The sequence below is a fragment of the Lagopus muta genome, chromosome 3 (assembly GCF_023343835.1).
Source record: "Lagopus muta isolate bLagMut1 chromosome 3, bLagMut1 primary, whole genome shotgun sequence".
Lineage (NCBI taxonomy): Eukaryota > Metazoa > Chordata > Aves > Galliformes > Phasianidae > Lagopus > Lagopus muta.
The window spans coordinates 49,306,397-49,594,754 of NC_064435.1; the positions used below are offsets into that span (position 1 = coordinate 49,306,397).

Genomic DNA, 288,358 nt, shown 5'->3' on the forward strand with positions numbered 1-288,358 from the left:
AAAACCTTCCCAAGAAATGAAATACGTTTGCCTGTTCAAAAAGTTAAAAAAATCCAAATATGAAATCACTTATGATTGTGACAAGAGTTAAGAAATCTGCTTTCTTAAAAGATTTGTCTTCAGATATTCTACTAAAGAAATGCTGTAACAGCAAATGCAAATACAAAAATCATCACTGTTCATAACATTTAAAAAACACTAATTGAACACTGACTAGAAGAGATATTCACGTTCATTTTCTTGGCAAATCTGTTTATATCCATATGCATATGGACTGCTTAAGAATTTGATTGGCCTTGGAAAACTTTAGTTCTTAAATAATAGTTGATGTTATAAAACTCTATCAGGATGTTTTTTTATATATAAGAAACTTTTTTTACATATATATATATATATATTTCATTTTAACTCTAATTGCATGATGTGGAATATATAAACATTTATAAATACATATATAATTCTAAGCCTTATTTTCCCATACCAAATGAAAATACTCCAGTTCTGCATTTTAAGAAGGATCAGGATGGTCACACACGTAGTGAAAATTCTCACTGCTGCTCAACTCTGAGGATTCTTCTCCTTCCATCCTGCAGAGACCAATTCCCATTTTCATCTTGTGTTAGAGAAGTATTTCAGAGAAGCAGCCAGCCTCTCCCATTGCCACTTTTCTTAACTTGACCACATCACCACTCCTTCATGTAATTTTAACTTACAGCCTCAGAGCATAAAAACAGACCACAGCATTCAGCTGTGGATACTCCTTCATGTAATTTTAACTCACAGCCTCCGAACAACAAAAAAAAAACAGACCACAGAATTCAGCTATGGCTATCAGCTGTCCCAGCCGATGCATTTAGATCAATATAGCATGAAGGAAACTGAATCTAATGGACAAATAAAAGGATATGATCTTTTTCTTATAGCAAACCTCCAGAAAGTCCTATTGCGACAGACAGAATGAGGAAGTTTTCTTTTCTGTATGTAACAAGTAGGGCAGCAGTGTATGGGCAGTCTAATCTGTGCTAAGGAGGAGCATTTTTTGAACTCATGAAACATAAGCAAGGATCATTATGAAGAGAGCAGATACGCAAAGATGTCTGACAATTTTTTTTCTATGCTTTTGTGTCTTTTTTTAGGGTGAAAGAATCCGCAATAAATCACTAAATGAAAAAAAAATTACCATTTTAAACTTCAGCAAATTATGAGGTGTAGTTAAGTAGGGCCTGGGACTGAAATACATGAAGTCATATTTAACAAATGTGGATGTTTACTTTCATGCTGTACTTAAAAGCCTTCGAAGCACCAAGAATTGACACAATGCTTGGTTTCTCATCTCTTCACGTAAATAGCCTTGCTATTGAACAGATCCATAAGTGACAAGTAAATGTGTTTCAATGTTATTTTTCACCCCCTTTTGAAAAGCTGAAGAAAGAAGAACGCAGATTTTCCTACAATTTTGTTAACTTTTTGGCTTTCGAATTTTTAAATATTCAAAAAGCAGTGTTCGTGTTACAATGCTCCTGATGAATCTCACATCTCATTCCAGTTGCCCACATAGACACATACAAACACCTCACCTTTGTAGTAGATAAAAGACTGTAATCCTTCCAGCACCACAGGAATACAAAGCATGGAGACTAATCAAGCAAGAGACTACTGAGGACTGTTTTTCATGATGCATGAAAAGCATTCATTTTAAGCACAGACCTCAAGTCCCAGTGAAAATCTTCCTGACATATTAGCCAGCCTTTTCTAAGAGATTTTTCAAGAAAGGGTTTGGTACTGAATAGAGAAACTTAAGCAATGTCCTCGATTTTCTTCTGACTTTGTGGCACTTCTTGTTTTCAGTCCAGGTGTTTTTTACATGCACCAGTTCTTTGATGCGATGAGCCTCTCTACTCACCACTGCCCCCGCATCTTTTCATCCAAAAATGAAACTGAAGACAAGTAAGAAATGATTTTTTTTCCCAAAAGAAGTGTAGAGAAATAGAGTGGTTCTGTTTTTGCTTTCTTTCACACAGTTACAAAATTTATTGCATGCTACTGCTTAAGCAAGAGGGATGAGGAAATCTAGATACAGTGCTAGGATTACATTTTTCTGTATACTGCTCCATCCTATTTCCTCTGATTTAATCAGGGAAGAATGCTGTGCTTAACACAGCTTCCTTTTAAAACTTAATCTAACCCAAGTTCACATTAAATTGGTCCAAAATTAACTTCAAAGTTTTACAGATTCTGTCCAACTTTGTCCTGGCTAATTTAAGCTGGAAGCTAGCAGTGAAATTCAATATCAGGAAAGTTTTCTATGATTAGTAGTTCCAAGGGGAATTTTGCACTTTCCACCATGCTGTGGTTCTGCTCTTATGCTATAATGGTGTATGCCCTCACCATCTCAGGACAAGAACTCCTAGTTGATAAAACCCATTCTTTCCAGTGACACAAAAATCCTCCATTGGATGTGGCCAAAAAAGGTTGTTTTAAATTTATGTGAAGTTGTATTAGTTCCTTTCTATGCAATAGCCATTGGATTTGCCATGTCAAGTTTCCTGTTATGTTAATGACACAATTATTACTAATTAATATTATGCAACTGCATATTAAAATTATTAACAATAATAAATTCATCTTTTTCATATCAGCAAGCATTACTAGTGATTGTAGATTTATACTTCTTGAATATGGCAGTCACTAATACATTTGTGCGATCAGTATAGCCAATCAATCGATATAACCACTGATTATGCTTCTGAACCAATAAGTTAATAAAGACTTTCCTTCCTAGTTCTCAAATTCTGGGCCTACTGACCTATATGTAAACAACTCTTGTGCCAAATCTGGGAAAGTTCAATGCACGCTTCTTGGCATGAGCACAGTCTAAAAAACGAAAGCACAATGTTCTTGACTATATTGTGTAGACCAACATGGCCCTACCAAACCTAAGTAGACATCTCGCAAGTTCCCTGACTGCAGACTCCCTACAGCTCTTCTTCTTCTAACTTCACTTTACAGATTTAAAAATAAAAATTAAAAAAAAAAAAATCCTACAAGCATAATTTCACAGCAAACTGGCTTTTCCAGAGCACTTGGAAGCTCTATGGAGCTACCTGTTACCCAAAAAAACAAGTAGATGTACTATAGTCCTAAGTACACCAAGACCAATTATGAAATGACATACTGTAGAAACACAAGCATTTTGGACTAAAATATTTTCCTAATTGCTTCTCTAAAAGACAAGAGTGTAAACTCTCCTTTAACTTCCAAAATTACACAGACAATACTGAAGGAGGAATCTTGCCCACCCAGCCTTAAACACATTTCTTATGGCTGTATTACTAGTCTGGTTAAACTTTTGTTCAGTGGCTGATATCTATCTCTGCTTAATTTAGTATCATTTTCAGTTTTCAGTAATATGCAGACATCTAACCCCAAGAGCCATTATGCATATAAATATTTTCAGTTCTCAGTTTGACATATGTATTTTGGCTGATGAATTTAAAAAATACCTATTTGTAGTTATGCCAAACAGCCTGCCATTCACATACAAACATCTAGTTTGTGCACCATCGCTTTATAAATATCAAAATAAAATCTTCCATGTCTATTTTTCTTGGAGAGAAAATCCCGCTTAACAAATGTGGGCCTCTTTATATATATGTACTCTATTATTGGGAGGGTAACTATACTCTCTAAGAGTATTGATTTATTTCTTTTGTATTTTGGGATGTAGTTAAAACAGTACAAAAAATACCTGATATTTTGAGTGTGGGTTTTATCTACCCTTAGCTTAAAACTGTCCAGACATCATTTTGTTGTCTGATGATACTGAAGAAAGCCTATTGTTATGATGATAGGAAAAGGAGAAAAAAAGACAGTTCCCTGGAGTTGTAGCCAGTACTTTGTCCTAATCTCCTAAAAGTTGCTTACCTCATTCCTGATGGTGTTTGGTGAATGTTTTTCTTTAGATGTTTAGTTTCTTGGTGTGAATTGTAGAGAATGACTCTTGAGGTTGCATGCAGACAAGTTGAGTAAATGACACACAAATTTGTTAAGTGTTCCACATTTTTTTTAAGCTGGATGTTAAGAAAATTTTCTTCTCTGAAAGCGTGGTGAGACATTGGAATGGGCTGCACAGGGAGGTGGTGTACTCACAGTCCCTGGAGATGTTCAAGAGTCATGAGCATGAGGCACTGAGGGACACAATTAGTGGGCATGGTGGCAGTGGGCTGAAGGTTGGAATAAGTGATCTTAGTGGTCTTTTCTAACTTTAATGATTGCATGATTCTATGATTCAGACAACATTTACTCCCCTTCTATCCAAGAAGTGGGATTCTTACTTCCTCATCCAGGAAGGAAACATATTCACTGCAGAGAGGGAATAAATGACATTGGCAGCAGCCTCACTAGTCATTTAGCAGCAAGACAGCATCCTCATATTTGGTCAGTGCTCCACAGAGTTCAAACACATGAAGACACCCTAATTTTATCATTTTCTCCCTCCTATTAGTGAGCACCTTGAGCTCTTCTCTGGTTTGTGCATTCATTGCAGTCCTCAGTGGTGACACTTCAGGATATGGTCATGATGCCATTGGTGGAAGGCAACACTTCAGAAGTTAGTTCAGATCCTTCCCTTTCCACATATTTATATGGCCACCCAAGGGCTCTGAGAGGGCCTCTGTGCTGCCACAGAAGCAGCCTTGATTTTATGCCGTGCAATCTGACTTCATAATATTTAATCCAGGACACATTAACAGTGCAGCAAGAGCAAGCCTAGAGGCTCTGAATGTTCAAATATTTATGCTTCCTGGGTGAGTCTGGCAAGAAATGCTGCCAAGCATACTGCTATCAGTGTCCTGTGCTGGCTAATTGAAAATTAACTTGGGCACTGCCTACATGAATTGTGGCAGTCTATTTTACCAAAACGGTCATGCTCCTCCAGATAGGATAAAAAGCACATGGGGAAGGTGGAGGTGAGATGAATCATTTTTGTGCCTTTCAAAATCTGTCTACTTTACCTTACCATCTGGAGAGACTGCTAGTGAAATCTGGGTAGCTTTTCAGCAGTGCACTCCTTCATAAGTGGAGGTGTGAAAGAAGACCCCAACTGGTGTTTTGCACTGTATGTGTGCTGGGGATGCCATTCGCAGCTGTGGGGCTGTTGTCTCACCCACATCCTCACAAGCTGCCCTAAGAGCTTTCGCTGTAAAGCAGTATGTGGAGTTCTAGAGTAAAATTAGGAGCATCCTTCCTATGGTTTTGTAAGCAGGACAATACTTTTCAGGAACAGACTTTTATTTTTTTAAAAAAAAAAAAGAAAAAAAAAAAACACTAAAGAAGCAAGCTGGGAAAATAAAGGGCTGTGTAAGTTTCCTCATTTTATCTACACCGTTCTTTCTGGGTGTTAATTCCTGTCCCCTGATATTTTTGTTTGTTTGTTTCCTTTCATACAAAAACATTTAATTATCATTTCAAAGATCACAAGTAAGCCTGAAAAAAAACCCAAGAGTCTTAGAGTGTATTTATTTATGGACTTGCTCCAGATGAACACAAGCTATTGTAAAACAGATTCTCTCATTTCCCGATGCCCTTCTAATTACGCACACAGCGGTATTCAGGCAAAAATGAGAGCTTCGTTGTTGTTCAGAACGCAAATGCAGTCCCCTGCTACAGGAATTATCTGCCATATAGGAAATCAAGGTTACTCTTTTGTGATTATTTAAATAGAGCGCTCACGAGCCTCTCGTGTTTGTGGTTCTAATGTCAGTCCTGGCAAACCATGTTTTATGTTTGAGTAACACTCGCCACTCAAACAACTTCCTTTCTCCGTGCCTATTTTGGGAGCACGAGGCATATTAAGAAATGAGTTCTGAAACAAAAAGGAACAAAGCAAGAAGCTCCCCCCCACACTCCGCTCGCACAGAGCCGTGTTAGGATTATCTCAGGTTTCTGGTTTCCTAGGGACGCAGTAACTTCCCTGTGGGTTGTTTTGTGGGCGGTGTTTTTGAATATATGCTAATTCAGCTTTCCTGACAGGGAGACTTGCTCGGCCAGGCTACTCCGCTCTCCTGACAGCAAACAGTGGTGAGAGGCAGTAGTGGGGTCAGGGCACACGCTGCTTTCCTGACAGGAGCCCTCACCGGCCGCCTTTGTCACCGACATGAACCTATGACCATGGAGATGAAGGACTCGGGCAGCGTGGTCCTGACAGCCTACCACCCCCACAGCCCCGCCAGGATCCCGGGTATGGAGCAGAGCTTCGTGCAGGACATCCCCTCTAGCCGCTCGCCTGGCAGCAGGTAAAGGCCAAGGGTCGGGAGTGGTGCAGTGGCCTGACGTGGTACCCAGGTGGGCTGCGGGCTCTACTGATTGCGCAGAGGCAGCCCAAGAGCACTGCTTGGCCACTTGGTTGGCACTTTGCTCTCACACATTGCTTGCCTCCAGACGGGGAAGTGATTCAGCCCAGCACTGCTGGTCATGGCTGGAAGTGGAAAATTCAAGTGCTTGCTTTAAACAGTGGAAGTGACAGATTGAGCCAGTTTCCCGCCTGGGAATCCCAAGACTGGCACGTGAGCCAGGCATCTACTCAGGTCCTTTAGGAAAGCTAGGAGGCTGCAGTGACTGAGGCTGGGTCCCAGAAAATTCATCCTGGTTTGGCTTAGGTGATTATTTGATTCCTTCCTTATTCACTCACCAGCTCCAGCTCACGCCTTTATGTGGGGCTGCAGTTGCTGCTTTGCACACCCCCATACACACAATGGGAGACTGCATCATTAGAGACCTAGTCTAAATAAGAAAATTCCTTTGTGTTGCAGGAAACTAAGTATTGTCTTAATTAACTTTATTTTGTGTGTATGCTTCCCTTCTCTGTATGAGTGCAAGCATTTGTACAGTTGAAGTAAGAGTTTGGGCAACATTATTGCCCCAAGTCTGACCTTTCTCCTAAACATAAGTGGTTGTTCTGTGCAGTTTGCTCCAGTAGAAGTGATGTGGAAGTTCATACTGTAAAAAGCTGAAGAAAGTAGAAAACTTTATTCAGTGACGAGACTGAAAGAAACCAGAACTGAAATCTGAGAAAAAAATAGACGTGTCTCCAGGGCTTAAGTTTATGTCTCCTGTTAACAAAAATAATGATATTTACTTCATGCTGCTTATTTATAGCCCGATGGCTATTTTATTTTCATTGTCATTATTTAGGTTAGCTGCATCTTCCTGTTCTTTGTGTATTTCCCTGGCTGTCTCATAAAGATAAGTCCTTTGTTCTGTTAAACTGTTGTTTGAGAGCAGTACCAAAACACACAATTTCATGTTAAGAAAAGAAACAGAGTCTGGGCTTTTAGAAGCAGACAGAATGGCATTTGTTACTCAAATCAGAAAGCAGTGGTTTGGCATTGAGTTAGTGGGGAACATGTCATTTCTTCCCCAAGGAAGAATGCTAAACTGAGCCTCCTTTAAGTCTGCAAGCAATGGAAATGTGGTGTTTTGCAGTGTTTCTGGTAGGTGTGCTCATTGTTTCAGAATGCCTTTGAAACTTAAGCCCAGAGCGTTTGAGAATTTAAATCACATAAGTATCACTTAAGAAAAGCAGAAGTGAAAATTATTCTTCCTGAAAGAAAAAAAAGAGGATGCTGGCATTCTGATGAGAAACATATTTTGGAACCTCCTGTTGAAAAGCAAAGCCGTGTGTCTCTCTCTGTATATGTATATGTTCATAACATTTTGGTGCTGTCCCCACTTTCTTGTCCTTGGCTTCCTGCAGCTGTCTAACAGCATAGCCAAATTCTGCCATATGAGCAGTCGGTGACCATTTGAGTTTCCAAAGGCTGTTCAGGAGGGGGATTTTATTAACCCAGCATGCAGTCCACTGGAATGCAGAGTCCACGAAGGCAAATGCACCGGGTATTTTAGCAAATGGTAAAATAGGCTCTCATTTAATCCCTACTTCATCTTCAAAGAAGTCTTTCCTGGACTGCATTTTCTGTATAGTTTTGCCTGCTGCCATCCTAATGCAAGAAGCTTTTCTGTAGACTGTTCCTTGATCCCCAGGGCAGCCACTCAAACTATAGCATGGAGTTCCTCAACTGCAGCAGAATCATTTGAAAAATCATGCAGCAAATAGAGGTGCTGTCCATTTTTTGTTTGATAACAAAAAAAGTTAGGACCCAAAGCCTGTTGGTTTTAGTTGGATGTATTTCTAATGAAGTCTATACTTCAGATACGGATCTGTAAGAACAAAACCAGCCTTGAATTTTAGCCTTTTATTTGAGAAGCCACCCATCGGTTCTTTCCCAGTTTAAGTATCAAAATTTTTCATCTCCCCACTACATATCTCTAACTTTGGAGCAATGTTCCACTCATATCAGAAGAACAACTCCACTTAGCAGGCCCAGGCTTTGATGTGAGATTCTTCCAGTTATTTTTTCTCTTGAAAACACTTTCAGTTTGGGAACTCTCTAAGCAGAGGTTTCTCACAGAAGGGGAAGCTAATGCATCCTCTGTCGGCATTAAACTGTTCTGCTTCCTACTATTTAAAGATTTAAAAAAAAAAAAAAAAAAAAAAAAAGGAAATATTTAGGTACCTATCATGAACCTCAAAATAAATCAGTGACTTAAACGTTCATGCCAACTGAAGTATGCAGCTGAGAAACCCATGGACACCAGAATTTACACTAATAAAGTAACAACACTTCAGACCACTTGGCTTCATATTCATCAGCAATTCTTGGAGGGCCAATCAGGGAGACATCCTGTGTGCATGTCAAAACATACCTGTACATCATTAGTAACAGTACAAAATACAGCAACTACAAGTATTTTCATTCACAAACCCAGCAAAAGGGGAGTGTATCTGCCTAGTTACATATTAGGTGATATTGACAGTGGACTGTAATGAGGATAGAAGATGTGCTCGAGTTACTTTGAGTGGAAGATACACCAGTATGCAAAGAAAGATGGATAATAACTTCATAGGTGTAACAAATATGAGAGAAGAATGAAAACTTGACAACATGGTGATGCCATTACTGATCTGCAAAGGGAGAACTTTAGCTTTCAAATTTACTGTTTTGTAACATTAATAAAGGGGTTAAGGAGAGATACCACCAATTCCATGCATTCTCCAGAATGAAGGAGTGTTGGGGGACCAAAGATAGCTATATTTACCTATCTCCTCCACAGCTATTTATATCATTCATTTGTATAGACCTTTATTTTCCACCCACAGACTTCACCAGTTCCACAAATGGGGCAATCTCTGAAAACAGCACTGCTGACATTGTCAGATGTCCAGGATAATTCTCCATCAAAATCTTTCTTTCATTCTGTTTACGTTAAATTGCAAATGCATTTATCCACTTTTCTCATGGAACATTTTGGTCCCTTCGCTTGTTTTGTCAGCTGCTTTATATGGTTGCAGTTGTCTACAGAGTCCATATTATTATTATTATTATTATTATTATTATTATTATTTTATTTATTTATTTATTGCTTTTGAGAAGTAGATATTGAGCAATCTCTGTTCTCTTTCACAGTTAGCAGTTAGTCTAATTCTACAGCATGTGAATACAGTGGGGAAGGCTCCTGTGCTTGTAACCTTCTCCTCACTTCTTTTGATCCCCATTGTTAGAACTCAGAAGCCACAGTACCCGTACCAAATACTTCAGAATATCACACTACTCCTTTCAATGCAGACACTGTCCCAGTGCAACGGTGCCAGTATTTCTTTATGTTTATCACTGCTCATTTTTCCAACCTCACTTCAAAGATTGAAGTACTTAGTAGCTGTGTACAAATATTGCACCTGAATTACACAGAGAAGTGGTGCCATAGCCGTATGTCTTTGTCACATCTCTTTCTGTCCTGCTTGCTAGAAGTGAGAAGCTAGGAGGAGTTATTCCTGTGCTCAAAGGAAACAGGAATGACCTCTATGCCAAATGGCCAGTGAGCCCTCTAAAGTAATTATGCAATTAGGGTAGAACAAAGCATTCCTGAGTGAATCATCCTCAAGCTTTCCTTGACTCAAATATGAGTTAGTGAGTTCCTCAGCCCATTTGTTACTGGTATATCTATCAGCAAAGAACTCATCCGGCACTGATAATCACAAATATTTCTACTGCAATGAGTGGCTTAAGCTTGGATATGCACGAGGTCAGAATCAGAGGAAAGAAAAGGCACACTGTTAACAGGCTTTGTTCCTGCAGAATAGGTTTAGATCAGATTTAAAGGGTACACCAAGCTGCTTATGCATGTAGTAAACATTCTTTATAATAAAAAAATAATTCAAGGAGAGTTTACATGCACAAACAAATTTTTGCACATGCTACACAGATAAAGGACAGAATGGATTTCAGCACCACTAAGCAATGCAGCCAGAAGCTCTGCTTAGCTTTTCTCCTAGTCAAGGGAAAGTCTGGCACAAGCATTTGTTTCTGGGAAGTGCCTGTCCAAACCCTTCATGTTCAGCATGCATGGAGTGGCTTTCTAGGCATCTCTAAACTGGAGACTCAAATAAGAACAGGAAAAAATTCTGAAATTTCTGTAGCACCTTGAATTACTTGCTGACAGCTTCAAGGGTCCCTGCTCTGTAAGTCTAGGACTTCCAGACTTTGGGTCAATAGCAAAGTCATTATGCCAGACAAGCATGGCACCAGATCCTTCTGCAGTGTTCATTCCCTCTTGATAGCCCCAAGATGCTACAGAGATGTCAGTGTGAGGTAAAGTGCCCTGAAATAATGACTGTATTTCTGAAAGGAATAAAACTAGAAGAGAAGCCCTTCTGCACAAAAATTTGGCTTGCAACAAGAGGAACTGAAAGAGCAGTTCAGGTTTCATCCCGACAGCAGTAGAATTTATCACACTGTAGTAAGGTCTGTATGCCCTAAGGCTGGGAGATCTGGGTTTAATTTATGTCAGACTGATTGAGCAGCTCCCCTGCTCAGTTGTATACAAACGATGTCAAGAATGTCTTCTAAGTGATGCAGGATAAACAACCTTAACTATTTTGGATGTTTATCTCACTCTACCATAAACTTCCCCAGAAGACAAAAATAAAAAGCTGGCCCCTTTTCTACAGTAAATATTGAAATGGCTTGGGCCTCTTGCAGCGACTTGGACTCAAAACTTACCAAATTAAAATTTAAAATGTACTAAAAGTGGTAAAAGAAAACTGCGTAACAGTAGTCTAGGAAAATATTGTACTGGCACAGACTGCGCAAGAAGTATGTTTTGTGGAAAAATGAAGAGTTTTTATAATTTTCAGCAGCTTCCTAAAATATGGTTTTAATACTATACTTTTTTAGATGTCAGGAATGATAATTCTTAATGAAACATTTAGTGGGAGGATGCGTATAAATAAGTCAGACAATAGTAGACACACTTTTCCTGTAGGTTTTTTGAAATACCTACAGAATGTCCTCTGGGAGCCTCACTGAGGAATGTAGTATTTATAGCCTGTTCCTCATGTTATGGATGAAACTAAAGTTGGCTTCTCTGGTTACTTTTTAGTTTGGTGCTCCTGCTGCTCTCCCTGGTACCTCCATATGCAGAGCTGATGGGAAACATCTGGTACTGTCCCTTTGATCATTTTGTTTGGTCGAGCATTCAGCCAGCTGCCCCATTCATTTCTAAGTCACTTATCTCTGATTTTTGCAGGGCTGGAGCTGCCTGCAAAAAGCATAAGACCTAAGAGCCCCATGTGCCCTACTCAGACATCTTCAGATTGCATCTGGCATATTGACAGTACTGGCACAGCAAATAGCCAGGAATCAAGAGCTGTAAAGTAGTTCTTTTGCTCAGGAGATCAAAATAATTCTGTGTTAATATGCAGAAAACTGCAAAACACAGTTATGCATTACTAGTAAAAGTCCTAGGTAGGATGGAATCTGAAAAGCATCTGGTTAGCACTGTACAAATTTAGAAACACATCCTGAAGTAGTGCTGAGTATCCATAGCAAGTGATCAAGTTAACATCCTGGATTTGGCTAACCACGGTATTAGCAGCCACTCTGTGGTGCTTTGCTCCAGCTGGCAGGCAGTGTATCTGCTGTTGGGGAGGGCCTGTGCTCTGTGCAAGCTTCAGATCACACTTGGAGGGGGGGAGTCTGAAAGAACTGGGAGAAGAGGGTCAGGGTCATGTCTCAAGGCACTGACTGAAGCCAGGCATCCATCCTCTTTAGGTGGCCCCTTTGCTGGCCTCCTCCTTTTTCTCCCTGTGGCAACAGTTCCCATTGTGGTCCTTCACATCCTCCTGTGTTTGCCAGAGACTCTGAAGAGAGAGTCAAAAAGAGAAAAGAGGAGCAGAAGGAAGAGGGGAGAAAGGGAAAGATGAAGAAGTGTCTGATTCTCCTCTTATGTGCATAGAAAAGTAGTAAGAAAAGAAACCTCTACCAAAGGATGCTGTCTTGTGGGACCATTTACAGTTGACCCTGAAGTCCCACCAGAGACATACAGCAGAGGGTTTCTAAATGATATTTAAGGTGGTGATTTTTAAGTCAAAAGCTGAGATGATTTAAATCAGTTTGTTTGAAAAAGAGTCCCCATTACCCTGAAGGACTGCTTTAGCTGAGGTCAGCATAAGTGCTTGAGTTGGCATCCCTTGTAATTAATGCAGGGAAAGACTGATGTTCTGTGAAGGAACCCTCAGCTCTGTAATTCATTTCTTCCTCCCCTGCCTGTATCTGTTAACTTTCCAGACACCGCCAGAGCCTCTGGTCTCTGAGGAAAGAGAGCGGAACAAACACTGAAGCAGAGAGCCCATTATCAGCTTGTTTGTTCGAAGGCGGCTGTTTTCTGATTTAGGATGCTATGTGTAATGCTCAGCTACTGTGAGCCTGTGGGATTTTCAGATGTGTGAAATCATCCAGTGTAGGATGGACATATGCTGAAGGTTTAAACAGAGGAAGGCATAACAAAGGAGAGATAGAAGTCTCTCCTTGTCATTAATATATTTCCACCTGAACACTAGACAAGACATTTTTAACTTTTCTTACTGCAGGAGTTGCTCTGAGCATATTATGAGCAAGGTAATGATGATAAATCTTTCTGTAGAGAGTAGAATAGCCCCTGCCTGTGCAAAGAAAAAGAAGGGAGTGTATACTGAAAAATTATATTGGATGGTGAAGTCCAACTGTGTTAACATCATTTACCAGATGAAAGACAAGTAGAGCAAGAGGCAAGCTGGGGAACTGTGTTTCCAACATCGGTTGGCCCAGCCTCAGGGCATCAGTCAGCAGGTCACTCTCACAGCTTGTCACCACAGATGGAAGAAGCTGTAAGTCCTCATATATTACTGCAGCTAATTGGAAAAATACTAGCATCCCAATAGACAGACTAAAAAAGACTAAAAATATTAGCATCCCAATTGGAGAAGGAATAACAAATTTCTGCAAGGGCTGAATTTGGCTAAGTACTATGTTGCTTACTAAATGCTGCAAATTAGTGAATCTACCCAGACACTGGTTTAGTCTGTGCAAACTAGCAGAAGTAATAGAGAACCTCCTCCACATCAGATTTTCTTCCTCTGGCTAATAAAACCTCAGAACAAAATATCATTTAGGCTTACTTTCTGTTCCAGTGATGATCATACCTAGTGGTCAAGAGGGAATTTAACAGTGAGAATGTCAGATCCTTTTTAATGTTAACTGCGCATGAGAGCAAGACCTGGAGAGTTGTAGCATTCACCCTTACTTGAAATCATCTGGATTTTTTATTCTCCTCTAATAAAAGGTCAAAAATAAACCCTACTGTGAAACCTAGCTTGGGATAAAAGCTCTATTTATTCCCAATGATTTAGTTAATGTCTACTAAGGAGAGGTACAGTCAATGGAAACTTTATCTTTGAATTCACTGCAGAAGGGATCAAGCCAACAGAACTCATATATCTTGTCTATAATTTTGCTTACAAACAATGACTGATTTCATTACACCTCTTCTGTCAGCTCAAGCTGATGATCTATTTAATAGCATTCTTGCTAAAGAAGAAAAGACGAATCTATTTAAAGGTATTAAAAAAAAATAGCATCTAGGTCTGTCTTTTTTTTTTTTTAAATACTTCCCTCTGTTACTGAAATATATTGAAAACTTGAGTTCTAAACATTACTCTGGATGTAATGGAGGTAAATGTAAAATCTGTGCTGTAGCTATAGGTGAAACATGAAGCAAGGGAGCTTAGGGCATTCTCTGAAGATGTTTTGCAGACTTGGCTGTCCTTGACCATTTCTAGGCCAGATGGTGCCCAGATCATGCATGTGCAAGGAAGTGAAAGGAAAACAGCAAGCTTATCCTGATGAACAGAGACAAGGGAAGCCTTTGTACTCAGACAACAGCAGGATTTCACATTGAAAGTTTTCGCTTTTGGAGAGACGGTAGGCAGAAGGAAGCCAGGACAGCTGGTCAAGCAGAGGAGAGAGTACTTTTAAATGTGTGGCAGTCCTTAGTCTCCTGCTGGAACAATCACACCCACCTTGTGTAAGGCAACTTTCACTCAGAGGATGCATTTCTTCACCATCCCTGATGATTGCAGCAATCCTTTTCTCCTACCTTGCTTACATTCTTTCTTCCCTCCTCACTTTCAATCAGAAAAAGCAATTAAACAATGTGATTTTAATGAGAACATTACTGAAAACATGAGGTTTCTGGAAGTGTTAATTTATACTTACAGTATTCACAAGTCTATATAAGGAGCATGAAAATTTAGGTAACCCATGCGTCACTGGCAATTCACAAAATATACAGCAAGCATTAAAACTATATTGACCACAAGACAAAAACTCACTTGAGTCTTCTTCAGTTGTATTTCTTCAAGCCATCTGTTGCCTCTGACAGACTGGAAATTAAAAATAAACAAACAAATGAAACTACTGTGTCTCTTTCTGAAAAGCTGTCTTCAGCATCCAAAAACTTCATGTTCTGTATTTAGGAAGCACACCACAGATTTTTGGGAGGGACACTGACTCTCCAGCTGTTTCTTGTGGTCAAGATGCGTTGCAGCCTTAATTTACTCCAGCAGTGCTAGCTTTTTTTAGTTAGGATTTTTTTTTAAGGGCTAGCTATGCCAGGATTGAAGTTAACTCTGCCACTCTCCGAAATTCAGTAAGACCATGCAAACCAAACCAGTTTGCCTCAGTCTATACTAAGCATTAGTAAATCTGCAGTTAATTATTGCTATATGTCATGCAACAATGAGTCACGTATGCAGTGTACATTGTCATAGGATATCCTTCAAGGCCCATTTTCTCTTTTCAGATTCAAACAAGGGGTATGGTATTCATGTGGGTAGTGAGAATGCCTCTAATTGAAAGTGTTAGTGATATCAAGAATTCTAGAAGATACAGCAAATTTTGCTTTTCAGGGTTAAACTTCTACTTAAATAGAGACTTACTGAAGCAAGCAGGAAGCATAGCATTTTTTATTGAATTCACAGTTCTTTCTGGTTGGTCTCAGATACAAGACACTTAAATCTGTGCTCTCTGAGTACGTAAAGCCCAGATATGATGCCTGCATTCTGATACTGAAAGTCCCTATCACAGGCAAAAAGGAAACACGTAAAAGAGTGAAAAAGTCAAAAAGTTGCCTGACACCATAACATTTATTAGCAAGGCAGTATATCCATAGACAGTGAATTACCACATAATGATTACACCATAGGAATCTGGGACATCTTTTTATGAGGTGGCTGCAAGCAAACCCAGCCTCTTTTGTCTCCATCCAGGTTCTATCTGCATTAGCACGTCTTTGTGCCCAAGCCAGTGAATGGGTGTAGCACTGCACTGCCACAATGGCTTCTGACCCCCTTCTCCAGCTCCTGGCACAGCACTGGAGGCTGGAATTCAAAGTGTTTAGACTAATGCTCCTGGACTGATAAGAAAAATAGAGTATGTTTTTCTGAACAGGCCAGTCTGCTGATTAATAGGTTAGGCTGGCTATTTTCAGGGCTAAACGCTTAAAGTAAATAGGTGAAAAACACCGCTGCATTTTTCTCAAATATTTTGCAGACTGGAGGGGAAACTTTATCTTACTTACTCAAATCATAACAGAATATCTCATTCATTTGTGCAAATCAGAGTCCTACCACAGCAAAACACCGTGGGGGGGAAAGAAAAAAAAAAAAGAAGAAAAAAAAAAAAGCAGGTTATACTTTACTTTAGGTTGTACTTTTTTTCCCCCAGTTTATCCAATCTGTGTGGATGAGGTGATCTGATTTTCCAAGGGAATAAGGCTTGAAATATCATTTATTTCTTAAGCAATAGATAGGCCAGTCAGCATCTGACTATCCATTAGAATCTCTTTCCTGATTAAATCTCATCTGCTGGATCAGGAGTATGGTGATGTTTGCAAGCTGAATTGAGACATATTCAAACACGGTAAATAAGGTTCATAACCTTTATTCGTGAGTGGTCAATGCAGCCTTTGGTTTCTGATTCATTTCAAGGCACTAATCCAGGGCTGCAGCTATGCTAAAACAGACACTGACTACTGCATAAGTGGGTGGAAAAACATCATTCACCAGTTAGCTGGATATATCTGCTGAAAGTATGTCTGTAATTCTGTGGAGGCAATGGTATTACTAAGAACAGATTGGTTTCTGAGACTGCCTCAAACCCAGCCAGCTGTAGTTAAAGCCTCAAAGGCTGACAAAGTGCATTCCTAATTATATCAGTGGAGTGGACAGCCAGATTAAGTTACCTCCTTTGAGAGTACTGGTGATGAGTCTCTATCACTGTGATGGATCTTACATTTTATCCAACCGAAAGAGGACCTCGGGCTGTGCAACTGTTTTAATAGAAATAGGATAAACACTAAGGTGATATATGCATATCTATAGAACTCCCATAAAGTCTACAGAGGGCCACATCTCACAACTTCACTTGATGTAGCAGTACCAGTTAATATTAAATAGGCATTCTCTGAAGAGTTTGAATTCATTAATTATCGGATTCATCTTTGAAATTAATGAACAGAACTTGCATCAGGTACTAGAAACAACCAGGAGGACAAGAGATAGTGGAAAGAGTTTTGATATCTTTACAGAAAACTGATATTTATGGCTTTGGCCATCTTCACAGAGTCTTACACCATTCTCTGACACCAATATACTTAAGCAACTGGTATAATTGAAGATGATAAGCTCAGTGGTTTTTTTGGGGTATATGTTTTTCTGTGATCTATATTTAGCTAAAAACTGATTTTTATACCACTTTTCCATCACTATTGACAGTCTATACAATGAGTAATTCCCCATAATGTGGTTATAGCAAAGCAAATTCAGCATCCTCTGAATAAAATTTGAAGGCAAAGAATACACCTTAAGGATAAACAATGAACAGCACGTGATTGCATATTCTGGGAGGAGTGACATATTCATACCAAAGGGGAGGAAACTTCTTGATCTTCAACATCAATTTTACATGTGAGGAAAAGAATTCACTCTCTTTGCAAGACTACTGCTATGTATTTTGTTTGGGAAAAATCCTGTTTGCTTAAGCAAATATTTCTGCCACCATTGGCCTTTCCAACATTTAAACATTTAAAATGGCTATCCAAAGCAAGAGAGTTGATACAGTTCTCTGTATGTACCAATTGGAAAATCCTGTTTAGAACTACATGGTGTGCTCAGCCAATCAGATAAGCCATGCCTGCAGAGAGAACATTTGATTTAACAGTTGAAGTGCGAAGGATACAGAGAGTTGAATCTGTGGCTTATTAATAAGGTAGTTGACATCTCACAGTATTTGAGGCTAGATCCGAAACTCCTCTTGGCTGCAGCAGGCTTTGGGATTGTCTCTAAAGATATAAGTGTTAGTATTCTGTAGTCAGCTCTATTTTCCTGATACTCTTTGCAGTCCTCGTTGGTCATTGGTGCTATTCATTCTATTCTCCTATTTAAAAACTCCTAAATTCATTCTCTGAGATCACATTTCTACTGGATCCACTTTTTGCAGCTATAGGACATTTTGATAAAAAACAATAAACTTCAGCCAAAACCTACTGAACTACACAGGAAAGATAATAGAGTGGGCAATTCTGTAATGGTCATTCATGATGGAAAAAGTGAGTAAGTTCAATGGGATTTTTCTCTTTTAGATTCATAATAGACCCTTTTTTGGATTGCCCTCAGAACAACATACTTACAAATGGAAATACTGTCACCAGTTAATACTGGACCCCAAAATCCAAACAAAACAATGAAGCAACACAGACTTTCCTTCCTCTTCTGATTGCATCACTGGAACTGCTGTCTAATGCAGGAATTTTGTTTGAAAAAACTTCCTTCTGTGTTTTTTACCGTGCTGTGTGCCTGCATTCCTGTTCACTTGTGTGCTTGATTAGCTGAAATCAAATACAATGATGTGAATCTCCAAGCAGCTATAAAAGCTCAAACTGGGCAAAGCTAACAGTAGCAAATACTCCGCATTGCCATCTTCGTGGGAATTGTTCTTCAGAAAGCAAAAGAGCTGATGCAAAATCATGTATGTGTTTTTCCATCATGTTGTTTTGTCATTATATAACTGTTCAGAAGTTTGCTCTTTAGCAGGCTTCAAATAGACATGCGGACAGGTAACAAAGAATGTATTGTTTGTGTCTGTGCCTCATATGCAGCTATCCTTTGGAAAGAAGTGACTAGAATTTTAAGATTTCTGTGAGTATCAAACTGTGGAATTTTCCCTCTACCTGCAGTATTCTCTATGCTTTTTCTATCACTGTTGATTTCTGCTGACTTGCTCTTCTGTGGTTTTGCAGTAAGTTCTGTAGAATTTTTAGAACTAGGAAGGTATTTTGGTTTTTTGTAGTTGATGTTTTATCTCCTAGGGATGATTCACTGAATTGATTCTGACCATAATTATCTATTTAAATGGACAGAAATCTGATTTTTAGGGGGCTAAGTTGAGAAGATTGGTAGAGATTTATATCCTCCTATTTATAATTTTGAACTGTGTGCTTTATGAAAAGAAGAATTAGCACAACAAATCAGCAACTTAACCAAGGAATCCTCTAATCACTAGAAAAATCTAAAAGAACTGAAAACTTTAAAATGAAGGATACAGTGACTACTAGTTAATGAAATAACAAATGCATGAGTCAGACTAAAAACATCTAAAATCTACTTTTATGCCAACCATGCATTCATTTTAGTGCTTCTGCTGTGAGAATAAATTTTATGTTGTGCATTTCTGTTATCAACAAAAATTTGATTAATAAATCTCTGAAATAGAGCCATGTCTGACATCATAGGAAAAGATCTTGGTGAGTACAATCTGCCATTACCAAGCAATGAAGTAGCGGATAAAGAAACATGCTGAAAATGGATGGAAGATCATGAAAATTTCTTTCATTGAAGAACATTTTAAATAAAAACTCAACATGTTGATTTGATGTGGTTCTTTACTTAAAATACTGATTTGATCATACAATTATTGGAAACAAAGCTGTTGAAAAGTTTTATTATTGGTTATTATTTATTATATGGAAAATCTGATTATTGAAAATCAGAGCAGTTACTCAGAAGACTAACCATGTACTGAAAACACATTGATGTCATCAGGCATTTCAACAAAGAAAGCATTAAGAATATAAATTTTCAATATGCTGGATTTGATGGGAATTATTTTTTTTTAAAGTTAAGCATGTAAACTTCTTTTATGTAATTCTTTAAATGCCTAAGATTGAGTAATTTCTTACACTGTGTTTGAGTTCTTACTATTATCCTATACAGTATGTAAATAGGAAAGTCCTGCTTCACTGGAAATTATGATAAGAAAGCAGCTTCTTGGTTAGCTGCAACCTCATGCTACAATGTTTGTCTAACAAAAATGAAATCAGTTTATTTTGCATCAAGAAGTCAATCAGATAATATCTTTGGAGGAAATTCCTTACTTGCACACTTGTACCTATACTGTAGAAAACCTTCTGACAAGGAAGGAACACTTTGAACACCTTTTGATAGATGAGCTCTCTTTAACCCTAATAGAAGAAAAATAATGAGCAAATTTGTGACTCCATTTAGTAGCTGTTGTTTTGTTTTCATTGGATATAAACTTTCTCATGAGCTTATTCTTAGTGGCATTCATCCCATTTCCTGTAGTGTTTGCTGAGTCCATTTCATATATTCTTTATTCATATTCTTTAGTATATGAGGCAGAATTGTCCCTTTGTAATGGATGGACAACTGGGGGAATCAGTCATGTAGTTCATGAAGGACAGACCCAAATGACACGTAAGCTTGACTGTGGATATGACCTTGGGAGTGACCTGGGATCCTTCTGATCCATCTCCCAGTCCAGATCACTGCATCAAAATGTTACAGTGAGACCAGAAAACTTCCTCTGGCTGTCCTAAGAACTGTAGCTCAGCCTATGACAGACATAAAAGTGTAGCAAAAAACCAAACAAAATAGCTGCCTACAGACTTGTAAACCTCCTGGAGCTATGATAACTACATTTATGTTAGTGTTTTCTAGAGAAAACTTTAGAGAAATAAGCAAATCATGAATAGAAAATGGTTTAGTTTCTACTTGTTCGTTATTTGATAAAACATATGTTGCCAAATTCCCTGCAATGCAACAGATGCTATCTGGTGCTCAGATAACTCTGAACTACTTCATCTATTAGGACTCAGAAATACAAGCAAGTTATGGTGATTTAATAAACTGAAACTTATCTATGTGAGATTTTGTAACCATCCAGAGACCTGCTCTTAAGATGGAGCAAACAAGAAAATATTTTAACTAACCTTTTACCCCTCTCATGGCAGAATAATTTTGAATAATGTCACATTTGCTGTGGTCTGAACTTATACCTGATAGCTAAAGTGGCTCAGATGACACACAGGAGCTTTTCTTGTAGTAACAATATTATTATTTCTCAAAGTTCTTACAATTAGGTGCATCTGAAAATCTTTCCTCTGGACCAAAATAACTCCATAATTACTACCAAGGAAATCATTTCTGGGGGTGATACATGAGTATGGAAAAAGGGATGCATTAATGCTTTCTTTATGTCTCCACCACAACCTTTTGAGACAGGAAAAAAAATTTCATCCACATATCTCAGAAGTTCTAGGCCTCAGTAATCACTCTTAACTTAAGTAATAACACAGCATCAGGCATCTTCACTCAAATGAGTATGTTACGCCATCTTCAAAATATGTTTGATTTATATTAGCTTTTCACTGGCATAATTGCTGAATCTGCAGTACAAACTACTTGGAGAAAGAAAGCTGTTTGAGAACATGTGCTAAGTTCATTTAGGATTTCTCTCCAAGACAGGGAAAAGATTAATACAGCCATGAAAACAAAGGCCATACAGCCTCTGCCAGCTCCTTTTCCAATTGCCTGAATGCTAAAATGTTCACTGAAGTTTCCTCAGGAATCTCACTCTTCAGCCCACACATGTCCACAGCTCCAGCAGAAGTGATGTCTGCAAGCCTGTGCAAAAGAAATACTCCAAACCTGACTGGCAGCTGACCAACTGGCTGTGATCAGTCTCCAGAGCTGAGTCTTGAGCTTGAATGACCGTGTCTTGCTAGTGTTGGCAGTGCAGAAGCAGAGCATGTCACGTGCTGGCTGCCTGTGGAAGAGTGGCTCCAGCTCCAGCAAAGGCTGCATCCAGTTGGGCAACACTCAATTTCAAAAACATCCACATAAAAGCTGGCCACTGCACAAATTCAGGTCTGAGGAAGTTCTGCAGATAGCTGTCATTGTGCTGGAAAGGAAAAAGTAGAACGCCAGGAGCTTGGGAAAAGAAGAAGGAGAGGAGAGGAGAGGAGAGGAGAGGAGAGGAGAGGAGAGGAGAGGAGAGGAGAGGAGAGGAGAGGAGAGGAGAGGAGAGGAGAGGAGAGGAGAGGAGAGGAGAGGAGAGGAGAGGAGAGGAGAGGAGAGGAGAGGAGAGGAGAGGAGAGGAGAGGAGAGGGAATAGCAGCTAGTATTTACCTTTCTTCTCACTGCCTACTGGCAGTTGGCCTCAGTGGGTGCAGGAGTCTTACTCCAGTTTATGAACTGGCACACAGCTGTCTCCTTTTCTCCCCTCTCAGTCTCCCTACCTCCACATCCCCCAGAAAAGCCACAAGGCATCACAATAAACTCTGCCACAGACACCAGTGCTCTCAGAGGTGGTGGTACACTCACTATACACAAGCTTCATGTACTTGGGGAACTCACTAGATGACACAGTCAGTGTTTTTCTCCCTTCATCAGCCATTCTGTACTCCTGATGGTCCTTGTCCAAGCACTGCTGATGAAGCCAGATCTGTGTGACAAAAAAGCATCCATTTTCCCAGTGCCTGCTTTCACTCCATGCTCATGAAAAGGGGACATGGAGAATGACTGGTACATTGCCCTGCTCTCTTAGTGTATGTATGGATCATTATATTAAAAGGGAAAAACAAGGAAGGTGAAAATAAGATAAAGAGATTAAAATGCAAACTAATCAGCTTATTAACACAGTGAAGCTAACAATGCCATCTGCTTTATGTCTGCTCCTCTTTTGTAGGTTGATCCTGCAGGGTATGTAGCGCTCTGACTATTCCCTGTAGCATACTCCAGAGCATACATAAAGTTAAGTGCTTCACAGGATAGTGGACAGAGTGCCAAGCACTCTAGGAATCACCCCTTGCTTAGTTTTTCTGCTTTCTTAAAAGTCCCTCTTCATCTTTGGGGCCTAGCTTCTGACTTCCATTTTCCTTCCATCCTATCCCCCGCTTTTTTGCTTTTTTAAGCTTAGCAGTCATCTCCAGGCAGGGTTAGACCGAAGGTTTTCCATTCAAGAAACTCCAGTATAGACCCCACCGAGGACAATATTTTATACTGAACAATTGTCCTACCTGGAGTTATTCAAAACTCCTTTCACTCTGTCTGTGAAAAATGACAACTTCAGCTGCAAAGGAGAAAGGAGACTGTAATAAATCCTTACGCACTGTCATCATATATTCCACAGGGGCAATTGGCTGTTAAATCAAATCAAAGGAAACCTTTAGAGCAGTAGGCTCTGTGACGTGCCTAACAGAGTACCCTGCATGAAATACTTCAGTTCCATAACTACAACCCAGCTGTCACCACAGCAAGCACTTCAGGCACTCACCCTCCTTTTCTTTCCAGTAACACTGAATCATCGTGAAGAATAGTTATAAGTTACTATTACTAAGCAAATTCTCAAACTGTAGAGCCAGATGTGTAGCTTGCTTTAAAATTATAATTAGACAGGGATGACAAAGCAAGCAGATACATTTCTTGCTGCCACGGCAACTTGCTCAAGTCTTTTGTTTTAGGGTTAAGTTTCCTCGGTTTCCCTAGGAGAAGATCATTATGTAGTGCTTTAGAAATCAATACTTGGTGCTTTAATAACATCATTTTCCACAGTATGGTCTCTCCATGCTTCGTACTCATTTGCGTCTATACATGTATGTGTGCATGTGTTACGCATCTCTGCTCACTCTCCACGTCCCTCACAACAAAATGTTACCAGGTAGATTTTGTATGCAGCCTGCCAGAAATAAAAATACAAATAAAGGAAATATTCACCTCTTTTCTCCAGTTATAAAATTGGCCTAGGGCCTGGGAAAGACAAATCACAGTCTTCAATTGTTGATTAAATTAAAGGCTTAGATATCCCCACATACATCCATAGCCTATAGGGCTAGAAATAATTCTGGATCAGAGCACTAGTTTTATGCCTAGCAGGACATGAGATAACAGCTTTAAAATTGCCATGTACTTGAATATGAGAAAGGCACTGGTTTTTTGTTGTTATTATTGTTATATATAAGAGTTGTTCTTATATCACTACATTTCTGAGTTTATGTAGTGAGAAAGAATTCCATCTCTGAAATGCTGCTGTCTTAGGGGCACAAACTTTTATGCCTGACATGGCCAGAGAACACAGCGCATTGTACTTACGGTAAACAGCTTTTTTCAGTGTGGCTGTACAAAGCAACAGCATTCAGGAGGCTTTTTCTTCAGATCTCCAGTGCATGATAACAACAACAACAATAACAGTATTTTCACTGCACAGAGAAATGAAACAAATGCCATGAGCAGAGGTGGTGTAAGCAGTAAAAATTTTATGACTTATACGAACAAGTCTCTACGTACCTTGGAATTGAGCCAGCACACTAGAATATCAGCCCTACCACAACATGGCCCTAAATTTTAGACATCCTGAGATCCTCAAATAAAATCTTTTCCTCAGATCCAACATTTTCTGTAAGTCACAATTAGCATTTCTATTGCAAGAAAGCCCAGCGGGGGCAACCACCGGCACTTGGGCGGTGATATTGATTACATGGACCTTGGGCTTTTCAGCTGCATTTAAGCAAGTGTGGCAGGTGACTGCAGACCTGTATAGGCTGTGCTGTGCACTGCAATTTTAGAATGAGATATAATGGCCTTAGGTTGTGCATGGGAAGGTTCAGGTTGGGTATTAGAAAAAATGTCTTCTCAGAAAGATTGGTGAGGCACTGGAATAGACTGCCCAGGGAGTTGGAGTCATTGATCCTGGAGGTGTTCAGGAAAGGGGTAGATGTGGGACTGAAGGACATGGGTCAGTGGTTTCATGTGATCATGGGTTGATGGCAGGACTGTATGATCTTAGCGGTCTTTTCCAACCTTACTGATTCTATGAATCTATGATAGAATTGTTGTCTCTGTGTATAATTGGTGTGAGCACTGCTATTGAAACCAGGCTATGCTGGGTGTTTCAAGTCCTGTCCCTCATGGATCTGTTAGGTCTCCAGACTGAAATCAAGTGAGGGAGATCTGTGTCTCCTGTCACTCTTAATGTCACTGAATTGCGACAATGGTAAACAATAGTAGTATGTTGAATTTTGAGTGGCTCCTTTTCATGTATTGTTTTTTATTTCGTACTAATGTTTTTTAGTCTCTTCTATTTTATTCATTATGTTGAAATGGCTGTGATGGTTCTCAGTGAAGAATGATTAACAATGATTCCTTCATTACACTCGCTAATTAAATTTTATTTTCTTCTGCTCTCTTTTTTGATGTATTGTACAAGACTGGCCTCTCAAATTCTGCCTGACTGCCAAGCCTAGTTTGCTTTTTTTGTCAAATACTTAATAAAACCTTAGAGTAACTCAATATTTATGTTATACATGGTAATTAGATATGGCTTTGCCTTGTGTATGTTTCTGTTTGAAGAAATGAACTTTGGAGATTGAACATTTGCTATTGATTGAACTTTTTCAGAGCCATAATAATGTATACAAAGTAAAACAAATTTTTTTCTATTAGTATCCAGCAGAATTTTCAGACTGTTTAGTTAAGGATTTTTTCAAAGCCCTTTTACTGGAACACATATCTTGATTTACAGTCTCCTTCAAGTAAAATGCAATAAAAGTGCTGATTAAATTAGCATTACCTAATGGGTGAAACTAGTAAGACATTTTATTTAAATTAAATCCTCACTTCCACAAAGATGTGAACTAGTTGATGGACTGTTAGATGCTCACAAGAAACTCATCTCAGTTCTTAAAATGATGGTAACTGGCCAAATAGTAATTTGGCAGTTACAGTTACTTTTAAAGTCACATTAGTGAAGAACATCTGTTAACATAAAAATATCCCAAATATATTACAGTGGTTTAAATGTAGTTAGTTTAGCAGTGCTTGGTTAACATCTAAAGATTGAAGGGAGAACAAATGTCTTATATTTGGCAATTGTAAGCTAGAACTTTTATCCATTGCTTGGCTTTGTTTGGCTTTAGACAAAGTTCCTCTGTTTCTCTTCAAACTGTAGTAATCCTTCAGCCCTTGATGTCATGAATTCTAGTTTTCCATACCCTTTATAACACTCTTTGAACCCTTAGCCCATATCATATGTTATGAATATTCTTTTTTTGGCCAAGAGATGCTGGCAATCATTTTAGACTGCAGGAACCCTACCTCTGACATTTCCTTACGTGCCAAAGCCATGGAGCAACAGCAGAAGTGACAGAAAGATCAGCTTGGAAAGATTGTTTGGGGTGAGAAAAAGTAAAGAAGGGAAGGATCAATGAAAGATATGACTTTTAAGGGTCGGAACATCACTGCCCAATTCAAACTGTATCTAGAAAAGCCTCTTCATGGTCAACCTTGGTTAAAAGGTGGAACATAGTGATGCTGTGGCTGCAGAAGGAGCAAAAGCCAAAGACTGGTCCTGATGAGCAATGGCAGTTTTGCAGACTATCAGCTTGGATCCTTCTTTCTCAGTAACAATATATTGCAATTCAGGTATACTGTTAAGCAATGATTTTCCTTATCTTCTTGCCATGTGACTGTTACAGCTTCTTACTCATCATTTCTCCCTCACTCAGTAATTTAGTGACTCTTTCAACAGACTGTTGTCCTTTTACTCTTTCACTTCTGGTCCTTCTTGTTCTGTTTTTGATGTGCAGAAATAGCACAAAGGTGCACGAGGGGAGGGTCAGACTGGGCACTGGGAAAAATATCTTCACTGTGGTGATCATTAAGTGCTGGAACAGGCTTCCTTGAAAGGTAGTTGATGCCCGATGTTTTGGTTAGCTCTGAAGGAGTCTTGCAGTTGGACTCAGTTCAACTGTTCTTCGAAGGTCACTTCCAACGGAATTCTTCAGCTTTGAAAGAAACAATGGCTAAAGGACAGTAAGTCACTTCTTTTGGGAAGTGTCTTGTAAATCCTTGGGTTTAGGAAAAATAGCATCCTCTCTATGATTCAGTAATGAAAGCAGAAAGAGGCTTTTCTCATAGGACAGAAGGACATCACTAGCTGGCTGAAAATTAAGGTGCAAAATCAGAGACTCACTTGAAAAAAATCCAATGTTTGTAAATTCATCACAAAAAATTACTCCCCAATCACATGGCTCCACATACTGTTTCCAGTATACATATGGCCCTGGCTTGTGGCTTTTGCAGCAGGCACTGGAAAACAAGCTCAGGATCTTCCTGTTAATTTACTCATGGAGGAGGTTTTTTCCACTGGGCAAGTTCATTTGTCAAGGTGACCTTCACAGCCGACACTAAGCTTTAGTGTAGATAAAGAATGCCATGTCAGCTAATTTCTGAAAATCAGCTCAGTGCCAGCAGTGCAGGCACACTGCAAAACAAAACTCTTCTTTCCTACAGGCACTGGGAGGATTTTTCTGTTCCACAGCTTTCGTGTATCAGCATTGTGCATTTTACAATCTTTCTTCTGTCATGCTCTGTAAACCCTCTTCTCTTGCATGGCTGATTTTACGTTTAAATGGTCTTGAGGTTAAATAGTTTCTTTTGAAAAATCCCTACTTCATAAATTAACGTCCTCCTAGTCACGGCTAAGATCACAATTAAATCTTAATCGATCACGGTTACAGGTAAGAGATTTTACAGATCCCCTGTCAAAGTCCAGACAGAAGCAGATCTTCAGAGATCTCCTCCAAGATCCTTTAATCTTTCATGGCTTCTAAGGAGCTGAGGTCAAGTCTGGACTGCCAGGCCATGAATATCTTCTTCCTATCTGAATTGCTGCTTTAAAATACATCACTTATTAAGTCTTAGGACATTGCCATTCTTCTATCATGAAAAACAAGCCAGATTTGGAGCATGTGTATTTAATGCAGCTCAGTGTTAATGTAAAAGCCTGGAGAAGAGCCTCTGATTTTTGCACACTAGCAGCTGGAATAGATCAATATGTAGAGACCCTGGAAATAGAAGTCATGTTTCAGAGGAAACCACTACACGATTAGGATCATGCCAGTTTAATTTCTGTAGAATAATTAATCCAACAATATTTCTTCCAGTTCCTTTCTTGTAGTTTTATTTTCATGCTTGCCATATGACATCAGTTAGACAAGTCCTCAAAGCAATTCCCCAGCAGCGGTGACCTGTTAAAACAGAAGACTGTATTTAGAAGCAGGATCAAAAAAAGAAAGGAATATTTTTTCTCAGGGAGAAAGAAGTTTGGGTTGGGTTGATCAGAATAACCTACAGAGCATTTTTTAAGCCAAGAAAAAAAGAAGCCAAAATCAGAAAAAGCTGAAACATACCATTGCAACATCTTCTAAATGAACTGTTTTGTTTCTAATTTATGTAGATTTAATTTTGAACAGAGAAGTAAAACAAAGTCAAAATCATTGAGATCAAACTGTTTATTGTTCTTCTGAATTTCTACGTGAGAAGAAAATGGCTTTGTTTCAGATGAACTTTAGATGAAGATTTTTTTCAATTACTCATTTGGCCAAAACCCTGACACTTTTAATAGTTTTGGACTGGCTTTTACATCCAGATGTAACAATGAGGTTAGGCATTTGTCTCATTGTAAGGACAACCTATATATTTCTGCAGTCATAAAATGGAGTCAACAGGAGGTCTATTTTATTTCTTAGCATTTAATTTTTGAATAAAGAATAGAATGAAGCCACATCAAGAACTGTCAGTTGTATGACATTCAGTATGTTTGCTGAAATATTTCATCCTTTTATCCGTATGTACAACGAATAGCGCAGAACTAATTCTTAACTGATCATGAAACAGAGTCAAATCAAAACGTATAGATGTGGTACTTGAGGACATGGTTTAGTGCACAATATTAGTGGCAGGTGGATGGTTGGACTAAATGAACTTAGAGTTCTTTTCCAACCTTAATGTTTTTATGAATTAAGATACCAGTGCAGGCAGAACTTTGTGTAATTCAGATCCCTGCCAGCTTCAGTAGAACACCTGTGTATATGAGTTCACCACTGTTTATTTTTCATATACAGCTGCGATTAGAACTCACCCTTGTGCTGATCCAGAAACAGTCAGAAAATAAATAAATAAATAAAATATTTTAAAGCATATTTAAATTGTTAATGGCAAGACTTTTAACTTAAAGATTTATTTAAATTGTAGTTCAGTAAAACAATGTATTTTGGAGGTATGTTAAATGGAGGGGCATGGCAGAGAGATGCTCACTGTTCCCTTGCTTTCAAGTATACAAAATGCCCAGTGAGCAATTAACCACCTCCAGATTTTAACAGTTCTTTGTGAGAACCTCACTATCCTCTCCTCTTATGGACAGCAAGGCAGATATCCACAGCTGAGCTGAATTTCTCTTTGGAGGTGGTTTCTTTTCCACTGGCTGCTGCTAGGAACCTATGGCTCATAGTGCCTTAACCCACACATCCCAGCTCAGTATCTAGTGTTAGATGAGATGACCTGGTGCTTACTGTGACACAGGAAGAGTTTTAATTGCTGACAGCAGCCTGAGAGAGGATAAGCTTAATGCGTATTGCTGCAGGTGACCTGGTCTTGCTTCTTCCCCTCCCTCCTGGCCTGCATTTTTCTGCACCACACAGGCAGCAAGCTGCTATGGATTTGGATTGCTTTCACATTTACCACATGCAACCAAATCTCACCTTAATTTCTAGGAAAACACAGGGCACTGTTAACAAGGCTTTTGTAAATCTCATTAGAGAGCAACTTTGGGAAAAGGTAATCCTCTATTTATGTTTATATATTTTTAATTTCTAGTTATTTAAACTATATGTATCTGTTTATACAATGCTTAGAATTAAGTATAAAATGACTTTAATTTCCTCCACAGTAGCAGTTTAAAGAGAGTAACTGAAGGAGCAGTGAATTACTTTTAAAAAGAGGGAAAAGACATCCTTGAAGGAAGGAGAGGCACTCTTGTGAATATTCAGCTTCTGATGCAATGCCTGTGGGAGGTGACACTGTAGATGTGTTTAGCTGGGAGGATTGGACAAGCATCACACTGCTGTTTCCAACAAAGCAATATTAGATGCCAGGCAGCTAATAGTCCCATTTTTTCTGCTGAAGATCTTTAGCTATATATTTAGAGGAAGTGAAGAATAACAGAAAGCTTATAACCATAAAGCCAGATTTCCTTTTGAGAGATCAGTTTAAGTATTTCAGTGGATAAGTAAGCTTGGTGGAGGGAATTTAGTTGGACCATCTCAAATGATTTTCATGTTTCTTGGGCCTCTTGTTACTGCAGTAACCTCCAGTGGTAAGAAACAGTCAGCACATGGGCCATCCCCAGCTTGCAACTTCTGTCATCCCTGAATTTCAAGAACTTACCTAACATGGCAAACAAACAATTGTGGGCCAGTCCCACACCTCCCACTGTATAAAAAAAAAAAAAAAAAAAAGAAAAAAAAAAAGCAAGAAAGGCTTCCACATAAATGTTTGATCTTAATAGCTGTACTCTGGCTCGCTTCTCTTTCTTAGCTGGCACTGTGCACTGGAGAGAGCTCCTCGTTAATTTTCATCTGGTCATTTACAATTTTGGAGTTACGTTAATGGCCGTGTCTTATATCCCTTTAGCAGAAAACACATAAATTGGCTCTGTCTTTTTCTGTGCCACCCCACACAGACTCTCCTGAATTACAGTGCAGCTAACACTGATTGCTTTTTTATTTCTCCTCTTAGGAAATGGATAAAAGGCTTAAGTTCTGACACAAACAGGAAAACACACTAAGAGGATTTATCCTGAAGGCATCTACTCTTTAAATAGTGATGGAGCAGTGTCAGTCCATTTCCCACAAGGGCCAGAAGCTCCACCGCTCTTTGTTCTCATAGCCCTTGTATGACTAGAGGCAGAATATCCTATCACAGGCTGTCAGATAGCTCCCAGAATAAGCAACTTTGTGATCATAGGCTGAGAAAGAACTTACTGCCGCTAGGAGCATGAAGAAGTTGAGTTTCAGAAGAACTCTGCCCTGCTCCCTTAAGGATAGCACCAAGGATTTGTTCTGCTGCGAGGTAAGATTTGCAGAATTTACTAAATCAATAACTTAGCCTCACAGACCCTGTTCCCTCCCTCTTGTTTTCTTAAATAAGGAGTGACAGGAGAGGGAGTAAGCTGACAGAGTTATCACTAATGGAATTTTCCAGCTTTTCCAGGCAGGAAAGGGGGGACAAAAAAAAAAAGATCCACTGCAGAAAAACAACTAGACAAAGTGCAAGTGAAAGAGACTGCAAGATAGGCATAGGACATTGTTTTTTTGTTGTTGTTCAAGTTGAAATAGCATGAAAATAACAAAAAACCTAATAATACACCCCTGTTTATGATTTTATTGACAAAGTGTGTTTCTGGATTATTATACTCTGTTGTAGTACAACTTTTTCCTTACTGTTTATGCTGTTTTAAAATGTATGTCAATGGAATAATTTCCAGAGGGAGAAAAACCTTTACTTCAAATCAAATTAATCACATTTTTCCCCCTTTTTTGCTTTCATTTGGCCTGGCATTCAAAAATTTGCCCTCTTTTAGCCTTTATCTTTTGAATGTCATACAGATGTTTGTGATATTGCTGTGTGTTTCAATTCAGTGTTGTGTCTGTAATTTAACTTGCACACAAGTAGAGGATTATAGAAACCTGGCTTTTGTGGTATATCATTCAGTGGCAGGAAAATGAGGTCTGACAGTTTAAGTGATACACTCATATAGATTACATAGCTAAATGAGTTAGAGTGTTTCTACAGTCACAAATACTTTATCTAAACCCCCATTTTTCAAGTTGTGCTCAAATCTGTCTTGGTTCTGTACAGCTAGCAGGCAGGGATTTGTTGGCTTTTTCTCATGGATGCTTTCCATTTGAAGGTGCTTCTGTCTGGTACAGTGAAACAAGGTCTGGTGGTGAGCAGTAGTTAAAACAATTGAAAACTGTCATGAAAACTGGAAAAAAATCAAGGGAGCTGAAAACAAGGACATGTCCATATTGTTTTAATCAAACTGGAAGTTTATTTATGGAGCCTACATAAATGAAAATACAGACAATAGGCCATCAGTCCAGCATTCGGGCAGGATTTCTCATCCCACATGTAGGAATTCCAGGGATTTTCTCTGCTGCCAGCTGTTCAGTGTGGTGTTTACATCTCCACATCTCCAGAGTAAAGATAAGGAGTGTTAGAGGAATTGCATTTAAGTAACTCCTGTTCCCTCAGAGTTAGCCAACACTGAAATGGCCAACACAATGTTTCCAGTTCCAAAGTCTCCCTGCAGTAAAATGTGGTGAGCCAGGGTCATGACCTCTGACTGAAATAATTCTCCTTGCCTTGGGGAAAACTTTTCAAGGATTTCTTTCCCGGTTGTATCCTCTGTAGAAGCATCATAAGACATATACTCAGTATCAAAGGGAATTCTCGAGTGGCATGAGATGATGCAGAGCAGCACAGTATAATGATCATGATCCAATATGATGAGTACAGAATAGATTTTAGTTGATTTTGATCAGAAGGAAAGAACAAGTACTTCCTTGTCACACACAAAGTTTCACTGAAAGGAAATCCAGGCAGCTATTGTCCCAGGTGATCTGAGTTATACTAGCTAAGTTATTGATTTAGAATATTTAGAATAAAAGAATTAGATCACTGAGTTCATTCTGAAATTTTTACTGGACAGTTAAAATTCTAGCACTAAGAGATTTTTCTTCAGCAAATAATGTGTCATTACAGGACCCAATAGAGTTCAGTCAGGATGATAGAGCTTACTGGCATCAGTGGCACTGCCCAAACTACCTTCTGTGATTTTCGCAACTTCTTTTTCATATTAATAGAATTCTGAGGGGTCTTAATTGCTGGTTTTTCTCCTGATTGGTCCCAATGAAGGTGATCTGGTCCATGCAATGAAAACATAATGCATTCCTAAACGCTAGGGTTTTTCCAGGAAGGGCTTTGCAATGCCCTTCAAAAGTGATTCCTAATTCTTAACATTTCTGAGACATAGAAATGCAGATGTTTCTAAATAGCTAGAATTTATCTACTGTTAATGCTGTTTCAAGGAAATCATCAAATTTTGATAAAGATGAACAAAAGGTTATCAAAATTTCTTCAAGTTTTAATTACTCTTTAGGAGAAAGCCTTTTAAAATGCATTGTTTTGGAAAACTGTTGATGGTGAACTATGCATAAGTGATCACAGTGATATGGCAGCTTCTTAATTTGATACATCTTTCTCCTACACAAATCGACTTTGAATAAAGTCTATTCCATTTTTATCTCAACTTAATCTTCCGTTTAGCAACAAATTAATGATGATCTCTTGGTTCATGACTTAGGAAACGTTCCGTTACATATGTTAAATGGATTTTTCAGAAAGGATTCATCTTCTTCTAGATTACCAAAATATTCCTTCCCTTTGTTTGAATCTTTGCTGTGTATTCATATATATATGTATGTATGAAATGATGCATAATGATCTTTCCCTTAGGGTATTGTGTGTATTTCATAAAGGAAAAAGAGATTAACAGTACATTACAATACAAACAGACTGACTTTATGGCAATCTTGCAGAAACTCGTGCCAAACAAAAGAATAAATAACAGCTGGTTCAATCACAGCCAAATTTAAAAGATAAGGCTTGAATTTAGGTGGTCAAAATTCCAGGAAGCTGGGCAAGCTTAATGTCTGCAGAAAAAGACAATGAGTGTAACAGCATGTAACAAAATTGAAGCAAAATTTTCAAATGTCTCTGTGACTTAAAAGCCTCAGTATCACCTTCAAAACCAAGTTTGCATTCAGGAGCATTTACCCTTCCTGTAGCTGAATAGAGCTTGTGCCTTAAACTCTTCAATTGCTTCTGAAACTGAGTTAGGTGACTGTCCTTCTTGGTCCTTTTTGAATTCATAACCTGTGCCTGGAGGGACAGAAAAAACACTAGACCAAGCAGTGGCTGAATACCAACATAGGATAGCAACTGTAACCAAAGAACTAGAGATTTAATCATGATTATTCCTTTGTTTTACTGCAAAGCTATCTAGTGGCTCTGTTTTTGATTAAACATGTGAAGATGTCTGTTAAAAATCTTGTGGAAGCATTTTGAATCAATTGTAACTGATGTAAATATAGCCCTTGACTGGAAATCTGCCAGAGTTAGTGAGCTGCAACAGTTCAGTCAAGATGCACTTTATCAAAAGCATGGATAAGTAATTTGATGTCCTCATGGAAAGGATAATATTACAGCTTCACGATATTCATAAGGTGCCTGTGTAGTGAAAGATCTAACATGATCATTAAAAAATGGATGGATGCCCTGTGAATCTTCATCCCCTAGCATAGATAATGGCTTTTATCTAGGCAGAAGTGGGAAGAGGTGCATGTATTCACCATGACAAAGGGCACAGAAACAGCTTAGTTGTACCCATTTGACATGAGCATGTGAGCTTTCAGACATGATTTACTGTGTTTGCATAGCAATACTAATTGCTTTTTAGAGGCTATCCAGTCAAAAAAATATGCGTGGGGTTGACAAAGCTCAGCTACAAACTTCAGCTATGCTCTGCAGGAGTTAGAGATTAGCATTCTATTACTCACAATGTACCTGACTTTAAAATCACAAACTGCCTCTTGTATCAGAGCTGGTATATCTTTAAGGACTCTTTCTTCAGTGCACAAGAGCTCTCCATCCCCAGGTGTAGCAAATCAGAAAAGGAAGGCTAGAGACCAGCATGGCTGAACTGGGACCTGCTGGTCAAACTGAAGAGCAAGAAGACAATGCACAGGCAGTGGAAAAAGTGACAGGTACCAGGGAAGAGTATTAGGAAGCTGCTAGGCTGTGTAAGAATGGGGTCAGGAAAGCCAAGGCCAAGCTTGAACTAAACTTGGCTTGGGATACCAGAAAGAACAAGAAAGGCTTCTACATGTGCTGGGGCTAATTAATATTCTTTAATATCTTCATCAGTAATATCAACAGTGGAGTCAAGTGCACCCTCTGCAAGTTTGCTGATGACACCAAGCTGTAGGGTGTGGTTGACACACCAGAGAGATAGGATGCCCTCCAGAGGGACCTAGACAGGCTTGAGCAGCAGGTTCAGATGATTGTCATGAGGTTCATGACAAATCTAAAAGCAAGATCTTGCACCTGCATCAAGGCAACCCCTATTGCCAATACAAACTGTTGCCAGCTATGTGCCCTCACAGCCCAGAAAGTCAACCATATCCTAGACTGCATCAAAAGAAGCATGGTCATCAGGTCAAGGGAGGTGATCCTGCTCCTCTGCACTGTTGAGGCCTCACCTGGAGTACTGTATATACAGGTGCGGGGTCCTGAGTGCAGAAGAGACACAGACCTGTTGGAGTGTATCCAGAGTGGGGCCACAAAAATGATTCATGGGATGGAACACCTCTCCTATGAGGACAGGCTGAGAGAGCTGGGGCTCTTCAGCTTGGAGGAGAGAAGGCTGTGAAGTGACTTGATAGCCTTTCAGTATATAAAGGAGAGCTACAGGAACAGCTTAGAAAAAGCCAGAATAAACCAGTAACTCAAAATAGTCAAAAGTAATACCTTCCTGCAATACACTATGCTTATGAAAAGTAATACTTCCTGGCATAGTTCTGGGCCATCCAGTGTTTGTACTTCCCAGGATAACACTAAAAGGCATTTTATACCTTTGTTAATATGGCTGAAGCTAATACTGTCCAGATATAACTTCTGTGTTGAAGACTTTCCTCCAGTGAGATTTCTTTTGAGATTTCCTCAGAGATTTCCAAGAACTATGTTTTACTCTCTCAGTGTCAGTATTAAAAGACATTAATTTTCAAACTTATGCGCAAAAATCATTTGTCTGGCTTCAGTGAAGCTGCTTATAGACTTCAGAATTACTCATATCACTGAGGAACTGCAAATGATGGCATCATGTTTTGTAAATATTAGTGGTCTCTGGCTTCAACAGTTTCAAGAGCTGCAATGTGTTTGAATATCTAGCTTTGAAATACCTGGCACGTTGCAACTTCTCTCAGAATGTTTATGGATGAAATAGTTCAGATAAGTCTCTAAAATAAAATAAGTAAGAGAAAAAAAAATGTAGTTGAGGAAACTAGGAATCTGCTGGTTACTCTCTATAGGTGTTGCCTGGTTTTTCTTATTCTAATATCTGCCTTTTTATAGACATTGCAAAGAAATGTAACTTAGTCAAATATTTCCAACTCTCACCGGTGTCCAGCTTGGAAGCATTACTGATGTGTTGGCTCCTGACATAGAAAGATCTTTTTTTTCATAGACAGATAATACAAACATTCAAACACAAATTAGAAAAATGCCACTCAAAGTTTAAGGTGTTGCTTTGATAATCCCTATGAAAATGTTCCTTCTATCACCTTATAATGAACATAGAAATCATTTTAAGTTCACAGAATGTCTTTTATAATTAATTGATAGGAACTTTATAGCAGTTTTTTTGTTTTGCTCTTTGTTCCTCTGTTGAAAAGTGGAGAATATAAGTAAATTTTATCTTTTGGTCCTCTGCAAATGTCTGTTCTTTGGAGATCTGTGATCTTCTACTTGGTGTACCCTGGCTGTTGGCTTTGTCTCCTTCAACTCTAAGCTTCTACTCTTCAGCTTTGTTCTGTCTTCAGTTTTGGTTATATCTCCCATCCTCTGAACAGGCCTTTCATAGGCTTATCTGACAAAATAGTTTCTTGCCAACACATTTCTGCGCTTATATTATAAATGAAAATTGTCTAAATGAATTTCCAAATGGAGTCAACTGCACCTTTTTTAAAAAAATTCAGCTTTGTCTTTATGCTTACGTAGCTATGCTTCTAGTTACTGATGTCCTGACTGAGAGAAGTTACCAAATAATACTTTATTATCTAATTTTAAAATGAATGAAATGAAGATGAATTTATTAGTAAGAAATTAGTTCAGTTTCCCTCAAAAACGTTAGTCAAATCCTGTTTTAATGTAGCTTGCTTTTTATGACCTAAAGGTTCGAAAGGAAAATTCCACTTCAGCAAAGCCAAGAAGGTTGGTTTACCTCTGTTAATATGACCTATCTGCTTGGGATGCTCTGATAATTTATTTTTTTTTTTTTTTAGAATTTGAAGTATGTTTTGGCCCTGAACTTTTTGTAAATATTTATAACAGGTTGAAAAGAGAGGCTGGTGTGTGACTGTTTCTGATAAGGAAATATGACTGTCAAATGCCATTGAAGAAACACACCCATCAGCTGCAATCCTCATCCCTTCCTAGTGTTCGTAGTCCCACTGTGTTGTACTGGTGTCTCCTCATGGAGACACTGGTGTCTCACTCATGACTCTGTGCAGAAAGCCCTCTGAAATGCCTTCACTTCTACTCGAGGCTCTCGCTCAACACAGCAACATTTGCCTTCTGGGAAATTGAAGAGGTAGGAGAAAAGGAACAATTTGGGAATGGTTGCAGATGGACTGAAAGGAAGATAGTGTAGAGATGCTCAAATCATTCAGGATAAAGTCACAGACTTTTCTTGACATTCCTAAGAGTAATCAACGGACAACTTGCTGAAAAACTTTTTTTCTGTCCTTTCCATATTAGATGACGTGAACATTTTTCTTCTGGTAAAAATAAGAACATAGTTCTTCGAGATACCTCGATAACTACACTGAGTTATTAAGCAGTCTCACTAACAAAAGTAGAGTCTACTCAGCAAATGTGGGACCCTTTACAAATTCATACAATCTTTACAAATGTGCTTGAGTGGCAAAAAATAGAATTATACACACATCTTGGTTTTTGTGTGGCTACAACATTTTCCAGCAGATTTTTCATTCCTTCTCCCTGATTCAATATGCCACAAAGTACAATGCACCATGGAAAATACAAGCTGAGGGTTCAGAATTTCCTGACAGCCAATCCAGAACTGCAGAGAAAAATTGAGATGGTGAGAAGTAATGTTTTTCATGCAATTCTTGTAATTTGTAATAACTTCAGAATTAGCAATACCACAAAGAAGGATGTTCTGAATTTAAACATAAGGGATAAATTAAGCCAGTGAGGCTGTAACAGTTTATAACTAGCTGAGAATCTGATCCAGGATTTTAATAACGACAGTGTGAAGCTACTCCCCACTCAGTCAAAAGATTTTAAAGAATCTTCCCCTCATAAGTTTTTTGTTTTTTTTTTTCAGTAAAATAAATATTGAATGTGTTGCTCAGCTTTAAAAAATTAATGTACATTTCAACATCATTTAAATCCAGTGCCGAGAATACTTTTAAGCATCATGTTCAAAATTATTTTATGTGGATCGCAGGGTAACTGTTAAAATTTATGACTAAGATAAAAATGAATTCTTCGGAGAGTCAACACTCATATTTTGTAGCCCAGTCATTGCCTCTTGTATACATTAAAACACATTTAAGGAAAACATTGTCTTAGGAAAATAAGTATGGCTATTTTGCTTTGGTCTTGAAGCCTTCAAAAAAAAGTATTTACTTAAAAGTGTGTATTGATTATAGGGCAGGAGACAGTAACATCTGGAGTTCACTTAAAGCTAAGCACAGAGAAAACTTCAAAGCATATTGCATGACTTCATGCTCCCATTTAGTTTACATGTTCACTCTCAGGAAGTATATGCCCTCTTTCTTTGCTTATGTCAAGGACTTAAAGAGCTTGCATTTGTGATATGTGTAATTGCATTAGAAGCCTTCCAGGAGACAGTATGGTCCATTTCTTTATGATGCTTCCTTAAGCCAAAATGACTCTATTTGTCTCTTGAAGTGCTTCAGAGAAACAAAGTTCTATAAACAATATGAGCTCATTAATGATAATATGTATGTTACTTGAAGGGACAACTTATTTAGAAGGCTCTAAAATAAAAATAATTAGATATTCTTCCACAAATATGACATAAATGGAGGCAAAAATAGAAGGTGTACTGAGAACTATAGCAAGTTTGACCCCTTATGTTTCAGTACTTACTTCAAGTCTGACGAGTGTTTCCATATTTCTTTCTCTTTAAAAAAATCTTGTTTGTAGCTCTAGTCCCAAAATTCCTGTAACACTGTCCTGTTTACCTTCCCTATGGATTTTGCTTGGTTTGCTTCTTTGCTTGTTGAATGATTTAATCTTCATTTGAGCACCAGTGCTGGTGCAGTCCCAGAATTTAGACAGGATCTAATGCAATTGTGCTCCCCTATTTCTTTCTCATTCATATGATTGCTTCAGTTTTGCTTGCTACTTCAAGTGACACCCTAGGTAGCTGCCTGCACTCAGCTGCAGAATGAAATGTGTCTGCTTCGTGCTTTCTGTACAGCTTAACCAAGTAACTCATGCCAAGGACCTGCAATCTTACAGTAGTATGTCCAGGGTCATCATATATCTCGATTTTAAATTATGTCTATGTGGAATCTGAAGGTTTTACACTGGATTTTGGGATGCTCAGCTATCCAGCAATATCTCTGGATGTCTGCCAGACAACTAGAACTTTTCTGAGACGTCTGCTCAGAATGAGTAGATAAACAGTGCACAAGCAGTGAGCCCAATGCTCCTGAAGGGCTTGATCAGCATGGGGTGTACGTACAGTGAACTATCAGATTCCCTGGGTTCAGTGCTCAGGCGTGAAGCATTTATACTGTACATGCAAAATAGATCAAACATTTCCTGGAAGAATGGAGTTTCCTCTGGTACAGTGCTTGCTCCATGTGCCTATGTTTCTTCCTGGAAATACTTGGTCCTCCTAAGATGTGCGGATGTGTTGCATACAAAATTAATTGGACTTAGGCAAGCACTAACAGAACAGAGCATTTGTCAACTCTAATAACAAAATATGTTTAAGATGTGGCTACTCACAGACATAACTTTTGCCTGCTGCAGGCCATGTCTAGTGTTTTTTATTCTGTCCATAGCCACTGTGATTTGCATCTATCATATTCTGCCATGATTGCTGATCCTTAAGTCTTTGCTGCATGTTTTGCTGCCTCTCAATGTATGAGAAAAGAATTCTCTTCCAATTTACTTGGGAAAAAAAAAAAAAAAAGAGATAACAACATACTCTTGTTAGTGTTAATCATTTGGGAATCCCTGCTGCCCTTTGGGAACAGCTTTGTTAGGACAATGAAGACAAAATAGAGTCCCTTTCAGATTTTGACAGATGCATTGAAGCCATATAGTGCACTGTCTCTGTTGTATCAGGACAGCACTGAAGTGATGTGATTGCCAGCATGGAGGAGAGGTCTGGGTCGTGTCCCCAGAGGTCATCATTGCCAGCAGGCAATACCTAGAGAGCATATTCCCTGCTCTCCACTAGCTCAAAGGGTCTGATTGTGAGAGCCCCCACACTGACACACACAAACAGAGAGATTATTCTGCAATCTCCATGCTCAGCTTCAGGGCAGCCACAATGTGGTCATTGTTGTAGATGGGGGTCTTCCGTGCCATTGACGAAAACATTGCATCAGAGAGCTGAAGGAGACAAGGTGAAATGCATTTTTAGATAGTGCAGGTAGCACTGACATACAGGCTTCATAGCTGAATGTCCTGACTGCTACTAGCACAACTGAAGATTAGTTATGAATAAATAAATGAAACTCTTTTAAACCTTGCAAGGCCTTTAAATTTTACAAGCTTTTTCTCTATTAAATCTTTAAATCCTAAGACTCGTTAATCAAGTCTTTTTGGTCTAAAAAAAAAAAAAAAAAAAGTACTTTAAAGATAAAAAGGATCTTTGGAAATAAAATTAATTATTTACAGAAGTATCAATTGCAGAATGTTTGTGGAAGGACTGAATATAGCTGATACAGTAATGTGATAGCTCAGCTTATTTTCAAACCAACAGACCAGTGAGATTAATATGATTTTTAATATGAGTTTCAGTAGGCAAGAGAATGAAAAAAAGACTGCTGAAGTTAAGTTGCATTTTGCATCTCACTCAAATACTCTGTTGTTAGAGAAGCTTGTGACACCTCGGTGCAATTAATGAGCACGATAGGTCAAATGCTAGATGTTAGAGAAAGAAAAATGAAACTTTAGAGTCCACTGCCTACATTTTTTCTAATATCTGCAAGATAATCAGAATGAGAAGCAAGCAGAAGGAGTTGGGAAATGTTGCCTGAGATATACTCCTCTCTGTGATTAAAAGCCACTGAGAACAGAGCAAAGGAAGCAAGCAGACAGCAAACTGGGTCACCAGGAAGGAAGCAGAAGACGAGAGATTTGGGGGAAGAGTATTGGCTGAAAACAAGCTGTGAACTGTGCACAGAGGTAGTATTTCCAGTTGCTGGACTCTGCCTGAAGCTTTTACATATTTGAGGAAAAAAGAAAAAGGAAACATTGGTACATGACTGCTTCCTAAAAATTCAAAACAAAAACATAGTTCTTAGCTAAGAGGTAGAAACGTACCTTGCCAATACAAGGTACTATCTCCTTTTCTACATCCAAGAAAAGTTAAGCAGAATGAGAGTAATTGTTTATTTTGTCAGAAGTTGAGTAATAGTTATGATAAACTGTAAGAAAGATTGAGGACAGACAACAACAAAGTACTCTGCTGCTGTTGCATTATTCAAGTGCTATCAACTTCACTGGAATGAGTGAGTACACTGATAGAATGATTGCAATAAGCAAAGGTGGCCTCTGGTGCTCAGAAGAACACCAAAAATGGCCAGGATAATTTGTTCCCTGCTTCTTCCCCTTTCTTGTAAATGTGACTAACTGTGATGGACTTAATTTAGGACTCACTGAATTAAATCAAACGTAATGATCCACAAGAATAAGATGTTTTGTCTCTGTGTAAACAAGGATTGAATGCTGTTTTTAACTACAAGGTGGCTTTATTGCTCCCTGTCTGTTTTATGGATTCTTTACCACCCATTATTTAATTAGACTGAAAACACAAGCCTAGCTTTCTCATTAGTCAGCCCATGAGCAATCATTAGGTGTCACTGAACCAGTTCTTCATGCAGTGTGACTAACCTCTGCTTTGGGGATAGGATAAGAAGTGCTACTGGATCTACCATGGCTATCCTGAAATCAGTGTATGCTGGCAGACCCCCAACAGCTTACTACTGCTCGATATACAAAACATAAATCATAGGTTCAGTGGGCCTACTTTGCTATTGCATTTTGTCAGCATTACAAACACAACAAAGTTGCTAACTAGAGTCACACGCAGACGAATCAACCTCCTTGTGTCCCATGGAAATACCCCTCTTCTTTGCAAATATTGCTCTCTACATGATACCATCATGGTTCTCCTTACTGGCACTCTTCAACCCTTTCTTGTGTGACTGATGCCCAGCAACAGAAGGGTTCTCTGATAACATTAACCACTGTAGTATAGTTTTCCCTTCTTTCATTTTCTTTTGTTTTCAAGTATTTTGGTTTGTATCTGCGTGGGTTTTTGTTTTGTTTTGTTTATAATTGCATCCTGAAAACAGTTTCAGCTCACTCACTGAAGTCACTGTAATTTTTTTTGGTACTTCATCATCCTTTTCTACCAGTGTTTTCCATCTAGGAAGCCAGATCTGAGACCCGTGCTGCATTAAGTTTCAGTCAGCCTTTTGGATTAGCTCACCACTGCTGTACATGTAAGTTACCAGAGGAAATGGAGCATGAAGTTTGTGATTAGTCCTTGTCTAACCAGACTGCTGTTCAAATTTTCTGTAAGAACAATGGACTTGGCTTAGAAGAAAATAAAAACATCCTCATAAACTTCTTTGTAGACACCGAGGAAAAGGGCAAACAAACCAGAAAGACTTAAGGGTGAGAAAGGTATGAGGAATGTAGGTTTCCGGCTATCAGAGTTCCCAAGTGACAGGCAACTTGGGCTTGTTGAGCTATTTCTGAGACAGGCATGCTGAGTCAGTACTCATGTCCTCCAAGACATTAAAAGCAGTGAGGAATATGCTTTGCTTCCTCAGTGGGAATTCTCTCCTTTTTCCTGAAACTGTTTTCAAGAGCTTTGAGTAGAGGAAGTGGAGACAACTGCCATTATTACATAAAACAAGACCACTTCCTCCAGGACAGAAGCTCCAGGTATATGGGTCAAAATGGCAGCCAGAGAACTTTTCCAGCACATGAGACTGAGAATAATTGGAGAAGATTAATACCAGACCACTTGGAAGTAAGCTTCAGTTGTTTACCAATAAGGATAAAGCATCTCTGCCTAATCTTTCTTGTTACAGGAATTTTACACAGTGGGATTTAATCTGTGCTCAAGTTTCAGATATGAGATTCTCAGCAGACTTTGTTCAGTTGATTTTCAAAAAAGCTCCATACTTTTAATATTGTTGTAAATGCACGCTAATTACTCAGTAACCTTTGACGTATTTGGTAAAGCTGGTTGTCACAGCAGTTGTTGCCATGTTACGTGATCTGTTTTCATTTAGCTTTTCGGTATGGTAATATTACAGAACTCACTGTGAGGAGAAAAGAAACAACCCACCAAGCCTCTTTCTTCCTAATATGGTGAAATGAAAAGCCCTGGTTTGAGTTAGCTGTTAGAAGTGCTGATGGAGTCAAAGCCCAGGGATCAGTCTGGTGTGGTGCCCGAAGAGCACAAGGGTCATGGTCAAGACTCACACTGGGAGGGCAGGAAGTGTTTAAATTCCCTGACCATGACTAAGTGATGGAAGGCAGCAAAGTGAAAAAAAAAAAAAGGGGAAAAAAAAAAAAGGAAAAACTCCTCTGCTTATCCCAGCATGCCTTTGACTCCAGCATAGCGAGAGTGTTATTTCTGCAAGTGCTGCTCTGGGCAGTGCTCTAGAGCAGATGTGGAGACTTATTTTTTAACAAAACTTTAACAATACTGGTATCAATATGTAGTGAGCAGCAATGTGGGGGGCTCAGGCAGAACTCCAAGCTACAGAGGAAGTTGGGGAGGGACACAAGCCCTTGGCATAGGCTCTCTCCTTGCACAGTGCTGAGTGGAAAGGGGCCCCAAAGGCCTTGAGAGTGCCAGGAAGCTTTGCCTTTTTCCTTATTTGTGTTCGCTATCACCTCTCAAACAAAGGAGCAAAACTTCTCATAGCAGTGAGCAATTGGCTAGCAGGGACTGCTTCCCCATCCCAGCCCTCTCCCCACTGACTGCACAGTTTTCCTGGCTGTTTCTCAGGGGTTCAGCTTCTCCTTGTTAACATCTCTGCTTCAGGACACTTTGCACAATTCTTGTGATATCTGTGAGGCCCACAGTTTTGTTTCCTTGCTGGTGCTGAAGGAAAAGAGAAAGGCAAATCCAAACAAAAAGATCCCAGGCCCTATACCCACTGCAGTGATGGTTTGTTGGCAGGTACCTCAGTCACCTGAGTTGTGTTGAACAAACACTAAAAGCTCACATCCCCTCAGCAGAAGACTGTGTGGTGAGCATCCAATAGCTTTAACCACATGTGTCACAAGTTCTTCTCACGTTCCATAACTGGAGCTTATCCTAATTAATAACAGTTTCAGCATTATGCTTAAAAACAGTCATTTGCCATCTGTGAGAAGGGAAGAAAAGATAAAAGCACTGAAAGTGACACCTCTTTTCCTGGAGGATATTTGTTTCTATAGCACAACAGCACATTTTGGCCCGCTGAAGTTTGGTCATCCATCTGAAAGCTTTGCTTCTGGGCAGCTAGCTAGTAGCATGTAGGCAGGTTTGCATCCAAATTGTCCACGTTACACACTGCTGTTTTGAGCTCAGAGCTAGAGTGGAAGGAACTGCTCGAGCCCACCCAAGTGGTGGGAGCAGGCCCCAGGACTATAGATCCAGTCAGCTTCATTATATACTGCAATGTTTTTACATCCATTAGGAGACCTTAGAAAAGGAGGGAAATACTGAAAAGGAAGCATCTTTTTTTTAATGGAGTAAAAGTGATGTTTGTGGTTTTAAACAAAGGGCTGTTGGCAGGATGATGCCATAAAGGAAAGGAAGAGAAAGGGAAACTGCATTTGAATTAATTCAGATAAGTGAAGGCCAGAAGACCTTATGACATAATTTTCCATTAATTCCTGCAGTCTAGCTCTCTAGTCATAATTGTGCTACCTCTTGACTCCTTTGTACAAATATTGTGCTGGTTTGTATTACTTTCTACTGTAATTACTGTAATTACAGTTGCAAAAGCTGTTTAAAGTATCGCAGCTGTAATAATGTGACAGAACAAAGTTAGATAAGACTTTTGCAGTGGGTATTTCATAAAATTTTCTGTGAAATTATACAACTGTCTTCACCTGTATGAGTTCACAGTGGGAAAAGAAAAGAACAAAGGAACAAGGGACAAGTTTGTTAGTTTACTAAAAATCCAAAAATTAATTTAAGAGAAGAAATCTTTGTATTGAATTGTAACTTGAAATTTGATTTTTAGTGAATCAATTTTTTTAAACAGTGATCAAAATCTTCTGTTTGTCCTAAAATATATGATTTCACTTTTAAGATTTTTTAAAAAGATTTTATTTATTTTAAAGTTCTTTTTTAAAAATACTTTAAACAGAATTTTCAAATGGAGAAAGTAATTATTCTTCTGATCTAAATCATCTCATATTTTTCTTTATAATATGCACAGTTAGTGGGGACAAGATGATACATTTCAGTGTTCCCAACTCTGATTATTTTTCCTCAAAAGTATTTCAGCGCGTAAACAAAATAGAAAGAGACAGAAAGAAAAGCTGAGGCACAAAGAAGTTAAAATCCTTTTTTATTGTCTCATTAGAAGAGTAGCAGTATTAGATATAAAAATTGTATCTCCTGAGTTCCCCTCTTGGATGTAAAACATTAAAAGTCTTTAAAGAGATAAACTGTTAGAAGAAAACAAATCTCCAGTCATGACTTCTCTGAGCAAGAGAAATCATGAAGACCACCAGAACTGTGCACTTTGCTTCCAATGTCTTGTTCCTGGTCTTCCTGGTACAGCCACATTTGAAACCCTGGTTGCACGTCCAGTCTGCATATTAGAAAAGTAAAATATTTTTAGTTTTCATCTCTGTCTCTTTTCAGAAAATCTCTTCCTCGCTGCCGAAGAATTAACAGGATGCTTTCCAATGAGTCAATGCCAACAAGTCCTCCAGTATTCACTCGCTCCAACTCTCAGGCCTCTGTGGACAGCACCTCCATGGAGGACTTCTGGTGCGAAGTGGAGAGCATCAAGGAGAGCAGTGAAGATGGGCCTGAAGAAGCATCACTCTTGGAGTTCAAACCTGCTGATGGTAAGCACATAAACACCACTTCTTCTCCACACCTTAGCATTTCCTGATCTCTTTGGTGATGCTTTTCTCTCTTTCCCTATTATGAGCAAGATTAAAATACGGATTTCTTTGAGTCAGGAAAGAGAAGCACTAAAAGAAAACTTTATCTCCAGCATTTAATAATCTAAACCAAAATCCATTAAAGGACAGAAAAGTTCAATTAATATATTGGAATTTTCCACTTTCTGGCTTTTATGAAGTAGAATTATGAAAGTCTTGAAGAAGTTTTTAGCTAGATATCACTTTGTGTTATCAAGTTTGGTGGCTGCCTGTTTCTCTGAAATTGACTTGAGGAGATATTATAGATGAGTCCAAGTATATAGATGACTACATTCTTCAGCTTCCTTACTTATTAAAACTTACTGATCTCTTCCATGAATTACATCTGGAACAAGTCCTCTAACTTTTCCCAGTTATGATTCCACTTACAAATGTATTTTATTATACAATACAAAATACCAGGTGTTAACGTAAGACAAAACTGAAATTTTTCTGAGGCCAAGGCCCACTGATTGTTGCAGCCACTTTGAGGATCAAGGCCACTAGCCTGGGAATAGCTGATCTAAAGATAGATTTTGAAAGAATGGTGTATTCTCTTCACGCTGTTGTTAATATGAGTGAAGTGTGCTTTTCTTACCTTTACATGCAATAGGATATCATTAATTTTGCTACCAGGAAAAGCGTTGAAAAGGGTAAAGGATGTTACTTTATTTTGTAATCAAATAAGTAATCATTCATGATAAGTATCCAACAGAGAGGTATCTAGCTCTAACTACATGCTGTTTCCATGGGGAATGACATCCACTGACTAGCTCTAGTCTCCTCTCTTGGGAATAAAAGTAGAAGACCTCCATTTACCAGAAATCTGTATTCAGTAAGGGACAAGATCTGCCAGCTTAAAACCAAGCTGCCCTTTTTTTTGTTGGCCTGTGATCTCAAATAAAGATAGGTGGAAGTGTAACTGAAAAATTATGGTTATTGTTACAGAAAAGCAATCTGCCTCAGTTTGCCCTTATTGGGAAAGCGTGCTGTTGCCACTAAGGCTATCAGCGTTCTTGGTTATGTTAGGAAAAACACCACCAGCAGATCAAGGGATGTGACTCTTCTGTTCCACTCAGCACTGGTGGGGACGCGTTTGGAGTACTGTATTCAGTTCTGGGTTCCCCAGCACAAGATGAGATCGTGAACATCATGGTATTTCCCTCATGCAATTATCAGTGTGAATGATATGTCCATGACTTTTCCCCAACATTAGGGGAAGGTTGCAAGCCAGTTAAATTAATAGGACAAGGAAATGCAGGAGCCTATTTTACCAGTTCTCAAAAACTTTTCTGTTGCTCTCATGACTGCTCAGCTAACTCTTCACACCAATGCAAAGTGTAGTGTAGTTCCATACTATCCTTCATCTGATTTCTCCTCATTACATTGCATTGATTTTTTTCCTCTCTGTCCCAAATTAAAAATGTGACTGCAGTGTAAAATGCAATACATCTCCACACTTCATTTACCTTTATATTGTTGTTTTACACACTTATGTAGTACATACACCCACACACAACCACGGAGTTCTTCTAGCTATTAACTTCAGTAATATATTCAGTCTAAGATTATAAATCTTGGAAATAATTATGAGTTCTATTAAAATACTAATAGGTTAATACCCCTTGACGAGGATCAAAACACTGAAAATCAATGTGGAAGTCCCCAGTGTAAAATAAAAACAAATATTCATCATCTTGTCAAGATCTCTTTGAGAAGAAAAGGTGCAGAATCCTTAAGAAACCAAAAGGACTATAGCAGCCAGACACTAGTGATATTGTCAAAGACACAATTCTGCATTTGCCACTCAGATGTGTAATAAGAAGACTTACTCTGCTGATATGTAACTAAGGACAAGAAAAAGTAGATCATAATAAATGGCATGAGATGAAAATGTAGGGAAAGTGAAAGTCAGGGTGTTTAAAATCACTGTGACATGCAGAACTGCTATTAATACTTAGTTTTAGAAGTTTGAGATGAGATATTTGGGCTTATATCTGAAATTCAAAAAAGGCACATACCTATTCTAGCAGTCTCTGAGAGCCAAAGAAAACTTTTGCCAATGGGCCCTCTCTATTATCTGTTTATCTTCTGATGGATTAGGATTAACAACAATGACCCTGCCGAATGAGTAGCTACTACTGTAAAAAATAATATTTTTTAAAACAATATAGGTTTGTTAGCTCTTACTTAAACTTATTTTCATAAACTTTTTGAGAGTTTTTCTGTCTTAAGCCTACATTTGTAAGCAGCTGAAACAGAAAAAGGGAAAAGGCCAGAGAAAACAGTCACAAGGGTGCCTGGTAAACAGACAGAATTACATGTCTACTTTACTATTTTTCATTGCATCATAAAAACCATGTTTGATTAAAAACAAAATTCTTAGAAATAATGTCAGGACAAAAGCCAAAATGAATATAATTTGGAAAATGAAACATGAATGGTTGTGGGTAGGACAGCAACACTCAGAAATGGAAAGAAGTCTTGTTAGGAAGAAGAGTGAGGATGGCAGAACAACCTCAGCATCAAAACTAATGGAGGAGGAATGGAAATCCTGTCATCCTGTCTCCATTGTGATCCTTTCAGCATCTACGATCCGTTTTGTGGCATACAAGACCCCAGCCTAATGCAGAGCTGAGTTTTTAAAGGCAGTTATTTTTGTAGAGCTTTGTGAAGAGACTAGGCAGTTAGCCGTGAAGCCAGTGATGGCACATGTGTATGCTCTTTCATTTGCCCCCACCAATCAAGACTCTAGTTCTCTTTTTTTGTGTGTCAAACAGTCAAAGTGAAGTAAACTGGTGTTTGTCAATCTACCTGCAGTCCAATTTTACCAAGAGGAGGCAATAAAGAAAGAATGAGAAGATGAGCATATCATTAACAGCAGTGCTGCAAGAGGGACAATGAGTATATAGACTAGTTACTTTACAGAACAGTCTGAAAATTAGTCAATTTCCTCTTTGGTGTGTTTATTTGTAATATCTTTCCTGCAGTCAAAGCTGAAATCCAATTATTGTTTTGATTGCTTTGTTTCAAGCAGCATATTGCTGAGGCAGGATTGGTCACAGGCAGAATAAAAATGAAGGCTCTTAAAATCTTCTCTGTGATAAGACATCTAAAAAGACTATAATTATTTGCTTTAGAAAGCAGATAAATGAAAAGGCAGTGACAACAAAACTTAAAACTACAAAGTGAGCCAGAAAAGGTAGATTGGAAGCATCTCCCTGTTCTACAGTGACAGGGAATATTCATCTAAGGTAGCAGGTAGCAGTACAAGCCGAAACTCAAAGAAAGAAAACACTGTTTCACACTGTGTATAATCTCACTGCGGAGCTGGTTCATAAGTTGGCATTAAGCAGGGCAAAAGGAGGTATTAGTTATTGATCTGGGTGTCCAGAACCCCTGGGAAGTAGATTATTAGCCAGTCTTTAACTAGTAGAAATCAGGATGACATCTAAAAGTTAGCTATTTCTGCACCTTGCACCTCTACCTGACTTCTTTGATACCTACTCCTACTTGCTTTTTAGTGAGTGGCTCTGGCTCTTACTTATCTTGTCCGAGTGACTATTGGACTGTCTGAACTCTGAACATCAAACTTTTCTCCACTGGTCACCTTTCCAAAGTGTTTGATTACCAGCTGATGGAGGGTTTTTAAAGCATCTTTAATCTTCTCATCATTTGTGTGCAAACACACTGCTGTAATGTATACATTACTTCAGTATTTTTGTTTACTTAGAATACCAATTTAATTTCTACCTACATGGCTTCATCTGACAGGACATGGTCTAAGTGGGAACTGAGGATTTATTAACTTGCATGAGGAGTTGGCCTTCAGCAAACTTGCTGCATCAGGCTGCCGTCTTCACATGAAGACGTTATTGTACAGGTTAAAAATACCTCCTCTGATCTAAACCTCCCTTGTGCAGACAGTGTTAAACTGAGAGTTGGTAGTATGGTTACAAAAGCTGAATTAACTTAGAATCTTGGCCTAAGAAAGATTGGAAGTGGAGCCTTCCGGAGGTAAAGGCAGACACAGCAGTCCTCCATGCTACCTCCCTTCCTTCCTGCCCTTCTCTACTTCTCCATTAAGACCACGTTATGCTCTCTTCCTCCACAGAAGGGGAACTGGAGGCCGAGTGGCTGCAGGATGTAGGCTTATCTACCCTGATCTCAGGAACTGAGGAGGAGGATGGCCAAGCCCTGCTGTCCACTCTGACTCGAACACAAGCTGCTGCCGTACAGAAGAGGTACAACACATACACTCAGACCCTGAGGAAGAAGAACAAGCATACGGTCCGGGATGTGCGAGACATCTTTGGCACCAATGACTCTTCTGTAAGTAGCTAATGAGTTTGAAAGAATGGTTTTGAGCTTTTTTTTTTATTTTTAATTTTTAAGTGTTTTACAAGTAGTACATGAATGCTTCTACTAGACAGAAATCTTTTCTGCTGATGGTCCACAGCCAGCCAATACAAGTTCCTAACACTAAGTCCAGGCTTGTAGTGCTGTATTTGCTACATTTTGAGAGGAAAGGAAGAAACCAAATAAAATAGATGGCAGACAATTTTGTAGTTAACCTTCAGCACAATGTCGTATCTATTGCCAGCCCTTCTCCTGAAACCTCCTTCCAAGACTAACATTTACTCCCTTATTTTTTGGAACTTGATGAGTTACTCTTGGCAGTTGTTCAAATTTTTTCTAACTTCTGGGGATGCTTGCTATTTTCTCAACAGTCCCAGCAGTGAAGTAAAGCTTCTCTAATGAAGCAACTGGGGTTCAAATATGCATAAGCAATTAAACACCTGCCAGCACAATTGCAACTGGTATGCTGGCAGTTACATTTCACTTACATAGCCAACAAAAATCTATTAACTATTCATTTATTTCACAGCATCAGAAACAAGTATTGCCCCTAGTGAATTCATCCATTTTTCCCTGAGGATAGCTTTAAGACTACCAATTCTGATCCCTTCACTGTTTGATTTAGGTGAATGCAGTCAGCCATGAAAATTCAGCCCAAAGCAACATTTGATTTTGGATGAGTGACTCGTGATACCTTATTAGGGGACCACCAATAAGCTCATGAATTCACCTTTAAAATCAAACTTCTTATTATTACAAAAATCTAGGAAACTTCTTATATGAAATTGTTTTATCCTTTTCTATTTGTCCTACCTTTTCTTCAAGAACTGGTATCCTGAATGAATTTAAAAAAAAAAAGGGGGGGGGGATGACAGGGGAGAAGGAAGAAATAAAATTGTAGCTGCATAATTATTTTAAGATAACAAAAATATAGTGTCTAGTGGATTAATTTTTTTGTCTCCACTTAAAATTACCTGGGATCCTTATTGCCTTACCTCTGTGTGATAGACAAATCCCACAGATATTTCTAGAAGCACCTAGTAGTTTCCTGTCGGCAGACTTTCTTGCATGAGAAATGCTTAGCATGTTTGCATGAACATTAAAAAGCTGTGGCATTTCTTATTAGATTAGCATACTTCTTTTGCTTCAAGTATCTGTATGCGTTAAAGCACTTATAATTTTTAATAATGCTATCAAAGCTTAAGTTTTCTAACAAATTTAAATCTGGCAAACAGTGATTGTAACTCAGATGGGCACACTACTGATCTTTTCCTGACCTGCTTATTTTTCTCTGCTATTTTTCACTTGCTAAAGGAATAAGAAATTTCCCATTCATTGTCCTTTAATTCATTGTTTTACATCCTCCAAAATTCAGCTCTCTCATTTGTTTTGCATTGTGATAACCTGAAAAAAAAAGACCGAAAAAGTAATTAAGACCTTTATTTCTTCCCCCAAAAATATGCAGTTCTACAGGGTGCTTGCCTAAGAGTTAAACACAGATATACAAACACAGCTGCAGAAAACACCATCACCACCCTCCAAGAGATTACAAAGCAGATTGTATTTCCAAAAGCCTGCAAGGTTCCCAACACCCTTTAAATATTCCCATTAACCATTGCTCCTATCTCTTCTGCTTCTTATGGGATTTAGAAAACCCATCCTAATTATCAGCTTTTCTGGGATGGATGGATGGATGAGTGCATTTGCAGAATGCAGCAGATCAGCATTTTAGGGGGTGTTAGCTGAGGTTTCCATATCCTGAACAGCTCTGTGTGAGGCAGTGGCAGCTAAAACAGGTCCTCACGCTCAGCTGAGTCTTTGAGCATGGCACTGCAGCTGTCAGAGAATCTTTGTGATGAATTGGTTTGGGAAAGTGATCTGGATTTTAAAAAAAGCTCCAAAAAAAAAAACAAGAGCAGCAGGGGACAGCGAGGAGCAAGTCTTTTCAGCATGGCTGCTGAAGAGATACTGATATAAAGACTATGCAGGAAGTTCTTTGCTCTCCCATCTGGTTTTGTTGTTTGTTTTTTTTTTATTTTTTGATAGGAAGTGAGAGCAGGTGGGGCAGAAATGAATATGTTGCAAATAGCCAAACAGCTCTAATTGCTTCAGGTAACTCTATAATCCTCCCCTGTAGGAGGATAGATTTCCACCTTCTTCCCAACAACCTGAGCATTACAGAAAGGGACACAAGATGGATTACTCTTTTCAGTGCCTAATGATGAGAGGTGATTAGCTCACTAAGGTCACCTGAGATGAGATTTACAAGACCATTGAAGCTGTATAAATAGTTGACATCCCAGGGTAAAGAAAGAAGGAAGAGAAAGATTTGCCTTATTTTCTTTTGTCTGTTCTCAAAATCTTTGCTTGCTTGATTTTTATTTTTATTTTTTTAATTTTTTTTCCTGTTACTGTCTGGCAGCCAGCTCCTGTGTGGATCAACACTAAGCAAAGGGTACTAGGGCAGGAGCATTCCCTGAACAGCCCAAAGGGCCTGAAGTGAAAGGAAATGAAGCTACATTTCCCTACTTTTTCTTCTAGCAGGATGGTGCAGTGAATGCTGAAGGCAAAATCCATTGCTTGTGACACTTTGTCCCTGTGAAAGAACTTTGGGGAAGCACTTTATTCCAGATAAGGTGCTCTACTTCAGGAAGGCTGGTATCAACAGGCTCCGCTAGCAGCCACATTGTAAGGATTCAAATTGGATGGTTTATTAATCATAGTGGCCTGATTTTCCTTGCTGTTGATTCCCTGCTGCTTCCATCAGAAGCCATCAGCACTGCTAGTGCCCAAAGCTTAAAGAAATCAGCAGCAGAATATAAATTCATGGAGAAACATAGATTTATTATTGGAGGAAGGAGATGTAGTATCATGCTCATCAGTAGCCCTAACCCTGTCTGTTGGGGTCTACTAAAACTTCTCAAGAGTTTTCTGAGAATTTTACTTGAGCAATACAGGAAAAAATAATGTCCTAATTAAGAAAGAATTGCTAACTAACCCAGAACTATTTGCATGAAAAGGCAGTTGTAATGGCACCACTTGGAAATATGAATTTAACTAAAGCACTGGCAATTTGTATCCTGACTAGAGGTATAGGTCTACCTCTTTTATTTTCCTTTGCAGTAGGGCTGGCAACAGAACTGTGTTGGTTTGGTGCTCCAACAATTTATTTTTATGTCTTCTACAATGAGGTTAACTACAAAAGAAATGACTATCTCATCTCCATCTTCTTCTTGCCCTTCTGGTTTCTTCTCCCCATTGGAAATTCCTGTGTATGTTATGCAGTAAACACTGGGCTCATTTTTAGTATCAGGAACTGAGAACTTTCTATTGAATCACTTTCAGTAAGAAATGAGAGTATATGAAGTCTAGCACTGATTGGACCTCCAGCCAAATGAATAACGCTGTCCTAATTTGGGTAAGGATACAATTTGACCCTCAGCCTTTGGCATTCATTAAGACATAAGATTCCAAAGTTTTTAAATCTTTTTACAATACGGAACCAAAAAAAATCATTTGTTGAAAAGATTTTATCCCTATTGCCCTAAGATTCAAAACAAGATAATAAATCAAAAGCTCCTATTGGTTGCATTTGGAAATTTCTACTCTTTAACTGCCAATGCATTACACGATGTTATGATGTGGAATACCGATAACAAAAACCCTAAAACTACGAAAAAAGGAAAAAGAGATTTTTTTTCTTTATATACTCTCCCTGTGAAGGCTGGGAAATGAGAGGAAGGATATGGTTTGTTTGTTTGCTTTTTAAATGTTTTCTTGCTATCCAGCTGCCACAAGCACTAGCAGTCTTCAGGCTGAGTGAAAGGCAGAGCTGTGCTCTCAGCTCCATTTTCCAATCCAGCTGTGCTTAGTAGAAGCTGCTGGCAGCAGCATCTTCACTGTTGATTTCACTTGTGTATCAATGGAGCAAGACTTTTCCTCAATAAGCCAGAATCACAGTGAATTTATTCTGATTCTGATTGTAAGGTCAGACATTTTGAGTAGCAAAAGTAGATGAGCCAGTTGCTTGTTTACCATTAATTCCTCCATCTGGAAGATGAATGATTATGCTTATGTTTGATTTTCTGAAATCATAGAGGCAAGTTTTTCAGACCTCTAAATTTCCATATTCCCACCTGAAATTTACATTCCTTTTTTATGTCTGAAAAACATCTGTAGACATGTTATGTGATTTTATGATGACAGCATCACACAGTTCTCCATGAAAAAAAATCTGTGGTTTGTATGGTGTACTGGCAAAGGAAGTCTGTGTGACTCAAATCCTGTTTGCTATCAAGTTCTCAGCCCGTTAAATGGACTCTCTCAGGAGCGATTGTATTCGTGTTACATTTGACTTTGTTACCCAGGTAACTTAGTGGATAAAACCGATTGAAACAACTGTACTCTTGTTTCAGGTGTGCAACTGGAAAAGCTGCCTGCCTCTTAAACATGTGACATTTTTCATTAGGAAAAGACAATAAATACTGCCATGAGGCACTGCAACTTTTTGATAAACAGCTGATGTAGCAATTTAGAGAGCAAGTTAAGAGCTGCTGCTCCAGCTTTATAGGGGCTCTTAGCTGTGTGTTCAGTGAGACAGGGGCTGCCCCTTAAGACTCAGGGTTGGGATGCAGCAGGTTTCAGGCAGGGGTCCCTAAGCAGGAAACAAAGGACAGCCAAAAAACATATATATAAGACTGGCTGGGAGAATTGTAGTGGTTTTCACTTGATACCATTCAGAGCATTTTTAAATTATTGCCTTTTGTTTACCAAAAAAGTGTAGGTGTGGTGCTACTCTCCATATACACACACAGATGCTTGGATTTGTCTTTATCAGGCCCAAACCTGTCAAGTACAAGGGCAAATCCAAGAGGACAGGGGGAGGTGATTGTGCCTGGATGTCACCTCGGACTTCAGTCCTTTCTCCACAATGCTGCACATACTTCTCCTATTTTCATACACTGCAGAATGATTTCTGCAGCAGAAAGATGGAATTAATGTTTTTTATTCTCCTCGAAACAATATTTTCAGTTCTCTGATAAAGTGTTAGAATATAATCTATTGGTGGAGAACAGTCCAGTATCTGCCAGGTGCTTGGGATGTTCAGGATGTGTCAGTGTCCACAAGATTTGTGAGCAAAGTGACTAAAACCAGGATGGATTACAATTTGAAAAGGATCTTTCACTTAGTACAATTACATACAGCAATTTATTTAGCTAATTTCAGTCATCATGCAGGGCAGGACTCATTAGCTACAGTGAGCTGCAATATCGCCACATCAACGTGATCCAAATCTGTGCAGCCTGGCGAAGATTAATTCTGAGGCTCAGTTATGAAAAATGTACTCAGTTATGAAAAATCACAACAGGTTGTTTAAACTTGGCAAAGAGTGTAAGCTGAGAATGATTCACTGTTTCTTAAACTGTAGCAGTTTCTGTCCATAGACATTGACTTTCACTGTAGTCTGATCATTTTTCCTTGCCTATCAGCCCACATTTGAGACAGTTCCAGTGTCATCAGTTCCTTCTAATGGTATCCAGCTTCCTGGGCAGAAGCCAGTTTGGAAATCAGTTAGCTGTGAGTATGCCAACGTGTAATCAGTGTTCACTTCCTCCTAGAAAAATGATAGACAGAGAGATCCTTTGTGGTTCTGAGCTCAGACCCCTCCTTCATGTTAGGGTTATGCTGCATATATTTTGTTAGAATGTTTTCAGCTTATTGTCATGTAGGAACCAAAGTTTTCCATTCAAGACTGGTGTTGTAAAGACACAGACTGCTGCCTCTGAGGTGTCTATATCTAAAACTTACCAATCATTGCAAGGCTGGGATTGTGAATGTAACCTTCAAACAATATGGTGCAGAATTTGCCCAAAATATGTCAACAGTATATTTTCTTGCTAAGAATTATAACAAGATGCATGTATTCTCCATATTTCTTCTCCAGTACTGCAGATATTGTAAAGATAGAAATTATCACTTTTCTGACTCTCCCCTATTATTCTAGTTTACTGATAGTGTCAGTTTGGACATCCCTTAAACACTTTGCCCTAACAGTTATTAACAGCATTAGTGGACATGATTAGCTCTTTTTTACTTATTTTTTTTTTCTTTTTTTCAGTTAGCTGTCAGCGGCCTTCCAAGGCAATGTCCATCTTTTGTTTTGGATGCACTTTCCATCATCATTATTCAGGGCTTAACTAAAGGATAATTAAAAGTGTTAATTTATTACTAGTATAATTATATTAAATTTTATGTGTGTATATATATATATATATATGTGTATACATACATATAAAGAGCTTCTAAAATAGTTTCATAGATATTCACCTTTTTGTATAGTGCCACAGACATTTATCTTGATTGCACAGCCTGATCATTTCCCTGCTGGTACCTCTGCCCTGCAAATAGTTGTATTAGAACAGACAGGGGAAAAAACACTCAGGGCTATGGGAGAGAGAGGGTCTGTGGTCTGGGAATGCTTCTTAAAATCCCTTGCCCATTGAGTAACATCTATGACCACAGATCAGAAGCCATCTAATAATCTACCCCACTTTTTCATGCCAGAATTTCCAAACAAAGTTTCCCACAACAAAATGTGTTAAGAAGGTGATTAAGTACCTTCACCTGTAAATCCAATTATTCAAAAATCATGGGGCATGAACAAGTTTATAACATGTGTAATGCTTTTGAGTTCAACTTCTGATTTCCACGGCTTTTGAACGCAGTTGTGTCACATTAGTAAAATCTTCTCTGCAGTCCTGGGGGCTGAAATTTGATATCTCCTTTAATGAAAACCATTATACTGTACAAATTGTGACAGTCCAGGAGCTGGACTTCAATAAAAAATGTTAAATTGCCCTCAAATATGACAGATGAGTCATAAAAGTTGACAACACTGGAACTCAAGCCTGTTACCACACTTTGGATTCCATGACAATAGGATATTTCTGGACTTGACTGTACTGATTTCAGAAATTTTCCTTTGGCATCTACTAATTTCAGGAATCAATTGAAGTTTAAAGTAGAGCAGTAAGTAGAAATAGCATTTTTCAAATGGTAAGAAGATTGTACAGTGAGCCCTGCTGTGATGCTATGCACCTGAAAGAGCAACTATAAGAAATCTGTGCATGTGTGTATGTGGTCACGTAAAATATATGCATGTCGCTGATTGTAAATAAGTCAACAGTGACCTGAAAATCTATGTCGACAGCTTTTTTTTTTTTTTTCTGCCAGGAACTTTTGGATTTAATTGTTCATTACGCAAGTGCCAGCAGAATTTGCTGGCCTAGATAGACAGGGATAGAGTACAAAAGCTTGGTAATTCCTGATAAACAGGAAGTTACAACTTGACTATCTTTCTCACGAAAAGCAACAAGTAAAATAATCTAACATGAAAATAGGGATTTCACTTCTAAGGGGTTATTTCCTCCAGACAAAACAGGAATGTACTGTGTTTTACACTGAAATTCCTCTTTGAAGCACTTCCTTTATTATTTTCTTAAGACTTCTGTCATCATGGTTCAATTTTTTTGTGTCTTTGTCCTGAATGCAAGCATACGTTCAGGGTTTATATGTGGTTTCCCTTATTTTCAGCTAATAGCTGTCTAGACTGTGGACTAGATAAAGGCAGTTCATCTATAACAGAAGAGCTCTCCTATGAGGTCTCTTTCTCAGAATCCATTACAGTCCTTCCAAAAACCCGAGAGTGGACAAAGAGCCAGAGGTTCAGAAAGGAAGACTCCGCTTTGCCAGTAAGTTTGTTTTCTATGTATTTACTCAGTTGTTTCTGTTGGGTTTTTGTTGTTGTTCTCAGTTGTTTCTGTTGGGTTTTTGTTGTTGTTGCTGTTGCTTTGTATTTTTCACCTACTAATTTCCTGCTTTATATCTTCGGCACCTTGGAGGCTGTTAAGGCACATTAGCTGTACTTTGCTGTTTGTGCTTTATATAGAGCTCCCACCATTCTGCCATACGACTGATTCCCAGATGGGCATAAAGGTAAACAGGATATTCAAGCCTCATTTTCAGTTGTACCCATCACAAATGAGCATGGGTAACTGAATCCACAAATAATGCATCGCCTGCACATCAAAAATGAAGACCAGTTACTGGCACTAATACTAGCAATCATTTTCATTACTGATCAGCTCTCCTATTTTTTTCCCGGACTGATTATCTGCTTTTATTAACACGTGGCTTTAAAATTGGTTCACAGATAAAGGGGGGGGGGGGGGAAGCAAGGCTTAGTCCTGTATCAGTACTGATTGCCTCCTATCATTATTCAGTGCAGTTCCACTATAGGAGATAACACATGAATGAAATGAAGTTTACCATGTTGTATCATCCAACAAGACTACATAAGCGTCCATGCCATTTTCCAGAATTATCCCTTGAATTCAATAGATAATTTCTTATTTCTGTCTGTCCTTAGAGCTTCCTGGAAATTTGAATTCATGCCCGAGATACCACCTTTTTAGGGAAATGTATGAAATAGCTGTAGATTACTTGGAAACATCTGAACATCATGATTTCCTGAGGTCCTGAATTGTTACTGTCCGCACAGGCACTGAATTCTCTAAGAATGATCAGTGTATCCATCTCAGGCACCACCAAGGAAGAAGCAGAAATGCAGAAGCAAACTTCCTTGTTGAAAGGAGAGATAGGAACTAAACAGGCTGCAACTAGTGTGAAATCCATTTGCTTTAGTGTGTCTCTTTTTCTTGTGTTGGAGATAATTTGGCATCCATTGAAGAATAAAGTTATCTCTACGTTCATGGTAATTCTCAAAAGCCAAAAGTTCCTCCTTGGTCCTTGTAATAGTAAATGTAAGACTCCCACCCTAACAGGTAAGAGGTGTTGCACTGAATATTTTGGACTTATGGATGCATCATTGCTAAGTTTTAAAATGCTAGTATTATGCTTGAGGTGGACTATTGTGCATGTAGGACAACATTCTGATTACTTGGAAGAGTACGCAAGAAATATGGCAGCTCATCAGAGACAGAGACTTTCTAAATGAAGTCAGTAATCATATCTGTTGGTGTTGGCATTTTTCTTGGTTCATGGTATATGTTTTTTTTCCCCATAGTTGCCCAGACTGTAAAATATATTTGCACGAAATTGCCTCTTGCTCACTCTGTGTCACAACTCAGCATGTCCTCTGCAGCTTCCAAAAAAGCGAGCTCAACGTAATTTTCTGCATTGGGTTACATGTTATTTCCTAAACAAAGAACCATAATTAATGTGATGTAGTTAAAGATATCATAGAACAAAAATTCAGTAAGCAATTCATACACATGTAAATACACTGTGTAGTTCCCACACAGAGACAACATGTCAAACCATTTCAGACATGATCCTTAGTCAAAATGGTAGTTATTTAATTTTCTACTGTAATTTTCTGTCATGAATAGTACGACTCCATTATTAGTAAGAAATATCACTGGAAAAATATGACAGAAGACACAACAAAGAGGCAGAGCCCCAAACCTTGATCTGTACTGCATCACATCATTATGACACTAGAAGTCAACAAACCAATATGAAAAATCATTGTAGCTACCTTTTGTAATTGGTTATGGAGAGTTTGTCTTTTTCTCTTGACAGGCATATTTGCAAACAGACTTTGTTATTCCCTATGTATATTTTATTTTCCTTCCCCTCGGAAAACGTGTATACTGTGTAATTTTTTCTCCCAAGATGGTTTACTATTCTTTGACTGCTTTGGAATGCTTTGCATCAATGGAGCTAAAAAGGAGTCGAAATACTTAAGTTTCTACATCTTCCACATAAATTTTGTTGCATTATTAAGTCTCAGCATAAGAGAAACAATAGCATTATTGCATCCTGGGGAGGGAGTAATCTGACCTAAAATGCCTCAGAAATCCTGCAAATACATTATTCCATCTCCTGCGCTCTTTCTCCCCCAGCTGAAAAGCCATGTGCAATGCAGTTTAGGAAGCCTAAATCTATGTGATCTATGTGTTCTTTGTCTTCTCTTACTTTTGAAATCTAGTGCAATTTTTTTTCTTCTCTTTTCCTTAATATATTTGATTAGCTTCATCTAAAGATACATTAAGTCCAAATTTGTTCAAAAGTGAAAGGACTGGAATGAAATCTCCAGGAGCAAAACCCTCTTAAAAGTTGGGTTTCTACTCAGTCCCCCAAAGGAAGGAGATGATTTGTAATGGTATTTATTTGTATTTCTGACTAATAAATTCTTGTTTGAATTACAACTAAAGTAAAACAAACAAACAAACAAAAAAAAAAAACCTCATGAAATACCAAAGATCCACAATGCTTTAAAATGCATGCTTTATATTGTATTTTGTTACTATTTCTAGCAATCAAGTAAAAAACTCATGAATGCTTTTTCTTTCTGACATTTGTACAAATGTTTATGGCATGATGCAATGCTTCTGGCTCTGGTTCATGACAATTCATTTTCTAAAATATGTAGACATCTTCACATATCCCAGTATTACTAAGTATCTTTTAGTTTAAGCCTGTTCAAATAAATTATTTCTTAGCTGATGGAAATCCTATTTCTATGCCAAAACAATTTTTAAGTACCGAAGGCTACCAGAAAAGAGGCATGTTGGCATAAGAACTAAGTGGTTTTACTTCTGGGTTTTTCTTCATATCTTTAGTCTGAACTCCCCTTTAAAAAATCATAAATTAATAGAAACATGCAGAACATAAACGTATTCATCCATCCCTATCACCACTGGATATACAACCATATCCATGATGAAATGTGTCAACTCTCTCAGCAGAGTTCAAAGACAGTGTGGGAGAGGAGGAAGCAAAGCAATGTTATATTCTCCTGAAACTGGACAGAAATTTAGTTAGCATGTAGCTTGTTCTTCAAGACTGGAGTACAGGCAGGGCACTGAAGTTAAGAACTCTGCCACAGTGATACCAGCTGAACTATAAGGGAACATGATAAACAAGAAGGTTGATTATAATTCAGATGGATGCAAGCTATTTCAACCTAACAGGCTAAAATATGGAGTTGCAGTTCAGCTCTTTGGTATTAGCTGACTTCTTCTAAAATATGGGCATCTCTTTCAAAACAAAAAGTTGCACATAATTCTAGTGCAAATTAAGATGCAATTCATCTCTACTGTAGAAATTCATTGTTCGGAAAAGCCGATTTGGATTGACAGAGATTGGAGATCTCTCTCCTGAAGACATGAAGAAGATCCGCTACCTCTCCCTAATTGAGCTAACAGCCTTCTACGATGCCCTGGGTGTAGAGCTGAAGAGGAATCGTGCGGAGAGGGTACGGAGACGAGGTACTGTACCATGGCATCTGCATGGCGGCCACTTGGGCACTGCTCAGCATTGATAAGAAGACACATATTAAGCTGTATTTGCTCACTTTCTCATCTGTTGTTGTTGTTTTTAAGAAAATGGTCTTTTTGGAGTCCCCCTCACAGTGCTGCTGGAGAATGATCAGAAGAAGATTCCTGGTATAAAAGTTCCTCTCATCTTCCAAAAAGTGAGTATAATACAGTTTGCTCAGTCATTTAGATTGTCATTTCCATCATTCACGTTGGCACCCAGAACACAGACCAGATAAGAAAAGATGCAAGCTTTACAATTTTCAGGATGTTTTCTATAGATCTCTGCATGTGTTTTCTACAGATTTCTGCTTTTTTGTGTGTGTGTTTTATCTACAGTGGGAACCTCTTTCCATTTTTGTAATTATATGGTACCATACAGGAAATCTTGGAAACCAATATCAGGCTTACTGTTTCTCTTTCTTATTAAATGAAACAGCCATGCAAAATTGTGTGTGTGTGCAAAAGCAGCAGAAATGAGTTCTCTCAAGAGTTTTAATTTCATGTGAATTTAAACTAAACATGTTATTAGCTGTTATTTCTAGATTGGATGCGGTTGTGGTATCTTTTCCTTTGAGGCAATATCATTTATATAGGACTTTTGACAAAGCAGTAACATCCAGCAGATGTCTTGGAGATGTATACACAGACACAAGCACACATGCAATAACAAGGACTTAAAAGTCCAAAAAATGTTGTAAATGCTGAGAAAAGAGGAATGTCAGAGGAAAGACCGACAGAACTTGAATTTTTACATGACTTTGCAGTGCTTGGCTTCTCTGTCAACATTATTGGAAACTGAAAGATAGAAAGTGCAGCTGGTACTGAAAATCCAGAGCTATGTGAATAAATGCTAATATATTATTTTTGGTTGTTGTTTATTCTAAATCTTGTCCAACCAAAACATTATTTTTTAATAACAAGTTAGAGTGCAAATCATATTTCTATATTCACAAAAATTTCAAAACAAAAATATCCTGTGATCATTTGCTAATCTGAGTTCTTAGGTCACAGGAACATATGTTATCTATAATCCATTCCACTGTGCTTCTCAGGGAGAAACTTAAGCATTTCTCAGAGGTTGAGTTTTCCTCAAAACACCACTGACTCTTACCCAGTGTAATTTAATATATAGTACATAAATGTATTAATAAAAGAGCATATGCATGTATATGTTACTCGTTCTGTAGCAGTGTCAAGTGTCACATCAAGGACAGAGACGCCTATTGTGTTATCAGTTTTCTGTACTCTCTATACATCAGATTTCAGAGTCAGGAATACAGAGATTGAATTATGAAGGCTTATTTACCTAAGCTTTTTTTCATTAGCAGATTATGTTGAAAGGCTTGTTGTGTTTTTTTTTTTCAGGTTTGTTTCAAGTAGACTTATATTAAAAATAGTTAATGGCATTTTTAAATACTTCTGAGTATTTTTCTGGGTTTGCCTCTTTTTCAGTTGCTGCTCAAGCTTGAGGAAACTGGTTTAGAAACTGAAGGAATTCTTCGAGTGCCTGGATCTGCCTCCAGGGTTAAGGTAGATGTCTGTGCCAGTTTCCTGTCTCATGGAACACAGCTTCGATGTCAAATAACACAGCACACACAAATGCACACTGCACAGAAATAGTGATGTGTGTAGATCGACATTTCCAGCTCTATCAGCAAAAGGTTAAATTGGTTCCTGGGAACCAATAAATCACAGAGCATGTGGTCTGTTGCTTTGCATTTGGTAATGTTCTATATAAAGCAGTCTTGATGCTGAAATGAGCTGAACACTGAGTGATCTTTTCAGTTTATCTTTGTCATCCAAAATTGCTGTGATCTTATCTCCTTAATTTATTTCAGAATACAGAGTTGCCAACTGAGCTAACTTAAGATAAAGAACTTATTCTATGTCACTTTAACAATTTTTTGTGCCATTTTATTTCTCATTTGTCTTCTATGATCTTAAAATTTCATCTTCCAAGTGAGAGAAATTTGGCCTGTGATCGCTGTTTGGCAGCCTAGAATGCTGTATTTTCACAGGCTATTTACAGGCCATGAACACAGGCTATCTGGTGCCCAGTAACCTTGGCTCTGCCACTGCAATACAGTAACACTTGGAAATGTTTCTATTGACTAACTAAATTCTAGGAGCTGGAAGCCTGTGCCAGAGGAAAGATAAGAAATTAAGTTAGGAAATTAATTTGGTTTTTATTTTTATGGGTTTAGTAGTAGTGTCTACCTTTTATCCATTTTCTTTTTTTCTTTATCTTGATGGTGTTTTCTTGCATGTTTTTGCTTTTTTTTTTTTTTTTTTTTTTAATATGATTCTAGCAATTTATAATGATAACTTCCCATTTTCACTTTCTCATCTTCAAGATAACTAGTCTTGATTTTCTAAATGTAGCAGGAAGGCTCAAAATCTCCAAATGGTAGTAAAAACACAGCTAATAAGGTTAGAGATTACTAAACATCAATGGGTAGAGGTCATCAGGAAGAAGCAGCATGTGAAAAGCACCAAAGATAGGCAGCAGCATCCCAACTCCCTTTCACATTGTAGATTTATAAAAGAAGACAGCTCCTAATTCCCTGTAACCCTGTACTTTTTGGATTCCTCATTTTTTTTTCACAAAAATTCTTAAAGTATTATTTCACACAATCTTAAATTTCTCTGACATTACTGGGGAGATCTCACAGCAGAGCTCTGCCCTACCTAATTAAGGACTTTCTTATTTTTCTGTATATATTGTTTTTTGTCTTATTCACTTTTTATTCACTGCCTTTACCCAAGGAGACTGTCTGAGGTATGATTTTATCTATATCTTTCTGGTAATGGATGTCCACCTAAACATTTTAAATTATTTGGGTTTTGTCTTCACTTAAGTCCGTCCAGCAACCCAACCAGCAAAAGGAAATTTTCTTCAAAGCAGATCCAGATTTCATTCTTCAAAGCCTTCATATGTTATTATGACATTAGGATTTGAGGGCATTCCAGTTTTATTTCGGTCTTATTTTGAGAAAGAGAAGGCATATGGAAGTGATTTCAGGTCACTCTTCTATAAAACAAAGGATAGAAGAAATAAATACAACTTTTCCTCTGTGTCTAATCTAATTTGTAATGAAAGCTCCAGTGAGCTGTAATCTACCGTTCTATCAGCCATAGTGAAAAAGTGGCCAAAAAGTTTTTTTAAAAGCACTTAGGTATGTGTGTGTATAAATATATCTATACATAAGTACCCGTGTAGATATATGTGTACACATATGTGTTTGTGTTTCAAAAATCTTGCTTTTAACTTTTACCTCTTTCTCAGAAGAAAAAATGTTGAGTAGTTCTCCTTTCTTTCTGTGATTTTGATGAGGTGAAGAGTTCTATTCCACATTTCCCAGTAAGTTACCAAAAGAAAAGTTAGTTCAGGTGTTTGTGTAGATTACGTGCAAAGGATGTGAATGGAGGAAGCTGAGGTCATTTAGATTTTAACCTGTAAAATGCCCTAGCAAAAATGAGATTGTAACATTGTATACCAAATCCTGAATGACCCTCTATTTCTGTTTCTGCCAGCCATTTCACTTCATTGACCATATTTGATATGTAATTTCCTTCTATTTATGTGAGGCATGGTAAAGAGAATTCATTTTTCAAAGCTTTTCTGTCCAATTGGATTATTTTTATGTATTTATTTATTTATTTTTGCATTGTAGTAATGTACATTTGACAAAAACATGACCTGAAACCTGAATATCAGCAACAGATACGTTTTGTCAAAAATAGTCTCACAAAGAAACATTAACAGACTTCTTATGGATAAGGCAGTGTTTGGCCAGTAATAATTGTGAAAGCTGTATTATTCATGGTTAGCTTTACGTTAGAAAAAAAAATACTTCATTCTTAGTTAGCCAACAATTTTTTTTATGGAGCTTTCGTTTTCCAAACAGTGATCTGTATCTGAAATCAAATTCTGCTTCTTCTATGAACCTTATCAAATATTTCCCACTCATACACATGTGAAACGTCAATTTGTTACCCTCCAGAGCTTTGTTATAGAGCAAAATGGTAACACTGGACAACAGGAATGACTGGGCACCCAAAATAATACAATCAATTTTATCTATCTGAGCTTTCTCTTATGTTTTTGAGGGTTGGTTGTTTTTTGGTTTTTTGGTTGGGTTTTTTTTTGTTTGTTTGTTTTATTTTGTTTTTGGCATGCTTCAAGTGCAGGCTTTCTCAAAGTAAGGAGATCACTACAAAGTGATCAAAATTAATTGTGGCTATCCTAAGACAAAGCATCCTTCTGAAGAAAAGAAAACCTAATTTCAAACCATTCACTCAAAGCCCCTGGGTTGAAGTGTCAACAGGTTGTCTAGCAGTTTCACTGATGGTGAAGCCAGACATGCAAATCCTTTGTGATTTAAAGGCCAAAACCTCTGGAGGAGTGCTTTAAATAAAAAGAAATTATTGTGCTAAAAATCTCACTAAACAATGCACAAAGTTGTCTTGCTTTAAAGTAGTTCAAATGTGTCACTGGTGGTAATCTAGCTATGGGAAACCAAATTTAACCTGCATTTCAAAGTATTTCCTGGAGTCTCACTTGTTAACCATCTCTGAACTCCATGTGGCTGTACCTGGATCACAACTGGTTTAGAGCTATTTTAATTCAACTGTGGTTGTCTTATATGTCTGTGGTTTGTAAAAGATTTTCTGAAGTGATATAAAACTACCAGGCCAGAAGCAATATCTGAAAATCAGGTGTTCCTTTTATCTTTCAGAATCTCCATCAAGAACTTGAGACAAAATTTTATGAAGACACATTTGACTGGGATCAAGTACGAAACAATGATGCAGCAGGACTGCTTAAAATGTTTATAAGAGAACTCCCAAGTCCACTATTCACAGTGGAATATCTGCCTGCTTTTATCACCTTAGTGGAAAGTAGGTAAAAAAAAAAAAAAAAAAGAGCTCATATAAACTGAAGTAGAAAGACAAAAATCCTACTGCTTCACCTAAGCATTTAATTTGTCTGCATGGTTTCCTTTTTAAAGAGAAAAAAATATGCAGATAATGATACCTATAGTACTGTGTGAGTGACACAACTGTTTAACATGAGATTGAAACCTGTGAGCAAACAATGATTGAGCAATGTCTTTTATATGCAATCTGATAGACACAAAATACAGATTTCACGAATGAAATTTTCTGCAAGGTAAGATCAAGTCACTTCCTTTTGTTTAATATACTATTAACTCCATTTTACTTTTCTTGAAGTTTATGCTGAGGTCAGAATATTCATACAAGATGAATATGATCACAAATGACCTCAGGCAACTTCATTTTGTTTCCAGCATACACACCCTGAAAATACACTCTGTGACATTTACAGTACATTTTGCTGATTTCTCTTCCAGGAAGAATGCAGTAGTACCTTGCAATACCTATTCATTATACTGTAAATTCACTTGAGCAAGGACAGTATGAGAGTATCAGTCAGGATAGTGAATTTATTAGGCAAATTAGTGAAGAAAATTCTGAACTTTTATATAAGATTGCAGCCAAATTTTCTTTGTCTCCATTGAGGTAGTTTTAAAGGTCACAGAGAGGTGATGATCCCTTGCTGCAACATTAACATACCTGAGTAGGCTTCTTATGAGTCCCAGAGTGCATGCAGTAAAGAGCATTTTCTCTCTATTTTGCTATTAGAAAATGCGGAGAAACAGGAAGTATCTGAACAAAATAGAGTTACTGTATTCCCTCTGACAATATCAACATGACACTTATTTTTCCCACAGCCTCATTCATCCGCCTAGAATGGAAGTAAAGGATAGATGTAGTATGCATCGTCTCCATCCCAGCTCTAGTGGACACTGCACTGGATGAATATATACCAACTGTTGAAAATATGATAGGATTTTGTAACAAGCATTCACTTAAAAATATTAGTATGAAAAAATTCTGAAAATAAATATCCATTTCCACTTGAAAGAGCAGAAGAGCTTCATCCATGTACAACACATTTTGACTAGGACGTCAGAGAGAAACTGACTAACACTGAAAAATATTGGCTATTTTTTGTTTAGAAAGAGTTTTATATAGTCTTTGTCTCCCTCTCTGTCAAAGATCCAGGATGATGAAGAGGAAAAAAAAACCACTGTGCTGATTTTACATTTTAGAAAGAATCAGTTCTAATTACTAGCTAAACATGCTAGACTGAACTGGCCAGCAGCTGCTGGGTATCTAGAAAGTCTGGGCAACTAGGTTTTTAGAACAAAGTGATTGTAAATGAGATTTCAAAATTATTAATTATTCATGTTCTTAGAAATCCCCAAGATCAAGTTACAGCTTCAAGCTTTGCATCTGTTGATCATGCTTCTGCCTGAAGCCAACAGGGACACAGCTAAGGTGAGTCTGTTGTTCACTATCACCTGCCATCTGTGGTGTCTATGACTTTTAAATGAGAGACGCTTTTTTTTCTTAACAGTCAGTGTTCAGATGCTGCACTGTTATAGCTCTCATCTGTGTTTCTTATAATTTCCTTGAAGAGCCATTCCTATTCCCTGGCTGAAATTTCCTTTACAAGACATTAGAAACAGTTACTGAAAGTGTCTAATTCCTTGTGTTAGCTCCCAGACACCATTTAGTCTGAAGCTTTCAAAAGAAGATACTTGGATAGTTAGGATGAAGAAAATTCAGTTTCTGCGGTTTTTGTATAACTGAAATTCACTGGGCTGAAACCAAAAGAGAAGCAGCTCCCCCAGGAACTCATCTGGGGCACCCCAAGGGCTGTAAGACTTCCAGTTCACTGAACTAGACTGTAGGAGTTAGTCCAAAGTAAAACTCCCTGAAATGTATATCTACAGCATGGATATCAGGGACTCAGCCTCAGCTGTTTTGCTTCACAGTACCCACATCCATTTACCATTCACACTTACAATCACAGAGGCTACAAGCATTTTGGGTTCTTTGCAGCTCCCAGATCTACTTGTAGCTGTGTCCTGACCCTAAGAGGTTCTGGTTGGATCTTTGGATTTGTTTCCACTTAAAAAAAAAAATCTGGGTGGATTTGCTGCCTGGGAACCACAGGTGTTCCCTCAGGTCTTCTGCTCATCAAGATTCTGGAAGTCCCCAGTTCCAGAAGATCTCTCATTGGCCAGTTTGGATATAGATTTATGAAACTAGGTACCTTCTTTGTCAGTAGTAATGAATGCATATAGGACATGAATAATAGTTCAATTTAAAGTGCTTGAAGGTCTTTTAAGTCCACTGTGAACAATGAGGATTATTTCTTATACCAAAGTATGGAGAAGTATATATAAAACATGCTGGGAGATTAGCTTTAATTATTACTAGACTTTTAAGCAAAAATAGAAATGTTTATAGAAATGAAGTAGTGTTTCTTCTTGCAAACTATGATAATCGTAGTTATATTTTTTCTTACAAAACAAATGATAATTTAGAAATTTCTCCAGCATATTTTCTGTTTTGTAGTTATTTAGTATGTAAAAATGTTTCAATTGAAACATTGGGGTACAAAGATAATGGTTTTAATGGTGTTTCAAAAGGACTCATTGGCAGACCCCAATTCTAACCACAAATGCAATCCGTCCTATTTAGTCAGTCATGTAAAATTCTGAATTAATTGCCCAAAAGTGAAACATTTCCTTTTATTCTTTACCCAGAGAGTGGTGAGGTACTGGAACAGGCTGCCCAGAGAGGTTGTGGATGCCCTGTCCTTGGAGGTGGTCAAGGCCAGTTTGGATGGGGCCCTGGGCAGCCTGGTTCAGCATTAAACGTGGAGGTTGGTGGCCCTGAATGTGGCAGGGGGGTTGGAGATTCATGATCCTTGAGGTCCCTTCCAACCCTGGCCATTCTGTGATTCTGTGATTCTGTCATGCATGGGTAAAAGTGGCATTAACGAACAACCACAAAGCATTTCTTTCTTTCATTATCCCAGAACAAAAGTCTGAGTATTGCTGGCAGAAATACCTCGGATTGTATCACATATAGCACTGGTGTATGTATGAGGAGAGGCCCATCACCCTGATGATTGAATCCTAAGAGCCTTGACCAGATACATCAAAAATGACACATTGAAATCTGTGAAGGAATTAGATATTTCCTTGCAATAATGCTATATCTTTCCTGTATTACAGAGTTCAGAGTCTTGCTGCAGACACACTACTTGACTTTCATTGGTTTTGATATGTGCCTAAGTGGCACAGAATTTATTATAGTGTATTTTAATGGACTGTATGTCTGTGGTTGATGGGTGGCTGTGCCAGCAAATATCACAGTAATTCAAATTGTAATCCAAAATCTCCTGAATTTCACCTCCAAGTGCAAGCCTGGCAGCTTTGTCATGTGTTTGAAAATACTGCAATTAGGTAAAATATTTTGTGAGACTGAGCATAATAACTGCTATTTTTCCAGGCTTTCCTTCAGTTCCTGAAGAAGGTGGTTGCTAATGAAGGAAAAAATAAAATGAATTTGTGGAATGTTTCTATGATTGTTGCACCAAACCTCTTCATCTACAAAGGGAAACGTGCAAACCAACAAGAAATGCAAGCAGCTGCCACCACTGCACACATTGTGCGGCTTTTAATTCGGTACCAGGATATCCTGTGGACAGTAAGTAATACTGTAATGCTGGTTCCCTCTTTATGGCTCCAGTATGGGAAAGGATTTTGCTACACATCTAAATGTGTAGAAATCAGAGTGAACTGGCCTTCCTAGAAGAAATTTAGCTGTTCTTTAGAAACTAGCTGAAGTCTCACATACTTGGAATGAAATAAAGTGGCAGATGCCTCTGGAAGATTCACCTTGCCTAAGGCATTCTCTTTATCATAAATTACCCTCAAGAGGTACTTATCCAACACCAATATTTATATTTATAAATATATATATTTTTTGTTGGACTTGATGATCTTTAAGCTCTTTTCCAACCTGAGCAATTCTATGATTCTATAGGAAAATGTGTAAGAGTAAGATCTCATCTAGATGCCTAGGTGAGACTTGAAAGAAATGAGACTAAGAAGACTTCTTAAAGTCTAGTCCATAATAACATGGGCCAAAAGTACATACTACTTGCTGTCTTCCGAAAGTTGGCGCAGTACTGACACACTCAACTCTTTTCTGCATGCCAGAATCTTTGAGGATTATAAAAACAGCCAATTAATAAAGTTCCTCCAACAGCATATATAGCTAAAAAATTGATATGATATGAAAGATAACTAGTTTCACTGAAGGTGGATTGTTAGAGAGAGCTGCTAATTCTACGTATTTTTCTGGGAACAGAACTTCTGATGAATTCCAATTGGCAAACTTTTAAAAACCAAACACAGTTTTAGGAGGGGGAAAAATCTACTGCCTATTCTCAGCTTTGGTTTTCTTCCTTTAGGTTCCATCCTTTCTGATTTCCCAGGTGAGGAAAATGAATGAGGCAGCAATAAACAACAGCAAGAGGCAGCTGATGTTTGACAAAGGAGTGAGAAAACTTCTAAGGAGAAAGACCATGGAGAGAGAAAGACCTGAAAGACCAGAGGTATGATAGAAGTATAACATCTTCAAATGGCAGCCTTAATTAATTTTCCTCCTCTCCTATCTCATAAAAGCATCTGGGAAGTGGGGAGGAAATTCCTATAGACGTGTATAAAGCTATTGCTTCTTTAAATATTTCCTCAAATTTTATTTCTATTTTAAGTGCCCTCACCCACAGTTAGTTAGACCAATGTCAGACCTTCATTCTAGTTTTCTCCTTAACTCTGCTCAGTCTGCCATACAAGCCATCTTCTAACCCTTTTTAAGTGGTTGACCTAAGTTTGCTTATTGCATCTCATTTACCATAGAGGCTTCTTCCTCACAGCAGTGACTGTCAACATGATTTACTTGTGCAGTCCCTCATACAGCAAGGAACTTGCTCTCAAGTAATTATGGTTCATGTAGATAAATTCTTCAACTGTATTTAAATCAAATACATTTTAGCAGGGAAAAGCAGTATGAGTGAATGTGTTTAGAACAGTGGCTTTAATATAAATCTTTAAAACAGAAAATCCCTTGACTCTGCAGTCAGACAGCAGCTTGTGTATTTTCCTATAGAAAATAAGCTTATTTGGGAGCTGTCTTAAGAGACATGCTTCTTAGTCTAATATTTTGATAAGACAAAGCATGGGGGACTGACAGAAAAAGTGATGCCGGCAGAAAGGTTTATAGGAGCCCAAGCTATAAACTGTTACACACACATGTTGTTTTTATACCTGTTTTATAAGAAGATGATCATACATGGACTGTACTTTATGGCAATAATCTGCAGGTGTTCTAAAAGTACATGGATCTGCGGCTGGGTAGAAGGATGGTCCATATTAGGAGAAGATACACTTATCCGTGCCCCAGTCCCGAACACTTAATAATTTTCTCCTTGCAAATTTTGGTTTCATAGTTCTGCACTAACTTCCTAAGCAGAAAGAGAATAGTTTCCCTAACACAGGCACCAAAACTGGTTCTAAATTCTAAGCATCTGACAAAGTAGTTGGCCTCAGGTCTTTGTTGGTGCTCACCACAGTCAGTGGTGAGAGAGGGACACAGTGGAGGATTTTCAGATCTCTAAATCCAGCTCAGGCTTAGGAAAGTCTGATATAAAGATCTTCTGGACGTCTTAAAGCCACCAGCTTTTCTCCATTGACTGCATATGGAGTTTAATTTGATGAATGCTACTTGAATAGACAGGACCTGAGACGAACATACAGGTTAGGTGTAACTTATAAATCAGGCAACACAGCAACTTGTGCACACAGAAAACCTTTATGTCTTTTCATGGTCATTTGAAAGAATGGAGATTGGTGAATTAGAAGAGTAATCAAGGGACTAGTAGAGGTGCCTATAGATATTGAAGAATAGGGTGGAAGAAAGAAAGAAGGAAAAACAGAGTAGGAAGTAGTGATGATAAGAAACGGCAAGAAATAAAGAAACCTAACACAGAAAAAAGATAAACTGCAGAAGAAAATGTGTGAGTAAAATCGAAAAAGATATGTTATGAGTGGTGTATCCATGCTAAATCAACTTTTTGAAGAACTCATTTGCCAGCATTGACTGAAATTTACTTTGGGAAGGAAATATATTTATGACACAGATGCAGATGTAGGTATTTGTTTAAAATGTTGGTATAGGCTGCTCTGTGTCAAAAACTATCCTCAGTTTGGAGCAAGAACAGGGAGAGCTTCTAAGGAGCATCCATTACTGCAGCCCTGAACGTTCAGAAACATAAGTCCATTGATCACAGTAATTGACTTTGCATCTAATAAAAAGGAAACTAACCATGTCAGGTAGCTGAATTATGAAAGGTAAATTGGAGGAAAACTCTGTTTGCATAACTGAGTTGAATTTGGAGAGCACTTAACACAAACCCTGGGTCTCAGATGTCCTAAATTACAGAGACTGGAGAGACAATTGTGCTCTCTCAGCTTGGTATTAACTGGATTAGGACTGGAATGCAAACCTTGCTAATTGATTTATCTGCCATTAATCATAGAAGAGTGCATAAACTTCATAGATGATTGTTTGAACCCTACACAAGGTCAAATTGCAAATTAACAGAAACCATATGCTACTTCAATATTTTACTGTACATAAACTTTGATCTAGCTGAAGTTCTAGAATGGGGAAAAACTGTGGTTTTTTCATGCCTAAGAGAATTCCATCTTCAAATGGAAGTGCAGGCAGTCCTAAATACATTTTTAGGTATTTTTAATTAAGCTGTTAGCCCACTGCCAGCATTAACAGAACAACTTTAAAAAATCTCAGATAACAACTTGACTCAAAATATTATTGAAAATAACTACAATTAATGGGATTAAGTGATGCTTACTAAGTCATTTTTGTCTTTCTATTCTAGCTTACTATACTGTTCCTATAAATGTACAATTGTATGTTTGTAAATGTATTTTTTTAAATAACTGAGTGAATCCCTGCCAGTGATTTTTGTAAGCAGTATCTAAAGAGTTGCAGAACTGCTTCTGAATGGAGTTACAGTAATATGTGCCTCAGACTTACTCTACTGAATGTTGACTTTAGGGAGCTGTCACTTTTCCCCCATACCTGCAGTCTGACATACCGGAGGGGGTGATAAGAGTTTATGCACCACTGCATTCAAAAGTCTCTATGGCAATTCAACTCAACAGCCAAACAAAAGCCAAAGACATCCTGGCTCGATTCCACTGTGAAAACAGGTGGGTAAAACGGAACATTTTGTTTTTCCTGAATAATAATGCCAGAACCATTAACGAATAGATTGTCCTCAGAGATTCGTTGTGTTACAAGAATTCTTTTTAGAATCCAAAATCGCTAATTTATGGTTACATCAGTCAAAGAAATTTTAACCGTTGATTTTCTTCTTTATATTCTACTTAATAATTGGCTCTCACACAGAATTAGTCTGTCCTCTGTTATGATGCCACTACCAGAAACATACATTTTATAGGCATACCACTTAAAGAATACAAAAATGTCTTATATCTGCCCATAAAACATTCATGGTGTTACTTATGTAGAGTGATAATTATTAACTGCTATGGGAAATGGCAAATTGCATTTGAAAGTCTTTCTTGCAGAGTCTTTTGACATTATTGCATTAATTCTGTTCTGTAAATAAACAATAGTGTAATAGAAAGCTTAGTTAACTCTGCATGGTAAAATACCTCTACAGCACATATATTCTGCTCATTTGATTGAAGTCCTTGCTTTTGATAAGTAAGTTTGTGAGAAGAGGGAAAAAATATCAATTTCTGCTTAATATAAGTGGCAATTGATAGGCAGTAGCTATAACACACACACACACACAAACACACACACACAAAAAAAAAAACAAAAAAAAAACCCACAACTTTTTTTCTCTCCTAGCCATGGATTGTCACAGAATGTGAGAAGCCAGATCCAAAGTTTACATGAAGTTGGAGGAAATATAGGTAGGTCTATTTGAAAATTTGACTCAGAATGTCCTTAGGCTTTTAAAACACTCCAGATCAGTGCTATTTTCACACAGCTGGTTTTCTCCTGCCCATCTGCAAGAAAGCTGATCCAAAGTCTCATAAAATTGATGTAACAATGCCTGCTGGCTGGAGAGGCACCCCGCGGATTGGGGTGACATGGTGGCAAGATCCCAGCAGGACCCCCCGTGGCTGCTGCAGCCCTGCCAATCTCATCTGACCTTTCATTTACCTCTCTCGCACTCATAACTGAGCATTTTCCATGGTTAAGAGCTTCTTGGTCTTTCTCTTAAAAATACATTTTCCCCCTCTCACTGGTCTTTTCCTTTTTTCTCACTGCATTTAAGTGTTAACTTCTTACAGATAAAAATACAAATATATTAATATTTGTGTTCATACATGTACGTTATTTATATTGTAAATTCCTCACAGTAGCGAGCTGTTCTTCTTCGGTGTTGCATGCAGTGACATTTCTGTAATAACAACAGTGACTTGCCACATAGGTTCCTGGCCTAAAAAATGAAAAAAAAATTTTATTTTTATATTGAACAGTCCTGACCCTCCCCTTTGTCTTTTCATACTGAAATTCTGGATTCTCTCAGTCTTTAATCAGCTGTTTGATGAAGCTCAGTTCTTCTAGGTTCCCAGAATCACAGAACCATGGAATTGCAGTGGTTGGAAGGACCTCTGGAAATCACTGAGCCAAGCCCATACTAAAGCAGTCCCCTACAGCAGGCTGTACAGGAAAATGGCCAGGCAGATCTTGAATACTTCCAGGGAGAGAGATTCCACAACCTCTCTGGGCCGTTATTCCAGTGCTCTGTCATTCTCACAGTAGTTTTTCCTCATGTTCAAATGGAACTTCCTGTGTTCCAGTTTGTGCCCGTTTCCCTTTGGTCTGTCACTGAGCATCACAGTAAAAAAACCTGGCTCCATCCGCTGAATATATCCCTTTAGGCATTTATAAGCACTGATAAAATCCCTCCTCAGCTTACTCTTTTCTGGACAGAACAGTCCCAGGTGTCTCAGCCTTTTCTCAGAAGGAGATGCTCCAGCCCCCTAAATCATCTCTGTGACCCTTTGCTAGCTTGAAATTATCTTGTCCTTCTTGAACTGAACAGCCCAGAACTGGACACAGTACTCCAGATGTGGCCTCAGCAGGGCAGAGCAAAGAGGGAGGATCACCACCCTTGACCTGTTGGCCACACTCTTAACACCCCAGGATACCATTGCTGTTCTTGGCCACAAAGGCACACTGCTGGCTCACGGCCAACCCGTCATTCACCAGCACACCCAGTTCCTTTTCTGCAGAGCTCCTTTCCTTTCCGTTTTAAGTCAGCCTCCAGTCTGAACTGATGCATGCAGTTACTCCTCTCCAGGTATAGAACACTGATTTTGCCTTTGTTGAACCTCATAAGGTTCCTATGTGCCCAATCTACAACCTGTCATTTCTAAATAATCTCTGTAAAATTATTACAGAATGTATGCTACAGACTTATTCAAAAGCAGTCAAGAACCAAAGTCTTTATTATTGAAGATATGCTCATCCAGTGGTTCACCTGGTTATTGATTTGTTTTGGCTCACTAAACAGGATGGCCAAGAGATGTTAATGCAGAAGAGGATCATAAGACCTTTTGAAGCAACCTCAAGTATTCCTAAGATGCTCTTGCAGAAAAAGAAATCTGAACATTTAATTTATATGCCAGTTTAAAATGATTTTTATAATCCTAGATGTTCCAAGATACCTTATAAAACTGATGATGAATTAACTCCTTTATGAAGTTTTACTTTATAAATCATTAGGACCCTAATGACATTTTAAGTAACTGGACAAAAATTTTACTATAATCCTTTGTGTCACAGCAGCATAACCTCACCAGTTAAATGGCTGCATCACCCAGCATAAATCCAATATAATCCAACAAATCAACTTAACTCAAGTTTTTATTCCCTTATTATCCAATTAACAAGCACCAAATGCTTCTTTCTATGTGATAAGCAAATTGTGGGAAACACAGCAAAGACAATTCCTGTTTTCCTATGATTTTCCACCTGCTGAAACCCTCAATCTTCCAGACTTTGAAACTTTGTTATAGTCTGCATTTATCTTGCAAGTTCCTGTGTGGCTAAGAACACAGTTTGCAGAACATTTTGAGCATCTAAAAACAGGGCAGAAGCTAAGTCAGAGTTCTAATTCGAGCCCAGTAGCATTAACAGTGTTGTTAATGGTTATAGAGAAACTGTAATAATTTGTTTAACATTTGACTAAATGCCACATCCAGAACTCAGTAATGCAAAGCATCCTGCCTGGAAGTGGAAGTGAATTATGAATCACATCAAGTAAAATCACTGGCACATTTACCTAGGCTGCTCTCTGTAGCCAGGCAAGACACTAGCTGGGTACTCTAAATGCACTTTTTGCACAGTGGAGGTGCACTCAAGGATATTTTAACATAGCTCTATCCTATTCACCAAGTGCACTCAAAACATGATATGATTTGTGGCTTTCAATTTTTGTTTCAGGTCAGCATTGTTTGGATCCAGATGCATACATTTTAGATGTTTACCGTGCGAATCCTCAGGCAGAATGGGTGATAAAACCAAAAGCAAGCTGAAGCACAAGGCTGCAGCATACTGGACAAAGGCCAAATGGACAGCTGTGATGCCTGTCATTTGAAGAAGCTCTCGCCTCTTGTCAGTGATGAAAACAAAACGGTAGCTACCTACAGGATATCATTCCTTTCTATCATACTGTCCTACAGATGTTCATCATGTACTACTTTTGATATTAAAAATGATCACTCCAATTTCTGGACCATTCGAATGCTGCACATCAGTTATGCTTTCCTATGGATTGTGCTTGTGCTAGAGTTGGCCCAGGAGTTGAGGAGGACAGACCAAGGTACGGAGGCACAGAAAATAACCCATCGCATATGGAGTTCTTTGTTTCCTGACCTGGCATTGGAGTATGGATTCTGCGGGAGGAAATAATCCAGTGGCATCCATGGATGCATGAAACACTACCGACCACAATGTACACAGAGGCATCACAAAGACATTCAAGGAGAAGTATCTGTCAAGCGCAAAACAGAGGATCTCAACCTGCAGCAGTGCCAAGAAGGAGCCACGTGACAATATCAAACATTTCTGCTGAAAGTCAACCAGTGCAGAGTGCGTTACTGCAGTATTTATATCTCTCAATCACTCCTCATCAGTACCTGGTGCTGGGGGAGGGAGGGAAGCAAGGGAAGCAAGGGAAAGAACTACTGTGTAGACAGCTGTATACCGCTTTATGTATGCACCACTGTATATATCATTATCAGTCTTCTGGAACCATGTGTCTGGATCTTGTTACTGTGTGCATTTGTAGCACCACAAACCATTTTCTCCGTCCTTCCCCTGTCTTACATGCAAGCTTCAGGAGATGAATGGTAGGTGAGAAGGCATATTTTCTGGCTCCATCTTTTACCTTATATACTCAGATTTAAGTCTGTGTAATGCCACACTATGAGTTATGTGTTAATGGTGCCACTTAGGACATCATCTTTTTCATTAAATGTTATAGTTTCTTAATTTGTAACCTAATTATTTTTCTTATATTTTAGCTTCAATATGTAAGCAATTTTTATACTATTCAGCTGCATTGAGAAAAAAGATCTTCATCCAGATCTTGCATGACACAGCACAGAGAAAAAGCTTCCAATGAGCGCAGGAGTTTAATAGTTTTATTTTAATTTTTCACAATGGGGGCCTTTAGGCCACAGTCAAACCAGGCCCAGTTGTTTTAGGGTTTCTACAAATACATAGTAAACTGCAGCTACTTTTGCTGGTTGCGTGCAGTTCATGAAAACTTGTAGAGTGACAAGAGAACAGTGGGTTCTAACTGCATTGACAGTATAGAGTAGCAAATATAAGAATGCCTAGTTGGCAGCCAGTCACTAGGGTGAGCACCGTTCTTCACCCAACCATCTGGTTCTGGGCTATACTTCATGTAAATAAAGTAAGTTTGTTGAATATGAAACACACAGGTCTCTGTAAAACAGCAAATAATTTTTCATCTCTGTCTTACCAAAAGAATGGGAACACCTTCAAATGCACTTCAGTGTTACCATCATCACACAGATGTGTTGCACAGTGAATTCACCCACTGTGCTCAGCTAGTAATGTTCACAATCTGGACATACAGATGAGGCTGAAGCTGATGCTTTAGGTACCAACTAGCAATGTAAAAGCCTTCTGAACCAAGTCTTCTAGGTGAACATAGAGTACTGTGTCATAGAGAAACCCTGGAGGTTGTGACGAGCTGCTGACACTGTATGATGACGACGATTTTCACATTTGAGAAAATATTTCTGGTTCAAAGCACATTGGGATCTGCAGTGATTAATTTTCTTAGTGTTCAGTCAAAGAAATCAACATCTAATCTGCACTCTTACCAGCAACAACATCTACAAAGGGCAAATCCTGCCTTTCTGTTTTTCCTTCTTTAGATAAAATATGAAATTTAGAAGTGTTGTTGGGTTTTTTGTTTACTTTAAAATATGTATAATTTTTAACTTCCCGTCATTTTCTTTTTCTTTTTCATAACACTAATGGGTGCATAGTTGCAGCCAGGCTAAGTCTAGGACAGTTTTGTTATAAAATGCACTACTTATTTTGACAACTATTTATTTTAAGTATATGAGAGAGAGAGTAGAACCGTGGTTTGCTCATAGGCCTAGAAATTAATGTTTTGTCATGTGCTTTTTTCCTGATTCCAGTTAGTTCCCTCTGCGATGACGGACAATCCTTTCTGCTGTGCTGCCCTCCTTTTTTTAGCTTTACTACAGGATGAGTACTTTTCCTTATAAAGGTAACATGAGAATTAGTTGGAGTCAAATTCTGCTCTCAGACACAGCCAAACAGCTTCACTAGCAGAGCAGGAATTATAAATACTCGTATAGGAACGACAAACGCAGCAAACGGATTTTATATGGAAAGTACTTTGAAAACAAAGAGCATAACATAAATGCTAAGCATCATTGTATTTATAACCAACAAAAAAAGCTTTGATGACTATATGGAAAGTCTGAACATTAGGTAAAGAATTTGTAATGGCAAACAAGGCAACTCTTTCTATAGTACCATCTTCAGACAAACACATTGACTTTCAGCATCTTCCCATTCAGCCCATGTTCTTAGTTCTGTACACGGGAAGAAAAAGGAGAGTACCTGTGCATTCTAGACCCTGAAATGAGGTCTTCATCAAAATGTATCTTAAATATCATTGTTCTCTGCACTGAATACAAGGGGTTATTAGAGAACTTTCACCTTTTACCACTTTGCAACTTAGGAAAGATAAATCTGAGGGAATGAAATAAAATACATTCCATGAACCCTTGTTTTACACTAAGGTTGCCTGTAACTTCCTAAGATATGCACATTAGCAGATAACCTCGACTCTCCAAGCAGTACCCCAAGTACTACAGCATGGCCAAACACCTGCAGTCCCTGAAACAGAATGGCACAATTCTTGTTTGATACGAATGAACCTAATGATCCATGTGTACTGTGGTTAATATTGTTAAACATTAAGTTGTGTCATGTTGGTGTGGTACGCTAACTCGAATTAATATGCAGCAAAGCAAACAATCTCACCAGTATTTTTAAATGTGAAGTTTCAACTTTTGGCCTTAGATTTCAAGATGTTGACAGGGAAGCCTGAAATTTTGCTCCTCCTAGCAGTAGTTAAATTAAAAACAAAGATGTGATAATATTGTCACCTAAAAAAAGCAACGTATGTGAAAGCTATTAATCAGAATGTGGCAGCAAGGAGGAAGAAACTTATTCAACAAATTCCAAAGATGCCTCAAACATCTATATACTCCACTTTATGTATTCCATGGTTCTAGAAAGACAGCATTTCATCTGTCCACACATACAGAGTACTGCAAGAAATACGTATTGAAAGCAAACTGAAATGCTCTCACCTGTTCATGCAGCTAGGTTCACGTGTGCAAATGTGTTTGCATCTGCATCTAATAAAAACTACCTCACTTTCCATTTTCCAGGAACAATATTTTGGCTTAATGGTTTAATATTCCAAAGCTTTCTAGTATTAATTATACCTCTGTATTAGTCTTTTACATAGATAAAATGTTTCTTGCTATAGGGGGCAAGAGTTGGAAATAACCTCTATTAAAAAGAATATTTGAAGGTATGGACAAAAATATCTAAACCATGCTGCCTCGATGAGTGCTTGTAATGTGAACCTTGTTAGATCACATATTGGGGTTAACAGGCAGCAAACACAAGCAGTGTTTCAGTTTTTATTTTTCAGTGGCTTTCCATTAATGTCTGTCTCCTCTGGAAAACAATACAATGCCACTAAGCAAAGCAAAATGTCTGCATGTACGTTTTCCTTACAGTCCTTTTTATAATGTTACATGTTTTGTTGATGTAAGCCTACATATTAGTGTACTTGTACAGCAGAATGTGTCCATTGTATTTGTATTCATGTCAAAAATAAAAACAGTACCAACAAAAAAATCTCTTTGAAGTTAAAACACATGATTTTTTGACAGAAGCAAGCAACAGAGATTGCAAAAATGGCAGGAAAATCTGTCCCGAGGGCAATGGTGTTGTTACAGTGCCTGAACACTACACCCATAGCTGCTTAAGCAGCGCACTTCTTCGTACCAGGGGCTCCTTCTTTTGTCTATGCAAAAGCAGGGAACAAGATGACACTGCTGGGAATTCTGCCTCACTGAAATCATTGATAACTCAGGTTTATTTGAACCAGTATTTTTTTAAATGACTATGATATAAGTAGATCAAAATTCACTAGAGAAGGAATTGTAAAAATGCTTACTAAAAGCTTCAAGTTGTGAGCAAAAATCCTGCTGGTTCAAAAACAAAAATGGAGAGGGAAGTGACACATAAGGAATTATACTTATTACAGATCCATCCTCAAATACCAGACATGTTCCAGCGCCACTCAGTGGTCCAGTCAGTCAATGAAAAGATGTTGTTACTTGAGTCAGGCTAAGTGTGTATCCCCCAAAACTGGCTCAAGCACAACTTCTGGAAGCCTCATGTTTGAAATAGAGGCAGACACAACAGGAAAATTCAGACCTGCTTGCTGGCCTGCAAAATAGGAATCACAGGGAATCAAAGATGTTTCCCTCTGCCTTGTAAGAAATACTGTTTTCCCAGAATATGTGTTAGTTCTCATTGCCAAAATACACAGTTGTTGCCAAACCAGACCCCATCAGTTTTTTCACCAACACATTATTTCACATTCTCCGTGCTATAGAAATGCCACTCAAATGAAAGCATAAACAGGAATATATTCCACCTCAACAACGCAGCTACTGAGGGCAGGAGGACTGGAGCAGAAGGAAAAGGGATCAGAGCTACTACAGAAATTATAAATAAGAAAATTCTCTTCACTGGACTCTGAATCTGATACCTTCAAAATTATCCTTTGTCTCCTGCTCCCTCTGCTGGACTCAATCCACTTGTACTTTTTACTTCACAATCTTATGACTCTTTTTCTTCTAAATAAAATATATGGACAGCTGAATTTATATGAAATAATGCAGTTTATTGCAGTTTTATCATGTGGCTCAACATTATTACCTGTTTATAAAATGACCAACACACAATAAAATGAAATACTGACAAGTAATCAAGAGAACACATATTGTAAACACCGATTAATAAAAATTCCCAAAAGAGAAATATCCAATTAATGTCACTAAATATTGTAGTAGAGGTATTTGTTATTTCGAAAAATTCTAGTTCAATACAGACATAGAGTTTCTGACTAAAAAAAAAGATGACCTGAGTTGAAAAACAATCAGAAGATCAAAGAGATGCAGACTCTCACAAAAAAAAAAAAAAAAAAAAAAAAAAAGGGGGGGGGGGGGAATTCTTTCCATTATGAAATGAGAATGATAAACAACTGATAAACAAAAAAAAACCCTGACAGGCCTTGTTCAGTTCATTTCTGAGCTCCGGGGCAGGAATGAGGAAAGACTCCACGCAGGTCAAAAGCTCTGCTGAAGTCAAACAAGTCAGCCTGTTGGCCCTTGGTTAGCATGAGGTTCCTCAGACAGCCATGGAATGAGGTCTTGCTTGTGAGACAGTTCTGTTTCACATCACCTGAAAAACAAACATGAACTATGTAGAATCTACTTCCAGAGAACTGAAACAACACAAAGATCCAGGTTATTATCTAATTGCTTCCCCTCTCAAATGAGATAGAAAAATAATAACAGCTGAGCTCCAAGTTCTAATCACATTTGAATGATCTAGGGTATCCTGCCATGGATGGGTACTGGTTCAAGCACGAGCCATACACTGGCATAACTTACGCAGAGTTCGCAGGACTATTTTGCCTCAAGGGAAAATGGAAAATGAGCAGGGAAAAGAGAGGGGAAAGCCATTTTACATAGATGCTTTTCAAGTAAAAATTGAAGCCATCAGCAATAGCTGAGTTATACATAGCCATGACTCTCCTGGCAAATCAAACATGAGATCGGTATAGAGTCCAACTCTTTATTATACAACCTGTGAAACATTTCACTCTACACTCCTGCAGCACATAACTAAAGAATTTCTCTCTTCTCAGTGAACTTTATTCTTTTGGGATGAAGTACTGAAAGAATAATTATCATCATGTTACCCTATTTTACAAAAAGGTTCACAAAATGCTGATAGGACTACTTTGGTATTCAAGCAAGACCTACGCTAATCAAGTTCCACTTAATTAGCATTAATTCATTTTTCATAAACCTTGTCCAACAGAAGGCTCTGTACCATTTTAAGCTATTGTCCCTGAAGCTTTCCAAACATTTAAAAGTGAGTTCACCCTTCAGACTTCATCTCTTTCTTTTCACATAAATGGAAATATCCAAATCGAAAAAAATGGTAACAGCTGTTTCAAAGACAAATTTACGAGGGTATGTGATGATATGTTTAAAGGTACAGGATATTCAAAACCATACAAAGCCTACTCAGTGATGCAATTCTTAAAAGGCTATAAATAAATACATTTGTGTGTGAGTACAGAAAGATTAAGCTCATGATGATGCAAATTTAGCTGCCCTAATAAATAAATTGTTTTAGCTCAAATTACTGGCAAATGAATTATAAAATTTAAAAGTATTCCAGTTATATAATTTCTGTGTCACTATTTTTTTCTATTACCATCATTGTATGATACTTAAATAGTTAACTAGAAGAAAACATGCAAGGGGGATGTATGTGCCTCTGCTGCGATGTGACCTCTGCCAGCATAGCCCTGACATGAAAAATTAGCAAAAATAAAGCAGAAAATTGTAGTTAGGGAAAAGTATTATTGCTGAAAATTTTCTAAGATGAATGGAAAACATCACTCCCATATTCAAGAAAGGGAGAAACAGACACGGAGAACTACAGGCCAATGAGCCTATTCCATGCCTAGGAACTTCATGGAACAGGTCCTCTTGGAAGAGATGTCAAGGAATACACAAGATGGGGAGGTGATCCAAGGCAGTCAGCATGGCTTCATCAAGGGCAGATCATGTCTGAACAGTCTGGAGACCTTCTACAGTGGAGTGATGACATCTGTAGACCTAGGAAGGGCAACTGGTTACCTGCCTGAATATGTGCAAGATCTTTGACATGGTCCAGCACCACATTCTTATTTCTAAATTGGAGAGATGTAGATTTGAAGGCTGTGCTACTAGATGGATAAATAACTGGTTTTATGATCATAGCCAGAGGTTTGTTGTCAAGAGCTTTATGTTCAGGTGCAGATCTGCCCCTGGGGCCCATCATGGGACCAGTGCTCTTCAGCATCTTTATTGATGACATAGACAGTGGGATTGAGCATACTTTTAGCAAGTTTGCTGATGACACCATGCTAAGTGGTGCAGTTGACAAAATAGAATGGAGAGACACCATCCAGCTGGACCTAGACATGCTCAAAAAGAAGGCACATGAGAACCTAATGAGGTTTAGCAAGTCCAAATATGAGGTATGAATACACAGTAGGAGAAGAAACTCACTGAGAAAAGGACTTGGAGAATCCTGATACACAAAAAGCTGGGTATGAGCCAACAAAAAGCTGCAAGGCCAACTGCATCCTGAGCTGCATCAAAAGAGTGGTGGCCAGCAGGGAGAGGGAGGGGATTGACCCTCTCTGCTCTGCCCTTGTGAGGCTTCATCCGGAGTACTGTGTCTAAGCTGGGGACCACAGAAAGGATGTGGAGCTGCTGGAGTGGGTCCAGAGGAAAGCTACAAAGATGATCAGAGGGCTGGTGTACCTCTACTGTGAAGAAAGGTTGAGGGAGTTGGGCTTGTTTAGCTTGGAGAAGAGAAGGCTTTGGGGAGACTTCACTGTGATCTTCCAGTACCTGAGGAGACTTACAAGAAGGAGGGAGATCAACTTTTTACAGTCTGATACTGGTAGAACAAGGGGGAAACATCTTTAAACTTTCTGCTTAGAGGTTAAGAAGAAATTTTTTATTCAGAGAGTGGTGAGGCACTGGATCAGGTTGCAAGGCATTTAAGGCCAGGTTGGATGGAGCCCTGGGCAGCCTGATCTAGAGGGTAGCAGGGAGGCTGGAACTAGATGATCTCTGAGGTCCCTTCCAACATAAGCCATTCTATGATTCTATGAATGCAAAGGGAAAAATGAATTGCACCTGAACATATACAGGTAGGGATGTTGTGAACCCTCAGGGATACTATGAAAGACAAATCATATGGAAGCACAGAAGCAGTCCTTCTCAGAAATTAAGGAGCAGGTTAGTGTAGGAAAGTGAAAGCCTTCAGCTCATCTCTGCAACCCATTCAACAGCTGAATGAACTCCTACATCATGATAGAATGCAACCATTAATGTGTTGTGGTCTCAGTAAAAACATGGAAAATGGTAACTAAGATCTATCACTCAGTCATGAACTCATAATATGGAGGAAAGAGGGATGATTCTTAGGAAAGAAAGAAAGTACACAGAAAGGAGAAAAGAAAAAAGAAATATTATTGTACCTACCAGGATAACCTCCAACATAAATGGGATTGTTTGTATCTGCAGATGTTGACTGAATGTGGGGATTATCAGTTTGAACCAAATTCCCATCAATTATCAGTGAGATACGATATTTGCTTGTGTTTGCTTGAAGCTTGTGCCATTTTCCATCACATAAACTGTTTGCAACTCCTGGTTCATACATAGCTGTTATTCTGCCAGCTCCATTGTTGACATGGAATAAAACCTGCATAAACAGCCAGATGACAATAAAGATATGAAGTAAGAATAGATGAACTAATTTATCTAGATGAAAGCACAATCATGGTGCAGATATTTCCATTTTATAAATGTTTGCTAATTACGCATAGCTAATGTTTACTTTGATAGAGTGTGAGTCCTTAATTGAATTATATTTAAAATCTAAAAGACTTAGATCCGTCCATGCAATGATCTGTGGCTAGGTTTGTGCACATAGGATTTCAATGTTTCCAACAAATACAATAATGTAATTTTCTCATAGAAACAGAGACATAAGTTTTGAAAGAAGATCTGCTGTATCTATCTGAAGGGAATGAACCATAAGCAATTACTACTATCAATAGGTGTGTTTATTTCATCCCTTTATTTTTCAAAGCAGTAGCCATTTCTACAATTCTGTGATAAGGATTAATATGTAAATATGAACAGAAAATCTTCTATAGAGATAGCCATATTTAACACCATCTCTAACTAGGAAGTGTTGAATAAAAAATGAGCTTTTTCTGAGGAAAGCAAATACTTAAGAGCAATCAAATATATTTTTTTTTCCTGCAGGAAATGAGTGGTGCACTATGTATTGATTGTTAAAATGCTTATGGAGCATAATGAATGGATTTACAGAGAGAGAGTTAATTGTCCAGGATACTGCTCATGAATATTGGAGAAGAGACTACAAAGTAGGGTGTTTTGTACATGAGACAATATGCTTAACAAGGGCAAGTTCAGCTCTATGGCAGAAAAAGCATTACACATCAAGAAAGGAATATATTCAGTCTAACATACAAGATACCTGGTATAGGAGGTCACAGTGGCTTCACACTAACATGAATTACAACAATTACAAAGGCAGAAATTTCCAGTGAGTTCTGCTAAACCCGCATTCTATCATACTATGATGACAAGCTTTGATACTTACAGTCTGTCCCATACTAGTTCTACAGGGATTTGGTTACATTTTGCCTCCATCACCTCCATTTCAGTGATGACTCTTTAGTGGTACCCAACCATTCAATCCTTCCACCTTTAACAAGCCTTGTGAAATAAGTATGCCATCACAGGGCAGCCTACCTTGCCATTTACAATCTCCAATCCAATGGCATCAACTTTAGCGCTGCTGATTCCAAGGAGAACTCCATGCATGGCTGTAGTACGAAACTCAAGCGTGATGTTCACATCAGTCCGGACTTTGTAACCTTCTCTGACTGAAAAGAAGTTATAAGCTCCTAATGAAGAAACTCTAACTCACAATTCAAAGAAGCATTCGTATGTGGTCATTAAAAGATCTAAAAGGCACACTAATTACTTTGCTGGAAAAGGGTTTTGCAGAAACTCTTTAAAGTTTTTCCAAAGTAAATTATCCAAAATCAAAATTCACATTTTACACTGGAAAATTAACATTCCCAAATATGTTTCATTACTTTCATTTAGATTTAAAGCATTTTATCTCATTTGCTGGAGAAAGAGTCAAGAGTTTAAATGAATGTAGCCCTTCATGTTACTTTACAATTACTGCATCTTTTGTCTCCATACACTTTAACAGAACTCAGCCTAATTCTATGAACACGACATGAGCATCAGCTGCAAAGAGGTCTCTTTCTTTCCCCAGAGTCATCAGCTCTTTGAACATATGCAAAAATGGCCACTTTGGGGCACATGGATTGAAAGGACTCTGAAATACATACACAGGGCATGTTAACTATGTATACCTCCAACAAGGACTAAACGTTTTCACTGACACTAATTCACTAAGATACTGCTTCCATCTAATGACACTTACCAAGAGCAGCAAAACCACTTCCATCAAAGAATGTGCCATCCTGCACTGTTGCATAGCATTTATTCACAGCAAAGATGGAGACAGGGCTCTCCTTATCCAGTTGCTTGCTGTTAATCGTCATACTGCCAATGCAGGCAGGAATGCTGTGAGTCACCTAGCCATACCAAAATGCAGGAATTAATGCATAATAAAAACTGCTGCTATGGTCTTTACTGATTCACCTGAGCTTACTGTAAATTAACAACGAAACACGGACGTATCTAAAATATTTACATAATTACATTTTTATTTATTACATTTACTTTTATAAGGTTGAAAATGCACACAGTATCTTACGAAGGAACATAGTATATGCTCTCCATAATGTACAGAAACAATTGCATTTTCTTGAATTTGAGAAGGGATATACCCAACACTTAGACACTTCAAATACATTTTAGCAAATTCATATGTAAATCATGACTTTCTAAGGCTCTTTCCAAGTATGGATCAACAGAGTTCCATCCAGCAATAAGATTAATTAAAATTTCTCACTATCCTTTTTAGTAATTACATATTCAAAATTATCCCTACTATGCAATTAAAAAGCAAGGGTGAAGAAAGCATAATCAGAATTGAGAAACACACAGCTATCAACACCAGAATCCTCCCTAGAATAATGGATAGCACAAGGAGGAAGGTGACAAAAAACGCCTTCTAAAAGCATGCTTAAAAATATGCTTTAATCTCAAACAGCTAAAGGCAGCCTTTTGGAGATATTTAAGGCATTGAATTCCTATGTGAATCCAACAGGATTTAGGTTATAAAATTTCTGAGGTTTTAAGTCATATTTTTCTCTTCTACTGAGCATGAGAATTTATACTGTTTATCTGTTTTCAACAAAGAGGTTGATAGAAAAAAAGAAAAGCCATTAAGGGCTATTAATAAAACACAAAGTTCCAGCTCTAGCTAAAATCACTATACCATAGAAAGCCAGAAAGATTTATTTAGTGAAGTGTCATTATGCTCTTTGTTGTTTCTTTCTTTGTTGCTTTTTTGCCCCTGTCAGAGACAGGATACTGAACCAGATGTGTTTGATGTAATATATACCCATTCTAATATTTCATACTGTCAGACAGTAACCCTCCTCACCCCTCCCCAGACCTTACATTTCCAAGATTCTTCGCCACATAGTCTAAGGGGAGTCCTCCCACATACAGCTTGCCCTCCACATCCAAAGTGCTGCCATCTCCCAGGGCACTGACTGATACCAATTCCTGTCCGTCCACAATGATGATACCTTTTCTTTTAACATATTCTGTCCTTATCTGGAAAAAAATGAGAGGGTGCAAACATAAGCAGAGTCAGTTACCTAGTCATCATTTGTGAAGGAAGAAATACGATTATTAAAGGTTAGATTGCTTGCATGCACTGTAATACTAAGTCAATCCCACGAAACTCACAGAGGCTGAGGCCATTTCAGAATGCAAGTGAGCAGCCTAAACTGCTTTCCTGCTTCCCCAGGGGCATATAATGATTATGTTTTGCCCTATCCCAGTTTTTTTTGATGTTTTAACAACTACTATTTAAATCACTAGCTTACTGCTTTAGGATGTGAGTAAGTTACTGAGTTGGAAAAGTAGAGATCTGTGCTTGCCTGCAACACTTGCTGCCCACCAGCAGAGCCATCTCAGCTCTCTGGAGTACACGCTCCTACAGTACAGTTTCATGATGGGTAGTGCTGAGTTTGTTATGACCAAAATCTTTCCAGATCTACCTTGTTCATTCGTAGTCCTGAGCCTTCTCTGCATGAAAATGATTATTCACTTGCAGCTGAGATAATAACTGATCTCAAGTCAGCTAACTATTTATTCTTCTCCAGTTACTTGCAGCCACACTCAGAATCCTAATCAGGTTCCACATGAGATTTCATAAACATTTGGATTGGTAAGGGGATAAAGAAGTACAGTAGAGCAATACGAGCATAAGAGGAAAGAAAGGTGTTTCTTTTGGCAGGAAAGCATGCTCGTTTCAACTGATGGTACAGTAATCATCCTCAGCTGTGAAGAGGTGTGACTCAGCCTTGATTTCAGAAAAAGGGTTTAAAGTTCTTTTTTTTTTTTTTGCCATTTGTCGTAAAGAAAGATCAGCTTTCATACAGAATGTTTTCATCTCTTATAAAGTTGATAGTGTGAGTATGAGTTTTTATGTAGCTATACTTAATTTTAAACACACAGCTTTAAATCCTGAAGTGTTCTTCCCTTCAGAGTAGGCAGCAGAGTTTATTGTTGTTATCACTCTCTAACAGAGATTCACGTTTGCTTTCTCTGGTAGCTCTTGTTGTTTATTATTCTACTTGTTATATATGAAAACCAAAAATAACTCTGCTGATTCCCCAGCCGCCGAGGAAAAGTGGCAGCTCTTAGTCATCAATCACCTTCTCCCACAGAAGCCACTTCCTGGAGGTAAGGCTTAACATATGAACAAGTGAAGGGAAGCTTAGCAGGATGAATGCTGTCAGCCTCACCTGCCCAAAAGATAACTAATGTGGTGAGCTGCTTTTAAAACTTAAGCAGACATCACAGATGTTTCTTGCAAAGAAAGCCAGAGCCAACAGTCACTGAGTTGCTCAGAGGAACGGGACTGATGGAGTCTCACACAGAGCCTCTGTACAGAAGAGCCTGCATGCTACATGCTATTTGAAATCTACAGCCGTAATTCCTCCCAGAACTTGCCTTATGCCAAACACTCTCCCCCTCCAGCCTCCACTGATTCAAAATATTTACCTTTCTCTTTTTGCGCAATCCAGGGCAATACCCTGTTAGCATTAGCACTGTTAGCACTCAAGCATTAAGTGGTAAGTGGGAGAAAGGAGAAACTCTACAGCCACACTCAGTTGCAAGTCTTTGGTAGCATAGCGCATGGAAAGCTGTATGTGAAAAAGATCACAACTTTTAGACCTCTCAATTTCTTCTCCAGTGAAGATGACTATTATGCATTATTATCACAGTGGGTGAACTATTTTACTCCTAAATAATCTCAGAATCTTGGAGGGTGGAATCAATTCATCACTGATGATAATTTTTAAAGGAATTAATTATGCATTGATCTGAATGGTTTCATGACTGAGTTAAAACCTGTTTGCCCTTGCAACACTGAAATTATACAAGAAAGGCAGTGAAAAGACATCCCAGTAACATCAGAGTACAAAATTGGTGACTACCTACCGTATGCCATTTTCCATCATTGATAATAGCAGGGTGAGAAGCTACTGCTCTTCCTTTGCCTAAATCAAATGAAAAATAGAGCTGTCCCCCAAGAAGCTGTAAGGCTGCATAATCAATTTGGTTCTGGTGAGCCATGTAGTAAATCAGGCCACTGGAGGCAAAGGTTCTAAGATTCAGCTGGACAGAAAGCCTAGACAATAAAAACTCAGTGTTAATAATACATATTTTATTCTGCACTCACAAAAAGATGCTCAGGAGGTAGAGAACAGCCTCAACCAATTTAACATTATGAAAGCATTTTTTTATTACAAAGGGCAGAAAAGTAGAATTTGCATCATGTTCTGTGAAGGCATGACCTATACTATATTTCATAATACAAGTCAGTGTTGTACCTGTTAGAAATTTGAAAAGTATATAGTGAGCCAGGTTTTAAGAGGGACAGGCTCAGCTGTTTATGACTGCAGGCTTGCCTACTGCCCCAAGGAAGGAACAGATCCCATTATTTTAGCCAGGCTTGATGGAATATAAATAGGCAGACTGAGAACAGACGACAGCCTTCAGACAGAGGAGTAGTTTCTGCACTCTGGAACCCCAAAAGTTATTCATATAAAAGCTATTTATATATTATAGAAATGCTAGGTTAGGACTGCATAGCATCAAACTTCTGCAATGTTCTTATATTCTGTAGTTAAAACGTAAGGGCTAAGGAAAGGAAAGGGTTCTTTTCCCTATGCTTGCAAAGGCTATGTAAGCTGAAAGAACTTAGGCTTGCAGGCTTTGCTTTGATGGCCTCAAAAAAAATGAGACTGGCAAAGACCATGTCACAGATTAGTCTCTACAGAGCGATTCTTCCCAGTAGTCTTGGCTCCTGTGGTGACCTTGGGAATGGAGCAGATGTGGAAGGTACAATTGCAGAAATCCAGTGAGGGTAAGATGTTATCTGTCTCACCCAAAGAAGCAGAGACCAGTAAGGACTCGGGGGGAGGGAGGGGGGAGAATGTAAAGTTCTGATAAACTCATGACCACAAACCTGCGGGAGACATTTCGTTTTGATGCAGTGGATGTGATACTTTCTTCCATGAGGAAATAACAGGAATTGAGGTAAAAGCTGTTTTCAAAGCTCATAATGATTCTGCTTGAAAGCCACCCTCACACTTCTTGTAGTTCATTAGAGAATAACACACTATACGCATGTCCAATTAAAGTATACTCACTTTTTTCTGACAGTAGTCTGATTGAAGAGCAGCATCAAGTGGCTGCCTTTGGCAAGTCCAAACTGATGGGCACCTTGAACATGACCAGGCAGCTCATCTTTTGCACAAGCTACCTGTTAATGAAGGAACTTTATTAAGAAGTACAGTATCAGCTGCTTGCCAGCAGTGCTGAATGGCAAAATATTTATTCTGATCTTTGTAAGAAGAAAAACTGAGCCCCACTATAACCACAAAATATATGGTAATACCAATTTGCTAAACTCCTAACCCTTTCAAGCCACCATTTTGCTCAGAGAGGACTAGTTGTAATGATTAAGCATTAAGCTATTTCTCCTAGACAGTACCAATCTTTTCTTCTAAGAAATGTTTATAGTTCAAGATATATTCGTTAACCATTTCTCCTAATTGATAGTCCTTTTTCTAACGAATGTTAGAAGACAGTAAGATCCCAGTTAAAATCTTATGGACTTAGCAGAAATATTTTCCCATTTAGTGGAGATGTACATTTTTGTTACGATTTAGGAAATGAAGAGCTGAGTAACAGAGTATGAGCCAAAGCCATACTTTAGCTCTAAGGACAGCTTATTTCTTTTTATAGCCACAGTTGTATGAAACGTATAAAGTCCTGCTTTCTTTTGCTACATAAAAATGATTTCAAGATGCTCTGGAAACACTTCATCATGAAGATGTGCAGCTGCAGGAGGAAAATGTGATGCTGCCTTGGGAACTGGAACTGTGTGAGAGGAAACAGGTGCCATACAAGCTGCATTCAGGTGCTGTGTCTCACTATGATGGCTTGAGCCTCCCCTTTGATACAGACCAGAGACTGTATCTGTGTGACCAGGAAAATGGAAATGCTAAATTGCTCAGCCAGTGCAAATCTCAGCATGGAATTATACTTTGGCAAGAACTTACTGAAGATAATAGTTAATGTCAAGTCCTTCTGCTGAAAGATTTTCACTCCACTTCTCTTTTCAGTGTTACTGCCTGAACCATGATAAACCTAGCTAAATTTCCCTTTCAGAAGGCCAATTGACTGCTTCACAAGTTTATCTCATATTTTTTTTCCCCACAGGAAATAATTCAAATCAGCATTTACTAGACTACTCCTACTACATACCACAGAAGAAGAAAATACGTACAGTCCTTGTTTTGAAAATTTTCCACAAAGCTAAAAATGCAACTTTCACCTGAGTACTTTCCTAGAAGAAGCAACAGAGCTTTGTTGAAATACATACTTTTTTTGTATCTGTAGGAGGCCTCACGGGAATTGGTAGTTCAGCCTGAATCTCCATGTCTTCTAGCTGCATGGCTGTTTTAGGCTTTTCTGACAAAAAGCAGCTGCCCATATCCACATGTTCATACTTCATGGAAGTGGTGAAATCCAAAAGTCTGTGTTTTACAAAAACCTACGTATTAAGAGCTGAAATCCCAAGAGCATGGAAAGTACTTCACAAGGTCTTTCACAACAGAAAGATTCACAGTACTGTAGCATTATTCAGATTGGAAAAACATCTCTAAAGTCATCAAGTCCAACAACAACAACAAAGAAAAAACAAAAAACAGGCAAATGACTGCCCATCTAACAATATTAATAGAAAATATTCTTGGAAGGACCTGTAAGTACAGATGAAACTATAACAGAGAGCAGTACTTTGCACAGCATCCATATACACATTAAGGACATGTTTACTGTTATTTGTAAATGTAGCTATTAATAATCAGTATTCATTTTCTCCATGTTATGATGCCAGGTCATTAGTATAACACTTGCCTTATGTTAAAAAAAAAAAAAAAAAAAAGACAAATTAACAGTGTCAGGAGAGCAATTTCAAAATATAATTACTAATTACTGTTCAGTTTTCCAGAACATGGAAGTTACCACTCTGACTTACTCCTTGTTAAAAATAAGATTGCTGATACAGCCATAAAAGGAACCAGCCATTTTTAGCCCAAAGAAGCCCTCTCCTGCAGGGATGCCACCAGCATAGAAGTTGGAAATGTTCATAGGGCTCATTTCTGCTGATGAACCAAGCCTCAGTTCTGAGGGGTTACTTTCATCCACCTGTATAGTTATGATTCTAAAAAGATAGAGAAAACATTCAACAAGGGCCTCAGGGTTTTTCATATCAGAAACATTCTTTTCATCCTAAGAAATATGCTGTTTTAAGAGGATTCCCTAACTTGAGTATTTCCTTCAACACCCAGAAGAAAAAACTAGAAGACCTTCTTTAGATAAAAATTATCTAAACAGTTATCTTAACAGTTTAGCTTAGAATTTTGTTGAGTAACTTTCCAAATTATTTTGATAGCTCTATTTTTTTCTAATACTATTAAGCATACTTCACTCAAGTGGCCAAGCTGCCTGGAGATTTTGAGAGCTTTTAAATACAATTTAATCAGTGGCTGTGTGCTGTATACAATTACCATATAAATCAGAACACATCAGTAAAAGCAGAAAAACACAACGTGATTATATTCCACCTAATGAGCTCTCAAAGGCAGCTTCTCAAAGATTGCAGTGATCTGACAAGGGCATACAATAATTAAACAGGTAGAACTGTTTGCAGTCATATGTACCTCTTATTCCGAATTAGGATGACAGAGTGTTCTTGTCCGTCACTGTATGTTCCATTAGCAGACCTAAGAATTACTTTTCTAGTACTTGCTCTATCTCCAGCATTAACATGCACTGCAAGATGACCATCAATCAGCATAATGGAAAAGAAGGGCTGTGGATTTAATCAGAAAGTTATTTTTTAACTACCACTCAGTTTTCTGTCACTCATTCATCACTGTTCAAACAGAATATAGTATGAAAAATTTACCTCCAGCTTTCTTTTAAACATACTGTAATGAAACAGAAAGACTAGTAGGTATGTATCAGCATCTCACAGAACGCAAAGCCTTCTAACAGAAGGTATGAAAGATTTCTCTGCTCACAAGAAAAGTCCAGGGGATTGTTTTTACCCACACACACCCCTGCTTAGAGGAAGGGAATAGAGGAGGGCAGGTTAACATTCCTGCTAACACTTTAACACTGAATTCTAGGAGCTCTAGAACAGATGTGAGTTCTTTGCTCACTGCAAATGCTTCAGAAAGTAATTCTGACTAACAAAAGTGGAAAATAATGTTCAGTGTTTATTTCACGTGCAGGTTTTTTTGTTTGTTTGTTTCAAAATTAGTCTGGATCTTTGCAACTGTTCTCTGCTAACAGATCCTTCACCTCCATCCTGCTACAATCTCTGTACTCTTTGTCCTTCTACCCTCTCTGAGCTCAGGGCTCTTTTTTTTTTTTTTTTTTTTTTTTTGCAAATTAGAGTCACAGAAATTCGATGCGATATTTTGAAGTACAAATGACAACAACAAAACTAAAAAGTGTTTGTTTTCAGTACTTGCCAAATGTGCTTGTCTGCGCCGTCGCTTCTCCAGTCCCCTACTGAGTCCAGCAAGGATAATACCATTGCTGTTCTTTGTAGCAAAAGTTGCCATCAGTTCTGATTCTGGACTTAAGGACTTAGGTTCCAACTCGATATATCCATTGTTCAAGATATTCACGCTACGAATAGGCTATTTTACAAATAAGAGAAATAATTACTGACTTTGTCTTGCTGTTGCACCCAGTAAGAAAAAAAAATTTCAAATATATATTACTTTGCCTAGAATTTTTCAAGGCAAGTCAATTTCAACTGATTATATTCTTACATAAACATTACTATTCATTGTTCAACAACAGTAAGAATCAGATCATAAAACTTCCAAGTCTCCTACCTCCAATATACAGCCTTTTCTTACTCCGTATGAATTTCTAAGCAAGTCAAAGGTTGAACGGGATATTTCCAGATTCTTGATGCATCCCACATACATCCTACTATTAAGACCTTTCCTGAAAGACAAGACAAAACAAGGCTTTCTTTCTTTTTTTTTTCCCCCCCAATGAACAGCATTTGGAACCTCCTGGAAGAAAAGATTCATCTCTCTTCAATAAGAAAAAGAACACAGCCCAGTGTAAGTAAAAAGGGGGCTATTTTGGGTTTCTAATCAGATGGTATTTCCAATCTGAAAAAGAATCAGATAGCACTGTATCCAAATGGAAACATGTAAGTGTTAGTGTTGCGTTGACAGGTCAGGCCATTTTCCAAAACTCTCAGTTGAATTTCCAGCTGAAAACATGATGGCTTCTGTGTGAGAGTAAATGTAGCAATTGTTTTTCACTTCTCAAGTCTGGAGGACAACAATAGTCCATATTTAAGTCAGAAAAATGTAAACTTTCCCTGCCATAATCCCTTACATGCTGCAGTGCCAACTAAGATTCAAGTTTGCATCCAAGTGCAATAAATATACAGAGATAAATATTGTCCTGGAATTTACTTTACTGTCAAGAAATGCAGATAATTTAATTAGTCTTTCTTTCAACCATGTTTTTTCTTTCAACATGAAGCCACTGAAAGAAATGTAGCTTCACAAGCTCAGCAGGAACGTACAATACAGAAAGTATTAACTGGAGACCAGCTATAAACTATGTGCATAAACAGATTAAAAAAAAACAACACTACATTTAGTTCACACCTGTTACAAGTTTCAAAACTAAATTACAAGAATTCCTTTCTGAAGCAGAACTCTCAACCTGAAGTGTAATTTTGTCCGTAAGTGACAGCTGGAAAGCACAAGGCTTATACAGGTAAAGGTCAGAGAAGCATTGTTCCAGGCTGCTGTGGCAGCTGCTGCTGTGGAAATCACCGTTCTCTTTCCAAACTGTTCTGAAAAGCCCCATAGTAGAGCCTAAAGGTGAGGAACAGATAACCAAGTCTGAAGCAAGGCTTCAAACTTCACTGATTCCAACTAACATCAGTGGAATATCAGATTTTGTTAAAGTCCTTCTCTCTGCTTGCAGTGTCATAGCAAAGGAGTAGAAGTGAATGCACACTTTACCTCACAGCCCTTGATCTTGGGAGCCCACCAATGAAGATTGGGTCCTTATCAGAGCGATTCAAGTCTGAGGCAACCCCAGGTGCTTCTCCTTGCTTGGTTTCTTTGTAATTAAGGTTATATGCATCCGTGACTGCCAGCATTCCTGCAAAGAAAAGAGTTGAGATCTAGAGAAGGATACTAACTTGCATTCTTCTATTTTGACAATCTTGTTTCTAATAAAGGAAAATGTACTCATTGAGTCAAACACGTATAGGCAATCTTATCATTATTTGAGTGAGTACATGTATTGCAGTTCCAGCTGTTCTGCTATTCTCATTTATTTCTCTCTGCCAAAACCAAATCTGGAAAGGTCTACAGGAAAAGATATATCTGAGAATATGTTACAGCTGTTCACATATATCACTTGCAATACATTACTTCCCTTGTAATGCATTACTTTCCAATCATGAGCCCCAAAATTGTTGTACAATTTTCCATAAAAAATGCAAAACACATGCTCCCTAATATACAGACTTAGACAAAGATTTCTCATTGTTTAAGAGCTATTAATATATGTGTTCTGGCATCTGCTGCACTACCTGTTCTTTATAAGACATGGCAAATACAGCACTAGATTTTCATTGCTGTCTTTCTCCTATCTTACTTCAAATAAAGTAATACAGAAGCTGCAGCTAAAGAAATTCTGTAAGCGTCCAGATTCGGTTGTGGTGATGCTTCTTTTGGAACCCCTAGATATTTCTGACTGTAGATGGACAGAGACCTGTTTATTCAGCCTGTAACTTACCTTGTTTCTTGTTCCGACTGAATGAAATTTTATACCATGTTCCATTGTTGTAACGATTTTCTGTTGTCAGAACAAGAGGTCCTGAGCCTAGATCAACAGCCAGTCTCACTTTGCCATCAACAAGCTCAAGGGACAAGAAATCTCTCTGGAAGGAAAAAAGAAAGAAAAAACAGAAAAAAGAAGTAGAAGAAGAAAAAAAAAATGATTCAATTACAGGAAAAAAAATCTTCCAGAAATATGCATATTTAGCAGGTATGACCTCGTGTATGAAAAAGGGTTGGTAACTCCTGTAGACTATTTCTTAGGCCCATCTTTGCTATGTTTAGGAAAATTAAATTCCAAGTACCATAAAAGGATTTATATCCTTTGTTTTGTTTTATTGTTGGTCTTACTTAAATGAATCAGCAAGCTGGATTGCTCAGAAGACAAAAGTTTAAACAACAAATGTCACAACTGATTTTTTTGTTTTTGATTGAGAGTAATTTGATTTCACTGTTAGCATAATAACCAAACAATATAATGTTCTTTCTGCAAGATGCAAATAGATTCTACATGTTTATTCACATCAACAGAAGGAAAAAAAGTCTGCTTCATTCTAGAAGTGCCCTCTCTACTCTGTAAAATTTAAGTCACGTATCATTGTGCAATGTATTCAGGCAGTGAGTACATAATGAATCAAATGAATTATGTAGTGCCTCCAGAACAATTTGTATCTGAACAAAGCTTTGTCCTCCAGGAAAAGTAGGTGGTAAACTGCATGACATGACAATGAAGGTCTGGAGATGGGACTAGCATACGCTGCTGTTGGAAGCTGAGTTTTTCATTTCAGTTTGCTGAATTCACATCTCATGGATTTAATTCAATAAGACTATTCAATAATATATTCTTCTGCAAGTTCAGTTCCAGAAGATTTTACATCCTGTCAAGGTTTCTCCAGCAGGAAAAAGAAAAAACTAGTTTGCCATCCCTGCTGCTTCTTCATCTTGTTTTTAGTTAAAACTATCCTTAATTTTACTCTCAGGATTGAAATAAACAAGCAATTATTTTCATTGCATGTAAATATTCCATTACATGTTAATATTTGTTCTAAGGCGTAACCTTAAGGATCTCTGTCTTTTATTCTTTTACTCATGATGTCCATCACAGGTGATAATCAGTGTAAAGATGATAACTTGTTTTAATAAATGTAAATTGAAAGTGGACATAGAAGAAAGTAAGGAGTTATGAAGTGTTCTAAACACAGTTTCCGACAGTTTAAGAGTGATCCTTTTCCTTACAGTGCCATTTGAAGCAAGATACAGAAGTAGGCCATTAGGTGAAAAGGTGCTGAAGAATATTATTATCTGAGTCACTGTTGACCGAAGTGCCTTCTCAACAACTGAGTATCCTCTGCCATCAAAATGAAATGAAGTGTCTTCATCTTGTGGGCTATGGAATGGGGGAAAAAAAAAAAAAAAAAAAAAACTAAAACGTTAGCTGAGGATTTGTGTTTTTCCAGTCATTTTAACATAAAATAAGAAAAGTTTGATCAGCTGGTGCAGGCCCTAGGCAGTGTGATTAGGAAACGTGAAAAGCAATTTGAAGCGTGGTGTTATGAATAACTGAAGGATTCCAGCCAAAGACCGTTTTCATTATAGAATATCAAGAGTAATTTAGCCATGGGGAAGGATGCACACAAGATAAAAAGTGTTCTTCTCTGATATATGAAAGGAAAACAACAATCTCTTAAGGGAAAGAAATTATGACACCCTCTAAATTTAGACATGTCATACATTTATAAAAAAAGCTTTATGTAATTGCACTTATAATGAATTTCTATTAGCCTCTTTTCCTGCACTACAGTACTTGTTGGAAATATCACATACAATCAAGCAGCACCCTCTGCTGTTTCTACATGAAACGTTCCGCAAAAGGGAATACAGTCGAGCATATTTCTTTGCAATTCCTTAAATATAAAAATAGAACTGACTGTAGTCTCCTTTCACAATGATTACAGGAATGGTAGCAAGCTCAGTGGCTACAGTTTTGCTATGGACTTTTAATAAGAGTGCTTTACACTGTTACTGAAAAAAAATCACAATTTTATCTTGCTCTGCATTACTGCAAAGCAAATATTCCAGAATGCTTTGATTTACAGGCAGTTCCCAACTTTTACTGCACAGAGTAGGCCATAGCCATAGAACTCTTCTAAAAAAGTAGGCATTAATAAATGATAAAATTTCACGCAGTTAAATTATTTGACACTACTGACACATCCAGATTAACATTTACAGAACTGTAAGTTAATGATCAATATAACACTGCACTTTGTTTGAGTTCACTGTTTTTTACTGGAACAGAAATATATGTTACACATATAAAAGACTAAATCTATTTGAAAAGAGAAGAGAAAGACAAAAATACCTTCCAAAACATCCACTGCACTTGCCCTCTCTTTCTACGTAGTTCCAAAGACCAATAGATTTTCCATTCAGGGATGCTTCTCCCATGCATCCTTTAAAATGTGTTACTTTAACAGCAGGTGACTTCTGCAAAAAAAAAAAAAAAAAAACAAAAAAAAAAAAAACAAAAACTTCATGAATACAACTAATGTTAAGTATCCTGAAAATTAAACAGCTAAATTTTAGGTTTTTTTCCATTGAACTCTAAATTTGTTAGATATAAGTCGTAAAAGAACATATTTTAGCATAACTGTAAACAACTACCATTTAAATCATAATAGATCTGTTCTGCAGCAAGTAAAGTAACTACAGCCTTGACCTACTTACAATCTTTATTGCATAAAAAATGGCAATCTAGAAGAAGCCATTGAAGAACGAACCAAAAAAAAAAAAAATTCCATGTGCAATATCTTTGCATCATATATGTACACACTGCCTGCCCTGATGAACAATTTAGGTAAAAATTCCTAGACAAAATTAGCTTCAGATTACTGAAGAATATTGTTATGGCGTCTTTGCTTTATGTTTATTTTGCCTGGCAAGTCATTATGACGTAGCCAATTTATGCCATTATTACTAAGTGAAAGGTGCATTTCAAACATGATAAAAACATTTCATAGAATGCCAATAGCAGAATTTAACCTTAATTTGCCCTCCAAGTCCTCCAATAAACATTAGTGTTGATTCGTTAGCATCTAGTATACTAGCTGTTCCCGGTGAGGTTGCAGATTTAGGTGAAGACTTCTGATTGGAGTTCATTTCCTCTATGCTGAGTGTACCTGTTTTTCCAAACCTATCAATTGCAAATAATAAATGGTTTTAGAAATCATCCAGCTTAATCAATGCATTCTATCAACTTTTTAAGAATAACAAACATCTTGTCACTGAAAAACTCGGCAGATAGTTTGCATGGTTTATGATGTTTCTATAATAACAAATATTCAGTTTCCACTGAACTTATTTCTGATTGCCCCCTTTAAACCTTCAGTATTTATACAATTTACACTTCAACTACCTGGTTGCATGTATTCTGTGCCATTTGTTGTTGTCAATTTGAAAATCAGGGTATTCTACTCTTGTTGATCCTGAGCCCAAATCCCAAAGAAGAGCTACCTTACCACGTCGCATCTCCACAGCAAGGAAGTCTGTCTGAAAAAAAGCAGTCCTTATTTTAATACATCACATTGAACAAGTTTCTGTTTAGTGCATTTAATTTTAACATGTAACTTCTAGAATCTGTCTAAATTCCCGTTCCTACCTCACTGGAGTTACTTTTAGTCAAAACCCTAGGGAATAGTTTTAGCAAAAGAAGATGAGTGAAACAAAAACATATAATGAAATAAATAAAAAAAACAGCTCATATATAGCTAACTGAATATCTTTTTAATAGACATATCAAGATGTGATACAGTGTTTCCACGCACATCTGTAGACATGTATAAATACCTGAGTTCATGCAAACAGACCTACCTGTCTGTTTGAAAAAGTATTAAGTCTGTGAAAATGCATTAACACATGCACACAGCTGTGTATCTATTAGAAGTACAGAGGGAAGGAAGAGGGAGGCAATGTGACACTCCACTATCATGTTCCTTTAGCTGTGTGGATGCATAAGGGCCAAAGTCAAATTCCTTCTTTACGATAACAAGCAAAATGCTTGATGTAGTCTAGCATGCTATACAAAAGCATCATGCAGTGTAAGGTAATTGAGTTAAAGTAGAGAATGAGAAAAGGAAAGTAGAGATTCAGATTCTTTGCATGCCAAAGAAGCAAGCTAACAAATCAGGTGTTTTTTGTTCTCTATCTTTGAGGATCTCTGTGGAATCATCTAAAGCCTCATTTGGGTATTTAGTCTGAAGTAGGAAAAAAAAAAAACACATTTGGCCATTCAAGTATTTGACTATCATCAACTTCAGTGAACGCATACAGGAAACTTACCTTTCCATTGCTACCCAGGTAGAAAAGGAGGTTATCCGGTTCAGTAGTTTTCACATTAAGGGTTAAAGAGTTGTAATTTGTAGATGAAATCTGGGGCTGGTAGGCACGAACACAATCTCTGTCTGCTGATACTGCAACTTTAATCTGGGGATAAAAGGGTGAAATAGAATCTAAACAAGCCTCAGTGTACAGAGCATATGTTTCTAGAAGATGTACTTAGTTTCTCACCAACCAGTGCAAGAGATTTCTTCAGATACTTTTATGTGACCAAAGTATTGTTACAGGGGTTAGATCTTAATCTCGTAATCTCTTAGGAAAAAAGATACAGAAATAGATAAGAAATAAATACTCAGCCAATTACAAAAATTGAGGGCATTAGACAAAGCTATCCAAAATACCACAGAAAATAACAATAAATCTTATGTCAGAAGCCCACATATGAGTAAAAGCCACTATAATAATATCAGATTATAAAGACACACCAAGGAGCTTGATCATTTAACAACAGAGAAGCCTTAATTTCATCCAATTCATTGAACACACCTGTAGTAACTAAATACATAATGCACGTGTGTGCAGATGTGTGAGATGGATATATAAAGTTTCTCTTGTCTAGTAAACTTCAACTTAGAAAACAAAAGATATCCACAAAACATGAAAACGAACTCTCAAAAATGTAAAGAAAGTTTTGCTTATATTTCTTATCATCCTTCTAGGAACCTCTGTAGTTTACAATACTTCCTCTGTTCTACACTGGATTCATTAAGCTTCAGACTGTAACAAAGATACAATAACCATAAAATTAAGATTTCAGAAAGATTTCAGAAAGCAGGTATTTTTCAAAAAAAGCCCACTTCCCTAAAAGTTACGGAATGTGAGCACACATTAAAGTCAAGAACATATTAGAAGTCACTGAGTGTGAAGTCAATTTTATATCTTTCTCAGATTTCACTGAGGCCCATAGTACAGTTGTTATACTTACACTGTTTTTAAGAGGGAAGCTGATCTTTAAAAAATTAATGTTATTTATCTCCAAGTATTCTGGATGCACAGCAACTTCTTGCAAAGAAAACAACATGGTAGGGGATACATGGCAAATTTATTGACAGAATCCACATTCTTACTAAAAAAATTGTCATTATACTTGATGATGCATGGAGGCTTCTCACATCAGTCTCTAAAATAAGCCTAGAAATTAACATCTTGTCCTAAACACATGGCAGCTCCATCTCTTCACCTGTCTCCCTCTCATTAAGTATCTCCATGAATTATTTCCAACACTTCTCATTCCGTTATTTTAATAAGAAACAAAAGGAAATAGAAAAAAAATAATAGAAATATTAAAAATAAGTTACTGCCTTGTTCAGAAAAACTCACAAGCGATAGATGAAAGCAAGAAGCTAAAACTATAAAATACGCCAACAGCCCTGCAAGTAACTATTTTAGTATCAGTCAGTGCCCTACAACTTCAGTGAGATCCCAGAACAACCACGTACCTTCAAGGTAAATTTTATGCTCTTAATCTCAAGCAACTTTCTGTGTTAAAAGTGAAAGTGAAGCCAGTTAAATCTGCAGTGATGATACTTACAGATGCTGCTTGTTTCCGGGCTTGACTGATGAGCTCTTTAATTTCAGACAAATTTCTGCTCAGATTCTCTTCTAGCGTTTTCAGAGGTTTCAGTCTATCAAGTAAAAGTCTCGCTTGTGCTTCAACTTCTTTAGCTTGTTTTTCAGCTGTGATTACTGCCAAAACATAAATGGAATATTGAGGTAGATTGGAAAAGAAACATTAAAATACTTAACCAACGAAGCCTGTTTCTGATTTTATTTTATTTTTTTTTTGGCAATTTTAATGAGTAAAGAACACGCATACTTAAAGGCATTCCATGAGTCTCCTCTAGTGATCTAGTGAAAAGTAAGCACATTTTTATTGAATTAGGAGGAATATTTCAGTCTATGAGATTTATTTTTAATGCCTATTAAACTTGAATATTAGTACTACTTCTGCAAGCAGTGACATTTCTGGAGAGCAGTGAAGCAGTAAACCTACCAGCTTTTGATGAATCAATTATAAGCTCACTGGTTTTCCTCAATGTGCCATTAACTTGGGACAATGTAGATGAAGCATTCAGCAGCTTTTGACTGAAATCCCCAAAGTGGTTTAAACCCACCATAGTGCTGATGTTTGCATATACAGCCAGCTCTTTCACTTCCAGCATGTATTTCCTTGTACCTGAAACACAGTGGCAGTTCACAGATTCAAAAAGTCACAGCTTTCATAGAGTAATAAATGCTTGACCTGTTTAATAACAACACAGTTGTTTACATAATCACAACATTAGAAATGCTGCCAGTTGCATTCCTTTCATACTAAGAGTTATGTTTCCAGCTCTTTTTATATTCAGTCTGTGAGGGGAGCTCCAAACCAAGATTGACCATGATCTAACTTTGCCTGGCTGTTGAATGCCCCTTAGCTCACAGTGTAGGAATTTTAACTTCTGTGAAACTGGAGTGCAGGAGTAGGTTGCTGCAACTCCTCTTAGTTAGTAAGCTGAGAAATGGACATAGCTATGGCCCTGAGCTAAAAACACAGTAAATGTTCACAAGTTGGTGATATAGAAATGGATATAATTATCAGTGTAACATGCAGGCACACAATAGTAATACATACGTATATAAACAAGACATACATATATAAATAATAGAATGTACAACAAAACAGGCAGGTCTGTTACATTCTGCTTTGGGCCATGAGCATGTATACACTAAGCACATTGCTCCCATTCTCACCCTGTCCCTTGCACTCCCTATGCCAGGAACAGTGGGACTCAACTGCACAGAAAACTGTGTTTAGGTCTGCAGGGATCCATTACCCAAGGCAGAGGACAACACCACCATCCATTAATCTCTGTCCAGACAAAAAGTGGACTATTTCAAGAAATAAAGCAAACCTGAAATTGAACAATGTTAACCTGTGAGTTAAGGAGACCCATCCTAAGATTTTAATGATACTTTAATTGACAGTGTTTGGCTTTATGTCAGATAGCATCCTGCAAATAATACCCAGCGTAATCTTATCATTCTTTAGTGTGAGTTAAGAGTTTGAGCTACAAAATAGGTATTTTAGTGCTTAATGTTCTAATCTGGTCATAGAGTAAAAGCAATGCAGGAGGCCTTTACGAAGTTTCTTCTACTTTTTAAACAACAAATACAGTTGGTAAAGTATATCATACCCTCCTCTCTTCACAATACAAAATAAGTTTTTTCTATTAAGTTCCACAAACTCTAGGTCTTTCCTTTATTCAAAATATCGTTTGTTTTTTTTTTGTTTTGTTTTTAAAGGATTTGTACTGTTTTGCAAATACACAGAAGGGACATTTAATTTGGTACATGAATTCAGCATTTACAATAAGAAAACATTTAGATACAAGTAAGTTTCATAGCACAATACAAACAATTTTGAAAGAAGCTATTAAAAGAAAGCAAAATCTCACAGATTCATCTAAGAGTTTCTCCCCACGTGCTGTTAAATATTCTAGGACTTCATTCCCTTCTCATACTAGCGTAATTCCATTGCTTTCAGATCCTCATCTGATTTACAGCAGGGTAAAATGAGAATCAAACTACAGGTCTTATATCAAAACTCAGTTATGCTTTAGGGGCTTACTAAAAAACAGAAAACATTCCTTGTTAGGCAAAAGGCTAAAAGAGTCTCCAGTCTAGTTTATTGCTTATGTCTCTCCCATCAGATGACAAACAAGACTGTAGTATGATTGTACTAGAATGTTCTGCAGTAAGGAGTATATAAATACTGATTTCACTTACCATTGGGCAACGCTTTCAGTGCCAACAGGGAATCATTAAGCTGGTTGACAATTTTAACAGTACTTTCCTGAATCTTTTCTATTTTTTTGCTCAATCCATTCAATTCAGATAAAAGGCCTGTTGGAAGAAATAACTGTGATTTTTCTGTGCACTTAAAAAAAAGACACAATCCTCATGAGTCTTACATACAGGGATAATAAACATTCACTATGTAAGCACATGGAACTTTTTTGTCCTTCTTTAACAAAAAATTCATTTTAAAAACAGAAATGTAAACTGAATGCGGTAAGCTCAGATAAGCTCCTGTGGGCACTGTGTCGTGCAAAGTTATCCTTTCTGGCAAATTCAAACCAGAAATATAGTCAGGACAGAGTTATAGATTAAAATTATTCAAAGATGGTGAACCCTTATGATTTCTATGATGTTCTTGACATTTTTCTTGAAATACAACAGGAGCCATTCAAGATAGTTTTTATTTTAATTATTTTTGAGATGTTTGTAGAATCCTCTCACTAAAAATAAAAGTATACAGAACAAAAAAACTGTGTATTCAGATCATCTGAATTACATAAGATGTATATATTTGTGTAAAACTTTTGATATCAAGAGCAAAGGTCATTTTATGGTTACAATTTATCTCTGTGAAGCACTCACATTCTGTCCAATTTTGTTCGAAACTTCCCTTAGGGTTGGACTCTGCTCCTAAACAAAGTACGTGTTCAAACTGTTTTGCACTTCCATGATGCAAACTCAAAAGCTTTGCTGATCTTTTTGGAGCGATAACAAACCAAAAGAATATTATAATTTATAGAGGGACTCTGATCCAAAAGGCACTTTTTACAGAAAGAAAAAATCCAGCTTGTTACTGTATCTCAGTTATATAGAAGGAACGGGAAAAAAATGATTATGATTTAAGTACATCACCCTACAGAACAGTGTAATCCATGATTTGTTAAATTAATCTGAATGAATGTATTTCTTCAAGAAATATGTTTGCCCTTCACCTGCTGTGCAATCCCTACTGCCTTCATTCACGGCATTCAGAAAAACAGACATCTAAAAACAGCATTACTTGGAGACAAAGTAGATACAGTAAAAATCAAATTTTTAATTGTTTACCAAGAAAAATTATATTCTTACCCAAAAATGTAGAATATATGAGTCCTGAATACAACATTAATTTCAATAGTACAAAAATATATATGCATATTTATACACAATACTGTGCTTTAGTTTAAGGTCATTTGAAAAAAAATGAATCTACCATAGGACAGGCTATGGAAAAGGAAAGAGAAGAGGTAAATGTGAACTCCAAAGAACTAACCGTTACTTTTTTTCTTCAGATTTTTAGCTTCATTCTGAACTTTGGAGCTAAGCTGCAGAGTGTCTTTACCAAGAAGACTGAGAGATTCATCTGGCTGAAAAAAGAAAAAAAAAACAGGAATTCATTGACAGAAGTTCAACTGAAGACACTGAAATGCCTATAGACATCTAATGTAAGTTATGAACATTCTCACCACTTCTATAATATCCTATTTATTACCTTGCTAAGAATAAATAAAAAAGTTGTAATGTTTTGCTCAAGAGCATGACATTGAAATAAAACCTGCCAAATTCCAGTCTGAACAGTGCTACTGATTTTCTGTTACCTTTTGGAACATTGCTAGTTTTAGCTCCAGTTCTAAGGCCAAATTCTCAGCACTAAGCCCTTTTAAGATATTTGAAAATTCCGGTCTTAAAGCGCTCTTTTAATCCATTTATCCATCTTGAAAATCTGGAAAAATGCTTAGGAGGACTCATGCTGTGTATATGACGGCATGTGATAAAATAATAAACAAACACATAATTCTGACTATTTTGATCACTATCACGTGAATGCAATATCATGTATTTGTCTCTCCAGCAATATTGTAATGACAAATGTAAAACATAGCCAATTCTTTCCTTGGGTTTACAATTTAAAAAAAAAAAAAAAGCAGAGATAAAAGGAGGGAAACATGTACAGTAACAGGTTAGGTAACTAACTGATCAGGTTTTTGTAATCTACTGTCATAATAACAACCTGATAATTTTGCAAGACAGGAGAATGGAAGATATGATATAAAATACATTTGGTTACTGAATGCTCTCAACTAAGCAAAACAGTTGTGGTTGTGAATACTTAGAAGTGGAAAAGGGACAAGTTGAATAGAAGACGCTAAATAACTCTAAAGGTAAAAGAGAGCACACCCAAGGACAGGGAGACAAGTCATACAGACATAACACACTTCTTCTGGGAAGTCCTTTAGTGGGAGATGTCCTGCCTATAGCAGAGGGGTCAGAAGTAGATAATCCTAAAGGTCCCTTCCAAACCAAATCATTTTATGATTCGACGAAATGCAAGTCAGATGACTGATGACAAAGACACACAGAATCATATCCAGTCCAGCTAAATGTGCATCACATGTCTAAAAAAAAAAAGTGGTAAAGAGGAAATCGAGAGAAACAGAATATGAAATCTGGTATCCTTACTGCCTTAGAGCACAGATTCAGGATACATTATATATCAGCAGGCAGGGCAGGCTGCCTCCATCAGGATGATCCAGATTCCAGCAAGTGAAAACACCTACAGAACAAATATTCCAAAATGAGAAAGACAAGGAAGTGAAGATACTAATATCAATACTTACTAAATCCAAAGGGCCATTCACAATCCTAGATGCATCATCTGCCAAACTCTCTGTCCTTTCAATCACATTTTTAACATTGGAGTGGGTATAGACTGCAGCTGTTGCATTCAAAGTCACATCTTTTACTTTTGAGAGGCCACTAAATAAAAAATTAACAGATAATACTATTTTTGTGAAACAAGCAATATAATCAAGCAATAAGTTCTATGTGCTGTTACACGTGCATATTACACCATGCACAACAATCTTCTAGAATTCATGATGCACTCTGAAAAAAAAAGATTTCATCTTTCCCAAGGGCTGCAAAAAGGGCTTTCAGTCCTATACTTTGAACTAAAAAAAATTCCAAATCACCAGAAAACTTGAAATATTAAATTTTTTTGTTGTTGATGATGGTTAGTTTTTCAATTTATATATCAGTTAGCCACAGATAACATTTTCCATAAAGAACGAACAAATCAGATCATGTAAACATAACAGAACATAAACATGTTCCTACTGGAGCTCAAAAGCAGCACAGAGAAATACAGAACCTCAGAGGAAATATGAGTATCTGAACACTATTCCATATCAAATTTTGTTTTATTTAATTTGTCTGGATACAATAAAACCAGCAGAGTTACTCAACATTACTCAAAGTAAAATTTTTTGTTCTCAAGCTTAAAATATGCATAAATTTTTCAAACTAATCAAATTTAAACTTGCTGATTTTATAATAAGACAAATGAGCAACAGTTCTAGAAGTATTCCTGTGACAGAGCATTTTCAATGAAATAAATGACTTGAAAACTCTAAGAGTGCATTTGGGATTGCAACCCACTCATTTCTGCAAGATGGTTTGAAAGCAACAATGATGAAGGCATAGCAAAAATAGCTTCTTGATGAGATTCAGAGATATATAGTCAAAGAAGCATTCATACACAGAACACAAGCTTTTCAAGTCATACCATGATACATTCACAGGGCACTTAATAACTCACCAGTTATTGTGCAAGTCAACCACATGAAATTCAAGACTAATCAACCCTCTCTATATCATTTAATAAAGAGACTCTACACAACATTAAAGGCAAAAAATAACTAAAAAAAAATAGAGAGTAAAAATGAATTACTTCTACTTAATGGATTAAGCTACTACTATTACTTATTTAAATTAAATGTAGGATTATAAATGAGGCTTCTCCCAGTTTTCAACTTTCTTGAGTTTCTTACCTCTCCAGTGCATCTGCAAGTCTTTGGAACTGAGCGGCATGATCCTCAGCTCTGTATACCAGGTCAAGCACTCCTCTCACAGACATCTGCATCACCAGCTCATCCACATGGTGTCTCAAGTTGGTATTCCACTGGAGTAGCTCATCCTGGTGGACCTCCAAGTTCTGCACGACAAAAGGGTTTTCTTTGTTCCTTCCCCACCAATAGCAAAATCCACTTGAAGTATCAAACAGGATGTTAAAACTTAAGAACTTACTGATGTAGAGTTCTTTACATCTTGGGAAAGAGCAGCAGCAACATTTACAAGGAATTTTCCTTCTTTAATAAGCATGGTTGAGACTTCTTTATTTTCCTTTATACTCAGCTTCTTTTCCTATAGCAAAAATCATTGTTTTTAATACTGACCTGTAAGTTAACTAGTGCATATATTAGATAATCCTTATTTCTGTTTTCCAACAACAATCTGGTTCCCTTTGAGTTTTCAAGACACTATATATTTTATATCTTAAGACACTTAAATGTGTACAGCTTTCTAAAAGGCTAAAATCAACTTATAAACAAAATTTCATATTTCATATTTAACAACACAGATCATCCAGTCTTACATTTAACTCTGCCAGGTTACTAGAAATAAGAGGAAACAAGCGATTTGTCTCATTGATGTCAGCAAGTGCATCATTCACCAGATCCTGGGCATCTTGCAGTTTGCTGTTGTGCTTTGATAAGAGCTGGCTTGCATCTTTTTTCAGCTCAGCAAGCTCCTTCTGGGGTTTAAGATAGTCTTTCTGAACGTGGAGCAACAAATTTTCTGCAGCTCTGGCAAAGAGAGGAAGTGAAAAATAAACACATGGTAAAGGAGAGACAAGCATGGGGATCATACAAAATAAATATGAATGCACTTTCTTACAGAAGTCCACAATTTTTCATACAATAGTATGCATACACACACCAGCCTACTTACCAATCTGAGCACACAGAACGATGACAATATAGGGGAGAAGGAAAGGAATACTATTAACAAGCTTTGCATGTGTTGATTTGAAAAGTGTAAATGCAAAATTAAAAAAAAATTCATCACTAAAATGCACCACTGAAATGCAATCTTTATACTTATCCCTTAAAATCAGTAAGATATAAAATCCCCCTCGCTCCTCTCAAATCAGTCAGTTGTAAATCACATTCCTTGGTCTATCTGGGAATATTTGCAAATCCATTTGAAAGTTTTCTAATACAGAAGAAAATCATCTCAAAATGACACTGAAAGTCTATTCCTCTGTCTCTCTTTTGCACACATACGCTGCACACAGCAACTCCTATAAATGACACTTTCACATAAATATTTGCCCCTTTAGCCTGACTTCAAGCCATACTGATAGAATCATGGAGCCCTTAAAGCTAGAAGGAACCTCTGAAAGCCACCTAGTCCAACTCCCCTGCAATGAACAGGGACACCACAGCTACATCAAGTTGCCCATGGCCTGATCCAGCCTCGCCTTGAAAGTCTCCAGGGACAGGGCATCCACTACATTTGTGGGCAACATTTTCCAGGGCCTCACCAGTGTCTCTGTAATTATGTCTAACCTAAATCTACCTTCTTCGAGCTTGAAACTATTTCCCCTGTTCTGTCACCACAGACCCTGCTAAAGAGTCTGTCCTTTCCTGCAGCTCCCCTTTAGATACTGAAAGTATAATATCATCTCAACCTTCTCTTCTTCAGGCTGAACAACCTCTGCTCTCTCAGCCCGTCCTCATAGGAGAGATGTTCCATTCCAAGTTTTCGCATCCCTTCTCTGGGCATTCTCCAACAGGTCTATGTCTTCCAAGGTCTGCAACTGGTCTATGATCCTCATCCAAAGCAGTATACATATATTACAATGTTACATTCCATTTTTCCCACTGAATAGCAGATGTGCATTCGCATGCATTTCTTGAAACAAACAGTTCCAAGTCCTTAAGCTCAAAAGTCACTGAAGACTTGAAATAGTTACAAGAACAAAAGTATTTTACAAGGCAGTAATGGCCTCTATTTCATTATGCAATAAAAGGATTGTATTTGAAATGGATTACACAGCAAAATGTGAGGAGATTTCCTGGAGATTTCACTTAGAGTGTTGCTCAACAATATGTCACCACAAGATCACTACACTATAAGCCATGTGGTAACTTCTGCATCCTGAAAAATGCACTGTCAAGCTGTTTATTTAAATCAGTTTTGAATTTACAGCTGCACTGCATGATAAATTCTGCAGAGCAACTATCTAATAAATCTTATTAACTCTCTCCTTCAATCTGCTTACAGAACTTTCAGGAATTTTGGCAGTCTGTAATTGAAAAACTTAATTTACAAATGCCTTGTGTAACAGCTCAGGCTAATGCTGAAAGTCAGAACCTTTTCTTAGTATGCAAGAGAACACTGGGATGTTTTTATAAGTGCAAAAATGTTATCTGAAGTTCCTAATATAAGAATAAATAGTACACTTCTAGTCCATTTTCATGTCCACTTAGCTTCTGTGCAGTTTAATACCTGGTACAAGGAAAAGGACAGGAGTCTAGCAAACAAAATCAGATATTCCACCAGAATAAACATTCTGTTCTACTCCTAATTTAAAGGATTTAATAAAGAAAAGTTAAACTATCAGAAATACTCTTGGGCTAATTTTTTATCTCCTGAAGCCATTACTTATAACAGACACTTCTGTGCATCCTATCCCAGAGAACTTGCTTTAGCAGGGGATTGGATGGTCTCCAGAGGTCCCTCTTAACCCTATGATTCCGTGATTCTTACAGCTGTCAGTGGGAGTGAGCCTAGGGCAATACTTCATATTTTTGAAGGTGGAAAGAAAATGTTGCTGACTGTTGGAATAGTTGTTGTTTTAAATTGGCAAATCTGGCAAAATGACATAAATAATGAATTCAAAAGCTATTTCAAAATAACCCTTAAATGCAGGCAAATTGAGACAATGAAAATGAACTCTAAGCAGTGACTCAGGCATTGAATAAAACGCCCTGGTTTCATATTCAAATCTAGTTGATACATTGACAATATTTTACCACATCCTTCAGTAGATCTTAGGCTTGCAACTCTCTGAGACTGTTTTACTATGTTTCCAATCCACAAGAGGATGTGTATTTGGGCCAAATCTGAATGAAATCAGTGAGTCTTTCCACTTACTGTAATGCATCATTGTATCACGTCCAAACAAACAGGGATTTGACTTTAGTGGTTTCATGTGCGATGCCTATATATATTCAAATAACGGAACTCCAAATGCAGAGTTTTAATAGCCCCATCTGAACTAGTTACCATACCACAATCTATTACTACAGAGCAAGGATTCTCCAGATCTCTCTCCAAAAAGCAACACTGCATAGTACAGACATAGGTGAATCAAAGTTCCCAATAGAATAGGCTTACTTTAGAACACTGGTAGCATTATAGTGCCTTTGAACAAAATCTTTCTTGCGCAGTTCATTCAGTAGGGTTGAAATATCATCCTGTAGGCTCTGAGATGTAACATTTGACAGTGGGAGGTCCAGGCCCAGTGTTTCATTTAGTGACATTGCAACTTCAGCAAGTACTAAATAGAAGAGTAAAAGATTTAGTCATACCACTGATAAAGGAATACGTGAACCTCCTGGAGAAATTGCAGCACTTCTGTGTTCTGTGTAAACAGTTCTTTAAAAGCTACAAAGGAAACACCCTTGTAAATTCTGCAAAGAAGTGGAAATATCTTAAAAGCAGGATACCTTTGATGGCTGTATGTACTGTGTCAATAAATCCGCTCAGTTCTTTACTTTTACTCCTGGTTTCCTGAGTCATTGTGTTAAGTTGCCAAGCTTTTCTCAAAATTCTAGATGACTAGAATAAAATCAGAGATACGCTTTACAATTTTGTTAAAACATTGATTAATTAATGATAATTGCTCATCTTTTGACATTTTTTTCCGATAGTGAAAATACTTTGTGAGAAGAGACTACTTTCTTAACGAGGCAGATCTAGCTGCTTCAGAAATATGATGCTTTCATGCTGCAACATTGTTATTTTGAAAGTTCCTGAGTTCTTATTTAAATTAAATGTGGCAGGATTATAAATGAGGCTTCTCCCAGTTTCAACTTTCTTGAGTTTCTTACTCAAGAAAGTGAAGAACTCATTTATCAATTATTTTCATAATTAATAAAACCATAATTACCAAAGCTATTACTTTTGTATAGTAAACACCACATACTTGTAAATATCAATTCCTGTAACTTAATATAATTCCTCTTGGCAATAACAAGGCTTCTCAGGCAAGCATCTAGTTCAATTAGTTGCATATGTTCAACAAACGATAGGTACACATGAACAGCGAATGAAATGTAATGGCCAAATGGCTACTGAAAACTCCATTTACAAATTTTCTGGTGTTAAAGCTGAATAAAGAAGATAAACGTTGGATTTTTCAACAGTTACAATTCTGCTGAAAATATTTTAAATATATTGATGTAAATATAAGACTTCTTGATGAGTATTCAACAGTGACTATTTTAAATAAGCTCCACTTGTTAGAACCAGTGAGAAGAAAAGCTCTTCAGTTTTAGGGCCTTAAACAATCATATTAGAAAAAGCTTCAGAACTTCAGCAGAAACCATGTAAATCTCCCATACAGTATCATAAAATGTTGTAGCTTGCTGAATAATTCCACAAACTTATTAACCACTCTCCCCAGAAATACTACAGGACAGAACTCTTTCACTGAAGTCCATAGATTTAAAGTAACTTCTAAGCAATACTCCAGCATGTATGTTCAACACTATGAAGCCTCAAAAGACTTCTCCACAAATGCTAGGAATTAAGAAGGCAGCACCTACCTCTTCAGGCAACTGATCAACATCTCTTGACAAACTCAGAAGACCTTCTTCTGCCGTAGCTAACGAGTATGTTGGATCCTCTCTAGGAGCTATAAAGCCCTGTAAGAAGCAACACACTAATGCAGAGTCCATTGTGTGTCCAGAATTTTTATGGGGAAGAAATAACTATGCAAACTATTTAGACCATTTAAATTTTCGAAATTATGTTTTTTTAAGGATAACAGAATAGTTACATACATATAGCTGATGAAAAATAAGTGATCGTTTCTAGATACAGAAGGAAATAAATCTCCAAATCTAAAAGGGTAATAAAAGGGAATCAAAGTTCAGCTTTCGCGATTCTCAATTTCTCCACAGTCTGAGCTTTCCAAACAATCTACTTTCAGAAATTCAAAGGTCCATCAAATTAAATGTTTCCAACCAATTCCACATCTACAATTTCAGCAGCTGGTCACATCAAAATAGCTGTATCTAGTGAATATATTACGGATGGCCCTGGAGCTATGTTTCAGTGTCAAATCCAGCGTGTGGCACTCAGGAGTTCATGATCATGGCACTCAGATAACACAATCAACCCTGCCATGAGGAACCTTTACGCTGTATTTGGCTTCAAGGCCAGCTCAAAACTTCTGTGTATGGCAATAAATAGGCCATTGTATCTAACTGATACATTCAAGGCCTGCAATAGAATACCACTTCTCTACAAATGCAAAACAACATAAGGGATTCTTAACAGGAGGGCAAAGTCTGGGTAAAAGTTGGTTTACAGTGGAAGAGACTGTCCTTCAGCAAAGACCTATAATTCAGGTAAATAAACACAGGGATTTTACAGATTTTATTTTTGTACAAGAAAAGAGGGAAGAAAGTCTTTCATTACCACAAAACTTAGGAATGTCTACTTACAAACAGAAGAGCTATGAGACTTCCAACTTAGCCTCAAGATTAAGTTGTTCAAAGAGCACTGTGCCTTCACATAAAAAGAGCGGACATCATAGTCACAAGAGCTTTGTACCATTGTTAGATCCCTTAAATATCAAATGTCCAAGTGAGTGACAGCTGGTTTAGATTAGATTTTGACATAAAAAGATAGGTATTAAAGGAGAAACTTACACTGCCTTCATTTGTACAAAGGATTTGGCTTTATAATTAAATAGGTATTATGTATTGAATAATGCCTATGCTCCCTGAAGACAATGCTCCTACACAAACACAAAACAATTACAAAAAGCAAGTCATTTGTATCCTTAAAGCATTAGAATCATTTGGTATGTTTATGCTTTCATGGCATAAAGGAAGGGAAGTAAAACTGAAGCTTCATAACAAAAATATTAGTCACTAAATCTAAAGGAGAAGACTACCTCTGCTGAAGCATAAACATGTAATATAACCCAGTTTTCCTTCAGATATTGTAATTATTAAATTTGTGAGCAATTGGATTGGAATTCAGTCTGCCTCACATTTTAATAGGTGAAATTTTAATTCAAACATTCAATAATAATACTACTGACTGAAAAATATATTCACACATTTGTTTAAATGTCAGTACAACAAAAGAAACAATGGCAATTAAAGGGCTTAAGACTAATTTCTATAATGTTCTTAATCTGGTGTCATTTACAGATATGCACATGAATTTCAGGAGGACCTTATTTAAACTACTGTGAGTGGCTGCAAGCTTCCCTTTAAGGGTGTGACTAAATATTTCTACTACTTGTATGTTTGTATTACCTTTAAATGTTTTGTTGCATTCTCCAGCTCTGATAGTATCCCAGAGGGCACGAGGACAATACCAGTAATGTTCAGTGAAAGTATGTCTTTACTGAGACCGTCCAAGTTGTTTAGCAAAACTCCTGTGCAGTTGTCATCACAAGCTAGACAAACCATTTCAAAAAGGAAAAGTAACATAAGCATTTTTTAAGAAAGTAACCAAATACTGCTATGCGTTGTTGCTGTTTTGGTTTGGGTCTTTTTTGCTTGTTTGGGTTTTTTTACATATTTACACAGCACGTGCCCTTACTTTCCATGTTAATACTGATAGAACACAATTTTGAAAATGCAGGCTTATATTCTTGCCTTTCCATGCCCACCCCAGAAGTGGACCAATTCTAAACATGCTGTCTTTAGGTTAGAACGCATTCAAGCTGTATTGATCTTGTTGTCTACTGAGCTTCTCGTTATACTATGCACATATTTCACCTATTTAGTTGTATTGCTGTAAAGCCAGGGCAATGCCACTAACAGCTACCAGACAGGTTATGAAGATACCACAATGGAAATAGATTCCTTGTGGATACATTTATTCCCCATTTTCTTATATAAAGCAAAATATGAGTCTATATTCCTAGTTCATTGTAAAAGCAGTTACTGTACTGAGTAGGTCTTTCTGCTATCAACTCTCTCACAAGGAACTGCATGACTAATGATTGATAGAGCATGCCTGTACACATGACTCCTTAAGTATAATTAGAACAATATCACAGGCAAAAAATAATTGACGTAGGATTTCCATGTTTTCAAATAAATAAAAGTATGCTACAAACAGCAAATAAGTATTAAAGTTATCTTTTCTTAAATATGCTTCTAGCGAGCGTTGGCCAATTTAAGGATTAACTGCTGGTCTAATATTACATTTTGTACTGCAGTTTCCTCTTTGTTCATAGAAACACAGAATAGTTGAGCTTAGATAGGATCCCACTGGATATAGATTAGTTCAAGCCTTTTATAGAGAGAATAGACTAATCAATAGAAAAACACTCATGGAATAAACCAAAGCCCAGAAGTAAATGATTTCAAAGTCACCTACAAACACACTCTTCTTCCAGAAGAAGATGTCTTGGTTCACACTCCTCACAGAGCTGTCCTGTCACTCCCTGCTTACAGAGGCACTTGCCAGTCGCACGATCACAATTAAGATGAACAGAACCACTTGGATTGCATCGACACAGGTGGCAGCTGCCTCCAGGAAGCTGAGGGTCACCATAGTAGCCAAGGGAGCACCTAGAATGGGAGGAATGAGACAATAAACATCAGGGGATATTCATCATAAAACCAGATATCATGTTTATCTTTGTGAATCACTGATGGTGAGTTTTGATTAACAATTTCTTTACAGTAGCTAACAAGTCACAAAGTTCTTCCAATTCTTCCACATGTAATTATAATAACCTATTCCAAGAAAAGGTATGGTTATTTTATTCAAAACTGTCCTTTGAGGCAGTTTTGGAATGTCCTTTGGAATTTGGGGGAAAAAATTGAGACATTGTGTACAACTCACTTTTCGCAGTACTGTCCTTCATAACCTGGGAGACAAGCATCACAGTGGTAATCGCGGACGCCTTTCAGGATACAAGTAGGACTAAAACTGAAGGATGGAAAAACAAATATCTGCTAGCACAGAAATGGAAAACCATGCAATGACAGAGAATCTCATTCAGCCACAGATTGAGCATCCTCTAGCAAAGGGCTAGAATGTGTATTTTGTTTCTCATGAAGATTGCTTTCCCCCAGTGCAACTCCTTTATTGTATATCATGCTAAAGCATCTTACAACTTTCAACTTGAAAGATACGACTCTTTAAACAAATTGAAAGAGATATATTTTGGGTCATCTAATACTTGTGACTTCTCACTTCCCCCTCTCCAGAGCAGTTGAGGAATTAAGCTTTTTGTGTGCCAGAATGGGAGCTGTCAGCCACCTCCTACTCCAGCACGATAGTTTTGGCGTCCATCATTCACTTTCAAACACATCCTCTGTGTCTGAGCCATTTCCTAGCTCTGCTTTGTCCTGTGCATGTAAGTACACTGGGAATCTAGAAGGTTGAAGGTTTTCTCTATTAATACAGCCCTCTGCAAAACATACACCAAAGAAATCAGCATATGTTTATAACCATTGTTTTTTATCCATTTTACAGATGAGGAAAGTAATGCGAGGGAAATGCATGATACAATATTTATCTAAATGATAACTGAACATGAAGAGTAGTCCCGCTCATGCTCTGACTCAATTATCCAAAAGCAACAGCACTTTTCGAACTTCTAGACAAAAAGTAGCCTGCAAAACATTTTGATTTTAAAAATAACTGTTTGTCTACAAACACAAAAATTTCAAACAAAGGAATACTTGTTTTTATCCTACTATTCATCCCATTAGAAGCTCCTGAACTGGCTGGAAATGGCCTGAAATACTGAAGCACTCTCTTTAGAAGGAAAAAGAGACCTACATTTGAAACTGAAATACATCAGTGAAACTTACTACGTTATTTATAAAATCTGAGGCAAAAAAGAATTGCATTAACTTTTTCTTTTAGATCCTCACAAAGTTATCACAAGATGGAAACTCTGAATTTAAGCTGTATTTGCTAAAATAAGTAGCTTTCAGAAAATAAAGTTTAAGGACATACAAAATAACTATATTCTATTGTCACAAAGTGTGGGGCATAGAAGGTAGGACACACAACACAAGGCATCTGAAAGGCTAAAAACTACATTGGATTTAATAAATTTTGGTTACCTAACAGGGTTGGCTCTGGGACAAGCACAAAGAGAGCAGTCGTTGACAGATCCAATTACTTTTCCATAGTAGCCTGGAGCACAAGCACTGCAGTAATCGCCAACTGTGTTATCTCTGCAGTTCTGGTACGCAAAAAGGAATTCAGACAGTTTAAAACAACAACAAACAAGAAGAATTTTATCTTCTCCCCAGTCCATAAATGCATCAAGTCTTTAACAATCGCATCTAAATGTCATCACCACCACCACTCAGCATTCTCTGGATAGAGGGATGTTTTATGCAAAAATAAGCAAAATGCCAGCATATTTTCCATTCCATCAGGCAGGCTGACTTAATATCTGTTCTGAATTTCCACTAAGATTTGTATATTTCTACTTCCACAAATCCAATTTAGATCAGAAAATCACAGTACAAAATAAAAAAAAAAAGTCCTAAAAATATCTTATGGAAAAATTAAACAGGCTGGCAAAAAGACAAATTTTAGTGTTCCAATAAATACGTTTGACAGCTATAAACCAATAAACAATCACAGTTAAGATTCAGAGACACTGTATTTAATTTGCAAAGAGTACTCATCAATAGCCAGTGCTATTAATATTAAAACATTAAATCAGCATTACAAACACAATTAAGCTAATTCTGTCCATGATTTTTTTTCTTCTTTTCTATCATTCTTATTTTTGTGAGAGTGGAGATCTTAGAGGTTAACAGACTATAGTAAGTAGTAACAATACAGCTTTCTATTGCATGGGAACAGAAGTCAGAGGCAAAAATCATTTCTTTTGCCTACACAACTCAGATGGAAATCTTTAAGTAGTAAACTTAATACGTGGGTGAGTTGCTACCCCTGCAATGAGAGAACGAGAGAATGAAGGACTGTTATTCTTCAGTATGAAAGACCTGCGTGGACTGGCCTCATAGTAATGAGAACCATCGCTCTTATTCATGAGATTCAAACTTTAGGTGAAATAATGGCTTACAAAGAGCCTGAAAGAGTGAGGAAACTCATTAAATTCAAAAATGAGTTCTTCAGAAGCTGACTTCAAAATACTCAACTCACCACTGGACAAATAAAGCAACTAAAAAACCATTAGGAAAGAATACCTGGTCATTGATTCATACCAGATAAGAGACTTATGTCTTTTTTGGATAGCTGAGAATTTGCTTTAGACAGAGCTGTGAGCTCACTAGACAAGAAGAGGCTATGTGCTATTCCTGTGTGACCCCCCCTTCATCATTTTTAGGACAAAATGATGGAAATGAAAAAGTTAACCCAGATGAAGCATAACCTTAGAGTACTTTACTCTCAGTATCCCAAAAAGAGCCTCTCTAAGAAGTTCAGAGCATATTTGCTTCAAGAGAGACAAAGAATTTAACTTCGACCTAGTCTGTAGTGTGGAATGTCTTAGTACTTCCTTTACTTCTCCTATTTTGTGTGATTAAGCAGACCTTGACCAGACCAAGGAATAGATCAAAAAGTAATACAGTAAAGTAGATAAACTAAATTTATATACACAAGTTATTTTTTAAAATATAATTAAATCTAAAATTATTAACAATTTTGAAGCTAGTGACCAAAAACTTGATAATTATACTGAATAGACTCTATGGGAAATAGTACGCAGATTTAGAGATGTAGACAGGGAAAATTAAACTTTTCCAAACAGTATAGCCACATACTATTCCCAGAAACTCCTTTCATAGATTACCATCATTGCATGTTCAGGTGAAACCAATGCAAAAAAAGCATAAATTGTACATACCAAACACTTTCCAGTTTCAGGATCGCAGGTTTCGCTGTGATTATTACACTGACATGGCACACAAGGTGCTATAATACTATGAGTCTCTCTTACACTGAATTCCTTAGGTTTCTCCCTGTAGTATCCTGGAGCACAGCTCTATTCATAAACAGAATAAAGTTTAAAAAAAAAAAAAAAAATAGAAAGATTATGGCTGTCAAAAGTTATGAACAATTCTGAAAGTCATTTGTCTAACTTCATTATTATCTGGTACAGAAAGGATTCAAGGATTTAGTACCTGGCATGAGAATCCAGCATAGCCAGTAGGACATCTACATTGCTCTATAAGATGAGCTCTAGATCTGCCTAGATGCATCTCTTCAAACTTCACTGCAATTTCCATTGAGATATTTGCAATTCTGTAAGATAAGTATAGAAGACAGCATGAAGATCTAGAGAAGGCCTAGCACCAAAACTAAGATACAAATATTTTTATGTTTCAAAGAGCTACCATATATACTCTCCCATGATCCTCTTTTCCACATGGAAGATATCAATGCACATGGCAGGGAGGTTGGAATTAGGTGATCCTCAAAGTCCTTTCCAACCAAAACTATTCTATAATTCAGTGAGTATGAAACATCTCAACAAAACCTTAAGATTTTCTTTAATGAACGTATGAGATTTAGACATACAACAAAAATATCAGAAGTTCTTCAAGGTAATATACATTGATTCTCATTGGTCTGTAAAAACTAACAAATCCACCACGCAAAAGTGTGCACTTTGGCCTCAGAAACTCTAAAGAGAAATACAACAGCTCTGCTCCGTGGATGTTCTTAAAGAGCTATCAATAACATATTTTACAGCCTGTGAATCTAATAATCCCATATCTGGTGGTGGCACCACTCTATTGACATAAAGATGCAAGAATATAGGGTTTTTGTTGGATACATCTCTGTTTGTATTGTTGTTTCTAAACTAGTCAATGCAGTGATCATATAACATCTCCTTCCTTTCATTAGTAACCCAGTTTTGTTCAAGATGGTAGTAAAATGTTATTGTTCTAAGGCTAATATTTCACTACCACAGCCTATAGTATGCAAAACTACAGGAAAGCATCAGATTTGTACAGACACAAGAACTCAAGAGGATCTGTGTTTCTATTCTTCTATGGAAAATGAAAAACAAAAAATTCCTTACCCATAAAAATAACTTGTTAAAGAAATAACATAAAAAACATCTAACTATATTGCCCATCAAGAAGAGCAAAGTATCAACCTGTAAAGCCTTGTGCTTCTTTATGGGCTTTTCTATCAAAATAAGCAGCAGATATTTTTAAAGGCAATACATGTTTTCTTACCAAAGAGGAATTTAAGTCAGAAATGGGAAATTAGAGATTTCTCTAATTTGAGTAAAATATTTATTGTATAGTTCAGCTGGAACTATTTCCAAGCTAAATTACATGAAATACAATAAAATAAGTAAACGCTTACTGCTTTACCTGCTTTGCTGTAATCCTTGGCCATAGGCTGCCTTGATAAGGATGTATTCAATATTGCTTAGCACAGACATGAAGTCAGAACGTGAGACAGGCTGGTCAGACACAGAATTAAAATACTTCCAAGAATCCTAGGGGAAAACAGCACACATCAAAATCATCAATGTTTAAAGCTCATATGCCTAAGCTTCTATAGGACAGCAACTGTGCCACTTCTTTTTTTTTTTTTTTTTTTTTTACTCAACACTCTTCTTGTGAGCAGTTTGAACACAGACATTTTCTAGTTATGTCCCGTGTCCTATCACAACTAGCGCTCATCTCAGTCCCTTGCAGCAGAGCCTTAGGGAACAAATAAGGTCACTGTTTTGAAATTGGAGTTTCTCTTTGAAAATCTTCCTACAGCAACAGTTTCAGTACTTCCAAAAGAGAAAATATTCAACTTTATCTGCTTCTAAAACACAATTTTTCCAAATATTTTTACATGCAATGTAATCCAGTTTATTTGAGATAAGCTATGCATTTCTCAATGTATTTTCTTAAATATGTAGGACTTCTCTGCAAGAGCTCACATGAGATACGCGTCTACATTTCAACACCAAAGTTTTAGCTTACCTCCTTCATTTCCACTTCTTTCTCACTTCTTATTCCATTTTCTGGAGAAGGGCTGTCTACATAGATGACCAATTTGCTGGTATGACCACCTTTCATTAGAATCTGTGGCTCAAAATTTGAGGTTCCAAAGCCATCCAAAGCATAAAAAGCAACACTATATCTCAGTTTGCCTCCGTATGCCATGAGCTGTTTGGATATAAAATTGTTACTTCTATTTATCCCAAGGTTATAGCTACTAGTTTTAATGTCATCAGAAGATTTGGAAAGTGACAGTTCTTTGATGAATTGGCAATAAAACATGAAAATTGACTTCAACTCAGCAGTTTTTACACCAAGGTTAAACATTTATTTCTAAAAAGCAAGCAGTTTCTTCTTTTAGGACCTTTCAAGGGATATACATTCAATTTTCATTTAATTCCTATGCAGTAGAGATTCCATTATCTATATACTGAATCTAGTGTCAAAGTTGAAAGCCCTTTCGAGTTTCTAAACTAAAATTGAATATATCACGCCTTTCTCCCATATATAATTTCTGGAAAGTAATACCATAAATAAATATGGGTGTTACCCATTTACAGAATCACGAAAAAATCTCATTAGAAGAGGGTAATGTAACCATTCATAGCAAGCACAAACTATATAAGTTCATTTATACAATTATATTAATTTATATGATTTTATTACCTTCTTGAATTAAATAACACGTACAAATGTTGTGTATAAAGTGACCATTATACAAAGGAGTGACATTAATAGACTAAAGAAACTATCCAGACATCATTCTAATTATTTAATGGTCTCACCTGGTCTCCTTGAAACTGCTCTGGTAACCTCCAGTAAAATGTTTCTGTATTTAAGTACTTTCTGACAATGGCAGCATCCAGTAAAACATCAGGAAATTGTGAAAATACTCCTTCCACTGTTCCAGTCAGGTTACTTTGAGCTACTACATGCAGAACAGACTGGTCTGGAGTTAAGGTTATCTACAATACAAAGAGCAATGGATTAATTTAACAAAAATATTTTATTGTGATGTAATATACATATATATACACAATAGTCTTAGTTTCCTTTAGATAAGCAAAAATTCAATTTAAAGTTACAAGAGCTCAAGCCAAAATTGGGGAATATTTTTTAACAAATTTTTTTCAAAATGTGTGGAGTCAAATACAAGTTTTTCAGAAATAAGACTTTACTTTTTTTTGTTGGTTTACTGTAAGTCATTGCTATAACTTTATTGCAGTTCACCTGATTCATGAAACGTATGCAGCCTTTTGGTCCTTTTGGTACATCACAGTGGTATTAATAAGCATAACACCAAACTGTATGCACACATTTATGTCACTCTACTTACAGGAATTCTCACATGATCTTCTACTTCCAAACAAGATGTGGACATCCCAAAACAGAAACATGGAATACAACCTAGTGTGTTGTTAGCAGACAGAGCAAAAGTTCCAGGTTTACACTCACTGCACTGTAGCCCAAACACATTTTCCTAGAGGAAAGAGAAAAAAGCACAGCAGTACACTCATGTTACTTCACTAGCAATATATTTAATTTCAATTACACAGCGATGCTTTTTTAAAAACACGGAACAGTAAACAAGTTTCATGTATTCAAATTCCTAAATAAAATTAGCAACTATGTTTCTCCATTAAAGGCAGAAAACCCTCTTTCCTCTACCTTCACCATAAAAACCCTTGAAGACAAAGAAGATGCTCAATATGAATAGAAATCAAAGGACTTCGGTTCTCCATTGTTAAGTCCAGCTTGCAGAAAAGCTAGAAAAAATAGCGTTGATCCCATTATTAATCAGAACATTGGAGAGAGGCCTATGAGAGTATATATTTGTTGCATTGAAATAAGTTTTCTACTACTACACTTCTTAATAACAGTCCCACCTAAAAAAAAAAAAAAAAAAATACTATTAAATTTCTGTCCTTAATGTTTCCTGTTTTTAATAAAGGAATGCCCATTCAAGCTTCAGTACTAGCAAGGTATCTGAAAAGTATTGTTTGTATTGCTTATATTGTTTATAATATAGTAAACACAAATTTGAACTTGTAACATAATCAGATTAAGAAAAACGTTGAGATAATCTATTTTGTATTTATTGGTTTCTTCCTATCATTATAAATTGGATTTTCAGAAGATAAAATTGTATTATTTGAATTAATATACTGTTCCCAAACTTAATAAAATCATGTGTGTATGAGCAGAAAAAAATTCTCTATACTTTTTTTTTTCCCATTATTAGAATACAATAGCTTTTCCATTGGAGTTTTCTAACATTTAATTAGCTTTCAAAAATATTTTCACATGTAGAAAGGAAAGAGCTGTAGATACACTATCTCTGCAGAGGACAAAATAATTATCTGTCAAAACTGCATGTAAGGAATTTGTACCTTTTTAATTAAGAAAGAAACAACCTCTTTGTAAGTAGATGTCTTAATCCCATAGATTGTTTCAGAAAACTCAAGATGGTTATGCAACCTATAATGTCAAGTGTAACTCTGGCAGCAGAGACTTCCTAGACTCACTGAAAGAATAGAATTGGCTTAAGGTAGTAACGTTTTCTCTACATTGCTCGCTGCATTGGAATATATTTTCTTCAGTGGTCCTTTTTGTTCTTTTTCAATCCTCTATGCGTACTGCAAAAATAAATTTTAATAGCAACCCCAAAAGAATGCATGAGTTATGACTAATTATTATTTGCACTATTTGCAAAGAAAAATGAAGATGGCATAAATAAAACACTCAAAAAAAATATCTCATTAAAAATGGTATCAGATGGCATTTACAACATACAGAGAAATGTATTGAAATTGAAGTCACTAGCACCATTCTCATATATTTAATAAGGTTTACAAAAATTTTGTCCCAGAACTCATGGCCAGTATACTGTCCTATTCAAAAAGGCATCCTCGCCTTTTGTGAGGCAGACAGAAATTAACAGCAAAAGGGAAATCAAGACAAATGCATCCTCGATCCTTTTTCATTTCTACCCTACAGTACTAATACATGAAAAATAGGATTCTGAATGTACTGCAAAAAGGATGCAGTTATAGGTATTCACTTAGCACAGAATGAGCATACGGATTTTACATTTAGCAAATGCAACCAAATTGAATTTAAGACTACAATGAGAAAGACTGATGTCACTAAGTATGCAAACTCCCATAAAAGATTTGATAGAATATGATTGATGCGTTTCAAATGCACAGCAGTCATTTTGTAAAATCAGCAAGAATTCAGCATTAGTCAGTTAGAAATGATTTCTTATGATTAAGCGTGGGTCTGATCTTGACTACTTAGCACACTTCTTATCTTCAGCAATACTGTGAGTTTTGTCTAAGAGAGAAATGCAGTACTGTGCCACAATAGTTGTGTGACCACAATCTGGAAATAAAATTATCTGTCTGCTTAAAAACAAATAGAAAGTAGTAAGAGAGGCAAACGGTCTAGCATTATTTCAGGAACTTGAGAAGAAAAATAACAATGGCATGTTGGTAGCATTAATGCTATCTCTTTTGCCTGCAGCAGTGTTTGCCCAAACTGGGAAACTACTCATCTGGCAGTTTTTAATCCAGATGACTCATAACTAGACTGACTTAGCAATGGCACAGAAAATCCATTTGGTGTGATTTTAGGAGTTCTTAGAAATACCTCAAAGGAGGGATGCAGTCTAAGATCCCTCTATCTCTATAGCTGCTATGATTGTTATGAAATAAATTATCAGAAACTCCAACTCAGTGTCCCAAAAAAGTCTGAATACTTCAATACCTTGCAGGTACAGATACCAGTTTCTTCTTCACAAGCACAAAGTCCTTCAGTGACATCACACATCTCTGCTTTGGTTCCACTTAAGTCACAGTCACAAGCAACACAGTCTGGGTAGTCCCTGTAGCCTAATGCACATCTGGAACAGTTTTGTCCTCCAAATTCAGCTTTACACTGGCACTGACCCGTCAAAACATCACACTGAAGACTATTTGAACCAGAACCACTACAGTTGCAGGCCTTACATGGAAAAAAAAAATCAGAAATAACTCTTTTAAATCAATGTTGTTAATTTTGTTACAATAAAAGCTGTACATTAAATTTAAAATATGGTAAATTTTAAAAATTTAAAACTCAATGTTTGTTAACAATTACTGTACAATATAAAATGAAGAACATCATTCATGGGATTGCTTCATTTGTATTTAAAAAAAGAAGAATTGTATGTCATTTCTATTAAACAGTCGAATGTAAAACAACCAGCTTTGTTGATTCCCAGAACCAGTTTAGAACCAAATGAGTTAAAGGAACAAGCCCCAGAAGATACAAATCAAAAATATCTTAATTAAAACAGTATTTATGGAGTGTAATAAATAAATTATAATATTGCTATGTAAATAGTGGATTATATATATATATACACACAGAAAGAAAGAGAGACAGAGAAAGAATAAATTTATACACTAGAATATATTTATAGAATGGAAAGAAAAATCTTAATACTGACATTCTTATAAGACATCCAGGAACATTAATAGGGTCTACATCTCACTCTAGCTTCACTTGTTTTCTGATCAGGAACTGAGAATCTCACTGAATCCAAAAGTAAGTTAAGCATGCAATGCAGTTCAGTGTACAACCACTACAAGCGCATTTATGTATTCTCTGGCATTCTTCACACATTTGTTGCTCACACTTTGTATTAAGCAGACTTCTCACTCTCTCAGTACTGTGTACTACACCGCATAGTCTAATACACTTTATGACCAAACAGGTTTACAATTTTGACTTCTAAATACCATTAAAAGTCTGCAGTTCTGAAAGTTAAACCCTGTTTTATCACAACAGAATTAATTTACACATATTTCCATCTCAATATCACAATGATAAATAAGAACTCTAAGGTACACTTAATTGAGCAAAGCATTTGACTTGATAAAGGTTGTAAGCAAAACAGAACTAATTTTCTGCTCAATCAATGTACCCAGGGATGGATTCCAAATACTGAGAAAACACTCAATTCAACTTGATCATTGGCAAATGGAATCAGCCTAAGAAAGGAAAACTTAATGGCTTGACAGTCTACCATCACCATATCCTCGCCTGAGTGAAATGGCACGGGAACCAGCACACTGTATTTACAAGAACATTCACAGAAAGAATGAGAGCAACTTGAAAATGCAGAGATTTAAAGAAAATTGCTACAAATCATAGAGATTGCAAACTCCTAAGAAAAGTCTATACTACACGGCTATTTTATCGTTCTTACTCTAAATAATTAAAAACAAAATAATCTTGGCTGATACTTGTACTTGTCAGGTATTTATCACATATAATGACTGATCTTGTCAAGTTGATTAAACTTGTGGTTTCTCCATTGAAATTGCCCATTATGCTCACGTAATTCTGAGGCTTTTTAAAGTCCTAGCATTTATAAAATAAAGTTTGGTTCAATGCCATATCCGATAGGAATTTACTGGGAAAACCTAATTGTGTGAATGGTTGATACCCATCGGATCTGAAGTTGTATTTTAGTGCTTAAAAATAAATGCTAACCTGCATTCAGGAAACAAACTACCTACCTTACGCCATTTACATATTTTTTTAAGTGTATAATGACTTAGAAGATATCTATATTTCATTTTTCTTAAAGCCATAATATGAATAATTGGTCAACACAGAAGCTATGTTTCTTGCTAGTCTTGATAGTCAAAATACTCTGGACCATTATTTTCGAAGACAGCATTCTTAGAAAGTTCTTCAATACACACCAGCACTAACACTTTGAAACATAAAATAGCAACTGAGATCCTCAAAACAAGAGTCCAGTTCTAGCACAGGTTTTAGTAAATGGCAAACTGCTTTGAACTGTCTTGGCCTTTCAAACAGCCTACCATACCTTGCAGCCAAGTTTAGGAGAGAGTCCCCAGTGATTTTCTTCACACAGTTCACATTTTGGTCCCCGAGTATGAGGGGGACAAATGCATTTACCAGACTCTGCATTACAGTTGTTCTGAGTATGAGCACAGTCACAGGCTGCAAAAGAATTGAGACCAAATGATTAACTTTCTCTGCTTTTTCTAAATGGAATAAATTCCATGACTGTTGATAATCTTACTTTTCTTAATGATACAGTAAGGCACTCCTTGTACTGCTTGTCCCTAACTGAGAACTAAATTACAGACAGAGTGTCAATCTTATTTTTTTAATTGAAAATCCATTATTCCTGTTTGATGTAGCCTGTTTGGTAATTTTAAAAGGAAGGCTACATTTCCACAGGGGAATCAACAAAGCCAAACAGAACTATCATGAAGAAAAGTAAATCTATAGGGAAAAATGCTACTATAAAAGGTGCAAAACTAATCAGGGATTTGATAATTAAAAGACTGTTCTTGCTAGAAAGTGGAAATTCAGAAACACTTCAAATTGCTTTAATAAAATTTACAAATGGCCTATTTTATCAAGGAGGAAATCATATTTTGAAGAATTGAACAGACAAAAATATGGCAGAAGTTTGCAATAGTAGTAGTTTTTAACTTTTGTTCCCAAGCTTAATCAAAGTGTCAGGAAACCATTCCCCAGACTTCTCGGAATATTTATCAAACCAACAGAACACTGCTGGAGTAAAAAATACAATACACTGCTGAACAAGATTTCACACAACCCCTGGAAGAATCACGGATTAGAGCTTACGTGTACAGCCACCATTCTGCAACGAGTGAAAGCCATGAGCACAGCGATCACACTTTTCTCCAGTCACTCCTGGTAAGCAGTGGCACTGCCCTTGATGATTGCAGTCTTCAGAGATGGAGCCAAATTGACTGCAGTTGCAGGGAACACAGCCAAGTCCAGTAAGCAAGCCATAATAGCCATTCTGTTGGACAAGAAGAAGATATGTTAGAGTACACCAAGTCTCTCAGTTACTTTCCCGGTCATCTGACCAGCATGAATATTGATCAGCTCTGTAAGACTGCTATGGGAGGACTACCTGGCCTCATCTCTTTGCTATTCCCAGCTGCATGCAAGTATGTACTTTAGATGAAGAAATGAATACTGAAATGGTCTCGTGATCCTCTAATCTCATTAGTGAGACTTGTTTTAAACTCTGACATTATTTTTAATTAAAGACTTTCACGAGGGCAAGGGTAGGCTGTGCTGACTAAGCAAAGATTTCTGTCAATTAAAGAGCAGAACAGAGCATGTCAGTGACCTATGGTGCATATAAATAAAAAAGTGTTCAACTCAGCTGGCACAGGGGCAGTAACTGGGCACAGAACTGCTCTGGTCTCTGAGTTAGTTCCATACTCAGCAAAGACTATAAACTGTTGTTTTGTCTCACCAGTGAATACCTATTTGTTCTTGTAACAAGCCTGTCTTTTAGCTGAATCTCTTTCTTGGTGCTCAGCCACGATATATTTATTATCACTAATTACATTTTTCAGATATTCCCAGAGTTAATTTGCAGAAGCACAGCATTAAGATACCTTCAGGTCTGTTTGTGGCGTTCAGTTTGGTTTTTTGCAGTCAGCAAACATGACTGCGCACTGTCAGGCAGTGCAACACCAGCCTGAACAGCCTGATTCAGAAGGGGGCTGAGTTACAGCTGCAAAGAGCACAGGCAGAGCAATTTGCTACTACAAAAAACAGTCTAGACAAAGCTTTGATCTCCTCTCCACCAACAAGTTCACACTTCTCTGAATTTATTTACTGCTGTTTTCTCTATCTGCTCTAGTCTGAGTTCATCCTTCTTGAACAGGGACGATCAGAATATTACACAGCAACCTAGATAGGATCTCACTGGTATATTAGGACTGTCTGTATCTTATAGAAATAACTCACTGACACGCTCTACATCGCATTTGCCTTTTCTGAAGCTGCATCACATAGTGGGCAGAGGTGCCCTACAATCCAGTAATACACTAGGGACTTTCACCTCCTCCATCCATCTCAGATCACACAAGTTTTCTTCTTAGATTCTAAGTTACACCACATTTTGTACTACTGAAATTATCAACTGTTTGGGTGTCGATCAACAATTTTAAGGCCAAAGCCTTAAATTAAAGTATTGAACAAACTGATCAAAAACGTCTGGTTTCCTACATAGCAAGCATGAATTCAAATTCCCAGAAAAATTTGAAGATGTTAAGTGAACTTATATCAATCTTTCATGCAACCAAAAAATTCCTTTTGTGTCTCCTCACACTGATGCTGGTATATGCAGATAAACAGGCAGACCAAGATATGAAAAAAACACAGGTATTGGAAACAGGTAAACATCTGCTTACCAAGCACTTGTCACATTTTTGTCCAATCACGTCTGACTTGCAGTCACAGATGCCTGTCTTGTGATGACAGATGCTGGAAAGGGAGCCATTCACATGGCACTCACAGGCTTATGTTTAGAAAAAAATAATAATAATAATAATTCATGTTTCTATGTATGCTTTTGTTATTATGCAGTATTCCAAATTTGTTACATAATTGTGTTTCACTTGTTCATCTATATCCTACAGATGCTAATATACTACAGCAAAATTTGTACTACGTATCTAGGCTAAGCAAATAAAAAACCTGCAACAAAATCTGTGAGGAGGTACATTTGGGAAGTTTGTTTTTCCTGTCCTCACATGTAAAATTCAGAAGCAGAAAACGTCTACAGCAAGTCACTGGAGGGGGAGCATTAAGCAAGCCAGAAAGTTTCAGACATATGAAATGTCAGACCCTGGCACGATGTATTCCATCCTCAGGCTAAACAAAACCCAAAACTCATAGCTTTCAATCTGTACTTGTCAACTCACAACTTGAAGGTTAACTCTTTTGGAAAATACATGCATCTTCCTATACATTCCGCTACATGCAGACCACATTTTTCTGTTCTTTACATTCTCAGAGTAGTAATAACAGCTTACCACGGCAACTTTTCTCAGTCACTGCATCCCCATAGTACCCATCAGCACACTTTTCACAGTGAAGACCTGCTGTGTTCCCCACACATTTCAAGCATTGACCTGTGGCAGTATCACAATAACCATCTTCTTGAGTGTTTACATTGCCATTGCATTCACAAGGAGCACACGACTGTCCAGGCACCAGTGGATTTCCATAGTAACCATTTGCACACCTGCACAAGAGATTAAAAAACTTCATAACAGAATAGCCCAGGTTGGAAGGGACCTCAAAAGATCACCAAGACCAAACTTTAAAAACATTTGTCTAGTTTAAATTACCTAACACCCCAATCAGCTTGAATCTTGAATGCAGCAGAAATGCAGTCACATCACTCTCCTGACTCAAGAGAGTATTTCCTGTTAAATTTGCTCTAAAGAGTCAGTGTATTACAAGCAAGGACAAAATGAGGAAAAATTTATTAGGAATGTTTTGTATGTGTGATGTAAACAATTCAAACTAGATGGGATGATGACAATCACACAGATACCCACAGATTCCTTACCCAAAGTTAGCATACATACCTTTCACACCGAGAGCCAGTATAGCCTGGAAGACATTTATCACAGACAATTCCCTCTCCTTCACTCAGCTGGCAAGTAGGACTGAAACTATCAATGGTATTTGTAGAAATTAATATTAAGACACAGAAACACAAGATAGCTGCAATTCAATATATCAAGACTCCTCAAGTCTATGTACATATCTATAAAACCACATAATCGCACATGTATCTAGATTAACACCAACGTTTTAAACATCACAGTTTGTCAAAACAGAATTATCATTTTCAAAAATTCTTGAGTTTTTTATTTCAAAGGACGACTTTAGGACTGTCTAAGAGCCTGGCCCTTCTTGCAAATTTGACAAGTATGCATACCAAGCTCCACTGTTTCAGGCATAACAGCTCCGTCCTTATGTTGTTTTCTGAACGCGAAAGATAACAGTGAATTTGTTCCAAGTTCAAGGACGAGTCTAAGTATTTCTTTTTGTACTTCGATACAAACTACATGAGCTCACTCTGCCTGTCTTAGACTACATTTGACAACTTGGCAAAACAATGTCTCTATGACACAGGCTTAAAAGAAGAGAGAAAGATAGTTCCCTCTCTTTCTCCTTTAGATTTCACAACATTTTCCTTTAACTCACTTTCTGATTTTGCTAAAGATGCAACAGAAAATCCGAAACACGCAGCTTACTTGTTTGCAGCAGAGCTCAGAGGACAGGCACAGGGCTGGCAGTCCTCAGGAGTTCCTTGGGATGGACTTCCATAAAAGCCAGGCAAGCACTGATCACAAAAAGGTCCTGTCGTGTTGTGCTGACAAGCCTGTGAGACATGGCAAAAAACTTCATATTTACTTTTGATGGTTTTCCACTCCCCTGAGGGATCTCTGCAGGAATCTGTATGCAATACAGCATTAAGATGCAAGGAAACAACCATGAACAACTTTGAAAATAAGTTTTGTTGGTTTTTTTTTTGTTGTTTTGTTTTGTTTTTTAATTGAGTTACAACAATTCCTAACTTTTTTTTTTCCTAAATTGTAAAATGTAACTTTACGTTACAAAATATTACCTAAACATGAATCTAATCTTATTTGGCATATTGCAAACTTGGACAGCAACAAATTTGGTATATATATCTTGCTGGTGCTTAGTCATTGCCTTTCAGAGATCTTTACATTTCATGAGAAATCTGAAAGCTAAATCTTCAGAATGGAGTGAGTGTGTAACTTTCACTGATGTCAGTCATGGAAGATATACATACCTGCATTCACACTGCTTAATTTTATTCAAGTTTTACTGTCAACTCGAGCAAGCAAAGTTAAGGTTTTTATTAGTCAGTATACACTGTTATTTTTTCTTTAGCTCTAATTATTCCACACTTGAAATGATAAAATAAAATGAAATAAAATCTTTAATGGAGAAAAATTTACTGGAGTCACCTCAACACATGCAGTGTAAGTAAACAATGAAAGAAAGCGTAATACACAATTTGTACCCATAACTTGCAATTTACATACATTATAAATTTGTCTCCCACAGACAAAATGCTCTCCTAATTTCTAAACAGATGCTTAAGACACAACAAGTCAGAGGACAACTTACAAAGCAAACACCTTGAGTATCACATTCAGTTGCATGCCCATTGCATTTGCAGGGTTGACAAATACCACCAAAGAGTATTCGATCCACTCGGTAGTACCCAGGGAGACAGGACTGAAAAGAAATGAGGAGAAAAAGCAGCGGCATTATGTGCTAAATGCGCGCCTCATATCATTTACAAAGAGACCACTTCCGACCACCCACTGACTCGTTCACACAGTGGTAAACTGAATGCTCTTTCAACTCTGTTGATGTCACTGCAAACTTGAACTGGATGAAGGGAATAAGAATTAGCACCATAAAACTTTGATTCAGCCCTTCGTACCCTGGAGACACATAAGTTCAGTTTTCTGCAGATGAATATATGAATTTCTGTATTATAGGACAATAAAAAACAGATGGTCTATCTCATCTGCAGAATCATTAATGATACTATGGCACACGGCTTCATATTGAAATTATTTGTCAAAATAATTCCTGCTGTTCTGCAGGTGGTGCTCTGCCTCCACAATCTTCTATTCACAGATATTCACATAAACTGCCACCTAGCCTTACACATTTGACCCTTGTGATATCTTCCGAAGACTAGCATTCCACCCTGCTAAGATTCTTATTGCCTCCATAAACCTAACTACATAAAACAGAAATGCAATGAGCAATTCAGATCTAGGAAAAGAGCTATTTGTGAGTAAGGTAAGCCTGAAACAGCTTCACAGAGCTTTTACAGCTACTCCCCCTGCAACACTAATGTTGTAACATGTATTATCATCTTTTAGTGACACCAAATGGAATTCAAGAAGTAAGCTTAAAATCCCATTCAGTGTATCAAAAAGAAAATATCTATGGTATTGTGTACAGTACACAGCATTTCACCACAGAATACACACTTTAATGGCAGTGTAATTAAAAGATGCTTGCCTTTAAAACCTAGATCCTTTCAGAAAAAAAGACCAGTTTGCACACACAAAACAGTTACCTCACATGATATTCCTGTATAACCTTGAGGACATTCACAGAATTCCACATCTGCTGATGAAGAAAGATCTATTACATTTGCACTTGCATTGTCCAGGGTCACTGAGTCCAGCCTAGGATCAAGCATGAAGACATCACAATATTTTTTTCCCCAAAATTTCATTTTAAGCAGTTTGGTTGGGACTACTGAGTATGTTACCACTGAGTATGTTGCCTCCTGGCAGCAACAGCTGAGGAATGGTCTAAAATCTGAAAAGACCATGACGGTAGTGTTGTCACTGCATTTGCAGTTCTCAGCTGGAAGCAGTTGTGCCCCCATCCTGTTATCCTTACTCTAATTCCCATTGACTTGGTGCCTTCTCCTGAAGTGAGGTTTAATCAAAAGCTCCCTGTCTGTCATTATAGAAGTACGTGAGTGGAGCAGACTTCTATTGCAGTCCTGAAGTAAGATAGGTTTAAACCACATCATGTTACTAGAGGTGTTCAAGGCCAAGTTGGATGGGGCCCAGGGCAGCCTGGTCTAGTATAAAATGGGGAGGTTGGTGGCCCTGAATGTGGCAGGGGGGTTGGAGATTCATGATCCTTGAGGCCCCTTCCAACCCTGGCCATTCTGTGATTCTGTGATCATGTCTGAACTAGACATACATTGCAGGTGGGTAAGTAGCGAGAAACAGCATTGGTTCACTGTTGGTGTATACTACAAAGCAAGGCAAAACCTCCCTAATAGTACAAACAAAAACATTTTGCAGTAGAGTAAATTTTCTCAGTAACCAGTAAAATGATAAGTGAATCTTTACAAACATTCCAGAAAGTTGAACACACTATCCCTAAAGACATAAATATAATCACTCCCCAAGGGCACAAAGTGAATTTTCTTCATGCTTAGCTATCAGGTATAATGATGTCGAAGGTAAATGCTACCAATTTAGAGAATGAGGAAGAAAAGCTACTGGTAAGGCTAAGGGAAGTAAACAAGTGATGAAGCACTGGAACTCATTCCCGTGAGACCAGTACCATTTTATTCCTGAATAATTTGGAGAACAGGTAAGAGAGATCTGCAAGAACTGATAAAGATACTGCTAATGCTGACTTGAGACTATGAAATGATAAGGTAAACCAGCCCAGACCAATTTTCCTATTAAGCATTCCCTTAGAAATGACCATCAGAACATCTACAAACAGATATTAAAAGAAATTACAGCCAGCTTCTTTATTGGTTGGTTCTCAATCATCAGTGATGGATTAACTTGCAACATACCAAAATAAGCACACTTCTGAGAGTTCAGGAGGTATTTCTCTCTAACAAAGCTGCCATTGTAATAGGGCTTTAGGGAATATTCCTTTAAGGCAGAAAACAATGATTCTGCTTTACATATCCCTAAAACAGCTGCGTGTCCTTTTCTGCACATTCCACATGAATGTGGACAACACTAGTCTTAAAAAAAATTCAATGAAGGATGTTTTCTTCTAGAAATTGTTAATGCAAAACTACAGGAACCACAAGCAGTTCTACACATGCACGAAAATAACATGAGTATATAGATTAATTTTAGTATTTTCTGTCCCTTACCTGTACACAGCTTTTTTGGCAATGTTGTAGTTGGCCCTGATCAGAAGATGGGTCACATTCACCAGAACAGTCATCAGCCTTTCTCGGTCTATGGCTTTTTTTGTATTGAAATCTATAAAATTGTCTGATACCAATCTCACTGAATTAGAGTACTCCTCATAGGGCTGTAATGACAAACCCGCTGCTCTTGTGCTCAAAATCTGACCGTTGCCCTGAAAGTGAAATACAGAAAACATTTTTCGTATCTATATGGAAATCTCATTTAGCTGTTACATTTAGTGTCAGATGCACATCCAGATAACGTAGAAAAGAAGCAAGATTTCTTTAAAAAAAAAAATTAAAAATAAAATGTCTGTATTTTCCATAGATTCAGGAAGATTGCAATCCCATTCTCTTTTGGTTCAGAGGCTTCGGAGACATTTGATTTTCTTCTAGAAAAAGAGTTAAATTAAAAATCAAACTCTACAAAACAATTTTTTTTTCTACTTTGCTCTATTAATAAGCACATATGACAAAATACAGCTTTTTCAGAGGTGCCTGAACTTCATATGGAGCCTTAGCTTTTAACTGCAATATAACTACAGAAAAGTAAACAAACAGAACAAATATTCATCTGTTTCATAAACATAAATTAATTCAGCTTATTGTAGTTGCCTTTTAAACAGAATGTTGCTCATTTAGCAATTACCACCACCTGTTTTTAGCAAGGTTAAGATTTAGGTATTTATTTTCTAAAAATAAGAATAGAATTATCTGACTACATCTTCAGAGAAACAAAGCAGAAAAGCAGAGAACTGAGTAGCAAGAAAATCTTCATAGTGACTTTCAAAACATGATTTAAAAATTAGATCTAGGAAGGAATTAAAAATTACTGCTACATAAATACTATTTTATTTTCCTTTTTTTTTTTTTTTTTTAACCTATTCATGGATTTCTAATAATGTTTGAGTAGTAGCCAGCTGAAAACCATCCACCTTAATGATGACATCCACGCTAGATACTATATCACTGTCCATACTGTCCATCGGAATGTCGTAAGACACGGTATACTTCAAATCCCCACCAAAAGCTGTGAGCTGAAATAATAAAAAAGAAAGCCTTAACAACACAACCTCCAATCAACACAAAGAGCAATGAGAAAGTCCAGTGTATTCACCCCAGAATAAAAGAACAGATTGGCTCGCAAACACTACTTTCCAAGGAAAAATTAACAGGCTGTGCCTATAAGCACAGGGACAAGTGCTGGCTTGTTGCTGCTGTTCCAGTGGGGAAAGTCAGCCGAAGGCTCTACAGAAGATTTAGATAAGTTTCAGCAATACACCCACAGGTCTTTCAACAGCAGAGGTTTATGCTACTGTCCTAGCCAAAGGGCAAAGCATGCTGGAGTTATTCACATTCCATATTCCACCTTCATGCTCCAGAACTCCACATCTGCTGCTGACTCAAAGTAAGTGAAAGAGTTTTAGCAGTTTGACCTACATTAAAGGTACATCAAATAAGAATTTGAGTGAACATTCTCCTGTGAAAAACTACTCCTTAAAGTTATACTTATTAGACTTGCATTCATTTTGTCTGTTCAAATAAATGTGCATGAGCAAAGAGATTGTACTGAAAATAATTGAAGAAGTGAGGTCACCTCTACACTCAGCACTAGTGAAATAACACATGAAGTTCTTCATCCATTTTTGGGCTTGTCAGTACAGTACAGACGTGGAAATAATGGTGAGAGTCCATCAAAAGGCCACAAAGATGGTGAAGGGCACTTGCTTTGAGACAGGAGTCACGAGTATAGGGAATGTGAGCAAGAAAGTTAGTAACAACCAAGAAAAAGAGAATATATTGTCTAGTCAAAGATAGGCTGAGAACAAAGTGGTGTGGTGAGCTCAAAGAGCAAGAGGGGGATTCTGCACTATACTTAGCCAGGAATATTATGCTTTGAGGAACAGAGACAGGTTGAGAAGTCTGGTAAACGTGGCTTTTATTTGTACTTTTTAATTATAGAAGTTATAAATATATTTCAACTATATTCATATTTTTATTACTTCTCATGAGCTGACCAAAGAACTTACACAGCAGTTCTGAAGGTTTCAGTGCATAGAAATACAGCATCAAACTGAAAGACAATGCTTTATGCTATACATGAAAGATGCAAGAGAAAAAGTACAGGGACACAGAGATGAATTTTTTGTATATTAACATCTCAGTAAGTAAACATTTTGATTAGCTACTGTTTACGTACAGTGTTTTGAGAGCAATATAGTATAATTAATGTAGGGAAATTAAGAGTTTTGACTCCAAGCAAGAACTCACTTTATTTCCTAGATACGGTTCAGGTGCTGACCAGTAGTAAGTATGTTTCAGAATTTTCACAGCATCAGTGTTGTTGATGCTTATTTGACGGGGACCATCAAATTGGCCTCGCTGAGGTTGCACACCCTTTGCATTATAGAGATCAGTAATAAGCCATCCAGCCATGTCTGAAATCTGCAAGAGAAAGTAGTCACAAAACCCATCCACAGATATTCATGTGAACTACAGAATCCATCAGACTTTCATTAACTATGCTTCTGGTGTTAATGCAAGCCAGCAGCTAAAGCCTGCAATGAAATGACATACTGACTACCTCAGAGCTGTCAAATGATGTTGAAAATCCATTTCTCTGTAAGGATATACGTGCCAGAATTTAGAGTTAGCTCAGGTGCACGTCAGAGAGAAATACAGTACATGTTGCAGCTGCCTGAGGAAAGAATATTAGGTCACTAATGTAACATATAATACCTGACTGATGGGCCATGTTAGGCTGTCACAGACATCAGAAACCCCAAAACAGAAGCATTCTGTGCAGCCTTGAGGATTTCTTTCTTGGAGGTTGTAGAATCCTGGTTTACAGAGGTCACAGTTTTCACCTTCTACATTTTCCTGTGAATGGCATATAACAATTGTTTCACATCAGCATTATTATGGTAACAATTACAGTGGTTTACATGGGATTTAGGTATAACAGCATTAAGAACGTTATAAAAGAACACAGATTTCAGCATCATATTAGGCTTATTGAATAAGATTCAAAACTTAAAATTAAAACTGATTGGAGAGAGTTATCAGAATTTGCTAGTTCATCAAAATTTAAATATACCCTGATAACAGTTCAGTGAAACTTCAGCACACAGGTAGGGTTTGAAAGTCTTCTGTCAGTTTGTCTGTATGTTTCTCAAGTAGAATGGATTTCTAGCTTACTCTGAAGAAATTAAGTGTACCTACAGCACAGCTTGCCTCTTCAGGCCACCACAGCCAGTTTCAAGGCAACAGTTCCTCAAGCAGTCATTCACACTTGCACCCCACAATCATCCCACCACTCCACTGCCACCTATTCCTAGAGGAATATCACATATCAACACCTTTAGTTCCTAACACTGGCCTGATGCTTCATTACTGTGCAAAGTGGGCACTTTACGACAGCGTGCTACATACCTCTTTCAAAATACCATTTATAGGGGTAAAAAAAAAAAAAAAAAAAAAAACCCAAAGCAGGACACTCAATATTTTTCCTTGTTAAATTTGTATAGATGTTATGCAGCTACTTATTGGAACAGTTTAAACATAAGTTTCTGAGAAACAAGTATAAAAAACATTGAGTAAATCACCATCAAATTCTGCAAGTAGATTTCAGTGGGTACCTCTATACAGTAAGATGCAAAACACTTTCCCACTACCCTTGTCCCTGACCGTGCTTCATATCAGAACAAGACATCACTGTTCTATCTCAGCCTACAGAGAACCTCACAAAGATCCCTGCTACATGTGATGATGACACCAAGACTGCAGGGCATACAGTGTCCTGCATATCTGTATTACTCTTTCAAGAAAGCCTGTATGAGCTCTGCAGTGCAATTTGAAATGTGAAGCCTGTGGACCAAATTGCACCCTGAAAAGCAGCCTCCAGTTCAATCAGAAGAGCCACTCCCAGTTCCAGACTTACATTAAATTTGGTTTCACTGAGTGACTTTCTGGATTGCCAGAGAAAAATCTGAGCCCTTTAGTAGCAACACTACCAACAGTTTAGTCTTGAGGACCAGCATTTGGCATATCAAGTTTACATAAGGCCTCTCTCTAAGCTGGTAGGTTATGAACTTTTATAAGCAAAAATACCGATCAGTTCTACAAACCACATGAAAAAGCTAGGCAATTTCTCTAGCTTTCGTTCAAAGGAGGAGGATGATTGCTTTTTAATTTGTTAATATTTATTCTGCTCACAAAGCAGCAAAATACTTTTCTGGCAGGTTCTTAATGGTAGCAGGTAAAGTATTTGTGAGCAGGCACAAGGGGCTCTCTGACCATGCACCACACTCTTTCAAGAAGCAGCCTAAGTCCAATTGCTGCTCCCTCTTCAATGGCTGCCCATATACAAGCCAAGCATGGCTCGGCCTGGGATCCACTCCTTTTGTGCACATGGAAAGCAAAGGTGCAAAAAATGTGCCTGTGCCCCCTGGACAAACAACCCCTTCACCAGGTGTTCCATCACCAGCTCAAGCCCTGGCCTAACAGATCCCCAACAATACATAAATATAGGAAAAGTACCATACAAAGGGAAATCTGAGATTATCCTGAAACAACGGGCTTTTGGAATATTGGATTTTTACAGAAACAATAACTGTGTGGTTTTTTCCAACTTCTTTATTTCTTTTTTCACAGTACACTGGGATCGCATGTTCCTTTTGTCTCTGTAACTTTACCTGGATGAAATGACTTCTTATTTCCTAATGAATACTAAGAACCTTATTCGATGGCTAGACCTCAAGAGCTGCTGTGACTGACTAGACTGTAGGGATGGGATGTGACTCTCTGATTAAGCCTCTACAATGGAAGAGGACTGAAAGCAAGGGATGCGTGCCCATGAAGTTCTGGGAATAATCCAGAGAGTGACTGTTGCATAGAAGACTGTATCTCAGCGCAAAGGGGTCTGGAGGACAACCTTTGTTTTAAATAAACAGATGGCAACATTTAAATGGATCAACAAGTGAAAACTCTCCTTGGAGTTTATTTTAAAAGTGTGAATGTCTCCCTAAGTTAGCCAGACCAGCATGGGAGTGAGGGTAGTGAATATGGTGCTCAGATCAAAACAGAACATAAGAACTTTAAAAAAATTGACAAAAGAATTTTGAAAAGAGTAAAAAGCTTGAGCTGGTGTCAACACACATTCCTTCCCAGCAGGTAGGGACACCCAGTACTGTGAGTATGTAAAGATGACTTTTGATACTACCATGAGTATATGAAGACCACATGAGTTCCCAAATGAGAACCACATTTGTACTGTGATTCTACTTTGTATTGCAAATTGCTGTTTTGTCTTTGCATAGTGAATTCAGTACACTGCTGAATCATTTTTTTAAATTGAAATCTTAGGTAACATAAAATATCTTTTTATTAGTAGAATTTGATTTAGATAGGAAATGTTTCTTCCTCTACACATAGAACATCCAGAAGTATTTGGTCAGAGAGTATTAGACTGTGACAGCTGTGTTTCACAATCAAATATTATGATAATCAAATATTACGATTATATTCAGAATGTAAAAGGGAATCACTTGTGTTACTGAGTTTACACAGCCTATGTAGGCTTAGAAACTAGAAATTCTGTCAACTTCATTGAATATTTGTAGCACACAGCTTCCTTCTCCAACGTAATTGTGCTGACAGCTAGTGACACTCTCAGTGATCTGGCCAAAAAAAAAATCTGTACGCTAGGCTCGTCCTCTGAAAGGAGACAGTTTCTTGTCCAGTTTATATCAAAATGTTCACCCATAAGCTGCAACAGCTCTAATAGTGTTACTCCAGCTCAAAAGAAAGCAAAATAGTTGTTTCTTTTTTTTTCCTCATTTAAATTGTCTGTTCAAACTATTCCTTTTTTCAGGACTCTGGTTATTTATACATTTAATGATTTGGATTAGATAAATCATGCAAAAGAACTAAGCAGTTTCAGAAAATCTGTCCAACAAACCATGGCGTTTTTTGGCTCCTACTTGCTGTCATACTTGGCAACAAATATATAAACTACTGGCTAACATTTGGTTCAAAAAATTGTATGTTACTTCTTTAAATGATACAGAGCTCTATAATACAGTTTAGAATCTACAGCTGCAAGATATTTCAAGGGTACTGAACGTTTACCAAAAATAAAAGCAGTCACGGAAAATCTGCTTTGTTTTTTTTTTTTGTTAAAATTATTGATGGTTTATATTTTGTAATCAAATACAATCAGATTTCATACATATGTCTAATTTAGTCATTCCAAAAGTTTTGCCCAAATGCACAGTTACTTTGCAAAAAGCAGGTGTTATAAACACACCCATTCTTTACATGTGGTTAGTGGCTTTTAAGAGAAACATTAGCTCATTGCTAAAAACAAACCCAGCTAGGTACACTGTCATTCCCTCTAAGATTCTTTCTTACACTCATAACTGCAGTTATTATTCAGTTTTAATGTCAGTCAGGCCCATTTTTATAGAAAAAAACATACAGAGTATTCAAAAAATATAACAAACTATTCAACATATGATACCGTATATTTTAAGTACAGAGAATAGTTAGTAATTTTAAGTTTTAGTTTGTTGTGTGTACAGTCACACCAAGGTATTTGATATAAAAGAAGTGAGGTCTCTAGTTAATGAAGAAGTTTTTCTTACTAAAAAAAAAAAAAAAAAGAAGAATTTACAAACTCATTCCACAGTTGCCTTTTAAACAGAAATGAGAGTTTAATACTCACTTTGCAAAGACAAGGTTCTGTGCATGGATCTTCATTAATGCTACCAACAAGGCTGCAGTTGCAACGCAAGCAGTTTGGATAACCCCGATATCCAAATGCACAACGGTCACATTTTTCCCCTGTGTAACCATCTCTGCATTGACACTGCCCTGGCCAAGTCCCTTGAAGAGCAAAAACAGAAAGGTAAGAGAAGGCAGCACGCTGGATTTAAAATGTCTCAGAACATATGAGTAACTCAGCATTCCTTTTTTATTATACTCTGTACATTCCACCTAGGTACTTGGCATAATGTCAGCTTCACCATCTATTTTTTGTTCTTAGAGTACCAGATGCACAGAAACTGCAGCCTATTTCATTTTGTGACAGTTCTAATAGCATTCATAAGCAACAGCGTCAGATTTCAATCCTTCTCATTGTTTCACATGCTCAGAGCTTGTCATCTCCCACACAAGACCATATTCAGGAACCTGACATTTCCTTCACCTCTCCTTTCTAAATATTTACCATTGTTCTGAAGTGCTACCTAACTGGCAGCCACTGACAAGAAGGTACTGTTCCCTCATACCTTCACTGCCCAGAAACGTTAGCAAGATTTGAAGTTTAGAGAAAATAACATTTTCTGCTCCCTTACCATGCTGTGAATCAGACTGGTGCTCATCTTTAACACAGACAGAACTCAGAGACCCAAATGGATCGCAGCCACAAGGATAGCATGGATGATCGTCATAGGGAGAAACCTACAAAACAAATATTCTCTGTAAAATTCCCAAGTTATTAACTGGGAAAAATAATGTTACATCTGTTTCTTGTCTGTGAAACTAATATGAATGAAAACCAGAAATGCTGCTATGCAGCAACAGATCAAGGGACTCAATGTAATTTTAGCAAACAGAAGATTAGGGGATTGCAATCAAGAAAAAAACTTAGATATAGGAACACGATTTGGTCTTCAACAGCACAGTCAAAGGTAGAGTAACTAATGTTTGGAAGTTGTTGCCTGACACATATAGTCTAAATATTTTTTAGCGTGACAGCAATTAATCACTGTGATGGCTTGCCAAAGATAGTGGAAATGTTTGATACAAGAATGGGCACTTGTAGCAAAGACACTCCAGTTCAAAGAGGAAGGAAATGAGAAGAAATCCTTGGCTCTGTGTTCAGCGGGAAGACAGATTATCTACTCATGAAGATTTGGTACCAACTTCAAAATCTATACAGCTTTGAACTACAAGGCAATGCAATTTTATGGCAAGGATTTCCTTTTTTTTTTTTTTTAAGGGAAACCTGAAATTTTCCTTTGAGGTACTTGAAATGTAAAGCAAATATATAATGACTCATGGACATGTATTCGTTAGCTAGGAATTGAATACTTTTCTTCAGCGCTTCTTATAACAAGCGAATTAGCCAATCTCAGACTTAGGTTTAATTCTTCTTATTGGCTGTAGGTGCTGTCTAATCAAATTCACACAGACTCACCCTTCCTCTCTGCATCTATTTACGTTGGATTTCTAAAGCACGGGCTTTCGTATATGTGTGAAAATTTTCTGTAGTAAGACCTTGTGGGAAAGAAATTCAGTTTCTCTTTCTTGTGGGGACTTCTAACACTGCAGGAACTTCACATTTACTCATTAGACATACAATAATGAATGTCTTGTGTGGAACTTAGGTCATTTTTCCAAAGAGTCACACTTGTCAATAAACAGGAAAGTAGGCTTAGAGACCACATATTCTACAATAAACACATCAAGAGGAAGAATTTTTGACATCATATTTCATGAAGCAGAGTTCAACCTTAGAACCATGAAAGGACCCTTTATAACATTGGTTGAAATGGGCTGTTATAGTACAGGACACAATTTTGGCACTTATAAAGACACTGAATCTTTAATGTTAGCACTTTTTAGAGGTTTATCCAAATGAGAAAAAGGTTTCCTATCACAATTACATTTCCATTCTAGGAAAACATATCTACTTATTCTTTTCTTCTACAACAGCTTCTTTTAAAGCAATAAGACCTGCACTCCCTCACAAGCATTTTATGCTTTTCTCTGGAAGTTTTGGTGGTATGTAATCTATAAAAAAAATCACGTACAGTTTTTAGTTATTCTGCAATGAATATATGTTTGAATGAACAATGAGTTGAAATATATATCATATCACACTATCATTAACCAAAACACTAGGATGTTATTTCCCAAATCTTACTTTCTGTGGTCTAAAATATCCATCAGCACACATTTCACAGTTGATCCCAGTAGTATGTTGAGAACAGTTTAAACAGACACCACCTCCTGTGTACTGGCCATGAATATTCATGCTCCTTTTTTGATCTGCAATACTCTGATTGTAATAACAATCCTCAGCTTTGTTATGACAGTTGCACTCTAAGAAGGAACAAAAAAGAAATACATTTTTTTATTATTTATGTTGTGTAACAGTTCCTACAACATTGATGCTTTCCAAAGTGGAAATGCAAGAAGGAGAGCATATAAATTCATTTCAGAAGTGTGATTTTCTTCCCATTAACCACGCTGTATGCTTCAGCAGTCTCAAATACATTCTGTTTCTTAGCAAGTAAGCACATTTCAAAAATACTGTCACTGCTTCAATAGGATTCCTTTTGGCAGTATTCCGTAAATCACACTCCTGTGAGGAGTGATGCCAATACTGATGTGCGCTATCACTATTAACTGCTCTTAAATATTCTGTCCTTTGGTTCTTAACTGTCTGCAGCTAGTGCCAGGCATTAGTAATGCAGAGGGAAAATGCACTAGCTGGCCCTTGAGACACTCATTGGCACAGCTTAATTCAATCCATCAAATAATATGGAAAGCAGTGGGGTAATTTATTTCAAAACATTTGTTATCGGAACAAAGGGTTTTTTTTAATCTGTTGAAATTTATGATCAAGTAAGAAATCTGCATTTCAATTAGCTAACAAAATGATTGATGCGAAGCTGCTAGTTTTTACATGAGTATAATAAATCTCCAAGACTCTTTTGTCTGATCCTCTTTGAAAGTTTTATTGCACGACACGTCTATGAGCCTAACAGTTGTATTGGGTAGAATACTTAAAAAGATCTAAACAGCTATGACTAAGGTAGGTCATTTTTGGATGCTTTGGAGAATTAGTGTAAATTTCTATGAAAAGCAACTTCCAGAAAGAATGTAATTCTTAATGAATTTATCTAAATGTTTGTGCAAACTTACTCTCACATTTGTTCCCAGCAGAAATGGTTCCTGGTCTCCATGGTTTTTGATGGTAACCCGGACAGCATCTGTTACAGCTCTCGCCACACGTGTTATGCTCACACTGGCACTGCAATTTCTAAGAAAAAAAAAAATCTTTAAATAATTTTAAAAGAATAATTTCTCAATGTTCCCAAAAATCTGTCTAATATCAGCTTTACTCCCAAAATAAGGCAATGATAAATGCTCCACAACCGTGCTATGTTAACTACTGAAAAATAGTCTTTCTACAAAAAGAGGGGCAACTCTCCTGTGTTGCAAAACAGGCAATATCTGGAGATCCTCAAACCATTTAATTTCAACATCAAAGAGAAAGAGTTCATTTCAAAAAAAGTTGAATTACCAGAGACCCAGATATGCTTAGAAAGCAAAGGAAAAAAATTATAGCAAATCATTTGTATGCATCATGTAATAAGATCTTTTTTAGACTCTATTTTCCATTCACCTTAGGCAAATTGGACTAGTTATATTGTGAAAATAGATCAGTGAGATTAAAGAATACCTTTGTGACTTCATCCAGGGGGCAGCTTCGAGCGTGTCCATAGCAAATACACATGCCACCAACAGAGATGTCCTTTATTGAATAGTAGTACTACAAAAATCAAAGATAGAAAAAAGGTGAATAGATTTACACCTATTTCTGTCTTCCCTCCTACATAATAAAATGACAGCACATCTCTATTTTTTTACTTGAAAAATGCTTGCAAAGTACAAGAGACTTTGAATTTCTCTTACCTGGAGAATCCTTTCATTTAGCGAATTTCTATATTTTTCCTATGTTTTTCCTCAGTGGTTCAAAGCAGTGATTAACTCTTAAGTATAAAGAAGTACACACAATTCCTAAGCTTCAAGAAATATCACTGAATGTGACTTAAGCCAAAATTTGCTTTTATAAGAGCCTTTTTTCACCTTATAAAAGCAATGAAGAAGAACAACTACTATTTTTGAATTTAAGTTTGTGAAGTCTGAGTATGCTTTCTAAAATGAGAACTCTGCCTTCCTTTAAAATCTCTTTGTGCACTTTATTCCAGACAAACTCCTTCCTACTAGTGTGAGACACTGTTCTATGCTATCCAAATTTTTAGCTTGAGATTCAGTGATACAGTAGAATAGTATCTATTTATATTGCCATGTGGTGAGCAAAAGCAGCATGTGTAAGGAAAGGATTTAACTTGCAAGGCAAAGAAAAGGCAGGAAAGACCATCTGGGTTCAGTTACAGCTGGAGTATCAACATGGTTGGCCTGTTGGTATCCGGGGAAGTACTACAGAGGAATGAAAAGAAATACTTTTTTGACTACACTTCTAAGCAAAAAGTTCAAGACTCTCAGACCTAACAACCCTACAGTCATCTGCTTCAGGATGAAGAGTTGGTCCTGCGTGGTCAGACCTGGTGACTTCATGGACTGTTGTTTTGGTTTTTTTTAAGGATCCTGGAGTTGGAGCAAACTAGCCTCTTTCATTGAACACTGAATTTTTAATGTCTTTAAAATTTTTATGATGTTTAGCATTTTAGTCTTTTTTTTTTTTAATTGTTGTGGTGTTGGATTACAATACATAAATAATTTAATGAGCATTAAGTCCTTATGTACAAAAAAGGAGATCCAGACTGGGAGAAGTTGGAGGACCAAGTAGCTCACTCCATTGCCATTTCTTCCCTTTTATCTTGTTTTCTTAAAACTCATACTGTATGTGCCTCACAGCAGCTGTGCACAGCTTGAAGTTGAACAAGAGACCAATGCTAACCAAATGCTACAGAGAGAAATAAATAAAGAAATTAAATACAGAAACAAAACTGCTGTTGAACTCTTAGAAAAGTTCTGCTTCAGCAGTTTTGATTATATACTAGATCACTGATAAAATGGTTATCAACAACCAGATGTCATGCCTTCAAAAAGAACAGAAATGGAATGCAGAAATGTGGAAGTGATTACCTTTTTGTCATTGACTGCACAGTGTAGGGACACTGAGTGAGATATCAGGACTTGGGAACCCTGACCCAATAAATCTCACACCTTACGGAGATGAAGGTGTGTAGCTTTTCATGCAAAATGCACTAAATTATGCTGGCTAGGCTAGTACTAAGCCTTGGATTACACAACAATGTACAGTATGAAAGCAATGGAAATATTTATTCTCAGAACCTTGTTCTCCATGTAAACTGCATGCTTGTATGATTTCGTGTCAAAAATCCCTTTTTGCCGTGTATTTCTTGATATTACAATACTATCAATGTATCCAAATATCTACTAGGCTGCTCCATGGGAACATCTCATCAGTTTAGCCGTTGTGTTAACTGTTTTCTTGTGTCCAGTAAAGCACAGCAGGAACAGCTGTTCAGTCCTCTGTGCATGCAGTCCTCATGCTAGCAGCTCCCACATGAGGCAGATGGAATGAGCAGAACATACAGATTTTTTTTGCTTCAGAAATGCTACAACTGAACAGGCACCTCTGCTCAAGATGAGAGCACGGCTGCCTGCTAAAAGTACCTACCAAAGTCTGCTAAGAGACAGGTTCCTTTCTACCTTCTATACCCAGCTACTCAACCAGACTTCATAGCACCATACACTCCTAGTTTCCTCCTCAACACACAGTCACACTGCTGCATGTATAATAGTTCGGCAAGAAGCAGCATCTCTGCACAAGAATTGCCTGCATCAGAGAAGCCACAAATGCAAGGGGCACGTTGCAGTGAAAGTGAGGAGGATTCTAGATTCTACTCTAGCTTAGCTGCTTGTGGATGTTCTTAAAGAAATACTCAAAAAAGAGTTGAGAAATGAACATTTCTTGTATTTTTCTGTCCTCAGAAATTCTAACTTCGTAGAAGAACTTGAAGCCACTGACCACTTAGCTCACCAATTTTAGGTAAATTAAGAAGATGTCAAAACAGTTAAATATAAAGCAGAAATATTGCAGAAAATTTAATTATGGCAAGCACTGTTACTAGGAGCTCCAAAATCATGTTTCTGTAAGATGCTGAGGCAGTCAAAGTGTTTTGCTGTCTCAGCTTCCCCACTTTCAAAATCAAATGTGTATTTGTGTAAATTATTATTATTTCTGGCCTTAAAAACAATTGATTAAAATGTCTTTAAAAAAAAAAAGTGAAGAAAATTCATCATGGCAAGATTTTCAAACAATTCTCTTTATGAATCAGACCACTGAAATCCTTAATGCATTAGAAATCATATTGCAGTTGCATAAAGAGCAACCTCAAATGACACTTGCAACAGTCAAACTACACTTTGTTCTTTCCTCCCAGGGTATTAGAGATTAAATCATTTGAGCAAATAAATCAAAAAGTAAACAAAATTAAAAATCTTTTAAAAACAGAGTTGTCTCTGGCAAAATGTCATGTTAATAACATTGGAAGGAAAGGAAAAATCTGTTAATAACCTTTCAGAACAATTCAGTGGATGGCAAAGTTGAAGTAGTTTCTCAGAGACCAGAAAAGGCTGTCCCACCCTGTCATACTGAGTAGTGTTTCTGAACAATCAGCTTACCCTTCTGGTAACAATGGGATCGAGTTCTTTTGGATCGTGATGGCTGAGAGTCATGAGGTCAGCATTAAGGGTTCTAATACGCTGCAGTCGTAGGCGAATGTATCGCGCAGAAGTAAATTCCAAAAGCTTTTGTGAAGGATCATCAGCGCTAGGCCTGCCGTTGATCAGAGATGTGTGAATCTGAGAAGAGGCTCTGAATTAATCATAAATGTAACTGCGATCCATTTACAACAACATCTTAGTGTGAGAAATAAACATGTAACACTTAAGTTTGTTTTTCAGAAACTCAGGATAGTGAGATGTTAAATTAATTAAAATTATATTCCCCACTCTCAACCGGCAGGTAGAATTCTTGCTTCCTGATTTACAAGGTTCTGAAACCACCACTCATGTCTCATTGTAAAGTCTCATGTTCCTGGACTTTTGTGGAAATAGCATAAGGAGAAGAATCATACCACAGGCTAATCGTTACTTCCTCTGTTTTTCTTCATCTTCCTTACTGACATGGAACATGTAACTCCAGCCATAAGCAAAATTTTGCCATTACAGATCTTTCCTGCACAATTTGTAAATATTGCAAACTATAACTGAGCACATGCTCAGTATGGAGACATTAATCCTATATCCCATTGGGATAGAGCTGCCTAGTCAGCAAGGAACTCTCAGTGATAAGAGAGTACAGTGGGAAGCCACAAGTTGGATGACAACTGAAAGCTGAAGGCTGCCACCGCAAAACCACCCATCTGGTCTCCATCTCTCTGTCTACACAATCCCATGCTGGCTCCAGTAAGATGGCTTTTGGTCTCAAGATGTGCAATTTATTTTAGCAACAGCTCCCTGCTCCTTTCCAAAGCAACTCAGGACCACACAGTTTGTGCTACATTTTGAGGGAGAAAGTACAAAATGAGACCAACATGCCACAAACAGATGTCAAAGAGTACATCTATCGTCCATCACAAGAGTCATGCTCTGAATTCATCTGCTACGCTTTAAACTGCAAAGCATATCACTTATGCAGAGAAATTTTGTCTCACATATTACTCTTGAATTTACAGTTTGAATTTTGTCCACTACTGTCAAATAATACCTGGCATTTCACTTTAGTTTCTCCTGCCACTAGCTCCAATTCAATATGTATATGTATATGAATATGTATTCTCTCTGCTCACGAATAGTGCTTTCAAGTAATGAAAAGTGAAATTTTATACACATCTCAATTCTAAACCTACCCATTGGGTAGAGCAGTAGAAATTTTGTAAAAATGCACTGTAATTTATACAGGAATCTTTCCTACCAGGAAAAGGAAGAAACAGTAGGAGTAGATACTAACGTGTTAACAAAGAAAAAGAATAATTCTCCGTGTTCACTGCTATATTTGGCTAATATACTGCTTACACATGATTATTATTGGTATAGTAAGTATACCAATATATTTGGTTTATACATGTTTGCGTTATTTATGCTCCTTAATTGAAGACCATTTCCCAGCAATTGCAGTTTTAGCCTTGGAATTTAACACAAACTCTGACTTCATAACATAAATTACTGGAAGCTGATTTTCAAGCAGTATGGTTCAGGTTGATAGAATATACAACTGTGCTATTATACCTCTTTAAACCTGGCAAAATGTCTGAGTTAGCTAAAATGTCATTTGGTTACATACACATTTAGACATGTGGTCCTTTTACCCTATTTGTTCTTTCAGACTAGCATTACAAGCAAAGCATAGAACAGCAGCTTGTAACAAGTGCTAAAAAAAGGTTTGTAGAGGTCAGCTGATTTGCAGGACTTCCGAGAGCCCCATATTTATGGTTATTATTCTGACCAGAACCAACTGTAAAGCACTAATAATACATATTCTTAAAAGAGTGCCAGGAATATAGGTGTGCCTAATATAGGTTTTGAGATTCTCTGTGCAAGGAATACTCATGTCTGCCTGCAGTTTCAGCTACAAAGGAGCAGTCTGTTCTTTGTGACAGCAATTCAATTTGGACTTTCTTTTTTAATGCTTCTGTTATGTTTTTATGTTATCACATTTAGAAATGTTCCAGATAGTGCTGTTGATTGTACATGTGCCACCCAATTCTTTGTACATCTCTGGTTTCAATGTATCATTTCTTCATGTGGCTGCCCCTATGAAATAATGACACAAGTACAGTTAACAGAGTTTGCTAAAAGAAAGAACAATCAACAGTGAGGCTGCACGACTTATAATTCTTCCAATTATACAAGGTCCCTGAAACAATGCCAAGGCCAGTTTAGGAGCTCCAGCTGTGCCTAGCACTTCAACAGTTCTTACAGCCTTATCTCACAACCAGGTGTTCCTAACACAGGAATTTTTGTTATTAAATGAAAAACTTAGCAGAACATAGAATTTCTGTTGTAGTTGTCTCCAGAATAAAGGAACTACTACTACACAGTTTATAGGGAGGGAGAATAAAGGATTGAATAATAGGAATACGTGGAGTGAATGACAAGTTACCCTAACTTTTAGAAGCTTGCTATACTGGTATATGATGTAAAGATAGTAAAATTAAAGAATAACAGATTATCTGGTAGTGCTGAGGGAGTTGAACTCTAACTGGGATGCAAATGTTTTCAAGTCTGAGTTCATACTCAAAAACCACAGGTGCAAAAACAAATATACCTCTCCATGTTCCAGAGGAACTAGTCTGGAATAGTAAGAGGTGCAGATCACTTCATCATCTCTCTTGTAAGTTGGCGGCCCAACTCTTGGTGTAATATTATAACGAGTTAAACACTCTGTGTCGCTAATTGCATAGTACTGCCATGGTTTGAACTCTGTGCCATCTATGGAGCGTTCCAAAATCCAGTTTCCAGGTCGTGGAGCATTAGCAGATTTGATGATGACATATGCAACTTGAAAGACCTTAAAAAAATGCGAGAGAAAAATTTTAACACTTCATTCATCTCCAAAAGACCAATAGACCAATTTGGTACTCAAGTTAACTAAAATTTTAAATGCAGTATATAATTTGCCAGGAAAAAAGGTAGAATTTGCTAGAGTGGCTCTAGATAAAAACTTTTGCACAATTTTTTTTATCAAATGCTAGATTAATATTTTATGATACTAATGGAAATATGTATCAAAACTTTTAACATTACAACAAACATTTATTTGTGTGACAAAAAAATACCAAGTGTGTTCAGTTTGTACTGTGTTAACACGCAAGCTGATATATTTACATATATACACACATACAAACACCATTTATTTCAGGATTACTTGGAAATAACATTCCTTCTATTTAGCTTTTCTGAACTACTGAAGACTTCAAAGTGGGTTCTTTTATTTTTTTAAACATTTAAACAGCTGTAGACCAAATAACTCTTTGTTTCACATTTTAGCTGGGAGTTTAATCCTCTCAGTAAGAGCATTTCTGATAAGCTTTTTACAGCCTCTAGTAAAAATCTGTGCATTCCATTTCCATTCTGTGTTGAAGCTATTTAATAACACTTGTTATTTACTAACACTGCTGAAAAAGGACGCAGACAAATCAGGTAAATGCGATGAATATAAGGTTGATAATGCTATTTAAGTAGCTTTTAAGTATGGCATCTCTCAGCTATATGTGTAATGTGTAACTGATAGCTTTTCTTATTTATTTTTTTTTAATAATTTTTGAGTGATCTTCTCATGGCAGCTAAATAACCTGCACAGGCCCTTGACTAGCATGAGCCGCTAAGACTGAAGGGCACACCCCAAAACTACCATCTTTCTCCCTGGTAACTAATGGCTACTAAGTTACCTCACAAAAGGCCTTTGTTACAGATTGGTAAGACTTCTCATTTGAAATTAATGTTTCATGAGTGTGTTATCAAACCACATTCAGAAAGAAGAAAAATACTGTGTTGCTTAACTATCTCAGAGGTCTGTAGTGTTACCGGAGTAGATTGCCAAGTTGGCTGATATAACAACACCCATCTGCGTGTGCAGTGTGGATGCCATGCTGAGTTCTGCTTTGGCCACAACCATTCGTTTCAGACATTTTTAAATATAGGAATTTGTTTGATTAGGTTTTGATTTTGTCAAATAGGGAAATAAACACGCAGTGAAAAGTAATAATTACATTGTATGTGCAATTCATGAGACTACTTCTGGAACAAAACATTTTTTAGATGACCAAAGCTTTGCTTAAGAGAGTTGCAGACTTGAGAAGGAAATGTTGATACATGTCTTCAAATTTTGACTAATTAGGTTTAATTTTTTTTTTTTTTTTAAATCAAATTCAGATTTGATTAAAATCAGACATAACTTTAAATGTTATGTTCAGCTGGTCTGGTTTTCCTTTTATTTATTTATTTTTCCTCTCTACTTGCTATCATAAACTACACCCCTACTTATTACACAGTTGGCTGAGCAACAAATGCTCTACTTCTGATTACATGGAGATTTTTCGAGACCCATTATATTCTACAGCTGATGTAGCTAGTTTTAAATCCAGTTTCAACCAGTAATAATGAATTATCTTTCGCCACAAACTAACTGCAGGCACTGCTGCAGAAATACTTTCACACGAGTATGTAAGTTGCATTTGTTTTAAATATTGAATTTCTTGGTGAGGGAGGGTAAGGGAAACACACAGTTAAATATAAAAGTATTTTTGAGTAACTCCTTGGACAATTCATTCTATTGTTGCATCATTTAAAGTCAGTGGTTTGGTGGTTTTTGTTTTGTTTTTCAGAAAACCTGCAGCCATGTTTGATGCTCAAGACTTCCACAGATTGATTTCTCTTGCATGTCTACAGCTCACCAAGAGCTGAAATGAAGATATTTGAAACAAGAACCAAAAAAAGGCATTCATAAAACAAGAAATTATTCTGCAGACAATGAGGTGTGTGTAGTCAGCCTGTGTAAAAAAAAAAAAAAAAAAAACACTGTCTTGTTTTCCCCCCAGATTTTCTCAGGTTTCTTCCACACACAGACCACAAATATCTAAAAGTACTTCCTAAGTAAATTCACAGGACACTGAATATCAACAGCATCAGAATGATTTGTCACCCTTTGAAATTACATAGATGAATGGATACTACGTATAAAAATGAAAGGATAATGTAGTCAATAAGTCAGAATGCAACCTCTCAGTAGGTGTTATATTCTTACAGATTGTGTTTCCAAACAGTGGATTGAAGCTGGAAGAAGGGATTCAGGTATCTCCAGTGTTTGCATATTAATATGTTTTAACAAATATCAGCTAGGTCTTGAGAGACCTCATATACCATAGCTTCTGCAAACAGATCTGAACTAGGAACTACACATAAAGACTACTTTCCAATGCTCTTAGTGCACTTCCTAAAAGATTTTTACTTTTATGACTTCTCCATATCTGAACATCATCAAAGGCAGTTTTCTGCCACTCAGTCCATTCATTCACTGCCCATCAACTGACCACATGATAAACTTGAAGCCACATGGCAAGAGCTGATGATTTCTATGAATTAATCTAACTGTATAGCTTTCCCAGAACTCATTTTCTTATTGAGCTACAAGGGTAAAAAGGGCAAGCCAAAGCAAGGTAGCAGATACCAAGTTGCCATAGATTAGAAGCATCATTTTGCAGGCATTTCAATCCTGACTGTAAAGATTAGCCAAATAAACTTATATTTGAAGAGCCCTTTCCTCATAGCAGCAGTACCAACTTAACACACCACTTCTGCTTTACTTAGCCTTCCTAATGACCTTGTTTCCTTTAAGTCAAATCCTGCAATATCAAGAACTTGGTTCTTGAAACAGATTCGGAAATGAACCCTTCCTCCATTCATCAAGCAATTTTACATTCTCTTTCTCTAAACACTCTGCCAGCAGCGGCCACACAGCAGATGGTAGCCAAATGTTCCTTTTTCCAAGTGCATGATCAGTGCTCTAAAACCTACATAGGTTCTGACAAGCACAATTTTCCCATTAATCTTTTTAGATGAAGACTCCCAGTTATATTTTCCAATTTACATTAGTGGAAAGAACAGTAAGGGAAGATGTTATCTTTTCATAACTGTAAGTATTTGAGGCCCAATTTCCAAAAGTGAAAAGTTAAAAGATGAGTCCCGCTAGATTTTTTTTTTTTTTTTAAAACCTGTTAAGAACAGGGGTACCTACTAGTAACAAACCAATTAGTTCAAATCTACATCCCAATTCAAACCCAAACTCTACCAGATTCTGAAAAAAAATATGAAATATATCTGAAAATATATCTGAAATATCTAATTTTAAAATTCCAGGATCATTTTCAGTCAGCTATTGTATACCTTACTAAAATCATGTTGGTGTAATGTAAACCATTTAATACAACAGACTTCAAATAAACAAGCCTGAAGTAATGCAACGATTTTGGCAGAATGATTCTTCCTAACCTTATAAATTCAGCTAAATTTCTCCTTCAGGATGAGCTTAGCAAGGAAATCTTAATAACAACCAAATGTGTTTTCCATAAAGTCATGACAAGCACTGTCGTGAAAACGCTTATTACGCCTAATATTACTCTGCACTTTAATTACAAAATCCTTTCTGCATACAAAACTGGTTAGAAGAGAAACTTCATCTTCTCTGATTTTATTTTACTTTCTGAATCAAAAACATCTGAAATGCATCTGTGCCAATCCTCAAAAGCCTATAAGACTACATGCAGGGATACTGAGTATCAGCCTGGGATTAAGATCCCCTAAAAAGGCCCACAATAATAAATTCTGGGGCCTATCAATTGTCTGCTATATTTTGCTCTGAAAAGTTTGTAACGCTAAAAGTATAGACTAAATCTTTTCTGTTTGGTTTTGAACTATTATGTGCAACCATTGTTTTTCAATAAAAGATAATTTTAATCAAGAATTGTCTTGTAAGAAAGTACAGATAAGTACACTGAATATTGCTACATTAGTTTTACAGCAACAAAAGTGCTTTAAAGAAACTTGCTCCATAAAACAAATTATCATTGGTCTACTGAAATCGATAGAACTATATGTGTCTTTCTATATCAGCAAATGACTTGTCCTTACACTATGTGCCAAGAGATTTCAAGATCAAAGCTCTGCAGGAATCACACTATAATATTATTTACTTACACTTCTTTAGTATCAGAAACCGCAAATTGCTCTTATATCAGTCTGAGTGGTAATCATGTATTCATGAAATATTCATGAGCTAGAACTTACTCAAGCAGTGGAGATGTCTTCACAGCTTGATACTTGGGGTCTTGCTCCACAATTTAAGAACTTAGTATACACTTTTGTCTTCCTGATATGTCTAGCAATAAGCACTCTTAAAAACCTTTTAAAGTCTGATACAGAATAATAGTAAAGAAAATATTCTTAATGCTGTGATGGACAAATATTTTACAGCTGGCACAGGGACACTACTGACATTTATAATAGTCAGCTTTATAATTAGTTCATCACCATATCGCAAAGAAGCTGCCCACAGGAAAAGTCAGGCAAAAACACTGTTTCTGTCTTACTGCTGTGGATTTTGATACTGTAGAATTGCCAGAATAAAAAGCATGAGATCATAAATCAAATCTCAGTATCACGTACATCAATACTACGCCTCATTCCTAAACTAATCTTTCCCTTGCTCTGGATTTTTGCCATACATCTAAAGGAAAAAAAAAAAAAAAAGTAGGAAAAACTACCACACATCAGGTTCCAGAAAAAGCAAAAGGCATGACCCACGAGAGCTACAAAACTGTGAAACAGCCACGGCCAGCATTACAAAAAGCTTAGTAGTTATACTAACACAGAAAAACTGATGGAGAAGGATCAAAACTATTTTTTTTTTTTTAAATCTTGCTCCATCATTTTGATATTCTTAGCCAGCCATTTTCATTAATGACATTCCAACAAGCCACTCTTCAGTCCAGATGTTTTCATACAAATACAAGACAAAACATAAGACAAAGGAATATTCAATCTCCCTTCACAATCAAGTGGAAAAAAAAGGGGAATAGGGGCCGACTGGGTCAGAATAGGGGCCGACTGGGTCAGAATAGGGGCCGACTGGGTCAGAATAGGGGCCGACTGGGTCAGAATAGGGGCCGACTGGGTCAGAATAGGGGCCGACTGGGTCAGAATAGGGGCCGACTGGGTCAGAATAGGGGCCGACTGGGTCAGAATAGGGGCCGACTGGGTCAGAATAGGGGCCGACTGGGTCAGAATAGGGGCCGACTGGGTCAGAATAGGGGCCGACTGGGTCAGAATAGGGGCCGACTGGGTCAGAATAGGGGCCGACTGGGTCAGAATAGGGGCCGACTGGGTCAGAATAGGGGCCGACTGGGTCAGAATAGGGGCCGACTGGGTCAGAATAGGGGCCGACTGGGTCAGAATAGGGGCCGACTGGGTCAGAATAGGGGCCGACTGGGTCAGAATAGGGGCCGACTGGGTCAGAATAGGGGCCGACTGGGTCAGAATAGGGGCCGACTGGGTCAGAATAGGGGCCGACTGGGTCAGAATAGGGGCCGACTGGGTCAGAATAGGGGCCGACTGGGTCAGAATAGGGGCCGACTGGGTCAGAATAGGGGCCGACTGGGTCAGAATAGGGGCCGACTGGGTCAGAATAGGGGCCGACTGGGTCAGAATAGGGGCCGACTGGGTCAGAATAGGGGCCGACTGGGTCAGAATAGGGGCCGACTGGGTCAGAATAGGGGCCGACTGGGTCAGAATAGGGGCCGACTGGGTCAGAATAGGGGCCGACTGGGTCAGAATAGGGGCCGACTGGGTCAGAATAGGGGCCGACTGGGTCAGAATAGGGGCCGACTGGGTCAGAATAGGGGCCGACTGGGTCAGAATAGGGGCCGACTGGGTCAGAATAGGGGCCGACTGGGTCAGAATAGGGGCCGACTGGGTCAGAATAGGGGCCGACTGGGTCAGAATAGGGGCCGACTGGGTCAGAATAGGGGCCGACTGGGTCAGAATAGGGGCCGACTGGGTCAGAATAGGGGCCGACTGGGTCAGAATAGGGGCCGACTGGGTCAGAATAGGGGCCGACTGGGTCAGAATAGGGGCCGACTGGGTCAGAATAGGGGCCGACTGGGTCAGAATAGGGGCCGACTGGGTCAGAATAGGGGCCGACTGGGTCAGAATAGGGGCCGACTGGGTCAGAATAGGGGCCGACTGGGTCAGAATAGGGGCCGACTGGGTCAGAATAGGGGCCGACTGGGTCAGAATAGGGGCCGACTGGGTCAGAATAGGGGCCGACTGGGTCAGAATAGGGGCCGACTGGGTCAGAATAGGGGCCGACTGGGTCAGAATAGGGGCCGACTGGGTCAGAATAGGGGCCGACTGGGTCAGAATAGGGGCCGACTGGGTCAGAATAGGGGCCGACTGGGTCAGAATAGGGGCCGACTGGGTCAGAATAGGGGCCGACTGGGTCAGAATAGGGGCCGACTGGGTCAGAATAGGGGCCGACTGGGTCAGAATAGGGGCCGACTGGGTCAGAATAGGGGCCGACTGGGTCAGAATAGGGGCCGACTGGGTCAGAATAGGGGCCGACTGGGTCAGAATAGGGGCCGACTGGGTCAGAATAGGGGCCGACTGGGTCAGAATAGGGGCCGACTGGGTCAGAATAGGGGCCGACTGGGTCAGAATAGGGGCCGACTGGGTCAGAATAGGGGCCGACTGGGTCAGAATAGGGGCCGACTGGGTCAGAATAGGGGCCGACTGGGTCAGAATAGGGGCCGACTGGGTCAGAATAGGGGCCGACTGGGTCAGAATAGGGGCCGACTGGGTCAGAATAGGGGCCGACTGGGTCAGAATAGGGGCCGACTGGGTCAGAATAGGGGCCGACTGGGTCAGAATAGGGGCCGACTGGGTCAGAATAGGGGCCGACTGGGTCAGAATAGGGGCCGACTGGGTCAGAATAGGGGCCGACTGGGTCAGAATAGGGGCCGACTGGGTCAGAATAGGGGCCGACTGGGTCAGAATAGGGGCCGACTGGGTCAGAATAGGGGCCGACTGGGTCAGAATAGGGGCCGACTGGGTCAGAATAGGGGCCGACTGGGTCAGAATAGGGGCCGACTGGGTCAGAATAGGGGCCGACTGGGTCAGAATAGGGGCCGACTGGGTCAGAATAGGGGCCGACTGGGTCAGAATAGGGGCCGACTGGGTCAGAATAGGGGCCGACTGGGTCAGAATAGGGGCCGACTGGGTCAGAATAGGGGCCGACTGGGTCAGAATAGGGGCCGACTGGGTCAGAATAGGGGCCGACTGGGTCAGAATAGGGGCCGACTGGGTCAGAATAGGGGCCGACTGGGTCAGAATAGGGGCCGACTGGGTCAGAATAGGGGCCGACTGGGTCAGAATAGGGGCCGACTGGGTCAGAATAGGGGCCGACTGGGTCAGAATAGGGGCCGACTGGGTCAGAATAGGGGCCGACTGGGTCAGAATAGGGGCCGACTGGGTCAGAATAGGGGCCGACTGGGTCAGAATAGGGGCCGACTGGGTCAGAATTTTTTATCAATTTTCTTGTGAATGCGTTAAGTAAGCAGTTATTAAAATCACTATGGTCCTTCTTATACTTTTATTACTTTACACTAGTGCTGACTTGTTTAAAGTAAGCACACCAAGTCAGCTCCAATAACTTACTGACTTCAAGCAGTCTTTATTAACCAAATCCTTTCTTGAAGAGTAGCAATTTACATTTGAGTTGCATAGCCCTACATGCCTTCTCTCTCCCAAGCTCTCAAAGGAAAACATAGAAGAAAGGCCCCTTGGGGGAAACATTTCAAATCAAATTAGTGAAATTGAGTGTGGGTCAGGAGGGGGAAAATATGTGTTTGGAGAAACATCAACAGGGCTAAGATTTAGAGAGCAGCTCAGCTGGTCTCTTTCCAAAGTAAAAACATTCTTGGAAGGAAAAAAAATTAAGTCACCACCCTTTTCTTCATTCTCCGTTCATGTTTGTCCTTTTAAAAACTAACAACAAAGTCAACTATTCAAATGAAGAAGTCCTATCCAAACCTTCTGTCACTGACAAAAGATCCTGTAATTATTTTCCTAATCTTTCTGCTTTCTCATTAAAGAGGAAACTAAACAATTGTTCAACCTATGCTTCATTTCGTAACGTACTTCATTTTAAACATCAACGTTAAACCTTCTTTTTTAAACTTAAAAGTTACCATCAGGACCTAATGATCTTGCAAAAGAATGTTATCACTGTATACCTCAAGCGTGCATTTTTTATTAGCATAGTTTTTTCACGAGTTTGGACATATTGATCTCAATTTATACTGGAATTCCTGTTAAACTGCAAAAATTCATGGATTTCTTAACTGTGATTTCCAGATAACTTAAGTCTGTTCAAAGAAACATGAAAAAAAAAAAAAAAAAAACCTAGAAAAATTCGTTTTCTTCAAAAATGACTTTGTCTTTTCTAGGAGCAGTGAAGGAGACTCGATTGTTCCATGCCTAACAGACAAACTAGCAAATCATCTATTCCATCTAGCAGCCTTTTGTATGGGAATTTTACCAGCTAGAAGAGCAAATACTTCCAGTTTTGTCATTAAGTGTCAAACACTGCTTACTTCTCGAAAATAAAGTCTTTTATAATCCATTACCTCAAGCAAATTTCATGATATCAAAAGCAGAGGGGGGGAAAAAAAAAAAAAAAAAAAAAAAAAAAAAGGACTACTAGGGGAAAGCTAGCTGAGACAAACAGAGGAAAGTTATCAAGACAAAGGGAATACTGGTGTAAATTCACACATGTGCAACTGTTTCTCTGCCACGAATTATAATAGGCTGTGTCTTCTAGTATATAAGTCACAGACATTTCCACTACAGGCTGATATGAATAAAATCTCTAAGATGTTCTTTAAAAACAACTGAAAAACAATTGAAAAACACACCTGTTTTTAAATTAGTTTAAGGTTTAACTATCCAGCTTTAGCTATGTGCTATTAAATGACTAAACATTAAACATCCTACTATCTAAACACTAGAGAGGTAGAATTAATTGCAAAGATTTATATCCTACATTCAATACATGACCCTTGGGTAAACATTACTCACCTGTCTTAGATCCAAAGTGATGGTGACCCAGTGGTATTGCCTCCCATTCTGAATGCTGGGACTTTGCCACCAGTTATTTGTACCATCAATTGCACTGGAGATTGGGTGCTGTTCTGTTTTAAAGAAAGAAAAGAACAAGAAGAAGAAGAAGAAAAAAAGTAAACATATCTGAAAAAATCACCCAAAACTATTTTCTCTGACCCAGCACATTTATTTCACACGAACTGTAATGTTTTTCTGCCATAAAGCACTTAACAGTTATTTAAGGTATTTGTGATTTCTGTCAGTCCTTTGCTTAAAGACAGCTTCACTCATGTAGTAGAGGGACTAAGACCAAAGCATATTTGACCTCAATGTGCTTTGTACTCACGGAGAAGAGTCAAATAGAACAACCAATGAAACAAAAAAATAAAATAAAATCATGAAACACTTGCCTTTGGGATTGGCACTGTGGCGGTCACAAACTCGACACTGAGCATTGCGCAGTGGCCGTCCTGGGACGTGCTCAACCAATTTGCAGAACATCTCTGGTCCCTTCTCCCCACAGGTGGCATTGGTGGAGATGTGAGCATTGCTGGCCAGGTTCAAAATGGCAGGAAACAGACCTTGAAACAAGTGACAATTATCAATTTCAGTGTTAAGGCAAGCAAAAATGCAGAAATGGTTACAAGGCAGATCTCTGGATACGCAGAGTATCAAAATTAGCTTCTAGCCTAGAGGCACAGATTGCAGAAAAATACAATGGAAATGGACTATTTTGTGAAGAGATTATCATAGCAATCTGACACCAGCACATCAATCATCATGGTGCTGAGGCAGTGCCAGGGGGGCTCCCCATTCCCCACAGCTGCCCTGCTCAGGGGGTGGGATAGGCCTTGGCTACCAAGCCCCAGTGGACTCAGACAGCCCGGTAGCCACAGGGATCCCCCAGAGCTCCTGAGAAGTCTCTGAAAGAGCTCTCTTCCAGATACTAAACCTTCTTGCCACATCACGAAATGATTAAAGCCAGGCAGTAAACTGGCCTTCTGCCTGCGTGGAAACTCCTTGAGGCAGAAACACCACTATCCTCAGCAACATGCTCTCCACTCTTACATTTTAAGGGCTGCATTTTAGACCTCTGCTCCAGGTTTTTCTGAAACCTGCGTAAACTCTAAGGGAAATCTCACTTGCTGCTTATTAATCTTTACATACTTTGCCTTACTTTCAAGAGGTGCTGCTCTTTTGCACAGGAGTAATGAAAGATTGCTGTTACTGGCTTTGGAGCACTTCATATCTTCTAGAAGGAGTGAAGTTTTACTTGAAGGCCATGCATATAATTTAAGTAATACTTCAGGTAGAAGAAAGAAGTTAAGCAAGCACAGCTTCTCAGCAACTTTGTATCATTTTTCAGCCTCCTCTCACAAGCTAAAAAGCAGTTATTTCTGCATGGCTAGGTTTGCATCCATCAGTAAAACACGGATAATCCATTTCTGCTGAGAAATAATTCAGAAAACAAGAACCAATTTGGGAAAAAACAGACCCATGTGTTGAGACAGAACACGATGGGCTGAAATCAAAGCTAGCATCTTGGTACACCCTATTTAGGGTGCTGCAAGAACTGCTACTGCTGTAATAGTGATGGCTCAAAAGCACATTTCTGAAAGTTTTTTGTTATCTTTCTTCTGTTATACAGAGTAAAAAAGTATATTAAAAATGTGCCTTATTATGCCTGATATTTTTTTGAGTGTGTACAACTACATAAATTTTCCTTCATTAACCTTTAATGTATATTGCAAGATTGCAATATTAATACTGATTTTTATTTTTTTTTTCTAAGCTGTCTATGTCAACAAGGCAGAATTTAATATTACCTTGATTTTAAGTGCCTTTGTTTGCCCAGTAATTGCGTTACCCTGGAAAGCCTGGAGAAAACTTTCAGTGCTATTCAAACACTGACTTCAGCTTTAAAAAGCATGGTTAAACTCTAACCTACTTCACTATAAGAATGAGTAATAGTGTGTTTTCAATTGCATTGTGTTCAAAACTTAGCAGGAGGGAGATAGAGCTTTTATTTATTTACTTTTAATCCTTACTTCATTTAAATCTAGACTGGGGCATACACCTTTTTCTCATTATACCTAAATCTAATCCAGATGAAGACACAGAGGATATACTACTGGTGAGGCTCTTCTTCCATTAACATGCATTCTGCACAATCCCCTTCTATAATCAGTGTTGGTATAGTCTTGCTCCAGACTTACAGCCGTCAGTAAACAGAAATGCAGCCCTCCATTTTGTTACTAGATAAGAAAGCTCACTTTTGGAAGAGGGTATGCCCTTTTACTTTAATCCCTAACTATTTAACATCTTCTCTATTCAGTATTTGTTACTGTTCACATAGGCATCTATCAGCCAGCCTTCAAGAACTACCAATTAACTTTGCAAGTCATTCATTACCTTCACTCACATTACACAGTAGCACTACTGCTTGTTTCCAGGGTTATTTGTTACGGTGACATAATTTGCTTACAATAATCTTTAGTCAACAGATTTGTGCCAAAGGAGTAGCAAAGCTCTGGAGAAATAGTGCTGGTGGCAAGTACTGTCCTGGGTAAGTTCCATTCCATAATCCCAAAGTCAGATCAGGTTCACACACTGTAGCATTCACACTGGACTGAGCCCTTTTGTCTGCTTGTCATCAAGGATCTCACTGACATTTATCAAATTTACTGATTGATAATGAAATGAACACTGGTATGATGCCATTAAGATCTCATGTCGGGTTTTGCGGGTCTCACAGAGATAAGAAGGACATTCCAATCCAAATGAACTGCACTGAGGTTTTGTCCCAGGATTGAAACAAAACAAAAAAAAAAGAAAAAAGGTTATTAGCTTCATGCTAGAATAAGCCATATCTTTTCAGATGCTGGCTGATTACATTAACCTCTGACTCACTGTTAATGCAATCAAATTTAACAGCAGTTTTCAGAGGTTTTCCATTTACTTCAGTAGAAACTGAGAGTAGCCTACAAGCTGATTTATAAAGAAAAGGCAAGTGTCTGCAATGAACTAAATGAAAAAGAGAGGAAAATCTAAAAGAAACGACTTGCATCTTTACAGTACATTGCTCTTCTTGAGGCATCCAGCATGCTCTTAAGTTTTAGAAAATTACTGATAATGGTGACATCAAGACTCCTCTGCTCCTCTGCCACAAAAAAGAGAAAAAAGAAAGAGAAAAAAGAAAAAAAGAGAGAGAAAGAAAAAAGAGTAATCATTTTAAAATATGTTTTCACCTCTCTTAAAGAGCAGTAGACATGATAAAGACAAACCACGACATAAGCCATCACTTAAATAAGCCACTTACAAATAAACTCTGACAGAAGATACCATAAATCATTAAACCAAACTTTCGGCAAATCCTGTTTGCATTCCTAAAGACACTGATGTAACTTCTACAGTTTGCAATCTGAAGTATGGCACAAATGATTGACTGAATTGGATTTTATCATACTTATTCCCACTAGAAAGGATGGGAAGTGCTAGGTAAAAAATTGTCACCGTTTCTCTTGTGAGCTATCAAATTCCGTTATCACATTAAACAGTCTTAGCTAAGAGGCTTTGAAAGGGCCTTGAGAAACATCTATCTGGATGGCAGCAATCTGTAGCATTCAGATACAGCTTCTCATGTCACTAATCTAGTCTGATTGAATATATTTCAACTGTTAAAATACTTTGTAGTGAATTTTGCAAATAGGCACTTTCTTTATCAGCTTTTTACCATCGAACTGTACTCTGTTTGGAAATTACTATCCCTCACCTTGCAAGAAACTGGAAGCCCCAAGAAAATATAGAATGTTTGAAGAAACTCAAGCATGCAGTGTGCCAGGGAAAAGAAAGACAGGCAAAGACCTTTAAGGTAGGTGTAAGTAGTCAACATTTATTTATGTGGTTCTACATGCCTGTCAGTTCTAATCCTTCAGAATGAAGGATTGGAACATGCAGCTTGTTGGGGTGGATGTAAAATACATCACTGCATAAGTAAAAGGGGTATGCAAGCAGGGCACCTATCCATCTCTCCGTTCTGAAGGTTATGGCTGGTTATATGGCCTGCATTTCTTCGGGAATTATTCTACTTGAAATCTATGTCTACAAAAATATCTTGTTGCACAGATGAGTGCCATCATCCATCTTTCCTGCACTCTTAATTTTGCATAGTTTTATAAGTTTTCTTCACCATATTGATCTCATTCCAGGTGTAGGCTACTGAGCAGCCCTGAGTTTTTCTCTGAAAGGAATTTCAAGGATTTGGGGCATGTTTACAGAGTTCTGAGTTTCTAGCAAATCCCAGTGGAGTTTACACCCACTGTCAGTCTGCTGCACAGCGAGATACAAATGAAACCTCAACTCCAGTACTCACTAATGATTTTTTAGCTCAGGAAATCACAGTTCTGTTAAAGGAGTAAAGAGAGTGAGTGGCTTTGTGCCTTTTGCCAAAATCCATGGCTTGTCTGTGTTTTTGAATATATTTGCCTTGAATGGATTTTCACAATAGACAAGGTGAAACTGCATCTCCTCCATTTTTACAGATGGCATGTGGAGAAACTGAGAGATTCATAGAATAACAACCTTCCTAGCACAGTCATAACTGATTAAATTCATTTCTTTTACAAATACAGTTGTACAAACAAAGATACAAATGGGGGTTCTGCTTTACAAAGTCTTCACTATGCCAGCATTCAATAAGCATAATAAAGATAATGTTACTTTTCATATCTTGATAAACATAGCAAGGGTTGGTGAAGTTTCTCACAGGAAGGCCACATATAAAACAGCTTCCTATTGAATTCTGAATAACTAATCTGATATCTATGTGATATCAGATTAACTAGTCTGATAACCCCAGAAAACTGAATAAATTAGGGAGGTAATTTTTTTTCTAAGAAATCAGAATACCAAACTGATAGGAAATATATGTAAAAGGTTATCTGAAGTAAGCCAAGAACAGAATCCAGAAGGTTACAATATTTTCTGCATTGTTCAGCAGTGTCTGCACCAAAGAATTCCAACCAGGCTTCAGTGACCAGTTTTGCTGATACATTCAGCAAAGCAACAGCTTAATTTTTGCCCTTTTTTGTGTGTATGCTTAGGGTAATAAAGCAGTAACTCAAGTGAATAAAGTAAATGCGACTTTAAAAACATAAAGAGCTGATGACGTGTAGTAACATTAAGCTTTTTATTGTGTCACATCTTGGAAGCAGAAAGGAGACTAGTCTCATTTGCAAATTAATATTTTAAAAAATGTAAGGCAATCCTCAATTCATGACAAGCAGACAATGTTGAAGTTTGTTCACTAACAATAGATTCATCATTTACTGAAAATATTTGCAGAGGACACAGTAATAGTTGTTCACAATAGCTTGCTGCACTCCAGGAAAACACAAAGTACCAGGGATAAAACATCACTGAATATTAGAGCATGTAAAATCTATGATAATATTATACTACAGAAGTTGAAGTCACATTCTTTGTAACATTCTCTGCCAGTTTTCAGTAGCACAGTCTTGTTTTAGTTCATCTGCCTTATTCAAACTCTGGACTAGGTAAGTTTACTAAATAAACACCCTGGAACTATCATGCTTGGGTTCAGATTCTTCATGTGCTCAATAGATTTACCCTCACTTTACTTCATCAGCAAATATCCCTAGCTCATTTTTATATATCTACATATGAATCCTATTCTATAATCACAATGAAAATGTGCAGTGATTTCCCTAAAATAAATGGACATAAATTAACCACTGGAATTAAAACACCAAATCCATTCCCATAGTCAGCAAGAAGTCTGTGTGATGTAATACCCAACTTACCTTATAATCCCTGTTCTGGAAGTGCTTTGTTAAAAATATGCATTAGCTGCAGCAACAATCCATATGAACTTACACAACAGACTTCACAGAGCTAACAGCTTAGAAAAATTATTCTTTTTTTTTTTTCCATAATTATACAGAGAAAAAAATTCAGCAAGTACAATACCAAATTTACACAATCCAATTAAGGTGTACATCATTATTACCAGCACATCTACAAATATGAATTTGCATTATTATTAGACTCTTTCACATTAAGAATAAATCCTCAGTACCATGAAAGACCACTGTCTTCTCTGAGAATTTGCTCTCTTTGCTTCTTCATATACTTGAGCAAAGCTCACTAATGCATCAATTACAGCAAAATGAGTTGGAGAGACTAAATTTTGTAAAAATCACAGGATCTTTAGCTTGGAAAAGACCTCTAAAATCATCTAGTCCAACTGTCAGCCCATCCCCCTCATGCCCACTAACCACATCCCTCAGTGCCACATTTCCATGGTTCTTGAACACCTCCAGGGATGGTAATTCCACCACCACCCTGGGCAGCCTGTTCCAATGCCTCACCATTCTTTATAAGACTTTTTTTTTTCCCCAAATATCCAGGCAATTTACTTTATTTAACCCAATCCATTTTGAATAGAAAAACATAGTAGATTTGCCTAATACATTCTCAAGAGCTCCCAGTTAGATATATTCTTCCATGAGTGCTTTATCACTTGAAAAGTTACCAACTTTTATTAATCGTTGCTCCATTCATGACCTGTCACCATCTTGATTACAGCTTTTGATTACCGAGAGGCTGCTACCATACGTACTTTTCTCTTTTCCAAACTAAAGAAACAATACTATAGTCTTTCCACAGTCCATTTTCTGAACCTCTCATTCTGAATTCTTGGCAGTTTGCATCTCTCCAACAGTTACTCCTCACACCACATCAGCACCAACTGGAGTAGAAAAATTTCTTAGATTCTGGACAGTTTTGTTAACGCATCCCAGAATAAGATTTGTTTTCTTTGCCAAGCTTACAGTTGAGTTTGCAATGCTAAGGTAAATAAAGATCCTTTTCTGTTGCACTGCTGCCTAATCAGTCATGAAAGAAAAGTATACTCCACTGAGGCCCACACATTGAGAGCAGATTATCTGTAAAACTGCTCGCTTCACAACTTTTTGCTGAATGCCCATAAACTTTTGACTTAAGGAAGATTCTGATGATTATTTTGTACCTCTGATTCGATAAACCTTTTCCAAATCACAATTCAACTTAACAAGCACTAGAAGATAAATGTAACCAGAAACATCTTAATTGAATTGAAATTTTCAGAGAACAAAGTGCTAAAGATCAAGTTCTGTCCTTTCCTCTGTCCAGACAGGAAAGAGCTTCTCTGCCAAACATTTTCTGCTGTGGCTTATGTGCATCCAGCATTATTAACAAGAGCCTTATTGCACTAGAAGCAAAGGAATTTAACTCCTGCAGTCTGCCCTGGGCTAGATGGTGGGCTAATTAACAATTGGTATTGGAAACCAGTATCACACTGAATATTCTTTCTGTCCAGCTATGTCTTTAAAGTATAGAAATTTTTGCATCATGTTAGCCTATCAAGAATCTGCCCAGAAGTTGCCACAGTATTTACATGAAAGTGAAAGAGCCAAGAATTGACAAATAGGCAGGCTGCCAAGGAACAACAAACCTGCTAGAGCATGAAATTAGTTCTTGCTCACCAAAATCTTGTTCCACACGTCGAGGAGTCTAAATTGTATTCACTGGTTTAGGAGCATATCATTTTCAGGATTTTTTTGTTGTGTTTTTTTTTAAAGTATCATGTATAATCAATGAATGTTAAGATGTTATAATTACGAAACAAACAAGAGAGTTTGGCAAAGCAGATTATAACAATAAAAAAGAGAATAGATAGAAAGTTTACCTGTATCCTAGGCTTACTTACAAAACTCCAGTAGAGTGGATCTCCAAAACAGACCCTTCCCCACTGGCAGTCAGCTCTTAAATGGGTCTTGGAGAGGTGGAGCCAGGCTCCACCCCTCCCTGCAGCACAGGTGAATTGCCTTCACCTGTGGTCCTGTGGCTGACCTGTGGTCCTGTGGTGGTGATCAATCAGAGGTTCAGGCCGTGATTCAGCAATTCCCATACATATCACAGTAAGTATTTTCCCAAAGTCACTTTAATCTTGGGAAAATTTTCACCTCAACTTGAGATAAATACTGTTAGTTACACCAGTGTCTTGCCAGTTTTGCTGATGTACAGCCTTGGAGACATTAGCTTAGATGAATATGACAGTAGCACTGGCAGTGTGATCGGAGAAATCTGTTATTCAACATTTAGTACATGTCCTAATTTTAAAGAGGCAAAACATTGCTGTTTGATTAATGTTTGATTTAAACCAACCTTATTTTCAACTTTTACTATGACTATCTTAATAACAACTCATCCAGTGCTTCTTTCCTGGAACTCATTTTCAACCTGAGGCGACAGTCTTATAAAGTGAAAATCATGTCTGGGTTTGACCCTAATTAAATTTGCATGCCTAAATCCGCAGCATTAGGCTTCACAGTCAGTATAATAAAGTGGAATTTATGAACCAAGTACCTGTTAGCTCTCTCATGATTTTAAATTTATAGTTATTACTTGCAAATTCTAAAGGGCCTGAGACTGCAAAAAAAAATTGGAGGTGTAGTTGACCTGATCATTTCTGTACTGTGACCCACTATCATAACTTAAAGTGTGACTGCATCTTTTCTACACTATTTTCTATTACCCTCATAGGGATTGAGCATACCCCCATCTGACAGTACACTCTACTGACACTAAGCTGAGAGGTGCAGTTGACACAACAGAAGGGAAGTGAACCATTCAGAGGGACTTGGACATGTTCAAACAGTAGGCACACAAGAATCTAATGAGATTTAACAAGGACAAATGCAAGGTGTAGCACTTGGATCAAGATAACAGTACAGACTGAGAGAAGAATTCACTGAAAGCAGCCCAGAAGGCCAAAAGTACTCTGGGCTGCAGCAAAAGAGGAGTAGCCAGCAGACAGGGAAGGGATTGTCCCCCTGTACTCTGCCCTTGTAAGGCCCCATCTGGAGTGCTGCATCCAAGCCTGGGGCCCACAGTGCAGAAAGGATGTGGAGCTTTTGGAATGGGTCCAGAGAAGGGTGACAAAGACAACTGAATTGTTGGAGAACCTCTCCTATGAAGGTTGAGGGAGTTGGGCTTTCTTAGCAGAGGAATTGGAACTAGGTAATCTTTAAGGTCCTTTTTAACCTAAGCCACTCTATGATTTTCCCATATGACATTAAGAGAGATCCCTCAAGTCTGCTGGCATCTTCTTGTGATCACAGACCAAGCCTTATCAGCAAGCAGTAGCACTACAGGGTGACTGTGAAACATATTTTTCACTTAGTTAATTGAAGCTTGTCAGCATCCATCATATATAAAAATTAAATGTATGTACATAAGGCTTTTTTTTGCTTTCCTAAAATATATGCTTTTAATATCACAGTGAACAACTGTATTAGATGAAGTTAAACTTTTAATAAAAGTGGACATTTTCCATTACTTGAAAAGCTATTTCAAGTTGAAGAGTTTTTGCACCTCAGCACTACCAGCTTCCCAGTTATACAAAGCCACGTGCTTTTCCCAGAAGTAAAATATTTTCTTTCAAGCAGGTACAAAGCCATATAGCCCTGTATCATCAAGTCATCCTAGGTGGAAGGGAGGCCTTTCCCTCAGCTTGGTGGAATGGGGATGAGGGGATGATTTGCAACTGGTGCAGCACCTAAGACAAGCAAGACTTGAAACTCTTGTCAGCAGAGATGATGGAATGGTCCTCTCCAATTTAAATGATTAACTGGGAAATATCCATTGTAATTTTTTTTGTTTGTTTCTTTATTTTCTTCCCCCAGTCATAACTGCTTAATATACTAAAGAGGTGGTATTCTGTTTTTTGAAACAAGAAAAAATGTAATCTACTAAAATTTTTGCCTAGGCATTTTACTCCGAAAAACAAAGTAAAATTGTGGATTACCTTCATTTGTTTATTTTAATTTTCTAGTCTTTACACAGAGGTTAACAAATGCATGGGACACCTCTTGTGTTTCCATAGTTCAAAAATTAAAAAGTCAGCTATTGCGCATTTTCAATGTTTTAAATTCTTACACTTCCAAACCCTCTCTATTTTAAAGCAAATATCTTTGTGAAAATCAAAGGCATCTGTGTCACACAGGGTAAGTTCTTGAAAGCATAATTTCAAGGACACAAAATACAAAAAAAAACCAATATAACTACAAAAAATAGTATTCTTTATGTATTACCATTAATTCTCAATAACCTAGCCATCCACATGGAATTTTAATCAAGTGTCCTGGAAGTATTTTGCCTTTGGCTTGAAAACAAGAATGATGGATGCCTCAGCACAAAGGGCTGCTGTGGTGGAACCCAGCAGCAGCTCAGCACCACACAGCCATTTGCTCACTGCCCCTTTGGTGGGATGAAGAAGAGAACCAGATACAAAATAGAACTCATGGGTTGAGATAAAAACTATTTACTAAGACAGAAGATGAAAATGGAAACAAAAAAGACAATAACAACAATATATATCGTCACAGTACCATTATTCTTCACTCACCAACTGATGCACAGCAACCCCCAAGCAGCAACCAGTACCCATCCAGCTGCCCACAACTTTTATACCCTTCTGCAGGTTGTCCCATGGCATTGCAGAAACATTCTCCACCCCTAGCCTAATTCAGGCACCTGTCCTGACTCGGTCTTGCACTATCATGGTGGTAGATCTTCCCATCCAGCAGCCTGGCCCAGACCAGTTGTGCTCTCATCCTTCAGCAGCAAGTAAGCATTGGTGCACTGTCAACACTGTTTGGGCTGAAACAAGACTTTTTTTTTTTTTTCTTTAAAAAAAAAAAAAAGAAAATCCCAGCAGCCTGAAGACCAGCCTTGAGAACTGAACCCTTGAATTCACAATTCAGCAGCCCTACTGTGAGACTCTCGCACATTTTGCATTCCATTCTGAAACACCCCAAATATTTTTGTTGATTTACTGTGAGAAATGGAGCAATTATTTAGGCAGAGGTGCAGTGTGAAGTACCCATTTCTCATTGTTCTCAAGAACAGAGGAAATTTAAATGCTGCTCAAGTTTTAAAGACAGGGCATGTAGCATTGGTTGTTACTACATTGTAAATAAAAGGATTTTTCTACTTTGGGGCAAACATCTCAACCTTTTCCCTGCCACTACAGCACTAAGTAGCCCCTTTCTATTCCCTTTTCCTATTACTACATCAGGAGTTTCAGTCTGCCAGACAGAACAAAACCTATATTTCTTAACGTCCACTCTTAACTGTGGATGTGGTAGCACAGCAATAACAGACCCTTTCAACAAGAAGCTGCAATAAAAAGATCCTGAGTGAGTATATGCATATCACTGGAGCATCACTGTGGCAACCTGTGATCTATGCTAAGACATGCCAAATTCACTTATCCCCCATCAGTCATTGTTTGCACCTACTGCTTGGGGCAGAACGGCTGGAAACTGAACAGAGGAAAAGGATCTGGGGGAATGTTAGCTGACATCCAGCTGACCGTGAGCCAGCAGTGAGCCCAAGTGACTAAAAAGGCCAACGGCATTCTGGCTTGTATAAGAAATACTGCTGTCAGCAGGAGCAAGGAAGGTGATCATCCCCCTCTATTTGGCACTGGTGAGGCTGCATCTTGAATTCTGTGTTCAGCTTTGGTCCCTCACTATAAGAAAGACATTGAGACCCTGGAGCTTGTCTAGAGAAGGGCAGCAAAACTGGTGAGGGGTCTGGAACACAAGTCTTTAGGAAAGCAGATGAAGAAATGGGAGCATTCAGTCTGGAGGAGACTCAGAGGTGACCTAATAAGGTCTTTCAACAGCTCTCTACAACTGCCTGAAAGGAGATTGTGGTGAGGTGGTGAGTCTCCTCTGGCAGGTAACAGCAATAGAATGAGAGGTAATGGAATCAAGTTGCACCAGGGGAGGTTCAAGTTGGATGTTAGGAAGAATCTTCTCAGAAAGAGTGGTGAGGCATTGGAACAGGCTGCCCAGGGAGATGGTAGATTCACTATTGCTGGAGGTCTTCAAAAAAAAAAAGTGGAGACGTGGCACTGAGGAATACGGTCAGTGAGCATGGGAGCGGTGGGCTGATGGTTAAAATGGATGATCTTAGTGGTCTTTCCAACCTTAATGATTCTATAACACTATTGACACACTATAGAAAAGTAGTTGTCATGTAATTTAGCTTGAAGTTGCAGACATTTCTTCTATTAGATGTGTCCCAATCATTATCATGAAATACAAGAAAAATAAAGCAGTCCCTAACGTGATCACTTCTAAGTAGAGAGTTCATCCATTTCAATCTGCTGTTTGTATTTTCTGCGTAACTTCAGCAGTGATAAACTTCTGGTGGATATTGGCAGACACGCTGTAAACCTGCTTAAAGGAAGATAAATTGTCATAGGACTTGATACTTGTCAGCCTTAACTTTCATTTTTCCTTTTATGTGCTCATTAACAGCTCAGTTCCGCATGACCAAAAAAAAAAAAAAAAAAATCTATATACTCTCTGACATTCTATCAACTTTTAGCAAAATTAGTGATTAATATCCAAAAATAAGCCTTAGAAAATGCCCGAGTTTATTCACAAGTCATGGAGTTCTAGATGCATGGTAGATTTGCTTTCCACTTGTAAAGATTCTTTTTATACTGTAAATAAGATATGTTATCCCATAAATGCAAATTGAGCAACTTGTGCAATTTAAAAAGAGCATATTTGTGTCTTACTGAACTATTACATTAGTTAGCAAATACTGAAGGAATAAATGAACAATTGTCTGCAGATAAATGCAAATTCACAGCTAATTCTCCCGAAGTCAGTGGAGTTAAATTGATCCCTCCTATTCCCATCAAAAAGTTGAACTCTGGCATATTTTAAAGGGCATTTTCTGGTAGAAGTCACTTAGCATGCACTTCAGCAACTCAACAGGCTGAAGCAGATGGATGGAATCCTAGAAATTTCAACAGCATGTATTTCACAACCCCAAGTTAAACCAGGGTTTCCACAGATCCTGACAAATCAAAGTGCCTTCACTGCAAATTTCTGCTATCTAGCCACTCTCAGCCAATAAAGTAGAAACAACCTAATCATCAGAGGCATTAGCAGGCAGTTACAACCCTTTTTTGCCTCCCTTCTTACAAAATGCAAGATATGAACAAAGGGGAACACTAGAAAGCCAAGTAAAATATATGAATGGTGAGGCACAGAGGATAACAAAGCAGGCATTAGTCATTCACGCATTTGAATGAGAAAAGCTTGTAAGGGAACATTGGACAAAAAAAAAAAAAAAAAAAAAAAAAAAAAAAAAAAAAAAAAACCTAGTGGGCTTTTTAGCCATCTTATTAGTAGTGAAGTGACTTCAGGAACAGATTTTCTCCCTTCAGTAAAGCAACTTTCAAACAAGGATGGTGTAACTTGATTGATTGGCTTTCCAGGCATAAGCATTATTCTGGAGCTGGAAGTTCATCAATTCACTGAAGTGCTTTTTGTCTAGATAATCCTGGTTGGATCCAGTATAACAGAGAGACCCAGCAAGGACTGATTGCACTCTCCTGCACCCTGTGCAATGATTGCCTGAGGAGGAAGCAGTGGAGGAGCAGCACAGAAGCAACATGGTTTAGCAATACTTAATCAGATCTACAACGTCTAACAATTAAATCAAGGTGAGAGAAGTTCTTTCAAATAACTTGCATGGGTTCTACAACACCTTTGCAGCCATTCAAGTAAATAAAAGCTTATACAAACAAATACGATAAAGGAGGCATAGGACATAAACGTCTTCAAGGTCGTTTTGGAGAAAAACAGAACGATAGAAATGCGAGAAGAGTAGAGGGGAAAATTAAGTTCCCACGTTAGGAAGATCCGTTCTTAAACAGCTTTTTAACCTTTATTCTGATGCGGGAATGCAGAGCGGGACTCAATCTCACTGCACAATAAATGAGCTCAGGGAAAGGAATTACCTTATGCTTGCAGAACAACTTTCAAACCTGAGATTTCATAAAAGGAACTGAGCAGGGAATAACTCTGATGGATTCATTGCTGTATTAATTGATAATTTAAAAAAAAGCATCAAAAGCTAACAAGTTTATCAGTTTTGCTGAAAGCTCAAATTTACTTTGCCTACACAAAGCAACTGCAGCATCTTCATGAAGATGACTGGTAGGGAAAGCACAGAAAAGACAGGATAAATCAGCTGTGGCCATTACCCCACAGTAGTCAGTCCTTTCCACAACCCACAAGGTTGAGCTGCTCACAGAAAGCCAAGATCTGGCCCAGCAGCAGAAAAGACTCATCGCCTTGCACCACCCATTCAGTTGCCCTATGAACTTGTGTTAAAGCAACCCCAATTTTCACAGAGATACTCCAGCTACTAAAAAAAATGAGCACAGATACATCTAAGCTTTTTTTATCCTGACTTACAGCTTCACCAAATTATCAGTCACATTACAACTCAATGCCGAGTGCTATACCCACCGTAAAGTGCCTCTGGGTGCTGGGATCAGGCTCTGAGATATCACTCAAATACATATAAATAATGGGAGGTTTGATTGATGTGTACCTGAGATTCATGCCAACTAAGAAATTATGATTCCCACAAGCTGACCTAACCAATCTCATCTTGTAAAACTTCAACACCTTAATTCTCTATGGTCAGAAAGAGTTGCCTCGAGGACAGCAGGTGTCTAACCCCTTTAGAAAAAAATTAAAGGCATAGAAGAAGGCAATCTCCATCAGAAGAGGCTTGTGTGAGAGTGCTGTAAATACCAACAACTGATCAACACACTGATAGTTGTAAATTTCCAGAGATGCATTTTCTAAGCCCTCAAGGAACGGGGAGAAATATTTACAACAGTAAAATGTTTTTAATCTTAATCTTCAGTCTACTTAGCATGCTTTCATGGGATTTTTCTGTCACATAACTTTGCATTCTCAGGAAAGAAGAAACACTCTGTAGTTTTTGATGCTAACATTCTATCAGAAGTAGCAAGAGAAAAAAAATCGAAGTTTAGGACCCTCCAGCCAACACCGAGCTCAACATTCTCTCCACAAAATGTCTAAGATGTCTAAGAAAAAAGAATAAAATTTCCTCTGCTTCATTCCTTTGTTGTCCCATTATAAAGGTAGATTTCAATCATTAAAATTTCACCTAGTTGGGATTTGTTATCTTTTGCATTAATCATTACATCACAAATTCTTTTATTATTATCAAGCCCCATTGCTTTTTAGTTTTCAAAATACATTTGTATCCTCTCTTAGGAATTTAGTGAACTGTTTTACTTTAGCACAATGGTACCTGCAAAGGCAACGTACCTGGATGCATGCAATGTGGCTTCTGTGTAAGGTGACTTTCTAGATGGATAATCTAAAATTTAATGTTGAGTGGAACACCGTAAAGAACTAAGTGCATTACACTAAAGCCTCAACAGCTCACATCTACCAAAGAAAATGCAGAAGCCGTAGTTCCAGACGGCTCCTACTACACAGTTATGTTGGAGTGTGCTGAATCCTGCCACATAGTAGAAGGGAGGTTGCTGCAGTTCCACTCTCCCAAGTCCAATCAGTAGTAAAGTTGACTATATATTCCCAACAGGCATACATGTACATACGTAGATACAAACACAGCACATATGCATACGCAGATTGCCAGTCACTCAGATCAACAAAGACAGACAAATGCAAGCAACACTAACAGGTTAATCCTGTTAACTGCTCCAGCTGATCAGAATGAAAACTGCAAGTGGAAAATAAAAATTCATATACATACATAAATGCAGTGTGATTTCTTCAGTAACTAGACACTCAATCTGTCTAGTAACTGGCCCCTGGATCTCAGGTCTCCCACTTCACTGGCACTTGGGCATAGGAGCCCCTCAGGTCCACAGCTCCAGTTACGCACGCGCACGCACACACACACACCCCTAGTAGGGACCCCTTCAGCAACTGGCCTAGACTCCCAGCCTACCCAGTAGCAGGCCCAGTTCTTCTCATCTTGTGCACAGATGCACTCTCATGTAGTTAGTGTCTTAGGCAACATGTGCACCCCCCAGACTTCCCATTAGTTGTGCTGGATCTCCTGGCCCTCCAGCAGCCAATCACAGACCTTGTGATCTCTACAGTATCCATCTCAAAAATATGGCTGCTTTAAAACTTGGCTCCCAAGTCTCTCATCCCACACTGACATACAGACCCACACAACACGTACACACTCCAGTCTCTCCAGCCAAGCACACGGGACACACTAGCCTGTGTCCCATGGTCCTCTATCCAACAATTAAGACCTTCACATTCAAAGCATATAGATCCCATCACCCAGGAAAGCAGTTTAGTAAGAAAACAAGACAGACTATACTGATGAGGCACACAGCATGGAAAGACAAGCATACTGACAAGTTTACAGCCAACTGACCTCTTCTGTCCTCTTATGCCTCTTTTTTACACTACACTTGTTTTCTCATATCACCTTGATTTCTCCCACCCTCCACCCCCTCCTTTTCCAGCCTTTGCCCTTCCTCTTTCCTTGTCTTTGGCCATTCATCTATGGGATCTTTCCTCATAATCCCTAACTGTTCTCCTACGTCCCATGCAAGATCCCACAGCCCTTTAGGCAGCCAAGCTTGAGAGCCTCTCCAGTAGCTCTTAGTGATGGGCGTTATCCTTGTCCTGTGGGCAGATGGCTATCATGAGATGCCTTTTGGAGGGACTCATTTTCTACCAAGGTTGCCCCACCTTGTTCCTTTGTTTCTGGGAAAAGGAGGGTAATCACATAGCCTAATAAGTTGAGTGGGAACAAGTATCTTGTGGCCCCGCTACTTAACCCACATGAAGACACAAGAGGTGTATACATTTTCCATATCAGGGAGAAAATGTAAACTCAGAATTCACTATTTTTCTCAATTTTGCCAAAAAAAATTGGGAATTTCTTCGCATACCATAACATTAAGTGATTGTCTCAGACTCCTTTCACACTTTCAGCTCATCAATCTCCTGCCTTTTACTGTAAACTGCAAACAGCTCTGCCTCCAGGCTTTCCACAAGTTGCAAGGGTCTTAAGGTTTATTTTGGTGTTCCCTCATCAGCAATAAATATTAATATCAGTGGAAGCATAGCAGAGATGTTAAAGGAAAATATTTAAGAAATGAAAATCTTTGGAGGGTATTGATGCATTTTCTGAAATGGGAAAGCTTCTATCACAATCAGGCAGAAACTGATTCTAGGAACAGACAACTTTCTTCAGTGATTTATTGCCAACCAAATATGTTCTGGAAGTTTGGCTCTCTTTTTTGAAAGTGTCTGAAGAAATTATACAAATCCACAAAACATAGAAGGATGTAGTGAGGCAATGAAGACCGTACCATTTACTATCTAGGCATGAAAACAAAGTCATAGCTATCCAATTCCAGCATCAGCTTTTTCTCTTACCCATTCTCCTTTTCCATCCTTTGAACTTGCAATCTTGACTACACAGTAGCTGGATCTCAGAGCTTTAGAGAGATTTCAGACGCGCCTCTCCCCCCATTACCTGTCACAGCAATCTGGCAATAAGGCACTCTATTCAGAAACTGCAGATGTAGGTTCAGACTAACTCAAGCTAAGGAGATTAACCCAAATCTCCCACTTCCTGTGCTCTAACAATCTGATTTATAAGTAAACCTTATCACTTTATCTTTCAGGAAAAAATGTGGTTGCTGACCATAAAGTTGTTATTTGTGCATTAGTCATAGTCTAAGCATACTTACTGGGCCAGATTCTAGAAGCAAGGTAGGCTTTAAACTCAAATGGTAATAACCATGATTTCATTTTTTAATTACTACAAAATCACCTGACAGTGGCAGAACTAAATATATGGAATACAAGCAATATTGTGCAGTCATTAACTGGATTCCCTTTCTACTTCCCAGACATGTATCACTGCTATCCTCAGTATAATGAAGAACGCATTCCAGTGGAGCAAAGCTGCTACGTAAGCCTCTGAAACGGTTGCTTGCTTCTGAGGCAGCAAACCAGCTCTCTTGTCTGGATTTGGACATCAGTGATACATGCTTCACCAAGAACAACACCCATTACTGGATACAAAAACTCAATTGAAAATCAGACCTGACTTTTCAACAGAATGGGGATACCTCAAGAACATACCTGCAATTAAAATACCAACTAAATTTTATAGGCATGTAGATATTAATCTTTAGGCTGAAAGAACCAATCATTAACCTGCAAAGATGTGTGCTGCAGTAACTTTACTATTCTGTGTTGTTCTTTCTTAGCCTGGACTTCGGCACTCTCTGTAAGACCCCAAACTATGTATGCTCCATTTTCCTTATCTGCTGACAGGACAAAAGCACTGACAGAAAAACAGGAAATGCAGAAAGAGCTCTACCATGATACTCTCCACAAACATGCCAAGGTGCATTTCCCCCTAAATTCTGCATTGGCCCAATTTCCAAGAAATCTTTCAATTCCCACAGCAGAGGCTTTTACATCATCGTGATGCTTGCAAGTTTGAGCACTAGTTGTTTACTTTCTGCACAAGAGACATGGCTATTCTAATCTGCATCACATTCCTTGCATTGTTTTAGGTTCAGTTATCTGAGATTCTGGTTTTGGAAAGGCAGTTTTCCACCAGGGGGTTTGATGCCCACTGCTTCCTCTGTGGATCTGTGCCCTCATGCTGAGAAAAAGAAAAAAATCTATCAACTTAATCTAATAGAAGGAATGGTCTCCTGACCTGATCTTTCATCTAGAAAAATATCAGGTAATTAATTCAAATAGCCCCAGGAGGGGTAGCTAGGTGCAATCAAACATACTGCTATCTTCAATCAGTGATATTAAAATATGTATTTTATCAAGATGACCAACCATGTGAGCTGCTACACAAAAGCTGGAATAGCAGCACTAAACTCTTTACAAAAGCTGCAGCAGATTACAGCAGTAGGATCATTGCAAGTTTATGTTAGAGGAAAAAGAACAATTGTGGGCTCCCTGATCAGCTTTTAGGAGAATTCTAAATAATAATACTAATGTTAGCTGCGTGCTAGCATATCATGAACCATGTGAGCCAAGAACTAAGGTTATTTGATGTAGAGAAGATGGTACTGTGGGAGAAAAAACAATTGTGAAATGTAAGGGTTTTTTGCCACTTTATCTTTTTGTTTGTTTCCAAGACTAAGTTCTCACAACCAAGGCATGGTTTCCTTATCTACAAGCAGAAGTTTATGGGCATAGCAATTAGTTTGGGTTCGATTTTGCCATCCTGACTTTGAGGATGACGGACATTTTAACAGCCACACATGCTTTTACGGCGGCGCGCAAACAGCCAGATGCTAATCTCCCGCACTACATCCATCTTGAAAGCCACTCTCTACCTTAAACAATATCAAGCCACGCATCTGCACAGCACATGCCTCCCAACTTGGCTTTTGTTATGCCGAACCCAATCGTGACCAGGGGCCAATGCCTGGAGCGGATCGGTGGCAGATCAGCAGCCGGACCTCAAGTAGAGGAGGGCACTCCGTGCGGATCAGTGCCGCACCTCTCAGCCCGCACCCGGAGCTGCTGCCCAGCCTCAGTCCCGCAGCACAAACCCCGCTCACCACTCCACGAACAAAGAGGATGCGTGCAGCCGAGCTGCTCGCACGGAGGGCAGCGCACCGGGCAGAACCACGTGCGAAGAAAGAAAACTTCTGCAACTTGTCTCCATTACATCCCCTCCCGCGGTCTGGATCCCTTCTCATCCCTCGATCTGGTTCGCATTAACGAAGAGCGCGGCATCCCTCGGCTCTGCCTTACCCCGGGCACGCAATGCTGCGGCCCCCGGGGGCTCTGCTGCTACGGGGCGGCCCCAGAGAGAGGATACCGGTCGTGCCCCCAGCCTGCCCCGTCTCCGCGCCTATTCACGGTCCCCACAAAGGGAGAGGGCGGCCCCACCGCAGCCGCGGGAGAAGAAAGGGCACCGGGAAAGAGAGGAAAGAGCAAAGGAGGAAGAGCGGATGAAAGGATGGCCAAGAGGAAGGACAGGCGCACGCTGCGAGCACCCCAGAAACCTCTCCCAGCCCCGGGATGCGGTGCGAACGAACTCTGACGCACCCCCATCCCTCAAGTCCGCGCCCTCACCTCGGGGCTGGCCACGTCCCGGCGCCCCGAGCAGTGCAACCGCCGCCAGCAGAACCAGCAGCAGCCGCCGCCCGCCGCTGCCCGTCACCATCGCTGCTGCAGCCGGTAGAGACTCTCCGCTGCCCGCCCCGCCGAGCGCGCCCGTCTTATAGGCTCCCCCCGGCCGCTCCGCCCCGCTCCCGCACCCATGCACACCCACGGAGCCCCATCGAGGTGCCCCCTCCCCGCAGCTCTCCCAGCTGTGATCGCTGAGCGCCCGAAAAAGTTCTGGAGAGTCGCAATGAATGAGCTGGTGCTCTGCGGGAGCGTGGTGGGGAGGGAGATGGGGACGGTGCGAAGCGTCTGGGCAGGGCGGGGGAGGCACTGCTAAGCCAAGGCATTGCGCAGCGTTCCTATGTGACTGACATCGCCAAGGGCTTGAAAAATTGAGGCTTTCCTTGCGAGTGCGTCCCCCAGAGCTGTGAGACCTCATACCGTGCCGATGTGTTCCACTCCGCGCACACATAGTAGTGCAGCCATGTTTGTCAACTAAAGGTTTATCTCTCCCAAGGACTGCCTGCTTTTGTCCTGCGGAAAGGCTTTGCGGCTTTAATGATCAGCTGCTTCCGGAACTTATACAGAAACAGGTTGAAGAAATTCAAGACAGAGCTGTTCCCAGGTATTTCATTTAAATTCCATGCACACTTTGCTTCCTTGTTTTAAGGGCTGTCACACAGCTCGTCCATGCAGCACCCCACAAGGACTATCCCATATATGCCGCAGCAAGAAACAGCACTTTTTAGGAAGAGAATTGCGTGCCCAAAATGAGTTAGTTGATTTGGAGGAACTTTAGAATCACAGATTGGCATGGATTGGAAGGGATCTCAAAGCCCATCCAGTCCCACCCCATGCCATGCACAGGGCTGCCCCCCAGCAGCTCAGCTGCCCAGGGCCCCATACAACCTGGCCTTGAGCACCTGCAGGGATGGGGCACCACAGTTTCTCTGGGCAGCTTGTTTCTAGCCAAAAGACACTGTCCCTCAAATGGAAAACATCACTGAGAATACATGCTGGTTGTTGTTGTTATTATTATTATTATTATTAAAGAAAATACTGGATTGTTCTGCTTTTTAAACTAAATTGTAAAATAGCCTGTAAGCTGTGTGAGCAGAGTTAGACTACAAGTGTGTTCCTCCCATGGTGGGGAGCTGCTTATGGAGCTCAAGCTGCAGCTTGGGCTTTATTGATATGTGTAAATAAACTCAGGAAAATAGTAGTAACGTATATGTTTATCATAAAATAAAGCTATTTCTTATTGTGTAACTCAAGAGTTATAAGTTATACTAGAGAATGCATGACAATGTTTATAGTCAAAACATACAAACAGGAAAAATCCCCAGGTCAAGGAGATAAAAATGAAAATGTTCTGCCATAAAACGGTATCAAAGGCCTTCAAGCCTACAAATAAATAACACTCCACATCTGTCCCTTCCACTGGATCTGTCCTCTGCATGCACCAGGAATGTCTTAAATTTCAGGACAGGCAAGAAGGAGGAAAGCAAAACATCTGCAGAGAGAAAAGTCAACAAATTTCAAGAGCCAATTGTCATTTTTTCTAAAATTGTCGAGGTCAGGTTAAGAAACCCTCTGTGAGGGATTGCAAGTATACCAGTTGGGATCCAAGTACAAAGGGAAGAGAAAGAGTAGCATCTGTGCAGCATAAAATCCCACCAGTTTGCAGCTTCATAATTGGTTTAACCATTTGGTCAAATTCCAACACACTGAAGTGTACTTCCTTTCATGCATGTAATGAGTAAATTCTAGTTCTTTTCTATGTGTGTTTATCCTCATCAGAATATTCTGCAAGAAAGACATGGAGGTCCTGGAGCCCATCCAGAAAAGGGCAAAAAAGCTGTGAGGGGGCAAAAAAGTCTTATGGGGAGTGGCTGAGGGAGATGGGATCATTCAGTCTGGAGGAGGCTCGGGGGAGACCTTATTGCTCCCTATAAAGGGAGGTTGCAGTGTGGTGGGGGTCAGTCCCTTCTCCAAGGTAACAGCTATAGGACAAGAGGGAATGGCCTCAAGTTGTCCCAGGGGAGGCTGAGGTTGGATATCAGGAAAAATCTCTTCTCAGAAAGAGCAGCAATGCAGCGGCACAGGCTGCCCAGGGAGGTGGTGGAGTCACTGTCCCTGGAGGTCCGTGTTGATGTGGCACTGAAGGACATCATTTGTGGCATGGTAGAGGATTTTAGTGGTCTTTTGCAACCTTAATGATTCTGTAATACTCTGATCCAGCTCTGGACTGTAGCAGCAACTTCATTTGTTAAAGTTCAACTAAGCCTCTGTATACAAATTGTAACAGAAAATTATACACCACAAGTAGTCTGTGGAACTACATCACTTCCAAACATATTTATGCAGTCCCCAAAGACCATATGTATTAGCTGACACCCTGAGCCCTGCTACATCATATATGCCCAACATAAATAGTAATACAAACAGTACAATAACATAAATAGTGCAAATTAAAAGGGCCAAGAGACTTTTGTATTTTAAAACAATTGTTACTGCTCCAACTTCATTAAAAGACAGAAATTTCAGTAAAGTTAGGAAGGAAAATTTCTGAACACCTCACTGTCACCTGTTTTACTAACAAAAATTAACTCCAAAATAAAACAGAGTTTGTCATACAGTGTAAGAAAATAAGTTACTTGTAAATACCCAGATAATGGTCAGAGATGTGGTTACAGGAAATCTCTTAAAATCTTGTTTTCTCTCTTTATAACTTTTGTCAGTTAGATTTGCCTTAAGCAGTTGGTGTTTCAGTTGTGAAGGAATGGAAAATACTAATATTTAGGAGTAGGCAGCCCAAAGTGAGTGTGTTAATTTAGCCATCTGTGGATAACAGCCTACTGATAAAAAAAAAAATATGGCCTTTGGCAAAAACAGAGTTTTGGGATAATTCAGGCTGAAGAAAGACCAAATACACAAAGTCTGAATGTAATCTCTCTGCTGTCCTGCACCAAAGCAAATGCCCAGTGAACACCAGATATGTTTTTTCAGGCTTTGTCTGGGTTGCTGTTGCTGTGTTAATGCCAAGCTATTGTGCTAGGGCAGGTTCCCTCAAGGCCCCTTGGGAACATAAAGTCACCTCCTGACCCTGAGGGCAGCAGGGCACACAGAGCCAGCTGCAGTTCTGCAATGTTCCTCAGCCAAAGCAATGCTTCAATAACGTGCACATCCTAGCAGCCCATCTTTGCTCCCACCCTACTTCCACTGATTCTTTCTCTTCACTGCAAACCACCATAGGATAGAATAATTAAGGTCAGAGAAAACAACTAAGGACTAAGATCATCCAGTACAACAACCATCAGCTCACCACCACCACACCCACTAGTCTACAACCCTCAATACCCCATATACACCATCTACATGTTTCTTGAACATTTCCAAGGACAATGACTCTACCACCTCCCTGGGCAGCCTGTGCCAGTGCCTGACCTTTGAAGAATATTTGGTACAATATTTGCTCAAAGTGCAGCAGGGAAATCTAAATAGCATGGCAAATAAGGTACATTGATCTAACGAGGCGATAATCCTACCTAAAACCTACATCTAATGGTAGAGTTAGGTTTTCTTAACAGCTGTACTGAACAACAAAGGCCCTTTCTGTTCTTCAGCTGCATGGGTTTTTTTGTTGGGCTTCTTTGCACACACACTTGTTATCTGTTGCGCTTCTGTCTCATTAGCTCAGAAGCACCACCCAAGTACTCTGAAACAGCTCTCTGAAAATAATTATTGCTTGTCATCAGAGGAAAACACAGTTCAGTAAACCGCCTGTCTATCTCTAATAAACATTCATTCACCACTAAAAGCTGGTTTAGATAACTTATTTTTCCCCAGAACCCTTCAAGTGCTTTCCTCCCTCTGTCAGAAAAGCATGTCCAGAGGTTAATAAATCTCAGCTGTGACAGACCAAAGGGAGGACTAAATTCAAAGCAAAAGGCCCCTCACAGCACACCCTGCCCACAGCTTCCTCTCAGCACTGAAAGCCACTTCTGCAGTGTGACATGTGGGAGTGTGATTCTAGAACAGCATTACTGGTCCAGGCAGGTCCCAGTGCCCTGCTGTTGTCCTTCTGTTGGTAGCCCAGAGTTCTGCTTTAGCAGTGAAATAGTTTGCCCTTTCTACCCCCTGAAAGCGATTTCAAGTTGTAACTTGAAATCTGCATTGTGATAATTTGGCTCTGATATGACGAAGGCTTCCACAGGAATTAGAGACAAGCTGCTGGAAGCTGGGAAACAGCTGCTGCAGAAGGCTGCACAGAGCTGACATGGAGAAGTGGACAAGGCACAAGCAGATGGGATGTGTCTGATCTGGGCAGGAGGGGACCTCATGGCATGGGCTGTGCTGACCCCAGAGCTACCCAGACCTAAGTGCCAGAGTGGTGCCTTTGGAGGGAAGCTGGAACTCTGGGCTGGTCTGGATGGAAAAGAAGGGGAATGGAAGAAAGTGGGAAATTCTGCATGAATTCCTTCTCTGCTCCCAGTACAAGAGCTCTCCTCTGCCTGTCTCCTCTAGTAAAGTTCTATCTTGAAAAATACCTGGAGTTGTTTTTCTGTTGATTGGTTTCTGCTGTTGTCCTACAAGAATGGATTGAAGTATTGGCTCTGGAAGATGTTATCATAGAATATCTGAAGTTGGAAGGGACCCATAACAATCATCCAGTTCAACTTGTGTGGCTCCACACAAGACCATGAAAAACTCAAACCCCATGTCTTAGAGTTTTGTCCAGACTCTTCTTTAACTCCGACAGCTTGGGGCCATGACCTTTGCCCTGCAGGAGCCTGTTCCATTGCCCAAACACCCGCTGGTGAAGAACATTTTCCCAGTATCTGGCCCAAACCTCTCCTGTCACAGCTCCATGCCACTGAAGACTCAATGAGCTTTCCATTAACAGCTAACAGGCTGGAAATTCTGATAGAGGTCCAACAGGAATGATTCGATGCTATGCTGTATTGTGGCAAGTATATTCTACCCCAAAATTCACAGTAAATTCATGCAAAACTTTTCTTCTATTGGGAAAATTGAACACAAATGATATAAAATGCAATACCATCACCACTGGTAATCGGCAACAGCAATAATGCTGTTTCTAGTCTGGGCATGGAACTTTTCCTTGCACTTTGATTAAACTGTTTGTAAGAGATTGAAGGCTCCAGTAACCCATGCAGGCAAAGGAACAGCCCCGGGTAAGTTTATGACAGACATCTGTAACATGAAGAATAGGGCTTATGAGCAGGAATTTTTAATTTTTTTTTTAAACTCTTATTGGTCATCTCCAACTTGATCCTGCATTTGTAGGAAAGACTTAGGGAACTTGCGTGATCCAAACCCACCTCTTTCAAATTTATATTAGGAAGGGGGGAGAATATAACACAGCCCTCCTAGAGATGAGCAATTTAAGTGGCATTTAATTTGTTCTCCTAACATTTAAGGTAATTCTGAATTGATAGAGAATTTATGTTAATTTAGCTCAAAAAAAAAAAAAAAGAAAAAAAAATATGAGATTAAAATTTGTCACTAATTTTTTTGTTTGTTTGTTTATTTTGCAAAGTATATTTAATAGGAATTAATCAGTTAATCACATCCTCTGATTGTTCTTTGGTGACTTTGGATTTCTTCTGGGGTGCAATGGGGTATGCAGCTGGGAAAAGTACTGTGGGATGTCAGCACTGTTCCAGTGGTTGAGCTTTTAACAGCAAGTGACAAGATCTTGCTGTCCAGACATATGCCTGCCTATGCAAAATCATTGTTAAAAGAAGTGATCTTGGTATGATCTCAGCATATCTAGAGATAATGCAAGAAATAAAACCTCTATAAAGTAGAAAATGAAAGCCAAGAATTTAAATATGTCACCTCTTAATAAACTACGGAGCACTCTACATCTGTGGTCGTCTTTTGTCACTTTTAAAATGTTGTCATTTATTGATACCCTTAATCATGAATTTAATGTCAGCTTTATACTTCTGTTATGGAAATTTGCCATAGAATCAAATTCAAGAGCCAATATAGCTTTGTTAATGTGGGCAGAAATACATACATAATGCCATTATTTAATCTTAACTGCCATTCCTGCTATTGCAAGCAAATCCTTTACACATATTTGAAAAGCCATTCTTAGCAAATTGAATAATTTGTAACATCAAACTCTCATGAAGTTATACCTGCCTCAGACTCAAATCATTGGAAAAACAACAATCCAGTAAACAATGTCAGTATCCCAGTTTGAGAAATGATAGCAGTGTCCTACTGTAAGGTTCAGTGAGCACCGTGTCACAACCAGCACTCAGCTTCCCTCTCTTCGAAAGCACGTGGAGGCGCCTTCCAACTGCCTGATTGGTACTCATATCTGTATTTCAAATGAACTTTCCTAGTGGATTCAAACAAAAACAAAGACAACATGGCTTGGAATTGACTGTGCTTCACTTTTCTAGTGCCATTTAGGGATACCCTCTGCTAACCAAGCTTCAGTGTTAACCATAAAGAACAGAAACAGAGTTAGGGCTTACAGTTTATCTTTAACCTCATCTCCATGTTATTGAACTGTGAGATGTTGAATTAAGTGTGTATATATCAAATTAATGCAATCATGCTTTGCACTGTGTGGAAAGTAGCGCCTGACCTGGAAAATAGATTCAGACACCCCATTAACTCGTAAACACATAAAGAATAACAAGCAAAATGAAGAAGTATATGGAGCTGTCTTATTTTAATTAGTGACAAGTTAAATTGCACAGACTTACAAATTACTTTTGGATTTCCTTTTTTCTTATGTATTCATGCACAGTGAAAACTCTGTGTTAGATGCTACCACATCTCAGAGTAGCAGTTTCTGTCTCTGCTGTGTAAACAAGCACTCATCTGGGCAGAAGCAGTCTAACTTTTTTTATTATCTAGCGAGGTATCAGCCTCACTTTAAAAACAATTATAATTAAAAATTCATGAGATACTAGAAACGTTTATAACCTGAATTGCTTAGCAGGAAAAAACAACTGTTTCTACATAAAAATTATCCACATGATGGATGGATTGTCAGGCTGTATTTACTAAGGTGGTGTTTCTGTGTAAACACAGTTGCTAATTAGAGGTTCGTTTTGGAGAAAGAGACACAAAGCCAATCAGTTTGATGAGGGGAGAGCTTAGGAGGTGAACTCCCTCTCTCCTCTTTGACTTCAATCAAGAAATGCCAGTCTGAACAAATGAAAACATTATCAAGTTGTAGTCACTCCTTATCTGCAGAGACATTTCAGTGGTGTATTTACCACCCCTGATTACCTTCCTGCACATTTTTGGCTGTCTCCAGGAAGCAGACAGAGGTGCTGCTCTGTAAGCAGCAATTAAAATTCTTCCCCATCCACAAAAACTCCCTTCTCCTTGTATTTCAGTGCAGCCTGAGGTGACCCTGCAGCAGGAACTCCCAGGAGCAGGCACCTTTCTGGTCAGGGTCACATCAATCTAACCATAATGTCTGTGACCCAACTTGAGCTGCCACAGAACTATCACTTTCTCTCTCTTTTAGTTTTTGTAATTTGTAAAAGTCATTAAATATATATATGTATTATATATATATATCACATGCCCAATATAACCTGGCAAACATTTCGCTTTTGCTTTGAGGCTCTCTTGTTAATCACAGAATCACAGAATCACCCGGGTTGGAAGGGACCCCAAGGATCATGTAATGCTAGCAGGGGACAGGAGAAATAGCTCTTCTTGCAGTAGAATTTTTAGTAGAACAATAGGAAATGAAGAAAACTGGAAATAGATGTATTGGAGATTGAAAATGAGCCAATTATAACATAAACAAGACAGCACAGAGTTTACACAATGACTTTGGGTGAATATTTTACATACAACATTTTCAAAGTACTCCATAGACCCTGCAAGATGACACAAACAAAACAGCAGATATGTACTTCAATTAATTGGCATGATAATGAAACCACAAACAAGACTCTAACATAAAATGAAATGAAGTGGAATAAAAAAATAAAATAAAAATAAAATAAATTTAAAAAATCAAAAACTGGATTGCCAGCATGTAGGTTAAGAAATGTTAACACTATTTCAATTTTCAGGCATTGTTATTTGTGATAACACTGTGCTTTAGTGTACTGTGATCTTATAGAATTTTTTAATTTGTTATTTAATTACCTCCTCAATACTAACAGAAACAATACGTTTTTGTTTTCTAGATACTCAGAGCATATTAAATACTTGTAATAAAAATGAATCATAGAATCACAGAATGGTTTGGGTTGGAAGGGACCTCAAAGCCCATTCAGTCCCACCCCGTGCCATGGGCAGGGCTGCCCCCCAGCAGCTCAGCTGCCCAGAGACCCATCCAACCTGACCTTGAGTGCCTCCACGGATGGGGCACCACCGCTTACATGGGCAGCTGTGCCAGCCAGCGCCTTGCACCTTCTATGTGAAAATCTTCCCCCAGCATCTAATCTAAATCCCCCCTTTTGGTTCAAAGCTGTTCCCCCTTTTTTCCTCTCTCTATCTAAATGCTTAAAAAGATACCTTCCTCCTGCAAATGTCTTGATTATGAAAAATAGCAGCCATAAAGAACTGCAGATAATTAGCGTAAGGTAGTTTTAGTTTCAAGACCTACGTTCTGCTCCATTTAAGCCTGAAAATCTTACAACATGTATCTGGCGAATTTGAAATCTTGGTTCAGTAAACTTAAGCTTCCAGCATTTACTTCTGCAGCCATTTAAAACATCCGCTGGATGGCAGTGCAGACCTGCAGGTCAAAATCTTTAACTCCTTTTCCACCGCATCCTCTCTAGCTGCAAATGAAATCGGCGCAACGGTGTTTGCAATGCGAAGCCCAGCAGCTTCTCTTTGCTGTGACCTTTTTGCATTTTTCATACCTGTCACTACGCAGGTCCCAAGAATCAGGCTGGGCTGTGCCCAGAGCTCGTTGCAGGCTGGAGCAGAGAGGAGGGAGCAGCAGGCTGGCAGTGCCTGGCGGCAGGCTGGCCAGGTCAGGATGCTTCAGGCAGGCAACACATTCACTCTCATGGAAAAAAAAAACGAGAGACAGACTGTCTGTAGCATAGTCTTCCTGCTCCTGAATGGTTTAGCACTCACACATTTCACAGAGCATAGAATCACAGGATCATTGAATCACTTGAGTTGGGACCTTTAAAGGCCACCCGGTCCAACTGCTCTGCAATGAACAGGGACACACCTACAACAGATCAGGTTGCTCAGAGCCCCCTCCAGCCTGACCTTGAGTGTCTTCAGGGGTGGGGCATCCACCACCTCTCTGGGCAGCCTGAAAGCATAAGCTTTATGAGTTGATTTTTCACTTACTGGTTGCATGAATGTCTTCACTGTGCATACAGTTCCTGAAGATTTTCAGTTTCAGGCTCATTCCACATGTTGTTTAGTTAATGGTATTTCTGCAAGAAAGCATCCAGAGAAGGCTGAAGAGCTGTAATAGAAGAGAGCTATGCAGATAATATGCAACGTGATTGAAAATTAACATGAGTACAAAGGGTACTTCTGTTTATAACATTTCTTTACGTTTAAGAGTAATATTTTTCTTTTGCTTCTCTTAGATATCACGTCTACTTAATCTCTCTGAAAATAAAAAATAATTTTCACAATGTCACTCAAAACTCTCTTAAAATGTCTGATATTTGGCTCATCCTGAACTATCTCAATAGTATTTAACAAGCAGGATGGCATCTATGTTCACGAGTTCAATTCTTTTTCCAAAATATTGGGTTTTACTTCTATTACTTTCTGTGATGTTGTATAATACTGGCAATACTGGCAATACACATCTCTTTCTGAAGGAATCTGCTTGTTAAGGTTGGTTTAAATTTTATCACAGGAAAAAAAACAAGGAAGGAATGGGCATGTGCCAGATTTGAAGCAGTTACTGCAGTAAAGCAACAGAATTTGAAGAATTTTGCTTGAAAACAAATCGTTTGCTAGAGGTAAATAACTGATAGGCAAGTGTTTCTGAAAAAAAGGAAGATAGTACCTGTTCAAATGTCTGCTTTTTTTCTCTAATACATATATTAAAAAACCTGCCTCTAACACAATGGTCAATTTTTGTCCATGTGAATTGGCTATGCCATATGGAAGAGCCTTTCCAAGAATGTCTAAAACATACCAGCTATCATGACAGCTTTCAATGAATCATCTCTGCCTGGGAGTCTCAGGGGAAGAGAAACTAGGGGATGATCGAATTGTCCTTTTATCTTTGAAAGCGATCAGGACTGAAGCACAGTGATTAAGAGGTTTCTAGAGCGCTTATATTTCTACTATCCTGATTCAACCTGTCCTATGAATAGTGAACTCCCCAAATTTCCCCTTTGTGGATGAATTTCAACAGGGCAGAAGTAGAAAAGGACTGGTGACTTGATGAGGGTTGATCATACAGGCTGGAGGGAGTCATGTACCAACTGAATTTTCCACTTACAAGTGCACCCCATTTAAAGCTTAAGCATGATCACCACTGCATCATAGATGTATGAGTCTATGTTTTAGAGCCTTTGCTTATACAACTTATTATTTCTTTCAATAGCTCCTTTATGCTCAGTCAAGGATGCTTGATGGTTCAGTGCAGAGCAATCTCACACACAGCCACAGTGACAAATCCTGGCCCTTATGATCTGGCGTCACTTGCAAGTTTCTTGAAAGTCCTTGAATTAATAGCTTAAATATTTATATTGTGACTCCTTTTCCTATCTTCTATAGGGAAATAATGGGTTTTCAGTTACTAAGTCAGGTCACATGAGTTTAATAACATCAGCTGTGTGTGCAGTAACTTCAGAAGTGTGTGCATGTTTGTCTTCACTGCCACAACAATGGACTGAATGTGCTGTACAGTTATTATACAGTTATTTCCCATTAAGATGTGAGCAGAATGTTTAAATAAGAGGGAATTTGCTATTCAGCTATAGTTTTCTATTAATCAGTAGACAGAGCCACCAGGAGGCATATTATGTGAAGTCTTTGTGAAAGCTCTCCCATTCCTGAGATAGATATGGATGTTCAAGATGCAAAGTCAGGGGCCACATTCCAACTGAGAATTAACAGGTGCAACTCTCAAATTAAACAACACTGGCCAATGTCCCTTCTCAGTTACGTTTATTGTTTAGCAAGTATTTTCTGGCTGGTTAATGCTACAGAATACAGAACATCTTCACACAATCCTAGGTGCTCTTGGATTATCTATCTTGGGTTACATAAAAGTGTTATAGAACAGTATAATATTTTAAATAATACTATTATATTATTATATTATTATTATAAATACATAATTTATAATATTTTTAATAATCCTGCAGGATTATTATACTACTATACAGCTCAGCACAGTGTAGCTGAGCAATATAATATACAAAAGTCAGAATCAGCTACAAAGAGATATAGTCAGATTGTACAGTAACACTTAAAACTTTTAAAAAAACAACCATTTTTTTGTTTATATCACTGTATCGTTTGCATTCTTCACATCTGAGACACCACTCACGCATAAGCACACATGCTGGAGGCACTGCAGAAGCCAGGCAGAGGACACTTGTGCCTTCAAGCCAGCATAGAGCATGAACCTGAGCTCTGCCTTCACAAGCACAGTGCTGCCAAAACGTATGTCTCTGTTGAGCTTGGCCACAGGCACTCAGGAAGCGTTTTCCACATCTGTGGGCAGCATCTGACCTGATTCTATTTTTGCAACTTTTTAAGTCATAATAGTAAACTTTGAAACTTCCTTCAATCTGTGCATGAAGAAATACAGACTTGTTGGCACTGAATAACACAACCACCTTTCAGAAATTACTTAGGATGAAACCACCTGCTCTCCACTGCCACTGTGATGCTGCTAGCACTGCTCTGTGTTAAAAACACAGGGAATGTGTGAGGCTTCCCTAAGAGCCAAGTGGGAAAAAAATGTTTGCCTGGGTGTGAAAAAAGAAGAGGCTGCTAGACTATTGAGGCTGATAATCTCACAAATCAGTGGTGCAGAGCTGTGTTTACTACATAGGAATTAAATCCCTTACAAAATTAGTTACCATTTCCGCAGCAGATGTTATATGCTGCATACAGACAATCCAAATGACTGTCTGTCTTCCATGCCTTTCAGTGACTGTCTGAATAGTTCACTAAGTTATCCAGATAACCACTTCTGTAAGGATATATGTTATGATTGTATGCTGTTCCTAGTGGAGAATTCCCCTTGATTTATGACTTTTACCTTTCCAGCATTCTTTATTCAAAGCATTTATTTGAAAACTAATAAAGCATGTAAGCATTACAGTAACAGCTAAAATTCACATTATGAGATTTATTGGGGAGAGTTAGGGCTAACGGAAATAACAGCTGAAACTAGTAGATTATTGTCCTTCCCAGAAGATTGATCACGGAAAACATCAGTGGTCATCAATATTAAAAGACAGCAGTGACACATGCAGCACTTTCCATTTTATCCGCATTCATACTTGTACACATCATTTTACAAGTTAGAGGCAGAGAAGACACATTTCACACACTTCTGCATGAGACCAGCCTGGTGCACATCCCTTTCAGACCTATCCTCTGCAACAAAGTAGCAGGAGATGCTGCAGAGAAAGGCAAATTAACCGCCAGTCTGATGGGTCTGTCAGGGCTGCATTCATCTGAAGGGTTCTCCGTACACAACAGCTTTAGCTCGGCTCAGTCCCTACAGCCTGAGGTGTCTTCTAGAATCTCACACTCCCCGGTGAAATCCTCCCCAAAAAAACATGCAAGTCTATGTTTTGCTCTACCCAACAACTCCGATCCGCATGCTTCTCTCTTCCTGCACTTCTTACAGGCTTCACATTTACATCAGCTTTGAGAAGCAGAAAGATCTTTCCCTTGTATAAATGCTGATTCAGAGTAATTATTGTTCTTGGGTGGGTGTAATTTACAAGATAATCACACAGCTTTCTGTTTCTCACATTCTCCTCTTCCTCTTGTTTAGGAGGCAGCCTTGTTCAGCACAAATATTAATACAACTCGTATACGAGAGGGCATATCCTTGACTTATCATCATCTGTGATTTTTTCACTTGACAGGTTGAAAAATGTGTACACCTATTTACTCTGATGGTTCCCTTATCACCACAAGCCTTCCTGAGGCTAAGTCTGCTCAACCATTTGATTTTGATTCTGGAAGCAATGTTAAGGCCATTAGCAGCGTCCACATAAGGATGCTCTTATAAAACTTGACATGCTTATTAATCATAAATTCAGCGGACATTCTGCTCCAATCTTTCCAGGGACGATTTATGCTTCCTTCACAATAAAAAGTGAGGGTTTGGAGGAAGGGGGAGTTGCTTTATTTCTAGATTAGTATTTATGCCAGGTAGCAGACAATGCTTGGTATTTCCATATCAGAGTTCCCATCCAAGGAAGAGCACTTCACCCTTTTCTGCTTGTATTACACACAGCATGCTCCAGAGCAGGACAGTGAAAAAGTGCAGTCAGAGAAGTTCAATAGCAGGTGGCAGCAGGCAAATGTTGACTCTGCCTTATCAGTAGTGGAATATTGTCTTTACTTTTTCACTGCATATTACCGAATATTACTCCAGCATTATGGCACCATCATTTAAAGGACAGAAAAAACAGAAGACCATGACATTTTTCCTACTGATTTATTCCACAAGTGTCTTTTAAAGCAAAGGTACCAAAACTTGTATTCCTGAACTAGGGCCTGCGTAAACCCACAGAACACCAGTGATTTCCAAGCGGCTAATTAACTATACATAGCAAAGATTGTGCATGTATATTCATTTTTGATTGCTGAGCTGACTTAATTAAGACATTTGTAACATACTGAAGATTCAGCCTGGGCTCATGAAATAGGTTAGCAATGATCATTAGCCTTGGCAAACCTGAATCACCTCATGTAAAATGCAACATTTCCAGAGTGGAAAAGAGAGGGAAACGGACTGTAACTCTCTGCCAGCATTGCCAGCACAATACTCTGATCTCACCAGCCCATGCTTATCACTTGGAAAACAACTGAGTGCAACTCTGTTATAATTGCATTTTCCTCTGATTGCCTGCATTTGTTCAAATTCAATAAACTTAAAGTGAAATTCAGAGAGGCAGAAAACATGTAGATCAGCACCAAAGATAATGTGAATGCAGTGGCCTGTGAAACAAAGCTCCTGAATTTTGCACACATAGAGAAGCTGAAGGCAGCAAGAGAAGGGGTCAGATTTAAGACCATTTCAAGGGAGGAAACAATATGGGTCACCAGGTCTGGTCTCCACATACCACAGGCAGCTATATCACAGAACGCGTTTCATCGGTTTATTGAGCTCTATAGTAGTAAGTTTTCATGATAAATGCACATTCTGGTATTATAGTTTCAAAATATTCCTTGTGATAATCCTGGGACAAGAAAGATAAGATTCAAAATAAAATACTCCAATTCTTTCCCCTGCTCCTGACCAACACTCTGGTTTAACTTCATTCCTACCTTTTGGTGTTGTCATTCACTTTCCTTTCAAATCACACATTTTCCATCTTCTCTAAAAAGCTCACCCTGTTGTTAGCTGACTTGTCCACACATCACAGCACTGATGTTCACCATGTTCTTACCTCCACAGCTGTCAAATGTGCAGTCCTTTCACCTCAGGTGGAATCATTAACTACATTACCCTGTGCTCCCATAGTCCAATAAACGCTGAAATCCTGTGGTCATACAACACAATTAATCTTTTGTAATGTTCAGATGCAGAACAGACTCATATTTGATTCTTTCTACTGGAAAGTTGCTCATTAGAAGCTGTAAAATAAGAGATGACCCTTACGGGTGGGTCTTCCTTTCTGCTTTTTCTTCTTGCCTGCACTGGAACTTTAAGATCATATTTGCCCTTTGATTTGCTTTGTTGTGTTACTTTTAAGGTCATTTTTAATGCAAGTTTCCCTTCATTTGCTTTTTTTCACCTTTTGGTCTGTACCTTCTGCCTCCAGGCTATGCCCTCTGTGATTCCTGCAGCTCCCCTTAAGTGCAACTTGACTCAAGTCTCGCCAGTCTCTGTCTGACCATACAGTGACCCGTATTATTTCATAGGATTTCAAATATCACTGTCATACTAATAATACCTAGATACATGGTTTTACTGATTGCTTTAGAAGTTTTATTTGTTCGTTCAAGCCCTTTGAAGCTCAGCATTCAATATGTTTCCTTAAGTTAGAGCTCAGAAATTTAAAAGTCAAGCTATTAATTGTCAGTATTGAGTCTTCAAATGTCTAGAGAGATGCCTGCCCTTTCATTTGATAGTCTCTGATAAATCTCAAACTGAGACACTGATATGTGTTTTAGGGAGTTTTAATTAGATTCTGTTTTATCATCTATCAGGCATATGAAGGTAAACGCAGAGTTTCTTCTTATATCAGAAAAATTTGTGTAAGAGTCATGGATCTGGGATTAAGGCTCCCCAGTAGCTTTGATTGAATTATTTCCTAAGTTCTTTTGTGCATTCATTACTGTAATGGACTCAGATGGAACTATCTAAACCTCTTCATGCAGGGTCACATCGATTTACAGAACTGATTTGCCAGATTTCTCAAGGAGTAAGATAGAAAGTACTTGTGCTGTCAAATGGAGAACTTATTTACTTTAAAAACAAAATCAGTCATGAAAAAAAATGAATCCTTTTGTGTCTGATTTAAGTTCTAAACTAAATTTAGAACTTCCATATCATTTTCCCACTTAAGACCTTATGACAGCATTTTCAAATACACATAAGCAAGTAGAATTAAAAAAAGGGACATTGGCACAGCAGCAATGAACTTTGAAACAAATAATGTTTGGCCACCTGGTCTTTTCTGTGGCATGCAGAGCCCCACTGAGCCAGGACACATATACATTGACATTGACAATGCCTGGAGATAATTACTTGTTTGGAAAACAGTCTAACAAAATCAGCATATTGACAGAATGAACATGGAGGGTCTGTAAGACTCTTACTAGATAATGTTGAATAGCCTAGTTTAAATACTGTTTCTTTCTAATTATAAGTATTATACTTAAACTCCCATGGAAATGCTTGTCTGGAAACCACTGAATTGTCTCTGCCTTTTGTATGAAGAGCATAACATAGATTTTCAAATGCCAGAAAAACAGGTAACTACAGTGACCTGTGAATGTAAAATACTTAAACAGTCTCTGCTGGAGGGACTGGGAGTTCTGCCAGGAGACAGCAGAGTCATGCTTACTTTTGGACACTCTCCACACCCACAGACTTTTAAGAAAACCCTGCAAACTTCAGTAACATCTTTAGAAGAGGTGTCAAAGCTTCCTCATCCTGAAGCAGTATGTAGCCCTTGGGTACTGTATGCTTCATAGTGAAGAAGGTTTCACACCAAAGGCAACTGAACTGAATGCACTCCAGATGCTGACAGAAAAAGCCAGCAACAAAGACAGGAAAGTATTAAAGCATTTTTTAAATGAAGACCAACATAGTAGACATGTAATGGACATTTACATCATCAGACAGGGCCCCAAATACCTCTTTCTTAGGTCAGAAAAGATTTAGCTAAGGAGAATTCAGGCCTCTTACCTTCAAAGAAGTACTACATTTTAGATGCATCACAAGAAATAAAACAGCACAACGCCTATCAAAAGCTGTGTGAAAAAGGAAATCTGGAGCAGAGATGATGTCACAATAATTATATCAGAAGCTCCTTCATCCAGTTTGGAGAATGCAATGCAATGGAAAGCAGAGCAATGACAGCAGAGCAGCAAGATTCTAGGCTGCAGAAAGCAAGAACTTGCTCAAACGCAACAGAAATAAAGGAAATAAGCTCCTTACCTTCAGAAAGTCTCAGGTACACCAGGATGTCCAACAAGACACCCTTCCCTCCACAGCCAACCCTTAAATGAGGTCTGTATTGCATGCACATGAGCTCCTCTGGGTTGGCCCTGCTTTACCCCCAAAGTGCTCAGTCACTGGTTCAAGCTAAGACTTAGCATTTCCACTACACTAAAGTACAGGTTAGTCAATAAAGCAGGACAAGGTTTTGATGTTCTGCAGAATGGTGGTGGGCTCATGTCTATGCTCTGAACTTCTCTTTCTTTGGAGATGAGTGGCTATGAACCTATGGCAAACATACATACCCACTGTCCCTGGTTCTGCTGGGGAGAGTACCCGTGGGCATGGGACAAGACAGAGCCCCAGAGCACATGGATAACACAACCACATGGGAACATGTCCTGCCTTTGTGTAGTTTGCTTGTACAGACATAGCCTGGCAGGCCAGCTATTTGGCTTGTGTTCAAACAGGGAAGCTGTGACAGACATGAGAGTTGACCAGCCTGTCATTTATGCATTCTGGAACGTCAAGATATTACTGCAATTTTGAAGAAAAGAAATAAAACTTCCTCTACTTCCATGGAATATGAGAGTCACAGCTGGCAGGCAGCTAGCAAGAGGAATTGTGCCTGTCATTTCTAGTCCACACAAGCACAAAATAAATCCTTTCTCTTTTTATTCCATGCCATGGATAGTTTGAGCTTGTCTTCTGTCAGGAGGTCTGCAGAAAGACTTTGTCTGTCTGCCAAAGCTCTTGTTAAATAAGCTCTTGCAAAGGCAGTTTTCACCTTTTGGTCCAATTCTTCATGGGTCAGATAATCCACAACTTCACCCAGGATCCTAATAAAACAGTCCTCAAGAGCTCCATGGACTCGTAGGTGTTAAAGGCTGGTAACAACACCATAATTAAAAACAAATTAACAGGAAAACTGAAATTGCTTTAAGAAATGTTCCTGTCTTATGTAACATCTCATAAATCTCAAATTACCTTTGAAACTTGGCTTCTTATTTCAGAATAGCTACAAGATCAACAAACCACTGCAAAGTAGTTAAAACTTATAAAATTTACTTCTAAGGTCAGAGGATGTCTTTGACAGTTTTCATGGCACTGGAACTTATTTTAAAACTTACTTTTGAGAAAAGAAACAGCAGAGAGAAGCAGTACTGGAGGTTAGTAGCTGCAGTTGCATTAGTAATGAACATTTCCCCTGTACGACTGTTGCTTCCTGTTGAACTGGAAATAAATGAAGTCTTTTTAGCCAAAGCATTCTTGTCACAGCAAGAGTTATATACCTTGCAGCATCATTTAACCGCATGTTTATAATAACACTTAGGTACTCGATGAAAATGAAAATCTCTTCAGGAAGTGTGAGTCGAACCTGCCATGATGTTAGAAAAGGCTACGTTTAAAGTTTTAACCTATTCCTTTTTTTTTTTTTTTTTTTTTTTTTTTTTTTTTTGTAAATCTGATCCGGAGGACCTATATAGGATTTTGATTCCATACAGAACATGAAATTTACTTGAAAATCATTTAGAAAACTGTAAATATATTCTGATGAAACCATCAGTTGTATCTTCATCGATTCAAAAGACAATTACAGAATTTGGTTTTGCAAGAAAGCACAGATTATCAAAAGCTGAAATTCATTGTGTCAAGATGGCTACAATTTCATCAGTCTGATGCTATTGGATGCTTCATTAAGAGCTCAAATCCTATGGGAAAAAATTATGTGGTGATCTCAACTTTTATTTTGTTTAAAATAAAAAAAATTGTCCAACTCATCACTGGTTGCAGAGAAAAGCTTGAAAATGTTTCCCAAGCTTATTCTAGAAATTCCAGATCTGCAGGCAAATAGAAGAGCCAGTAGATAATAGATTTTAAAAATCCATGTCATTGTGAACTTTTCTTGCAGTGCTTTTCAGGTCTGACAATCCTGCTTCCTTCAAAAAGAAGTCTATTCATTTGTATTGTCAGAGAACTTCAGAAAATATAGCCTGTCATTTTTTTGTCAATTTACCTTTTTTTTTTATCACTGCTAGTCATGCAGCTTCTTTTATTACCCTAGTTAGGCTGTACAGTTGCTCAGCAAGTTTTGGAATGTTTATTTTTCCCTGACACTTACATTTTTGCTAAATCAATGAAATGATTATCAATTGCATCAGGCAAATCCCAAGCTTGCAAGGAAGGAATTTGTTTCTGCTTTCTGCTAGGCTGCATTGACACAGTGCAATATTTCGCTGGCTGAGATACATACAAAAGGCCAAAACAGCTCAACATGCCTTCTGAGCACAGCATAGCAGGCAGCAGCAATGCTCAGTGGCAGCACCATGGGTGAGGCTGGCACTGGACGAGCTCCTTCACCTACAGCTGCCTGAGGTGGAAGCAAAGGCAGATGCACAAGTACAGAGAATTTAGAGAACGCAATCGATACTTAAGAGCTGAATTTTGCCTTAGGTGGGTATATAGTCCAGGGGTGCCTCTTCTGGTAAGTATGTTCAACAGAATATATGGCTGCCAAAATAGAAGAGGAATTAAATTTGACTTAGTCCTTCATTCTTTTGACATGTCTTGGAACTTGACATTCCCTGAAATGTCTTTTGAGTGGGATACAATAACATTTGCTTCATTAGAGTTGCTTTTTTTTCTTTTTTTTCTTTTTTTTCTTTTTTTTTTTTTTTCCGAGTGCCAGCCTAGAAATCCATAGCAACTCAGAAAAGAGAAAACTGAAAACTGTTTGAACAAAAACAGTGCAGGACACCAACAGATAAGGGACTGTTTTGTTCACACTCTCAGTTCCTGTGATGTCCAGATGAGGCCACTATAGTTTTATTCTCCTGATTGCAAGAAAGGAATTTAGTTTGATTACTTCAGAGTTTCCCATCTCCACAACCGAAAGCGTTTTTCTGCGAGCCTGTTTTTCTGTTGGAGAACAAAGAAAAGGAAATGGCTATTTTTTTCCCCACACACAGTGGTTACATTACTTTCAGAGGCAGGAAGGGAACTGGACAATGTAAGCTGCAGATGTGGAGCTATTTTTTAAAATCCCCTCTGCTGCTGTTGCCTCACAGGCAGAAGAAGTAAGGCAATGCAGGAACAGGAGATGCTGGACCGAAGAAAATGTTTTTATTTTATAAAGGCACAGCCTCAGATATTCCCTGCCACAGGCTGGCAAAGCTTTCCATCCCACACCAGGACATAGCAGAGGCTGTTTCAAATAGACAGCGTAGAGCAGAGCCAGGAAAGGGCAGCGAGTGCTTTGGCTGAGTCAGGCTGTTAGGAAATCTAGATTTCTGCAGGGAGAGGCTAGGCTGGGCCATGCCAAGGCTCCAGGCAGTGAATGCAGTGGAGGCACTCTCATCCAAAAATAGCTGACTGGACATGTGGGACTGTGATACAGTCCAGCCATGCAGGATGGCAGCAGGTTGCTCCTTCCAGCTTTATTATCCCAAGAAAGCAAACAGGTTACTGCGTGCAAGCCCCCTGAAAGCCTTTTTTTCTTCCTTTCGCCTCTGCCACAGCAAAGGAAATGCCTGTTTAAATCTGAAAATTGGCATGTTTCTAACAACAGTTGGGCAGATAGCTCGGAATCAGGGTTCATGAGGGACTCCAATGTTTGCATCTTGGCCTACTTGAGCTGCAGGACCATGTTTTAGGCTTCATTTTCTGCCATGCTATTAAAGGCACAAGGGTGGCCTGTGGCTCTGTCTACCGCACCACTTCAGGCGGCATGTTTGGGTGATGATAAACATGAGCACTGAGTCAGTGTTGTGGCTGTGATGGGATGTTTGATACAATGTTTGTTTGTAAACTGACAAATATTGGCAGAAGAAACTTGTGAGGGAGGGATCCGTAGCTGCCATGCAGGCTGACAGCATGCTCTGACTAAACAGCAACAACTGGCCTCAGCCCTTTGCAGGCTATTCCGGAGAATGCAGTATTTCACCTCCCACTTCTTAAAGGACCAGTTGTTCTTAGACCATGCAGCCATGTTAAGGTGCATGCTCTAACTGTGCTTGTCGTCATGGTCCTGGCTGTTCTCCAGACACATGGATGGATGTCCCTCCTCCTCTCAGGCAGAGGCGGTGCTATGGGGGACCTAAAACTGAACAGGAATTCAACAGTGTTCAGCAGCGGGAAAAGCCTGAGGGGACTAATTCCAAAGAGGCTGCCACAAGGCCATGACTCCCAACAGCATATTTGCTTATAGTCCTTTAGCATGTGATCTATTGCAGGGCTTTAAGGAGAAATCCTCTGAAGTGGGGTGGTGGGGAATACATACGTCTCCAGATCTGCCAGGAAGCAGCAAAGCATCTTTGTCATCACTGGAAGAGAAAAACACTGAAAGTTATGTCCTGTTTACCAGAATTTTCACCTAGTTTACACGGTGCTTGAAGTCTTTGGATATCCTTTTTAGGGTCCCTTTGAGTTTGAACTCACCACGGGTTCCTGTAGCAATACAATTTCCTTTCATCATCAGAGCCAGCTTCAGCTGTTGTCGGGTATTATTATGCTTCATTTCTTCCTTCCTCTTCCATCAGTCCCTCCACCTGGACTTAAATGTCATGTATAGTTTGAGTTATTTAATTTATAGTCCCTGTGTACTCCAGGATATCTCAGAAATACAGGAAAATTGCCCAGGAAAAAGGGGACTTCAAGTGGCTACATTTTCTGCAGCACATAAGAGCCAGACCCCCAGACTTCATTGAAAGATGTGCAGGACATTTAGGACAAGGTAATTTGGGCAGAATTTTGGCAGAAAAGTTCAAAGTTGCCTGCATGGGAAGATGCTCTTCTCTCAGGGAAAGGCCCCAAGTCACTGCTGAAACAGGGACTGCATTATATTAGCTTGAGCCGTATATTGCACAATGTGACTGCTCACACTTGGCAACGTGGGTAGTGAATGATCATCCAAGTGGGTGCAGATACCACTGGAAAAGGTCACTGCTGCAGTGAAAGTGGTGCCCTTTCTGCAAAGAAGGAGGCCTATACTCATTACAGAGATGATACATGAGGTAAAATATTGTTACAAGGGGTAATTTTTTCTAAACAAAGCATAAAACAAGAACTTACAGGAAGATTCTTTACCTGCATTCTTCCAAAATACAAAGTTTTCTGGTGGATTGGTAATTATTTCAGTGAAATGAGGAACATTAAAATAAAACTGGATTTTAAAAAACTGAAATGATGGCTTTTTTGCTTGCTTGTTTTCTCCAATAGTTTTCTTGTTTGTTTTTTGAAGTCACTCTTGTTAATTGTCCTGCAGCCATGGTATGTACTAGATAGCCAAGAAAGCTGACATGGGGAAGTTATATACAGCATCCTTGTGACCTTTTTGCAGTGAAGATACATATCTGTCCAATAAAGCCCAGGCCAAATGACAGTGACAGCTGCCTCATGGCATTCAGTTTGAATTGAACAGGTTTGCTCACAAGTCTGGAGCAAGTATTTCATTACAGACTGTGCACCAAGAACAACATAAGCCCCCAAAAGTGAAACTTTCCCTCAGCAACTATGGAAAATGCCCCGGTGGACTGAGATGCACTTCACAGGCTCCTCCTTATCTCCTTGCTTTGACTTTCCCGAAAGCTGTCAACCTCTGGTGGTATTTGCGTGTTGGTGTAGCACTTGCAGGAGAAGAAAATCTCCCTTCTTCTATCAGGAGCGATCCAGGGTGTTATGGGAACCAAGCACTCAAAGAACGAGGGAAGAAGAAGCATGCTTTTCCTGCGGAAAAGTTCAAAGTTGCCTGCATGGGAAGATGCTCTTCTCTCAGGGAAAGACCCCAAGTCACTGCTGAAACGGGGAATGCATTATATTAGCTTGAGCCTTATAATGAAAGGGATGACCAGTGCCCCTGACTTCTTGTGGGGACTGCCTGAGGTGCAGAAACTGAACCTTTCACGTAACCAACTGGTGGCGATTTCTCCTTCACTGGGAAAACTAGACCGACTTGTAGTGCTGAACCTGGGTGGCAATCGCCTCAAGTGTCTGCCGAAGGAGATTGGACTACTGAGGAATCTGAAGGTTTTGTTTGTTAACATGAATTGCCTGACAGAAGTGCCAGCAGAGCTCAGCTTGTGCAGGAACCTGGAAGTTTTGAGCCTCTCGCACAATTGCATCTCACAACTGCCTTCAAGCTTCACTGACCTGACAAGCTTAAAGAAACTGAACCTCAGTAACAATCGCTTTGTGCAGATCCCCCTCTGCATTTTTGCACTGAGGAGCTTAGACTTCTTGCACCTGGGGTCCAACAGGCTTGAAAACATTGCAGAGAGCGTCCAGTACCTAGTCAATTTGCAAATCTTCATCATAGAGAATAATAACATACGCACTCTACCGCGGTCTCTCTGCTTCATCACAGCTCTGGAGCTGCTAAACGTAGATAACAATTCCATACAGACTCTTCCCGATGAGCTCTATCTGCTGCACAGGCTGCCCCGGATTGCATGGAACCCAATGGACAAAGGCCTCCACATCTCCCACAACCCTCTGTCCCGACCGCTGCCTGAGATCATTGAGGGGGGACTGGATGTTCTCTTCAACTATCTAAAGGAGAAGAAGGAACACAACTAAGTTTCTGCCGGACTTGGGATTAAGCTTGTCATCACGACTCACTTGTGCCAGAGTACTTTCCTCAACGGTCACTTCCACTTCGTAACGTTTGGATTTCCAAGACTGTGGATGGCTTTAGTAATGGCTGGCAGAGAGCAAGTAAAGTGTGATAGTCCTGTTTAAGTGAGTGAAAAGTAAAATTTTCTAAAACTATCCACTCCTGTAGTCTTCAGAGTTGGAGTGTTTGAGCTTTTCTGGAGAGGAAGAAAACATGCAAACAATAAATGTTGATAAAATGTTTGCTCTTCTTTTTACAGAAACATATTAAGGCAGATGGCTAGAAGTTTAGATATCTATACTTGCCAAATATTAGGTTGGAGAAATATTAATATAATTTGGATTTGCTATATGTGATTGAAGTTGCACTTTAACTCCTGCTCATTTCTTCATGTGCAGCTATGACTGCATAAACAAACACTGCTACCTAAGTGAATCTCAAGGAAAATGTTTAATTCGCTTTCAGCAGTGTATATATCCTGAGCTATATTAGCCCAAAGACAGTATATCACTGGCCAGTTCAATATTACTTGTTGTTTACCCTGCAGCTGTGAGCTGGCTGCTATAAAATGCAGATGAAGATGTCAGTAGTGGAGAGATTCTCCAGCTCTTTGGAAGAAGACTCCAAACATAGCACCTAGTCCCATTCCTGATACACGTGTCTTTGACCATGGAGCCTACTTGGGTATCGGTAGAAGTGTCTCAGGATCAGCCAAGGGGAGAAATGGAAGTGGAACCTTATTCCCTTAAACAAAGGCTGCCAGATGAAGCTGATCAATTATGAGATGGACTGCACTTGTTTTCCTTTTGCACTTCCCTGTATTTGGAATCATGGAATGACTTGACTCAAGAAGCAGTATGTCTCCTAAGGGTGAAGTATTTCTTTCAAGAAAACCAGCAGCAAACTAATCATCAGCTTAAGTAAGAGCTTCAAAAACAAATGCTTATTTCTGTGATTTTCAGTATCAGCCAGTAGCAAAGAAGTTAGGTCTTATGTGATTTCTTATATTGATCTTCTCTGTATGTCCTTCATCAAAGTTTTATCTAGTAATAAAGAGGCAGTATGAAAGAACTGTTATCAATATATGCAACTTGATTTTTTTTCTCAGAGAAGACAGAAGCAACTCTGTTGAAATCAGTTGAGATAAATGCTTCTAATAGCAGCATAAAAAAGGAATCAGCCTCTTGAGCTAATTAAGAACAGCCAAAGCCACTTTTAAAGTGCTTCCTATTGTATGTCAAATCTCAGGAATCAATGATTAGTTTTTAAAATGTAATTTGCTCAGAATTATGGAAGACTGTAGAAGCTTGATCCTTCTTCTAGTGAGGCTAATGAACAACTGTGGACTGAGGGAAAACCCTTCCATCAGCAGTGGTAGAAGTAGTCTGCTAAGAGTAGACAGCCATGTAATTCACAGGAACATGCAAGCAAATGCAGCACCTTTGGCCATGCTAACATTATCAGTGCAGTGTCGAATACAGCAATGAAGGATCTACACTCACAGACTCTTTCACTGTAGGGCTGCTCAGTCTGATATTTTGTTGTGTTGTTTTGTGTATCATTTCTTATTTTAATAGAGAATTTCAGTGCTGTGCTCAGCAACTGCAGTTTCTAGCAAAAAAGAAACAGTTTTGAAGGCCTTTTTTGCTGGAGCATAAGACAAACAAAGTAAATAAACAAACAGCAAAACACCGTTATTTGTGTCTTTAATTTAATGTGTGTTTTAAATGTTACTTTTAATCCTCTTGTGCATGCATTTACTTCCTTCATGCAGTGGGATTTATAGCAAGTTCCAAGATTTTTAATGCACAATACATTGAATAAATTAATATGTGATTCAATTAGCAGCAAGAAATAACACTGCAATTATTTATAGAAATACCAACAGATAATTCTTGGAGGAGATTAGACACAGATTATTAACTTCTCTAAATGCCCATTTCATATCCCTAAGTCTTGCATTCACGTAAACATTCTACTCTCTCAGCAGCACTTTGCAGGAAAATTAAATGCCTATGGCATTAATCACCTGAGAAGGCTTTCCACACATCAGCATCCAGGATTATGTGACACCAGATAGCTTCTGATATGTTCTGACTAGAAGAGGTATGCTTCATAATTTACATGGGAGATGTGAGCCTGAGCTCTGTGTGTTCATTAGGACACTACTACTGACGGTGAGCAGCAGTGCATGATTGAAGAAAATGGTCTCCCGACAGGGGATTAAAAGGCAAATTTGACAGAATCAAATGCATCTGGAAAAGCAGTTATAATATGAAGTGCAATAGCAATAATTTAAAATTCAATTATTCAATTGAATAATAATAACCTTTTACTCAAGCTAATAAACCTTTGCAGGGATATGAAACACATAAAAGTCTCTGCCTTTTAAACAGAATAATAAAATTCATTGAATAAATGGTACTTTAATGTATAATTCAGATTTTGCCACTAAAGAGATAATTTCTACTGAACTGCTTTAGTCTTTCTTTCATTTCTGCATTAAAACCCTTGTAAATAGGTTTCTTAGAGATACAGAAAATGAACTTACATGAGCAAAGGTAGTATTCTGAATCCTTACTGAAGTAGGAAAGACTGTATATCACTGTTAATCTATTGAAGTGTGCATAGGGGTCAAATAAATGCATATGCGTTTCCATCTGAGAGGGTGTAAGGGGCACAGGAGGGAGGCAGAAATCATGATGTCACATGCTGGCTCTCATTTTGAATAGGGCATTAGCAAAGAATTGGTGGATCTCAGCAGTGCCATCTGACACCGGTTGTACAGACTACAGGGGGGATAAAAAGAAGCTGCAGTGACTGCAGACACGTCTCATGTGGAAACTATCATTTCTATGTGTATATTAAACGATATAACTTTGATGTAAACAAAGTTCTCAGTTCTTATAGCTCTCAGCTTTCAGAGAACTATATGCTGAACATTGCACTTGTTTCAGTACTCACTGAGGTTTTCTGCCATATAGATCTACCAGCAGCATAACTTTTTGTGCATTTATTATTCTTGTTGTTATCGATAGTGGTGATCTTCAAAGGAATGGGGAAAGCAGGAGAAACTCATGGAAAAGAATGTCCATAAGGCAGCATGACTGTTCTACAGCTACTGCTCAGATAAGCTTGCATAAAGCTGAAAGGTAGAAAAATTCTAAGTATGGATGAAACAAAGGGCAAAGCACAAGAACCAAATGTCTGGAAATCATGTAGTATGCAATGGGGCTATACAATACTGATACTAATAAGCATACTGATGGCACGTTTAGTGAGGTGAACAGCTTTGATGTATTTTTATCTTAAATCAAAAGGAAAATTGCATTCTGCAAGAAGTCTAGTAAACATGCAAGACCTTCAAGAACTAGAAAGTTTCAGGATCTTGGCATAACACTAAAGTTTGAATTTCAACCTTGAATTGAAATAAAAGCATTTTAATTTGAGATGTTGCTGTAGTATCTCACTATAAATTAAAGCTGAGATGTGTTGTGCCTACTTCTTTACAGCTACTGGGCAAACCTGCTACATGGAAAAACTTGCTCATGCTATTTGTCAGAGAATCATAGAATCATAGAATTGTTTGAGTTGGAAGGGGCCATTAAAGGTCATCTAGTCCAACTCTCTTGCAATAAACAGGGAAACCTACTGTTAGATCGGGTTGCTCAGAGTCCCTATCCAGCCCAACCTGAGTGTTATCAGAGACAGGGAATCCCCTACATCTCTGGGCAACCTGTTCCTGTGCTTCACTACCCTTACTGTAAAAAACTTTGTTATAGACAATCTGGAACTCCCCTCTTTTAGAGTGAAACTATTTCCTTTTTTCCTATCACAACAGACCCTGCTAAAGAGTCTGTACCCTTCTTTCTTATAGCCCCCTTCTGAAAGGATACTGAAAGGATCTAGCGACCTACCAAAATGCATTGCAATGTCTCAACAGCCCCCTGGGGCATCATTAGGCACCAATCTACCCAGGAGCAAAGCAGCAAAAGTCTACAAATGTCAGTTTTCAAGATGCACTCAGGTAGCACTTCAAAACAGATGTTTTCCATCTGAAAGCTTTTGAAATTCAGATTAAATATTATTATGATTTTGAATTTAAACTTTTTAATTTAAACACTTTAAACTATTACAATTTTGAATGAAAAATGTCCACTTTTTTTTTCCCAGTTTACCAAGTCTCTCAAAATTTTTCTTTGTTTTCATCAAAATTTCCCATTTTTCTGGTCAAACATCAGAACGGTCTCTAGGTATTTTTATAAAAAGGACATACATTCCAGAGATTAAACATTTTAGGATGTGAATGAATTAATTTCCTGCTATTGCACTGTAACTTCAGGAAAACCCATATTTTGGTTATCTTTGGTTAATATATTAAAGAACTTTGCAGTCATTTTTTAACTGAATGAGGGTGCATCAAAAAATAACATATTGATCCTGCAGAGCTGGAAACATTCTTTACTTCACTGGACTATCACATTACTTGAAAAAACATATCAACATATAATTTTCAAAAGTAGAAAATCATCCATAGTCCAGTTTATTTCCTTAACCTAATGAGGAAAGGACGAATAAGAAATGTCATCAGGCTTTCAGTCATCAGTATAACAACATGAAAGACAAAGAAATCAAAGAAAATAAACTGATCACCTAGTCAGTATTAATGCACAGAATTTCAAGGAATATTTTCCTGCTGAGCCTTTGGACAGAAGATTTTCAGTAATTCGATGAGAGTTTCAGACTGCCTTGCAGAGTTACATTGCATATAATTAACACAAATAGAAATATGAAAAATAATATTTAATAATATGTAAAATGTGCTTATTATTATGTAACATGTGCTTTCACAGTCCACACGCATAGCACCTGAATTCCTGAAACAGTTACAGCTAAAGGAGAACTTGCATTGGCTGTAAAAGGACCTACACATATATACAGGAATACATATGTTTACCATTCCATATACAGCAAAAAAAAAAACAAAAACAAAAACAAAAAAAAAACAAACACCAAGATGTAAAAACTCAGGAGAAGTTTAAATGAATATGAAGCTTTAGATATATTGGGACAAGGGTGTACTTTAATACTCACATGTGGAGTAAGGCTAAAAATGCTTTTATAACATTGTATAATCCTTTCTCTGCACAAGTAAGAAGCAGAGTAATAATTATAAAAGATGAAAAAAAGAGACAGCGAGACACCTCCGCTTAGGAATGTATTAGGTTATCTGTACAGCTTGAATATCCCAAGAGGAAATCAAATTCATATAAAGGATTTTTTACGTGGAAATTGCATACAAATTTTTTATTTTTCCATTCCAGCTATTTAAAGAAGAGCAGAATACTGACATTATTAGTTTAAAATTCTTCCTTCATTTCCCCACCCAACACTGACTCCATGCACCTATCTCTCTTGCAGTCAAGGCCAGTCATCCCTTATCACCATCCCCTGCAGCCTAGCAGTACCAGCAAGTTCCTACACTGCTACAACTGCTAGCCCTACCAGATGACTTTGCAGGATTTGGTGATAGAGCCTGAAATTTATTCCCCAATGTATGTGGAGCCATGTTGTGCATGGCTAAAAAGGTATTTTCCAGTGAAGCAGGAAGTGCAGCTACAGATTTAGAAAAGGTCACTGCAAATTATACTGCCTCGTAAAGGAAGCTTTACCCAGGCAGGCTGAAACGAAGGCCAAAGTGCAAAGCTCTGTGTTTTCACAGAGCTCAGAGGAGTTTCATATACTGTGAATTCATTGATGAATACCCAGTTTTTAATTTCCACTTTCCAGATATTAAAAATGTTTATATTTCTGTTTTCTCTTTTGATAAAGTTCTCCAAAAGAAATATATGTTGTTCCCCTTTCATCCTTACCTCCAGACTTTGCGTCCTGGACATATTCAGAGAAGCAGCAAATTGCTCCTCGCCCCCTGCAAAGCCAGGTGCTGCTGGGTGTGGGTGGGTGTGAAAACACACCCAGTGGCTGAGCTCTCCCCCTCTGTGCAAGGTGCAGAGAATGGGGGAGGATGGCAAGTTCCACAGACACTGGTCATGAGATGGGTAAATGATTCAAGACAGACTTCTCATAACCTCACCATGCGCCTGCTTAGTGGGTTAGGAAAGTGGTTAGTTACTGGACATGATTTCCATGGTCAGTAGAGAGAGATGGACAAATTCTTCTTGGGACAGTACCAAGAAGGGAGCCTGACTGAAGTGCTAAAGAGAGCCCCAGGACATCTGCAGCCTGATTCAGTCACCTCAGTAAGGTCAGTGTTGTACAGTACAAGTGCCTTCCCTTGCCTCTGCAGCCAGTGCACACAGAACCAGAAGCGGTATCTCTCAAATATAACTTGCTGAGAAGGAGTGAAATATATGCCAGAGAAACACAAAAATGCCTATGATTTCCTATGCCAAATGCTTTAAATGACAGAAAATCTTTTCTCCTTCACTTTTAAAATGCTCTACCTTGAAACAAGGGCAGGCAAGGCAAGTGTAAAAGAGCCTTCTGTAGCTGTAGAAATGGCATTGCAAAATCTGCTGGAAGTTACCGAGTGCATCATGACAAGCCATTAGAGAAAGAATCCCTTCCACATAGAAAACTAAGCTACGAGGGCTGCCCTGAAAGCAATTCCTCCTATTTTATGATGTTGGCCCACGTCGTCAGAGGCAGATGGTGGTAGTATGGCAGTAGAGGTTGAACCTTCCCTCCATTATTCCATGTTGTTGCTGTGTGACAGGTGGCAGCAGAGGGGCAGTCTGACAGAGTGGCATCTGACATCAAGAGCATATGAAGCAAAGGTGTGTCACTGAATTCCAAACAGAATTCCATGCAGAAGAACAATGCCTGCACTTTGGAAAATTCAATCAATTGTGATTTGTTGAAGATAAAATCTTTTCATAGGCATTTCTCTGAACAGTAGTCTCCTAAACCTTCTAGTACACTTAGCTTCTCTTTGGAAATAACACTTTAAAAATAGATTGTGCAGTGGTATTTTTATGCTCCGTCCACGCACAAAAGATGTTGCAAAGATGCTAAGAAACCTAGAAATTAATTCAGTAGAAACATCCCTCAGTGCCTGTGTATATATGTTTGTGTGTGTGTTTAGAATGATTTGGGAGGTTTTTACAATGCTTTATGATGCAGTATCTGAGGAATACATGTGAGTTGAATGAAAAAATGCATATTCCACTGCAAATAAAATGCTAGTAATTTGGTATCAAATCAGGACGTAAAATAGGTGGTGGTAAATTATGTTGCTTTTGAATTTGTTTTACTTTCTTTTTTTTTGGGGGGGGGGGGGGTGTTTTTTAGTGACAGATATCACAAAGACTGTGGGGACTTTTTAATTAAGAAATGTGGGAATTTAAAATATGAAAGCATTCTAGTTTGGTTTGTTTCTTCTTTCTTTTTTAATTGACCCATTGATCATGGAAGAATTCCAGTTTGATTTGTTTCTTCTTTCTTTTTAATGGATCCATGATCATGGAAGAAGATACAGTCATTTCCAGTTCCTTAGTCACTAAACATTTAGTAGATCTTGCTATTGATATAGGTTGGTTTGTTTAGCAATAGGGATTAGAACATTAGTTTAAGAACTAATAAATTAGTTTAGCAAAAGGAACTCATGAGTGATAGCTCTAAACTTTTCCATTTCAAATTTGGTGGGTGAATAGTCTTGTTTTCCTTAATAATTTTGCAATGGCGACATAATAGAATACTTTTCTCTTTTGCCTCTATGGGTGCAAGGACATCTTCCTCAGATTCCACATATGTTGTTTTAAAAGTTGCTCACTATAACCTAGTACACAAAGGAAATTTTCCAAGCTGGGGAAAAGCAGCTGAAAGTGAGTCAAAGGTCTCAGTGATAAAGCTGATGGTAGAAAATGGGGAAGGAGTAGGTGGGCATTTGACCACCCTAAATACTACTGAGCATGCCCCAAGGGATGTTAGCATATATTAATAAATCCTTGAAAAAATAATGAATATGTATACATAAGTCCTGTGTATGTATGTCTTAACTGTTTAAACGTAAAACCTGAACTCTGAGAGAGTGTGCTTGCTTGTCAAGTTGCCCAGTACGTATAGTGACGAATAAAGGAATGCCCCTTTCTAACTCCACATTGGAGAGTTTTCTTCCTGGATTTTGTATGACACTATGAACTATTTGAAATGCATTTTTTAGCCCATCAAGTAACAGGTTAAATTCTACACAGCCTAAACTTTCTCAGAAAATTTATAGGCTTGATTCTAAACATGAAAGTTCAATTTTGCCTGGATGGTTGCAGAAGGACAGAATAGAGAAGTATAGGGAATTTCTACATCTAATTGCCTGGACTGCTCCTGTAGGCAAGGGGTGAAATGCAGCTGTTTCAAAATTTGGTTCAAGTTCAGAAGAACACTGATAGCTAGTTGTTGATTAAAAGTTGATGTATACTTTTTACCCTTTCAATCTTTCTATTCTATATTCTATTTTATTTGAATGTCAGAATAACAGTGCATAATACTGTGAATCTTTTAATAGCCTAAACTTACACTGAATGAAAGCACTGAGCCGGTGACACAGACTTCAGCTACATTTTCTAGTTAAGCTTGGAAGGCAAATCAAAAGCTGTTTATTTAGATCAGTCTCATCTAGATGGTATCCCAGAACTTATAGGAGCAAAAGTAAATGAATACTTGTAGTTAGACTTGGGAAATTTTCAATTCTGCAAATCAGGGTTAATTTTGATTTATTTATCATTTGCCCAAAACTCTGAGTAGTTAAAATTGTCTTCTGTGGCCTGGCATGCAGGTGATAGAGGTAGACTTTGTGGGCGAGAAAATTCTTCTAGCATGTCCAAATCCTCCTGAGGACTGGCCTTAGATGAAAATGTGGAAATTCACCAAGGAGTCAGGGTTTCCTCTGGCGTTTCAGGTGTCCAGCAGAAAGGGTAATTAATGTTCTTTAGATAGGCTAATATGTTGCAAAGTAGTGACATTTCAAGAGAGCCCAGAAGCAAATAGCTCTTCTGAGTAAGTCATTTTCACATTTACATCAATTTAGTGAAGTCGAGATTTGGATGAAGATAAGCATGGCTTTTCTCTTGCCTGTGTTTCCAGGGTGATGAGTCACCAAACCGGGATTTCTGCAACCATTCCTCTCTCTTCAGCCCCATTATCCAGCAATTGGGTATTCTGAGCAAGACGTAGGCTTTTATGACATTCAGCAGCAAATACTCAGCAGGAATGCCCTACATTTGCCTTGCCACATTTCATGCTAGCAACGGTATATTTTAAAATGTGAGATAAATGATAAACATAAGAGGAGGGGTGAAGAATTCCCTATTTAGAGGCTAGTGCTAGACATCCAACCATTTTCATAAGAAACCAGGACAGATTAGTTTCTTCTGTAGTATCTGCTGCCTTTTTCTTTTCATTTGTCCTTCCTCTTTGTTGAATCTTTTCTATCACTACACACTCTTCCTCTTCTTTTTTTTTTTTTTTTTTTTTTTTTTTGCTTTTTTTTTTTTATTAACGAGATTCGACATTTTTAATTAATGTTGATTGCTTGACTGATGCCTGTTCAACTCTACTTCTCGGAATTTGCCATCCAAAACAAGTTAATCATTAGCAGAAGGTTCACTGGGGATAATAAAAAGAGAAGAAAAAAGAAAAAAAAAGAAAAAAAAATTAATACAAACAGAATAAGTGAGAAGTGGCTGGCAAGACTCAGAAAACAATAATGAGCCTGAAGAGCAGAATATATTTTCCACTTGGTGGCATTTTTCTGTGCCCTTCTACCTCATAAATCTTGTCTCCACTATGATTGTAGATGGGCATTTATTTTAACCAGATACCGAAGCCCTATTGCAAATGTTAAAAGCATAGGAAAGACACTAGACACCACTATGCACAATAAATAAGTACTGTCCTCACCTGACTTATTCTCCAGGGGTCCCCTCTTGTTTCCAGTGAAGCTCTGCATTAATTCATTGACTCTGTTACCTGTGCTTTAGATGTGAGGGATTTCAGTTCCCTAGTGTCCTGCTGCTATAGAATGATTTAGAAACAGATAGAGAAAAGCAGGAATAGATACTCTTGCCCAGCCCCAGATACTGCTATGTGTTGCAGTTGCTGGGATTTATGTTTAGCTCTCTATTTCTGCCCTATTTCTGTATTCTCTATTTCTGTAAAAATATGCCCACCTCCCACTTTTCACCTGTGTGCAGCACACTTCTAATCTCTGGTGTCAGCCCTTTACAAAGGAGGCTGCAGTGCTGAGGCATAGACACAATTACACAGAGAGGGAACAATTACACTACTTTCAGAGAGATACTCACTTTGATTTCAGGACAGGAAGAAAATGGGAAGGATAAATAAAGAGAAGGCAACAGGATCCAACAAGCACAGAATCCATTGCTCGGCTGAGACTGAGCTAGCTGATGGATAGAGAGTATGCGTTCCTGGGAAGGTGATCTTCCCTAAGTTAAGTAGAAGGACTCCCAAAAAGAACTATGATAGCGGAGATTATAAAATAAAAATAATATTATACAATTCTAATGCAGAAACAACACTTGATTCTCACAGTATGAAGCTCAGCACTGGTGTGACCATCAGGAAATTTTGGGATTCTGCTCACATGGGGCACTCACTCAAGCAAAACAGTGCTGAAGGAACTGCTCCTACAAGCCTCACCTCCCACTGAGGCCAGTGGGAACTGCAGGGTGTTATGGCATAAGATAAGGTAACAGCTGAATAATGCAGTCTATCCACTTGTTCTGAGATGAATCAGAGCTGACCAAAAGATTGCTGCTTATCGCTGGGTGTCTGAAGGTGCAGCCCACTTCACAGTAAGCAGTGCAGCATCAGCTTTGCACTTAAAGGAAGGCTACAAAAACTCTTCTGCCTCCAAGGAGAATCCTGTTTCAGGATCCGTAAAAACTCAGATCTGAACTGACTGCTCACAATCCGTTTTAAAGTTCCTTCTCAGCCTGACACTGTAAAACATAAATCAAATCACTGTGTGATGTGACTGAACAAATGTAGTTAGAGTCTTATTGCATAAAAGCAGGCAAATAGTATGACTAGAAGGGTATTTTAATACATTATAGTGGTTAGTCGGTAGTTTGATGTCAGATATATAAAGTATTAAGCAAGATATAATAATCCCTCCAGTAATGTAAAAATGTTCACATTTTTAATCTGGAGATCTCACTGATGAGGCATGATTATTCAACATCCTAGAAGGCAGCTTTCTAAATTATGCTATTCCCCATGGCAAGGGAAGGACAGATCACAGACTTAATGGAAGGAGCATTTTCGTTTTCCCTGGTGCACAATGGGATTTACATTTCAGCCCTCCAGCAAGCTGAGTTACACAGGATACCTTTTAAATTAGTACCACCTCACGAGTTTCACCCAGGGTACCACCTAAATTAACAAGCAATACATTCAAGAATCCCTGAAAGGCTTATTATCTCCTGTCTAATATATCATTAGCACTGTATATAATTTCTGACATACTGCACCCACCTCTTCTGATAAAAGATTCCCATAGGTTAAATATGGCAGTGTCAATGCCCAATTCTGGTTTCAGTACGTGAAGAGGAATTAAGGTTAACTGCAGAAGAATCATTCCCCTGGCCTTTCAGTTTATGTCTTTTCATAGCTGCAGAATCACAGCAGAATTTTTGGTCCATTATGTTATCATTTCAATTTGATGGTATAAAAGTAAAGTATAACCCCATCTCCAGATGAAAGAGAGCTGTCCTTCCTAGGTTAGGATATCTGTTTCTGCATCCCAAGCCTTCCTGGCTGTTTTAGATATCTATAGGGATACAGTCATCTCCAAGCTGCTCTCCCACCCAGAGGTGTCACCACTCAGGACAGAGGCAGGAAATTGCTGAGGCAGCAGGAATGCTGATCTAACAGTTCCCACTGGGATGCTCTACTCGTTAATTTTCTCTCAGGCTGTCATACTTTGAAATGTTGGTCAAAGGTGTTTGTAAAGCTGGAAACGAAGAAATGCTCCCTTCTTCAGCCTTGGCTGCGCTTGGAGTTTAACTCATTGCTGACAAAATACATCAACAGCTGGAGCAGCTGGAACAGTACTTACATAGGAAAGGCCAAAGCATAGAGATATGAATTGCAGCTTACTCCAAACCCCCAACCATGGTCTGAGTTCCCCAGTGCTTGCTTCTAGATCAGGAGCGCCTGTGGCACTGGGATCCAGTTGCTTCAAATGATTCCATTGACTTAGTGTGTGTGTCACATATCCCCGAGTAGAGGGCTTGGCAGCACAGAACTTAATAATATTCTCAGATGCAGCTAATAAGCACATCACTAAGATGCCCACCAGATTTATGGAAATCTGAACCAAGAATTTACAGATAGGAGCTGGTCTTTTATTTCAGACTCACAAGAATATATACCTTTCTGGAGACACCTTTCAGCTTCCAAGTGAAGTGACAAGCAAACAAACCCATCTACAGACTTCCTGTTATTTCCTTTGTAAATAGCCACCATTTGCATTATAAACATTTTAACAAAGATGCATTGAGCTAAAATTAACCCCATGATTTTGGTGAGTTTAGTCCATTGACTTTGTGGAGGAAAATACAGAACTGAGTCTTGTTTTGGATTAAGCTCACAAGTACAAAGAACTCTCTCAAAAAGTCCACACTGTGGGACATCAGCCAATAGAGGCCTGTACCCAAACAATAGGAACTTGTTATCACTCTTTGATAAGTATCTGTTGTCAAAATGTGCACAAAAATGAGTACCTCTTAGTTTTAACAGATAATCTTGTATCTATTTTTGAAGAACAAAGACTCCACTCACCATTATTGAAGGTTCAAGTACCAATCTACCATTTAAACATAGTAGATTGAATTCCAGAATGACTAAATTTGATTTGGGATGAGAATCAGATCAACAAATGTTTCTTGTCTCAATGCAAATGCTCCTCATCTATGTGAATTAAGAGTCTCGATCAACTCTGAGTTGACTCTCGCAAACTCCCAGAATCCAATTTCCTGAGCAGGAGACAGTATAGATTAGTTTGATTTATAATAAATTTAAAGCCTCCCAAGGTAGCTGCTACCAGCAGTATCTCCTGTGTCAGAGCTGTAGATCTTAAAATATAGGAGGCAGATACTGAAGTTAATAATTAATGTGGAGCCTCCAGAACTTATAGCTATTCCAATCTAAAGTAATTGTATAAAGTTCCAAGAAGCCAAATGAAAAAAAAAAAAAAAAAAAAAAAGACAGAGAAATTGCTATTTAAAAGAAAGTCACGAGAAATATGTCACTGGTAGAGCCTATAGGGCACTGTGTGCTGAGGCAGCAAGTCAGCTGCTTTAGTAACAGGGTGTAAACTCTTTGACTACTCACAGAGAGAAGGATGCAGGTTTTGAACCCATGTAGGAACTGAGCTCAGTTCTTGGAGTTGAGATCTCTACAGCAGAAAAATTTCATCCGAATTTTTACCCCTTTCTGAAATTGCAAAGATCAGGTCTACAGCATGAGACATCTCTGAGTTACCTTTGAGCATCTGTTGCTCCAGAATTTGGTTCCAAAAGCCTCGCCTCCACGTATCGTTAATGACTCTGAGAACAGTAGCAGGGGACAGAGGACAGCTTGGAAGTCTGCCAATTAAGAGGAAAGTGAAGTTTAACACCTACAGCAAGCAAATTCTGGGGATTCTGCAGCACATGTGCAAAAAGGAATGGGTTTAATGAGAAAAAGAGTGCTGGAGTATGTCAAGAATAGCACTTCCCCGTTTTCAGGGAGGACAGTCCTAGAATGAAGGCATTTTAGTGGGACCTATTAAATAAAATATTGCCTGAGCTAATTATCTTAGGCTATGTCAGCTTACCACGACCTTATTCCTGCTCTGTCATAGAATCATAGAATCTTAGACTTGTGGAGTCACAGAATCATGGAATGGCTTGGGTTGGAAGGAACCTCAAAAATCATCTAATTAAGTTCCCTTGTCCTGCACATGATGTGGGGAACTCCTAAAAACAGTAAGAGTGTTTGATCTAAAAGCCAAAAGTACTGGAAACATAAACAGGGATGTATGGGTTGTAACCCACTTCAGCTCAGTAGAGCTTCCATGGAGTGGTAATGCCTGTATTTCATGAGCTTTGTAGGTTTCAATTCTTATAAATGAGTTTTGAGAGCTAGACTATTGATTATTACTGCTAATTATTTTTGTAACTGCTTTAGATAATGCAGTGTACAAAAGCATCCAGAGATCCAACAAATACTGTGACAAGGAATGAACATAAAAATATGAATTGAAACCAACACCTGATTTGCACAGCTAACAGAAAACCCTTTTACAAACTTCAGGAACAGAGCACAGAAAAGACATTGGGAGGCAGTTGTTTGCCTGTTCACACATTCCTGCTCTGTATCTCTTTGAAGTGTTGCTTACAGTGGGCTTGACCAGTCACCAAGGGCTGTTGTGTCAGGATAAATAAAACCTCTATTTATCAGTTTTGGCACAGACACTCCGGGAATAGGTTTTCCCTTTTTAAAAATTATAATCATTGCTATTTTTAATTTTTTTTTCCCAGCAGACCTGTATCTATGCATGTTTGGGCAGAAGGTCCGAGCAGGGGAGCAGGCTGATTTTGCTCCTGCCCTCATTAGGCAGCTTCCTGCCATAAGGGAATACGCGGCAGATGGCACTGTTGCTTTAGCAGTCCGCACCAGCTCCTTTTTCCCTGTGGAATGCTGCAGGTATATCACCCCCAGCTCCCTCCTTCCGTGGGGTTTTGCCCCGTTCTTTGGGATCGGGTTTGTCCCTACGCTGCTGCCCACACTCCTCTTCCCCGCCTCGTGCTCCCCGTGCACCGCGCTGCCTCCCAGCAGCTGCTTTCTGTAGCGAAAACCTTGTATTTGCATAATCATTTATTCCCATTGGCTCCTTTGTATGCCCAATTTAATTAGTTTGTAACATTTCGGCAGTGTTTCGCTCAGATGTTAATGGCATGCTGGGGAGGCTGAGCACGTTCCTGCCATGTCTCCTCACTCGCGGCACTTGCAGACTTCTATTTTCTTTCCATAACTTTGTCTCAGCAATCTTTTTTCACTTGATTTTTCGTACCAGAAGCCTTGATGCTTATCTCAATACATTTCACAGTTGTTATGAAAAAAATTAAAAATAAAAATTAAAATTAAAAGGCTAACATTTCTGGGTTTCCATTACCCCTTTATCATCAGTCATTTAGCTGTTAAATGAGTTTAGATTTTCCTAGACGTGCTTTAATTAGAGAGACACTTGTTTATTTACCACTAGCTGCATATGCATGAGCTGGCTTTTGAAATACAGTCCTATCCTGAGAACGGGTGAAAGCTTCCTCTGAAATCAACCAGAATCAGGGCAGCTTGAAAACTATTGGAAATCAGTTCATTAAAAAAATGAAGGAGAAATTGCAACCCCTTCATGGCTATCCTGACAAATGCTTACCAAACATCCTTACAGTACAACATCCTTAAAGAGTGTAGGTGGCCTGGTGCCAGAAAGTGCAGTCCTGAGGTGCCTGGCCACCTGCATGAAGTCAAATCTTGCCACTTGGCACCATTCATGCAAATGGTGATTCCAGTGCTTCATGTGAGGAAGATGAGAAGGAAGGGAGGCTGCCTCCACCATTAATTGGGAGCCACAGGCAAAGAGGGATGCTAACCCCAGCTATTGCCCAAACCAAGGCCACTTGTCTGAGTGTAGAGAGCCACATTTCATTTATCCTTGTCAGGACATGAGTCACTCTTTTTTTCTGGAACATGGGAGGAACGCGAGATGTGGGTGCTAGCACATGCAAAGTATTTGTCCAAGAAGTAGAAGACCTTCCCCCAGGATGAGATTGTTCATACCTGTTTTAACCTCTTCCCGTGGAAATGCTGACATACCACAGAAAGAAATTGACTTTCAAGGACAATATAGTACCAAAGCAAGCTGGACTTGAGACCCTAGATATTTGGATCCCCATACGTGGCTGCCCTTCTTTGGAGCACAGCTTCCCATCTCTTTGGTTCAAAAAGGATTTACTTGGTTAAGTGACTGTGTAGCACTGAACTGGAGTTTTGAATTTAACTACTAAATCCTGTTCTGGTGACTGATACTAGGTCTATGCTAATAATAGGATTTCTTATGAACTTCTTTTGTTGAAGAAATCCTTGTTCAGGTGCTGCTGCCATTTTAAGACAAACTTTGCTGTCCATCATCCTGTCACAGAGCTCTTTTGCACCCTCAGTTTCTAGTAGGGTGATGCAGCGAAATGAACTATCCCAGTGTGGATCTGGGGGAAGGGGGGGGGGGGGGGGGGGAATGTGCTACCTTCCTTATCACTTCAGCTATGAATTGTTAATTGCTCTGGCAATTGAAGGTTGACAGATTTTCATGTCCATCTGAAGTACTCCTTGTATTTCAGAACTGTCAATCTGAAGCCTTAAGGCAAGAATGAAAATCCTTAGGGACCCAAATGGGAGCAGTGGACTGATTGAATTAGGAACATCCATGACTGTGGGTACAGGGACCTCCAGGCTTCTAGGACAATGGAAAGAATAGAAACTCTTTATTTGGCATGAAATCTCAAAAATCTATGGTGCCCTTTTATTCATCTATATATGTTCAGTTCTTCTGTTTGTTATAGGACTTAATTGACATTAAGGGACTTAGTGAACAAAAGACCTGTCATTAGACCTTCCTTTCAGTTCTCCTAGCAGTACAGCAGTGTTCCCAATCAAGACTGAAATGTTCACCATCTTTAGGCATGAAGTACTGCCCTTTTTGGTTTGTTTCTGGCTGCAGTTAGCATCAAAATGGATCTTATGACAGAAATTTCAGGAAAGAAATGTATGTCTTTATGTTCTGGGAGAATGAAAACCAATGGAAACTCATACAAAACATAAACCCGCAGAAAAACAACCAAAACCATGTAGATAGAATTATATGATCTTTATTCAACATGAACAGTAACATTAGCAGTAACTATTCACATGAGTAGATGCTGCAATATCAAGGCAGCATCTCACAGGCTTGCTTTTGTTAGAAGACAGCTGGAAAACAATGCATTCTTTAATGACATATGCATGATAATATAAGTTATGTACTCTCCACTAAACTAATAATCATGAAATGAGCACATCCATCATGGAAATTATACAACAAGTTCTTACTTGAACAAATCCTGCAATGAATATGCTACAAAAATAATTAAGAGATAATGTCAGTGGGCTAGAACTTTATCATAAGAGAATAGCCTCTGTTTGTGAAATTAAAAAGGCCTAAGATGAATCACAGACAGTTAGAAAATAAAGTTACAGGCATGTTTCTTCAAACTATGAGACATATTTTTTGACAATACTTCATCATAATGACATTGTTTCTATTAAACTAATTGATCGATGGATGCTTTAGACAGCTGACTGACAATTGTTCTCTATAATATTTTGGAAGAGCTGTGTCCTAATTAGCTTTAAGACTCTTTTTCCCCCTAGCCAATTAAAATCATCTCTATTAAAAAATACGTATATATATCTTATTAATGCGCTATATAGTTTGAAGAAGGTGGCTATTTGATTTTTTTACATAGCCAATTAATGGCGACAAGACATGCTTTGAATGCATTGCCACCCACTCATTTCTTCAGCAACGTCCATAAGAAAGGAATAAAATAGGAATAAAAAAATAAAGGAATAAAATATTTTCAAGTGTCAAAAAACCTCTTGCTAATGTTTGGTTTTAGAGACAGGAAAAGGTTGGTTTGGTTCTTGTTTAACCTCAAGCTTTTCCTTGGGACAGAAAACAATGATATTTTTACTCTTCCTAGGTATACTGATTTGTGCCAGTTTTTCTTTCTATTGGCTGAATAGACTGCCTCATCTCCTACACTGCAAAGACAGGCAATGTTCTGCAAAAATACAAAATGCCTAACAGCCTCTGGGAATCTGCGCAGAGCTGGAAGCAAGCATTTAAATCCCAGTTCTGCCAAGTCTTGTTTATGTTTCCTGGTAGTTCCCAGCCTTTGTTTTCAACCTGCAGCTACTATCCAAGGAAGCTAACAGGTTTTAGTCCCTGGTTTTACAATTATTTAAGAGAGAAGTTGCACAGATTTACTTTGCATAGAGATAGAGACAGAAATCCATATTCGAATTGTCAAAAGCCCTGATGTGATCATGAAGTATAAGACCGTATAAAACTCAGAGCACCGGCTAGGGGAAATAAACATTCATTTCTCTGCCATAGCCTGTGAAAATCAAACTCCAGTTTTTCATCACAGAAAATCCCACTGTATGCTCAATTTAAACTGGCTGCATGGAATATCTAAGGTGAAGTGAAGCTGGAAAACCTTAGCAATTGTTGGTGAAGCCATTTCATCTTGAACAAGTTTTATGTACCTGTAAGAGCCATTAGCTAATATATGTAAGAAACCTCTTAGCTTGCTTCCCCTCACTTCTAGGTGAACATGTAGATGCTTCTGCATGTTCTTGTGAGCTTTTTTGTGCTCACCTTGCATCTTCTCATTTCGTTTATGATGCTGTTGCTCAACAGCAAGGGTAAGGGAGCTTCTACCCTGGGTTAATTTATGGATTGGCCCAATCATTCCAGATTTTCATTTCCGAAGTGAGAACTCTCAGTTTTAAGTATTTTATGAATGGAAAAGGAGCAGCCCAATTTTTCTTTAATGAGATTAGTGAGCACTCTGGATTGTGCAGACAGAGACCCCTGGCTAATGGCAGTGGGCAATTTCAGAGTCTACCCGCCACATCAAGGTCATGACACATAGGGAACTCATAGGTGCAAGTCCCCAGTGGCTTGGCAGAGTTTTGGTGTCTCTGAGATCTGATGGAGCCTAGTCTCTGATAACCAGTATTTGGACTTCAATCCAAGATGAAATCTAGATCCAGTTATTACCTTGTTCAGATGTTCTAAATGCTCTGATTGATGGTATAAATGCCATTAATGACAAGGATTTTTGGTTTGGTTGATACGGTTTTTTTTTAGATAGCAGTCATAATTGTACACTATGAATGATTTGAAGCATTATTTTTACTTTGACATACACTTTAACTGTAGTTATAATTATGTATTTTACCTCTTTCAGAATACAGGCCTATCTCACTTTCATTTAAGTTAATGACTCAATTGCTGTTGACCGTTGTGGGAACAGCTCTCTGACCCTACAAATTTAACTGCTGTAATGCAATAACTTCACTGTATGGATTAGTATTTGTAATACAAGATTTAAGTTAATAATCCTTTTTATATTGCTATACATTTGAAAGGCAAACTTATGAAAATAGTACTGTCAGTGTTGGCAATATGAAAGATTAAATCATACAGCATACATTTTTCCATAATAAACTTGCAGATTCTAATTAGAACTTAAGAAAGCTGTGTCTGTGGATTTATCTTAACTCACAAGGATTATCTTCTGTTTCATAATGTGAGTGCAACTTCTAGAAATTGAAAAAGAAATAATGAACTTCCAGGTTGATTGAAGCTGCCACAGTAACTGGGACAAGTTAGAGCTTCAAGACCATTGGCAAAGTGGTTTTTAAAAATATAAAAATATATCCTTGCTTATCTTAACTCACATACCACTTCATTTGATAGACTTCACCTCTGAGAAGGAAAAGATGTGGTACATCATGTTTTGAAGTACATAAGCAGATTTGACAGAAGTCTGGAACTAAGGACAGACTTTCATGAAAATGCAAATTTAAAACTGCATGGATTTTGCTGTCTTAAGTAACCATCTAGGACAATCTTTTTTTGGAAGGGACATCCATTGTAGTTACACTCAGTGCTAACAGTTTGGATTCTTAGTTTTCTTGAATATATAAATACTTCTGAATTTCAAGCAAGCATGCAGAATATTTGATAATGTTGCAGAGGGCCATTGCAAAGGGACAAATGAGTTTACACATAATTATTTGTGCAGTCAAAGCAAGTATATATTTGACATTGCAAATCTCAAATAATTTATTAGTGAGGCCACAGGCATTAGTAGATCAAGTGTCCTGCAACAGAGACAATATTTATCTGTACGGTTCACTGCTCAAGTATATATCCAGTAGATAAAGTGGAATTAGAATATAACTTAGTCAGCATGAAAAACTAAAATATGCTGGAGCTAGTTAGCTGGAGACTTCCACAGCTAAACCTCCTATTTCAAGAGAAGGATTCAATCTCTGGTTTGTACTGCCATTTGCAACAAAGAAGACAACCACACAGCTCTAAGCTGCTCAGTAGTGCAGTCAGTGGCTCACCAGCACAAACACTCAAGCACATATTTGGTAGGGAATACTGGGAGCTATTGCTCCCATCTGACTTCTGCAGCATAGCCACTGCTCATATGTTCAACAAATGCACTGGGGAACCCACTTGGAGAAGTACTCCAGGAGAAAAGGTTTGGCTGTACCTGTGAGAAGAATGATCACCTCACATGGAAATAAAGTGAGGACTGTGCAAGAATGGAGTTGATGGGCCTGCACTTGCTCCTCATACACTTGAACATGGGATCACTGGTTTCTAAGAACAAGCTTCTTTAAAGTAAAACACACCCAATTGTCACGATCTAAAGAGTTACCTAACCTGCAGATATCCAGAGATCACAACCATGTGTTTGTAGGACTCCTTAATACATTTGGGCATGGAGATTTTGTTTCATAAATATTTCTGTTTATTACAGGCAACTACCAATGACTACTAGCATGCCATGATCAAGAAGATAAATGTATGTGAGTATGCAATAAGATTTACTACCAGGAAGTGAGTATATATATTTAACAAACATTGAGGGAATAGCACAAATTAATAGCAGCAGCAATTAGAGGCAGTAGGGATGCAATTAGAGTGATAATCAGTAACATAGCAGCAAATATAGATTAGAATTATAGGTTCAACAAACTTATCAGACTTATGGCACTGAATATTCTTAATGTAGACTACAAACATATTAATACTTTAACAATTGATGTTCTTATGATAGCTTGTATTTGGCCAAAACCATATTTTTCCTGAGGTTAAGTACATATATATATCTATATGTATCATAAAATTACTGGTACAATGTGCATCAAACCAGTTCCATTATAGCCAGGTTTATATATATATCTTTGCATTAGTATTTACTCAGTCAGAAGAACAACTAGTAAGAACTAATACCAGCCTTTACTAGAAGTATGTATGTCTACTTGCAGAGCATAAATCCTCTGAGATATGACCAAACTCAATTTCCTTCCTTCCTCTTCACTTTCAAAAAATAAAAATAAATAAATTAAAAATAAAATAAAATAAAATAAAATAAAATAAAATAAAATAAATTTCTTTTCTCAGCAGTAGAAGAATTCTCACAAAAGAGTTAGGAATTTTGCCCATTCCCCCCCTCATGAAGCAGTAGGCTGGCAATTAGGATATGTCCTGACATATGAAATGCTCTTCAGGCTTGGGAGTGGGAGAGAGTGTTCTACTTTTGAGGAAGCATCTTCTACTTCCACAAAGAGCTGGCTAACCTTTGAGCTAATGAATCAAGAGGTAACAAGATAAGGATCCAGTGTTTTTCCTAAATATTTCTGAAAGGAAGGTTGTCCGTGCTGACTTTCAGATTGTGGCAGGCTGTAAACCCTGGCAGAAGAAAGGGGTACAAGTGCTCTCTATCCACTTCTATGCTCTCAGTTACTGCAGACCTAAGGCTCAGCTCTACTTATGAAACTGCTGCATCTTCCAGCATATGGAGATCTCTTCTCAGAGCTCAGATCTCCACAAGTAGGCACTGAGAGCCTACAGGCAACTCCTCACTGTATTTCAAGATCTAGGTGGCAATTAGGGCTCAAATTTTCCATGTCCCAAACCAAACCATCAGGATGCAAATCTGCACTTAGACATAGCATTTAATCAATCTACAAAGACTGGCAGGGCAGAAAATCTAGATGTCTCCAGCCTTCCAGTGCCTGGACTGATTGTATAAAATCATGTATAAAATGTATAAAAAACCATGTATAAAACTTCCCTTCTGGACCTAGATCTTTACCTACCACTCCTTTGGAATGCTTACCTGAGCAGAATTAGCTACAGGGATATAAATCAGGAGTTCAGAGTAGTGATAAAGAAAGAGTTTTCTAATTAGCTCTGTTCAGTTTTCATAGGATTTTGTAAACTTTGGCTTTTCTTTCATTCCAGTCAGTTAAATTTCCCATGTGAATAAATCATTTCAAAGAAGCATAGTAACATAGAAATGTTATCTCAGGTGGGACTTTCGGAGGTCAGCTAGTCCAGCCTCCTGCTATAAAGCAGAAGTGATTTCAAAGTCAGATCAGGGTTGCTCAGGGCATTTACCTGTCAAGCTTTTAAAATCTCCAATGATGGAGTTTCCACAAGCTTTCTTGGCATCTGCTCCGGGACTTAAGAACTTTTGCTATAAAGAAAAATGTTTTTATATCCAGTCCAATGTCTCTGGACATAATTTGTTATAGTCTTTTCACTCTGTGCCTCTGAGAATGGTCTGGTTTCCCTTCTCCATGACCCCTTCTTCAGCAATGGAAGGCAGTCAGATTTCTTCCTGACTTTCTCTTCTGCAAATGAAGCAACTCCAGTTCCCTTTTCTCAACCAGCCGCCATGACGACCTCCTCTGAACTCGGTCCATCTTGTCTGTGTCCCCGTAGGACTGGGTGGCCCTGAACAAAACATACTATTTCACATGTAGCCTCTTCAATACTGCATATAGAGGAATAACTATATTCCTCATCCTGCTGGCTATGCTTACACTAAAGCAGCCCATCAAGAGTTCAGCCTCTGCTTCTGAAAGTAGGTATTGCTGACTTGTGCAGCTAGTGATTCACCAAGGCTTTATATCTTTTTCTGCAGATCTGCCTCTCAGCTAATCCCTAGTGTCTGTTGCAGCACAGGGCTATCTCATCTCTGAGGCAGGACTTCATATTTGCTTTTGAACTTCATAAGGCTCCTGTTAGCATATTTCTCTAGCTTGCAAAGCCCCATGTGTGCTGCAACCATACCCTTCAGCACACTGACACCTCAAATAGATTTGGCTGTAGGCATGAATATATGCTGGTGGATCTCACCATTCAGGACAGTGATAGACAACATTCAGGACATGTTAAATGGTGTGAGCTCCCATACTGCCAATTTACTTCAATTAGACTTTCTTACATACCAGTACAATGCAGCAAGATCTGTATTTCCGTGGCTCTTCTTTTCTAAGTTCTTAGTTCTGTTTTTTTAATCTTTTTGTTCTTGTTGTTTTTGTTGTTTGAGCTCTGCAGCTCTAGGAGGAAACTCATGGAAGTGTTTTTGCCATCTTCATGCTTTATAAAAAGCAAACTCAGATCTGCAACATGTTCAACAAAAACATCTGTTCAGCAGAAACACTGTAGTAACAGCAGTAGTGGTAATGCTACTGAATGAGCTAGTAATTATTTCTTCAAGCTCTAAGTCTTAGATAAACTATGCATGCCTAAGTACATGTCAGTGCTTTCCAAGAAAATAAGAAAAAAATTCCTTTTCACTGAAATGGAAAATGAAGTATTTGTGGATGGAAAGACATTCATGAAGGCAGCTGAAATGTTTCCAGAGGAATGTTTCCAGAGGAAATATTTTTATGTAACATACAACATCTCACAGTTCCTGCTCAGCTGCCTTATCTATCAAGATGACAGTAACAGGGTTAACGGTACATTGCATTTCTTTGAATATTCCTATTCCACTCCGCAAATATACACAAATGTGCACATATAAGTTCTCGTGCTCATTCATGCACTCTCCCTTGTTCACTGTCTCTCCCTGTGTTTTTTGTTTTTTGCAGTTGCTGTCATGTACACAGAAATGAAAAATGATTCATGTTCAGTGCAAATCTACTTCCCATTTAGTCTTGCTACTGAATTTAGATCTTCAGATTTTGGATACGCATGGATTCTGAGCTTAGTTGTTTTTTTTTTTTTTTCCGGATTTTTCTTGTTCTCAAGGAAAAAAGAAAAAACTTCTTGCAAGCTTTTCTTTTCAGCTTTTAACTACATAATGATAATAGTAAAGTCCTTAAATCAAAAGCCTAATGCTTTTTTTTTTTTTTTTTTTTTTTTTAAATTTCGTGTGAAATAAACTTTTTCTCTGCTTCCTTCTCCCCCACAAAGGATAAGAACTGTAGAAGTGCGGAAGTGTCCTCAGCTGATACTGTTTTTATTTTCAGTTTCCTTTATTCAATACCATTTACATTTGTAGACTTCAGCATCTTTATTACCCACATTTCAAAAACTCTTACCGCTGTCCCTAAACTCACTGTGGGAGAGTTAAAAGCTATGAGAAATCCTATACCATTAGCAGAAGAGCAAACTATTGCTTGCTGAACATTTAAGAGGGAGTTTGCTGAGGAGGAGGATGCTCTCAGTCATTCTTCAGGTACCTAAAAGAACAACAGCACTGCTCCATGCAGGCTGCATGATTTGCACTCTGATCTTTCCAAGCATGCCAGAACAGTATGCAAAGCTTTGTTTTCATAGAATGGCTTGGGTTGGAAGGGTTCTCAAAGATCATTTAGTTCTACCCCCTACTATGGACATGGTTGTAAATGTTTTCCCTTTGTTTCTTTTTTTGGTCTATGTGCATAAATAATTTCTTCTTATTTGTTATCAGAAGTACGGGTTTGAGATGCCTGTTCATTCAATAAATCCAACAAGATTTCTAGGCAATGGCTTCCAGAAATGGTTCTTGAGTGCTGACTGTGGCTGTTTCAGAACCTGAGCAGCTGCCTTGTCCCAGAGCATGTATCTAGAGCAGGAGCATCCTGTTACCATGGCTTTTGCAACAGTGAAGGAACAAACCTCCCGCTCCTGCCTTCCCCTCATTTATGAGAACTTCTCAATGTGATATTTAAAAGCTGAGTGACACGCAATTAGCCCTAGTGAACTGGTTGTTATGAAGGTTTTAGTCTTCCAGATGGCTTTCACAATGGAAAAGATGGATTCTATTTTAGACTGAAAGATGAGACTTTCCACTGTACCTTTGAACTGAGTGTGGGCAGTACAACCAAAAGGTCTGGGGCACCAGGAATGCTAGCAGTTATAAGCTGGCATGCAGCAGCAAGTTTTGTAACCTCTCAAATTCTACTGCCTATTTTGGCTTGCCATCAGCTTACAAAGAGCCCTGACTGCTTGCATGCATCCATAAGGCACAGGGAAATGTTACTGGTCTTCTAGTAAATGCACATCCACCAAACCAGGAGGACAGCACATAATCACATCAAAATACACACTATTAAAAATGTAGTAAGCAATGCCCCTATCTTGAAGTTGTAACAAAAGTAGCACATTTAAAGGCAAACAATTGAAAAAACACCAACTCACCAACAGCAACAAGAAAAACCAAGCCGGCAGCATTCAAGGAAGTTTACTGTTACAGCTGCTGCAGATACATGTGTTACTGCTCTGTTTGACTTAAGTATGGGACTGTAGCAAATTGAAAGGAAAATTGCATTGGGTTATGCCAAGTCAACCATAGAAATGCATTGTGCTTTCTTAAATGCATCCTTTTCCCCCACGTCAGATGAATTGTACCGCAGTAGTTCTTGTGCTATTGGCAGGTCTGTATATACGTTATTCATTGACTTCTGAGAAGTGGGTTACCTTCGAGGCTCTGCCCTTCGAAATGCTGATCTGCTGCTAAATACTGAGACTCTCCAGGGTACTTTCAAGTGCTTGCCCTCAAGGTGGGAGACTGAAATGTAATGAATCCTTCTGGAAATGCAGAGCAAGTCTACCACTGTCAAATGAGAGAGATTCAGCCAATTTAAAATTATTAACCTGCTTGCCATATGTTTTGAGAGTGTACAGAGTAGTATCATTAGCACTAATAAAACTGTCACAGTTACAACACTTGTGATTATCTATTACATGCGGTATTCATTTTGGTACATCATGGAGAGGTGTGGGAGTGTTTACAAAAGAATTAACATATTACCAGCAGTGACGTGGACACTGAAAACCATGTATTTTCAGATCCAGGCTTTCACTTGCTTTTAACTTTGAGTCTTTTCATGTCTTTTTATGCCTGAAGCTTGATTTTGGAGGTAGAAGTGGGAAAATGTTTTTATTACTAAGCTCAGCCATTGACATGGAAAGGGAAAACACTTCTTCGCCCTAGCTAAAGCAACTTTTTCAAACAAGTTAATCTAATTAGGAAGTGATAATTGTATGCAGTTATTTAAGGTTCAGATGAATCAACACATAAGACTGTCCACTGAAGGGCTGAATTCACAGAACCTGCGTCCGCTGGGTGAGTGCCTTCCTACAAATACCTTGCTTGAGACAGGAGCCTAAGGAAAATTGTATCTGACATACATGGAAAATATCGTGCTGTGTATATGGAAGGACAAGGGAGAAGTAAAACTGGAAAGGCAACAGCATTGAGCCATTCCTATTTTTTAGGCAGCCCTGGTCAGCAGTTTTCCAACAAAAGTTTATAGACTCAGAGCATCATGCAGAAACTCCTCGTGAAAATGCATTGGTTTTGTCAAAACTGTCATAATCAAAAGAGTATCTCAGGGCTGAAGCTAATTTTTTTCATTACCAACAATCTGAGGCTGAAAAGCACCAGGAATGCATTTGCTAATGACCAGTAATGAGACCAAAAACAATTTTACAGTGCAGAGGGTTGCTCAGGGACAATCAGACAAAGGGCAAGGTGGAACTTCATCTCTCATATGCCATGGATGTACAGCCACCAAACATCCCCAGTGCAACAAGAACAAATGAGGGGCAGAATCTGAAGCTGAGTGATTAGTATGAAGTGAAATCCTCCAGCTCTTTCAGGTGCATGGGGAACATGACCTTACTCCCAGAAGAAAGGATCATAGAATATCTCAAGTTGAGATATTCTATCATTATCATAGCCTATGATAAACCAAATGCTTGTTTCTTTCTTTTACTCTCCAGCTCCAGGAGGGGGGAAAACTGAAAGTTGTGTTCTCTAAAATATGTTGTCCTTTGTTACCAGTCTCTCGCATTTTTCAGTGCATTCTCATTATCTTCCTTTCAGTCTGCTGCTTTCCTAATAGTGTAGCAGACTTCTGAACTCCACTGAAGTAAGACCAGCTTTATGCCAGTGTTCTGTAGTGATCTCAGTGCTATTTGTCCTTTTGTTGTCTTCTGATTGCAAAAGGTTAAGTTGTAACTGAATAACTGTGCCTTCATAGCATCTGCAGTCAACCCCTTTTGTTTCATCTGAGCCTACACAGCAGCCAGAAGAGTCATCTGAAGATCTTTTCTTAGTCCCATTAACTAGCGAGTGATAAAGAGCTATGCTGTGAAAATATCATTTCTTATTTTATGAATGCTGAGCTCTTTCAGTAGCAGATGGAAGTTGCTCTCTGGGATAAAAACAGCAATTTTGTGATGCTCAATATAACAATTCTTGGAAGAAGCCTCCTTTCATATTTAAAATCATTTGCTATTTAAACAGTCTGGTACATTTAGAACCATCCAGCCGATGACAAACCACTTCTCTGGAGGTACTGTCTGCTTCTTAGGAACCTGATCCTTAAGTACCTATAGGAGAGTCCTGAGCAAAATTTAATATAGTTTTACCCATTTGCCAGAAAAAAAAAAAGAAAACAGCTGATCTAGTTCTAGGAGTTCTATTTAACTTTTGCTTCTGCTATAATATTGTCAATTTAAAAGATTGGGGATTTTGAATTTCTTAAGAAATTGCATTGGATGAATCATGATATCTGGAAATACAGAGGCGTTATAAGATACTGGTTATATAAAATTTTCTGGTTTTTTTTTTTCTTCTCCATTCCTACTAGTTGTCAACTTTCTGAGCAGCTGACATGAGCAAAAAATCAGCCTGATAATGCCACAAAAGGTAAAACTGGGTTCGGGTTAAAATGCTGCATTTTCTACAGTTGGCACCCATTATCGTCCATGATTAATGTAAGTTTGCAATGTTTTCTGATTTTATTTACCGCAGTGTAAACTCTGGAGTAAATCTGTTGCAAACATGATTATTTTGGATTTGTCCCACTACCACCAAACACAGGATTTAGCCTGCCATCTATCTTTCTCCTGTAACAACAACAAGGATTACTATAGCAAAATGACGGAGTGCAATGTTTCTGATTATGCTAATAATAAAACCAAAAGAAATCCTTCAATCTCACATGTACATAAGCAGCAAAACAAATTTGCCTGCATGCACACCAAACAGAAGTTTATTTCCTTTCTCTTCCAGACAGGCATAGAAGGTAAGATGATACCACAAAATAACAGCTGAATCTGTAACGCCATGGTTCTCTACTATTGTGGTGATAGGTGTTTATATAAGACACATTGTTTTTCCACCACTGATTCAATATTAAATACATACCTTAATACTCTTCTAGAAATAAATCAGGGTATGATTCCATCCAAAGCATAAATAATTTCTAACTACATACTGCAACTGAGCAAAATGACCCTTTTGGTCACTTTCTGTCAGTGCATGAGCAGAGGTGCTGTTCTTACATACTTAGCAGTGAATAGATTTTAAGCTTGCCTGCTCAACAACCTCAGCTGGCAATAGTTTAGTTTATCCTGGGTTTTAACACAATTTACCACTTCTGGGACACTGCACACCCCATCAGAGTTCCTTGTCTTTGCATGAGCAAATACAAACAAACACGTCGGACAAGGATCTGATCACACTTTGAGCAGGAAGCAGTTCATACACAATACCTGTGCATAAATGTGATAAAATTAAATTCAACCCTCCAGTTAAATCTTCACAGCTTAGTTTGGTTTTACATTTTTATTCCCACCCACCCCCACCCCGAAGGAATGATGCCTCCAGCAAGTATGTTTCAATAAGTAAAAGGATTAGCATCTTCTAAAACTTCCATTCTTTTTATCCACCACCTTTTCATAAATTGAAAATGCTTCAACTATTAAAGTGGCAATGGCTTCTGTAAATCCTTGTTCTGATTATGTGAGTTAAGCTGTGCATTTGGGACCAAAAAAAAAAAAAAAAAAAAAGCTGAGTAAGTTATGTCACAAATTGCCTTTAGTGCTTCAAATGTAGACTATCAACTACACAAGCGCATTGTTCAGGATTGTTCCAGCATTCAAATATGGAATTATGGGGCCTTTACAGTGGTAAGTGAATTATAATCTTTTTACAGGCAAGATAAGGTTTGTATGTGGGAGTAGCGTTTTTTATTAGGCCAACAACTGCAGCAGGATAAAGTAGACTGGAAGAGCTCATGTGCCATGGAGATTATCTCCTTTTTCTTACTATATTAGTTTTTCCAGTAAAGACCTGCAAATTCTAGCTCGCTTCTGTCTTTTGACCAATACCATTGGAACCACAGTAATACAAGGCTTTAAAAAGCAAACAGCAAACTACACAAAAATAAAACAAAGAGCAAGAGTACCTCAAACTACAGTGTCTTTGAGTTTTCCTTAACTTCTAGACTGCACCAAGGTCATAGTATTCTTCCTTCATTTCTTTTACCTTGCTCTTCTCTTCCTCCTACTCTCCCTCTCTCTTTTTCTGATCTTTGTCACCTTGCTGTAGTTAATTTGACTCTTTTCCCACGTTAATATGTTGACTGATATATCTTGAAAGATCCCATAGATTTTTTACCTTCACAACTATTTTCTGATTTCTCCTGCTTATATTTTGCTTCTCATCTCAGAAGCATAGAAAGGAAGAAAGGAAGAAAGGAAGAAAAGTGAGATAGTATAATTAGGCCAGAATTTCATTAATAAAACCCACCTGGGAACTACTGTTAATAACTTGCACAGAAGAGGGCAAGGTTCCTTCGCTAATTGTTTTCACCTGCAAGAAAGTTGGCTCCTCCTTCCTTGCTGCCACACACCTGCCCTGAAGGGATCTTTTCTCTCCCTTGTTCCTTTTCCCAAGATGGTTCCTCAGCCTCGTCTTGGGGGCTCTCCTGCCCACCAAGGGCTGGAGACCCAGGAGGAGATAATTTCCTTACAGGGATGCAGGCAGAGCTTGGTCCCCTGCTGCACTCAGCTGATTTGGCTTTATCAGCAAGGTGTCAGCTTCCTTGTCAGGTAAGCATCTGAAGTGGCTTTCCGTCAGCCTGAATTGACCCTTCCCAGTGACCCTTTCTGAGAAAGGCAGAAGAGATCATCCCATTTCAATCAATCTGGTAATGGAGGAAAATTGCCTGAGTTCTCAAAATGTGGTAATGATTGCAGTAGGCTAAAAACCCATCTGTATACACATCACAGCGTAATCAAGCTAAGAGGAGGCCTTTGCTGTTTTCTTACCTTGCATGTAGGTTTTTTTTTTTTTCCAATTGAACTCATGTGAGTTGGGCTGCCATGCTTTCCTTTCATAGAGTCTAGCATCAGGGTGGGCCCTGGCTGCTCCCAGTAGCCTGCACAGGGCCTGAAATCATCCTCTGCCTTGGACACCTTTTTGTGCTCACAGAACATCTGGAATCACAGCATCATTTGAAGAGGGAGGGACCCTTAAACGCCATCTAATCCATTTCCCGTGCAATGAACAAGGACACCCACAGCAAGACCAGATTTCTCAAATCCCCATCCAGCCTGACCCTGGATGTCTCCAGGAACAGGACATTTACCACCTCTCCAGGCAACCCCATTCCAGTTCCTTAACATCCTTATCATAAAAATCTTCTTTCTTATATCCAATCTAAATCTCCTCTCCTTTAGTTTGAAACTACACCATCCTGCACCAGCAGAACCAGCCCTGCTAAAGAGTCTGTCCCCTTCTTCCCCAGGAAGGAGGCACTGGGCTCAAAACCCAGGAGATTGCTTCCTCCTGAATGAAACAGAAAGATATGGTTTCAGCAGCTGGTGTATCAGATCCTCATTCCTGAAAAATAAGTATTGCAACAAACCCTATTACAATATGAGTCCACTGCAGCTAATGAGAGAAGGAAAGGCTGCCTGGGTTTGTAACGGTGCCCTTTCCTAACTGGAATTGCACTGTTCAAACTGAACAAAGCCAGAAAGATTGCAAATGAAGTAGAGAGCAAGGGGATGGAATGATGCCAAAGGAAGCAGTGTGGCCAAGGTTGTGCAGGCAGCCAGTGGCAGAGAAAGCACTCAGCCTCCTAATTCCCGGTTCTTTCCTCCTGTCATCTGAAAATGTTTTATTTCAGGCACACGCCATTTGCTGGTCTCCATGGGTCAAATTGGACCAGAACATTTCTATGAAAAACAATCATTTTTATGTTCCAAGAATCACAGTGAACAATCCTGAGCTGAGGTTTCTTAGGTAATACACAGCTGTTAGACAGAATGAAAGTTTGCTATAAGTGATTACTGTTGAAATGCAAGAGTGAAGGATGACTTTGGAGAGTCTCAGGAGTAGCTCAGATAATGCGTGTCCTCCCACAGATAGAACAAGGAAATTACATAGGGACAAGGCAAAAATCAGAACAGTTTTATATTAGGCTCTGTCCTCTATTTTTTAGGGTTCTTGCCTTCACTCTTGTCAAATCACAAGTCTGTTTTTTCTCTTTATGCTGTGTTACAGTTAGTGTTACAGCTGGAAAGATTATTGTGGTGAAAATGGGAAAAGAAACAAACAAGAAAGGAATGCTCACCTCTATTCAAAGATCTAGGTTCACAGAAAAGATTCCACAAAGAAGGGATCTCCAGAAAGTTCTCCTCCCTCAGCACCAGGATCTGGGGTTTTCTGGTCACACAGATGAATTGCCTTCAGCTGCGCTCCCATGGCTGACTGGGTCTTTTCCCCAGGTACTCAGTCAATGCTTTAGGTCATGGATCAACAATTCCCATACATTCTGTAATTACAATATTATTTGGGCGAAATAATGTAAGGGAGGAAGAAAAAAAAGTCCGCTTAGTACTTCTTGCTTAATTTCTAATGTGCCTCTAATATGTATGTCCCTAATAATATTATACCACATAACTATCTAAAATGCATGATGGTGGTCTTTCAAGACTGTAAACTAGATTTAATTGAACATATATCCTGGAGCATTCATTCGTGCTCTGATATCACATGACATGTAAGAATGTCAGGATGCTATTTCAACAGCAAATTGATGTTTCATTCAGGCTCTGAATTTTTTCCTCGCTGTATATATTTCACGGTCTGCAAAAGCTGGTACAATCGTAAAACTATCATAATGATAAATAGATTGTGATAATTGGTATTAAAGAATATTTATGCTGAACTGACTAAGTTAAAAACTTTAATTGGCCAGAAACACTTGGGCAATGATACCTAAAGAGTCCTATTGGCACTGAATTGATGTGGATTATCCTTGCAGTTGATGGCAATGCCACATAGTGAAGAAAGTTGCAATACAGCACGCACAAAGAGTAAAATTCCTGCCTTAGATTTATGATACTGAGAGGTGCAAACTACAGTGCATTCTGCATGGTCTGAATTACAGATCTCTATTTAGCTGGACAACACAGACCTGCTGTTACAATTATGTCTACAATTACAGTGCTCTAGAGTGTGTATTGCATTGTAATGCAGTTATTTACTTTCCTTTATACTGTACCTTTTTGCTAAAGGCAACAATAGATCAGCACACATATGAAGGTCTGAGGAAATTGTTGTGCCTCATTACTTGAGAGCTCTGTCCTGGAGATTGATGCCATGAAACTCAGAGAAATTTAAGTTTCTTCCTCCAATCATTCAGTGATAACTTGTATGCCAACCCAAAGTATTTCTTTCAGCAGAACCTGTTTTTCCTGCAGTAAAGAGCTCTGTGTAACTTCTATGCATTATCTTTGGAATCTTCAGCCAAATTTGGGAGCAGGTAGCTCTAATCTACACCTAGCAGCAGATCAAATCACATCTCAGAGAGACTGGATAGTACGGCTGCCTGGGACCCCACTGCCTTCCTAGTAGTCTTGTGATCTGAATTTCTACAGACACGGTATATAAATAAAGGCTCATGTGTCCTGAAATACTACAAGGTCCTTTAGTGGCCTTTTGCCTCTCTCCTCCCCTCAGCTCTATCCAGAAGTCATGGACAAAGGGGGGCTGTGAGTGATAAAAATTCCAATGCATTTTGAGGGGAGACATTTCAGGAGCAGAAAACGTTAACCACACTTGATGAAAAGACATGGATAAAAGGCCACTGAATCCTCTAATTACCTTAGCAAATTTCCCACAGAAACCCACTTCTGCAACACTGAGGAACTTTCTTTATAAGCTGCCCAGGGAGGTGGTGGAATCACCGGCCCTGGATGTATTCAAGGAATGTTTGGATTTTGTACTGAGGGACATGGTTTATTGAATACTATTGGTGATAGGTGGATGGTTGGGCTGGATGATCTTGAAGGTCTTTTCCAACCTTGGTGTTTCTGTGATTCTGTGATTATAGATGAACTCCAGCATATCAAGTCAACAGACTTTGAAAGGTACAGGGCTCTGAGGACAGATGCATTATCACCTTGATTTTCTACACTGTTTCTCTTAGCACCTCAGCATTTGAAAGCCACTACTTTCATGTGGACATTGGCTAGAATTATTTGTTCACCCTTAGTTGCTCTGGCTTGACTTTTGCATACCACTTGTGTTGGGAAGGAGGACAGACTTCCTGGCTTTGCTGCTCCAGCACCCATCATTGAGAGTGACACCTCAAATTAGAAAGCAATATGTACATTATTCTGTCCTGCCAAATTCTTCCATAGAATCACTCCAGTCCTGTCACTACAGAAAATGTGTTTAGTGATATTTTGTTAAAATATAATTGGGAAGTTTTATTTTAAAGTTGCTTTATTCAAAGTTAATGTCTCATTAACTCTGATCAAAAGCAGTTGTACACTTGTTTCCTTAATATTACTTATATTTGACAGAAAGCAGCTGCAGGATACCTCCACAAGTCCGCTGATGCTTATCATCTCTGTTAGGACTATTAATTCACTGCAGTATACTTTAATGTACTATAACATTTAGAAATGGCATTTGGATGTGGAGTAATATTATTTTGCACAATTAACCTTTGATTCCTTTCCATATAAGCCCATTCTAAAGAAATATCAGTCATGCTATGTTATTTTCAAATTACACTGGGTTTTGTACCTTTTTCCTAATAGGTTGCCCTTTCTTTAGAGGTAAGTAACACATATTGAATCATAATAATACTTTATTGTCCTTGCCACACAACGCTATAAATCACAGAGATAAAAGGAGATGAACCCATTCCCCAGACTGAGATCAGACAGCACCTGACCACAGTCTTTAAAAGCCAGTTCTGGATCCATATGCTAGTTTTGAGAACAACTAAGTAAGGTGAAATAAAGGAAAACTTTCTCCTTGAGAAGAAAACTGAAAAAAAAAAATTCTAAGTAATTCCAACACAAAATTTGTATCCAGATCCATTTTTTTCCACAATCTGGGACTATCTTACTCCAGAACTAGTTAATTTGGTTTTTTTTCCATTGCAAAAATGGGCTCAGTTACAGAAATGCAGAGGAAAGTTATGCGAGGTGGCTTGATTGATAACTTTCATTTTGAAAATTTTTAGCCTATTTCTGGAACCTGTACTTTCCCAGAGAAAGAGAGAATTGCAGAAGTATAGAATTAATCTAAAACTGGAGAAACATGCTTTTTGATTTCATGAGAATAGAAGCATGTCACTGGAAGGACAAGCTCCATAGCACAGTTGTGGAAAGCAGAACTGAAATTTCAGAACATTTCAGACGAGGAATATACTATTCTAGGTTGTTCAAGACATAAGGGGTGAAAATTCCAATCACATTTATTAGTGTTACTAGAGAAATCTAACAACATTGAGTTGCATACTAAGGTAGCAGATCTCACAGATCTGTCCATCTGGAGGAGTGAATAAGAAAAAATTACTTATGAGAACTGTTAGGTGACTTATTACTTTGCTGCTCTAGTCTGCTAAAATGCACAGAACTCTTGGTAATATGTAGAAATTTCATTTTTAACATCAATTTTAGAGTTTATTTGAAGGCTCTCCTCAGAGGGAGACTCCATAAGGCTCTGCAACAAACAGCTAAAGTTCTGCTATTTATGGGCATTTTTAAATGACCGTAACTTAGCTGTGTTATTACCTCAATTACAATAATGCATCTCAGATAAAAATTTAGCCCAGTTTATATTTCCACTGTTTCATGTCTCTAAAAGGAGTGCATTTGGCTCACACAAATTATGATTTCTTCTGTTTCCTGTGTTACTTCAACTGAGGACTATCAGAACTGGATGTGTTTATCTTCCAGCAGACTTTTGGCCCAAGGGCTTAGAACTCCTAATATTTACAAAACAGATTATGTACAATTTGCTGACACAAATATATAGCTTTAATACTGCAAGGTTTTAAAAATTTATACTCATGCCTAGATTCAGGATAACAGTGGAAGTGAAATGAGTAAAATTTTCCTATCACGCTGCCTGGTTTGTGATAGAGTGATACAATTCAGCACATTTACTCTCATCTGTGTACTTCACTGCGTTGACTTTCTTTCACAGCCATGAAGGTTTTCATGAGAGCACACTTTTAATCCTCCGCCTCTTGCTGGATTTTCTAATCTTTGACTATTATGTTCAATCACATATGAACACATTTCTCTGGCATTTGAGCTACACAAAATCTTTTGTGTGAGGTTCCAAACAAGCTTTAATGTGCCGCCAAGTTTGTTCAGTTTATTCAGTATTTCCAAATGGGGAAAAATAAGTCCACAAGGCAGAGAAGAACTTTTCCAAGGCCAGAGTTTGTATCAAAGGAAGAGGTTCAAAAATAATATCATCGACTAAGTTCTCCCTTCAGCTATACCTGGGAGAACACTTGAATTTGCATCCTGTAACCAAGAATCTGAGCTAATGAATTCATCAGCGATTAAGAAAGCTGTCGAAGGATTATATTTTACACAGCACAGATGTGAAGTGCTGCACAAAGGCAGGTTAAAAGAGATGAGTGGGATGGGCAATGCAGGAGGATGCAATCCATCAGGAGGGGATGGATGTTGGATGGCTGCCAAGCCTCTCATGCTAACAGGAAAACTCAGGGAAGATCAAATATCCTTTAATACACTGACTAGCAGGCTGGAGCTCACACAGCATTATAAATGCCCACCACTTGCCTGTTGGTACATTTTCAACCCTCAGCACTTTGCATGAAAGCAACCATGGACAAGTTCTCATGTGGACTCACTCTGGTTCCACACACCTGCTGCTTGCATGGGGACAGCTTGGTGTTCCACACATCCATGGGAAAAGAGTTTCTTCTGAGGTTCAGACTTGTAAGTGGTCTTGGGTGACTAAGGAAAGATACCAAAGGCACTGACTTCTGCTACTTCTACTGCAGAAATCTCTTCCAGCACAGCTCAGGTGTTGCCTGCTGCTGAATTACACAGACAGTTCACTCCAATACAAATGATGAAATGCTGTGCAAGATAGCAACAAAGAAAAATCCAACTCCTTTGGGGTTTCAGTACCTGCTCCAAAACAGCAAGATAAACCACACAGACATAGCGGTGCAATGAGAAAAAATTTCCTAACAGATGTGAATTTCAGAGTAATGTAATCCATGAAACAGGCTAACATTCTTTTTTCCTTCAGACACATCCACAGAAATTAAAGAATAAAGAAGACTGTAATTTTTTTATTCCCTAAAACTCTCTTTGTATGAGAATTTTTTTTCAGGGATCATTAGAGGTACTTTTCTTTCTTATTTACCTCTCCCCTGCCATCCGTTTTATCACCCACTCTACCCACCTATTCACTTTTCATGTTGCTCTTCCATTTTCATGCTTCTTCTCTGGCCATGGCTTTGGGTATCACTTCTGAAGAGCCTGGATTGCATTCCTGGGGCCAGCTCCTGAAGAAGCGAGCTCCAGTGCTCCAGGAAGGTGACCTAAGGCTAGTTTTAGGCTTGACTGAAAAATTAGCAAATAACATAAATAGAGTGAGATTTGTGCTTTTCACCCCTGCACACATGGTTTGGGAGCTGAATCTTTAGTGGTGATGCAGCATAGAGGTTTGTGCATGTGCAGAGGGAAAGAGACTTTGTCTTCGGGTCCATTAAATTAGAAGGATTAAACACATAACTTTTACAGTTTATTGGAAAAAAAAACAACACCCAAACAATAAAAGAAAAACAAGAACAACAGCAACAAAAAAAAAAAAACCAAAAAAAAAACAACCACACACAAAACAGACACATACAGACAAAACCTCAACCAAAAACAAAAGAGTTGTGTTAGGCACATCTGTGCCTAGCTGTGGACGCTGTTGCAATCCTGGAGCCAAGCTCTGTGGGCTTGTTGGAAATAGGAGGGTAAAATAGGACTTGTTCTGATGTAGAAGAGTATCTCATGCTGCTAATCAATTCTGTGGCCAAATTTGCTATTGTGATCTGATGGCTTAGCTCTGCCAATTCCTGTAATTATCTCTATTCCCATTTGCCATTAGTGGCCTTTTCAAAGGATATGAGTTTTCACAGTGTCAGATTATGCCATGCAGTGAGTACCGCACCAGTGCATTACAAACATAATACAGCATAAATGCTTTACAAATACAATCTCTTGCTTCGGTCAGAATAATACAACCATTGTGCGTTTCCAGGCCTCAGTGTTATGGCTTCCTAGTGGCTGACCTTCCCTCCCTTTGAATTCCTTTCCTCAAAGATTATTATTTGGTAGTTCTATTCTAGCTTGTTAACTGTGGGAGAATTAGAACACTTGAAAAGTTAAGAAGGCATTCAGATATCTGCACTTGAATAGAATGTCCGGGGGACATTGGCCGATCATTCCACAAGGAATGGCTTGACACCAGACCAGCCTTCAGAACCAACCTCAGAAGTCCTACTGCCCAAGAAGGTTGTTTCAAGATGTAAACAAAATTCACATAAGCCACATGACACAGCTACTGAAAGAGCTGCTGTAGCTGAGAGTGATCAGGTGGCATTGTGACTGAAGATACAATAGATATCTACTTTGAGTAAAGGGATATCTGCTGCTTTCCCAGGAACCAAAATATGGCTCAGGGATCTTTTAAGTGCATACAAACAAGCACAGTATCTAAGAAACACAACATCACAAACAATATTTAGGAAATGAAACATAGCATTTTAGAGAATGAGAAACACCACACTAAAAATTCAAAGCAACTTTTTAATAAAAAGACAACAATGAAACTGAACAACCAGATGATTCCCAAGTGAATCCAGTGATTAACTGGCTAAATCAGGACATCTGCAGGATGTAAGAATAATGGAAGGAAGCGGGAGTTTTGGCTACCACTTTTTATAATTAGCAATTGTAATGATCTTAGCAGTGTCCTCCTGAAAGAGATTGAATATTCATGTTGAAGCACAGCATTATGCTTCTGGTAACTGTAGGCACTTGCGCAGCATCAAGCACACACTCAAATCAGGAAGTCAAAATGAGTGTTCCAAATACTTTCTGCTGAAAATTGTAAGGAAAGCTGTCATTTGCATGCAGTAAGATGGAGAAGACAAGCACATCCAAGAGTTTCCTAAGTATTTTTTGGCATTTTTTGGTTTCCTAAGTAATTGTCCTGCTTCCAATTCTTTATTTCATTGCAGATGAAATTCAGATTGACCCAAGCAAATGTAAAATATGACTGAGTCTGTAAAGTTAGTCTTCACAGTGTCGGACTAGACTAAAGAAGAAAGCACCTAAAGTAGCAGTTGCTATCTGGAAAGAAAAAAAAAAGTATCCATCCATTCTTCTTGGATGTTCTGTAAGGTTTCACAGGTCAGGTTAGGTTGAACATCTAGATCATAGAGCATTCTTTGGATTCCTACTTAATTAGTAGTTTACTGCATAATCTGACAGCTTCTCAATTTTATCATCTTTATACATAAGTAGGGTAATTGCCTGCTGGATCTCCTCTACCCTTTCTCTGCATTCATGCCACAAAGGAACACAGATGAATGAGATGCATCACCTCTGCAGAGAATCATTTGGATGATTCATTTCTCTGAGCAGCAACAGAAAGAGTGGCCTCTGTCTGCCAACTGAGAGATCTGGAACCCCCAAAAGCATGCATAGAGCAGGGCAAATAGAAGTGATGTGAAGAGAAATTATTTCATTTGTTCTCTTCAGCTACTGGAAGAAGAAAGCTTGAATGGAACTCCATCAACTTGCATCTGCACACACGTGTTTTGACTCTGGATGCTAGAAAAAGCATGCAGCAGCTCAGCCAATGACTGACACACACTAGCAAACATCATCACATCTGTGAATTGGTCCTGGGCAACTAAACTATTTATTTATACCCAAAGCAAGATGGGAATCATTGGCAAAGTGCTGAAAGTCGGGGATCTGACTGCACCTCTGTGCACAGGAGCAGGCTGGCAGCTGCAGCATAGTAGCTGTGGCAGAACCAGCTTGGTTATGCTTTGGGTTTGTTATAGGCATCCAACAGGCTGGTGAAGATCAGATCCACATTTCCTATAGATCAGGGGTTGGATTGATTTCCTTCCATTGCTTGAGCAATGAATGCGCTACCCACAGAAGAACTCTCATTATTGTCATCAAAATCCTATGCTGACAATAAATATTTACTCATTACTGCATTCTGTTATCTTGCTTAATATGAAACTAAACAGGCATACAGCTCTTTCTGGGACTGCTTATAACAGCTTATCTATGCTTTTGTATGTTCCCTGCACACTAACTTCTCTGTACTTCAGATAGCATCATGCCCTGTGAAGTGCATCTAGGGGAAAGAGGTCAGTTTTGAAACACAAAGGATATTTCCAGTGGTGCACATTTCTTCCCTAAGTACCCCGTCTTCCGGAGTGGAAGTGGTACAGCTGCTGGTTTGCCCTCCGGAGGCTGACGTTCATCATGAGCAAGTTGTGTTGCGATGCAGCTGATTCCAGCGATGCTCTGTACTTTGGGCAGCCACAGCATTAGCTGAACTGCTCCTCTTCACTTCAGTTTTCAGTCTCAAATTCATTTCCATCACTGTTAAGATGCTCCTCAAGCTCCATCAGTGTGAAGTTCAAGTGCCTAAAGGTCCCACTCTTACCCTGGGCTGCCCTCCAAATCTGCCAGGTGGTGAGATATTTTTAATGCTACGATACATCATCTCTTTTTCAGAATTTCTCTTTCTAGCTCAAGGGAGTGTTTCAGCAGCACAAAGAAATAGCACTGACAGTCTTCCTCTGTCATTTGCGCACTAGTGTATTACACTGAGTTCAATTAGAAGAACATTCTAAATCATCCTAATATAAGTGAAATACACTTGAAGCAAAAAAAGCTTATCAGCTGTAAAATGGTAATACAAATCTGACAAAAATGCTCTGTTGAAGGGCTTCACACTACAAGCCAGTGCAGAGCATTCTTTGCATTGGGATCATAAGTTTCCTTTCACACACTGGGTAGCTTGTATTAAGGTGCTTTTTCAGCCAGTGAGGAGATTTGGGGCCTTGGTTGCATAATATTCTGCACCATCACTAAAAATTTGGCCACAACTTTTACAGAAAATGACATAAGCAAGCAACTGTTAATACTACAAACTTGAGATCTAGCTTCAAAAATCTTCTTTTCCAAGTCCAGACACATCTGTGGAGAGGAAATTGATGTGAAAACAGGAGTCTGTCAGAGATAGAAAGAGGAGGCAGACCCTAATTCTGATTAAAATCAGAAATTTATATTTGCTCAATTTTGTTGAGTCACATTTTTTCACTTATTATTTGTTCAAGACTTACCTTAAATTCTTCAGTAAACAGAATTTGATGTTTAGATCCAACTTGTAAATTTTGGACTGCATTCATCTGCACAGATTTGCAAACAGCAGTTGGACTCCTGAATACTGATGTACTGATACTGGAAGAGTTAGCTCAGGGACTTCATTGCCAGTTCCTGTATTACATGAAAGTCAATGAGTAAACAAATTAGCAAGAAGGGGGCTTATTTTTCTGTTTCGTTTGGATGGGGTTTTTTGTTTGTTTATTTGGTTTTGGTTCTGGTTTTATCCACAATACACTTTTAATGGAGGAAAAAATGATCCAGAATTTTCATGGGTGACAAAAGCCTATGAAATTCACATTTGCCCCTGGATGGAATCACCATGACCTATAAAGTCCCACTGAACCACAGTCACTACACTGAGAGAGGCCCCTCATTCTCAGACAGATGCAGGCTTGGAGGTCACTGGGAAGGAAAAGGAGGAGCATCCTGTCTGAGCATATTTCCCCAGAAGAAAAGCTTTGCTGGCAAAGCCAGGAAAGATGCTTTTAAGCGATAGCTCCAGTGTTTATTATTTCATACAACATGGCCAGCGTTTTGGAAGACAATATCTTTGTGGAAAGGTATTGTCTTATAGAAAAGGGTAATGAATGGATCCAAGCTGATAAATGGCTTTGCCATTGTGTAGTATAATGAAATAATTCCCAGAATATGCTGCCCAATAAACATCTTTCTGCAATGAATACTAGCAAGCAGATCATGTTAAAAAGCTGCAGTGAACTGCCACCAGTCTCTTGGATCGGTTTGTTTGGGAATAAGAGGAGTGTTCACAATTCTGCACATGTCAAGACACAGAAAGCAGGGACTACAGTTCAAAAAGTCTCTCTACAAATAATAGGATACTGCACGTTTTCCGTTTAGGATTTTGTTGCTAGTTTGTTTTGCTCTGTGATTTGTCTGGTCTTTTCTTTCTCAAGTATTAGAGAAAGCAAGAAAAATGCAATTAAAACTTTATTTTTGTAAGTGTTCTGTCACTGATTCATGAGTGATTCTCATATCACAGATTTCATGAATAGACATAAACGTAAGGATCTGAATTTAAATAAAAAGCTAGCTTAAGGTTTGGATTGCATAACAAAAACAATGGGATTCCTATACTTATGCACTGCACCTGGCTCTTAAAAGGACATGATTTGAGCTAGAGGATATCAAAATTCCTTAATCTACCTAGGGCTCATGTTGGGAAAAAAGTATAAGAGAACAGATCCCAGAGACCCAGGTTTCACCCTCATCTCTGGAAACCCAAAGCCAACTGATCCCCTGCCACAGGATGGTTCCTGACTTTTGCTGTCCCAGCCATGCCAGCAGTGTTTGCAATCCTCCAAAGTATTATTCCTGTCATACAACATGCCATTTTTTTGGTTGATGAGCCTTTAAAAAAAAAAAAAAAAAAAAAAAAAAAGGTGATCCAAACAGGCTTCCAAACACCTTTCTGTCAGATGGATGCATTTCCCCTCACTGAATGGTTCCTTGCACACAAAGTATCTTCCACTGTGAGCGATCTTATACCTTCCCATACTTGCTGGCATTGCTTCCTTTTCTCCAATAGGACTTTTGAGCTTGTGTCTGCCCCGAAGTGACCAGCATGAGTTTGTAATACTTTGATAAATGGTATTGTAGCCCTGGGAAGGCTCGTTTACTGGAGCAGAAATAGAATGAAGGCATCACCTTGGGTAATGGTCATAGTAATACAGGTCAGTGGATGAGGCAAGAATACTTGTGGATAATTTAACTCCCTGTGTGGGCACACTTTGGCCAGAGAATGAAAGAATACTTTAAGTAAAGAGAGCCCATTGACTCCAAGCTAGTCTTCTGCATAGATAAGCAGAAGATTGACATGCCAGGGTCAAAGCACAATCATTTGCTCCTTGAATTGGCATGATTTAAGTGAAACAGAATGCAAAGGGAAAGCACCACTCTGGATTGCCTGGCAGTAACTTATCTAACAGCTCAACCGAGAGAATATTTCAGGGTAAATACTTTTAAAAATGTGTTTGCCTCTTTTTCCGATTCGAAATTGTTTATAAACATGTTTTTTGCAAGTCTTTTTGTCATTTGGAATAATTTACAGTGGGTGAAACTCAAGATTAGACAGCTCACTGCAGGTTTTCAAAAAAGAAATTCAGTCTGATTCAATTTAACACAGTGATCACATGGCTTGCCTTCTTCCCTCAGTTGGATAATTCTTTGATTCAGGTTTTTGATCTGAGTATGAATTCTTCATTTGAATTCTAACATTCTAGTACTACTTGATGCTGTCATAGTAGTATACGCTGTTTTGGCAAATATTTCTGTACAGATATTACTTGTCAGAAATTTTTTTGCATGAAAATTAAAGCCAAGGAAACATGGAGTTCCTTTCAAAATATAAATGAATATTCATAAAAACATTACAGTGTTTGCCTCTCTCTGATGTTCATTGTTGTTCATTCATCTACTGTGGGAAGGATATAAGCTGAGACATGATACTTCAAGAGAGTGGTTAAATGAGGAGCAGGGGAGATAAAGTTGTAAGCTGCAAAATGATTGTAAAATTCCTGGACATTTTGGGGCTACAAAGCCTTTACATAAAATAAAAGATAAAAGCCTTTATAAGAGGATTGAGTGCACCCTCAATAAATTTGCAGACAACACCAAATTCGGAGGGAGTGTTGATCTGCCAGAGAGGAGAAAGGCGCTACAGAGAGACCTGGATAGACCAGATCAATAGGCCAAGGTAAACTGTATGAGTTTCAATAGGGCCAAGTGTCAGGTCCTGCATTTTGATCACAACAACCCTACGGGCTTGGGGAGGAGTGGCTGGAAAGCAATCTGATGGAAAGGGACCTTGCTGTACTGATGGACAGTCGGCTGAATATGAGCCAGAAGTGCGCCCAGGTGGCCAAGAAGGCCAATGGCATCCTGGCTTGCATCAGGAATTGTGTGGCGAGCAGTATTAGAGAAGTAATCCTGGCCCTGTACTTGGCACTGGTGAGGCCTCACCTCAAGTAGTGTGTTGTTTTGGGCACCTCAGTACAGAAATGACATTGAGGTGCTGGAACAGATCCAAAGAAGGGCAACAAGGCTGGTGAAGGTCTTCGAGAATATGCCCTATGAGGAGAGACTGAAGGAACTGGGAATGTTCAGTCGGGGGAAAAGGAGGCTGAGGGGAGACCTTATTGCTCTCTTCAATACCTGAAAGGTGCTTACAGTGAGAGCGGGGTTGGTCTCTTCTCACTGGTGACAGGAGACAGGATGAGTGTAAATGGCCTCAAGTTGCGGCAGGGTAAGTTTAAGTTGGATATCAGGAAAAACTTATTTAAAGAAAGGGTTGTTAAGCACTGGAATAGGCTCCCTAGAGAGGTAGTTGAGTCACCATCCCTGGATGTGTCCAAAAATTGTTTGGATGTGGTGCTCAGGGACATGATTTAGTAGAGGGTTGTTAGGGTAGTTTGGTCAGGTGATAGTTGGGCTCGATGGTATTTAAGGTCTTTTCCAACTTGAGTGATTCTATGATTCTAACTCCTAATCCGTCGAACAGTCCATCCTTCAAATTCATACCTCTCCAATTTAGAGAGAAGGATGTGGTGAGGGACCATGTCAAAGGCTTTGCAGAGATCCAGATAGATGACATCCGTCGCCCTTCCCCCATCCACTGAAGACATCACTCTATCAAAGAAAGCCAACAGATTGGTCAGGAAGGATCTGCCCTTGGTGAAGCCATGCTGGCTGTCTCGAATCACCTCTTTGTCTCATATGTGCCTTAACATAGCTTCTAAGAGGATCTGCTCCATGATCTTCCCAGGCAGAGAGGTGAGGCTCGCTGGCCTGTAGTTCCTGGGTCTTCCTTTCTCCCTTTCTTGACATAGAAAAATCTGTATTAGAGTGATACAAAAACACATAGGCCAAATGCTGTATAGAAAAAAGTCAGGAAAGATATGGTATGCCCAAATCTCTTAGTAGGTTGCTTTCATAAGAAGAGAATAGGTTGACCAACCTGTAGCATACCTCTGATGGCAAGGCTACTAAAGAATGTATTGACTGAAATGTCTTGAACTATTTGTGGTTGTTGTTGTTTTGTTTTGTTTCCTTCTATGACAAGCTACCTGGTACAGTTATCTGATTACAAAGGAGTTGAGTATATCCTGCAGAAAACTCATAGGTTTGTCACAGCAAATACAAATGAGGCTTTGCCAGTGGCTGCATTATAGAAGTGTTGGCATTTTGATCCACCTGGTAAAGGTGAAATAGCTGTGCAATTACACACTTGGCTTGCTGTTTGAAATCAACAGCTGAGGGAATGTCTGTTCACAGTTATCTACTTCAATACAGTTGCAAGAAAACAGGTAATTAGCTGTGATTTCTTTTACATACTGGGGAGTGCACATGGTAGTGGCTTCACCTTCACACAGCGAAGAGGAAGCTCAGGAGCCCAGGCACAAAGCTGTCTCACCCCTTCTCATTCTGCTGGAAGTATTCTTTATATGCAGGAGAAAGCACGGCAAGGACAGAAGCACTGCAAAAAGAAAGCAGCAAACAACAAACCTACAAAGAAATAAACATCAGGTAGAGAAGGTCAGGTAGAACGACTTCAGAGAAAAAGCCTGGAGAGAATTTGGGCTGGGTGCTAGTTCAAAGAGATTATTTGCTCACTGCTCTGTGCCAATTTTTTTTTCAGTTGCTGCTGTTTGATTCCTGCTATAATCAGGGAAAGTAAATCAGAATGCATGATGGATGCCTAGTTTCAGCATGAATTTCACTTCCTACCAGACAGCACTTCAGCTAACTCTTCAGATCAGCATGCAAGTTAACCTTTTTGGAAACGAAAGGAAATGCAACTACTATTCTGCCCAGAAGAGAGCAATGAGAAGCCATTAATCTCCCTTATGTAACCAGGCAGGTGATATGGAAATTTCCAGATGGTGTGTTAGGACCACATACTGCCCTGAATCCAGGATGTAGTTTAGAAAGGTGTTTCAGGCCTCTGCTTCATGCCATGTTTCAACAGTTGACATTTTAAAGCTGCTTTTTCACTACTCTGAGTTAACTTGCAATACATCCATTTTCTTCAGGAGATTGGACACATTAAAAACAAAAATAAGGGTCATTTGAGATGCGGAGATTTAGGCATTAATTTGAACCTATAGATTTGAACCTGTATCTATTTTCTGATTTTTCTCTAAAAGATTGAAATGTTCAAGGAATGTAAGGAAGGCTGCCCCTTCATCTCATCTCTTTACACAATAAACACGAGATGAAGTTCATACTGCAAGCACAGGCAGTAGAATCTCTCGCTCACTGGCAAAAAGAGATTAAAAGTGTCTCCTGGCACATCTCATCAGGGGACTTCTTTTATCCTTGAATCAACAGAAGCTTTGGATCAACAAAAAGAACTGAGACAGGTGTCTCTTTTACCTCATGCCAATCTATCCTTCTCTCCTTCTTCAGAAAATTATTCTTTAGCTCTCTCAAGGATACTCAGCTCTTGGATAGCCATTTGTTTCTGCTTTATCTTGACAGTACAAACCAGAATAGCAATATCCCCAGAACGCAGAAGGACTCAAAATCATCTAAGTTTTTATTATTATTATCATCATATACATGATATACTGCATTAAAAAATCCACATGCTGTGTCATGTTGTCAGATAGCATTCGTACTCCTCTTCAAGGTTACATTTAGTGTCTCTTAAAAGCAGATTTGAATCAGAAATTTCTGACTGTCCAAAAAGAAGTACCTGTTAGATTGAGACTCTTTCATCTTTACAAAGGGCCTTCCTTGAACCATTGTTTCAGATGCATTCTAAGACTTCAAGAGAATCATTTAAACCTCTGTGTCTTCCCCATTCACACTTTTTACACTTTCAAGCCAGTGTTGGCAAGGCTCTTCAGAGGCTTTGCATTGGACTAGATATGAGAACTAAGGAGCATACAAGAAGGAGCTGCATTGTTTTCAGGAGCAGTGTTAACTGCTCAGTGTACATGGAACTGTGGCTACAGGACATGCTTTTCTCATTCTGATATAAAGACAAATCCACAAAAATTATAGCTTGCACCTACCATGCTCTACTCTTATTATAACAATATAAAGCTGTACTGTGCCTCTCATTAACGTTACCCTGTTGAAAAACAGGATTTGGGATCTGGGAGTATTCTTTCGGGTTCTTTAATTCTGTGGAGTAGGACAGTGATTTCCTGTCTGCTCTCCCAACGGAGATGCTTTAGGAGCAGCAAAGAGTAGGCCACTCTCCTGGATATGTGCTCTCTCCTTTTTTTATGTTTGCCTTTTGCTTGTGTATTTTTCCTCCCGTTCCCTAGCCTGCCATAACCTACTTCCACACTTCTGCAACTGCTTAGGAAAACACATCCTTTCTCCTCTCCCACTCTTTTCGCCTCACAAACATGTTGCTAGAATCTCAGATCCTCAAGCACTAAAAGAGGAGAGGCTTCTTTTCTCAGCTACATTAACACCAATCTGCTCTTGTTACCTTGCTGTTCTCCTGAGAGCAGCCTTACAACCTCTTCGTTTAATTTCCCCTTCTCCTACCGCTTAAGAAGTAGCACATGCTCACACCAGAGACACTTGCATGAATCAATTTGCAGTGACCAGCTTAAATCTCTCCTGGGACACTCCAGTTTCTTTCACTTGGAGCCCATCAGTGAAGAAATAGCTGCCCTGAGACAGCTGTAAAGGAAACCTGACAAATGGCAGAGGTGAAGTGCTCATGTTGGTATAATATGCTTGCTCCACTGCCTCAGTGGGAGCATCCTCTGGCCTGCACACCCAAAAGATTAGGCTTTTTTTCTTTTTTTTTTTTTTTAAATGATGCTTCCCGTTTTCTTCATACATTTGACATTTGGGAATTTGTGTAGAAAAGCTGACAGATTTCTTTCCTCAGGATCAGTGTCATGCCAGAAATCCCTGCCAAACTTGGCACAGGCTGCGGGTGAAAGCCTGGCCCTGGTGAAGTCAAGAACAAAGCTCCCATGGGAGCCAGAGCCCAGACCATAGTCAGCCTTCTTCATAACAACCAGCCTTCTCATTCAAGTTCAATGGGGGCTTTCTGTGAAAAGAGGTTTTCTGTCCACATGAACATCAGAAGGCAAAGTAGCTCGGTGTAGTGAGGATCTTAAGTTTGATGTTATGACTTTTAAAGAGGTATTCCCTTCTCTTGGAAAGCTAGGCTTTTCTACTTTTAAAGACAACTGCTGGGCGCAAGTTTCCCCAGGGTATCCTCATCACCCCTAGAATGAGATTTTGAAAAAACTGCCATCAAGAAGCACTCCATACGTTGTCTCCTTCTGCCTTTTCTTCAGCGAGTACGTCTCTGAAAGGAAATAACCTTAAAGAAAGTTGGAAATATGTGCTGTGAAAACCATGCCTCTAGGGGAGGATCTATCTAGCCTCCTGGGGGATTATCCTTAAAAGAAAAGGGGGGGAGGAAGGATATTCTTCCTTTTACTGCAGCTTGCTTGGATAAAGCAGGTCCTGACCAATCTCACAGTCAAGCTGTGGCACTGGAAGCTATCTAATCACTCACTAAATGTCTGCAAATCATTTGGTGTTCTAGAGATGATTTGCAGTATGTTGCAGACTCCAAGTTAATGCATCTTACTTGAGAAATTAAAGTCCTCACTGCTATACTTTTTCTACCTCTTTTTCCATCGTTGTGTTTTGCCATTTCCCTACACCCCAAAGAGGTAAATGCAAAATAACATCTACTGGTTTTTTGTACCATCCTGGCTCTGAAATTCCTTGGGGGCAGGGGGAGGAGCTTCACTGTATAACCACAATAGTATTTGCAAAAAGGAATCTAGGGAGGTGCTAAAAAGAAACACTGATAACTTCTAGAAAAAATGTTGAGTGAACTGAAGACTGTTCCTATAGCTGGAAAATCTTCTGAATTCTCAAAGAAGACAATCAGAAGCATGAGATTTTCATGCCCTGTCTCACACTCTAGTAGGAACCAGTATAGATTTTCCTGCTCTTCATCTAGACTCTACAGTATTATACAAATAGCTTCCACCATCCACGAGTAATAGAAACTTTGGGGGCTGCTGCTTTTGTTTGAAGCCACACATTCCCACTAACTCTAATCAGAAATATACCTGCTATCAAAGGCAGAATATTTCCCTCCCTGTCTAACAGATTGGTTTACTGTAGCAAAACTACATACACAAGCAAATCTCCCAGACATGTCACACTTGGAACAGAGCTATGAATTCTCTTAACAGTCAGAGATACAACATTAATAACCACAACCATAAAACAAACCTAAAAACCGCAGAATCATAATAATAATAAAAAAAAGATATTTATAGAAGCAACGCGTGAGATGCAATAGTAAAAGAGCCTTCCTTCATATCATCAATTCATGAGTTCTGTGAGCAGGCTTCCAAACGATAAAATAAAGCACATCATCTATTCAAAATCTCTAACTTTCCTCTTGCGTTCCTTAAAGGTGAATTGCAGCAAGTGTATAAATTTTAGCGCGTTGTAACTTGTGTGTCTTTTACTACCACAGGAAGTGAATTTCACAGTATTTATTGGAAATCATTACCTTTCTGCGCTTTTTAAAGTTTAATTTAAAATTTGTCACAGCAGCAGCAAAGCTGCTGCAGTCTAATACTGCTGATAGAGTGATACCTTCTGAAAAAACTGCATAGGAAAATGTACCACGATTTGCCAGTGACAGAGTCTGTAATGGCTCTTGCTTATCAAAGCTCAATAGGACTTCAAAAATAAAATCATACATTCGTACCTTAAAAGGGCTCCTGTACAAGGATTGTGACCAGCAGCAGATGAGCACTAGGTGGTCTAAACAACTGCATCAAAAAATCAAACCTCTATGGAAGAAAGTTAACCTGGCCTATCTTCAGTCCTCATAGGTTCATTCATTCTTTAATTCTTTTTAATAATTTAATTTGGGACTCTGAGAGCAGATGTAACCACTTGCTCAATTACAGGGTGTTTCACAAGTACTATGAGAACTGAGGAGCCAAACAGGTGAAAATTAGACTCCTGCCTATTCTAATCAAGGCATTCTTCAGGAGAACAAACATGTTTTGTAGTTGTTTGAAAATATTCCTGCATGCAAAACTCACTTCAAATTTGTCAGCACATTAAAAGCACATACATAACAATGTATAAGGGCTGGAAAAATCTAGCCTTTATTTAGAAACTATTGAGCACACATAGGGTCATAATTATAAAGTATTTGTAAACCGAGTTTATAATTGATAAATGAAAACTAGCAAGGAAAATGGGAGGTAGTCAAATGCAAATGAAATACACAAGTCTGCCTTCGTGGGTATGCATATATGTTCATCAATTTCATTGTATGTGGATAAGCAAATATCAAGTGTTTCTATCCAACTGTCAGTGACCAACTGATCTGTGATAGGTGTGGTGATAGAGGTTATTATTAAAGGTGGAAAATTTCTTTCATTCCAGCCTGAGGAGTGGTGAGGCTTTTCTCTTTTAACTTCTTTCAAGTGATCCCATGCTGATTCAAGTAAATGGAATTTCACCATGAGTTCCATGAAGTTCCTAATAGCTTTTAAGAAACTTTCTGACAAGCAGTATTCTATGACTTGTTTCTTTTGATGACATCAGTTCTACCTCCTGCAGACTGCATCCATTTTTGGGTTAAGTTCACTTAGTAATTTATTATTACCTAATATAGCCTTAAAGAAAAGTCTTGAAACAAAATTCCCCTGTATTCACAATGATTCCAGAGCAAAGTTTGGGATCCTGGACCTCTGACTACAAGTAAAAAATGTTAAGGAAAAGCCAAGAAAGTAATTCTATCGGACACATGGAAACTTCAAAAACAGCAACATATGTTGCATATGTAACTGCTAAATACCCAGCAAGAAATCCTTTGTCTATCTCCATAAACCCTTAATCTACAGGTCCCCCTACAAATGAGCCCCCAAATAACCTTTTAATAACAATCATGCCCTAAAGAATGGTCTCCACCATTTCTAATCCACCTGAAGGCTTCATCAGTGTTTGTTCCTAAACCAGCAGGAGCACTGAGAAGTGGTACAAAAATGCATGTGCAACTGTTTAGATTTCTAAAATCTTTAAACACCAATGGCACCACAACTACAAATTATTGCATTCTCAGATCAAGGCAGGCAAGACTTAGTGTGATCAAATTCAGACAGCTAAATAGTATGTACATATCAATGCAGAAGGATCACAGTCTGTGTTCTTCACTAAGAATGTATGAAAGGTGAGCAAGATCTACCAAAATTTTGTAGGTTTAGCTTTATGGAGGAAGACAAGGATTAGGTAGCCAACAGAGGAAATCAAAGATTATTTGTCATTTGATATTTCATAAACTGTTCTGTAACAACGTAGAAAGTGTCAAATACAGAAAAGGTCATGGGATACTTCCTTGCAGTTTTCCTGTGAGGAATCCAACACAGCAGGCTCTAAAGCCTGACATCTTTAGATCCCTCAGGTACCGGTTCCCTCTACTATGATAAAAAAAAGAGCTCAGCCAGCTAATGGGGCTAGAAAACATTGTGAAACAATGAAAACATCAGGACACAAGGAGGAGCAGATCATAACAAACTCCCCTAGTTTTTAATGAGAACAGCAACAGTGTGAACCCATGCATTCCTCATGCGGTGTATTTCTTCAGGGCTCCATCAGCTCTTTCCTCCTTTCGCTTTATTTTAACATTACAATTTTGTGAGCAAGTGCTCAGATGTAAAGATAAAAGGCTAGCACAGGCCTTTGTTTTTGACACTGAAACATTGGTGGGAGCTGTGGACTCTGTAACCTGTACCACATGTATTTCACTACAGAAAGGTATTGGCTTTGCTTTAATTGTGAACGATGGTATAGCCTTCATGTAAGCATCCTAAGAATTTCACTAAACGCTTTAAATGCCTACAGCTCTATGTAGGGCTCTGTTTGAGTTTGGTTTTTGTTTATTGTGCTGGTAGAGAAAGTACACAAAGGGTTTTTTGGAGATGAGTTCAAAGAAGAAAAGTTATTTCATGGTTTGAGCATTTCTTTCTGTGTATGTATTTTAATCATACTTCACCATTCTTTTGAAAAAAAAAAAAAAAAGCACACTATTTCTTTCAGGCAAAAACTGGAACTTCTTCAAGAAGGATAAATGATTAAACAATTAATTTCTTAAAATTACACCTTCACTTCCAGAAGTTAGATAGCCTAAAGCAAGCTATCTTCTGCCTTGTTTGATGTGTGGCCGCATGCCCCATTTTTTAAGGACAGGATGTAAACTGGCTTCCAGTCATACTTCCACAGAGAGGCTTAAAGGAAAAGCATGGAGACATTTTCAGAAGCGAAGATGGCTGCAGGATGTGCAGGCTTCCAGATCATCTGGGAAAAGATGCTTGTGCTGTGGTTTCCAGCTTCATTTTATTCAAAGAATCGTAGAATCACTAAGGTTGAATAAGATATCCAAGATTATCCAATCCAGTTGTCCACCTACCACCAGTATTTCTCTACTAAAACTTGTCCCTTAGTACAACATCTATTTATTGAACACATTCAGGGACAGTGACTGCATCACCTTCGTGAGCAGCCTGTTCCAGTGAACTGACCACTCTTTCAGAGAAGAAATTCTTCCTAACGTCCAACCTGAATCTCCCGTGGCACAACTTGAGGCCATTTCCTCTCATCCCATTCTAGTTACACAGAAGAGGCTGACTCCTTTCTTGCCACAGTCTCCATTCAGGTACTTGCAGAAAGTGATAAGGTCTCCCCTGAGCTTCCTCTTCTCCAGAATGAACACTCCCAGTTCCCTCAACTGCTCCCCATGAGACCTGTGCTCCAGACCCCTCTCAGGCATGGAGCTATGTTGGGGAGGGGCAGCTGCAGGTTAGGGAAAGGTGCTGCACCAGAGAGCATTGGGCATGGAATGGGCTGCCCAGGGCAGTGGGGGAGCTGCCTGAGTTCAAGGAGAGTTTGGATACCCCTGTCAAACACATGGTTTGAATTTTGGTGGTCCTGTGTGTAGCCAGGAGTTGGATTTGATTATCCTTGAGGGTCTCTTGCAACTCAGGATATTCTGCGGCTCTATGGTCACTTTCAGTATGCATCTCCCAACTGCTCAGTATGACATTTGACCCGGAGAGCCAGCCCACAGGCAACACTCGGGCTGCTCCTGGGATCTTCTGTCAGGTGGACATCATGAGGCACATCACTCTTCCAGCCCCTCTGGAGGCCCCTCTTTAAAAGTGAGATGGATTCAGCCTGTAATTTGTATGCAGGGAAATGGAAGGAACGTGAGATGTTAGAAAAAATGTTTTACTTTACTGAGAGAACACTGAAAATTTGCCCATTCTAAAAGTACTTCTGTCTAGTTTTCATTGTCTGTTGGCTAACTGAACATCCTGCTCCAAATGGCAAATTAGAAATGGCAAACCTGTTCTCTGACTAGGATTACTACAAAAATCTCCAACAGAATGGCTTTGGCTTTTATTGTCTATTTACACTGTGTTTATTTTAGTCTGTGGGAAAAAGAGCCTTGAGTCTGTTGTTTGGATCTAGGGATCTGCCAATTGCTGAAGAAGAGAATCAGAGTCCTGAAATCAGTTCTAGGAAAAATAAATGTTAGGGACTTACTAGAATCTCAGCCTGAACAGCAAAGGAATAGGGTAAAAAAACAATGGCACCTCAAAACAACACAATAACACAAACAACAAAACAAATCTTATTTTGTCTCACCCCCCAAAAAAGAACGAAGAATCAATTTCAAAGTTCATCTTTCATGGAAATTAGACAGCAGTCCTCTGAGAGTTGGCCTGGAAGGCTTCTGGGACTATAGTGATCATTAATTATCTACAGTTAAAGCTTGCCAGAGTGAAACTGCACTGACATAAGTGTGACAACAAGCAGCAGCTAACCTTTTATAGTGCTTGGCTCTTGAACCATTTTCTCCTACTTTCCAACATTTTGTTTCCATTTTGGTGTTAGTCTTAACGAATACGTAAATACTGCAGCTAAGCTGTGACTCTGAGGAGTTTTACTGAATTATGTAGTATTTTTAACCAAGTTATTAAATTCATTCCCAAAAGTTTACACAGTTACTCTGTAAAAAGTTTACTCAGAGATTTAAAATAAATTTCTAAAGCAAAATGTAAGACAGTGTTGTCTATTGTTTCTGTAGTGATACAAAATGTGAAAAACCTTCTAACAGTTTTAGTCTAGGCTAACATTACTAGGAGCATTGCTAGAACTATGACAAAAGAGGCTAACTACCATTGTTTGCTGAAAGCAATTTCAAAACCATGCTAAAAAATTAGTTCATGAGTATTAAAGCAGGGCCAAAAATTATCTTTTATGACACTGAATTGTAAATATCATAATAGATTTTTCTACGAGCAGGGCAGTCTAAATATCCCAGAAATAAAAGCAGATGGTTTTGTAGTTTTTTTTTCATATAATTGTGTTCAACTCATTTGCATTCTCATATCTAATCAAATAGCCCAAAACATGTATCTCAATAGATAAAAAAAAATTATTTGTTTTTCTGGAAAAGGGAAAACACATATGTTTGCATATATAAGAAGATATATATGGATATATAAGGACAGGATTTGCTTAGAGACTCTTTCCTTATATAGACCTGTACAGAACATCAGTAGCCCTGTATAATAAGAGGAATGTGATGTTACTTACTTGTCCTTCAGAGCATTGGATAAATGTATTAAACTGGACTTCAGCATCCTCCTTAATAGTATTCTTGTTGCTAGGAGACAGTTATCAGAACCCCATAAGCGCTGTCTTTGGGACTGCTTTCATACTTTACCCAGATCCCCTGCTCTGACATCCTTGAAATTGTGTTTCCATTTTTCAGTGTCTTTTCTGCTATTTTTCTCCATTTGTTTTTGCTTACAAAATCCAATTTTGCAAATGAGTAGATACATATCATGTAACTAACCAGCTGTGTAAAATGGAGCTCTCTTTCACAATGTATCCTCTTGGTTTATACCAAAGGTATTTCAGGAATAGTTTTTCCTCCTCATCATTGGTCCTGCGATAAATGTTAGTGTGGATAGGACTACTCATGGAAGACTGACACACTCTAAGAATTTACTGAAATATCTGTATTTCTCTATGAAATAAAATACATTCTTTCCCTTCACTGATCAGGTATTTATTTCACCTTGCTTACTGCAAGATTATGCTTAATCGGAAGCCTCATGATTCAATTTGATTCTCTTTATATGATTCACTCTGCATATGAGACTTCCCATGGATTTACTAGAAGGGAAGGGCACTGGGTTCTCCTGCTTATCAAGCTTATAAATAGATTGCACAGTTTATCTTTCAAAAGTCCTGGCAAAGCCAAAATGATAATTATAGCTATATAATATAATATAAATATATTTATAATAATATATATATATATATATAATATATATATATATATAATATAATATAATATAAATATAGCTATATAATTGTTCAAGGAAAGACTGGATGTTGCGTTGAGGGACATGGTTTAGTAGGAGCTATTGGGAATAGGTGAACGGTTGGACTGGGTGATCTTTTAGGTCTTTTCCAACCTTAGTGATTCTATGATTCTATGATTCTATGATAATTATTAAAATGTGCTTCTAGCTGAGCTTGTTACTGTCTCTCAAGAATCCACGAAGGAAAGGATGCAGTGGATTTGATGACAGGGTTGTTTTAGTGCTTATTTTACAAAGCAAAAGTAAGGAGGTGGTAAAAAGGTCGCAGAAGGTGGCGAAAAGGATGAATTCAGCATTCTGCGATAGAAGGCGCTCTTTAGTATCCTCCAAGGATGTTTCTAAAAGGAAGTTTGAGACAGAAAACAGCCCAAAGCCTCTAGACCTACCCTATTTAACCTTTTACATATCCCTGATTCAACACAATCTACAGATACACGTTGCCAGGACACTTTCCCCTCACTGTATCAAACTTCTGACCTTGCAGTTGTTGTAAGTCAATCACGACGACACGTCCTGCTGTACCGTGTTATAAATAAAGGTAACTTGCTCACCAAATGCCAAAATGCTACTGGGACTGTAGAGCCTGATCCTGCAGTTCTCACATGGGCAAAATTGCCACTGAGCTAAGACTTTATTTATACCACTGATGGTCTCAGCTCCCTTTTATTCATAGTGGTATAAATCAGGAGTCACTCAAATTAAATCACAGATTTAGACAGAAAATCGAGTGCGAATGGAGAGCCAAAGGACAAATTCCCGTATGCAATAATCCTTCTGACTTCAGTGCAATCCTTGAAAACTTCCTCTGCGAACAGTTTGTCCCCCAGCTACCTGAAAGCACTGGGAATATTGCCTCTGTGGAAAGTGCAACTTCAGTGCTGCAGGAACTGTTTTCTGAATAATTTTCAGTCCTCATTTCTTACACTGTCCTCTTATGCTGCAGCCAGTCTGTGTGCTCTTTCTTTTGCTTCTTGCAGTTCTCTGGGGGTATTGCAGAGGCTCTTACTTAACCCTGCCAATTTGCTTTTCCAAATGGAAATGTAGCTACTTAAAAAAAAAAAATAAAAAAGAAAAGAAAAGAGAGAGAGAAAAGAAGTTGGAAGTGGGCACAGCTTGCTAAGAGTAGTTGCTACAGGACTCATCCTGTTGTCCTTAAAGAAGGATCCTGATTTTCTCATTCCGGGCTATGGGCCTCACATCAACCACTATTCAGGAGCTGAAATGCTTGATTTATGTCACTAATAAGTGATACAAAATTTGTGCTGCTGCCAGTGCAAGCCACAGAGAATGCACAATGTGAACCAATATGCATGTACTGTAGATCACAGTGGGCCCAGAGAGGAGACAGCATTGTAAAACAAATCTATTCAGCATAGTGCAGCCTTGCCAAACAAATCTCACTATTGCTGAAAACTGTCCCCCAGTGAATTCAGAAACTGCCCAATGAATCTCTAGCATCATCTAGGCATTTTCCTTGGATTTTGCATCTGAATCAAACTACCCACTGAAAGCCCTGATTTCAGAAAAATAAATTTTTCCAGTATTATGGCTGCCTCTGGGTAAGGTCATTAATATAACTATATATATATAAATACATATAGGCCAAATCAAATACAGATTTGGTCAAATTCTTGTTTTATTGTGGCAGAGCAGATCACAACTTCATCACTTGAATTTGCTTGGCTGTCATTCATTAAAAATATGAGTACCAGCTATTTCATTTTGGGCTCAGTGACAGAGCTAAATAGCATCACAGTAAAGAATATGAGATATGCTCCAGCTGTCCCCTACAGCTCCCCCATCCTAAATATATCTCTTCAGTGGTTTGGCTGGCTTAGTTTCCAGGACGACTTGCAAAGTTTTAGCTTTACATATGGTTTGCAAACTGAAAGAGAAATAAATACAATAGAATTTCTGGGGAAAGGTTTGTTCTCATAGCACACAGTACAGGACTTAAGAAGTGGCTTTTCTGTGCCTGTGTGCTGTGCTAAAAATAATTTTTGAAAAAAAAAAGTTTAGAATATGTTTCTTTTCTTGTTTGCCTTATCCTCTTTCAAAACCACAGTAAATCTCTCCTTTTTCAACATATCTACAAGAAGTTGGCAACAGCTAGGCTTTTGCTATGAGAGGAACGCTGTCTATCAGGCGAATGAGGGCTCTCTTGCTGCCTCCTCGTGCTCCCCTGTCTCCATCTGTTGCCTAATTTCTGACATTTAAAGTTTGTACAGTAGGGAGATGCCTCACTGATGCGGGACTGTGAAATAGGTACTGGTCCAAGGATAAAACTCTTGGAAATGAATTCTATAAATAATCATAATTTTCTAGGTTTCACATCTGTGCTGACACAGTGGTATTTATAACAGTGACAGACACCATAATACAAAGGGTCACAGTACAGCTTCCCCAACTTCCCCATTGGCCCATGCCTTTCTCTTTGACTGCATTTGCTCTGTGTCTCTGACTCCACCCATTTTGCTTCCCTTCAGTGTGCCTGTAATAAATTTTTATATCCTAGTATGAGATGGCTTCTTTCAGTGGAAGCTGTGGTTAAACAAGAAAGGCAGAAAATATATATTTCAGAAAGTCAAAACTGTACACTTTCCTGCTGTAGGAGAACAGGAGAGAGAACGTGAGCTGAACAAAGGATGCCGATCTTTGAGCTACAGATCTATAGCTCCCTAGACACACGAGAGATCTAGAACTGATGTGATTCCTTGGGTATACTAACTCTTCTACTGCGGATGCTAATACCCTTCACAGAGCAAAGGCATCTGAAGAGTAGTGTTGGTGAAGGTACATACACTGGAGACAATGAAAGAATTTTTGGGGGCTGGTAGCCCTGAGGCTTCAGACTTTAGAAGCTCTCTAGACAGGTAAATTCAAAGAATGTCTGTTAGAAGAAACGTACTCTCAGGCCATTTTCCTAGTCATCATGGAGTAAATGGGCATTTTCATAGTCCTTGTGAGTACCCTGGCCTGGCTTTCTGGGATTGCAGCCACACTTCTCACTGAGATTTGCTGTTTTAAAGTCTTCCCGCCCCCACATTTTCTTCTCACTTTCCTGAGTGCCTAGAGCAGGGCTGGTGCTGTTCCTTGGCCAAACTCAAACGCATTTTTGTCACTATAAGAATGCCAGCTCCAAGCAAGTCCTGCTGTTGGCTTTGCGCACACAGCTTCCATCACTTTTGCATGCTGTTATCTTGGACCTGCTGTCCTGAGTACCACAGCATTTGTTGGCACTCAGTCACAAACCCTCTCAGGAAAACACAGGTGGAAAGCAACAATTAATTCTGCTCAGCAGAGCACTCAGGCAGCATGGCTGCTGAAGTGATCACTGGAGGACAACATTACATCGTCCCTTATGACCAGAAAAGCCCCAAGTGGCCTGTGACAATCCTTGAGAAGGAGTGTTGAAATAGTTGGCTGAAAAAGTTTTTCTTTCTGATGCCTTACCCCTAAAGAGCACTCAGGATAACAAGGAAAATAATCATTCAATTGTGGAAGCACAGGTGGCCTCTGGATTCTCATGTGCTTTTTCTGCCCAAATGAACCTGTTTAGTGAGACAGTTTCCCAAGCCTGAAATGTGTATCTTTGAATTTTCATGATTTGTGGGCTAGTAATTAAAAACATTTAAGGGAGAGGTTGAGGAAGGGCATAACTGATTCATTTTGCTTGCCTATTTGTTTCTTTGGAGTTCAGCCATTAGGAGCATGTTCTCCTAATTTTTAAAGGAAAGCAGACAATAAAATATCCTATTGCTTTTGTCTGTTGGCTTTCTCGGTTGCAGAGCATGTTACTCAGCAGGAGAAAAGGAAGCCATGGCTTTCATCTTGGCACCTAGCTACTGGCACTTACGCTTATGTAATCAGCCTTACAGAGAAACTCTTGCATTTTAACCATTTTGCCGATTGCTCAATTATCAATCTGTCATTTCTTCCAAATTTCAAGGAGGATTGACCAGTCCTGTTTTAGGCACAGATTCAGAGCCAATTACCTCTTCAGGGTACTCACAAACTCTATCTCTCAACCTATTGTTTTTCTGCAGGACGGTCTTGGATGTTTTTTTTTCTTTTTCTTTTTTTCTTAGTGTCCCTTTGTCTGTGGTTATTACTTTGGCTGTCTTAATAAGTAAGAGCCATCTGGAGGCATGGTTGACCGAGTTTGCACCTGCGTCTACATCTGCACTGTCTGGCCATGTCAGGTGGATGTTCACTTAAAAGATCCATCTCAGTGTGAGAAAAAGGAAAAGAGAAGGGAGGGAGGGTGTAAGGCTTGTTATTCCTGCCTCACTGCAACAGCAGGTGCACCAGATGGCTCACAAAGTAATTAGGGTGAAGAAACAGTGTCAAGACTTCGTGCAGTGTGGTCTGTAAATGATCATCAAATCAAATTCTTTATCAAAGAAAGAGTTTTCTCTCTCTCCCCACCAGCAAATCGATACACGTTTTAAATAGTACATGTGATCTGCCTCCTTACGTGCAGGCACCTGGAATGCAGACACAGAAACCTGGTCAGGAGACCGTTCTTGTTAAGCAGCCATCTGTCCTAACAGACTGTCCCAAAGCATCCCCCGCCTGTTGAGCAGTTATGCCTCGCTTTATTTGAAGACCATATTTCCTAAAAAATATTTTTTCAGCTCTTTAAGTGGTCACGTAGAAGAAATTTCTCTGTGCAGCATGCAAGGTAAACAGCACAAAGCCTCCTGGCAGAGTTACACTTTGGCAGCAGAACAGGGCGTCAGACTGATTTCATCCACAGACCTGATTATTTCTAAAGCCTCTCTTCATTTCCCCCCTCTTCTTAGCTTTTCACTTTGTTAGATCACTTTGGCACAGGGAGGTTCTGGCTCCCACTCAGATCCTCTGGGTAGATCTGTTAGGCCATGATTGGCATTTTGGATACCTGTTAGCACACTATGCTGCCATACTATCCCCATGCATCACCTAGGGTGCCTCAATAGAGCAGCATGGCGTCTCTACACTATCAATTTGAAAAGGACCATAGCTGCACAAATTTTTTTGTCCTTCTCTTGTTCTGCCACTCATCTGAAATAACCACTCTACCTACCATCATCTTCTCGCCCAGTTTTTTGCAATGTTATCCCCCATTTCAAATCCTGAGTTGTGCCCAAATAGCTCTGTGCAATCCTGGCGCAACAGAGACAACATTCACAGAGACCACAACCACTGTTGAGCAGTTTAATAAAAGGCTGGAGGCTTTAAACACATTTACAAGGGTATTTCTGTTAATCTTCAAAAACTTGTCTCTATGTCATGCACAGGATTTCACCAAACAACTACTGCAAAGCTATACCACATAAGATAGAGGAAGCCTAAGACCAAGCTTCAGCTGGCTTTGCTGATAATCACATTGTGGGGAGCAGCTGTACAAGGTTTTGATACTCCAGGATAAATTCTGTTGAAAAACTTACCTGCAGAAAGAACTTTTAACAATGTGTATAACGCTAGCCAAGGATTGGAATCTAAGAAAATAGTCTGTTATCCTGCTAGTATTTACCCAAAACCAAATCATTATTTATTTGACTGCCAACATATTAGGTTTTTATTTAGTTCTTTATTTTTCCAAATGATATTCTGCTATGGTGAGCTTGCATCCCCAAGGCATGCAATGGGCCTCATGTGGGAGAAGAAACCTCAGGTGGGTTGCAGCAGAGGGGACTGTGCCAGCCAACAATAGTGTGTGGTCTTGTCCTGTGGAAGCACAAAGCAAAGCCTGTGATGCTGAACCCAAGAATGGTCACCACTGCATCTACAATTGCATCTTAGGTATGTAAATCTGAACTCCCAATTTTCTGTGTGTTTAAAATCACTTAAAAGCTATCCAGCAATGCCTAAACCTGGTGAACTCCTTCAGCCTACCTTTTTTCCACTGAGATCCAAAAGCTCATCAGGGGCCAGTCTAATTCTCTGAGAGCCCACTAATTTCTGGGACTGGACTGGTGTTCTTGCTTTTTTTGGAAATGCTACTTTCCCTTTCCCTCCCCTCCATGGCTCTAAGCCAAATTCCTGAGCACATGCTATAGCACAAGACACATGGTGGGAGCATCTTCTCCTTAATCTTGTCAGGAAGACAACTCTGTTCTTCAGATGAGTCACCAGGCCCTGGAGCTTCACCCCAAGGAAGGCCCAATGTCCCCTTGGACTGTTTTGCACCCAACCTGTTGTTCAGTCTTCCTTGCTAGCTAGCTGAAAGCATGGACATAATCAGGGCATTCTATATCAGCTGGAATTTTAGTTTCTGCTTGATGAAGGGGGTATTTTCTGTTTCAGGAACCGCAATGCCCAATTTGCAGATTTATAAGTCCTTTATTGCTTCTAGGCCTTGGTTTTATATAGTCAGCACTTCAACTTTTAATATCTTTATTCTTTGCAAACGAAGGTAATAATCTATCCTTGAAATTATAGGGCTGAGCAGTATGTGAGTACCTTACAAGTGCATTCCTGATTACTCAGCAATACTCTTCTCACCCACTCTTGTAAAAACGAGCCAAATTTCACCATTGCTATCATTCACATCACCTTTAGCAATCTGACCTAAGCAAACGAAGCAGCTCTTGTACAAGTGCTCTGGTCATATGTTTCCAAAGTGGATAAAGTATTCTGGATCATTTTATCATACATCTGGAGCTTACACCATCAAATATGTCTTCACTGAAATGTTAAAAAATAATCTAACATTTCCTAAAATATTTAAATCGTCATTTTCCTCTAAGAGGCAGCTTATCTCAATTGTATTTTGTGTCTTTGCCTTTCTTTTTATAATACCTTCAGAGGTACCTGAAAATACAGTTTATTTCTCTACTGCTTTTGATTACTCCTGGTTGGTAAACAATGAAGATTGTTTTCTGATGTAGCAAAAGCAAACTCTTATTCACAAGTAACCTTGGCAGTGTCAGGAGGGCACCAACAGCCCTGGGAACAGTATTCTTTGCCAGCTGCACTCGCAGAGCCACAAGAAGAGCTCACATTGTTGCAATTTGTTAGGTAGATAAAACTGTGGCAAAGAACTAAGATACAGTCCAAGCCTCTTATTCAAATTAATAGGTAATTAAGTTGAAATGCATCTTTGAATGCATTTTGCTGCTTTTGTAAAGCTCTGAATTCATTATGGAATGTTTGAGGATTGTTTTCCTGTTCTGCTCTTGCAGGATTATATAATCCTAGCTTCCACATCTTACTGGAAGACCAGTGGAAGGAAAATAAGAACTGTGATGGAGATGTTATTGGGTAGATTCGCATGGAACAGGAGAACAGGAATCAACCCAGGTCCCAGCCCAGCAGCTGGGAGGTGAGGATTTTCTGGCTCAGTGCTGCATTTCAGGACTTCTGTTGCTTCCACATTAGGCTCTGTATAGTAAAGTATGGACATACGAGCTGGCATAAAAGCTATCTCAAGCATCACACTGTATGCCTTTGCATAAGACATATGCTAGTTAGGATGCAAGAGAGGGCACACAAATCTTAAGGTAGATATCTCTTTTTTCATGGGTGTCTATAGTGAGTCAGAATAATTCAACTGCTCATAAAACGAAACAAATAGGTATATCTGCACCAGTAGATGGTAGAAAATAAAAAATGTTATTTGTTTGTAAATGTTATCTGTCATGTGTTGGCAAGGAGAAAAATAAAAGAAATAGGGAAATTATACCATTAATCTATTCACTTATCTCTGTTGTAATAGTTCTTCAAAACACATCATTCTATAATGACCTATTCAGTGTTTTGCATTATCTTTGAAACAAATTGTCTATTTTGGTACTTCTCTAGCTACTAAGAATGTGTCCTGGGTTTGCAAATGCTTACATAAAGAAGTATAATTGATCTGTGTTTCACATATAAGAAACTAAGACATTGTGATCCTAGGAAACTCAGTCACTGGTGGAAACAGACCGGATGAATTTCTCCATGTAATTTTTATAATAGCAAAGCCTAATGCAGAGACAAGATCTAATAAGAATGATGACAGGACAGTCAGCTAGATTGAAGCTAGATCACCTCATGCTAAGCTTGGACTATCCTTCCTGAGTTGCAACAGGAGTTTTGCCTCAGTAAGAACTATAAAATTTTATCTCTATAAAGTTACCATTTTTTAGAAAATCTTTTATTCATAGCAGTCAAATGTTCAGCATTTAATAATGGAATACTTACTCATGGTCAGCATGGGTTCAAATGCCATTTCAGTAACCTAGTTTTGCACTGTGAGAATGTCATGCCAAAATATTGAGCCTATTTTGAGCAAAAAAAACCAACTGTGCTCAGTATAACTCAGTGCTGAAATTATTGTAGCACTAAGCCCTATGTGCCCGTTACACTACTTGAAATAAGAGACTCAATAGAATATTTTTGAAGCTTTTCTAATTAAAATAATAATTGTGTCGTGTCTATTAGCATGGAATTCCAAGTGTAAGCCTCAGGGTCAAATGAAATTCTCTGCTCCCTTTGTAGGAAAAAAAGGAGATGAGCTGGTTCTGGGCAACTTCATTTACATAAGCTACAAATGTTGCTTACCAATAACTCCCTTTGCAGAGTTATGCTTTTTAGTTGGAATCTTTCTGCACAAAAGCTAACAAATTACTGCTCATGCACCCTAACAACATTCCCCTGAGCAATAGTCAACCACACTCATCAGCAGGTGATGGTGTTGTGTTTGACTGAGCAGTAGAAAGAGGCGAGTTCAAGAGCACATGGCTTTTATTATAAGAATTGTTATTATTCACAGGTCTGGTGCCCTAAGGTACTACAGGCAAAGAACATATAACCTGGTTGCCAGTGAGACTGAAGAGACTGCAAGGTCGAGATTGTTAGGAGACCTCTTTGGCAGACCATACCAAACCAGCAGAACTAGATTTGAAAGCACAGAACTGAGCCCAATTATCTCCACATCAGAGTAAATGCTGGTGAAGTGATTTTCTTCGAACTGAAGCTGTATGGTGGAGAATCAATCAATCAATTTATAAGCACCTCGAGGGTAATAATAGTCTAGTGAATGAGAATTTGTCAAGGACAAATTGTATCAAACCAATCTAATTTCTTTCTTTGACAGGGTAAGTGAATAAGGGGGAAGCAGTAGATGTGATATATCTTGACTTCAGTAAGGCCCTTGAGTCTTCTGCATAGCATTCTCATAAGCAAATTAAGGCACATGATTAAATCACTGCAGAGAAGGCTCACAGCTGGTTGAGAAAACAAAATCAAAGAGAAACTATCAACAGTTTGTTGTCTAACTGGGAAGGCATTTAAAATGGGTTGTTTCTGAGCCCAGTTCTACTCAGTCCTCTGCTGATCAATTATCTGTATGATAAAATTATGACAATGTTTTTAAATTTCAAGAGTTCCAGAAACCAGAAAGATGTTCCAAAATCGATCTGTGGAAATTTAAGAAAGACAGAGGCAACAATATAAGAAGTACTTTGCACACATGAAATGGAGAAAAACTTTTTAAAAAATAGTATGAAGTAGAAAAGAAGTCTTCTACATGTGTCACATATATTATTAAGAAACTAATGAGTGCCAAAAGTGTGACTCTGTGTTAAGAAAGATTATTCTTATTAAATATGTATATGTTTTCATTTGTAATGGTTGAGAGGCTCTAGGTGGCCCTCCTTTGGCAGAGAGGTTAAACCAGTTGACCTCCAAAGGTCCCTTCCAACCAACCATTTCTGTGATTTGTACAAAACGCGGTATCCTTGAGACAGGTGATGCTTCAGTTAGAGTATTACGTCCAATTCCATGTTTCAGCCACCAAGAAGGATGTAAAGAAATAATAAAAGGGCAAAAGGAAGATATGATAAATGAGAGAGACTAGAAAAACTTGACATCTGAAGTAGGCTGAAGTTGAAGTAGGCCATCTGTGTATTATTTGTTGCACCGGGCTTAAATGTCCTACAACTTTGTTGTGTCATTAAAGCAAGTAACTAACATTTGAAAACCTGGCATTCAACAACCTACGGATGCATGTTTGAATCATTTTGTTGTACATTAAAAGCACAGATGTTCTTTATTTCTTTTTCTCCAGGTGAAGCTCCTCATGTTCATTAACTATTCTTTGCTTTCCTGGTTGGTTGTTTTTGTGTTTGAAAGTATATTTAGTCAGCTGAAACTCTGTCCTTGATACTGGCAACTAAGATCTACAAAAAAAAAAAAAAAAAAATTCAGTTCTGTCTTTATTTAGGGCTTTGAACATTTTACAGCGTTATACAAATCTCTTCTGCATTTCAGTTCTACTGATTGGAACAACACAGGTGAACTAAATAAGTAATGTTAGTCAAGAAAACACTGTGGCTTTATAGAGTAACTATTCATGAAGAAAAAGCCTTGAAACCTTTCCAGAACCGGAGGCAGAGAATTTATTGTTCCTGCTGGAACCCAGAATAACTACTGCTTTGTGTCATCATTTTATAATCCTTGTCTGTCAATAAACATAACTGTAGCTAGCAATAAAAACGATACAGGCTCAGTCAGGCTACACTACCCTGGTAAAATAAATTTACAAGCCAGTTAATATTTTTAATCCTGTTACAGAGATGACCTCAAAACCCAGACCATTTATCTAAGCCTCTATACCCTAAGGCAGCACACATGGGTGTCAGATAAGCGTTACCTCCTTTTGAATCATGTTGGTCTTGGGCTAAGGTTGGGCACCAAGAAGGAGAAAGCATGGAACCATAGACATTTGCATACAAAAACAAACCAGCCCCGTTTGCTTCTGTCTCCTATCTAGAACAGAATTTGTCAAACTCTTTTGCAGACTCAAATGAAGCTGTTCATCTGATAACATGAAATTCAGCGTGTCTTGTTTTTCCCTTCTCCACATCACTTACATGCCAGCAATTATTCCAGTTCCACCATTGATCCAAGATGACTTATCACAACGGGGAGTCATTCTGTTTACGCTACTTTAGAAATCTCTGAGACGTTATTTGATCTACAACATCCATTATACACACAGAATACATTTCCTTCTCCATTGTTTCATCTTATTAGCAAGATATGGCAATGACACTGTCTGCTAATTGCTATCCAACTGGAGCTTTGTGTCTTGTTAATTTTAACTAAGACATTTTTCCTGCATAACCAGTGTAGATATTATTAATAGAGGAAAGACAGGTAGTTAATTGGTGTCTTGAGTATTATACAGACAAATATAAATTGACTGATAATCAGTTTTTCTCTGATGGAAGGGTCGAATCTTGTCACCAGCTTCTACAGTCCTTTCTTTCTAATCTGTAATGTGAAATGTCTTATCCTTGTAAAAGGTGCTGAGATTCATAATGGCTACAAGAAGAATACATGCTGCTGTCAGCAACTCATAACAAATTAATACAAAGGAGTGCTCACTTTTTAAACCTCGATTAGGTACTCTCATGAAGGTGAAAGTTGGGGGGTCCTGGATTAGAACACATTATTTAGAGCGCACTGATTATCTGAGTCTCCTGGAAAGTTTGCAAAATATCAAAGCAAGGTACAGGGTCTTAATGACCATTTACAGGATCCACCAAATATAAGGTGAGAGCAGCCATGAAAATGCTTTTTTTTTTTTTATCGGTGGAAGACAATTGAGTAAGTGTGGAAACAGATGTTCTGTTTCTAGTTCTAGACTCACATACAAGGGAGGAAATTCTAATGTTTCTTAACAGTGATCCTTTGAATCCTGAAATAAAATATCATAAATTGCAAGGAAAATATTTTTCTTTCATCCAAACTACTTATAAATTCTATTTGTTCTTGGACTTAGATCCAAATCCAAACCTTCTGCACTGCCTCATCAAAAATACAGGTATGTTTCAGTTCTTATGTCTTACATATATCGATGTTTTCTACTTCACACACAGAGATACATCTGAGACAAAACAAATAATGCCTTAAACAGAGTACCAGCTAATTGATGAAAAAGATGCATAGGAACAGTATTCAAAAACCCTAAAATAGGAGATAATGAAACCTTTCTTGTTATGAGGAAATATAGTTACTTATCTGTAAATATGTAAGTTGGAGTTTCATGGGGAATTGGTGTACTGCAGCCCCCACCAAATCCAGGGATGTTAGTACGAAGCATTTCTGAAATAAGGATAAGCCTTTCTGATTTTGAATGAATGCCTGCATCACAGACAAATTTGTTAAGTGTGTTGCATTCAGCATCTGTCTGTTCACTACCAATGTTTACCTGCTAAAAAATGTTCTGGTTTTGCTGTTCATTTTGTTGAAGTTTCTGTACCTGAAGAACTATCTTTAGATAAGTAATCCATTAAATGTAGCAACAGAAAAACAACCCTAACAAAATCATAGCATTCAATAATTTCTTAAACATTGGAATTGCTCTCTGGATAACAATCAGACAAAGCTACACAAGAGAAATGAAGAGGTAAGATGCATACCACAAGAAGTTCCAGTAGGTTCAGTACAGTCTAGTGACAAACAGAAAGATTGATCTTTTTGCAGGACTGAAAGAAAGCTATCTGGGATCTTCAACATGTGGAATGTTATGGATAACACTTTTAATTCTACCTAACATGCCAGTGCTCCAGCACACAGAAGATATGAGTTACAACTTCTCAGCCACTACTGAAACTTACAGATACTATCAATTTGAAACCCACACCTCCATCTGAAAATTCTGTAGCTATGTTGTATAGTAACACAATTAAAGAATGGGAAAAGAAACCTTTTTTTTTTCTTCTCTCTTTTTTCCTTACTTGTTTTGGTAGATATTTTGGTTTTTGTTTTGTTGTTGTTGGGGATTTTTGGCTTTTAGGTTTTTGAGCACTTGAAAGCAATCTCTATGTTGTCTGTTTCAGTGTTTGCTCAGTCTAGTCACTGTTACCCTGAGGGTAAAATGATAACAAAGCATTAGGGAAAAGCATCACATAGCAACAAAGGAAGGGATTAAAAAGAAATAGTGATAAGATTTTAAAATCTGAAAAAAATTAGCATAGATATTTTTGGATGCATCTAGGGAAAGATAAGGGGAAGTGTATTCATTGACTGGATTTCTAGCTAACAGTTCTTGGAGAGAGGAAGAGCTGTGACCAAGTGGTCAAAGTAACCAGAAGAGGAAAATAGGAGTCCTCTTCCCTCCTGCAGATGCCAGCCTGAACATGTGATGAGATGTGTGTGTTACACACAGCCTGGACCAAATGACAGGTGTACTTCTCTGTGAAGGAACAGACAATCTCCCAATCAGTTTGCTTCCTTCCTGTGTATCTCAGTGCAGTTGTCAAGCATAAAAATCAAAGGTATCACAGAAATTCATGGAATTGCTAATTCACACTTCTGATTTCCCCCTTCCCTTCTTTTCAATGTGTGGGCAGTATTTATTTTTCTCATTCAGTATCAGACCTTGTTTTCTCCTTTCCAATGTAACAGTGATGTAAGAAGAAAAAAAATGAAGGCATCAAAAATAAAAAGAATACCTTGTTTGCTTTTGTTTATTATTTTTGCCCTTTCCATTCACTTACATAGAAAACTATAGATTTAATCTGTGGACAACTCAACTGGTAAACTGCTACTGAGCAGAAATTCAGCTGGAGCAAAACAGAATGAAACAGACTGTTTTGATAAGCCTCCTCAGATCCCTTATCCAGGAGATCTTTCCTTTCTCTCTCGTACAATACTTTGCACAGTGGCTTTTGTAATACTGACTACTCTAAAAGGCCACCTTGAAATTCATCTCACAAAATATCATTTCCAAAACATGTTTTCCAAACTTTATTTATGATTAGAGAGAGGAGCTGAATAGTTAACCTCTGATCTTAGCAGAATAACTATTTGCTGGTTCACCCTGAGCTGTCATTTCCACTGAATTGACTGAAAGAGAAAGAAGATGTGAGAGGAAAAAACCTGCTGTCTGAAAAATCCCTTGATTTTTCCAGTGTCTCACAGACAACTTAGAAATAGATAATATCAAGCTACTTTTAAAAAAGCTGTTTATATAACTGCAATATTTTTTCTTTTAAAACAGAAATTTCAATGATGGATTTCTGGGTGATGAAGGCTGCCATTTCCCCATACCCGCTGACAAATGATGCATGACTCTTTAGTTGATGACCCATTGCAAGATCCAGGAAGAGCCGGTTCCAAAATTCGGTTTGGTCCTTAACACACACACAGAGCTGACTGATCCCACAGGCTGCATTTAATCTCCATTCCTTTTGCAAAACTGCATTTGGGCAAGTGTTTCTAAACTCAGATGCTGAGGAAAATGCTTGTCTGCTCAAGCTATGGGTGCAGGAAGGGTTTTCTGATTCACCAAGAACCCAGAGAGTCAACACAGCTTAGGAAACAGGTCCAGGAGGGAGAGGGAGGATTGGCAGATTTGTTTTCTGTCTCTACAATTGACACTGACATATCAGCTTTGTAAGACAGAGGCCTGGCTTGCCCTACATCTCTGTAAAGTGCTTAGCACATTTTGGACCCTTTGAGCTGTTGCATTAATAATGACCTTGTCTCTCAAATGACAAAGAGCCTTAAGCTCGGCCCAGACAATATTTGACCTGAGATGGGAGGGAAAAGACGGTAGAACTCCAAGCCCTGTCCATCTGAGTTCCCAAATTATGAGGAAAAGCTCTCAGCAGTGAGCAGATGCTCACACCATATTTTGCCTGCTGCTTTTCTCCTTAGTGCTGAAAGAGTTAATGGGAAGAACTATTTACAAGACACTCTAAGTGTGACACAGAAAAGAGATGCTGCACCTCTTTGTACAAGGGCAAGCAAGGCTGGACTGGGCTGTTTCTGTAAGGACTATGTATTATTTAAAAATAAGTCATTCATCTGATGTGTGTTTCAACAAGTGGAAGTAATTATTGAGGAAGAATAATCCTAAAAAGGAGAAAATGAAGTCCAAAATAGCAATCCATATTCTGGGTTCTTAGAATGATAATGAGACAAAAGTCATAGGAAAAGCATATAACGATAGACAGAATTTATGAGCCACTGGAAACAAGACAAGATGGTGCAATAATGCAAGCAATAACAATTAGTGTCTTCCAAGTGCTCAGTGCAGGGAGATGATAGAAAAAGAATGTAATACAGTTTAGCAATCAATGATCTTTAGAAGTTAATATTCCTGAAAGGCTTTTTTGGGGATTTTTGTTATTTTTTTCTGAGAAGATTCTAGCCATGGTGACAGAGAATGAGGGAGAAACTCCATGTACTAGATTTAGCTTTGTACAGCAGTCTGCCTACAAGGAATATGCTACTGAAAGAAAGAAAGATTAACAGTTAGTCACCATTTGTAGCTATTAAATGCAGATGCACTACAATAATACAAATTATTTTGTTTCTAATTATAAAATGTCCTAGTCTTGTAGATACACCAAGCTCCTTTATCATTACACCTCAGCATGGACAAAAAAAAAAAAAAAAAAAAAAAAAAAAAATTGATTGCTAAACAATAAATAGTCAGTATTTGTTTTGTACTTCCAAAAATATTAGCCAATGGTTACATACCTGACAATATGTATTTTGTAATTTATTTCTGCTAGCAAATCTTGTTTCTACAGAGATAAGTTAGTTCCTCTTTTATACAGACCAGGTAAATGGAGACACATAATGTGGGGCAAGAGTTCATCTGAGGGGGTGTGTGTAGGGAGTTGTATGAGGCAGCTGCAGGTACCACTTAGAAGTAAAATACCTGTACAGAGACTACAGAGACAAAATTATTATTTTTCTCTTTGTGAGGAAACTTTCTAATGAGAAAACGTCCTTTAATTTCAATGCAAAGTGTTGCTAGGCTAAAGCATGCATTATAACTTCAATATTAAAGTCTGACACATGCTTTAACTTCAGATGAAAAAGTTGTTTGTTTTGGATTGGATATTTTTTTTTAGTTTGTCAGTGTTAGTGGGTGTTTATTTACAATCTGTGTTCTTAGAGAAAACAAACTTTAACCTTGACACAATGGTAGAAACTGAAGAAAGAAAAGTGGCTGGCTGAACAACCCCATTTCCTTTCAAGGGCCTGGTGCAACAACACAAGGCATCTTCCTGTGTGACATGCAGGGAGTTTAACAATAGCACATGTGGAAAACTATTTAAGTGATTTTTTTTATGGTTAGTGATGGATTTCTGAAACAATGAACCTTCAACACTTAACTTCCTTCAGCCCCCTCTGCTCCCTTGTCCCACTGGAAGATATGACGACACCAAGATAGGATGTTTATATCATAGCTGAAGACTCAATATTTGTAAAATAGATCAGGTGTACAATGCACCAAGTGTCAACAGGAGCATAACAAATCAGGGGGGACTAGAAATTTTGTTTTATTTTAAATCATTTTACTTAATGGTATGGAATAGCTGATGAAGAGAAATCTCTGATGTATACCTCTTCTTGATAGCTAAGTTTTGCAGACCAAGGAAAACTGAAACACCTGAAGAACCAAGTCTTTTTGTATAATCAGCAGGGGGAGGTATTTCTAGTAGGTAACTCGGCTCATTTTGAGGCTTGTGAAGGATGGACAAGCCTTTTCTCTCTCTCATCACCACTGAGATGGCAACTATATGAGAAGCCCAGATGACTTGTTTATAACATTTCAAACTTAGTTTTGGATGTGATTGTATTTATTAAAGTTAGGTGAAACAAAATCACTTTACAATCTTTGTTCCTTTTTTTTTTTTTTTTCTTTAAGTGACAAAGTAGTTCTGCAGTATAGCAGTTAAAGCTAAAGCTAGTGATAATTTTCTTGATTTCCTTGGGTCATGAGGTCTTCTATGATGGAGGGATAGATTCAGTAAATAAAAGAAAAGCAACTGACGTCATCTACGTGGGCTTCTTGAAAGGACTTTGACATGGTCCTGCATGACATTCTCATCTCTACTTTGAAGAGATATGGATTTGAAGGCTGTACTATTCAGCAGATAAAGAATTTGTTGTCACAAGAAATAGCGTAAGTGGTTATATTAAGGAATTGTTTGTATGGTCACAGCCAGCAGGTTGGCAATGGCTTTATGTCCAGGTTGAGGCTGTTCACTAGCAGTGTCTCTCAGGGGTCTGTGCTGGGATCAGTGCTCTTCAACATCATTATCAGTGATATAGACAGTGGGATCAGGCGCACCCTCAGCAAGTTGATGACACCAAACTGAGTGGTGAATGTGACAAAATAGGTGGAAAAGAGGCCATCCAGAGGGATCTGGATGACTTGAAAAGTAGTCCTACATGAACCTATTGAGATTCAAAAAGGTGATGCACTTGAGTGGGCAAACCCAGGTATGTGCACAGACTCATTGTGGCCTTTCAGTACTTAAAGGGAGTTTATTAACAGGAGAAGGACTTAACTTTTACATGGTCTGATAGTGGTAGGACAAAGGGGAATGGTTTTAAAGTAAATGAGGGGAGATTTAGGTTAGATATTAGGAGAAAAATTTTTATTCAGAGGGTGGTGAGGCGCTGGCACAGCTGCCCAGAGAAGCTGTGGTGCCCCATTCCTGGAGATGCTCAAGGCCAAGTTGGATGGGGCTCTGGGCAGCTGAGCTGCTAGGGGACAGGCCTGCCCATGGCACAGGATTGGGGCTGGGTGGTTTTTAGGGTTCCTTTTAACCTAAGCTATTCTCTGGTTCTATGATTTTATCACATCCTTTGCATGGTGTTATTGAAAAGGACAATAGTGATGGAGGAACTCAAATCTTCTCTTCATGGTCGCGCAAACTGCCACTAAATACAATACTGAGCAAGGAAGGCAGAAGTGTGCCTCAGAGCATAGAAAGGATATCCTACCTCCAGTGATCATATGCAGATGACAAAGGAAACAGGATTTGACTGAAATGCCACAGTTAGTAAAAATAGCAATATGGATATTTACAGCAATGTAGTTAACATACAGAGCAATGCTGAAGGACCCTTTAAGCAGAAACATCAGGCAATAAACCTGAGAACCAATGAGATGTTCAGCATGTTTTATGATGACTTTAGTTTTTAATTTCAAATGAAGATGATTAAAACATTTTTTGTGAGCTTCCCCACCCCTCCCACTTTAAACCATTCTAATTAAAATGCTCAGAACTGTGTTTCTTCACTGTTAGAACAAAAAGAAAAACTGTTATTTGTGGTTTTGTCCATTTTCAAGATATTCTTGCAGCACTTCTGTGTTCCCTGCACTGGCTGCATCTCTTAGAGATTTTGCAGTGAAGGAAGAATGTTCCTTTACTCCTAAACATGAGCATGAGAAGCTTCAGAGGTTTCAAGTCTGGAGTTAACTGGCTTATGATCTTCCACAAAAACAAGAACCTCGAGCGGTAACTTTTTTAGCAGAGAAATAAAATTCTTTGTTTCTCAAACAAAATTTTCCTTCTGCTTTGATGGGTCACCTCACTAACAATCTGCTTCTTCCTTAAATGTTTCCTTAATTCCCATTTAGTGCTGAGCATAGATTAGATTTCTGCACTGCTCCTTAGTTACATATCTGCTCTTTTCTAGTTTTCCATGTCCTGTTTGTTCTCTCATTCTTGGTGCCTCTGTGGTTTCTGTTCTTTATAAAAATATCATTGGTGTGATTGTGGTTAATGTGAACACTTCTCAGAATTAGGAAGATCTCCTCTTGATGATATTTTTCCATTATTTACTATTCCAAGAGCTGAAGCAATACCTCAAGGAATACTTTTTTCAATAGTTTTTTTTATTATTATTATTTTTCCTTGCATCATCCTCAATTTCAGCTGTTCATTGATTTCTTCTGACCCGGGATTCAAATTTGCTGGACTCTCTTCCTTCTGGCTCCTGTGGATCCTTATGCTGCCATCTGACCAGGGCCCCCACAGCTTTCATCTGTTTTTACTCCAAATCCTTCTTCTAAAATGTAAAATGATGGCATCTAGCCAGCATGTTGCCTTTTACTTATGCTGTGGCTCAGACCCCAGTTAAAAATTTAACAAAAGCAAAAAAGTGCTGTTTCAAGCCAAATAAAGGAATAAAATCTGAAAGTTTTTCCAGATGAGAATGTTGGACCTTTTGCAGACAGCTTGTACACTCTTCAGCAATTGAAGCTTCGCTCAGAAAACAGGATAGAACTTTTTTTTGTTACAAATTATTATATAAGCTATTTCTGGAACTTCCAATTGTTGTCTTTTTTCTTTAATTTACCTGATTTTATAAAATCTACATGAAAAATGAGAGCAAATGAAGCTTTGCAGCAGTGGAAGCAGCCACCCTGAGTTATCAGCTCTAGTTTTGTGGGTGGAGTGCAGGATAGAGGCATCTGCCTGTGCTTCAGTGAGAACCACTCCATGCAGCTTCTGCTTGCATACATGTAACCAGCTTCTATTTGAGTGTATAAGGCTGTGAGCATTACATTATATGTGCAAGGCCCCTTCTTTCCAAGGAGTGCCATGCCCAGCAAAACATCTGCATCTTGTAAACCCTGTACACACCACCACAGCAGCGTTTGCTTTTGAGCATCACAAAAGTAGAGCCCAAATTCAACAAAGCACTCAGATAGAACAGCCTGATGCTTAGAGGACTCCGCTGTTTAAAATCGAATAGGGGCTGGGGCACTGAAAGGTGATTTTCTTCATGCTTACACCACTGTGAGCTTTTCTTTGCTATTGACATGAATTTGCAAGGAGAAACTCAAATGAAGGATAGGGGTGGAGGAGAGGGTAAATGATAGGCTTGTTGCAGTGTACTTATATACCATGCTCCCGCTAAGCTTTTTCACAGAACAAAGCACTTCTCACAGGCATGAGGAGTAATGAGTGATTATTACAATTTCCTCTCTTTGGCTCACAGATGTTTTATCTGTAAGCATCTTTTAATTTGCTGCTTGCAATGTTCCATGCTGGACAGGATTTTTTTTCTGCAATTTCTGTTCCAGGCAGAATTTCTCCTCCCTGTGTAGTTGCAGCATGAGCGTGTCAGCTGGGGCAAGGCACAGCCAGGCTGGGCTGCTCTTAGGCTACTACAGGCAGACCTGGATGTACCGCTGGGAGAGGCAGTTCAGGAGGAGTCGTGGTATTTAAGCACGTCTGTTCAAATGTATAACACTTACAATTGATTTAGCTGGATGATTCTAAACAGAACGTGGTGAATCTTTTATTTCTCAGATGCCTTTCAGAGAGAACTTGTTTTCCTTTCTCCTTAATTCTCAGAACATCATACTTGGCATAGAGGTTTGTGAGCCACTGCTGCAAAACTGAGTTTAGATCATGAGAACAGAATCATAGCATTCCTGGTGACTCTTTTTTGTTTCAAATAGCAAAAACAAAACAAAACAAAACAAAAAACATTTGGTCATGTGTTTTTTTTCCTGTCCCACATATTTCTTCTTGAATTTCTTATATCTTTCTTTCTAGATTTGAAGGGGTTGTTTTCTTCTGACTCTGACAGACACTTTTGAAGTCTTAACATGGGCAGAATTAATGCATTGAATTGCATCAAAAATTGCTCTCAGTGTTCTAAGCACTGCTAGTGTCCTGAAGTCCCAAATACACATGCTTCCTGTGAGGTTCAAGAGTGGCCTTTAATTAAGGTGAGGAATGGGCTGCTTGCTGCTTCCTGAAACCTCATATGGTGGTGGCAAGTGAGGAAGAAAGTGAATGCGCAGACAGCCAAGTGTTGGTTTGACAAAACAGGTAAGGAACAGGATGAGTAGAAGAGGAATGTCAAGCAGTAATGTAGAGATATGGATGTAGAATGAAAGACAGAGGAGGGCTAAGAGGCAGTAAAACCTGAAAATGCCCTGTAAAAGGAGATCCAGTTGACAGCAGGCTAAACAAGAGCCAGCAGTGGGCCCAGGTGGTCAAGAAAGCCAACATCATCAGAAATAGAGCAATCAGGAGAAACAGAGAAGTTATAATTCCTCTCTACTCAGCTCTAGTGAGACCACACCTTGAGTACTGTGTTCAGTTCAGGGCCACTCACTACAAAAAAGACACCGAGTCCCTGGAGCGTGTCCAGAGAAGGACAACAAAGCTGTGAAGCACAAGTCTTACGGGGAAAGGCTGAGGGAGCTGGGATTGTTCAGTCTGGAGAAGAGGAGGCTCAGGAGAGACATTATCACTCCCTACAACTTCCAGAAAGGAAGCTGCAGTGAGATGGCGGTCAGCATCTTCTCCCAGGTAACAATGATAGGATGAGACATAATGGCCTCAAGTTGTGCCAGGGGAGGTTGAGGTTAGATATTAGAAAAAAATTCTTATCTCTCAAAGTAGTGAGGCAGTGGCACAGGCTGCTCAGGGAGGTGGTGGAGTCACCATCCTCTGAGGTGGTCAAGAACCACGTGGATGTGGCACTGAGGGGCATGGTTAGTGGGCACGGTGGCGATGGTATTATTTTTGAGCAAGATGATCTTAGAGGCCTTTTCAAATATTAATGACTCTATGATTCTATTATTCTATCTCTTCTTATGAAAAAAAGAGTAGAAGATGTGGCACACAAAGGTTAGCTAAACATGGACTGTGTAGATCTTGCTGCTGTCTATAATTTCATTATAAGGGTATGTGCCAGAGTGAGAATAGCATTTCTTAACCTGTAGAACTGGACTTGCCTAGGAGCAAGAAATCTTACTCTGGATAAAATCTGAATGGAAACTGGATTTTTAATTCTAAGGGAGTTTTCTAATGATTCACTGTGTGGGAATTGGAGGTAAAACCTCTACTTCATTTTAAGGTGGTGGATGATCACTCTGAAAGCAATTATATGACATGAATCTTCCAAAGCATACAGTTCTATACTATATCGAATTGACACACATATACTCATAGAAGTAGATGAAACATGAAACTGATAATATAAAAGTTTGCATGACCTTCATCAGTGTGATGGTGGAAACCCCGATAATATTGCCATAGCACTGAATGCTCATTTCATTTGTATTCAGAGAAATTGTTTCTTGACAACATTTATTGTCATGGAGTATTTCACCTGAGACATTCTCAATAAGAAACCAAACGTTTCGTGAGCAGAATGGCTTCAATATATCTTTGCTTTCTGAAACTGAAATATCTTTGGAAAGATTGTTTCTACAGTAATAAGCTGCACGAGAAAAAAATGCCCTGAGAATGCTGGGGGAGGAAGAAGCGGGATGTGCTGTTGGATTTTCTTGTTAAAGTCAATGAATTACTGAGAGATGTTGACAAGGAAATTAATGGAGTGAATTTTGGTTTATTTTAGAAGATGTATTCATAAATTCATAAATACGAGAAACTCACTTCAAATGGAAGCCTCCAGTCTTTGTATGCTCCAGTGACTGGCTCTTTTATGTTTCAGTGCACAAATTAGAGATATTTCCCAGGGTCTTGGAGACAACTCCAGATTTTTGGCAAATTCATCACTGGAACAGTACAGCATGTTGGGACAAACAAAAATTAATTCATATCCTTAAGATTCCATTTGTACTGTGGTCACCTCGCCTTCCTGCTCTTTGTTTTTGTTCTCTCAATTCTCTGATTCATTCTTCTGACATTACTTCTTTCTTTCATAAGCCATTAATTTTCATTGTCTTGGAGACTAGCATATGCTGGCTCACTTTCCACTTACATGGCTTACATAAAGCTGATGCACTCAATAGCAGTCCTTAACTAAAGTGCACAAGGGGAAGAAGAACACTGTATAAAAAGGCCTGAAGAACAATAGTGACAAAAGTCTTGCACTGATTCCACAAGCATTACTAGCCTTTCCCTTACTTGGAAAAAGCATATGAAAAAAATGTGACAAGTAAAATAATAATCACAGTAATAAAACTCCAACAAAATGAAGGAACAGCGGCTTTAAGAAAAGAAGGCTGCTTAGGATATTTGTGGTAGAATGAATGTAGTTTTAAAAGGAGTGCATTTTGTACTCATCAAGGAAGATGATAAAATAAATACTCTTTCATTTCAAATAGTTTATTACAGCTCCTCTTCCCAGGGCTTTACAGCTTCTCTCTCACCTCCACAGATGAGTAGAAAAATATCTCTAATGCCTTGTCTTTGTGAACAAAAAATAATACATCTTAGATATCCAGACCTTTAAAGCATCATGAATAAGCACTTACAAATGTCTTACTAGCTGAAAAGAATGAAAAATTACCAAGATTATAAATAGATCGTTTTCAGAAGTTGTAGTGATTAACACCGTATTAGATATTAAGAAAAATATCCTTGCGAAAGTTCCTGCCACCTTTATAGGCAGTCTTAATAATAACTTAGTTCAAAAACTCCCAACTGGAAATTAGTGAAAGCAGATACTTTGCAGGCTGTTTAAGTATGTCAAAGCCTGAGCCAATAGCAGCAGAACTTTTAAGAAGCTTTTTTTGGCTACCTTAAATATTTGTTCAGTTTGGAAGAGAACAATTTAATAAGCATGAGTCATAGTGGTTTTGTGAAAGGTAAATTGTCCCAGACAAATCATAGTACTAAATGAAATAACTGTTGGTATAGATAGAAAAGGAAGACAGCAGATTTAACATATTTGGATTTTCACAAACCTGTAGGCAAACTTAGGTATGATAGATTATGGTGTCACAATCTTTTCAAATATAGGAGAGGTAAAAAAATAAAATAAAATAAAATAAAATAAAATAAAATAAAATAAAATAAAATAAAATAAAATAAAATAAAATAAAATAAAACAATAAGGTAAATTGAAGAGATGGAAAGAAAATATTGATATTTCAAAGGCCTTAGCATCCAAGAGGGATCTCTACTAAGATTAGTGTTTCTTAGTACTAGCCCACACTATCTTTAAATAGAGATGCTTTCTCACGGAGGTTCAATAGAAACCTTATCTTTAGGCTGACTAAATTATAGATTACCTGTATTAGGGTGATCTTGTATGATCACTAAACCAGAAACAAAACAGAATCACAGAATCACAGAATTGTAGGGGTTGGAAGGGACCTGCAGAGATCATTGAGTCCAACTCCCTGCCAAAGCAGATTCCCTACACCAGGTAAAAAATGTAAAAAAGTTGAACATATAATATGCTTGCATCAGTACAGGTTAGGGGATGATCTGCTGGAGAGGAGCTCTGCGCAGAAGGACCTGGGCGTCTTGGTGTACAGAAGGTTGGCCGTGAGCCAGTAGTGCCCTGGTGGCCAAGAAGTCCAGTGGTATCCTGGGATGCATTAAAAAATAGCATGGCCAGCAGGTCAAAGGAGATGATCCTCCCCCTCTGCTCTGCCCTGCTGAGGTCACATATAGACAGCTGTGTCCAGTTCTGGGCTCCCCAGTTCCAAAAAGACAGGAATCTCATAGAAGGAATCCAGCAGAGGGCCACAAAGATTATCAATAAAGAACTAGAGCACCTCCCATATGAGGAAAGGCTGAGTAACCTGGGTCTTTCCAGCCTGGAGAAAAGAAGACTGAGAGGGGATCTGATCAGTGTTTATAAATATCTAAATAAAAGGAGGTGGTAGGCAAATGGATAAGGCCAGGCTCTTCTCATTGATGTGTAGCGATAGGACAAGGAGTAATGGCCTAAAACTTGAACATAAGAAGTTCCATACTAACATGAAGAAGAACCTCTTTACATTAAGAGTGATGGAGTGCCTGAAGAGAGTGCTGCCCAGAGAGGCTGTGGAGTCTCCTTCTATAGAGATATTCAAGACCTGGCTGAACGCCTTCCTGTGCAACTTATTGCAGGGAGCCTGCTTTAGCAGGGGAGTAGAACTTGATGATCTCTTGAGGTCCCTTCCAACCCCTTGATTCTCTGATTCTGTAATATTTGAACATAAATGAAGCATTTGAAGTTGCCCTCAGGTGTCATTCAAATAACATTTGATTCAGGCCCACACAAGCCATAGAGATTGACTTTAGCCATTCATACATCTGTGTTTTCAGTGTTGCCAGCTGCACCTGTGGATGTAAAGGCAATTCCTTTCCTGAACTGTGAACTGAGTGCTGGTGAAGGAAAAGGTCCTTTGGAAGCAAACTAATTTACAGCATTAAGACTGAATATTTTTAAAACCTCCACCAAGAGATTCACAGTGTATATTTTTAGCTGCAAGTGACCTGAATCGCTGTCTGTTGATATGCGTAATATATATATAGGCTCGATTGCACTACCCAACATGCCCCATATTGCATGAAATAGATGGTGTGAATGCCTCGTTAGGCCATTCTATATTGATTGGTAGGAAAATTAAGATTCTTAAAATTGTATGAAAATTATAACAAATAGCCAATAAGTAAAATTAAACTCAATAATTTTAGACCTTTTTTTGCACAGGTAAAAGTTTGAAATAGGCACAGCTCCTATAAGTTCAGAATGAAAACATGTAGAAAAGTTTTCTGTTACATTATCTTATTAGCAGTGAGGTACTAAAATAAGGAATTTTAATGTTTTTATAAAGGCATTACATGATTATTAAATGTAATCCATTACAAATGTACTGATAGATTGATTTGAGTAGGAAAGTAATGAAAGTACTAGCTTTTAAAAGCAAAAATACACAGTTTTGTTCTTTGAGAGAATCACCATTTAACCTTTCTTTTGTTCAGTGGAAATTTAGCTCCTCCTGAAATGTTTCTAGATTAAACATCAGGGGGAAATTTTTTACTGAGAGAACAGTGAGGCGCTGTCACAGCTGCCCATGTAAGCTGTGGTGCCCCATCCCTGGAGGCACTCAAGGCCAGGTTGGATGGGGCCCTGGGCAGCAGAGCTGCTGGGGGGCAGCCCTGCCCGTGGGAGGGGGTGGGGTTGTTTGGGCTTTGAGATCCCTTCCTACCAAAGCCATTCTCTGGTTCTACGCTGTATTAGATGGCTTTAGATTCACCTTACGCAATATTGATCTCTTTCTTCTTTCCTTTTCCTTATTTTTTAGATATTTACATAGAATTCTGTGCCATAAAAAGAGTGAAAATGTGAAAGTTTGCTTGTGAAGGATAATATATATATATATAAATATTTTTTTAAAATCTTCTGGAAGAAGTTAAACGGCAAGACCTTCATAGACTAGCTATTAAGGGCAAAAAGACTTGATCCCCATAGAGACAAAGAAAGCAAGCAAGCAAATATGTTAAAAATACAGTCATATTAAACTGTATTCATATAAACATATAAATGGACAACAGCAGCTGTACTCCTCTAAATTAAATGCAAATTCATAAAGAAGAAACAAACATTTTGCTTATGTTTATCTAACACTACCATTAAAAATTCAGCTGGAAGAAAACCAATTTAAAGACACACTGAAACTAAATGTTGCATTATATGTCTCATGTAAAGCAAACACTTAGATTAACTTACATGCCACTGGTATTGCATTACCAAATACTTTATATTTAGATTAAATACTGTTCCACACAGTTCCATACAACTCCTATGGACTCCAACAGAGGATTGTATGGCTCTCTGAATTGCTTTGGTAACAAGTGAGTAGTAATCAGCTCAATTCTCAGCACACCGCCTTCACGGGTGGTTGAGCACCAGTGAACATGGTAGGATTCTGGACAGAACACTGGGCCCATAACACTGAATTTGAATTGTGCATGTGTAATAGATGTGACATTGCAAATGTCCTACTACATCAGACTGCATTTTTAAGTATGATATTTTATTTTAATTCAAAATCTATAAAAATATGTCTATTAAACACTGTTTGCATGGTATTTCACAGAAAAATGTCAATAAACATCAGCTCTAAGAAATTTTCCTCAATATCTTGCCTCCAAGAATCCCACAACTACTACAGGGTGAAAGTCAGGATAAGTGGACGTGATTTGTGTATGCCTGAAGGTCAGCAAACTTGAGTTTGGATCAATTAACAGTGGGATCATCGACCATAAATACTCTCTTCCCTGCTGAAGATACTGATTTCTGATTGCACCATCAGAAGCAGCTATCTGATCTGCAGTCTTGGTACACTGGGAACAGGGCACCCTTGAAATAATGAAAGACTATATTTTTCCTACACCATTACCAGGAAGTCCAAAGTTCATCACAGCAATGTGCAATTGAATCTCTCATATAAATAGCCAAGGTTGCCAGACACTTACTTCCCAGCCAATCAATGGACAAGAGCTGAAAAGGCTATGTTAGGCACCTGTATAGGATATAAACATGCTGTGTCTGTAGTCTAAGGTGCAAGCTCAAGGTACTACTTCAAATAACATTTTATGTGAATGTGCATGATGCAATGCTCAGAATGCACGACCATACATAATGTCTTTTGGATTTTCAGAGTCTCTAAGGAATGAATAATGGAAAAAGCTAAATCTATAAATGCTGGAAGGGTATAAATTCCTCTACTTAAGAAAGTAGAGGAAGTAGCTATAAAAATAAGCAATAAACAACTAAGGTAGGCAACACTGAATACCAATTTTCTAATAATTTCTCTCTGTGTTTTAAAATTGGACAATAAGTCATTCAAGAAATCCAAAAGAACCTTCTACTACTACACTACTTTCTTTCTCATTCTGCATTTATTTTATCTTTTCATACTTACATCTGGAAACAGCTAATCATTTTTCACTGCTGCTTTCTCTCTAAGTAAAACTGAGATCATCAAAGGCGTCAAGGTTGGAGGCTGCCTGGGCTCCAGCGACCACGCCCTGGTTGAGTTTGTGATCTCAAGCGATGTGGGCCTGGCAAAGAGCAGGACCAGGACACTGAACTTCAGAAGAGCAGACTTCAAGCTA

The 288,358-nt window shown here is 38.5% G+C and overlaps 3 protein-coding genes across 8 annotated transcripts; 2 read left to right on the plus strand and 1 right to left on the minus strand.

Annotated features, from left to right (window-relative positions):
* Positions 1 to 5,901: 5,901 nt before the first annotated feature.
* ARHGAP28 (Rho GTPase activating protein 28) lies at positions 5,902 to 81,950 on the plus strand. Of its 4 annotated transcripts, XM_048938528.1 has the most exons (16): positions 5,902 to 5,939; positions 6,031 to 6,293; positions 45,591 to 45,799; positions 49,992 to 50,209; positions 55,726 to 55,813; positions 57,830 to 57,987; positions 61,365 to 61,530; positions 61,645 to 61,736; positions 63,034 to 63,111; positions 66,321 to 66,483; positions 67,865 to 67,947; positions 69,976 to 70,173; positions 70,943 to 71,086; positions 73,612 to 73,766; positions 74,437 to 74,501; positions 77,047 to 81,950. In XM_048938528.1, the coding sequence occupies exons 2-16, from the start codon at positions 6,163 to 6,165 to the stop codon at positions 77,136 to 77,138; spliced, it is 2,040 nt and encodes a 679-aa protein (XP_048794485.1). In that variant the 5' UTR covers positions 5,902 to 5,939; positions 6,031 to 6,162; the 3' UTR covers positions 77,139 to 81,950. The 4 variants fall into 4 exon arrangements, with proteins under 4 accessions (XP_048794485.1, XP_048794486.1, XP_048794484.1 ...); XM_048938529.1 differs by lacking the exons at positions 5,902 to 5,939; positions 77,047 to 81,950 and adding an exon at positions 76,115 to 77,040 and having other exon boundaries at positions 6,004 to 6,293; XM_048938527.1 differs by lacking the exon at positions 5,902 to 5,939 and having other exon boundaries at positions 6,005 to 6,293.
* Positions 81,951 to 82,115: 165 nt separating this feature from the next.
* Positions 82,116 to 183,236, minus strand: LAMA1 (laminin subunit alpha 1). 3 transcript variants are annotated; one of them, XM_048938524.1, is made up of 63 exons: positions 182,170 to 183,236; positions 162,541 to 162,711; positions 162,107 to 162,219; positions 152,745 to 152,987; positions 150,098 to 150,277; positions 147,102 to 147,191; positions 146,561 to 146,678; positions 145,557 to 145,735; positions 143,983 to 144,088; positions 143,352 to 143,512; positions 139,367 to 139,507; positions 138,899 to 139,072; positions 137,563 to 137,664; positions 136,589 to 136,800; positions 135,020 to 135,131; positions 134,047 to 134,157; positions 133,140 to 133,267; positions 132,465 to 132,551; positions 131,904 to 132,115; positions 131,280 to 131,386; positions 129,688 to 129,868; positions 128,894 to 129,030; positions 126,778 to 127,014; positions 124,346 to 124,489; positions 123,795 to 123,974; positions 122,992 to 123,177; positions 122,383 to 122,510; positions 121,177 to 121,297; positions 120,900 to 121,037; positions 119,137 to 119,258; positions 117,902 to 117,988; positions 117,431 to 117,624; positions 116,356 to 116,498; positions 114,628 to 114,726; positions 113,527 to 113,638; positions 113,195 to 113,357; positions 110,385 to 110,595; positions 110,036 to 110,152; positions 109,780 to 109,943; positions 108,568 to 108,706; positions 107,223 to 107,316; positions 105,899 to 106,015; positions 104,124 to 104,306; positions 103,662 to 103,816; positions 102,074 to 102,217; positions 101,151 to 101,284; positions 100,778 to 100,928; positions 100,098 to 100,222; positions 98,972 to 99,122; positions 97,695 to 97,839; positions 96,911 to 97,052; positions 95,750 to 95,864; positions 95,378 to 95,548; positions 94,559 to 94,710; positions 93,874 to 94,059; positions 93,217 to 93,370; positions 91,979 to 92,091; positions 90,765 to 90,954; positions 88,707 to 88,865; positions 87,559 to 87,712; positions 86,850 to 86,983; positions 85,545 to 85,767; positions 82,116 to 82,668 (listed from the first exon to the last, which is right to left on the minus strand). In XM_048938524.1, exons 1-63 carry the CDS (start codon positions 182,672 to 182,674, stop codon positions 82,508 to 82,510), a joined length of 9,708 nt encoding a protein of 3,235 aa, XP_048794481.1. In that variant the 5' UTR covers positions 182,675 to 183,236; the 3' UTR covers positions 82,116 to 82,507. The 3 variants fall into 3 exon arrangements, with proteins under 3 accessions (XP_048794481.1, XP_048794482.1, XP_048794483.1); XM_048938525.1 differs by lacking the exon at positions 182,170 to 183,236 and adding an exon at positions 169,899 to 169,949 and having other exon boundaries at positions 82,118 to 82,668; XM_048938526.1 differs by lacking the exon at positions 182,170 to 183,236 and adding an exon at positions 169,878 to 169,918 and having other exon boundaries at positions 82,118 to 82,668.
* A 20,926-nt stretch (positions 183,237 to 204,162) lies between these two features.
* Positions 204,163 to 207,327, plus strand: LRRC30 (leucine rich repeat containing 30). Its single transcript, XM_048939420.1, has one exon. It carries the CDS (start codon positions 204,701 to 204,703, stop codon positions 205,595 to 205,597), a length of 897 nt encoding a protein of 298 aa, XP_048795377.1. The 5' UTR covers positions 204,163 to 204,700; the 3' UTR covers positions 205,598 to 207,327.
* Positions 207,328 to 288,358: the final 81,031 nt, after the last annotated feature.

Excerpts from the sequence above, each read along its gene's own strand:
- ARHGAP28 (XM_048938528.1), top strand. The coding sequence starts at position 6,163 with ATGACCATGGAGATGAAGGACTCGGGCAGCGTGGTCCTGACAGCCTAC. Across the intron at positions 63,112-66,320 it reads GATCTGCCTCCAGGGTTAAG|AATCTCCATCAAGAACTTGA; the intron begins GTAGATGTCTGT and ends TTTATCTTTCAG. Across the intron at positions 66,484-67,864 it reads TTTTATCACCTTAGTGGAAA|AAATCCCCAAGATCAAGTTA; the intron begins GTAGGTAAAAAA and ends TCATGTTCTTAG.
- LAMA1 (XM_048938524.1), bottom strand. The coding sequence starts at position 182,674 with ATGTGTGCGCGGAGTGGAACACATCGGCACGGTATGAGGTCTCACAGC. Across the intron at positions 122,511-122,991 it reads AAGAAGTGGAAATGAAGGAG|GATTCTTGGAAGTATTTTAA; the intron begins GTAAGCTAAAAC and ends GTTTTCCCCTAG. Across the intron at positions 87,713-88,706 it reads TGGCGAAGAATCTTGGAAAT|GTGACTCACAGCATTCCTGC; the intron begins GTAAGGTCTGGG and ends TGGTATGGCTAG.
- LRRC30 (XM_048939420.1), top strand. The coding sequence starts at position 204,701 with ATGGGAACCAAGCACTCAAAGAACGAGGGAAGAAGAAGCATGCTTTTC.